Raw genomic sequence first — 275616 nt, forward strand, 5'->3', positions numbered from 1 at the left:
ACGGTGGCCAAGAAAGGTCATAACAAATTGCAAACTTCACAAGACGACAACGTTGAACTTTGGCACCATTGCAAAAAGTTTTCCAAATGATTGATTGCGGAGGTTCCCGTGGTTTGCCCGTACGCGTACCAACGACCTTTGTCACTTGCCAGCCACGTATCACACGTTGCAAATGTTGACTTCATGTTAAGATAAAACAAGGCTGAGGTGCCAAATTGCACTTTTGATGAGCCAAGTGGGAAAATAAACTAAAGTAAAACTGACATTGTGCTTTTCAAAGCATTGTCGCGTCTTCAAAAGTCACCACGTCAGACGTTCGCTTAGTTACCTCCTTTGTTGTTGTTGTTACACGCTAACTTTGAGCAACCCGTTGCGTCGTCATTACACGCGCGGCTCCCCCTCTCCCCTTCTCACGTTAAAAATACTCAAACGAAATGGATTTGAGTATTTGGAATATTCCGGTGTGGACGGAAGGATTAACGTGACAAAACCAGCTTTGCGTCTTTCCTCATCCTGCGGGAGTTTTGGTCACTTCCGTTGGGGCCGGTTCAGTGTTGCTGCGCTGCGCGGTTTGCAATTGTTGTGACCTTTCTCGGCCACCGAACAAATGCGGAACTGCCGAGTCCAGGGGAAAGAAAAGCTTCAAGTCTCGGAGAAGATTTCATCTGGCGGCCGGCGACGAGCTGCCGATGTCCGTGCAAGCGAGTTGCCGCGAGCACCAACCACCAGGGTCAAATCACAGCTCCGCTGAAGTCTTCCAAGAGTAAAAAAAAAAAGAAAAAAAAATGCGTCGAGATTGTTCTGTGGTGGGCTCCGGCTACTCCACTGCTGCTTCCAAAAACAGGCCTCAAACGGCCTTTAAGCAAGACGAGGCCTCCAAAAACCTGGACGTTAATCATACGGCACTTAAGTGACCAAAAGATATTTTGAACCCTCCAAAAACTGTTGGGCTTAAAAAAAAGAACACCATTTTGGATCAAAAATGGGCAACTAATTGACCCGACTTCAAAATTGATGGCATCATGCGACTGCAACCTTACCAAACACAAAGTTGGTTTGGCTGCCATTTTGATTTTTGTTCTTCTGGCAATTAAACTTGAAATGGATTTAATTTTTAAAAAAAAATCTGCAGTATTAATTGCCATAACTGAGCAATTACAATTCCTTCTTCATCTTGCGGGGATCACGCCACCGAGTCCGCAGATGGACCAAATGAGTTTTTAACAAAGACAGTCCAAGAAGGCCAACAGAAGTGAGAGCTCCAACCATGGGTCACGCAATTGATAACGTCATTATCGTCATTTCACAGCGTTGACGTTGATTCATGAAACAAAAACAATCTTCAGTCTTGCGTCAAGACAGCGCTGGACGTCACATAGCGGCCGAAACAGTGGCGAGCTTCCAACTCAGACCATGTCCCCCGTCCCATTTCCACCAGTTTGGGCCCCTCAAAGAGTTCACCCGAAAAACAACGCCGGAAGATTCTGCAGTTGCGAAGCATCACACACTGGAAGCCAATTATTGCCAGACGGAGGACATGTGACGACTTCAACATGACCAAACGCAGAACTGGTTTGGCTGCCAATTGGATGTTTTTTTCCTTCCAGCACTTCAACTTTAAATTCCAACCATCCATTATCGAAATCGCTTGTCCTCACGAGGGACGCGGGGTGCGGGAATCTATCCCAGCTGTCGACTGGAAGTAGGTGGTGTCCACCCTGAACTGGTTGCCAGCCAATCGCAGTCAACTTTTAAGTATTTCATTAAAAATTTAATTGCCATAATTGAGCAATTACAATTCCTTCTTCATTAAGTTGGTACAGTGACGCCACCCCGTCAGCAGATAAATTGGAGGCCATCTCCGACCCGAGCATCAGTTCTCCACAGAGAGCCTCTTGCAGCTTTCATCCACTCGGTAAGTCCATCGCGATCCACGATTGATTTGTCGACGCTGAAAAGCGAACATGTTTGACTTGCGCATCTTTTTTGCATCCGTGTCGGAGGCTCAGCGCTGCAAAATACCAAAAAAAAAAAAGTCCAATCTATTGGCTGTTATGCTGCACAAAAATCGATTTTGTTCTTTTGCTTGCTTTGGGCTTTCAAAATATTTTTTTCCACAGTCCTTCTGGAGCTGTCTTTTTTTCCAAAGTGCTTTCCATGGTTGTCATTTTCCACATTTGACGCACTTTCAAATGAAGGAAGTGCCGACAATCTGCAGTTGACCGTTTCAGAATGCGTTCCGATTCATTTTCTGGATTTGTTTTTCAGTCATTTTCATCGCTTGCTAAATCGCCACCCGCGATCGCACAAAAAGGTAAGAACGCTTTTGACGGCCGTCCGACTCGTGTCGTGCGCAGCCCCAAAAAGCCGCCTTGCTCAACGGCGTCAAAGCACACGATCACTGCCTGCTCATGTCCTTGTCCTGTTTCGCGTCTAAAAAGCGTGACGTGCATTTATCCGTGCTTGGCCGCTTGAAGTCACCCCCTTTTTTTGTTTTGCGCATCTTTCCAGCAACAGGATGCAGAAGCTCATTCTTCTGGCGGGTAAGGTGCACCAAAGAACAAATTATTTGGAAAAATTCTGACCAGGTGGTTTTACTTTGAACGTTTTTTGACAAAGTCTGTCGATTTGTTGGAAGGTCTTTGGGTGCTCCTCGCTCACTCGGGTAAGTTTACGCCTCGCACGCATTTGCAGACGGCGGCAAAGGTGCCGTCGTTGTTCACAAACGGATGGCGATTTCCACATTTCAGACGCGACAAACCCCAAAAGATTGGTGTGCGTCTATGAGAAAACCTCAAGTGAAAATGAAGCAGACCCCATTCAAACCGAGGAGAAAATCGATGAGCTGTGCACCCACGTCATCTACAGCTCCGTCAAGCCTGATGAAAACTTTGAGATTTCCCTGAATGATATTGCGAAATTGAAAGACTTCAATATTCTGACGAACAGGTCAGACTTTGAACATGTTTTTCATCGTTGTTGGATTTGTGAAATAATAACAAAGAAACGTGTTTGTTCCAACAGCAATAAAAAACTTTTGGGAGTTGATCTGACCTCAACCGACAACGAGATGTAAGTCACAAAACGCGCCGAGCGGATTGACACTTGCTGCGATTCCCAAACGGGAAAGTTTGCATCAACTTGCAATTTCAGCACGTCATTGCAAACCGGTGCCTTGAGATACAAGCGAACCCACATGAGCACAGAGTAACAGTCAGAGAGCAAATTCAACTCGTATCTGAAGAACTTTGAAGAATTCTAAATTGGAAGCTCACATCAAATGTTCTTTTTGTGGCGCTGTTCTTCAAGTGAGCTTGCTTCTTTTTTTTTCACAGATTCTCAGAAGTAAACGGGCAAATTTTCATCAATTCTGTAATGGACGTCCTGGCCGATGAGAAATTCCATGGCGTCAACATCGTGTGGGAGTATGACAGCGCCGTCAACGCGGCAGGCGACAAGGCCAAATTCACGCTTCTCATGCAGGTCGGATCTTGAAATCGTCGTCGTCTAAACGTCGACTGTTTGCCAAAGACGTGACGGCGGCGTTTTGCTCAACAGAAACTGGGTGAGGAGCTCGGCGAACAACTGCTCACTGCAAGCGTCTCCGCTGTGGATTCTGTCATCGCCGACAGTTATGACGTCCCAACGCTTGCCACGTAAACAAATATCATTCGCTAGCTTTGCTGCGTTTGTGCCAAGACGGGCAATAACTCCTCCTCGGGTTCACCCACAGGGTTGTGAACTTCTTCAATGTGATCACTTTCGATCTTGACCGAGTTCCTCCCGTCACCGCGGCAGCCGTGACCGCCCAAGCGCCGTTCGACAACGCGGTAAGCAAAGCATCACTCGCAAACGATTCCCCCAGCATGATTTGAGCGAAGGGGGAAAAGTGAATTTGCGCTACGAGTCTTTTGCATCTCGGAATGACTTCAACTCGCATTTCAAGGCCTGGTTGTTTCTGCTGCGTGCAGCAGCTCAGATTTTGCATCTTCACCCTCCTCATTTCGCTTTCCGTGGATTTTAGAAAAGTGCAATGGATAACTGGTTCAGCCTGGGAGCACCAAAAGAAAAGCTCAACATGGGAATCGCTTCGTATGGCTTCAATAACAGCAGACCCTTCAATGCTGCCTCAAGAATCTTGTCCAAATATCAGGTAGAACGCGAGACTGCGGATCATTCCGCCTCATGAGAAGACGTCATCAAATTGTGATTCAAACGTTCAGGCGTGCGCTGCCAGTCAACCTCAGACGACGATCAGCGTTGACAGCGACGCGACCATTGACGCCAAGGTAGTCAAACATCAAGAACATTCTCGTGCCCCTCGTTCAGCTGGTAAGGTTTTTTCGTTCTCCTCTGTTGCCCATCCAGGCCGAGTACATCGTGGATGAAGGCTTTGGAGGAGCCTTCGTCAAGTCTCTGAACCTGGATGACTTCAGTGGAACAAGCTGCGGTCAAGGGCCATATCCCGTCATCCAACGCATTCAGAACAATTTTTGAATAGAAAGCTCAACTGACTACGATGGTGAAGGGAACTATCTCGTCTTATCACAAATCACGTCACTATTTGGGACTCGGGTGACCTAATCAACCACTCTCATATCACAATTTGACAAAATGCGCCCAAACTGCAACGTGTAACAATGCCACACATTTGGGATGGCCAGCATTGTTGCTGAAGCACAAAACATATAATAGGCAGCCCTTGTATCTTCCTCCAGACAACACCAAATCTCCAAACAATTTCACTTGGAGCACTTTGCAATCAAGATTACAAGCATCAAAACTTTGAAGAAAATACATCGTACTCATGCCTCATTCCGATTTGTGCAAATCCAATTTTGCCCAATGCTGAATGTTTGCTCTTTGATATCTTGTCATTAATTGGGGAATGGTCATTAGAATTAGAAATCCCTTTATTGTCATTGTACTCAAGTGTGCAACGAGATTAGAGGGCTCCCCTCTCCAGTGCAATACAACAATAATACAGACAAATATATAAATTAGATAAGTTGTTACGCTTCTAAGTTGTACTTGAGAGTGTGTCTATATTCATCGGGCATTGATTCAGCAACTGATTGTGTGAAACAAATTTCAATAAAATGTGTCAAGACACTACAAGGCGTTGATTGCTTCTCGGGATGGTAGACAAAAACATGCACGTGGACACGAACAGCAAAATTATGTTCGCCATTTGTCATACGTTGCAAGTATCCATAGTGCTCAAAATCATCAAACTTATTTTTGATTAGAAGGCAAGGCCGTTGGTGTCGCAAAAACGCCACAAAGTCACAAGTCAAAGGATGAACATGCTTTGTGAGTTTTATGGATTCATTTGAATTAACAGAATAAAAACACAATAAAGTTAAAAAAAATAATGATCTAAAAGCTTTCACTACATCGTTGTGATGTAGTATTGTCCATATTAATTTAGAGAAATTACCTTATAATTATTTCTGTATTTCATTGAATAATTAAATTCAGAAATAATTATGTATAGATATTTTTACGTACAATCATTGATAATTTGATTAATGACATTTAATTATTTAATTCCATATTTAATAAATAAATGAAACATTTAATACAATACCACTTTAGAGACAAATTTAATATATTATTTCTGTATGTAATAAATTATTCCATGAAATAATTAAATACAGAAATAATTATCCATATATAATATATATATATAATTATTCATATATTTCATTTAATTATTGGTAATTGAATTAATTAATGATACATTGATTTATTTAATTAATTTAATTAACACATTTCATGGTGTAGTTAATTTAGGCACTTTCACTTTCAGTCCTCCATACAACTACAAGAGATATTCTAAAACGTATATATATTTTTTTAAGGAAAAAAAACAACTAAAAAGTAGGGCACGTGTGAGGCTATGCTTCTACTAGCTGTCCTCTCCAGGGGGCTTACGCTGCAAAGTGTGGCCACACTTGGCATCAAGATACCCGCGGCACTTCGATGATGGACATAGTGGTCATGAACGCGGTACTTGCGCGGCCTGTCTCGGGTGAAGAGGGGCGGAGTTGTCATCTGTTGGAATTTAGTCACCAAGCAAATGCAAATTACTAGGGAATAAACCCATGATTAACTAAACATACCCATGCGTTTTCATTTTTAGATTTAAGAAGAAAAATGTTCAAATAAAGATTCTACAACTGATCCAAATTTTCTCGGATAATCTCAATTCTCTGAAGTTCTGGGGTACTTTTCTTATCCTCACGAGGACCCACATCCAAGATGAATGATGAAAGAGGAAGCGCCACGAAAATGCAAGCCTCACAATATATCAGGTACCCCACACTAGACAGTTTGCAAATGTCATGTTGGTTGAAATCGTCCTTCCTCTGTGTCCAAGGTCCAAGGTCCCCGTCCGGTCCCGAGGCTTGGTGTCTTCCGGCATCCTGCAATCTTGCCTTCAGGGTGGTTGTGCGTGGATGTCCAGGTCTCAAATTGTGAGCCCTTTATGTGTGGGCGCTGCGACTGGGTACGATTTCTTTATATGGGGCCCAAAATCCCTGGCAGTGCCTCTGTGAAGGAGTAATTCTATCAGGCCGCATCAAAGATCGTAAGTAAGTGTAAAGGTGACTAAAGTAGAAATCTTGCAGACTTTATTATCAACAAACTGCTCATGTTCAAACCTGTACACAACAAACAGACCAAAAAAAGTAAGTGGACAGAAGCAAACAAAAAAAACAAAAATCGCCTTTCACAAAAACATTTTGTTCAGCACAAAATAAAGCTGGTCTATTCCCCACGACAAGAACCATATGGAGAATGAGGAAGTCAGCCAGTCTCCCGTCACACGCCGGCGTCCGCTCCGATGATGGCACACACGAGTCCAGTCAACGACATCCGCGCCATCCCAACGTGGTGACGTCACAAAGCGATAGGACCTGACGGCGAGACCCGAGTGTGACATCACTGCGCAGTGATGTCATCACCCGGGCTGCCGGGAGGTCCGATGCCTTGCCGCGATTGCCCACACACAGACCAGAACGCCAAAACCAAACGGCGTCCACCTCGCAGCCGGCCACCAATCCCACGTCAAATCGCTTCCGAGACACCAATCACATCACAAACTCCGGTCCAATCAGAGCAGAGGACGTTTGTTGGCGGGCGTGCGGCGGGAGCGCACTCAAACCAATAAATAAGACTAATCCAGCTAACTAGCGACTGTTTGATACGAGTGTGCAAGGATTCCAGCGTGGCCTCCACGATAGAAATAATCTTTTTTGTTTTTCTCCATGTCTTCCTGCAGTGTGCTTGCCCCGCCCCCAGTCGGCATTAGTGCCACGCCACAAATTATTTTACAACTAATAAAACACGAAAAAAAAAAATTACCCCCCCCCCCACCAGCCTAACGGTGACATCCAAAAAGGGACGGCGGCACACTTGTGTCACCGCACAACAACGTCACCAAACAGCGTCGCAACTCCACTGCGTAGCGACGTCAAACGTTTTATTTTATTTTGTGGCTTCGCTGTGCAAAGACACTTTCTACGCAGCGATGCCACAACAGTGTGCAGTGACATCACAAAGCAATGACGTCACAGCAGTTGTGTTTTTCTTCTTTTTCCTGATTTTGTCTTTATGACTTTTTTTCTTTTTTTTTTTTTAATGACAGCTCTGCGCAGTGCTGTCTTTATTTCGGGACAGTGACATCATCCCGCTGTGACAAAAATGCGCAGTCCGGTGCGCTGCTGCCACACAAGTGATGTGGGACAAAAAAACCAGGGCAGCTCCGGCCGTCGGGCGTGCCAGCGGTGCCTTAAAGCAAAACAAAAGCCAAGTTAAAGAAGAATTAATGCAGCTGGGGAGGTGGCTGGCTTGACACCGCATGCCTGGCAGTCCCACGGCAAGTAATCAAACACACCTCACACACGCATATGGAATGGGGCGTAGTCATTGCAGCGCATCGCCGACGAGCAGGTCATGCGACATTTTTCTTTACATTTTTTATCTACATTTACACGTTCAGTTCCCTCACGTCTTTGCCTCCAAGCCCCTCAACTGGCGCCATGGCCAGCGAGGGGGGGGAAAAAAATAAAAAATACAAAAAAAATGGGCGGGTCCCCTGGCAGTGGGCGGGGCTTTGAGTGTTCCGAGCGGGTCTTTGAGGGGCGAGGTTCCTGCTGGGGGCGTGTCCAGAGCCCGCCGTGGGCGGCGTCTACCTGTCCTTCAGCTCCTGGGTGACGCGTTTGGTGAACCTTCCGCACAGCAGGCCCATCAGGAAGAGCAGCGCCACGCCGCCGCCCATCACAGTCAGGATGTAGTTCTTGGACGGGGACGTCAGCACCTGCGCCGCCAGGTCCGAGAAACCCTCCGCCGGCGCCACCTGCACCACACGCAACGTCAGTCGCACGCAAAGGAGCACGAGCCCGGCCGAAGCGCCGTCACGTGGCTTCATCACAATTACAAATTGGCAGGAGGGCCGAGCGATCGGCGACGGCCAACAGTTTCAGGACCATCGCGCTTATTAGAATTAGAAATTAGAAATCCCTTTATTGTCATTGTACTCAAGTGTGCAACGAGATTAGAGGGCTCCCCTCTCCAGTGCAATACAACAATAATACAGACAAATATATAAATTAGATAAATAAATAAGAGTGCAATGGAATTTAGTACTGATCTGGGAGCAGATTAAAGCAAACCAACACGTCGAAAATCAAACCTATTTCTCTCTTTCGGCCTCGCTTCTCGTGCCGCTCTTTTTCACTTTTTAAATACAAACGCATGCCAGCATCTCCTCCTGCATTTCTCATTATGACAACGGATACTGACCTCTGTTGGTTAAAGTTAGACATTGCACCCTATTAATAAAGATGTCCTTTATTAGTCCCACATATTTTTTCTACCTGTATTGTAACACCAAGTAAAAACAGTTTTAATATTTTGCCAAATTAATATTTTTCTTTTTTAAAAGATGAAGTGCTATCTAGATTTCAGGACAGATGTTTAAAAACAAACGCAACCAAGAGCAGATTATTTTAAATCAATATTTTTTCTGGCCTACAGCCCTGTGACAACAGCATCAAGGTGCAGATACGTCTTTAAACGTCGAACCCAAAGGCAACGTCACTCCGCCGTGATGTCACAAAAACTGCAAAATCATTGCAGTGTTGACAAAAGCGACATTGCGGCGCATTGACGTGATGAAACGTCACACTGATGTCTTTTGGTGGCGTCACTGCGCAGCGACGCCACAGCGCAGTGACATCCCGAAACGATGAAGTCTTTTTTTTGCCACTGCGCTACGGAAATAAAGAAGCTTTGTTTTATATGGTCGTCCCGCCGCCGCCAAAACTACCTTGGCGGCGTAGCTCCACATGTCGATACGGTCCTGAAGTCTTTTCTTGCACTCGGGCTGCAGACGCACGCGCTTGTCCTGCAGCGCCTCCATCAGGCACGACATCTCTGCACACACGCCACAGCAAAAGTACAAAATTCGCCATCTTAGCAGGGTGGGCAAACGACGGGTACTGTTGGCCAGTTGAAGAGTTCAACACTTGACATGACATGACATGACACGGAGATAGCGAGCGCCAATCATTTTTGGGCCGATTCAAGATCTCATGCCGTCAAAGCCAAACTAAAAAAATCCCACTGATTAATGGCGAACATCGATCACGAATGACTGTTTGACATCAATGTGGTGAAAGGAGAAAGGCAGATTTAAATCACTAATATTGGTCCTACAAAGCCTCTTTGTGATGAACAGCGAGGGCTGGGCGATATGGCGGGAAACTATATCTTGACGCAAGTATCTCATATTGTTCGGTTTCGATGTAGATCATATTATTATTATTATTATGATTGTTTTTTTACTATTGAAAATAAAAAAAGGGGAAAAGGACTGAATTCCGATTAGTTTTATTTTAAAATGGAACATTGAACCCTCAAAATGAACGAAAAAAAGTCAAACACTCTGTTCAGTCTCAATGAAATCCACAATTATTTCAACGTGCCGCCTTGATTAAGGCTCGGAGTGTCATCTAGAGATCAATTGATTTGATAAATTAGCGATACCATTTTCTATTGATATCGCCTAACTATCGCGATACATATCGATATCCGATTATCGCCACGACCCAATGAACTACTATACAAATCAACTTGACGTATTTAACACCATAATAAATTTTGATGATCATGACTGCAAATATTGATTTAATACCTATTAAGACATTGCCTTCGATTCATGAAGTCAATGCCTCCCAAGACACTTGAAGGAATTCCGCTGAGGTGAAATGAGATCATTTCCGACAAGACAGCTGACGATCTCTACCGGAAAACTGATTTGCTACAAAAAGAGTGTGTGTGTGTGTGTGTGTGTGTGTGTGTGTGTGCACTCACGGCGACCCTTGCCAGGCGGGATGGCAGCACAGTGATGTTTGATGTCGAGTGCGCAGGCCGTGTGCAGGACAGGGTCCACAAAGATGTCCGCCTTGCTCTCCTTCAGCATATTTAACACCTCCTGAAAGTATCGCAGGGGGAAAAAAAAAAATTAAAAATCCCAGTTCTGACTTTATCTACTCTTCTATGTCTTACGGAAAATGAAACGATCCTTCACCACAAGCTTGCTTGTTTTTTTTTTTTTCCCCTTCTAGAATTTTATAGCAAACATGCATTGAAAAATCTGCATCAACTTCCACTTGTTTCTTTACAGGTCACGTCAAATAAAGTGCTTTATTTTCCTTTTGCCATAGTGTCAATTCCCAACATGTGGATGAATGCGCAACGGGCGTCGTGTGTTAAGTTATGTTATTCTAACAGCGCAGGTGCGAGAGTTTGTGAGGTACCGCGAGATGTGGTGAGGGTGAGGGCGCTGTTGGAGAATGTTGCTAATGTGTGTTCGAAGTGAGTAAACAGAAGTTTTTCTCTGAATCCTCTCTGCTTATTGAGTTAATATTGGTAGCAGAGGATGGCTGCTGCTGGCAATTACAAGATTCCACCGCCATTTGGCGAGAAGACGTCCTATGAAACATGGAAAAATGAAATTGAGATATGGAGAAGAGTCACCGACCTCGAGGAAAAGAAACAAGCGCTAGCCGTTACCTTGTCGCTAACTGGAAGAGCGAGGGAAAGTGCGCTGGAAATTGCCGCCGATGGCTTGAATTCCGACACTGGTATGGCTACACTCTTGACAAAGTTGGATTCGGTCTTTTTAAGGGAAGAAAAGGATCGACAGTACGAAGCGTATACGGAGTTCGATGGCATTTCAAGAGAAAGCAGTGTGTCCATGGTGGACTACATCGTCGAATTTGAGCGAAGGTACAACAAGGTACGTTCGTTTAAAATGGAGCTCCCGGATGCCGTCCTAGCCTTCAAACTTCTAGATACTGCTGGTCTCAACGTAAAAGATAAACAGTTAGCGCTGACAGCTTGCCCAATTGTTTCCTTCGGCAACATGAAATCTGCTTTGAAAAGAATTTTTGGAGACGTCACTTCGACACAAGAGGGCGCCAGCAAACAGCAAATGAGGACAGACAGTGAATGTGCCTATTTCACGAGATATTCATTTAAAAGTGAAAGCAAACCTCAAGCCGCCGCGCAAGGAACGAATCCCATTGACAAACGTGGCAGAAGAACGAGATGTGCAGTCTGTCAGAGTACATTTCACTGGGCAAAAGACTGTCCACACAGAGGAGAAAGTGTCAAATTGACAAAAGATGAAGGACAAAAGGAAGATATTGAAGAATGCAATATCACTCTGCTTTCCAATGAAACGTTGTCACATGCTGAAATCTTCATGGTGGAAGCGCTAGGATCAGCAGTGATTGACACAGCCTGCACAAGAACAGTGTGTGGTGAGAAATGGCTTGAAGATTACACCAATGGACTGGCACAGAGTGAACTCGACAAAATGGTGGGTGAAGTCAGCACAAGGCCATTTAGATTTGGTGATGGCAAAGTAGTTCACTCCACAAGAAAAGTGACCCTTCCAGCAAAGATAGGGCAGACCAGATGCAAAATAGAAACTGAAGTTGTTCCAGCAAATATACCAATGCTTTTGAGCAAGGCCTCACTGAAGAGAGCAAGGGCTGTATTGGACGTGGCGCACGACAAAGCAACAATGTTTAAAATGCCAGTTAAACTTGAGTTAACATCTTCAGGGCACTATTGTGTAAACTTAAGAGATGATGGTCATGATAAAGAGAAAGCAAGTGAGCCTCAGACAATGAGCGAAGATGAGGTTCTCATCGTTAAAAATTACATGAGTGTGAAAGAAAAGGAGAAGATACTTCTGAAATTGCACAGACAGTTTGGACATGCCTCAGAAGAAAGGTTGCTGAAGTTACTGGCTTGCTCGGGCACTATAGACAAAGAAAGCAAGGTAATTCTCCAGAATATTGTCAAGGACTGTGAAACATGCAGAAGGTACAGCCGACCAAAGCGCAAACCTGTTGTAGGACTTCCCATGGCTTCAACTTATAATGAAACTGTAGCTGTTGACCTGCATGAACTTGAGCCAAATGTGTGGTATCTACATGCTATTGATCACTTCACTCGCTTCAGTGCAGGGGGCATCGTCACCACAAAGAAACCAAAAGAGATTGTGAGACAGTTTATTCACTGTTGGATCAGTGTCCATGGCCCGCCGCGCAGGCTGTTCAGTGACAATGGAGGTGAATTCAATAATGAGGAAATAAAAGATATGGCGGAAAAATTTAATATTGAGATCAAAACTACTGCAGCCTACAGTCCATGGAGTAATGGCCTTTTGGAAAGGCATAATCGAACTCTCACCGAGATGTTGCTGAAAGTTAAAAAAGACAACAACTGTGATTGGAAGACTGCACTTGATTGGGCACTAATGGCGAAGAACTCCATGCACAACGTACACGGGTATAGCCCCTATCAACTAGTATTTGGCCAGAATCCAAACTTGCCCTCAGTGCTCATTGATAAGCCCCCAGCCCTGGAAACAAATGTGAGCTCCTGGGTAGCTCAGCACATCACAACTCTACATGCAATGAGAAAAGCATTTACAGAGTCAGAATGCTCAGAGAGAATCAAAAGAGCCCTGCGCAAACAACTACGGCCCGTCGATGACAAGTATGACACGGGAGACAAAGTCTACTATAAGAGGGTGGACTGCAATGAGTGGAAAGGACCAGGGGTCGTGATAGGCCAAGATGGTGCTGTTGTATTTGTAAGACACGGTGGAGCATATGTGCGAGTGCATCACACCAGACTGAGAAAAGTAGATGATCCCTCAACTAAAGAGGTGGTGGACGTAGACATAGAACAAGAAATGGACACGATTGTAAATTTACCAGCGACGGCAGCAGCAGATCTCAGCGGATTTGAAAGCGACAATGAGAAAGTGACACACATGAACAATGGACCTCAAAGTGCTGATGGTAATGAAGAACTCCCACATGAATCAGAGTTGAATGCAGGGAGGAGCTTTGATCGATCTCAGGTGCTGCAAAAGACTACTTATGAAGGACCTAAGCTCAAGACTGGCCAAGTGGTCACCTATAAAGACAAACAAAGTGGACAAAGTTGCACAGGAACTGTCCTCAGCCGAGCTGGAAAAGCTACTGGAAAACACAAAGACTGGTACAACTTGCAGTTCAGCCAGCCTGCAGAAGATGCTGGCACAACAGGATCAGTAAATCTTGGAGCAATGGATGGTGTACATGTATTTCCATCAGAGCAGGCAGAAGCATGTGCAAACAACGAAGATGTGTTAGTAGTGCAGGAGGACATTTTTCTTGCAGCTAAACACGAGGAAATCTTAAATTGGAAGAAAAACAATGTATTTGATGAAATCACAGATGAAGGTCAGAAATGCATCTCAACAAGGTGGGTGTGCACACTTAAAGAAAATGCTGCTGGTGTTATACCCAAGGCCCGCCTAGTAGCAAGAGGTTTCGAGGAGATAAATACCAAGGACCTTCCCAAAGATTCACCCACATGTGCCACAGAGTCTTTGAAGATGATCATGGCCGTCATATGTCAAAACAAGTGGCAGCTGAATTCAATGGACATTAAATCCGCCTTTTTACAAGGCAAGACACTAACAAGGGACATTTACATCCGTCCTCCTCAGGAGGCACAGAACAAAGGAACTGTGTGGAAGTTAAATAAGTGTGTTTATGGTCTGACAGATGCTTCTTTGTACTGGTATAATAGAGTCAGAGACATCATGCGACATTTAGGAGCCACTGTATCAAAAGTAGATCCAGCTGTGTTTTACTGGTTAGATCAGTGTGGTCAGGTGACAGGAATCCTTGCATCCCATGTCGATGACTTTATTTGGGGGGGCACAAATGCATTTTCCACAAAAGTCATTCCTCAGTTAAAAACTGCCTTCCAGGTTGGTAGGGAGGAGAACAGCAACTTCAGCTACATAGGAATGGAAATACATTCTGTGCAGGATGAGATACAGGTACAACAAAATATTTACATTAAAAATCTGCAAAGTATCACCATTGACCCCACTAGAGCAACACAACGTGAAGCACCACTGACTGACAATGAAGTAGACCTACTCAGATCAAAGATAGGACAAATATTGTGGGTAGCGAGGCAGAGTAGACCAGATATGATGTGTGATGTTTCTATCTTAGCATCTAACACCAAACATGCCACGGTTCAAACTCTACATGGTGCAAACAAGCTCATTAGGAAACTTAAATCAGAGAGTGTCAAGTTGCGATTTCAGCACCTGGGTGAGAACAGCTCTCTAAAACTTATAGTGTTTAGCGATTCCTCCATGGGAAACCTCTCTGATGGTGGTACGCAGGGTGGGCATTTTATCATGCTCATGGGTGAAAATGGGAAGTTCTCACCTATATCATGGCAGTCAAAACGTATCAGAAGGGTTGTGAGGAGTAGTTTGGCAGGGGAAACGTTAGCTCTTGCAGATGGGATAGACAGTGCCATTTTTCTTGCAACACTGTACTCAGAAATCACGACTGGTGACTGTTCATGCAGTAGCATACCCATTGTATGTGTAACAGACAATCATTCTCTACTGGATGCAGTCAAATCCACCAAGTCTGTTACAGAGAAAAGACTGCGTCTTGAAATCAGCAATATGAAAGAGCTAATGCATTCGGGGACCATTGAGCAAATTATCTGGTCAGCTACCAAAGAACAACTTGCTAACTGCTTAACCAAAACAGGGGCATCGGCACTTGGCCTCTTGAGAGCTCTCAGCGAAGGTGTTTACAATCTTAAACTGTAAATGTTTCTCTAGTACTGAATTTGAACTGTACTGTATTTTTGTTTAACTGTATGTTCTATAGGACACCTATATTTTTGTTAATGCAACACAAAAAAAGAAAAAAGGGGAGATTGTTAAGTTATGTTATTCTAACAGCGCAGGTGCGAGAGTTTGTGAGGTACCGCGAGATGTGGTGAGGGTGAGGGCGCTGTTGGAGAATGTTGCTAATGTGTGTTCGAAGTGAGTAAACAGAAGTTTTTCTCTGAATCCTCTCTGCTTATTGAGTTAATATCGTGTCTTTGGAAATGTGATGATGAAGGCCTTCCATGTAGGCTCCTTTCTTGTCAGATGCAAAAAATGAGAATGACGCATGTTGACTCTTTCTCGGCCGGAAGTAGCTAGTTGGTTATTCTTAAAAAAAAAAAAAGGGGGTCCTAAAAGTAACTCATTTGTCAACGCTGACTGCACTTTTGCCGGCAGCCATGTTGTTAGTGGAAAGTTTCTTTCAACTAAGAAGCTACTAAGAAAAAAAAAAAAGCTAATCGAGAAACAGCCCATGTTAGAATCTCCCCGCGTCAGCAGAGGACTCATCACCTTCTTGCATGCGTCCTGCTTGATCTTCAGCAGGTTGACTTTCAGACATTCCTCCACTTGACCCGTCTGCTCTTGCGCCGCCGCCTCCTCAGGACACAGACGCGAGATCTGAACAAAAACACGCAAGATACGCGCTAGCTTGGTACGCCGCTCAGTCGGATGTCAAAAAGGCAGACGGTGGGACGGTTTTGCAACCTCCTGAGTGCAGTGGAGCTGCAGCTGAGGGTCCAGTCGGTAGTCCAGCGCCGACTCTTGCAGGATGACGCGGATCTGATCCTCGCAGTCGGACGACAGGCGCTGACAAAACGCACACGCGGCATCAAGACGAGAACGAAAGAGACAATGAAAAGCGTTCGGCTTTGCTCTGACCTGGTCGGCGTACTTGAGCTTGAGGCAGGCAATGACTTGTCCTTCGAGCTCGCCGTCGGCCGTGGCCGAGTTCAAGATGCCCTGGCAGAATTTGGGAATGTCGGCTTTGCACGCCTTCCTCAGAATGGGGTTCAGACGGAAGTCTGGCAAACAAACGGTGGAAATCCCAAACAAAGACTTTCAATGGAGTAAACGTGGCCGCAATGCTTCCAAAAGCGACGTGACGACTGCTTTATTGCCGCATGCAAAGGATGTCAAGTGGAAAATGAATTAGATGACTTGAACAAGAATGTTTTATTGCACCAACTGTCGCGAGCTCAAACCCACGTCCCATAAAGCAGTGTCGTTTTTGGGCAGGCATTTTTCATTTCGTCAGTCATTTGGACAAAAATGCTTGTTAGTTTACGTCACATTTAGTTCGTCCTACTTGAGACAGTTTTAGTCGACAAAAACCCCAAAATGTTTCAGGCTTTTTTTTTTATAAAAACAATTTTTTGGGGGGAAAATGTTTCTTATAAGTGATTTTAATAATGCAATACAATGTTTAGTTTTTTTTTTTTATTACTATTGTTTTAAATGTTAATATCATACAGAATGTCAAATAGTAGAGTCGTCATTTCTCACGGGCCAAATATAATTACATTGCGGGCCAAATTTGGCCCACGGACCAGACTTTGACACCTTGCTCGACTTGAACAAGGAATAATTTTTGGGACATGGTAGACCTTCTTGGCCGAGTGTGCCTGGTAAGGCTCAACCGCTGTTTGACGAGCGTGTTAACTGAGAATATCGTCTTCTGGTCGTTAATGTTTGTAGAACAGACATTCAAGGGGGGAAAAAAAAACAAACAGTTTGGACGGATCTTTTCAAGATAAAATGTGACCAAAATCCACCACGTTTGCTTTAGCTCAACCGCGTGCTTGCAGGGCCGTACCCGTGTTTTGCGTGATCTGCCGCTTGGTGATCATCTGCTTGCACTTGGGATCCATCAGTTCGCTGTTCTTGTTCTGCTTGAGACACTGAAGGACGTTCTTGCCTTCAGACTCGGAGCAAAACCGCTGCGAGACGCGCACACCAACCGCACGTTACAAAATGACCCGAGCCAAAACGTGACCGCGTGTGTGACTGACCCTGATCATGTGCTTGCAGACCCTCATGAGCTGATAGTCCAGTTCGGGGTCCGCCATCTCCACTTCCTGGAGCTTGAAGATCTTCTGGCGACAGCGCTGAGTCAGCTGACGCTTGTTCTCCTTCAGACACTCCATCACCTTTGCACGCACGTCACCACACGTCACATGTTGCCGTCTGTCTCATCCCGCGGGCGCGCGCATTTGCTTACCTGTGCGTTTCCAAAGGCCACGTTCTGACACAGACGGCCGATGTCCTGCTTGCACGACTCGTACAGTTCCGGTTCCAGCCGGATGTCTTCAGACTGTCGACAAATCGCGGCAAGTCGTCACGGGTTTTGGCCGCGCGCGACGAAATTGCTGCGCCGCGTCGCCTTGCTCGTGACAACACGGGACGGCGGCGTCACGGCAGTGCCGCAAAGCGCAACGTCGCAAAATGGCATCGACGGTCGCAGTTTTCGTTTTGGCCGTTTGTGACGTCACATGCGAAAATACACGGGGGACATGAAAGTTGGCGAGCAGCGCGGCGCGGCGGACGTACCATCTCCACTTCCTCCACGCGCAGCTGCTTGCGACACTTGACGGACACGCGCTGCTCCTTGACGTCCTGCAGGGTGTCGTTCCTCACCGTGGTGCTCAGACACATCACCACGTCCACCCTGGCAGACACGTGAGATCACGCAATCCATTGGCTGTTCGAGATCAGCGGTGGGCAATGTGCGGCCCGTGGACCGAAGACTGCCCACCATGTTCTTTAATGTGGGCCACCCAATTATTTACATGATCATATTTCTCACATGAATCAAGCAAATGTTTTAACTGATATCCATTCCATTTAAAAAAAAAAAACTTTTTTTTTTTTACTTGACAAATTATTATTTTATTTTTTTTAAACGGGTAATGCATACCAATTAATTTTGGGGGAATAAAAATATTACTAAAAACTTTATTTAGAGTGTATTGTGAAAAACTAACACCTTTGCTTTAGATTTTCCAAAATAATGCTACACAAAAATGACAAAAATTAAGAAAAAAAAATCATAATGCCTGTTAATTTTGTTATTGAACCCGGTCATTTTCTTTTCAGGTCAGTAAATCGATTGCAACCGGTCTGTTCTGCTTGTCTTCAAAACCAGAATGTTAACAAATTAAGTACAATCTGACGATAACAATGACCAGGAAACATTATACATAATTAAATATATATATATATATATATATATATATATATATCCACAATTCTAAATATAAACAACATTTCAAAATAAATGTAAAATGGAAATAATGTTAAAAATAATTGGCTAATTACTAAGAATAGTTCTGAATATGAACCATTGGGAATTCTTTTATTTTGTCGCTGTATTGCTTCAACATTTTAATTTTTTTTTTTTTTTTGCTCTCCTTCTCTACATATGATGTGACCCATCTGGTTCCAACACCAGATTGCACATTTGGCATTGATGTAAACGCAGCCTGTGGGATCTGTTCAAGTCCTGAAAACAGGACAGGATTGTCTCTGTCCTCAACCTCCGTGAGTTGGACGTGCGTGCGTGCAGGGGTGCGCGTGTGTGTGTGTGTGTTTTCCTGGCCTGAGCAAGCGGGGTAGTCTTACTTCTTCTTGATGTTGGGACAAAGTTTTAGGACGTCCTCCTTGCAGGCCGTCTTGAATTTGTAGGAAAAGCGGAAGTCTTTGACCTGGATCTGTACACATAAAAGACGAAAAAGAGGCTGTTAGAACGCCCTGACAAAATGTTCGCGCTCGAAAACTGCGTTTCAAAAGAAGGAAAACACGTGGGACAGCTCAAATGAAAAAGGTAACGCATGTACGGAAATTGAGATTGGTGCCTCACCAGCTGGAAGTGCGTGACTCCCACCGAGCACTTGTCATTCATCTCCTTCTGATGTTTGTTGCGCACCAAACACTCCATCAGGTCTCCGGAGTCGATCTGGTTGTCGGCCACCTCCTGAGAAGCGGACGCGAGTGGCGTGTCAACCACTCGATGACAACATCAGCGGCGCCGGCGGCCGGAAGGAGAAAACTTACGTGACAGTGAGCCTGGATGACGGGCTCGCAAGCTCGCATTAGCAGCGCCTCGATCTGAATGTCCTGACGACGCCACACGCACACACAGGCATGTCAATAGGGTGGCCACAAACGGCCTTCAAACAAAGTAGTGCTCTGGCGCTATCGCGTGGCACACATGTGGGCGTCAAAAATGCAGATCAATAGGGATGCACTTCCCGCGAGAGAACAAATGAAACAAACCTAACACTGCGCCATGTCTCCGCCCCAGCACACGCATGCACGTGGCTGGCAGTTTGGAGCCTACCTCGGACTCAAGCTCGGTCAGGTTTCCCACCACATTGCGGCATTCCGGGACCAGGTCCTCCAGGTGGTCCTGAAGACACTCCAGCTCCTGTCCCGCCTCCGTCTTCTCGCTGCACCACTTGCCCAGGTCGGTCATGCAGCGCCTCTGCAGCTCGGGGTCCAGCTTCACGTCCAGCGCCCTCTGGTGGAGGATCCGCTGCACCTCCACCTTGCAGTCCCGCGACAGCTGCGGCACCAAGATTCACATTCGCAATCACAACAAGCAGAAAGACACGTTCCACACTCCACCGTCCCCTAGTTCCGCTCACCGCCAGCTCACGTAAGCGCCGTGATTCCACAGAACACCTGAGCAGCGCCACCACTTCAAATTGAACAAATACAGTGGTGCTTTAAAATACGAGTGCCTCAATGTGGGAGTTTTGAGATATGAGCTCACCTTGGCATCAAATTATTATATATTTTTTTTCTCAAAAGTCTGTCGATGCAAGGGAAAATTGGCTTCAGACCCCCGCCACTAGGTGGCAGCAGCGCACTTCACAGCATCTGGGCATGACCCGATTCAAATTGCTTGCTTTGCACCGCGAGGATCAAACCAGATGGTGGCGCTAATGCACCTTAAGCTGTTTTTCCATCCATTCGGATCAGGATCTCGAGTCGGGTTGGCCTGCCAAGTGTTTGTGTGAGTGCCTCGGCCTGAGTTGTGGCCTTCAACAGCTCATTGCGAGTGTTGTCATTTTGTATTTGACAAACATCACAGGGCCAAAATTGCTCCATTTCATTTTCACGTTCCATCTGAAGCTCGCTTGCATCTCAGCAACGTTGACCAAGCAACTGCCCGACGGGCCACTCGTAAGTAAAAGCACCAGCGGGTCGATTGGAACGCATGACATCATTTCAGAGAGGAGCTTAGCGACCGTTGGTCACAGGACAGTTGAGCAGTTCACCACCACAATTACGAGTCAACCATTGATTTCCCAAGCGTCAAAATGAATTTGAATTCAAGCCACCATTTCCACACCTACACAATTGTTTGGGGGAAAATACACCAAAGATCCTCTTTGTCCACATGAGAAGTCAGACGGAAGAGCATCTGAGCCCATCGGAAGTCGCAGTGGAGAATGACTTTTGGACATTGTTCACGCAGTCAAGTTCTCCTCCAAGTCGTTCAGAAGCCACGTAAAACTTGATTTGAGTTCGCGCGTGGACAAAAAGAAACAAATACAGTTCCCCAACCCGCAGATATAGCGCGATTCATCGTTTGCACACCCGCTATAATCACCGAGTGTAACGCAAAGAAATTTAGAGAGGAGCGCCTTCAGTGGACGCAACATGTCCTAGAGTTGTAGCCGTGGCTACGCACGGGTTCATTTTTTTTTTTTTTTGTCTTCTAGGAATTATTTTTGTTCTCATCAACTCATTCACTGCCATTGACGAGTTTAGAAGCCAAAAAGTCCAGTGATGAGTTCAAGAGTATGTTTCTTGCAGAGCTCACGCCTTGCCACCCAAATACTCCTCAAGATGCTCAGACTCGTTCCGACTTCTCCATTTGAGGCGCCACCGATTTGTGCGCAGCCCGACTGGAGATACTTCTTCATTTTGTAGGGGATCGTTGGTCCCCGTCCCATGACTTCCGCTTAAGCCTTGAATCGCCCCTGCGCCTTTTACCTTGTTCGGGGAGGGGGACGACAAAGGGTGGAAAAAACAACGCCCCCCAAGGAACGAGAACGCACTAGATCCGCTACGTCATCATTTGGAGCCGCGTGCAGGTTGTGTTGCAAGCAGACGCGACATTTCTTCCTCGTCATAACGACATGACATTGACGAAACAATGAAAAACAATTCCCAAGCAGCCGATCCTCGATGCGATTAGCCCCGACCGCGTGCCGGCGAGCGTTAAACAGCAACTTTTAAAACGGGGCGAATCACAATCACCTCCAAATCGCTCAGGAATTCTCGAGTGTTATTGCAACGGTAGTGCGCAAGCTGGCCTCTGACAAATCAAAACGCGTCATTGGAGCAAATGTGTTGAAAGCGTGAGCGAGGCGTCAAACTGCCGAAAACACGATGCTCTGTCTTGTGCAGATTTTTCACCTGCAGTTTCGCAATAAACGGGAGGGGGTCACCGCATATTGTGTTCATGTGGCTGGCATCATCATCATCATCATCATCAGTTGAGCAGGAAGTACTCACAGTGCTGTTTTCTTCTTCAGTGACTCCGACGGGGCGCTACGAGAACACGTGATGGTCAATGAGCGTACAAGACACGGACGGACGCTGGCGTTCGAGTCAAGTCAAGTCAAGTCAAGTCCATTTTATTTGTATAGCCCTTAATCACAGACAGTCTCAAAGGGCTTTACATAGCCACAATCGACATCCCCGATCTTATCCCCCAGGAGGGCTCGGAAAAACTCACAAAACCTCATTAGGGGAAAAGTGAGAAACCTTGAGAAGGGACCACAGATGGGGGAATCGCCCTTCCAGGATGACCAGGCTGCAATGGATGCCAACTGGGCAACATTTGACACATACGGTCCTCGTACAGCCTTGGGTTGCTAAGTTACGTCCCTTAACCCATTTGTTGAGGCAGATGCCAACATTTGGCAGAATAAAATGACAGTTTACTGATTCACAAGTCCATTAAATTAAAAAAAAAAAAAAAAGACTTGACTAGACTTGACTGTTGCATGTGAAAAAGCCCAAGTTGTAACCAACAGCAAGTTGACTTACATACTGACTCAAATGACCGTTTTGACAATGACGAGCGGGACCCTGGCATGTTACATACTTCAACAAAGTACAACCGAACTCAGTTTTTCTCCCACTGCCTTTTTAAGAACACACACTTGCAGACTTGCTAGCTTATGTTTTTGTGTGAATGGATGCTAGCGTATGTTTTGAGCTCGCGTAAGTTTTAGCATGCCCAATAACACGGCGTGTCGTAAGCATGCGTTAAATACAGAAAAGCACCGGGAACTGAGAATGCGACTTTTAATACGGTACATCTCATGGTTGTGAAAATAGGGTGCATCTTTTTATTGGCCAGACCGATTATCAGGGGCCGATATTTGGTATTTTGCAGATTATCAGTATCGGCCTTTTTTTTTTTTTTTAACTTTCAAGGCCAATAAATTAGAAGATGACTTATTTTGACTCGCTGCAGTACACTTGTCTCTCTCCTTCTGCTGTGCTGGTGGCCTTGCCTGCAGAAGCACATTGGCCTGCCCACTGCGCCATCTGATTGGTTCCTTGTGCAGTGGGTAACAGCCAATTAGCACGAAGCTTCCTGTTTGCTTTTTCACCTCCAATCACACACACTACGGGAGAGGTCCCGCGAGCAGAGGAAGTAAAGGCAACAGACTGCTGAAATTTGGATAGATGTGAGTCAACTACTCACAACTAATAAAAAAATATTTGCCCTTCTTTTCATTGACATGCAGCTGAGCCTGGGAGCTGCTTTTAAAATAAGTTTTCAATTTTCGAAGATCTAAAAAAGCTTCATCATGTAAATCACTGAAGTTGTTTAGTAAACATGTGCTTAAAGGCATTTGAACTAAGTCAAGTTTTGGAGTTTTTATCTTTCAAGATTTTGACCCCATTTTGCCCCGTTTTTAAACTAATAAATATCAGCTTCAAATGTCGGTTATCGGGCTCCGTGATTACTAATAATCGGTAGACGCCTTGAAAAAAAGCATACCTTTAACAGTTAAAACACTGTCGACTCAGAACATGAGACGTCTTTTGCAGTACTTAGTTCTGAGAAAATTTGCTTTACAAGAGACAGAAAAATCGTAGAAGAGAGAGAAAAATCTGCCAATTTTTGTCTGTTTTGTCTGAGGCTTTAACGTGTTTAAGGGAAAAAAAATAAATACAATAAGCGGCAAAAAATCCATCCCCTTTGGCCCACGCGACTCACTCACCCTGCGGCCCTGCTCCACCGATCGGTAGGCGTGGCGATACAAGCAAGAGAAGATGGCGCCGGGCGGCATCATCTCGCTGGTCTCGTTCCAGCCGAGCGTGTGGCAGAGGCGCGCCGCGTCGCCCTGACACTTCCTGTACATGATGGGGTCCAACCTGCGCACGGAGGGTGAGCAGTTAGCGGCCCGTTGGGGTACAAAAAGTTCACAAGGCGGGCCTTACTTCCAGTCTCGTGCGATGAAGTATTGCAGCTCCAGCAGCCGATGCTCGCAGTCCTCCACCATCTTGTCCGTGTACAAGTGCTCCATCAGACACGACAGGATCCTGAAAAATCAAGAAGGAACGCAACGTGAACGGGGGAGGCGCCAATGCAGACACGGTCGAATTTGGGCATTGGACAGAGCAGCCGGAGAAAAACCACACCGGCGCACGTCTCGGTTTCAACCTGAACCCGAAGCAATTGAGAGCCAAAATAACGACCTTGAGTCGCGTATGAGCAATCAACACAGCCATCTCGACAGTGCCACCCCGCTCCGAGCTCATCTGTGAATTTGCCTCAAGCGACAAGAATCTGAGAAAAGGCGGAAGCGCTTTCAAATAAAGTACTGTAACAAGGCACTTTCCAGATGGTGCGGTACGAGGATGACTAATTTTGTGAATAAGGACGGAGAGGCGATGGCGGAAGGTTGCCCATGTCGAGAGCGGAGGACGGGGCGGCAAAATGGAGTAAAGTGCGCATCTGTGCTTCCAAGCATCCACAAACAAAAACTAAATCAGCAAAGTAAAACACACAAACGACGCACCCAAAGAACAATCACAAAACTATCACACACACACAGCGCCGGCGAGGCTCTTTTTCCGGCTCCTACAGGAACTTAAAAAAAAAAAAGAAAAAAAAAACAAAAAAAGAAGAAAGTGCGAGCCTGACATGGGGTCGCCATTGCGGATGTGCTTGCAGGCCGTCTGGATGACCGACTCGCAGGCCTCGTTGAGCGCGCGGTCGATGCGGTAGTCGGCGCCCGGGTCGGCCTCCTGGATCAACGTCTGCAGCTGCAGGGGGGGAGGGGGCAAACACACACAGACACACACACACACACCCACGCACACATGCACAAAAACACAAGACCAAGACAGGATCTTCAGCAAGGAAGAGACAATGGCGGACGGGAGGCGCAAAAGTTGAATGGAGGCCAGCCGACTGCTCATTTGATGCCCAACCGAAACATTCGGACATTCTTCAATCATGTGTGTGTGGCACTCGGATCAATCGGTGGCCGATGAGCCCGCGGCTCGTACTCTGCGGCCTGCCGCCAACTACAGAGCCGTCTGTATGCAGTCCTCTCTCCTTCTCTCCTTAACGCTGCACACAAGATACACACTAAACCGGAGAACTAAATTCTAATTTTTGTTGGACGGTGCAAAAAATGCACAACTTGAATGAATATCCTGTTTTTGTAGAATAAAAGCATGCAAGTTTGCACTAAATGAAAAAAAAGAAAAAAAATCTGTTTCATCAACTATTTGAAAGAATAATTGCCAAAATGATCAGCGAGCAGCGCTAAGATTGAAAACGGCGGCGCCAAAACGGGATCGGCATCGGCAGCATAATCGGCGTCTCGATCAGAATACTTCAGTTTTTTGTTGTTGTTGTTTACTTTTGTGTGGCGTTTGCGTTGTTTTCTTTGTGTGCTTCATTTTTATGCATCAATGTGCATCTATACTTTTTGTGCTAGTTTGGTGTGTGCTGCTTTTGAGAGTTGTTTTTGTGATTTTGTGCTGTTGTTTTTTTTGGTGTGTTCATTTATGGATGTTTTAAGTGTTTTTGCGTATTTTGTGTGTTTGTTCTGCGTGCATGGGTTTGTGGACTTTGTTTGTTTGTGTTTTCTTTGTCTTCAGTCATTTTCGGGGGGTTGCAGATAAAAGCTTTTGGCTTCCATTGGACTCTCGCGGGCCCTCCAACGGCGGTGCGGCCGGACTGACCGCGTGCTGACAGTTGGCGTCGATGGCGCCCGCATCGCCGCGGCCGACCCGCATGAGGCAGTGCAGCGTGCGCCCTTTGCGGTGCAGACCCGAGCAGTGTCCCTCGATCTCGGCGCGGCAATGAAGCACAATCTCGGGACTCAGCGAGAAGTCCTCCATCAGCATGCGGCGGTAGTCCATCATCTCGCCCTGGCACTCGCCGCTCACCACGCGACCTTGCCGCAAACACAAAACGGACGTTTGAGCGAGGGCTCCGGCCACACGCGGGCGTGGCCGTCTCCGTCGGAGGGCGGGTACCTCGATGCACGGCCGACTCCAGGCACAGCAGCAAGTAGGAGAGTCGCGCCTCGCGGGCACGGGGCATGCCGCTGTCGGCGCTGCAGCGGTGCTTGCGCAGGTCTGACTTGCAGGCTTTGGCAAGCGAGTAGCTCACTTTGTAGTCCTGGGCGATCAGCTTCTGTCTGGTGGTCAGCGCCTCGCGACACTGAACGGAACGGCGGGAACACGCATGAGCCACTCGTGTGCCGCTCATGAAAATGACGCAAATGTACACACTGCAGATGAAAGGCTTTACGTGTCAACCCTGACAGCGTTGAGGCTCGCATTATTGGATGTTGAAATGAGATCATGTCAGTGGCGGGCGGTCAAGACCTTCATACATAATCGAGAAATCATGAGCATATTTTTCACATTGATGTCATATGATACGCTAGTGTTGTTTTATCCAATCAGAATTCAGCGAGCTCGTGTTGCCAGGCAGATTTCACGATATCAGTGGCAAGCACTATTCATCCGAGGCCTGCAGATAAAATCGTGCGGGCGTCTCTTCTGTGTGAATGAGGCGGTTTGATAGTTGAGAGACAATTGCGACAGCCAATCAGATCGCGAGTTGATGACAGTGAGGCCTTCTCGCTGGCCTTTCGCTGAAAGTGACGAACGTGGCTTGTGATTGGATACTCACTCCAGGGTTCGCGGTTAACTTTAAAAACTGCTTGCCCATCGGGCAAGTGCCACTAAAATTTGCCTTGCCCGAGTGGCCAAATTACTTGCCCGACTTGGGCAAGTGACAATTTTTTTTCTCTAAGAACAAAATGTTTATGGTTGTAAAATGTGTGCCACAAATGTAAATAAACATATAATCTGATAAGCATAAATTAATCTTGTTTTCATCATCAACCATGAAACCCTGCTCACAACAGCATGTATCATCCTGTGCAGTTATTGAAAATGTTAATTGTAGTTTTAATAATCAACAAATCTGCATGTTAAATTGGGAAAATGATATTACAGCAATCCAGATTATCAATTTTAAATCCAGGAGAGCCTATCAATTGAGTAATCACATGAGTAAATTATGAGTGTGGGAAATTTGTGTATTCCTTTAAGACCAGTGCCTGTGGTGCTGCCTCCATAAATGTCATAGCATAAACAGAACACAGTCACTGACACGATGTCAGGTCACATCATGGAGCTAATGAATTAACAGCCAATAATCAAATATTGCTCCCTTCCTTACTCACAACTGAATTGTCTACTTAAAAATATTCGAGCTATTTTCGTCATGTCAGAGGAATCCGAAATGTTCGGATTTGAACGAACTTGTCGCCACTTGTAAACATGCGCAGAAGGTAAGAAACTTCCGGCTGTCAATTTTCGGCCGAAATATCGTAGGTTTTTGTTGTGTTTTTCAAACTTCAAATGAGGATGCAACTACAGCGAGTTCCAATACTGCGGCATTTATTGACGTTCACTTTAACTCGACATTCACTGAACTAACTGATCTCCGTAGCGCCCGCCCATTGCCCCCGATAAGGCCAATGGGCCATACCACAACACAAGGGGGTGTCTGGGTTAAACCATCACCATACAGTGCACACAAACAGATCACGCCACAGTTTTCGTTGAAATTAAAGATATTTGGCTGCTTTAAAAAATGCTTGCCCGGTCGGGCAAGTTGCCCATAATTTTACCTTGCCCGTGGCCAAATTTCACTTGCCCCGGGCAATCGGGAAGGGGTTAACCGCGAACCCTGCACTCGTGAGGGGGGCCGCGCTATGCGGAATCAACACAGCCGAAAGTCATAACTGGCGACCGTTGGAAAATCTATTCTTGCTTTTTTAAACCACAATGGCCAAAGGAGGGAAAAGTGTGCATTTAATTGCAGATACACTCGTGAGGCCATTTTCAAGACGGACCTTTCAAGAGAAGCTCGGTCGTCCAACACTCGCTCAGTCCGGTTCATTATTTGTCCAGCCATGGTGGCATAAATTGATGCTAATATGGTGAGAATTGATACAAGTCAGACCAAGTCAACCTTCACCGAAAGCCAACGTGTGAAATGCACGGCCCGCCACTACATGATGTAATGTGGAAACTAATTCCTAAATTGATTTTATTCTGTATTCTGAATGGGAAATACGTTCATTTTTTTTCCGTGCAAGGAATAGAAATTTTGGGGCTGGCAATTGCAGATTTGGGCCAAAGATGCTACTCACCCTTTCTGACATGGCCTCCTCAAATTTGTGGTTGAAGAGACACTTGTAGACGCGACCTTCGCCAGCCAGCGTCTGCACAAATACACAAAAGCACACATGAATTAAACACGCACACAACTCAACCTTACACACACAGGTTGAAATGAAAAGCTCTTGAAGTTGACTGGCAGACAATTCGTCTTGAAGCAGGATTAAAAGTACAAATTCTTCCAGTGCCAGGTCTTTTGGGGGAGCGTTGAAATTAGAAATTGCCACCAGCTGACAGTAGCTTTGATCTTGACTGCAAATCATTAGTTGCGAAAGCCGTAGAAGGCGCGGGAGCTCGGCGGACTCACGTTCTCGCAGAAGCGTTCTCGGTCGTCCCGGCAGGCGAAGTAGAGATAGCGGTCCAGATGGAAGTCGTCCGAGGAGAGCTCGGCCACACGCATGATGGATTTCTTGCACTCGTCCTTGATGGCGTGCGCCCCCGGCCGCTCTTCGGCCTCCCGCACCAGGCCCTTCTCCAGGCACGCGATCACCTCGCCCTGCGAGTGAACGTCCTGCAACGAAACACACTCACCTCAACACCGACACTTTGCGGCTCCACAAATAATGCAAAAACATATTTTAAAAAAATGTCGACAATTTGGCCGCAGAGTCGAGGCCGGAACGGTACGGAGATTGCTGCCAGAGGGCGGGGGACTGATTGGCAAAAAAGGGTCAAGTGCCCAGCACTGTGAAAAACCTGGCCGTTATCTTATTTTTGCATAGATATCTGTTGCTGTCAGATCTAAAGATTTTCATGGATGTTTTTTTTTTTTAATTTCCAAAATTGACCTCCCGGAGTGACAAGTCAAACGTTTGCACGCGTTTCCGTGTGCTTCTCAATGCCAAAGTGCGGCGCATGCGAGAGCGCATGCCGCCACGCTACCTTGTCTCCTGAGCTGATGCTGCCGCAGTGTAGCGTGTTGATGTCATCGCGGCACTTTTCCATGAAGCCGCAGATGAGGTGGTAGTCACTGAAGATGATGCTGGTCATCTTTGTGATGTACTGCTTGCACTGGTAGTCGCTGATGTTGCCACGGTGGTCCACAAGGCACGATACCAGGTACCCTTTGCCCAGCTCCTCCGCCGCGCACTCTTTAATCTACAGCCCAACAAGCACAAGTGCCTCGTCACGCCATCTCCACGCAAAATGGTGCAAGTACGGGCAATATATCAACATGGGGGGGTTGAGACGCTCTGTTTTCTTATCAGGCCCGGCGAACCGCTGTCATGTTTACTTCATGAACTGAGGGGTTTAGCTCCAAGTTAAAAATTGAGTTATTCTTTTAAAATGACAAAAAAATTATATTCAAGTGGCCCGTAAATAATATATTACACATTGGTTTAACATTTATTCATTTAACAATGCCAACACCGAGGGACAATTTAAAGTGTCCAATCAACCTGTCAAGCATGTTTTGGGAATGTGGGAGGAAACCGGAATACCCGGAGAAAACCCACACAGGCGCGGGGAGAACGTGCCAATTCCACACAGGAAGGCCGGAGCCCAGGATTGAACTCACGACCTGTGCGCTGTGAGGCGGACATGCTAACCAGTCGCACACACTGTGCCGCCGTGTCTGAATAGTTATAGTCTCTAATCTCGTTGAGTACAATGACAATAAAGGGATTTCTATTCTATTCTATTTAAATTTTAATAAAACAACTGAACAATTACTAATTTTATGAGAACTATTTTACATTCATTGATTTCCTTGTGTGTTTTTTTTATTCATTAGTTGGTTGCAAATACTATTTTTAAAAAATGCCCCGAAAATTTTGCATATAGTTTAAACATGAGGTTAAATAATTGCTTACTTTTTAAGTATAACGCAAGTGAAATACATTTAACCTTTCCGTCTCCAAAAGAGCTGTTTGTCTCTCCTTTTAGCTCACAAACACTATATGTCAAATTGGCGAACCTGACACATGTATTTATGCATGCTTTTAATTTTTTAAAATTAAATTCTCATTTTTTATTGCTTAATTGTCAATACAAGAAAAACATAACTAAATTTATACACAGTAAATAAAATAATTAACATATCATAACTCATACAATGACAAGGACAAGTTTGTCCAAAAATGCTTGCTCCCTGACGATGATACAAAATTAGTGCCATTTTTGTTTAAAAAAAAAAAAAAAAAAAAAAAAGGAACGAGCCACCCCACGTCTCTTTTTTTCGTGTGTGTGTGTGTGAGTGTTTTCCCAGGCATAGCGTTGACGCCAATTGGACTGACCTCTGAGATGGCGGACCTGCACACCTCCACGGCCACCGACTCAAACTTGGGGTCGGTCGTCAGGTTGAGCTTGTAGTTCCACAGCAGCTACAGCAGAAAAAAAAAAGCCATTTTGAAAAAGCGCCTTGCAGTCGGAACACAGTTCACACATGCACACTTACGTGGCTGCATTCGGCTGCAATGTCCGTTTCCTGAAAGACAAAAAAAAAAATAAAAACTTACTGACTTTCACCTGGACAGATCTCTCACTACTTTTTCTTTGGTCTCCAACCCACAAAATATGAAACTGCTTACTCTAACTTCATGACTTTCATCCAGAATAAAGAGACAACTTCTGAATTCTGACTGCAAATGTTAGCATAGTTGCCCCAAAAAAAAAAAAAAAAAGAAAAATGTGATGCATTCTCTCAATGAGGCATGTGCCAATTTTATCCTATCCACCCCCGCAGAAAAAAAAAAAACACACCAAAATCATTCAGCCTTAATCACAAGCGTCACCTCCTTCGCTAAGTCACATGACAAGCTCATGTTCCGCCGTGTGCGTCAAACATCTTCTGGCCACTGATCAGAACGATAAGTCAACACAAACAAGGTCACAACAGCGCACACAAAACCGGCTCAACCGCAGACATAAAAAAAACAAGATGAGGCACCTGACGATCAAGTTGTCGTAAACAAAAGAATTGGAAGAAGCGGACGATTTTGAGAGCTGCTGGAACGGCCTTTGACGTCATACGCCAACAATGTTGGCCAAGCCAGTCGGACGGCATCTCGTTACGCTTCAGGAAGACGCTCATTCAAAAATCGCCTTCACGAGATTCAGTTATTGTCATCACCAGCTCCCTCCTCTTATTACACAAAGCAAGTGTGTGTGTGTGTGTGTGTGCGCGTGTGTGCGTGAGACGAAAGTTCAGAAAAGAAACAAGCCTGTAATTTTGTGTTGTGTATTTTCATCAATGTGATGAAATCTTTTCGACAATGTGAGTAGAGGCCTTCTCTCCACCCACTAAAGTCTCTTTTTCTCCCCTCGAGACTCCACGTACACCAAAGTGCAACACACACACACACACCCACACACACACACACACACACACAAAATGTGCATTTAAAAGCAGTGAGATGCTGCGCCCGTCCGCCACATTCTAACGCATTGCTAAACGGGCTCCCAAATCAAATGCATGCTCAGTTTATAGCAAAAAAGAAGGGGAAAAAAATAAACAAAAAAAGAAAATCACAATTATTTTTTTCATATTGTCAATTCAGAGTACTAGAACATGGATCGTACATATAGAGTACAATTTTAAAACAAAAGATTTCCGCAACAGCACAACAAATATTGAAAAATAACTAACACAGGGATGGGCAACTTCAAAGCTGGAGGGGGCCACCTTTTTTTTTTAAACCATACTACAGAGGGCGGGCCACCACACACTTCCTAATCAGACGCAAGACAAAAAAATTTAAATACGGAAATAATACATGCACACGTGCTGTTAACATATCTAATTTTCGATTATACATTTTTCAATGCGCGCTATAAAAAGATCAGCTACCCAAACCCAACAAAGCTCTGAAGCAAACAACAAAATAACGCAAGAGTGTTATTTTTTTTTTCCCAGCTTGCAAAATGTGCCATTTAAAGATCGCACAAAACCACTGAGCTGCAAATCAAGGTTGGATGCAAGAACTCATTTTGTGCTCCCCCCAGTCAAAGAAAAAAAAACAACTCACTCAAAATTGTATTTAATTAAATTATTGAGCTTGTATTTTTTGTCCTAAATATCATCCCGAATCAACAAAAAAAATAATTATGCCTACTCACGTACTAATGGGGGGATATAAGGCACACTGTGAGCGCAACGAAGCCATGTCGGCCATCTAGTGGTGAATGGTGATGTTGCAACTAAAAACTACAGTCGACCCCTGCATATTTGCAGTTCGGCACCCACGGATTCACAATTTTTTTTCTATATTTTTTTCATATTATTGCTTTTAGCTATGACGTGACGTGCGATTTTGAACATGGAAATAGTCTACACACGGACTCTTCAATGTAGCCTGACGTCAGAAAGATGGGATTACACGCCACCAAAATTCATGTGGACATTTCTACTTACGCATCAGTTCAATCTCTAAAATGATTGAAATGAAAAGTTTGCCCCCTCAGTGGGAAGGGTACAACGGGCAATAAGAGCGCCACTGCCAACTACCGGAGGGGATGTGCTACTACATGAAAAAAAAGCATGTTCCCGAGGGTCATGTTCCCCATTTTCCATTGGTTGACGTGGGCATGAGTAAAAATGTGCACAAAATTTACAATTTATGACAGTTTGGTGGCATTCGGTGACATTACACTCCCCCCCCCAATCAGCGTTCATTTTTTCCCCAAAGAACCCTTGCGGCTGCTTTGACACCGAACCATCGAACTGCTCGCCACAAACGAACTACTTTGCTCGGATGCTATTTTTTCATGTTCCATTCCTGTCATGAAATCGCCCAAAACGGACTGCTCATCTCATCGGCTCGTCTGCGGTTGATTCGGAGGATACATTTTGCCAAATGTGGCTTGTCCTCCGTTTGTCACCAAGCTTTTTCCGGCTCCCGACCGTGGTGCTTTTTCGCCCAAATCGGCGACGTTTCACACACAGTCAACCATTAAGAGACGCCGAGAGCAAGGCAAGGAAAGTACTTGGTTGGAAAAAGCAGTACGCCGAATACAAGGGCGCAGCGCGTACGCCGGATAGACACTTTGAACAAAGTTGCCCGCTCGATGACAATTGCGCAAAAGCGCCGAAAAGTCCGAGTTGACCAAATAGCGATCGGGGTTCCGCGTGACGTCCACTGTGGACGTGGGTTAGCAGGTGGCTAACAGAGGCAGCTAATCTTGAGCTGGCACTCCCCGCTCACCGCTTCCCAAGCACGGAACGAGCAGCAACCAACCTCTTTCTTGTCCTGCAGGCACTCGAGCACCGCCAGGTTGTTGTTCCACGTCTCCTTGGCGCACAGGCGCGTCAGGTCGTCCTTGCACACTCCCTCGTCGGACAACTTCCAGACCGGGGAGCGCTTCCGAGACGCCGAGGCCCCGCCGCCGCCACCGCCACCGCCCGGGTTCTTCTCAGCAGCTGCTCCCGCGTTGACCGCGCCGGGCAGGTTCTGCAGGTTGGCGGCGACGGGCCACACTTTGGCCGGGCCGTTGCCGTCCGCACGACACGGCCGGAAAAGCGACAAGACGCACAAGAAAAGCAGGAGGTGAGGAACACGTATGCAGTCCGCCATCTTCAGCCTGCCTGCTGCTGCGTTCAGGGCCGCTCGGGAATGTTGGCACGCCGGCCTGTTGGGAAGAACCAAGGACCGACGCTCTCAATTGGCTCAGCGCGACGCTCTTCTGGGGGGTTGGCTGACAGTGGGCGGCTCATGAATAATTCATGAGCGCATGTGGGTTCAGGCGGCGGGTCATCCAATCGAGAAAGGCGGTGCAAATGATTTATTTCTCACTCTGGCAGAATTTAAAAACTTTCTCTTTCAAGTTCCAAGAGAGAATGCAAAAAGTTTGTAAAGCTCTTCCCAGTGCCTTATAAAAAATATTACAAAATGATCCAATTGACTCGAACAGACTTCTTCGATCTTTTTGGCAAACATGAAATTAAATAATTTCGTGATTTTGAAAGTCTTGAAATTCATAACAATGAAGGTAAAATTACAAACAATTAGATGCCCTTTTTGAAATGGACAACACCCAAAATAAAAAAAAAATGCAATTTAAAATTCAGTGGGAGTGGGTCAAGGCCTTCTCTGCAATCAAGAAAATTTGGACAAAATTCAAAAGATGATCAGTACTTTAGTAAAAGGGAACATTGAGAATGTTTGTTTCAGCGTGGGAGACAGTTATCCATAGAAAAACAACGCAACTTTACTTTGATTGAATTATATGAGAAAGCTTTGCTGGACCTCAACAGTTCAAACGAGTTCAGACTGAAAAATATATTTTTTTATTCACTTAAAATAGAAACATAAAACAAACATCGGCTTTTGGTATATTGAATTGGAATATTTGCCCAAGTGTGACTTCTCGTACTGATGAGCACTTTGTGCTAGTGCCGAGTTCGAGGCTGCTCCGACATCCGAAGCTTCTGCCGAAAGGCTCGGAAACCTTCTTCCATCGCGTTAAAACATTCCAGGATTCCATATCCAAACGTGCATAGGGGGAGCGCCGACCTTTGAACACTCAACATGATCAACAAAGTCGACCGGGCGCCGCCTTGACTTTTGATTGGAGCGTCACTTTTCATTTCCACTTGTAGAGCTTAAGCATTTTCTCCGTCAGCGTGGCCAGGAAGTGCTCACCGTTGACGGCGAACGGTGAGATGTCCAGCACGGGGAGGTCGGCCGGAAGCCTCTGGAGGAGTGCGCCGCTAGACGCCTCCCACACCTCAACAACAGCATGAAAAGAATGCCATCAGATCAAGCCGCAGCAACATTTTACAAGATGATGGATGCTACTTCGGTTTATTTATAAAAAAAAGCCACAAATGTGTGGCAAAAAATAAAACAAAACATTATTCATCAATTAATCTAATAAAAAAGTATAATACATTAATTGTTCATTTTGGCACAAAAGGAGAATTTGTGAATAATGAAGCTTAAATACGCGAGGGATGACTGCACAGATGATTAACGGGTTCCGAAATCTTGTAGCAAGTCCAATTCTGGACTTTAAAGGTTTTTCATTCAATTTGAAATGGCATTTAAGGCCAAAGTGTCATGATGTCCAAGTTGCCCGCGCCTCCAAAAAGCACGTCACTTATTTGTTGGTTCAGCTAACGTGATTGTGTGACGTTACCACGAGTAGATTCGGGAAATTCTTTTTTAGAGAATACACATTTCTTTTCAAATTTGAGATTCTAATCCTTATCATGTGTCATCTTTGAAAGATTGATTTGAGACATTCTGCTGGCAATTTAGGCTTTTTCCATTCATCCCTCTGAATACTTTTGAAGGCCAAATAAGCAGAATCAATCTGCGTTTGCAGGACGAACCATGGTGGACTGCGTGGCCTCGTCGCCGGCGCACACCAGAGCTCCGCCTCCGTGCGGGCTGGCAAAGACGGCATTCTTGTTGAGGAGTTTGCAGGACGAGCCGGCGTTGAAGGTCTGCACGGGCGAGCAGGAGCAGCCGGGCGGCTCGCCGGCATCGCGCTGCGGCGTTTGGGTCAGTGCCATCAAGACGCAGCGCACCGTCGGGTGGAGGCGGCCTGCGTGCGGGAAAACAAGTGCCGTTGACTTTGCGCTGACATGTTGTCATTGACGGGGCAGCCCGTTCGGGAAAATTCGCATATGTTGCAGAAATTCTCGAGGTCCACCCCTGCCTCCCAAGCGGGCAACAGCGTCGGCGTCTCACCGGCTCGGTACGTGACCAGGCAATGTCGGCTCTCCGTCTCCACCTGGATGTCGGTGCAGCTTCCGGCCTCAAGCGGCAGGATGTGCGGCTTGTACGAGATCTCGTCCAGCTGCTCCCAGAAGTAGCCGCCCTCCAGCGTGCCGGCGATCAGCCCGCCGCACGGGAACGAGCTGGATGCCGCGCGAGGGACGTAGCACAGCGACGCCACCGGAGCCCTAAAACAACAAGTTCGCGTCTTGGGTTGATTTTTACAAAAGACTGCTACGAAATGATCATGACAACAAAACTCGATTTCGTCCTTACACGACACTGCGGTCTGACTGCCTACCGAGCCACTCGCAAGTCTCCAGGTACGCATTTACAAATCGCCACACGCCTTTGTGACTCGTCCAAGGCACGACTGTAGCAAAAGTCACATGTAAGGCCAGCGTGTACAGATCACACGCTTACGAATTTCTGTACGCATTTAACCATGAGGTTGCGCATCCAAATCAATGTGCACATTTTTGTCACACATTTGTGACTTCAATCATGCATTTCTAAATGGTTTTGCTACACAAATGGCCCCATAGCAGCCCAACGATATTTATGCGCCTGAGCGGCACATGCGGAGAGTCGTTGGACACGGTCCGGAGAAGCAGCGGCGGTCACCTGGAGCGCAGCGGCTGCAGCTCCTGCACGTGGGTGCTGGTGTCTCTGATGTCGTAGAGCAGAATGGAGCCGTTGTTGAGACCCGCGTAAACGTAGTTGGGCTTGTCCACGCACCAGCAGCAGCTCCACACCGGCTTGCCCGCGTTGTACGTCTGCACCACCGCGTTGCCCGGCAGGCTGCAAGTGACGCAGGCAATTAGATGCAGAAAGTTGCACGCAGGATGTAACAGACAGGAAGTGACTAGCAGAAAAGTAAACAGGGAGCAAGCGACACGCAGGAAGTTACAAGCAAGAAGGCAAAGGCTGAAAGTCGTAAACTGAACGTTGCTTTCTGGAAGTTCCACGCAGGAAGTTTGCACGTGCGCCGCAAGAGCGAGCCGCCGCGGATCTCACCTGGTGAGCTTGAGGGTGTTGTCCAGAGACGCGGACAACAGCAGTCCGTCGCCCTGCCGGTTGAAGCACAACGCTCGGATCTGAGCGCTGTGGATGGGAATGTACTGGCTGGACCTGATGTGTGCCAGGCTCACCTTCTTCACGCCCCAGCCTGCCTCGCAAACGCACAAAGACTTGAGAAGACAACAAACGCCGCAAGATGCACTGAAAGAGGTGAAGGAGCTGAAGGAGGCCAGCGAGCGGGAGGACGACAAGACGAAGGAGGAGCAACGGGAGGAGGAGAAGCCGCGAGGTAAAAGAGGACGACGACGAGGTGAAGGAGCAGGAGGGCGAGCCCAAATTGATGTGAGCGTAGAAGAGAAGAAAAGGGAGGAGGAAAAGAACGAGGCAGCAGCGAGTCGTGTGTGTGTTCTCAGCAGAAAGATGTTGAGATCAGTGGCGGGCCGTGCATTTCACACGAAGGCCTTCAGTGAAGTGCTACTTAGTCCGACTTGAAAAAAAATCCCCCTCATATTACCATCATTTAGGACACCACGACTGGAGACATAATATCCAGAAAGAAACTTACACATGACTGAGCGAGTGTTGGACGAACTCGCTTCCCTCGAAAGGTCCGTCTTGAAAATGGCCTCGCAAGTGTATCTGCAATGAAATCCTCACTTTTCCCTCCTTTGGCCATTGTGGTTTAAAAAGGCAAGAATAGATTTGAGATTTTCGAACGGTCGCCAGTTACGACTTCCGGGTGTGTTGATTCCGCATTTCGTTGCCCCCTCACGAGTGAGTAGCCAATCACAAGCCACGTTCGTCACCTTCAGCAAAAGGCTCACTGTAACCAACTCGCGATCTAATTGGCTAACGCAATTGTCTATCAATGGGAAAAAAAAAACAGAACAGATGCCTGCACGATTGTGTCTAAAGACCTCGGACGAATAGTGCGTGACACTGGTATTGTGAAACCTGCCGGGCAACACGAGCTAGCTGAATTCTGATTGGATAAAAACTCTCCCCTCAAATTTCAACATTCGGATATGATATGACATCAATGTGAAGAATCTGATCATGATTTCTTCATTATGTCACGCAAACACAGAAGGCTTTGACCGCCCGCCTCTATTTGAAATGCAGACGGAAAACGCCTTTTGTTTAAAACCTCCTTGCGATGCTTTCTCAATGAATCTAAAATTCACCAATACACAAAATCGTCTCTCATTGCCCCACGCAAGCATTTGATGACATTTCCCAACGACAAAAGTGAAAAACTGCAGTTAAAAACTAAACCTCGACCTCCTTGTTGGAAAACGTAACGAGACGGCATGTGCAGAACACTTGCAGGATTACAATTGGAAACATTTTGAATTAGGCAGCTTTGAAGCAGTTTTAATTTTCTTGTGAAGACAAAAAAAAAACGATGTGATTTGCATCTCTCTGCAACAACTGAAAGTTGGAAGAGGAAACAGTCAAAGGAGGAAAAGAGAGGGTGGTCTCCACGAGACAGCAAGAAATGTGCTGGAGGATGAAGTACGATGAGAAGATGTCGAGCGAGGTTTCACCAGAAAGGAGCGTGGTGTGCGGTGAAGAGCAGAAGCGGAAGAGGACAGGCGAGGGAGCGAGCTAGCGTGACCTCAGTCTCACCGGGCAGGAATGCGACGTGCGCCGACGGCTGCGAGGCCAGCAGACAGTTGAGCGATTCGCAGTGGGCCAAAACTCGACAGCCTCCGTTGGTGGACACCAGCACGGCGTCGTAGAAATTGTACGGCGCCACCAGGTGCGAGCTGGGAAAACACCGCCGCTGTGGGGAGGATGGGCATGAAGCGCCGGCGGCTGAGCTGCCACCGGCTTGATCCAGCCAAGCTCTCAGCTCCTGCCGGACCCAATTAAAAAAAAAAAAAGAAAAAAAAAAAAAGAAGAAGCGGCGTCAGGCCAGTGCGCAAGACTCGGTCGACTTTTACTCTGGAAACAGGAAGCCGATACCTGCAGCGCCTGTTGAGCTTGACCATACTTGCTGGTGATGACCTGAAGCTTGAGCTTGCACTCAGCCGATTCCAGCTCGGCCTTCCTCCTCAGAGACTGCTCCTCCTCCAGAGACCTGCGCATGCACAAGCACACGCACACGCACAAGGTGAGCGCGAAGATGCGGGGAGGGAAACGTGCGCTGTCGGGCGTTTCACCTCTTGAGGCGCTCGTGCGCGAGGTTGTCCATGGCCCTCAGCTTGGGGGCGTAGAGCAGCACGATGTCCGAGCGCTTGGCCTTCTTGTTGCACTGCGAGCGAGACGCGAGAGCGAGTGAGGCTGCTGCGCAGACGCTTGGGCACACGCCGGTGACGCCCGCGGACCACTTGAATCACCCCAGCGGCTCTCGGCACTTCCCCGAGAGTTTTCTCAACATTTCTGTTGTTGCTGTTTTTTCTTTTTTTTTTTAAATATTATTTTGAAATTAGGTTAGGTTAAACCACAACAATCAAAGTTATGGAACGGTGATGAGATGATCCAAGCCCAAAAATGTGAGCACCTTTATTTCAGAAGTGCGTGACTTGGCCTCACCTTTGCCAACTCTTTCACCTAATCACATCCAGGCCCCATCATGGCCTCACAAAAGCAGACATCTGGAGCTTGTAAAACTCTTAACACCATTTCAAAGAACACAAGTGCACGATTGAGACTTGCTCCAGGAAATAAATGGAGCTGGGCTGCCCAAGATCAACTTTTTCAACCAGCGCTCAGTGTCAACATCACAAACGTGCACAATTTCAATTTTTTTTCCGTTAGCCACTTCAACGGCTCATTTTCACCCTCCCCAATTTTTTTTTTTAGAAAAGAGATTATTGCTCAACCATCAAAACAACAACAAAAAACACACAAAAAAAATAAATAAAATATATAAAATAAAATAAAACTATGGCTCGCATTTTGAGAAACTCTTAAGTGGGGCTCAGCCGTATCTCAGGGCACCACTGAACTGGGCCAACGAAAATGAGCGTGCCACTCAGCCGGCAGGCAGATGGCATAAAACGCAGACGTCACCGACCTGCGGGCATTTGGCAGCCGAGCGCTGAGAGGCCAACCATCTCTGGATGCAGGTGAAGCCAAAAAGATGTCCGCAGCGCAGGGCGGCCACGCGATGGTCGCCCGCCGCCGTCCACGCCTCGAAGCAGATGCTGCATGTGTCGCCCTCGCCATCCTCGCTTTGGGACACCGGCACGGCAGTGGCTGGCTGAAAGAGCAGACGATGACAGTTAACGCTGAAAAAATTGCAAAAATAAATAAAGATGTTGGCTGATTGTTACCTGCACAACTGGAGGTGCATCGTCTCCTCCACCTCCTTCGCTTGGGCCGTCTGCAGCTGACCGCAAAAACAGCCGGACAAGGGCCACGCATTGTCATTATTATTACGAGCGCGAAGGGAAAGCACGTGTGAGACGCCATTCTTCCCCATCAGAAAGCAGCACCCACCAGGGGGCGCAGCGGCAGCTTGCTGCGCTTGTGTGGTCTCGTCAGGGCTGTCATGACCCGGGTGAGTGGGCGGGGCCTGAAGAATTGGGGCTGGTTCGACCTCAGCCTGCTCTTCCTCGTCAGACTCGCTGGCCTCAGTGCTGCTGGACGGCGGCTCGGCCCCGGCGGCAGAGGCGGCGGCGCGCAGCACGAAGTCGTGGACGCTTCTGGAGGGCGCCACCGTCTGGCTGGAGTAGTGCACCCGAAAGCCATGCCTGGGAAAAAATAAAAGGCAGTTAGAACATACATTTGGGCGAAATCTCTGTTTTTTTTTTTTAATTCCTGTTCGTGGAAGACATCATTTGATGGCGACGTCAATTAACGTAAGCCGTTTTCAAAGCCCAGTTGCCAAAATTGATGGCGGACAGTTTACAGCAGTTTGATGGCCCCACAGAAGATCACATGCCAGCGGATGGAGAATCGACTCACCGAACCCGCCTTCGCACGGCCGGCGCCTGTGTAGAAGCGCTGCCTCGGCTCGCCCTCCGCTGACTGAAAGCCCAGGTGGCCGGAAGTATGAGCGGGACCGCCACCCTCGCTCCCCTCTCGCCACCGGTATCGTCATCCTCGTCCACTTCAGTGCTGCTGCCCGAGTCCGAGATGATGAGAGGGGCGGAGGGGACCACGTCGGTGGGGACGGTGGCGCTGTGCTGGAGGGGCTCCACCTCCATGGCTTCCATCTGATGAGCCCATTGATGACGTCAGATACACCACGTTTTGGTCCGATACGTAACTCATACAACTTTATATTTCCTCTGCATGGTTGCACTTTATTTTATCAGCTTTAATCCGTTTATTTTTTTTTTTCATTTTGAGTAGGTTACAGAAAAATAATTACTCGTCAACACCGTCTTATGTAAAATCCATTGTGGGTAATTAGTTCAGCCATTTAGTATCACGCTCAACAGTTAAACGTTGAACCTGTATTACAGTGGAACCTCGGTTCTCGACCATAATCCGTTCCTGAACCCTGTTCGAAAAGCGAATTGTTCGAACACCGAAACCATTCCTTTGCTGCTTGCACTGACTTTCTTTGGAGGCATGATTAGGGGCTAAAACCCTTCGTACACTTATATAAAACGCGAGAGCAAAACGCAGCACGTCCGCACGCGACAACAGTTGGTCATAAAGAGAGAAAGAGAGCGATTTACACCCGTACGCCGCTCAGCCCCCACCCTCGCGTGCGCACTCACGCGTCATACCGGCGTTCGAACTCCGAGGTTTGTTCGAACTGCGAAGCAAGAATGTCTCTATTTTTTTGTTCGAACTCCGATTTGTTCGACCTCAGAGTCGTTCGAGAACCGAGGCTCCACTGTATTTTGTGCGTCATTTTTGAACGAAGAAAAAAAACGTGAAACTTTTGTTAATTTATTACAAATAAATACTATTTTTCCTCCTCCTCCTCCAGTGAGAGTTGAAGATAACAGCGAGTAGAACAACCGTATCGCATCATCTGGAAAAAGCAGAGATGCAATACTGAGACCTACGCCTAGAAGTTCTGCCCAGAGCACTCCGAACAACTTAAATAAATCCTCCAACCTGCAAGCGAAGCCGCTAAACTTAGTCGCTTTGAACTACGCTTCAGAGCTAGCCGCTAGTCGATAAAACGCTTCTTCTACGTCTTCTTACCGGTGCGGAAGTCGACGTTTACCGACGCCGTTTCAGCTCATGGCTCGGCGGGCTTTCGGACGATGGCACGGGGAGGTCGGCGCGAGTCGCTGGTTGCCGGGGTAGACTCTGGAGCTCAGCAGAGCCTAAAGCAAAAGTGCGAAAAAGCGCCGAACTAGCTAGCCAGTCAGTTACAGGAGGACGTGTTTTTTTTTTTTTTTAGTCCAGGAAGGAAGTAGATTCTCCCGGGCTTCGCCACACACTTCCTGTGACGTTGCGCCAAAGATTGCTGGTGGTTGACAAGAGGTCTCACACGTACATGACGTGGACAAAGTTGACGCCACTGAAGTCGAAAATATGTGAAGATTTTTTTCCACGAAGATGGAATATTTCAAGAAATATCTCCCCAAATTATGACAAGCATTAAAAAATAAACATAGAATGAAACATAATTATTACAATAAAGTCAAATGATAAAAAAAGGTCATTTTCGCGTATAAAGTCCAAATATTAAACCGTGAAATTGTAAAGTGATTACAAAAAAAAGACATTTTAGAAAAGGTAAAGCAGGAACTTCAACATTAAAAGTACCAAAGAGGCAAAAATTGTATTCGTAGAAAGTAGTTATGATATTTTAGTCAGCCACTGTAACAATTTAAAAAATGTTAAATAAAATAAATAGGTTAACTTGCATATGATAAATGTTAAAATGATGAGAGGAAACGCTTGACTAAAGTATTGATTCACTTCAAATGTATTGTACATAAGACTTCAATGAAAGACATTTAAAAATAAAAAAAAATAAATAAAAACAAACTATTCTTAAAGATAAAATCCAAAAAGTATTGATCGTGAAAGTTCAACCGTGCTCAACGAGGTGGGTGGCAATTCATTGGCCTACCACGAGAGGGAGCACGAGGAGCACCACGCTGGCGGATCACTGGATTCGCTTACGTGAAAAAGCATTTTATTTCGCTCCTCAGTTCCACAAAAGTGTGTCACTCCCTAGCGTTTATTGCCAAATCCCCCCTCCCCCCCAAAAAGTTAAATGAGACAGCACAAAAACAATAAATGTAAAGTCGTCATATAATTATGGAAGATTACAAACGTTAAACAATTCAGACAGGATGGGAAGGGGGGGGGGATTCCGTCACGAGCCGCCAGAGGGGGCGCGCGTCACACAGCAAATGCACGATCGTCTTCCAAAGCGGAACGGTTTGGAATTTGTAATTTCTTTTCTGTTTTTCTGTCATTGTTAAAAAACAAAGAAAATGCTGACACTGTGATCTTTGATTGAAAAAAAAAAGTCGCAAAAAAGGAATTTTCGTCTTTCTCCGTTTATTTTTGTGATCAAACAGGCATCATAATCACAATACTTTCTAGACGCAACATACACAAACCCTTGTGAATTTTGATACCTTCCACGTACACTTGAACACACAGAATTCAAAGACACCACATAGAAAACACTTTTACGCATCAGTGTTAAAAAACACTGGTGCTTTTAATGTTTTCTTTTTATTACAAATACACACTTTTTGGAGTAGCGCACCTCAAAGACACACAGAGGCACACGTTTCAAATAAAGCACACATCAATGACACATTTACAACTCAGACACAAGGCATACTTTTGAAGTATGACACTGCACAAACACACCTCAAAGACAGAGATTCACGTTACCTCCAAGACACAACAAAGACATAGTTACAGCCCAAAGACACAACGGAGACAGCCACTCACACCTCAAAGACGCACCGAGACACACTTTGAACATCTGCCATTCCCAAGACATTCGCTACTAAAAGATAAAACCCAGGCAGACGTTAACGCCTTAAAGTCACCACATTGACATTTGCACCTCAAAGACACACCGAGACAAACCTGGCTTACTTAACTACTTTTTTCCACCTCAAAGACATATTTCCAGCCCAAAGACGATGTCGATAAAAGCTCTTTATAGCAGCGCTCCATTCTTTTAGCAAATTGTGTCGGGGACGTGTAAAAGAACACGGCCCAAGTTTGCCGGAACAGCGCGGTCTGCCAATTTCCGAAACTGAAAATGAAGATGTGCCAGTTTTGATGCCGAGCGCTCCAGTGCCGTCGACCAAAACCTGGCCCGTAGGCTGGAACTTTTAGACCTCCAAGATAACACAATGATGCACAATGATAAATATTAATAGGTTTTTTTGGGGGGGGGTCAAAGATCGGCCTTGGTACTGGTTGAGCAGGAAGCATTTGCCGGGAAATCACCCACCGTCGACGCCCTTTGTGTCTTAATCACATAACTGCATATTTGGCACGCTAATGACGGCAGCTGCAAGCAAACGAAAGCGTGATGAGATCCCAAAGACATTCCGTTTGGATGACGAGAGAGCGCCTGAACCGGGCGATGGCGGCCGTCACCCTTTGCTGGGGTCTGACCGTCATGTGGGCTCGCCCGGCGGGCCGCCTCCGAACTTGTCCGGATTGTCAGAATCGGGACAGTGAGCCAACAAGTTTCAGTGGAGCCAAAATACGTGTATAAATAATGTTCATTTTTCGCGGATGCAAAGTTATAACCAGTCGAGAACCGTCTGACTCTCACGAGCATGAAGAGCGCTCAAACTCGTCTGTTTACTCTGTTACGACAAATACTTCACAAGAGATGATTTATCTTTGAATGATTTCACATCTAAGGGAGTATGCAATTCTTTAGAATTCCCCGGAAAAAAAAAATCATATTTTTTTTTGTTTTGCTCTTTTAAACGGCGTGGTATCAGTATACCGCACAGTCAGGTGTCGGAACCGGTATCGGGGGCCAAAAAATGGTAGTGAGCAACACTAATTAGATCGGAATGAAAAATTTGCAGATTCCATCTTCGGGAACGTTTGTTTGAATATTATTATGTTTGTCTTTGGTTATCATAAGTTAAAGTGTTTAAAAAAAAAAAAAAAAAAAAACACTCCTCATTTTGGTTTTGGTGGCTTGGATCAAAAGAAGTACCTATTCCTCATCGAGTAACGGCGTGACCAAGTTGACGCGCGAGCCGGCGCCATTGCGGCGTAATATCGGAACAGGTTAATGTCGTCTTGGATCTCGGGGGAAGACAGCAGGTTTGTGGCGGTCTGGAACCCATTCGTGGGGGGCAACGGAGGTGCAAGGGACACGGTGGGGTAGTGGAACATTGGGACGGTGGACGTTGGCAGAGGTGGCAAGGGGGGCGGCGACACAACGATGGGTGCGGTGGGGGCAATTTGCACGGGAGGCACGTAGACAGGCGGCGGCAGGGCAGATGGCGCGTTCGGGGCCGGTGACACAACGATGGGTGCGGTGGGGGCAATTTGCACGGGAGGCACATAGACGGGTGGCGGGAGGGCAGATGGCGCGTTCCCGGGTGCAAATGTAGATGCGGTGGAGGCCAATTGGACGGGAGGCACGTAGACGGGTGGCGGGAGGGCGGATGGCGCGTTCGCGGGTTGCTGCGGCACGGCGGCCGCCCGGCGCTCGGCCGCGATGGTCCTCAGACCCTCCCTGAGAGCGTGGCTCTGGCTGATCTGCAGAGCCACCGACAGCATCTGCACGCCGTCGTTCAGCTTCTGGTTGACCTCCTGGAACTTGGAGTCGATGGAGCCGGACTTGAAGCGGCTCACCACGGCGTTGGCGCTGGAAACTTTGCTCATGAGCTGGGTGATGTCCAGCAGACTCTGGGACAGCTGGACCAGGGCGGACTTGACTGCGGGCGTGGCGGTGTTGGGCTGCTGCTTGATGCTCAGCACCATCCGCTCCAAAGTGCGCACGCGCTCGTGAACCTGCTGGCAGCGAGACTTGTTGGACTTGGCCGAGCCGACCTGGCCCTGCACGACTTGGCAAAGGCCCAGGATCAACTAAAATAAGAAGAAATACATTTTTTTCATGAATACATTTTCACGTGAACAATGTTTGTCCCCTCTTGGCTCTTCAATTGTTTTTTTTGCCACATTCTCCAACTTGAATTTGAAATAAAACTGAATCAACGTATCAGTTTCTAGGTTGAGTAGTAATCGCCGACTAATCGATTAGTAATTTAATCAATAATGATGACCATCGATTAATCGTTAGCGACCGTGCGTAATGCCAAATTCTCGCTACAATTTCAGCCTCTCAACAGTAAATGTTCGATTTCTGTAGTCTGTAAAGATTTTTTTAAGACTTTGTCTTAGTACTAACTTTTTATTTTTTTAAAAAAAATGACAATTCACAAAAAATCATTTTTTATGTTGGAAAGGAAACGGCAGCCGTGATTTTACATATGTGCTCAACTTTTGCGCAGAATGAGAACATTGTTTTGCATTTATTAGTCAATGAGGCCCGATGTATACACGCACACACAAAAATGAAAGTGAAAACTGATATTGTGTACTCACGCCAACTTCTTGGATGCCGTCGCTCATGACGGGAAAACCTAGCCAATCAAACGTCACACATGCGAGACAAAACTTTAGAAGAACACAAATAAATGTGCGAGCGTTGAACAGACTTCACACAATGGATCTCAAAATATTTTTTGGGGGGGACGTATCACGTGACAAAAATTGCCGCCCTTCACCGAATTCTGCATTTTCCATATTGTCGTCGTCTGACAAGGTCGACATTTCTCCGCAAATTCGAAAGCTTTTCGAGTTTGAAAAAGAGCAAATCACAAAAAAGCGTTCGTTCACCTTCAGACGGGGGCTCAACTCGTTGCTTGCGGTGGTGCCCCGAAGTGGAGGAACTCGTCTGATCTCGTTCGGCTTCCCACTCGGCTGATGTGAAACCAAAAGAAAGGCGGCCCTGATATATGACTTCTGTGACTTACGACACAATGAGGGCGTCGCCCTCGAATCTCGGATTCAGGAGGACCAAATTGGTTTTCGTTTTTGTTGCGGAACTGTGGACCACCTCTGCACCTTCCGCAGGCTCTCAGTTGCTGCTTTGCACTTTGCCAATCAGTCGACATGTACCTTGGGGACTTGCTAGAACTTGGACTGTGCGCCTCTGGGAGTTGTAGGGCGTGCACCGAGGAAATGGTGGACGGAAACCCCTAATACAAGCTGACTGGTGTTCGGTTTCTATCGCCAGCAGTAAATTGGATCAGTTTTGAGTCAGGGTTGGACTTTGCCAAGGCTGTCCTTTGTCGCAGAGTCTGCTCCTAACCGGCCGCATTTTTCGGACAATAAGGCGCACCGGGCCATAAGGCGCACCACTGCACCTTAACGGACGCGGACCAGTACAGAAAATAAGTCAAATTTCATTGCACTTCCAATCGGCATTCATGCTTTATATTTTTTATGTCATATGTCGATTTTTGAGCAGATTAAAGGATTTTAAGTGCGCCTTATAGTCTGGAAAATACGGTACAAGAAGAGGATTTGTGGGCATCTGTGCGGGGGTCCGGTCTGGACCACCGGAGCGGTTCGCAGCCAATCGTGAAGCGTTTTGGGATGAGAATCAGGACCTCCAAATGTGAGCCCGGGGTCGTCGTTCAGGAAAGGGGATGACGAGTTCAAGGAGCTCTTGTTGATCAGCGGCCACACAAACGCGGAAGAATTTGGAAAGCTAAGCCATTCAAAATGAGTTCCTGCTTTAGCCACGCCCACACTGAGGTGGGCGTGGCACAGCCTGATCAACTTGTCCGCCCCGCTATTTGAGAAGCACTGGATTATTGAGACCTGTGGCTAATTGACACCACACCGCCCCCAAGTGGTGGGAGGTTGAAACTCAAAACATACATCAACACACAATTGTTTTTGTTATTATTATTAATGCGGTGGGACAAATGAAAGAAGCGCTGGTAACGAGCCACTCATCACATGACGGGGTGCCATGAGCGGTGTTGGCACCGACGCGTATTGCTGCGCCAGGTTCAGGGCGGAGCGAGAGGGGGTGCGGTTGTAGCTGATGACGGTGGAGGTCACCATTTCGGAGGGGGGTTGGTAGAGGACGAGCGGGATCGTTAGAACGGGACGGGTTGCAGTGGCGCTGTAGAACATGGGGGCAGGCCAATGTGACGACATGGGGGGAGTTGGCAAAGGTGACTCGCCCCACCCGGCATCCGCACCCTCGTCGGCGGCCATCCGCATCGGTTTCCAAGCACTGATGGACTTTGGGCCCTCCTGTCGAACGCCGCTGCCGCTGATCTGGAGCGCCTCGCACAGCTGCCGCACATTCTCGCTGAGCTTCCAGCTGACTTCCTGGAACTTGGACTCGGTGGTGGCGGACTTGAGGAAGCTGACCATGGCGCTGGCTCTGGAAACTTTGGCCAGGAAGTCCTTTGCATTTGCCAGACAACGGGCCACGTCGACAAGGGCGATCCTGACGTCAGGCGTGGCGTTCTCAGGCTGCTGCTTGATGCTCAGCACCAAATCCTCCAAAACACGCACGTGCTCGCACACTTCCTGGAAGCGACATCTGTGGGACATGGCCCTCGCCACCAGATTGTACACCTCCTCGCACGTATGCAGGATGAAGTCGATATCTCCCAGCATCACCTCCTGACACACAGGCGCACACAACACCCTTGAACTTTGACACCTCAAAGACACAACACCCGACCGAACTTTTACGCACTCATTTGACACAAGAAACACTTTGACCTCAAAGACATAATATAGAAAACTATTTTGACACCAACACTGAAAGTTTGACACCTTACAAAGAAAAACTGCTTTTGTCACACCAAAAATTCATCAAAGACACGTCATACACACACTCACACACACGCACAAGTCAATGATGTGTACTCACGTTGGCTTCTTCCCATTCTTCGTTATTCCGAGCCATGTCTGAAATGTCAAGCAGATCAAATGCCATGTATGCAAATTGAGACTAACATACTGAAAACCAGTTTCAGAGAGTTCCATGCTGAACTCTCGCACCCAACTACCCTTACCTTTTATTGATTTCATTTGATATTTATTTCCTATATCATCATTTCATCTTGAATGAATTTAATTGATATCTTTAATTCAATTAATTAATTCTTTAATTTGTTGTATTGCACTGGAGAGGGGAGCTCTCCGATCACGTTGCACACTGAGCACAATGACAAAAAAGGGCTTTCGGATTCGGATTCAGATTTTGATATCAAATCCACAAAACAATATTCAAATGCCAGTTCGTAATTTTCAGAATTCCATGAAGCTAACGAATAACATGTTTTTAGGGTGCCAGAGGAACGCGTCACCCAAGCGCAAGAACTGCAAACACTGCAGGTGGACTGGGGCCAAGATTCAAAGACGAAATCTTGGAGCTGTGAGGCAATTGTGCTAACCGGCAACAAGCTTTCAGACAAACGAAAACATCGGGACATACAAAAAAAAAAGAAACAAATTATTATTATTATTATAGCACAATAATAGTTACCTTGTTTCTTGTGTGGCCAACAAATCACAAACCAGCAGTGGCGTCTGCAAGCTGGATGAACCTGTCTGACCAATTCTCAGTTCCTGCTTCACGAGAACAAAAGAAAACAACAAAAGTTACCTGACGAATACGAGCGTGGCAAAGCCGTCGTGAATTGTCCCATGACGGGGGCGGACGACCAGAGTCATCGCTATTGAACCTCAGATTCAGGAGGAGCCAGGAGGTTTTCGTCTTGGCCGTGGACCAGCAGACCACCTGTGCGCACTCAGTCGAGTCCTGCACCAAAGCGCTTTGCCAAGCAGTCGACAAGAAGTTGCACTGTGTGCCTCGGCGAGTCGGAGGGTGGTGCACCGGGGTTCTGGACCCTTAAAATGAGCTGTTTGCCCCCTGTACAAACGGTGTCAGGATTTTGTCTCCATTGTCCGCTTGCAGTTCCAGTCAGGGTTGGACTCTGCCAAGGCGGGCCTGTGTCATCGATTCTGTTCAAAGTTTTTACGGACGTGGTTTCTGGCCATCTGTGTGGGATCCACTTTGCTTTTTGCAGATGATGTGGTTGTGTTTTCTTCTTCAAGTGGAGATCATCAACTTTTGCTGGAGCGGTTTCAGTCAATTGAGAGGAGAATTAGCACCTTCACCTCGGAGTTCATGGTTCTCAGTGGTAAAAGGGTCAGGTGCCTTCTCTGGGTTAGCGATGATCTCCTGGCCCAGGGGGAAGAGTTGAAGGAACGGAATTTCGTTCACAAGTAAGGAAAGAATGGAGAGGAAGATGGACAGAAGGATTAGTCAGCGAGTCAAATCTGCGTGAGTCTGCCGGCTGAAGAAAGAGCTCAACCCAAATGCCAAGCTCTCAACCAACCCGTTGCTCTACGTTCCCACCCTCGTCGCCTATGGTGACGAGCTGTGAATCGAAAGGTCCAGCCTGACACTTGCAGCTCAAAGTAGTTTCCTCACCGCACCTTTTGCTGCTGTTTTGTTCTCCGGGAGACTCTGTCTCCTTAAGTTCTGCCCAAAAAAACTCCAAGTGTGCACTTGCATGGCGGTTCTTGCCAAATCCACTTTTACGTTTTCGCGCTTCCGTCAGTCGCAGTCGCTCAATCAAACTGCAGCGTTTCATCTGTCCTATCGAGTCACCTTCCACTAATTTTCGGTTAGGCCTCGAGGGCGGCAGCCTAAGCGGGGTAGCCCAGACTTCCCTCCCCCCAGCCACTTTGTCCGGCTCTTTTGGGGCAACCCAAAGCGTTCTCAGGCCAACCGGGAGACGAGGCCTCTCCAGCGTGTGTTGGGTGGACGTTCCCCGGGACACTTCACTTGGGAGACAACCGGGAGCCATCCTGATCAGATGCCCAAGCCGCCTCATCCGATTCCTCTCAACATGGAGCAACAGCTGCTCAACTCTGAGGTCCTCTCGGTTGAGTGAGCTTCTCAGGTTTTCTCGAAGGGAGAGGCAGGACACCCGGCAGAGGAAGCTCATTGCGATCACTTCTATCGAGGATCTTATTTGGGTCACCATCCACAGCTCAATAATATAACGACAACATTACAATGACCAGCAACAATGTGTTTGATGAATTGCACCTTGTATTTTATTGCATAGTCAATATTACAAACATGTGTTTTTGTGCAGCCACGTCGCTTGCGAGTTTGACAGGGAGAAGTGTATAAAAAAAAAAAAAAGGTCAAAATGAGTTTGACTCATTAGCAGCCACATGTGGACAATTGTGGAATATCAGATGGCGAGGGCTTGAAAGAGAACATGAGGATAGCTTACATGGTGTTGGATGACGGGGCAACATGTGCCTTGGTCTCAGGTGATGCAACCAAAAGCAACTTTGCGGCATGCTAGGCTTGAATTTCTTGTCTGGAAAAGGTTTCTGGAGCCCAAAAGTTTGAGAACACCCCCAGTATAAGAGCGCGACATGGCACATTTTCGAGGGTTGGGCTCACATGAAATAAGTGTTGGTAACGGTGTTGCCATTCACTCGACTCTGTGGCGCCAACAAGGAATGAAGTTGGGTCATGTTCTGGAAGACCTTCGATGTGGGGTTGTTGCAGCTGATGAAGGTGGTGGTCACGGTATTGGTGGGGGGTTGGTACAGCACTGGCATAGGACTGATGACCATTGGACGGGGTGAGGGCAGCATAGGGAACATGGATACAGGTGCCATGGGCATGGTTGCCATGGGCATGGGAGCCATGGGCATGGTTGCCATGGGGATGGGAACCATGGGGATGGGAGCCATGGGCATGGTTGGCACGGGCGGATAGCTGACTGAAGTGGGAACAGCTGCATGGGTCTTGGGTGATGGACCGCCATGTGACTTTCGGACAGGTGCCTCGGTCTTGGGTGTAGGACTGTCCTGTGTCATTGGGACTGGTGCCTCGGTCTTGGGTGGTGCGCAAGTAAGTAACATGCTAGTAGATGATGTGGGGACGGGTATCTTGGTCTCAGACAATTTAGCAACAGGTGCCCTGGCCCCGGTTGTCGAGGCCAAAAGTAGCTTGGCGACAAGTGATGTGGAATCAGGTCGTGCGGCTTTGGCCGAGCCATTATCATTCGGAACCTCGTCATCCTCGTCCGCGGTGTGGGATACTCGTAGGACGGGCTTGCGTCGGAGTGGGGCCAAGCGGACCGCTGTGGCCTCCCTGTGATTGGCGACAATGGTCCGCAAGCCCTCCCTGAGGGCTTCGCCGTGGCTGATCTGCAGAGCCATGGACAGCAGCTGCACGTCCTCGTTCAGTTTCTGGCTGACTTCCTGGAACTTGGACTCGTTGCTGCTGGAACTGAGGAAGCTGACCACGGTGTTGGCTTTGGAAACTTTGCCCATGAGCTCCGTGGCATCCTTCAGACTGCGGGCTAGGTCGACCAGGGCGTCTTTGACGTCGGGCGTGGCGTTTTCGGGTCGCTCCTTGATCCTCAGCACCATCTTCTCCAATGTGTGCACCCGCTCGCCAACCTGCTGGCACTGGGCCTTGTTGGACTTGGCCTTCTGCACCATTTTGTAGACTTCAAAGCACAAGCTCAGGACGTACTCCGCGCTTGACAACAACAGCTGATGAACAAAAACACACACACACACACTTTAACACCTCAAAAAGACATGCTGTTTGACTTGAAAGACGGTGCTTGACATCTCAGACACAACAAAGACACACTTCATATGCACACCCCTCAAAGACACGCAGTCACCTCAATGACGACCTCAAAGACACCAAGATAGACAATGCATGCACGTCGATGAAATACCAGCACCTCAAAGACACGCATAATGTACACAACTCCAAGACAACACAAACACACACTAGATGTATATGCCTCAAACACACACAATGAATAAAAATGAAATTAGAAAAATGAAAGTTGCCCATGTTGCGTGCTTGTACTCACATCAGCGCTCATGTTGCGAGGTTACTTTGTTGGTTTCCTGGAATGTCAATCAAGTCAAACGTCACTCACCACAAACAAAACATTTTGTCTCGTGACAGATTTCAAATAAAATGAGTACTTGATTGCAAAAAAACAAAACCAAAATCATGAACAAATAAGTTGCTTTTCCAAAGTGTCATTTCTTGAGTACTGACGTGAAGGGGCGTGGCCTAGTGTGTGACATCCGCATGCCAGAATGTGGGCATAATAGTTGCGCTCGGCAGCAGTTTAGCGACTTTTGGATTGATCTCGGGCGACCGCGGCTCGCCTTGCCCACATGCCGGAGAATCTCAGTAACCGTCCGGTGTGATGGCTCACAAAAAAAAAAAAAAAAAAAAGAAATGTGGAAAAACAATACCGCTTGTGAATTCTCTCGAGAATTTGAGGAATTATTCAAACCTTTCATCAAAAATATTCCATAAATAATATGCAAATTTTCCCGCCATTGGACCCTTTTTGCTACTCGTCGTCCTCTTCTCACTTTTCAGAGCACACAAACTTCGACCTTTGGGTAACTTCGCAACAAACAAAAGATCGAGAAAACGCTTCAACTTTTTCCCGACACGACGGCTGGAGTCGACGTTCCAATTTCGGGGTTCGAACTGAAAAATAGTGAGGCAGACGTGCCGAACACTTCAATAAACTTGAGGACGTCCAAATCAACAAAAAGAAAACGAGTGTCCATAAATCTGCAAGACTTACCTGATATGTTGTTGAGTGACCAACGAAGACGTCGATGAAGTGGCGGGCAAAACAAATGCGCCGGTCGCGACGATAACATCTGCCGTCAGCACCAAACCCGTCTGACCACTTTTTCTTTTGTGTCAAAGTGAAACCAAAAATAAGCTGCAAGTCGAACATAGATCACAAGACAAAAACTATTTTGGACAGAAAAAAAAAATCCCATTTGTTTTGGCAGCTTCTATTTTTCGAACTTTGTTCACGTGCACGGCTTCCACTAACAACACAGCAGCAGTTGGTTTCCAAAAGTGTTGAGGCCAGAAACTTGAAAAGAAAACTGGCAAACAGACAGCTTGAGCAGAAATCCTTCTCAAGTTGCACAAAAGCAGTCAGGTGGACAACTTTGGAATTTGACCTGAGGTAGGTGCCTTCGAGGGTGAAAACCAAGTATGAAAGCGCCTCGTTGCATGTTGAGCCATGTGCGCGCTTTAACACAATTGAAGAAGGGGCTTTTTCTTGTGCAAAAATTATTTATTTACTTATTTGCAATATTTCAGTTTCAATTGAGACAATTAATTCTGGGACAAACTTTTCACAAAAATGAGAAATAATGGGGGATAACGCAAATTTATTCGGAATAATTTTTCCCGTGTGAAATCAGTCCTGTTGCTCGAATTGTGTTGTCACACAAATTCAATGTGTCTGCTGCCATCTAGTGGAAGAGAATGTCATTGTCGCTAAAAAAGGAAGAATAAAAACATTGGTAGGAACAAGTATTCGAGGGCCTAAATTTCCAATGATTATTTTAACAATCAATTAATCTGTTGATCATTTTGTCAACAAATTGGAAACAAGAAAAACATTTCCATCCTTTTAGTCAAAATCATGACTATTTGAAATGGACTGTGCAGAAAATCCACAAGTTCATGCGGATTCAGTCCTGGCTTGCTTCGTCACAAGTCAGCAAATTGGCAGAAATTATGGCGAGAGTTTTCCGTACTAAAGGCAAACGTTTTATTTGGATTGCACGCAAAAATAATCGAGGACGACAGAAATGCGATCATCATTTACTGTTGAGAATCTGAAATGACGAGCATTTGGACAATTTAAATGAAAAATGGCATCCAAACGATTCACCGATTCTAAGAGAATATCGATTAAACGATTGATTATTGTACCTGAAAAAAAAGGAGTCTTTGAAATTGGCTTTTTCTATCAGGCAAAAAAAAAAAATGCCTTGACTTTTCGAGGCTACGGTTGGCAAACTGTCAGCAGGCGCGCGGCTCGCCGCGGCCGTGGTCGCGCTCGCGCTCCGCAAAAAGGCTTTTGAGGAAGCGCAGCTGCAAATATCCGGCCAGCACGATCAGGACGGCGAGGGCGGCCGAGCAGCAGCCGACGCGGTGCCGCTTGGACGCTAGCAGGAAATCGTCGGCGCCGCGGCGCAGGCGGCCCGCATTATAATGGCGGAAGATGTGGAAGACGGCGTTTTCCACGCGTCGAGACGACGCCTGAAAGCAAAACCGAGAAAAGATTCTCGATCAAAACCAAGCACCAAAGTGGGCTTTGTCGCTACCGATGGAGAATCGGTAACTTGTCTTCGTTCACATTTTAATGCCCCCCCCCCAACGTTTTTCGGACCTCGAGGATGCTCAGCGTGTCGTTGAGCTTCTTGACGTTGTCGGCGTCGTCCCGTTTTTGGTTTTGGGGGGCGCGCTCGTAGTACACACCGAAGCTGAGGGACACCTGCATGCTGCCGAAGCGGTTGTGGAAGTTGCTGAAACACATCTGGTAGAAGCCTGACACACGCGCACGTGTACATCAACAGACACACGAGCAGCAACCAATCACAAACGTGTAAAAACAGATGCACACGTGCACATTCCGACAAACAATTACGGGTAAACACAAAGACACGCAGCAAAATGAAACCACGTGTCAGACAAAGTGACTGATGACTTTTTGGATCACTTCTGAGTATACTGGCGCCCCCCTCAGGCAACTGTGCGTATTTGCTGCTATGGACGCGTGGAGTCAGAGTGGAGCTGCTTTGTGTACTTGTTGTGTAACGTGTCAATCCTCCGAATTTTAAAAAATGATTCAAAGAAGTGTGTGTCTGTGATTTCTTTGATGTTAAAATGCTTAAGAGCTTTTTTTAAATTTTGCAGCGTACCGGTCTCGCGGGCGTCCAGGTCGATTTGCCCGTTGGCGTCGTCTACGGTGGAAAGCAGGAGACCGTCTGGAGCGTTGACCGTGACGGACAGGTGACGGTCGTGACCCACGCCCGTCACCCATTGCACCTGAATGCCACCACAAAATCACTAGTGCAGCTGCACCTTCTACCCCGCTACTAGTGCCACTTCTGGACGACGAGTACATGCGCCTTGGACTGGATAGCAAGTTCTTTTTCAAGCACAGTCGTGAACCTGTGAAACGTGTCTTACTAGGGAAAATATGGCACTAGTAGCGGACCAAAGTTACTAGTGTTGGATGTCCTCGTGGTTAAGTGACGGCCTCTCACCATAAAGCTGAGGTAGAACTTCTCCCCGTGGTGAGCAAAGTGCCAGAAGCAGTCCATCCCGGCGGCGGGCAGAACCACGGAGAAGTCGTACTGGTCGGCGCCCCAGAACAGCTCCTGGTCCGTCATGTTGGGGCGGGTGTTGCTCAGGGGCCCCCCGAGGGCCCCCGAGCCCCAAAACAAAACCACCGGGAAGGCCAGCAACCAGCCGAGCGCGTGCCGCTTCATGTCCGACTGAAGACGCTCGCTCTGCCGCCGCGTTGTCCAATTATTAACCGGCTGGGAAGGCCGACAGCTGCGACAGCTGCCACTCTGCCGTCTACTTTTACTCAGTTCCGTGAAGTAACTGAGTCGAAATATTTTGGATGTACTTTTTGGCCCGTCAATGGCCGTGAACGAGTTAAGCAGTCAAACTTTTGTTGCAAAGTGTTTTCAATCATTAAAGAGGAAGGCCAGTCAAAATGTTTCTCTCCAAGAATCCGTTCTTGTGCGGCGCCATCCTGCCCAAACGCGGCATTCTGTTTTCGTACATCTCAGGAAGCGGCCATTTTGCGTAAATGACATCACAGTCGCTCAGAGCGCGGCTAAGGACCAATCAGGGCTCAGCTTCTGAAAAGAGCTGAAGCGCGATATTAATCAGAATGCCAAGTTGAGACTCGTGAAGGCGCGTAGAACATATTGCAACCATTTTTTTTGGAGGGGGGGTTGACTTCCCCTTTAAAGAGTGAGAGGGATCAGAAGACGGCTTGACGGCCATTTGGCGCTTCCTTTGAACTGACGTCACATACGTTGACGGCTGAGGCAACTTTCCCGTCCGGTCGTATGTACGCATTGGACGCCATCGCGAAGGATGCCGGGAAGGAAGTGAGCGGCAGATGAGCTCAACTGTGACACGCAAGGTGATTTTTTATTTTCAGTCCGAGCGTGACGTACAAAGTTAATAAAAGAGGGAAACTCGAGAACAAAACTGCGTATATAAGTAATTGACAGCAAAAATTCTTAAATTTTTTTTTTACATTTTTGTACCAAAGTACATTTTCGTCTCTTCGCAGGACGTCTGCCACAGTCTCTCTCTCTTTTTTTACGCGAGTACTGAGCCGATGTGCCACCGCTGCATTCACTTTTGTCAAAAGTCGAGAGATTATTCTTGAGGTGTCAATCATATGACGGCACCGGGACGTGAGCAAGAAAGCCGACGAAGAAGGCGGCGCCGACGCGTCAATCCCTTTTTGGTCGTCTTGGCGAAAGCAACCAAGTCAGCAAAAGTGCAGAGTGGCGAGAGCGCCCCCTTCACAGTTGACAAAACTTGACGGAGCAACGGGCAGGCGGCCGCCCGTTCGCAACTTCCTGTTTGGGGAGGTCACATGCGCGTCTTCTCAGCCCTTCCAAATGTTGAGACGGCCAGCGATATTTCTTCACACGTGACTGGAGTTGTCTTTGATGTGGGGCGTGTCACTAGAAAAGGGGTGTGACGTGTCACTGGAAATGGGCGTGCCACAATTGGGGGGCGTGTCTTTGATGTCGGCGTCACCGGAAATGGGAGTGTCTCAGGTGTGGGCGATCTCAGCTGAATTGGGCGTGTCCCAAGTGCGGGGCGTGTCTTTGATGCAGGATTGGACACGGGAGTGGGCTGTGTCTTTTATGTCGCACGTGACGTCGGAAATGGTCGCGTCTTGCGTGTGGGCCGTTTCACCTGAGTTGGATTTTTCACTGGGAAGGAGCGTGCCACGAGCGAGGCTGGTGTCGTTCACGTCATGCATGCCGCTAGATATGGGCGTGTCTTGGATGTGGGGTCCATCACTTGAATTGGGCGTGTCCTGAGCGTTGGAGAGGGGTGTGTCTTGGATGTGGGTGGTTTCACTGGAGTTGACGTTTTCATTGGAAAGGGGTGTTTCGCGAGTGAGGTTTGTGTCTTTCATGTCAGATGCGTTGCTACATATCGGCGTGTCTCGGGTGAGGGGCGTGTCCCCGGCGTTCACATCTTGCACCGGCTTCGCCGTCAGACACGCGGTTCCGTCACGGCGGCAGACGTCGTCGTCGTCGTCTGACGATCGTTCCGTCGCGGCGGCGTGTGGAGTCTGTCCGCCCGATATCGATGATGTCAACACAAAGGCGGACGTCGCGGGGCCCTCGTCATCGTCGGCATGGCAACGTCTCGTCCACATGTGCACGTTGATCAGCGGCTCGGGCGCTTCTTCTCCCGAGTTCAGTGTGTGCCAGCGGGCCAGGCCCCGCCCCCTGGAGCGCGGGGTGCCGTCGACGCTCGCGGATGGGCCGAGGGCATCCAATGTGTCGCCGCGTCGCAGCCGCCGCCTCCTCGCATCGGGACTCCGCTGCACACACACGTATCAGCTTACGTGCTAAATCGATCGTTGTCATTAGCGTAACGCCAACGCTCATTTCTATTAGCCCATCTATGGCGAATCACATAATATGTTAGCATTACGCTAACAGGGTTTCGTTGTAGGATTCTCTGTCTTTGCGACAAGGAAAATGCGTCTGAACATGTTGGCCAACATCTTTGCGTCCTTGCACAAATATTGATGAAGAAAAAAAAAAAAAATCAACATTCGCTACGTCCGCAAAGAAGCAAACCTTCGCCGTTCAGCGGGATGCAAGCTTTAGTCAGAAAATGTCATCCACACAACGATGAGCACAGTTCCTTCTCCAAGTTCTTGCTTGCGTCACAAATCAAAACTATTCGTCTGCGTTCACCGAGTGTGTTATTTTAACTCAATATCAATCAATAATTGACAGCCGTGAATGTAGCGCGAGAACAATCGCATAAATAAATAAATAAAAACCTGCTCGGGTGCTGCTGAGCGCCGAGTCGGACTGCAGGAAGTTTTCTTCATTTGCTGAATCCTGAAGAAAAGCACCCGAAAGGTCATCAATGCAGCAAAAGGAGGAGGAGGAGGAGGAGGAAGAGGTGACAACCTGCTTGCAGCCGACTTGTGGCGAGCGGAATCGTTGAGTCTCAGACGCTGAACAAAGGAGTGAGCTGCGCGCGCGCACACAAAGAAAAGGACTTTTACTGTCAGAAACAAACTCAATTTATTGTAGAAATAAACAGGAAGACAAGAGAGGAAAAGTTATCACAGAATATTTTCTCATCTCGTCTGATCATTCTGAAATTATTTTTTTAAATTGTTTTTAAAGTGTTGGCTTTAAAATATCTGGACAGAAACTAAATGAATGAAAATGTACGTTAACACAAAGTAATGCCAATTAAAAAAATGGAAAAAATGAACATACATTCCGTATTAGGGTGTTGTAGGGTGCAATGATAACTGTGACCAGAAGAGGGCAGCGTTTGCGGCCTTACGAGATGTTCACGTCGAACGTTTCAACAAATGTCCAATTTTTGAGTTTCATGGATGAAAGCAAATAAAAAGTGAGACAAATATTTTTTTAGGCACAAACCAAAGTGGAACGGGAAAAAGGCGGACACGTTGAGTAAACATGCTGACAGCTGATTATCGATCTGAAATTGGAATCATGTCAGCGCTCAGCCCGACCAAAACATCACAGAGACAACTCAACTCAGACAAGGATTGCAAAAAACGTCAGAGCAAGAGCAAAATTAAGACGAAAGAGCGAGAAGGAAAAAAAAACCCAAAAGAAAACGAGAGAGCGAGCACAAGCGAGCGACATTTGTTTGTGAGCGATTACCCAGGGTGCCTTTGGGCACGGAGAGAAGTTTGATGGGCTCGTCATCCGGGGAAAGTCCCGAGGCTTTCTGGAGCGATCGCACGATCTCCGTGTTCTGCACGACAGCAAAAGTTAAGATGTTGACACGTGACGTTGGCTGGGCGCGGCAACGCGGCTCACCTTTCCGCCTCGTTGGTACGCCGCGTCCAGAGGCGTCCGCTGTTTCTTGTTGCGCAGGTGCGGCGAGGCTCCGGCCTTCAGCAGGATGTCCACCAGCGGCGGGTGATTGGCCCGCACGGCGCAGTGCAGCGCCGTGTTACCCTGACGGTTGCGTGCGTTCACCAGCGCCTCGCTCTAAACGACACGCGATGTTGACGCAAGGTGAGGAAATGAGATTGACGTCCACGTGTCTCCGTGCGCGCACGCTCACCGTTGCGGCTGACCGATTCCTTCCGATCTGACGCATTTTAAACAAAACAGCCCGACTCAAATGCATCTGACCAATCGGAACGCTTTTCACGAAAAAGACTGAATCTTGAGCCGACATAATGCTGCACAGCTGCCGCAGGGTGAGGAAAGAGGCGGAGTTTTACAACAGACATTTCAAGAAAAGGAATGCGGTAGATTATCGTATTTTCCAGACTATAAACTGCTATTTTTGTCCTCGATTTTGAAACATACAACGGTGCGGCTTTTATGTGGATTTTTCTTCACAGTTCAGAAAATATGTTAAATGAATCTTGATTGAAGATGATTTAAATCGTTTTTTTTTTGTTTCTTAGAATTTAATTTAGTTGGATAATGGAGAGATTTTACATTTTGTTGCATATTCGCAAAGATGACAAACCAATCGCCAAAAGCAAATCGTGACATCCTTGAATCGCGTCGTCCAAAATCGCATTGAATTGTTTTGTTTTTTTTGTGTTGAGATGCACACCGCTCGACGAACCGCCGTTTGTGACTTGAACAGACGACTCAACTGCTCGACCTCAATACTCCCCGATGAGGTTCGGCTTCGATGTCTAGACGCACCTGTATGAGCGTGGCGGCGGTGTCCAGGTTGCCATGGAGACAGGCGTGAATCAAGGCCGTGTTGCCGTACTGATCCTTCCTGTTGATCTTGGCGTTGCACTCCAGCAGGACCTTCACCACCTGAACGGACACGCACGTCAACAACGGCACGGCGGACAGCTGTCAATCTCTCCGGACAGGCCACGCCCACCTGCAAGTGGTTGTGCTGGCTGGCCAGGTGAAGGGGCGTGGCCTTGTGGTCGGTACGCGCGTCCGCGTCGGCGCCATGGCGGACGAGAAGCGACGTCAGCTCCACGTGGCCGTACATGCAGGAAACGTGGAGGGGAGTCACGCCGTCCACGTTGGCGCTCTTCGCGCACAACACGCCGCTCGGGACCGCACGAGCCTGAAAAGAAAATGACATATATGCTCATAATAAATATGATTACAACATTTGAGCACCATGTAGTTTGTGTTCAATTACACTGAGGTGTTTTTGAGCTTCACGTTCCTGGCACTGCAAGTTTCTTTTTTTTTTTCAGGGGGGTGGGGACGATAGAATTAGAATTAGAATTAGAAATCCCTTTATTGTCATTGTACTCAAGTGTGCAACGAGATTAGAGATAGCGTACTAATAGTGCACGGTGGACTTCATCTCAAGTGCGTATGCGAATTAGTGATAGACCAATTATCGGCCGGGCCGTTTATCGGGGCCGATATTTAACATTTTGCCGATTATCGCCATCGCCTTTTTTTTAAAATAACTTTCAAGACTGATAAATTAAACTCTGGTTTATTTTGGCTCGCTGCAGCACACCTCTCTCTCTCTCTCTCTCTGCTGTGCTGGTGGCCTTGCGTGCAGAAGCAGATAGGCTGGCCCACAGCACTATCTGATTGGTTCCTTGTAGCAGCCAATCAGCAGTAAGCTGCCTGTTTGCTTTTTCACCTCGAGTCAAATTTGAATAAATGTCAATCGACTACAACTCACAAGTAATAGAAAAAAAAATTGCCGTCGTAAACTTGTAAGAGATGTTTGCTTTCATTGAAGCTGAGCCCGGGAGCTTCGTGCACTTTTGGTTTGACTTTTTAAACTGAGTTGTCTCTTCTCTAACGTCTAAAAAAGCTTTAAAATGTTGTAAATCATGAAAGTTGTTGAGTAAACGTGTCATTAAAAGCATTTAAACTAAGACAAGTTTGGGAGTTTTTAGTTTTCAAAATTTTGACACCATTTGACCCCTTTTTTTAACAAATGAATAGCGGCTTCAAATATCGGTTATCAGCCTCCATGACTACTAATAATCGGTCTTAGGATCGGCCCTGAAAAAAAAAAAGCCTACCGGTCCGTCACCAATGTTAATATGTTTGGATGCGAATGTCCTTTGGTGTCGTTGACCTTGTGAGCCGGCGCACACGCCGAACATTGACACAGAGGATGACACAGAGATGCCTCGGCCAACGCGTCCGCCTCGTCCTCGTCCGCCCACTCCAACAGGTAACGCACCTGAAGCACACGACAGAGACGCACAAAAACCATCGACGCGCGTTGGCGCAACCACTCAGAGAAAGAAAGCAAAACCAAAAAAGGAAAGAGAGAGAAAGAGGAAAGCCATTCAAGCGCCGGCACCATTTGCACGTCGCCGTCCGCCACAGCCCGCAGCAGCTTCTCCACCTGTCAATCACGCACGCACGCACACATGCACGGTCAGCAGGCAACGTGGCTTTGTTGCCACGGCGACGGCGGCGGGGTCACCTGACGGTGTCGCACCGACGCCCTCTCGGGCGGATCCTCGCGGCCCGGTGAGGACGAGGCGCCGCTGGACGTGGACGAGCGGCGAGCGTTGCGCTCGGACGTCTGAGGGGGAACCTGAATGGGCGGGGCAAAGACAGCGGGAGAAAAGACAAGACCGCACAAACACATGACGTTTCGAGTAGATCTGATCCGGAAAGCGACGCGCATTTCGCCATTTGCATTTCAACATGTCAACAAAGTTTTAATGACGCGACCGTAGTCAATTTCAAGTCATCGAACGCGAAATGAAAGGAAGGGGATCGAGCAAGTGAGATGTTTTTTCCAGCGGGATCAAATTTAAGTGGCACGGTAGCGACGGAGGTCTCGTCTCGTACCGATTCATTTTTTTGGGGGTAACGGTTGATGGCTGCGGTGACAGAAGCAAAAGAAAAATCAAATAAAGTTACTCGCGTTCTGCATTGGACTCGAGATGCGTTCAAAGACCACTGACACAGTCGGACATCTGATTTGTGATGTTCCTCGAGGGCCGCCGTCCTGCCTGTTTTCAGTCTCTGCCTGCTGCAACACACCTGACTCAAATGATCCGATCATCAGCAAGGTCTGCAGAAGCTCGATAACCATCCTGATCATTTGAATCAGGTGTGCTGCAGCAGGGAGGGACGGAAATCAGACAGGACAACGGCCCTCGAGGAACAGGATTGAAGATCGCTCGCATAGCTAGATGAACCAAACAGGTCAACGCCAACCATCAAGTCAGTCACTTAGTGTGAGATCATTTTTAGGAACTGGAGGAAATGTGAGCGAGATCCCTTTTTTTCCTCTGTAACGTTACTAGGGGGGAGACCGATTCTGATTCTTCATCGTGATTAATCACAAAGACCCCATCCGATTGATGGCGCTTCAAAAAAATTGGAATCGTTTATGAGCCATCCATTCTTTTGCTTTTGGGAGCAAAGCCGTCAGCCATTTTGTGTTTGTTTATGTTAGAAAAAAAAAAAAAGCCAAAAATGAAATGTGCTGAACGTGTGTGTGAAGTGTGCGGAAACATCCTTGTCCTCACCGGAGAGCCGCCGGCGCCGTTCGTGTAGCGCTGCTCCTCGTTTTTGCGCAGCAACGTCAGCACCTGCACAACGACAAGCGCGCGCGTCAGACGCTTCCGAGACACCTGCAACCTCAACCCACACGTCACGATTTACAGTTTGCCTCGATTGCAAAGAATTTGCTTATGGCATCCAACAAGGATCCACGCTTGGACCGCAACAGTTTTGCTTCCTTTTGGCCGGGCTCACCGAAAGCACTCTTCTCCGCTCCAACGTTCCGCCGCGCCTCTTCGACATCAACGACTGCATGTGTGCTCACTTCCTATCGCAAAACGCGGACCGAAACTGAAATCGTAGCCCTTGGCTTGAATTGACACGGACAGTGTCAAGAATTGCTATTTTTTTTTTTAACTTCAACACAAAAAAAGCAATTTCCTGCCGCTAGCTTATGCCTAAAAACAACAACAACAACAAAAAAAAGTATATACAGCGGAACCTCGGTTCTCGAACGAATCTGAGGTCGAGAAATTCTTGCGTCGCAGTTCCAACAAACATCGGAGTTGGAACGCCGGTACGACGCGTTGAGTGCGTACGCGAGGGTGGGATGCCAATTGTTGTCGCGTGCGGACGTGCTACGTGCTGCCAAGTGTTTTAGCCCCTAATCATGCCTCCAAAGAAGGTCAGTGCAAGCAACAAAGCTGCTACTAGCGAAAAAAGAAAAGCAGTGCGTACAACTATTGCATTTAATTCGGTGTTCGAACAAATCGCTTTTCGAACCGGGTTCTGGAACGGATTATGGTCGAGAACCGAGGTTCCACTGTTTTTGAAATTGCCTCTGGACGTCTTTGACAAGAGATTGGCAACCAAGGAGAGCGCCACCGCCAACTACTGGAGGATATGTGCAATTACATTTTATTGTAGTACGGCGGGATAAAAGCATGTACTCCAGGGTCACACGCGCCCCCCTCAGCACCCCCCCTCCAAAGGGGCCCCCCCCCACCATTTCTGTCACTTTTCACACACGTTGACCTTTGAGTTGAGGGCACAGTGGGCGGGCGTGTGCGTGTTGTTGTTGAGTGCATGCACGCTGGCGCCGTTCTCCAGCAGAACGCGGATGATGGCCTCGTAGCCCCAGCGCGACGCCAAGTGCAGCGGCGTGTCGCCTTTGTCGTTGTGCACGTCCAGGCAGCACGTTTGGAAGTCGTAGTAGACCAGCGCCTTCACGCACTGACACACAACAAGAAAATCACGAGCCGTTCAACATGATTAGGTGTTGCACAATGATAACGCAACATGACTGCCTGCCATCTGTGTGTGTGTGTGTTTTTTTTTTTCATTATTGTGACCGTATTTTCCCGACGATAAGCCGCTACTTTTTTCCTTTTCCTTTCACCAGCAGGGGGCGCCCTAGAGTTCCAAAAATAGGCTAAATAAATCTTTTTTTTTTCTCTCTTGGGTCTGTTTTGTTTTAATGAGCAAAGAAAAGAGTTGCTGCGTCTTACATAGGGGTGCTCCTCCTGAAAATGCGGTACTTCTTTAACTCTCTGAGCACTGCTAACGTTGTGCGCCGTCAACGACATTTTCTTCCGCAAATATGCGGAGAAAAGTCGAGGCCAGCGCTGGCTTGATCATTTCATATCATATCGGCACCGCTTGATGGCGATGAGTGATTACAAAAACAATTCTAATCGATCAGCTGTGAGTGTCTTAATTGTGGTGGGAATGTGCGTGACAACAACCAATCAGAGTCGACCGGTACCAGCTCGACGAATTATGGGACATTTAAAAAAAAAAAAAAGAAAAAAAAAGAAAAAGTCTTTTCTCCGATTGCAGCCGTGTGTGTCTCGTCACGGAAAGAGTGAAGCCAAGCGAGGGAGTGTAAAGGAAGCGTGCGACTCACATCCTCGTGTCCGTACATGCACGCCAGGTGCAGCGGCGTGTTGCCGTTGTTGTCCTGAGCGTCCGCATCGGCCTTGTAGTGCAACAGCAGCAGCTGACAACCAACGCGCCGTCCAGGACGACAGGATTTGAGATTCATCTTCAAAGCTTTCCGATGCCAAAAATGACTTGAACACGTACCGTGACGCCCTGGAATCCCTTCTGGCAGGCCAGGTGCAGCGGTGTGAGCGTGTGGTAATCCGTGGCGTTCACCGGCGCTCCTTTGGATACCAGGAGGTCAATCAGCTGCGCCTGACCTGCAAACGCACACGCGTACGCGTTAGATGTGGTGTCGAGCGTGAAGCGCTGCCGCCGTGTTTCTTTCAAATAAAATCTCAACGTTTTTCACAAAATTGAAATCCGAGAGAAAACGTCAACAGCAATGATCAAAACCATCTTGTTGCTTTTTTTTTTGTTTTTTTTTGCCCTCCCGTGATTTGTTTTATTTCTCCGGAGAGCAAACAAGCGGTGAAAAAGCAAAAAAAAAATATATATATATATATATATATATTTTTTTTTTCTTTTTTTTTTATTGATGTTAAAACAAAACAAACAACTTTGTCCTCTTGGAACAAAAGTGGATTAATAACTTTTAGAGTCGGGCACGAAGGCTGATTCTGATTGGCTGTTTACTGTCCAAATCAAAGTTGCCCAACAACGTTTGTTTTATGAATTTATTTGTTTTTTAATAATCAAACATCAGCTCTCAACATTGCGCATTTGCGTCTTCATCCTTAAAATGTTGCCAAGGGAGATGTTTTTGCAATAGCGCCGCGCAATTCCATTTTTGTCACCCCGCCTCTGCGTTACGATTGGACAGTAAACAGCCAATAAGAATGAGCCCTCGTGTGCGACTCCTGATTGGTTAAGAATTGATCAGCGTTTTGTCCATGCGGAGGAGCAAGAAGCTGTAAGCGTAAAACCGATCTTGTGCGTAAGCGTCGAGGATTTTTCTGCACGCAAAACACATTTTGGTACGCCCAAGACATGTTTTCGCACGCGCTATTTGACATTCGGCTCACGTCATCGGGGTATAAATCGAACACCTGTTCACAGCCGAGTTGTTAGTGGAAGAAGTTGCACTTTCCAGAGGCAAAAAAAAAAAATCCAATGAAGCAAAAGAATGAGGCTGCGTGTAATTGCTGACCGCAAGTGGCGGCGACGTGCAGAGGCGTGTACCCTCGCTCGTCTCGGGAGGACGCCGTGACGATGGACGGGTCGTTCAGCATCCTGCGGACACCAGCAAAGACGGACCGTCAAACGCTCGCCGACAGCAAAAGACCAATCACGCTCACAATCGCATCCAACGTCGAGCGCGACCCGAACTTCGGAATATTTGGCAATTTCAGCGGCCACTTCCTGTTTGGTGGCAAGCGGCTGTCGTGTTGCTCAACATTGCAGTACCAAAGGAAATCATTGGGGGGCAGTGTGGAGAATCATTTCCACATGAAAAAGCCTGGAACCCATTCGCTGCTACCCACGTTTTGATTCGTCACGTCCGTTTTGTTTTTTTGTTTTTTTTGCGTCTGGGCGTGGAAGAGGCCACGCCCAGCTCGTCTGTCAAAGTCAGCTTTGGAAACCACCGCAATGACTTACAGTGTCCTAAAGATGGCAGTGTTGAGATCAACGCAAAGATTAGGCAGTAAATGTGGTCGTGTATTGAAATCAATCCACTTTCCAAGAATGCCGTCAAAAAAATTGAGATTTGCCCAAAGGACGATACCATTTCCTTGTTTATGTCATCTGTACACTGACAGCCAAGAAGTCCAAAAACTCTGACCCGCACAGCTGAAGGTCACAGAGGTCACAGGAGCACAAAGGGTGACACGTCCGCGCGTCCTCTTCGCTCTCCCCTTGGCTCAGCAGACGCTCCACCTCCGTCTCGTTGCCGTGGGCGACGTGCTGCACGCACACACGCCGACGCCAACACACGTGAGTGACGAGCGCGACGGAGAAAGTCGAGCTTGTCAGAGGGAGGGAAGGTCGGAGGTCGCGCCGCTGACCTCGAACAAACGGCTGATGGGCGTCGAGGCGCTCGCGAGCTCCACGTTCATTTGCATCTTGTTGTTGACGTCGACGCAACCCTGAACAAGACACGCACGTTTAGCGCCACGCGTGTGCGTGTGTGTGTGTGGGGGGGGGGCTACGCACGGCGAGGGCGTGGTGCAGCTTGCCCAGGTTGATGTATTCGACGGCCGCCTCGAAGGTGCTCAGGCAGTAACTCAGCTCGTCTTTGCTGGACTGACTGAAGCAGAAGTTCCTCATGTAGCTCAGGTTGGCCATCCTGCAAAGACGCGCACGCACGCGCCCGCAACATGCACACTTCATATATATTTTGCATTTTGCCAATTATTGGCATCGGACTTTCCAGGCCAATAAATTAGAAGCCGATTTATTTTGACTCGCTGCAGCACACGTCTCTCTCTTTCTGCTGTGCTGGTGACCCCGCCTGCAGAAGCAGATTGTCCCGCCCACAGAACCACCTGTTTGGTTCCTTGTCGCAGCCAATCAGCAGTAAGCTGCCCGTTTGCTTTTTCACCTCGAGTCACACGAGCGAGAACAGACTTTGTCGAAATTTGAATGCATGTCAGTCTTCTACAACTCGCAAGTCCTCGAAAACTTGAAAAAAAGATGTTTGTTTTCAGTGAATTAAAAGACTTGCAGCTGAGCCTGGGACCTCCGAGCACTTTTTGTTTGACTTTCAAAACTAAGTTGTCTATTAAAAAAAAAAAAATGCTTTAACATGTTGCAAATCACTAAAGTTGTTTAAGAAATGTGCTTAAAGGCATTTAAACACTCAAGTTTTGTAGTTTTCAAAATTTTGACAACATTTTAACCCTTTTATAAACAAGTGAATATCGGTTATCAACCTCCATGATGACTAATAATCCGCTGCTCACCAGTTGGGAATTTCCATCTTGACCAGCAGATAGAGGATGACAGATAGCAGGTCGTCGGCACACACCGCTTCCATATTGACTGCAAAAAAAGAACACGCGCGACACAACAACATGAGCAACACACAAATCACATCACAAACGCAAACAAAACAACACAAAAAAAAAATGCTACACAACACTAACAAAAAACGAGCACAAAGACACACACTTTGCTTCAGCAAAGTGGACGGCCTTTGCAGCCTCACACGCCCGCTTCTCTGTCGGTCGGGCGCATCCGATGAAATAATTGCCCGGCAGACAAACAAAATTTGTGCTGGTCAGCGTCACTGTCGGGCAAACAGCGAGTTGCATTGTGTGCACGCTCGTCAGAAAAAAAAAATTGGGATGACCGCGTCACTGTGACTTTTTTATTTTTTTGCCAACAGGATGGAAAAGTGACATTTGTGCAACTATTTCTAGCCTGATAATCCCGCCCCCTTGCATCAAGTTTACGCAGTGGTGGACGGTCAAGGCCTTCTCTGATAGGCCTAATATGACGAAGAAATCACGATTTTATTCTTCACATTGATGTCCTACGATGTCCGAGTGTTGAATTTTTGGGTGAGTTTTTATCCAATCGGAATTGGCGCGGACATTTTCGAGACGGACCATTCCAGAGGTGCGAGGTCGTCTTTCTGTCTAATCTTTGTCTTCTACTCAAAAGCTGTGCTGATCTCCAATGCAAAAAGAACGCAACGCTGCCATCTACAGGGACACGGGTGGTTTATAAAGCCGACGATCACACACAAGCCGGGTGAGACCCGCTTCCACGCCAAGCGTTTGAAAAACATGCTTCGGGAATGTCCTCGTCTGCGGCATTAAGGCTCCGACTCCAATTGTGGAAATGCAAACATCCGCAGCAGTGAATGAGTTCAAAGTGAGGCGTGTTGTGCGGCCTGGTGTGCATTTGCCGCCAAAATACCTGCGGAGGACGGCGTGCAGGTGGCGGTCAAGGCCACCTTGCGCAGGCAAAGCAGCTTGAGGAACGGCGACGTCTGCTGGTTGAGTTGACTCAGCTCCCGTTTGGCGCGAGACAAGTTTGTACTGAAAGCGGTGAGAAGAAGGAGACAAAGAAGAAAAGAAGACGAGACATGAGTCACCATCACCTGAGTTTGCCAGCCTGTTAGCATTTTTTGTTAGCACGTAGCATGACATCACGCTTGCGATATACGGCTGGCAATTTCATTTGTTTTTTTTTAATCGCAATCTCATTTTTTAAAATGAGTTCTTAGTCTTTTTCGGTCCTGCATCAAACTTTTATTATCATAAAAAAAAAAAAAAAGCGGAAACTTCCTCTCAACAAATTTAGAAAAATATAAAATAACTCAACAAAGAGAAGGAAAAAATACACGAAGAAGCACAGATTACGTTAGAACAGCCGAGTGACGGCCGCCAAGCGTTCAAGATAAATGTTCTGGTTAGTTTTGCAGAAAAAAAATAAATAAATACTTTTCGCAAAACACAAAGTCATTTAAAGGAACTCTTCACCGACGTTAACATTAGCACTTTTATATTAGGTTTTGCATGTCATCATGACATCAGGACTAATATGGCGGTATTCTTCAAGAATTGCGCTGCAGAACAACGCGCTGAAAAAAAAAAATTGAAAAAAAAAAAACGTGGGAAAATAGCAAGCAGCAGAAAGGCAGGTTGCGGCCACCTGAAGTGCGTTTTGACGCCGACGTCGTTGTGCCGCAGCTCGTGAAGACTCCGGGTGATCTTGTTGAAGGCGGCGTCCTGTCGGACACACGCAAGGACAAAGCGTCAGGCGGGCCGGCCGTCTCGGGGCGCGTGGACAACGCTAGGCCCCGCCCACCTGGCTGGCTTCCAGCGTTCCCACCAGATTGAAGATCAGCGAGTGGATGCCGTGATGGACGTACACCTGGCGGGAACAGAGCGCTCGAGCGTCACGGAGCCCGTCCGGCAAAAACACTTGGCGGACTTTCGGCTTGGTTACCTCCACCGCTTGTTTGAGAAGACTCATTTGGAGCTCCTGCTTGGCCAGCACCTTCTGCACACAACATCAGAACCGCTCGTGGGAAAGTGGCGAGAGCATCATGAGGACATCGTGACGACTCCGCTTTACGGCCCGTATTCAGCATTTCACGCCAATCTTGTGATTTGGTGGAACGTCATCGATTGGATTAAGACATTTCCGCAAAGAACGTTAGGAACATTTTGTCGCTGCCGAATTAATATGTCATCGGTTCTGATGTTCCGTCCCGGTGGCCCTTCTACTTTCACACCCTGTTGACCTCGCCCCCCTGGCATCTTATATTCTTCTTAAAAATGCTTGAAAAGAATTTTGTTGATGCTCAGGCAAATTGTAGACGCGGTCAATAAACACGTGGTTTCAACAGACATATCAAATTGCCCATCGGTTGATTTAAAGTAGCTGACTCGCAAAAATCCCGATCGTGAAAAGAATCGGGAAAGCGGTGAACTGTTTTCAGCCGAGATTCCGTTGGGGTTCGTTCCACGTGACGGTCAGGCTCTCGTCGAAAAACGATAAGATGCCTCGCATGATTTTCATCATCAAAATCAAGAGCACAGTGGAACTTGTTTGCATCACAAGGTTACCATAGCGACGGATATGACGACCGTCAACATGAGCTAGCGTGTTAACGTGCAGGCGAGTTTCTTTTTCCTTTTCGGTGTACTCACCAGGCGAGCGTCTCGCATCACACACTGAAGACACCGCGCGTACAGGCCGTGGACCAGATCCTGACATCACAAACACGTCATCAGCCGGGCCGGCATGTCATGTGCCATGTGACTTTTTCGGACATGTCATGTGACACATCTGTAGCCCAAAGTCATTTTATAACTTACTGTCACCTCCTTAACTCATTCACCGCCATTGACGGATATAGACGCCAAAAATGACGTGGATGAGTTTATTAATAATATGAATGTGCTCGCTGATTTTTTTTCTGATTATTTTCATAAAATGTTCAAAAGTATTAGGCTAATGATATGCACATGACGTGTGACATACGTACAGGATGTGTCGCATCAAGCGACGGTATATGCATGTCACATGGTATAGTGACATCGTGTTTGACAAATCCACACGCGTAGGTCATGTGATGTGACACATCCAAGCGACAAATTCACACATCACGTGACATCAGGTGACATCACGTGACGTCACGTCGCCAAGAGCAAGCGTGTCCTACTATGTGGTGCCTGAGTCCCTTCCTGTCGTGCTCCTTGAAGGTCTGGCAGAAGCTTCCGATGAGTTTGTCCAGCTTGTGGCTGTGGCGGCCCAGGAACTCCTTGACCTCTTTCAGGCTCCTGAGGTGGTACCCCGCCCTCGGTGCCGCGGCCGGCGCCGGGCCCAAACACTGCCGGACCGCGTCGACGGTCCCGGAGATGCACAGGATGCTGTAGCTCTCCTCCCTGGCGTTGTAGAAGGTTTCCTCGAACAGGATGGCGACCGATACCGGGCGCGGCAGGCCCGGCCCCAACAAGACCTGCCTGTCCTGGATCCGGACCTCCTGCAAGGAAAGCACAAACGATGGTGAGGATTAAAAGTGGATTTTTTTCGGGGGGAAGTATTTCATCCGTGATAGAAAAAGGCCAACCTTGCCATCTGCCGTCCGATATCCGTCCTCCACGGGCTGAAGCACGTAGCTGTCAAAGTCAAGTTGTGACACAATGCTGCCCTCTAAACTTCCACAGCGAGGAACCAGAACCTGCGCAAGGGAGGGACAAGCTGATAGTGATAGCAGTTCACTTTACTGCTACATACTCGTGTTCAACCGATTATCGGCCGGGCCGATATTTGGGAATAAATTCAATCAATCTCTCTCTCTCTCTCTCTCTCCCTCCCTCTCTCCCTCTCCCCCCCTCTGCTGTGCTCGAGGCCCTGCCTGCAGATGCAGATTGGCCCGCCCACAGCGCTATCTGATTGGTTCCTTATAGCAGCCAATCAGCAGTAAGCTGCCTGTTTGCTTTTTCACCTCGAGTCACATGCACTACGGGAGGGGTCCTGCAAGCAGAGGAAGGAAAGGAAACAGACTTTCCCAAAAGTTGAATAAATGTCAGTCCACTACAACTCTCGACGCATAGAAAAACTATTTGCTGTTGTAAAGTAAGGTGACACATGACTGTGATTGTCATTTTTTTTTACCATGCGCGGAAATGACTTTTTTCCAGTCAAATTGCAATAATCCATCATCAGCAGCAGCAGAAGCAGTTCTCACTCACTTCTAAGGCGGTGTCATGCAATGCGCCTTTTTGGATCGCGGGACGCCCCCTACTTGTCCTTTCAAGTGCAGCCAAGCTTGCCTCGTTTGGATCTTATCACAACTCCGCAGCAGCTAACTCAATTTGCTGCACAATCAGCCACCGGTTTGAGCTCCAATCGTCAACGCGGGAGCGGAAATGAGGACAATTCATGCGCAAATCCGAGCTTGACATGAGCTAAAACTGACGTTCAAGCTTCCAGCGACAAAAAAAAAAAAAAAAGCTGAGACATAATAGCGAGGTCCGAGGCCGCCAAATGAGACCCCCTCAACGCCTCGACTGCAACTACAAATTGTGTCCATTGAAGGAACAGAATCGGTAACAAAGGGCAGACTTTGGTCAAGTTTAACCCTCCCTGGAAACCGATCCAACTAACTGCTGGGAGGGCAGCCCAAACTCTGACATGGTTCGTACAGGGACCAAAATAGATGTATTAGGCTATCCCATACTTCTTCTGCTATATCAGACTGAATTAAAACCCCCCAAAAAGATGAGAACTTGATTTGTGGACCAAGTGCTAAGTTCTTACGATGCCGTGCAGCTGGGCCACGCGGTCGCAAAGGTCCGGCCTGAGCTTCTCCAGGGCCATGAAGAACGGGTTCTTGGCGATGTTCTCGTCGTATGCCGCCATGGGGGGCTGCAAGTACGCCACCTGCGGGGGGAATCAGCCCCGGGGGGGGGTCAAGTTTGAGGGATGAAGCGTGTTCCTCCGATTCATCGCCAGGACACTGTCCGCAAGCGATGGGTTTAACAAAGCCCAACATCAAGCCATAAAATCATTTAGCAAAACTTGTAATAACGACATTTTCAAAGCCGCGGGCCAGCATTTAATTTTTTCAAAACAATATAAATGCAGATTTTTTTTTAGTGTTTTTTTAATGCAATACAATTTGTAGTTTTTAAAATGACTATTATCATTTTGAATGTTACTATTATATAGAATGTAAAATGGTATGGCAGTCATTTGATATGACCTCGCGGGCCAAACACAATTACACTGCGGGCCAAATTTGAGTTTGACACCAATGAAGTAATGTTTCAATTCTTAATGTAAATATTAATATTTTTACAGATGCATCTCGTTTGTACTAAGCGCAGGATTGGTTCTTCCGAGAATGCCTTCCATACCAAAGCCAAATTGGTACTGCGTGAAATCTTTGATCGAATCGAAAATCAATCAAAGTGAATCGAAAATCACATCAAATCGGGCCCTTGCGTATGAAATCGAATCGATTTTAAAAATTTGAAACGATACCCCGCCCCACTTCTTCTTGCTAACTTTCACAATATTTACGTTGTAATTGACATTTTTTGCATAATTTTATTTGAATACATTTTTGTCTCAAACATCAGCATAGCTATCGCTTTTTTGTATTTTTGCGTGGCTTGGCATTTTAAATAACATTTGTGATCCAACTCGCATGTTTTAGTTCTGATTTAACTCAAATGTTTTTTCGCTAATACTTTAGCACAGTTGTTTTATTGGACATTATAAGTAATTGTAGCACATTTACGTTTGGGCTTTTATCTTAAGTTGCATATATTTTTTTATAATCCGATATATTTCTAGTTATCATATCAAGTCAGTTTATTTTTCATCACAAGCTCAAAGTTGAGAAAGATGAGCAACATCCACTGGTCCCAAGGAGAAGAACTTCAAACCCCATTTGGGACCAAAAAAAAAAAAGAAGAAACCTTTGAACATTTGAGTGTAGTTTTGTTTTAACATTGAATTTCAAGTCAACTCGGAGCTTCTTAACACAGAACATAAGAAAAGCTTCCAAACATGCGTCCGATGCAGCCACGCGCGCATGCAAAAACAATAAATAAATTGAATCAAACTTTTTTCAACACGTCTCAACAACACAAAGAGGAAGTCAAGCAAAGTGAGACCTGACAGCAAAGCAAATGAAAAAGTGGCTGCACTCACCTCCTCGCACGTCACCTTCGTGATGTCTCTCTCACACACACACAGACACACATGCGCGCGCACACACACACCAGCGCAGTCTCCAGGCTGACGGGAGTTGCTTCCTGCTCCTCAGTTGGGATCAAAGAATGGAATGAGATCACGTGACGCCACCGCGGGCCCTTGTGACCCTCCCGACCCCTCGTGACAGGATGCGCTCGCATCAACCGTGACGTCACTCAACGCCACGTGACCTCTGATGACCTCACATGAGGCCAGATTATAATAACACGCGCCCGGCGCGCGCCAGCCGGGGCACTCTTCTCAACTACCTTTTTTGGTTATTTTTTTACCCCAGGTTTTCAGTGATTTCCTTTTTATTAACTCCTGATCGAGACTTGCGTTAGGGCCCTTTTGGGTCACGTTTCGCATCCTCGTCATTGACACGACAGGAAGCCATTGACAACACAGTTTCTAACAGTGGTGGATGGTCAAGGCCTTCTCTGCTGGCCTAGCATAACCAGACAAAAATCATGATCATATTTATGATAAAAGTACATTTTAATATTGCTTTTATTTAATTTATAGATGGATAGATAGATAGATAGAAAACCCACGCAGGCACTGGGAGAAGATGCAAACTCCACCCAGGAAGTCTGGAGACAGAATTGAGCTCACAACCTCTGCACTGTGCTGAAATATACATCCCACACACACGCGCGCGCGCGCACTCCCTTTCGCTCACACAATGCACAAGTATGAGCACACGCGCACTGATGCACAGATCCACACACACACGCTGTCTCTGTCTTGCTCAAACACGCGCGCACACATTTGTTACGTTAATAAGTTAAATGAGGACTCAATTGTTCATAGATGGAAATGGTTCGAGTGCTGCAGGTTGATTTGAATAATTTTCTTTAAAGTCACATCAAACGTTTAGATAACTTGGACCCAGTACACATGGAAGACTTTTTCAATCGTGTGACAGAGCCGACACACGAAGATATAATAGAACAGGCATTTAACAGTTTTGGTGTCTTGCATGTGCGCGTGCGTGTGCGAGAGACAGAAAGAGAGTGTTTGTGCGTGCATGCGTGCGTGTGCGAGAGAGAGAGAGTGTGTGTTTATTGGAACAAGCGAGAGTCGGTGAAAGCTCGTGTGTGTTGTTTTTGTCTATTCGTGTACTGTAGTTGAATATTTGCCAATTCTAATTTACTTGTCTATCCGGGGACCTTGAGTGTGTATGTAAATAAAGATAATGTCGAGAATTACTCCAGTGTAATTCTATAATTAAAGACAGGATCTTATTGAGATTTTAAGAGGCGAAATCCAATCCAAAGAACGACGTGGAGCTGCTTCTTCATGTTGCAAGGCATCGGGACGTGTTTGTGTTGTTGCCTTGCTGTGACTCAGCCAATCCGAACCGGGCCCGGAAGTGGCCACTATTAGCTTCATCAGATCAGCAGCGAACAACAAAACAGCCGTCGTAAGGGACAACTATGTCGAATGTTATTTTGGGCCGGACAACGACCCAAGACAGAAAAGAGGCACTGTTGTCGTTACCTTTCCGTCCTCGGCTCATCCGGCGGTTCGCAGGCCCGTCACTCGCCGGCTCGCAGCTCCGTTAGCCGCTTAGCACTGTGGCGGCTAACTAGTCGCACACAATCCCGTCACGCTGGCTGACAGCCATTGTCCCGAGAAAGCCCAAGACAAGAATAAAAACATGTTCCGACCTATGAATCGCATTGATTCCTATTAGGTGGGCAGCACTTGACGTTCCATGAGGCGCTGTGACGAGATGGACAAACAGCACACTCTATCGGCCAGCATGTGTACTACAAGTAACCCTGATCGCTCGGGTTGCGCAAGTGACGATGCGGATATCAACTGCGTCTTCCGACAGTAGTCATACTTAGGAGTTTGAATCGGGGCGATTTCCGTAGCGTAATTGAGACGAGTCATCTTAGTGATAGCCCAACTGTCCACTTGTGTTCTCCCCAGACAGGACTTGACTTCGTCGTCGTTTTTCACCTGATACAAATGACGTCACTTGTGCCGTTCAACTCAACTGTATTTAGAAAGCACTTTAAGACAACAACCGCTGCACTAAAGTAAGTCATCCACTAACGAACAATAGAACAAAATCAAAAAATGAAGACAGTAAAAAGAACAAAAACAACCAATTCAAAAAGCAAGTCTCGTGTTGAGTCAAAAGCCAAACACTTAAAATGACTTTTAAGGCGAGTTTTCAAGATGGAAAGTGAGGGGGCTTGCCTAACAATGTGTGAGGTCTTTCCAGGCTCGATCTCGTCTGAGCCTTCACTTAGTCCTCGGAACTTCTAATAGTGTCTGGTCTGCAGACCTGAGGCACCGGGTGTAGGAGCTCAGAGAAGAAAGGTTCCGTGAGACCATTTAAAGATTTGAAAACAAATAAAATGTGAAAAAGAACTCTAAAATGGACAGGGACGCCAGAGTCCGACGTACATGTTCCCTCATATTGGTACCAGTCAAGAGGCGAGCAGCAGCATTCTGGAGATGCCTTTTTAAACTGCAGATTTTTAAACACTCAACCTTATTAACTTTTAAATGGTATTATAGGAGAGCAGCGCATCTCGTAACATTAATTCCAAAGACAAAAAGGACACTTCCACCGACATGAATTGGAAGGATTTGCTTCATTCAGCTCAATGCCAAAATCAAAACGTTAGAACGGGATATTTAACTTTTTTGTTTCGCTACTTATCTGGTCGATTTATCTTCATGCGCGGCCACTCAAGAGCCAAAACACCACTGAGTTACAAAGTGCACATGCAAACTTGTGAGACAAATATAAATCCATTTATTACTCTATGAATACAGCCGAGACATGTCATGGAAACATTTCCAGAAGAGCAGAGTTGGGTGTCGTGGGAGTTCATGTGGCGTTTTTGAGCAGATTCCTCAGGACGCTGTTCTCCTTGACGAGTCGGGCGTCCAAGTCCTCAGCGATGACAGGGACGCAGTCTTCCCCCGCTCGCCCGTCGCTCTCCTCGCCATCGCTGTCGGGCAGCGCACACAATAGGGCGTCGTTCTCGTACGTGGGGAAGTAGTACCTGAATGCACAATCACACCGTTTTCAGACCTGACCACAGAAATTGGAGTTTACTGTTAGGAGGCTGAAATCTAAACCACAAATGGATGATCAAAATACCCTTCCAACTATTTTTTATGACGTATCCGGGGTCGGGTTGTGGCCACTACATTCAACTCTTCCCTCAAATTGTTGCAACCCCGCACAAGGAACTGGATTGCAGCATGAAAAAAACGTTTCATATTTAATGATGTTATGAGCATCTGTGCAAAAACAATACAATGCTATTTCCCTTTTGTTTTTTTTGCGGAGGAAGCCGAAAGGACTCACTTCACTTTCGAAGATGATTCGGCATTTGACTTCTGAGCATGGTCAAAACAAATTCAACTCATTTACAATACAAAACAATTTTATTTCGAGAGCGCATTTCGCAACAGCTGAAGCTGTAACAAAGCGCTTTCCGTATGTCGTCATATAAACGAGCAGGTAATTAGAGCACAAATAAAAACACTTAAACACGCTTACAAGAGATACCATTGGCATTTAAAGCCATGAAGACAAACAACAGTATCTCGAAGCGAACTCTAAAGTGCACTGGGAGTCAGTGAAGAGAGGCCAAGATTGGCGTGATGTGATCCGTCTTCCGAGCTCCAGTTAAAAGGCGAGCGGCAGCATTTTGGAGCAACTGGAGGCGCTTGAGGGGGTACTGGCTGACTCCAAAGTAAAGTGCAGTGCAGTCATCTCGCCTAGATGCAACGAAGGCCTGCATTAAAGATTCTAAGTGCTGCTGGGAAAGAAAGGGCTTCACTTTAGCCAGCTGCCCAAGGTGAAAGAAGCTGCAGCGAACAACAGCACCGATTTTGCCGATCTCATTTAAAACCACTGTCCAGTTTAAAAGCCAAGTTTGACACTGTCGGCTTATGATCATCAGTCCTAAAAATATTCAATTGGGCCAGCGCCATTCATTTCTTTCCGATGTCCGGATAACAAAGGGTTATGCTTTTTGTCAGGCTGGAAGAGATCAATGAACTGCCATGGATTTTAAAATTTTGAATTCTGAGGCCACGCGGACACGACTCACTGCGGTTGGTTCCAGGTGCGAGCGGCCGGTAGCGTCATGGCGTGCCGTCGCTCCCGCAGATGTCGCAGGACGTCGGCCCTGCAACCAAACTTGTCCTGGCAGGCGTGGCAGCGGTTCTGATGGATCTGACGGCGGATGAAGTTGACCAGCTTGACTTGCTGGTAGAACTTCAGGTCTGAGCGGGAGGAGGAACAGCGCACGTTTAGACAGCCGACAGCGTGCGGGTACAGGGCGGCGGCTGACTTACTAAGCTCCGCCCTCAGATGCTGGAGATCAAAGTCGTGGACTTCCTGGAAGAAACAAACGGCGACCAAAGTATTGGGACACCAACAAAGTAAGTTGCCTTGAAACACGTGCCGCAAGTTCGGCAAAACGAGGCTTCAAGCTCAAGTTTTCCGGAAAACTCCCAAAACCTGCCGCCTGGCTCTCTTCAAGCGTGGGCGAGCGAGAACTACCTTCATGTGAGCGTAGATGTCGTCCATGGTGTCGCGCTGAAGATCGCAGAACAAGCAGACGGCCGACGTGGGACAAGCGCGCCAGTCGGACCAGTCGCTGCCGAGAGACAAACGGCGTCAGACAAACCAACGCAAGCGGCCACTTGTCCACTTACTCGTCTTTGTCGTCCAGCAGCTCACGGTCGTCCTCGCTCTGCACTTCCTGCCACGTCTTCCCCAGCTCCTGCCGGCAGGAAGTTGCACGCCAAAACAATTAAGTGATTGTCAAAGCAGTTGTTCGTTTGATAATCAATTACTTGTCAATTGATTAGTTGTGGCACATCTGGTTAAAGGTTTTGAATCAAAATACTCGCAAGTTTGAACGTCGTGCAATATCAAATGTTTTTTTCATACGCCGTTGAACATTTTGCTTTGTAACCAATAAGACCAAGCTGAGATTTAGAGTTAAGGCAAATTGAAGACAACGATTTTCCACACCTTTTTATGAGACTCACAAGAATAATCGAGCACTATAGAAAACGGCCGAGTCGGATAACGGTGATGAGGTGACGCTGCGGCTACCAGGTAGTTGATGATGTAGAATCGGTCGTATTGTCGGTTGCTGGCGTTGATGCGTCGGTGCGCTTTCTTCCTCATGTGATCCTTCAGCGTTATTTTGTCTTTGAACGTCTTCTCGCAGTACAAACACTGCAAGCTGACACAAGACATTAAGGCCACGTGGCCAGAAGAAAATGAAAAGTATGCCAAGCCCGGCGACCGACTTGTCCACTTTGCTCTGCAGCGTGTCCAGAAGCTCGTTGCAGTAGACGATGTTGTCGGGAAGGCCGATGCTGAACGCGTGCTCGTGGGCCATGTGGTTCAGGAGATCCGACCTGAAAACAAGTCATGACGGCGGCGGCAGTCAATTCAATCCCTAAACAAACCTATTCATGTCAGGCGTCAAAAGTTGGTCGAAATATGTCCTCCCTGATAGCGGATTTTTGTATAAAAGTGGCTTCCCCAGAGGACAAAAAGTTCTTCTCCAAAGCAAAACTTTCATGACGATTTTGCAGTTCTATGAGTGCTGCCTCCGGTTTCTTCAGAAGCACCCAGAAAACGCAGGCACAACTCATCAGGAATTCCTGGAATATCAGACCTTCAAAATGAAAGCATGCCAGTAAAGGAACAGTTTGTCCGGTGGGCCTCAAAACTGGAGGGCCAGCTTTTGGCGCTGTGGGAAGCCGGAAAGTGGGAGTTGAGCTTCCTGTGCGATAGCTGAAACATCCCATCCAGCCATTACCTTAGCCGCTTCTCCTCACTGGGGTCGCGGGGGGTGCTGGAGCATCTCCCTGCTATCTTCGGGCAGTAGGCGGGGGACACTCTGAACGGGTTGCCGGCCAATCGCAGGGCGCACAAAGACGAACAAGCAACAACCGTCCGACCTCACAGTCATACCTACGGACAATTTAGAGTCTTCAATCAACCCGCCATGCATGTTTTTGGAATGTGGGAGGAAACTGAAGTACCAGGAGGAAACCCACGCCGGCACGGGGAGAACATGCAAACGCCACACAGGAAGGCCGGAGACGGAATCGAACCCACAACCTCTGCACTGCAAGGCCATCGTGCTAACCAGCGGGCCGCCCTCGATGAAATATCACACACTCGTCTTGGCCGATAAGTAAACTTGAAAAAACAAAATCCATATCAAAACGTTCACACTCGGTTGCATTGCGATCCATCCATTATCTGAGCCGCTTATCCTCATGAGAGTCTATTGCAGTTACTACGGGCAGTCGGCGACGTTTACCCTGGACCGGTTGCCAGCCAATCGCAGGGTGGATGCCTTCACATAAAGGTTTAGTGGCTGAACTCAAAACATTCATCTCTCAAAGCATCTTTCCGCTTTCAAATGAATGTAAATGCTGATAAACCGTCCCAGGAAAACAAACAAAAAAAAAAGTTAATGTTCATTTTAATGAGAAAAATAGCATTCTGTATCACACTCAACATAATAAATGAGTGAATAGTTGATCATTCTTTTGTGTGTGCCTTGGCCACCGGGGGGCAGTATAAGACAAACAGACGGATCTACCGTTTATCGTGACAGCTCAATTCCTCGCTCAGCTCATCAGTGCGGCGCTAATATTAATTTTTATTTGAAGTGGGTGTGGTTCTTGTTAACATGTGTTCAGTTGTCCGTCGCTTAAGAGCTAACAACACGTTGATGCTCATTGCTAGCCCAATCCCGGTGAATTTCGTGTTTCCCCAATGTCTGCTAGATGGTCGTTTCAAATACAAAACGTGTAAGTCTCTTTGTTGAAGGTTTCGTTGGACAGTATGATGAGCTGACCTGTTCCCAGTGAACTCGTCGTTGCAGAACATGCACACGCGATGGAAGCTGCGATCTTCTCGCTCCTTCTGCTGCTGCGCCAGGACCGCCTCCTGAGGACGCAAATGAGGAGGAATGATCATGCGCCCTGAGAGACATCCCACAGGACGATGAGAAGCCAAAAGCCTGTCATCAATGAAACATAGAGACCGCACAAGAAGACGCAGTGGACGAGCCCAAAGACGTTATGGTGGTACTCACCAGACGTTTCTGCTGGAGCTTCTCTCGCAGGGCGCGGTCTTCGGGAAGGACGTCACACAGTAGGAAATAGCGCTCCTGTTTCTCTGTAGGGTCATTGGACGTTCCTGTGGTGTCACATCACACACACACGCACACTTTTGGATACTCACCGACAGGTCCGGTGGAGTTGGTCTTGATCTCACTGCAGAAATCAGTGATTGGCTGCTCCAAGAATCGGCCTTTCCAGTAAAGCAGATACCTGCACGCAGGACATTTTCAATATACAGAAATTTAAAAATGGATATAAAGTCATTACGGCATTGCTAAAAACCACAATCCAAGATGTATTTAAGATTGTGAACATTAGTATACATTGATGTATATGAATGTGCGCAATGCTATCAGGCGGAATTCGCATACCTACCAAATTCCCACTTTTCTGGAAGCCCAAAAAACTGCAGGCTTGTTTAATGATGGTGCGTTGTCAAAGACAGAAAGCCAATTTATACACTTTAGATTGGTCAGAATAATACACAGACACACACACGGACTGACCAATAGATTAGATTGGTGAAAAATATTTACGTCTACTATACCATACATGTGAAACACCCCTGTAGTATTTACTTTGAGAGGTCTGCAATGAGTTTGACATCAGCGATGACCAACTTGTGCTGTAGCAGGAGATGTTTGAGGAGGACGTCCTTGTGCGTGACAGGAAGCGACTCTGAGCAGAAGAGACACGATAGCGTCTCTGCGCCGCCACAGTGTGGACCTGGAGGACAGCAGTCACCGTCAGGATCACCGGGATGAGGAGCATTAGGCTGCTCTGGGAAACACAGCGGTTCCAGAATGTGGTCCACACCTGAGACCATATGTTCGAAAAACAGTTCTTTGCACTTGTAAAATGAAAGGAAACCAAGTAAAACATCAAATGAACTCTGCCCTCGAGTGAGCATAAAACAAGATCACCTCATCACTTGACTATGCCACAAAGCGTTTGTGGGGTCGGGGGGTAAAAAGAAAACTGCCTGTTCATGCATGTATACCCTCGCTTAAGAAAAACAGGCAGGCATTTTCTTCTCTTCGCAGCCGCCAACCTGGTTGTATTCGAACTGTACCCTTGCAAGCACGTTTGTTTCTCTCGTGTCTACTGAAGGCTTCACATTTTGATAGTGCCATTTTGGATATTTAGTTTTCATCTTTAATAATCCATGAAAGGCAACTAAGAGACTTGTAATGGCAACTTGGCACAATAACAATCCTACATCTGAAGATGAGACAACGAAAAATCTGTACATATGCGCTATTTTTTTAGAAATACAGTCCTAGAATAATATAGTCCAAAGACAGAACCCAGAACAAACTACACTATGTACATCGATGCAGTTCTGGAAAGGCTAAACAGTTAGCTTGTCTGAGCACGAGCAGCTGAAGACGGAAGCTGTCTCTGATTGTTTTGCTACCCAACGAGTTGACTTTCTTCTAATAAAACCCCAGGAAGTATCGAAAAGACGCGTAAAAATGACTTTTAAACGTTGAACACAAACCATCATCGCCACTCGCGCTGGCAGCCATCTTGCTGCAGCACGTGACCAAAAGAGCCCACAAGTGACCAATCGGGGCCGCGCAGTGCCCAGATTTATGACGTTACGGTTTGCCGGGTTATCATGCACAGTATTATAAAATAAAACAAACATCTCTATCTTAGGACTAAGATTTTATATTTAGTAAGAATACTCTGTTTTATTTTTTTTAATTATAAAAACAAAAAAAATCACAAGTATGAGGAGGTGCACATTTGTTGAATAACGGTCTTTAGGACCCTGAGTGTATGCCGCGGCATCAGGAAGTCGAAGTTCATGCTGGTGAGTGTATTAGCATTAGCATTCTAATAAATAATTTAGCTGAATGTATTAGTTAGTTGTCAAAAAGGTTCTTTTTGTTTTGTCTTTTTGATGACGTCAATGAGAGTAAATGACACCTTCTTCGTTTTCGGCTATCTATTCGTTGATTTCTTTTTTTAAATATCTACACCTGCTCTCGTTAGCCACGCGGCTAGCTGTTAGCTCCGAGGACAATGAATGGACTCATGATGTTGAGGTCACGCGGTTACATATTGAAAAATAAAATAAACAGTTGATTTATTTTGTGTACTGCAAGTTAATTAACGAAATATTAATTTAATTATGAATCGTAATTCATTATTAGTGTAATGCAAATGTGTGTTGTGAGAGTTTAAAAGTCGTCTATGAATATTTGGAGGAAAAAAAATAAGATGACAGCACTCCATCCATGCTCGTTTGGTATTTTGCTTGTAGATTTGTCAATAGGGATTTTTGCATGTGCCAGCTTTGTGAATGAAATGAATTACTACTTTCCTAATGTATATTTTATTCATATTTTCTTCTGTCATACATAGACCGCCAGATTAACCCAACATCAACAAACATGGAGTCAAAATGTTTCTAAGATGTCATTTCCTGTGCTGGCCCCCCAGCTAGCTGTCTACTACTCCCGCTGAGCATGGCTCAGGGGGCCACATGGGGGCGGCGCTACCTGCGCGCCTTTGTGAGCGGCTTCTTTGTGGCCGTGCCGGTCACCGTCACTGTCTTGGACCGCCTGGCGTACGTGGCAAGGGTGGAGGGTGCGTCTATGCAGGTGAAACCCCCCGCCACCTCCACCTCCAAAAAAATGACACCGACCTGAGAAAAAGAGGAAACGAACATGTTTGTTGTTGCAGCCGTTCCTGAACCCGGAAGGAGCATCCGAATGTGACGTGGTTTTGCTCAACCGCTGGAGTGTCAGGAAGTACCACGTTCAGAGAGGAGACATCGTGTCTGTCATGTGAGTTCACTCCTAACATGTCATGATGGTGTGTTAGCATGATCGATGCCTGAAGACTTTAAGAAGTCAACACACCAATCCGACGTCGGCCGTTGGAAAGTGGGAACACGGCGTCTATTTGGTGTAGCGAGCCATGTCTGAAAATCGGCGCCGTTGTTGGTTTGACATCAAGTGAGACCATCGCCTACGGTGGCATTGAGAGGTACTACTTCTCACGCATGCGCAGAAGGTCCGGAGTAGTTGCTGTCTCCGTCTGCTTTTGCGATGTGTTCTTCCGTCATTTTCTGATGTGCTGACTTCTAGGACGACGTCGGCTTGGTGTGTCGGCGCTTTTAGACTGTAAATGTGAGAGGGAACGCCCGTTTGTCGATACAGTGGAAACTTGATTTTTGCAAATAATGTATTCCGGAACGTCTCACTAAACCCAAATCATACAAAATCCAAAGCAAAGTTTCCCATAGCAAATTATGTAAAAGTGTTGCTGAGCAGAGCGGCAGACTTGTTATTGCTTTGAGTTTTTCCCGCGCTTGCATTGTGGAATGGTATTGTTGAATTCTTTTGTTTGTTTTTCCCTCTCACAACTTACAAAATGCTTTGGATGAACATGCGTCGATTCTGATGACCCTGAAGGGGCAACAAGTGAACAATATGAATGGCCGTGTTCCAACGGAATCTGACAGAACAAACAAAATGTGAGTTTCCACTGTATGTGCGACTGGTCGGTCGTCTGGCGACCGGTCCATTCTATGGGTCCAGACGTATTGTCGTGTTACGACTGGCTTGCTGTATGTCTTCTCAGGTCTCCCAGGAATCCCGAACAGAAGATCATCAAGCGCGTCATCGGCCTGGAGGGAGACTTCATCAGGTAGTTGTTGCCGTGAAAAGCACGCTTCCTTTACTTGCGAAGCTAGTTAGCGCCGTTAGCGTTGCAAGTGGAACAGGTCCTTTTTAGGGAGAAACTGCAGAGTGACTTGGGGCAAATGTTCGAGGAGACTTGCAAATGCTGGCCGGGGAGTGGGGCGCATCCTTGTATGTGCCCCCCACCTGCTGCCAGCATGTGAAATTAACTTTTGAGCGCACGGTGGGCCCAAAGTGTGGAAGTCAACCAACAGATCCTGATGGACTTTGTTTGGGTGCAGGACTCTGAACTACAAGAAGCGACATGTGCGGGTCCCCGACGGTCACTTGTGGATCGAGGGGGATCACTACGGCCACAGTCTGGACAGCAACACCTTTGGCCCGGTAAGAAAAAAATGCCACGTGCACCCTCCTGTTAGCTTGCAGGTCAGACTGACCTATTGCAAAGTCAATTATGATTGAAAAGTGGGCGTATTCTTCTCCTTGAACTGTCCGACCTGCGAGAGGTCACCAATAAATAGTCCCGGAAATGACTACTAATGGAGTTAATTGTGCTTGGTGTGAAGTGCTGCCACTTGGCTGGTTGTGGCTCAATGTGGTACTACATGGATGGCGTCTCCTTCAAATTCACCAAATTCATTCATAAAATGAGGAACTGCAACACAGCCGGGCAACATGCATTGGACTTTGGAATTGTATTTAATTTTTTTACACTTTTGCGTAATTGCACACATTCTGCCTGGGTCAAATTGACCCAGGAACATTGTTGTTGCTCCTGAGAACCAAATCTAACAGGAGGGTTACAGGTCAGCGTGAAAGCGCAACGACAGCCTGTTTTGGACACGTAACGGTCTTGATAATGTCACTCAGTGATGTTTTGTTTTGTTGGCAAGGTGTCGCTGGCGCTCCTCCACGGCCGCGCGTCTCACATCATTTGGCCTCCGGGCCGCTGGCAGCGCATCCGAGCACGGCTCCCGCCGAATCGAGCGCCGCTCGTCACCCACGACCACCACCATGGCGACGACGACCAGTGAATGCATCATGAATGAGGTCTACTTTGAGCGCCTCCTGCTGGCGGGAGGCTCCACGATCACGCTGGCAGTCGTCATCATTTGCTACAACCAGACCACATTTGCGTCTACTCGTTTGTTTCTCCGAGGGAGACGCAGTTGTTGCATTGCCAAAGTGACTTACTTGTTCCTTTTTATCAGGATGGTCAGAAATTTGATCAGCATCATGTGGACTTCCATCCATTTTCAACACCGCTTAACCACATTTTTATTGTCAATAAATCAGATCAACATGACGATCACTCGTGACTAACATTGATTTTGTTTTACACTGAAGATTAACACATAGGGAGCAAAGTGTCACCCTAAACTGAAATTTTAGGGTTCCAAATAGAAAACATAGGGGTGCACTTCAACCACAAATTGACTTGCAATGTAAAATTTCACATAATTTTTTACCATATGACTGATACATTGGCAGATGAGTGGAACAGAATTACGTCAGCAACAAAAAATATTAAAATGTGCAACTTTATAGGCCACATGCGCAAGCAGATGACAAATTTAGTTGGACCGTCTCAAATTTCTGAGGCAAAATGCATTTAGGAACAGTTGGGAGCCCCGTGAAGAATTTGACTGAAATTTTGGTTTTAATATTTTATTTTTATCTTGTTTGACAGAATTTTTCTGTGTTTTCTTTTCAGTTTACACTAACAAAATTTTACACAATGATTTCACAAAAAAATCTTTTTATTTCACTCTGATTTTTGTGCGGGAGCTTTTTATTTGACATTTTTTTACAACGATTGGTGAAAATAGATTTTTTTAATTTAAATTTTACTTACATGGATTTGTTACATCGACTTATGGAATTGTATAGTGATTTTTCAATTTGTTTTAAGATAATGAATTGTTTTACACTGTATTTTGTTGGGCTGTTGATTAATTTGACATCTTTCTTTTTTAAAGATTGATGCATTTATTTATATTTTCCTTTTTAATCGTTTTTCTCATTCCAATTTGGATTTTGCCATTTAAAAAATTGTGAGGTTCGCATGAGTACTTAACAGCACTTTCATAAATTTACTGTAGATAGCGTCAGTGAGCTTTTAGCAGCAGTTGGTTACCAAGCGAAAAAGTCTTGTTTTTGACAGCTGGCTTAGAGCCGGTGTGGTTCAGAGCGTCCGAGTCACGATGTCGTTTCCCGGCCAGGAGTTGACTCTTTTGGGCGTTTGCGACGGTGAGCTGGACGACTCCAAGTATCGCTCGTCATTCCTCACTAACAAAGTGGGCGGCCTTCCGGACGTCGTGCCGGGCCTCCCCCGCGCGTTTCCCCGCTGCCGGCTCTGCTCGGAGCCGCTGGTCCACGTGGTGCAGGTCTACTGCCCCCTTGCGGAGTCTCCCTACCACCGGAGCCTGCAGCTTTTCGCCTGCCCGGCCGCCGGGTGTAGCGGGCGGCCGGGCAGCTGGACGGCGCTCCGCTCGCAGAGCCTGGAAGTCGACGGGAGAGCGGCGCGCGCGTCCGGCGAACCTCAGCCGCTGAAGGAGGCTCCTTTGTCGGCTAGTGACTGGTGTGACTCCGCCGATGACTGGGGCATGGAGGAGGAGGAGAAAGTCGTCGCCAAGCCCGTCTCGGAGAAGGAAAAAGGTAACCAGGCGAGGCGGCATTAAAACCAAAGTGTTTATTACTGCGTCACATTTAACAGCCGCTAGGGGGCAGAAAAGAATAAGTTGAGTTTGACATCTCTAGGGTTTTTTTAAACGGAATTTTGGGTTGACTTGTTCTACAATTTTAGGGTTATTTGTTTTGTTACGCATTTTCTACACGTGACATATTTCTACATTTTTTAATCGTGTGTATTATATAAAATTATCATATTATATATTTAAAAAATATATATCTTTATCAGCAACCAGTCCAGCATTTCAGTGTACACTTTAAAAAAATAAAAAAATCATTGTTGTAGTTCCAGAGGATGTCATGAGCAGCCGATTGGATGCCCTCCATCTGGCAGAGCCTCCCTTGAATGATCGCGTCCTGCGACCGTTCTTCATTAGCGTGGTGGACGAGCAGGACGTGTGTGGCCAAGATGACGAGGAGGAGCTGTCGCATGCCGAGCACCTGTTGAGGGAGTATGAGCAGAGGGAGGGAGCGGTCGAGGGCCAGCCGGACGGCGGCGGCGGCGGCGAGGAGACGTACGAGAAGAGTCGAGCACGTCACGGCGACTGTTTCTTCTCCAGGTTTCGCAAAAGGATCTCGGTGTGTCCGCAGCAGATTCTGCGCTACTGTCGCGGAGGGCGACCGCTCTTCATTTCAGAACCTCCGGCTGACAAGCAACCGTCGTCGTGCGCGTCCTGCAGCGGCCCACTGACGTTTGAGCTGCAACTCATGCCGGCGCTAGTTAGTCTGCTTAACTGGAAGGACGCGGGCGTGGCGAGCAACTGGTCGCGGCCCGAGTTTGGGACCGTGCTGGTGTACACCTGTGCTCGCAGCTGCTGGACGTCCTTGCAGCGGCGACCCGTTTGCGAGGTCTGCTTTGTCCAGATGGACCCAGACCACCAGCTCTTTAAATGAACGACAGGTGGTGGGCTGGTTGCTTGTTGGTGGCAAAGCACGCTGGCATATTAAAAAAAAAAAAACCTGTTGGTGATGTGACATTGTGATTTCCTAGGAGTGGTGCAGAAGTCACCTTTTGCCAATTAAAATGCTTGACTTGGGAGTTTTTGGAACAAAGGCCGTCATGTGACTGATTTAAAAACAAATAATTTTTAAAAAATGGCTGGAACTCTGAGGCTGTGTGCTTGCAGCGTGGAGTGGCCACGCTTTGATGCCCATGCGGCACCTCGGTCACCGGAAGGACTAAACCAGCGTTTTGTTTGGTCTGGCCCAACATCCAGTTTTTCATTCTCCAACAGCAAATTGCAAACACTACACACCTCTCATGGAGTCTGACGAAATAAATTAATCTTTTTGTCCTCTCCCATTCCTTTTCCTGAAATTAGTCATTGACTTCAAAATAAGATGTGATGATGCGCTGGCTAATATTCACTAGTTATTATGGCTAGCTAATGGTAGCTAAAATAATCTCTAACATTAGAAGTCAAAAATTTCACCTGCACATAATTTGAGGCTGCATGCCTCCATCGAAACGCTTAAATAAAGTAGGGCTAGCATTTCATATTGGCCGATATTGAGTTCCCTCTCGCAAAACTATTAAACTCGTTGGGGAAAAAAATGAATTTTTGTTCTAGTTTCAGCATCCTGTGAAAAATTGTCATTTTAAAAATATTTCAGGAACTTAACATATCTATGAAAAAGTCAAATAACCTGGTCAATATAATTTTGGGTGTTTTTTTTTTTTTACAGCTGGGCGATATGGCCGAAAATGTTTGTCAATATAAGTATTTTATATCAGTCAATGTTGATTTATTTATTTTTTGAATGTGCAGTTTTACATCCACGGGTGCATTGTAAATGCTTATTTGGATTAAATGCCACCCCAAAAGCAACATTGTTCATGCACTTACATGACTTCACACAATGGAATTGTTGTCAACTAATAACCTCTTGCAGTTAACCAACCGTTTTTTTTTTATTGCCATAATCCATTCATATTTTACTGCCTTATTTTGACTTATGAGTGCAATGTCAAGCGTCTGACATGGCTAACACTGGCGCTAGCATGTCAAAGACAGGAAACTCCTTAACTCGTCCACCACGTCTCCATCCGGAGGCGTTTAAACGCGTCGATGGTCACAATGTCATCGTTTTGTACCGAGTCGACTGGTCATTTATCTGAAGCGAGTTACGTCGCTCTCTTGCTCCGCGTTTGACGAACGCGCACGCCTTTAGCTTAGCTGCGTCTTCTTCGTTGCTTTGAATGACAATTGGTGGCGCCATTGCACCAATAAGCTGCATTGCCAACTGCCAAAAGAGCCCAAGAGAAGAAGAACAAGCACCGGCTGGTGCTTATGATGAGGGGGGGAGGTATAATAATTTGGGCAGGCCGGAACAATTAAATTAAACGGGAGGTGAGTGTTTTGCGATACAAGTGTGGTCAGAGAATGAATTGAACTTGGAACTCAAGGCACCACTCTACTGCCGTTGTTATGCCCATTGTCCTTGTACCTTTGTCCTGCACGGTCTCGTGCAGACTGGCAAATCGTAATCGCTGTCATTTTGGTAAAACAATGCTTTTATCATTGAGCACAGCAGTCACATGACACACAGCAGCGGCGCACAAACAGCTAGGGGAGTAGAAAAATAAACTTGGAAGTGGCCGATAGAAAAGTTGGAGGCGTTAGGCCGGCTGAGTCAATGCGGCCTGCCGCAGAAAGGGAAATCGGCGTCGCTGCACTTGGATTCCCAGTTGCTCCGGTGGTACAGGTTCGGCGAGTCAGCGCCGCTCAGGCTGCAGGCATCTCGGCCGATGATCTCGTTGACTGCACGCACGCACAGACAAACAAACGGGTGTCACGGTACGAAACCAATCGGAAGCACTGACAGGAAGTCACGGCGAACAAACTTGGGGGCTTCACATCAAGTCCGGAATTGTTTTCACCAAAATCTCATTTAGGATTTCCTCTCTTGTTCAGAGAAAAAAAAATCAAATAATATTTGGATATAATATCGATGTAATTCGGGCTGCGCAGTGACCGACTGGTTAGCACGATGTCCTCACAGTGCAGACGTCGGCAGAACATGACATTTCGGCAACGGAATCAAGGCTGGCGATGAAACGTCAGATTCAAAATACAAAACGTTCAAGCCATCTTGCACACTAACGTCAGCTGCCACCGCCTTTTCAAGCGTCCTTTGTTCATCCAAGCAAGCAAAAAGTCACAATCACTTCAACTGTCGGAATTTGCACCACTTTTGGTTTTGAATCAAAAGTCAAATGTGCGGAAGTAAGTTAGCGCACGTCACATCTTTTCAACTGATACGTCACAAGAGAAGAGGTCTGAAAAACAAGATGACGAGCACGATGCCATCTTACCGTCGTCCAGCGTGATCTCCTGGAGCTCCCGCAGAGATGCCGCCACGGGCTCGTCTTCCCCTTCGCATTTGATGTCCGGCCTGCCGCCCGACTCTTGCGCCCATCCGTGATGCCGCGCCGGCTCGCCGGGGGTCTGACGGAGGGCCCCGATGTGACACGACGTCGGCCCCGCCTCCCAAGGCTCCTGCTTGAGGAGGGTGGCAAGGGGCGCCGATTTTGGGGGCGCTCCAGGCAGGTACGAGAAGCTCTGCTGAGCACTTTGTCTTCGTTTGCCGTTGGACACGTAGAAGAGCACGTGTACCGGAACGCTCGTGTCACGCTCGTACGCGGGAATGTGCACCGTGAGGCTGGACTGACACACGTGCACGCAGACAGACAGGCCGGGGGGGGGGGGGGGGTACGTACTTGAGGCGGGGTAGAGGAAGTAGTGCGTGTCCAAATGTTTAGAATGCAACTTACACTGCTGCTCGCTTCGGGCACAACGGCGGCGTCCGACTCCCAAAGGACACGCCCATCTGAATGAGTGCGTGAGGACACGCCCAACGTTAGAGCTCAGACTTGCCTTAGATCAAACTCAAGTGTGAGCGAAGCCGTTTGACCCACATTGGATGATTGAACACAGCAAAAAGCAAGAAATGGGCGCCATGAAGCGTCTTCACATGGCCAGCAGGGGGCGCATGGCTTGAGATAAGAGGCCTCTCAAAATAAAGCTGCTCTGCCATCATCACCACTTGTTGAATGTATGAAAAATGTAGAAGTGTGCGAAATGTGAAAATGAAGGCCTAAATCAGAGCCAGATGTCAAGCTTAGGCCCAGGGGCTATATCTGGCCCGGCATTTCATTTTACGTGGCCCGCAAAAGAAAATCTCGTGATAAATCTTCCGAAATTTCGAATTGTCGAGCGTAATAAGTAAAAATCTTCAAATATTGCAGCATTTGTTTATTACCTAACCCGTTTTAACAACGTGAACAACTATTCTCTTTAATTTTAAGACGAGTTGTCCGTCAATTTGTTGTTGTACTGTATGAGGCAATTAAACATTTCTATTGTTTCACAGAACGGTAAGCGTAAACCATAAATGCAATGTTTGTGTAGTTTGTAGTTCGATGCCTCTGTGGCGACGGTGTGAATTTTTGGAATATGGTCAAGCTGGTTTGAGTCAAATAAAAAAACGTGTGTGTAGTCAATAACCCAAAAAGTGGGTGGAGTCAAAAATATGACTAGCCTGTCAAGCAGTCACAACATAATTAACGTTGATCAGTCAACTAAAGATGTTTTTTTTTTAAATATTTAAATATTATTATAATTCCGCCAAATAGCAGAATCGACATAAGCCTCACGAGATCCATATTGGTCGGGCTCGAATAATAAACATTGAGAAAAAAAAATAGTGAGAAGATGACGAGCTCACCGGGACTTTTCTCCAAGAAGACCACCCTGGAGCGAGAGGACAAGTTGGAACCCAGGATGACCAGGCGCTGTCCTCCTTCCTGCCGGCAACTGCCGGGCGCAAAGCCGTCCACGTGAGGGAGCTCCAGACCCGAACGCTGCGCTGCAAAGCGTGACGGCGCCGCGTCAGTAAAAGCGGACGGCGGGAAAGGAGGCGAGGCGGCACTCACAGCACTCGATGGGAAGCGAGCACGTCTGGAGCCACAGCGTCCACCCGTCCGACCGCGGCACGGACACACGGAACGCCACGCGCACGCGTGTGTTCTTCCTGCCCACGTCCGTCTCGCCTTTCTTCAGCTCAATGTCGGCGTTGCGCAACTTCAGAATTCCAGCGCAGTCGATGCTGACCGATACAAAGCGGCAAAAAAAACAATGGGCTTTTTTAACAGCTGTTAATTCCCGCACTCGGATGTTTTTTTTTTTAAATCCTGATTTTCCTCTTTGCTTGTGTATAATCCGATGTTTCGTGACTATACAAACAGCACATGCTCCTATGTGCTCATAACAATTGCCGCGTATGGCTCGTGGGCAATTTTAGCAGCCGAATGTGACGAACCAACACACAAGCATACAGAGCAAGCAAATCTATTTTTGGACATTTCCATCCGTATGACGCACCAACTTATAAGTCGCATTACTGCACACTAAGGGAACCAAAACAAAACAGCAAATGTGTCAAACTTCATTCCACTTTCATTCCACATCCACACATAAGGCGCACTCGATTACAAGCCACACCGTCGATTTTTGAGAAAATGAACGCATTTGAAGCGCGCCTTATAGTCGGAAAAATACGGTAACCGCAGTATACCAGCACCGACTGCGTACTCACTTTTCGTCACGAAATCAGTGCTGAGAAAAACATCAATGAGGCAAGTAAGAAGCAGTCGTAAAGAAGCGACTAAGTTCTTATTTAGCTGGAGTGCTGCCACCTCACAGGAAATTAAATGCCCGTTAACAATGCCATACAAAACGGGAGGAAGGCCAGCGAGAAGGCTCACTGGAACCAACTTGTGATCTGGTTGGCTTTCACAACTGCCCATCAACTGTAAAAGCCCCCTCGAGACGCCCGCGCGATTGTATCTGAAGGCCTCGGAAAGAAAAGTGCGCGTTTCTGCTATCGAGAAATCTGCCTGGCAACATGAGCTTGTTGAATTCTGATTGGATAAAAATTCTGAGCTAAAAATACAACACTCGATTATCATCATGACTTTTTGATTATGTTAGGCCTTGACCGCCCACCACTGCTTGAAACGAAAGGCGCTTGACGAACCAATGACATTTCACGTGATTGAAATGGCGCCTTACGTGGCAGTCATGTCGTTGTCGGGCGTCAGGGGGATCTCCAGGACTTTGGTCCCGTCCACGTTCTTCTCCCGGCAGGCCGTGCTCACCGTCTTGCTCGTCACGCGGTGGACTTGGTAGAAGGCGTGCGGGCGGAGGGCGTGGCGCTCATCTGCCGTGCCCATGAACAGTAGCAGGGTGGCGGGGGGGCGCCAACACGGACCGCTCAGCTGCGCACAAAATAGCACGCGTTTATTATTCCAATTACGTTCGACAGACATTGTTTCGTTTCGAGGCGAGGTCATGTGTGCTACTTGAAGCCAAGAGAAATGTTTGACATCATATTGAGGTCAGATTGAATGAGCGGTTGAAAAAAATAAAATACTGCACAAAGCAGAAATGGTGAAAAAACAGTGGCGGGCGGTCAAGGCCCTCTCTGAACAATCCACTAACGGCGCCTGCCAACCAATCATGTGATCGTTGCCGACTGGTCCTCACCTTGACTCTGGGGTGTCCTCCGTCGCTGGCCTTGATGGCCCCTCGGCTGCCTTCGGTCTCGTAGTGAGCACGGTGGTACGGCCGGGGCTCCGCCTCCACGCTCAGCCGGTTGGGCCCGAAGCCGCTCGGGAGAGGAAAGTCCAGAGGGGGAGGAGACGACGCTCTGGGGGAAACGGACCCAAGGAATCACTCCACTTCCTTGGCAGCATTTCTCTACTCCTGTCTCATGCCACTATGCTCCTACTTCCCGTACTAATGATGATCGACTTCCTGTTTCGCTTTCTTTCCTCTCACTGTCTCACATCCTTTCTACTTTTTGTGTCGCCATGTTACGACTTCCTGTCAGGGCATTTTTGTATTTTTTTTGTCCAGCCATGGGTCTACATCCCGTCTGATATCGTTTCGACTTCCTGTCGGGTCAAGAATGGGAGTGACGTATGAACGACATCAAAGAGTTTGGTACCTGAAAAGGGGCGCGGCTCCGGGTTTGAGGGCATTCCAGCTGAAGCGTGCGGGCACCTGCAGGAAGAGCTCGGCCAGGCCGCCGGCGCCGTCACGTGACTCCTCGGTCAGTGGCGGCGGGACTTCCTCCAGCAGCGAATCTCCCACCGGGACGCCCGGCTGCACGGCGGACGTCCTCCTGGTCTTGGACGGGACGTCGAGCTCGTGGAGGGTGTGTCCGGGGAGTCCCGCCCAGGTGTCGTCCGTCGCGTTGCCTCGTGGGGACGTGCCTGTCGTGATGCTGGACGAGCGCTGAGGAGATGGCGAGCGAGAGAAGGCGTCGGCGTTGTCGTGACGACGCTTCCCACACGGCGACGTGGGACGGGAGCACGGTCTGTGCGGGCGACACGAATGGATGGTCCGTGTTAACGTCATCAACCGGTTGTCATTTTCTATTTCCATATAAATTGTGATTGATTCAATCTTTACCTGTATTGGTCGAAAATGTAAATTAATTAGAGATTGATTTCATTAATTCTGCACCCAGAGTCCTGAAAAAGAATGTTCCAGTTCCATTTCTTGGATAAATCGAACAATTTAAGTATATCCAAAACAGAAAATAACGCAGTAGTTAAATATTCCTTGAGTATTGCAATACTGTCTGTCTACATGTGTTCCTCCACTGTTGGTGTTCAGCTTTCCATTGCTTAAAGGGACCTTTCGATGTACGGTAAATTCTATTTTTGCTGATTTGGGACCAATGAAGTGAAATTGAATTGGATGAGTTCCGGCGGCATCGTGTTTGAGAACGAGTGCAATAAAGTCTGAGAAACAACACAGAGTTTAAAAAGTGTCAGTGGTAACCGTGGCGACCTGGAGGAAGGGCGGCGGCTCATCCACATGTCCTCGGTAACGCTGGCACGCGGCGAGTGCTGAGGAGACTGGTAAGGCGACAGCGCTGGGCTGAAGGAGGCCGCGTTCTGGCTGTTCTGGTACTTCTGCTGCCACAGCTCTACACCGAAGGCTCCACCTCCTCCGCCACCCGAGGAGCCCAACGTCAGCAGCAGTGCGGCGTCACCTAGATCGCCGTCAGCGTCCTCGTCGATGCCGCGCGAGAACGAGTCGCAGGACGACAGGTCCGACATCCAGCTGCGGGACGACAGGCTGCTGCAGGGGCTGCGGCGTAACAAACAGTGACTTTGACATTTGACGTCCGTTTCACTTTGCAAATTCACTTTGTTTTTGAGCGGGTTGACTCATTTCACACTTTTTTGAATGTTTTGGTTTGTAATGCGCGGCACACCTCGTCACTTAGTGGTGCTCAAGCAGTTGCCCTTTGCATTGCTGGGCATTTTCTTCTTTGTTCGTCAATATTTCCAAAGATACAAATAAATGACCATCTTAATTCACGCTCTAGAATATGTAAAATAAGGAGGACCCGTTGCTGTTTGCAGGGGATAGAGAGCAGCCCGGTAATTTATTTGTTATAATTGACCAAAATACATTTAAAAGTTGTACCTTTGTTGTAGTTGACCTTTGTTTCTGAAGTCTTGACCTCATATGGTCATTTTTATTTGGTATGCCCCCCGATGGCCAGATATGGCTACTGCATTTAGAGGTGCGCTCTCCTTGATGGGGGTCAAGTCTTGAGTATTAAATTAATTGCCAGAGATGAAAAGTTATTTTTTTGTTTTTCTGAATCATTTTAGTCTTCATTTTATTTTGGGAACGAAGCCCCGCTGAGACCTGTACATGCCCTTTGACATTTCAGAAAAAAAGCGGCTCAAACGCCCTCCAATTATGCCACTCCGCAGGGGGCAAAGTGCTCGTATGCGGGGGGATTGACCGCGTCATTACCTTGGGCAGAAGGAGGCGTCGCGGTAACACGGATCCAGGGGGAGGTATAGCTGGTCTCTGGGCCATGCCGCCTCCACGTAGCCGCCCTCTGCGCCCAAATCGACGTGAGCGCTGGCGTCGTTGTTGCCGTTGGTGGCTCCGATGGCCGTGATCTGGATGCTGGGACAGTGCAATGCCGACGGGCTTCCCTGGGCGCCGTACGCCAGCCCTGAATATTCCCCGCAGGGGGGAAGGGCCCGCATGGGCCACGGCGGCGTCCTCTCGTAATGATGGAGACCTGACAAAAGACGCCAACCTCGTCAACATTTGCGTTGCAAACTTGTGGCGACATTTACGTACGCGATTACGTCCTAGTGACATTCGAACACAAGGAGTGTGGTGACAAACTGGGCTGGACCAAATGGCCTTAAACAACCCATGACATTTTATTTATTGATGAGCTTTGCTCAGACTGAACCACCGTGCTCTCTAAATTTAATATGGAAAACTGTTTCCTCTGATTAATAGTTTGCCATAACTCGGCATCTTTGTCCGAAAAAATACATACATACATATATATTACATATACATACATACATATATATATATAGCTATATATATATAGCTATATATATATATATATAGCTATATATATATATATATATATATAGCTATATATATATATATATATTTATATATATATATATATATATATATATATATAGCTATATATATATATATATATGTAGATATGTATATATACACATTATCCTGCTTTGGACAGCCAAAATAACTATTTGAGTATTAAAGTTTTAAAGTAACTAAATAATTAAGTGGGTATAAAAATTAGAATAGTCGAATTAAAATATAGCAGACCTTTTACTTGGCATTGAGCTTTGGTGATTTTTTTTTAAGCTTCAAGTCCAAACTGACGAAAGTTGATCACACAAATTACACACAATTGGAGTCGTTTTTGGAGCGAAATCTGGAAGCTTGCTTTTACTGCGTGCTTAGTTTACGAAATAAACTTTGCGAATTGTACAAAGCAATGTACAAAAAAAGTTCACCGAGAAATCCATTTTTCAAGTAAGACCATCATAACAAATGAGAAACAACTTGTCCAAGTCCCTCGCCTCCCAGTCCCAATTTAAAAATGGAGCAGAAGTCAACAGCTGACAGCTGGACGTGTCACATTCACGTCAGCAGCCATACGCGTTTCTTCTCGAACGTTTCAAAATAAATCATAGCCACACTGGGCCAACTTTTTTGGAGAGTCGCGCACTGCGCATTCGGCAGCACAAATAGCGTCAAAATCGTCTCGTAAAAACCTACACGCGAAACAGGTTGTGGGATGTGTCACGCGCGCACCTGTGCGCGTCTTCTCGTCTTGCAGTCACGTCCTCGTTTCTAACATCCCGCCAAATTTGCGGAAGTTGACGTTAACTTGACATGGAAACCAAACGTGTTGGAAAAACTATCCCAACCCGACTAACCTTCATTTTGTCCGTTGTCCTCTTCGAAGATGAGTCTGAAGTCCAACTCCTCCGCGCACTTTGCGGAAGACATGAATGCCAAGTGTGCCAACAAAAATAAAAGAAAGTTTGTCGGACTGTCGTCGAAGTCGACCTGGCGTTCGGTTAGACAACTCAGCACGTCAAGCCGTGTGCAGCCTTCCAAGTTGTACAGTGTCAACTTTTAAAAAAATTTTTACATCGGAAGATCTTGCCTAGTTTACTTGTTTAGCTTTGGTCAAACACAACAAGCAAGAGTTGGTTTGCACTCTCGCGCTGAGCTGCTGCGTTCATGTCAACTCGGTCTGCTCAGCTTTCTGTCGTCGGCCTTGCTGACAAAGTTGGAAGGATTCTGCGTGGAATTACAGTGAAATTCAGCTACACGATCCACCTTACTGTGGCGTTTAATACAAAGGCACGGAAATTGTGAACATTTGACATTAATGCGCCAAATAAACTTATGTATAGTTCCGGTACTGAGGTCACATCTACTTTCAAATATACAGAGTGTACGAAGTGTCCCGAAGCGTGGAACGCACCGTGACCAGCCCGTGACTAACGTCATCAATCGGGCATCGACTTGACTTCAACTTTGAATTAAAATTAAATTACCGGTCACCCCAAAACACAATTAACGTGAATAGATAAGCTTCAGTGAGTGTTTCTCTCGCTATCCCCAGTAAGAAGAAAATTATTTTGCACGCCACCTGGCTCTCCGTGGCGACTATGAATAGTAGAATTTGTGAAAGTATTACTTTACATAGCATTGCATCCTAATTAAAGTAAAACAAAAGGTCAAATATATGAACATCAACTCACATCAAATAATTTGAACACAGTCTACACTTCATAGCTCCTGCTCTGTGCCATATTACACTCCATTCTTGCACGGCACCAACAAAGTCCTATGTTGTTTGAGAAGGTTTGGCTTGAATACACTCGTCTGTTTTATATTAGCTTCTTTTGCTAATAAAGAAAAAAAGTACAACGCCAAAAGAGGAGTTCAAGAAAACATAACATGCAACAAATGTTGGTACATGATTTGGACATGAAAATAATAAAAAAAATATATATATCAGAGTGCTCCATGACAAAGTCGACGTGCAGTAAAAGCACGATTCTCCCAAATAAAATGATGCTGCCGCGTGTTAGTCGCAGGTGCACTTTGCAAGCCAAAGCTCAACAAAAAGTTCCAACAAAAATGTTGTTACAAAATCATAAGTTAGCAACTGTTTGTACATTTACAAAGCAATAGAAATTTTTGGTAACACACAACTTCACGTTTCTGATATCAAATTAAAGTCAAGTGAGAGATTCAAGTCGTCCGCTGGATTCCACAAGTTGGTGATAATGGGAGATATATATGTTAAAAAAAAAAAAGTTAAATATGCAGCATTGGTTCCACGTGTAACATTTTTTGTCTTCACTAGCTGCCAGTCTGAGGCTCGCCGTCGCCATCTACCACTTGTTTCTTCCGCTTCTCTTCTCCGATGTCTCCATTGTCCTCCAGCTTCCTTTTCTGCATGTGTTGGTCATTTTCTTCGCCTACGCGTCCTTCTGGAATTCCTAGAGCGCGCAGACAAACCACGGCGGACGCCTGCTCGGCAAACTTCTTTGACTTCTCCCTGTAGGACGGCGAGGACGCAAGGTCAAAAAGACGCCAGATCACAGTCACTCAATTCATGATCTGTGCCATACAGTTTTGAATTACCAACACTGAATTTGACTACCATCAAATAGCCAATGTACACTTTTCAGGCTCTGCTTGTTTTCAACATTCAGCTGCAAATTCAACTTTCTACTACGTAATTGGCTGCCAAACGTCACTTTCACGCTCACTTGGAGCCTCGGCCAAGCGAGGCAGCGGAACACGATCGGCTGGCGTTGGACGCCGCTGCCTCAATTGCTTTGGCCTGGTGACGTGTGCACATCTCCAGGTGCCACTGTACAGTGTCCACTGCAGGCTTCTTGGGGACATTCAGCCAACTCATTAGCAAATGACCCGTTTTAACTTTCAATACAAGCTGTAAAAAAAACTTACTTCCGCATTCCATTGCTACATGGTGATGTCATCAGGAGACGGAAAGTTTTCTTAATTATCATCATTGTGAATTTTTCAAACCTCAACGCTTCAATACATGGCTTCTTCGGTAAAAGACGTGTTTCATGTTTTTTTTTCCTCATTTGTGCGTACACATGGTCTGAGGAGGTTCTAAATGAGATCCAGAGTACGCACAATTGCAAGTAAGAAGAAAATGACAAATCACAGATTTGAGCATCAAATTTGCACGTACGGACTGTCGTGATCATGAAAAGGCGGTGTGTGTGTGTGTGTGTGTGTGTGTGCGTACTGACCAGAGTGAGGATCGGTATTTCCTGTCTTCCACAGTCACGGTAGACTGGAAGGCTCGATCTTGTGCACGTTGCACCTGTATCGGATGGACACACACGCGCACGCACGCGCACACACACACACACACACACACCCCCACACACACCCCCACACACACACACACACACCGTCATTTGGAAGGGCTGTTCAAATTTGGAGCGGAATCAGCGAAAGTTTGAAATGTTCGGAATATATTTGTTGTCTTTGTTTACCGTTTGGTACGTCGGCTGCTCCATCTTTTGTCGCCGGCTCCACTCCAGAAGAAACATCTTTGGCGTAAGTTGCGGAGGATATTCACGTCTTCCTCCCGCAAAACACAAAAACCAAGTCACTCGACGTTTTGCCTTTTGGGGCGCTGGTGTGGGACTTGGGGGGGAAAAAAAGTTACCGTTGAAACTTAAGGGCCATGGTGGTGACATCGCCGTCCATGGTGATAAAGTTGTCGTGCCGTCGCTCGGGACTCAGAAGGGCGTCCCGACGAGCCTCCAGTTCCATCTGCATCTCCTTGAACAAGTTCTCAAGACCGTACGCCTCACTAGGAAACACACACACACACATACACCCACACGCACACACACACACACACAGTTCAGCACCGCTTTATTTTGAGAGAAAGAAAAAGAGAGAGAGACCTGAGTTCTTGGTTGTTCTGTGCAGCCTGCACGCGTTTCCCCAGCACCGATTCCACTTTGTCTCGCAGCATCTGACACAAACAGTACTTGCTGTTGAAGGCGTGGTTGTCGTAGCGCAGGGCCTGCACGGAACAAGGTCGCTTTATAAAACTACAGTTGCAAAGAAAATGTGCTTTGTTTTCGTCTTTGCCAATTAATTGAATACACGAGTCTTTGGGGGTGAGGAGAGGAAAAGGTCCAACAGTCACCCGGGAGGTGTCGTCCTCTTAATGTTTGTCGCACTGAAGTGACATCATCAAGCAGCAGTTTAAGCGAGTCAGCATGAGTCACGTGGTCGCAATCTTCTCAATAAGTGACTGTACAGCAACTCACATATTTGAGGTATTGGATCATGACGTCGTGGAGAGGAAGCGGTCCCGTGCTGCGAAAGACAGACGGGTTCCACATGGCGGCCCGCGCCAACATGACGGACGAGGCGCCCGTGGCCGCCTTGAAGGCTTGGATGTCATCGTAGGTCTTGACCAGGTCCAGGGAGCCCCCGCTGAAACCAGACACACATTGTATCATTTCAAATGTCTCCAAACATGAAGAAAATGCAGATAGAAAATATATGCGTCATCAATAAACATCAGCGGGCCCACCCTGATGGCGTTCACGTAGTAGCGGGAGACTTTAATAAGGCCAATTTAAAGACTACTCCCAGAGTTTCACCAGCATGTCAAGTGCCCAACGAGGGGAGACAACACTCTCGACCATGTGTACTCGAACATCAAGCACGCATACAGGGCCCTCCCACTCGCCCCTCTCGGCCAGTCAGACCACCTGTCCTTGCAGCTCGCACCTGCGTACACCCGTCTCAGGCGCAGATTCAGGCCCACCACAAAGACTGTGAAAACCTGGCGTGACGACGCCATGAGTGAATTACAGGACTGCTTTCAAGACACAAACTGGGACCTCTTTGATCATCAGGACCTTGATGTCTACACACATTGTGTACTGGACTACATCAAGTTCTGCATGGAAACTGTGTCCCTACACAGGACTATACGGACCTTCCCAAATGCGAAGCCCTGGATGTCCAGCAGGGTTCGCTCTCTCCTCAAGGCCCGTGACGCTGCCTTCAGGTCAGGCGACAAAGCCCAGTACAGGGTGGCTCGTGCTGACCTGAGCAAAGGCATCAAGCTAGCCAAGGCAAACTACAAGAGGAGGCTGGAGGCCCACCTTGCCAGCAACAGACCACGGGAGGTGTGGCAGGGTCTGCGGAGCATCACCAACTTCCGAGGCAGCAGCACGACCTCTGTAGACCCGAGTGCATCGCTGGCAGAGGAGCTTAACTGCTTCTTCGCTCGCTTTGACTCGCCCCAACCGTCACACCCCCGCACTTCATGCTCCAACCCCCCCCCACTCATCGTAGAGGAACACGATGTGAGGCGCGCGCTCCTGGCGGTCAACCCCAGGAAAGCTACTGGACCCGACGGAATACCAGGCAAGGTCCTCAGAGCATGTGCCCACCAACTGTCACATGTTTTCTGCAGGATCTTCAACCGCTCCCTGGCTCAAGCAGTCATCCCCTCCTGCTTGAAAACTTCCACCATTATTCCTGTCCCCAAAAAGTCACCAGCCGTCCACCTGAATGACTACCGTCCTGTTGCTCTCACACCAGTCATCATGAAGTGCTTCGAGAGGCTGGTTCTCCAGCACATCAGGGACTGCCTTCCTCCCACTCTGGACCCCTACCAGTTTGCATACCGGGCTAACAGATCCACTGAGGACGCCATCGACACTGCTCTGCATGTTGTGCTGGGCCACCTGGAACAACAGCGGAGCTATGCAAGGATGCTCTTTGTGGACTACAGCTCGGCATTCAACACGATCATCCCAGACATCCTCGTCGCCAAACTGGACACTCTCGGCCTCCCTGCCCTCACACGCATCTGGATTAAGGACTTTCTGACCAACAGACCCCAGACTGTGTTGCTCGGCCCCTACACGTCCTCCACCCGCATGCTGAGCACCGGTTCCCCCCAAGGATGCGTGCTGAGCCCTCTCCTGTACGCCCTCTACACCTACGACTGCAGCCCGGCCCACGGCAACAACACCATCGTCAAGTTTGCTGACGACACGACAGTGGTCGGTCTGATCTCGGAAGGTGACGAGACAGCCTACAGAGAGGAGGTAAAGAGACTGACGGCTTGGTGCAAGGACAACAGACTGCAACTCAACACTGCAAAAACAAAGGAGATTGTCGTCGACTTCAGAAGGAACAAGACGGTGCCGCCCCCCCTCTGCATCGAAGGCGTGCGTGTGGAGAGGGTCCACACGTTCAAGTTCCTGGGAGTACACATCTCCGATGACCTTTCGTGGACTTACAACACCACAGCAGTGGTAAAGAAGGTCCGCCAGCGTCTGCACTGCCTGAGAGTCCTCAGGAAATTCAACCTGGACAGGAAGCTGCTGCTGGCCTTCTACCACTCGTCCATCGAGAGCCTGCTGACGTACTGTGTCTCCACCTGGTACGGCGGCTGCACTGAGGCGGACAGAGTGAGGCTCCAGAAGACAGTCAAAACAGCGCAAAGGATTATTGGCTGCCCTCTCCCCTCACTATCGGACATCGACACCGCCCGGTGCCTCAGAAGGGCTCTCAACATCGTCAAAGACAATACCCACCCAAACTCACACCTGTTCGACCTGATGCCCTCTGGCAGGCGCTACAGATGCATCAAATCAAGGACCAATAGACTGAGAAACAGTTTCTTTCCGAGAGCCATCTCCATACTGAACTCTCACACACACACGAGACCACCCTTACCTTGCAGAACAGCATTGTGATGTGTTTCTATATGCCCTATTCAGTACTAAATTCCATTGCACTCTCTTATTTATTTATCTAATTTATATATTTGTCTGTATTATTGTTGTATTGCACTGGAGAGGGGAGCCCTCTAATCTCGTTGCACACTTGAGTACAATGACAATAAAGGGATTTCTAAGACAAATAGATAAATACATTTCTATAGCCTGAATTAGGGCTGCACGATTTTGAAAAAAAAAAAAAATAAAATAAGTTGGTCGTGTTGCCCCTGGAGTCATTTTTGTCGAATCCGACATACGTCCAAACGAAAGACGGACCATCTTTCTTTGACACGAGCGTCTCTCTCCCCCCCCCTCTATAGCGGCAGAAGTTACTTCTTCCATTACATCCATTGTCTTTTTTTTTTGTTCATTTGCATGATCTATAATAACCTCACGTACAAGTATGAATGAACGCTTTTTCTTTCGGGAGAGAGTGCGTCCTTACTTGGCGATGACAGGAATGGAGACGGCCTGAGCGACGGCGCTGATGTAGTCGCAGTGGACCGGGTGTCTGGGACGCTCCTCCTTGAACCTGCACGGTCGCCACGACAACCCCGCATCAGCCTTTCAGCGTCACCACGCCTCCGGGGCAAAAGGCTCACCTGCCGTGGACGGCGATGGCGACGACGCCCGTCTTCTCGATCCTCCGCGCCAGGGTCAGCGTGTCCTCCAGCTTCAAGAAAGCGTGAAGAAGTAGAGAAGAAGATGGAGAAAATGTGAAGAGGTGTTTGGAAAAAAAACATGTAGATGTAAAATATGAGTTCAAATAATGCCTTGTGTAAGATCGGGCGCCTTCTTTTTATGTTTCTAAACACCAGGCCTTTTTTAAAGTATTATAGAAGCGCAGCATAGTTACATGGCAAACTATTTGATTTAGAAAACACAAAAAGGGCGCGGCCAGCCACCGGAACTCCAAAAAATGATTGAACTTATGACCTGTGAACGTGACATTTTGTTTTCAGACCAAACACTTCAAAATTGGCACTTCAAAAACAATACTCAAAAATAAAAAACATCAATGAACTCATTTACTACCGTTGACGGCTAAAGACGTCAAAGATCTTTTTTTTTTTTTTTTTTTTACTGGTAGTGAATTTGTTAATGCTATGAAAAAACATTTTTTTTCCTCTATTGCCCATCCCATACTTCCAGAGTCGGAGATGGAATGATCCTGCATGAAAACATGGCTCCGACAGTTCCGAAAAACGCAAAGGAGACATGAAGACTGGGACAGTGAGTTGTTGTTGTTGTTGCTGTTGTTGTTGTTACCGAGGGCAGTATCCTGATCTTACAGGTGATGGGCACAGACACTCCGCTGACCAGCTTCGTGAGGATCTACAGGGAACAGGTCGCACGTCAAAACGTCTTCACGGGACCAAAGCACAGCAAAGCAAAGCACCTGGTTGCAAAGCGTCAAACACTCACAGCCTCAATCTTGTCGGGATCGGACAGAAGAGCCGCGCCCATCCCGCCCTGCAACACAACAAGCGTCACTCACTCACGGGGGAGCTGCAAAGGCCTCCGCTGAATTCCGCACCGAAACTTCAAAGTGGGAAATGTTCCAATGGGAATTGAGTCAAATTGAACACATTTACGGCTGTGGACATTGTTTCATGTGAGTAGAACAAGTTAATGCGTGAGCAAAACAGTTTGTTCAGGAGGGAAAGAGCAATCACGGAAAAAAGACAAACAAAAACAAAAAGCAAAGAATGTAATTTATATGTTCTGAAAATAAATTGATTCAAATAAGAAAAATGTGATATTTATGAAAAAAGAAATGGGCAAAAAAAACTTGTTCAACAATGTTCTTCAACTGACCTTTGTGGAATATTCTTTGGGACAGCCCATGTTCACGTCAATGGCAGCCACGTCCTTTTCCCTGAAAAAGCATTGGAATTATGACGGAGAGTTTGGAAATTTATTGAGTTGTCTCCGAGGGAAACATCAACGAGAACTCACACCAGTCGGGCAACGGTGAGGGCTCGGTCAGGGTTCGCCGTTCCCTGCAACACAAACAACATGCATAACGTCAACAGGAACGTGTGCGTGTGTGTGTCAATTCGCGCCTCACCATCTGGAAGACGACTTTCTGCTTCTCCTTTTCACACGTCCGGAACATCACGCGATCATCCGGAGCCACAAAATCCACCGTCTGCAGAACCTCTGCCAATACATACGACTCATCACACACACGTGTACGTACACACTCTTCCCGTTCCCACCACCATAACTCACCATTCTCCACCCTGTGACACTGCACCATCTTGATGTCAATCAGCTCCTGGCAGACGAGACAAACAATTCAACAACTAATATGGACGAAAGTACACCTCAACCCTGACCGATGAACTTTGTCGCCATCCTCACCTCGCAGTAGACCACATCGGCTCCATAGTCCAGCGCCAGCAATCTCATAGGCAACGTTCCCACCCGCACCATGGGAGCCAAGGCGGTGATGTTTGCGAAGTTCAGCCTGGCAGCCATGTCCAGTCGAGTCAGTGAACGCACCACCAAACGCACGTCCCGTCTGCCTTAAAACTGTTTCAACAAGAGGATATACTGAAAGTTGGATCGTTTTATGGTAGAAAGGTTGGTTCACTTTAACAGACAACAATTTGAAAATATATGTTTTCATCATAAGAAGGATTTGACTGCAGATAATCGTGAGACTTCTGCTCGCGGGGAACAACTTTGAGCATCTACATTTCAGTGAGATGAAACGAGTGAAAACGAATGCCGCAATGCGGCATAGCAAAAAGATAGGATCCACTCTGTGTTCTGCGACACTCAAATGAAATTAAAAGTCGAATTCTTCTGCGTGGAGTTTGGCTGCCCAGTCAGTTGGGGTAAAAAGATCGCATTTTAACTCGTCTTGCTGACAAAGTAGCCAGACGACGTTAGCTCAGACACACACAAATTGTACAAAAGAATATGAACCGTATGTTAGATGTACTTCATATAGACTCACCGACATGTAAAATGTCGAATTCCGCCAGAGTGGCGCATTCGGACTTGACTCGTGGTCTCCTACTTCCTGGTTGGGTGACGTCATCAAGCAATGGCGTAGATCTGTACCATGCAAAAAAAAAAAAAAACGCGCACAAACTACACTAAAAATTTTAGAGAGGACACATTCCTGAGATTCTCAACATGTCTATCCATATCTACTTTAAAAAATGTTGCGTAATCAAGATTTTACAAATACTGTTCGGTGGGGAAAAAATACAAATTCATGGCAGTATTGCTGCCACGCCAGGAAGTAAAAATAATTACAACCTGAAAAATTTTTACAACATGAAAAATGTCGCATTTTAACAAGTTATCACGTCAAAACGTGATAAATTTGACAATATGAAGTGAAACAATTTGTTCAAGTTCTCCACGTACTAGATCGGTATCCGCGATTTCCTTTTTTAAATCTTACATCTTTCTGAACACAATGGCCCTTTTTTCCGAACAGCGTTTTGAGTTATGCAGCAGTACTCTACAAACTGATTGGTTAAAAATAAATGAACAATCAAGAGCAGGGGTCTCAAACTCGCGGCCCGCGGGCCATTTGCGGCCCGCGGGATGATAGTGTTGCGGCCCACGGGATGATAGTTTGCGGCCCCAGCCTTATTATGAAAGTTTAATGTTCGTGCGGCCCGCGAATTTGAGATGACTGGCACTTTACAGTGCTTTGTGCGGAGCTGAACGAACCTACCACATCTTCAGCTTTAAAACGAGTGTAGGATTGTAATTTTTTTTCGATGTTTTAGTAGGGGTTTGATTGATGAATGTTCGGATTTTGCGGCGCCTGAAAATAACTTCCGGATGATGATATTTTATTGATTCACCAAACAACCAATGAAATTATTTATTGGTCATTGGAAGTTTACAGAGAGTACGTTTCGCTCGCACAATTGTATTCATGAGCAGCGTGTAGTAGATATAGACATAGAGAACAAGTTTATTCATTTACAATCAATTGTAATTAATTAACATTTAGAATTGTAATTCATCAATTTAATTTAATCAACTAATGAACCCTAGATAAGATAAGATAAGATTCCCTTTATTAGTCCAACAATGGGGAAATTCAAGTTTCGAACCGAGGTCTCCTGGGGAGACTGGGTCCTGAACGCGGCGCCTTAGACCACTCGGCCATCCTAGACAAGAACTAGGGAAGAAGAAACATCATACTTTGTACATTGTAATTTTATTATAGTACACATTGTATTGAATTGCATCGTTTGTTGACATGAAGAAAATAAACCGGACTGGAAGTGGAACCCGGGTGGCACGGTTCACGAGTGGTTACCATGCCCGCCACGCAGCGCAGAGGTTTTGGGTTTGAATCCGGACTCTGGCCGACCTGTCTGGACATTCCATGTTTCCCCGTGCATGCTGAGGGTACTCTGGTTTCCTCCCACATTCCAAATACATACATACAACCTAAACTGTAGGTGTTTGTGCGCTGTGATTGTTTTTTTTTTTTTTTCTGGCAAAATTAACCAATATCTTGGTTAAATTAACCAATTTGTATCGGTTGGGCCTATAACCAATGATGATGAGTTGAAAACACTACCATTGTAAATTGCTCGGACACAAAACTACTGACGCAATCTTGTCTTACAAACTACGGACGTTAACTAGATTGGTGCATCACTATATAATCAGTTTTTGAGTACATTTAGGCTATGTTTTCTAGGGTGCAGTAGCTTTGATTTGAATAGCACAAAAAGAAGGCATACGTTACGGTTCCGCCAGTGACACGAGCTACAAAAAGGAGACTTAGTTTGTGCTGAAAGGAAATGCGAATCCTGGAAAGGATCACGTTGAAACATGAAACTCATCACATAAAAAGGTGAAAATGATCCTACCATCAAAATGTGAAAAGTTGTCATGTACAGCAAAACGCTTTAGCCATATGATCTCAGACTTGATTTAAAATTCATTTAGAACCAACATGTTGGCCCTGCTGTGAAGAGTTGAATTGAACTTGGTGTTTATATACATAGAAAAAAAAAGTCTCGTAGAATATACAATCATCTAAATTTAATCAGTCAGTTGCCTAAGAAGAAATGTTGCCCTGCAAAAAGTCTGAACGGCGAAACGAAACAAATGACTCGTTTCTCCGAGCAAGTGTGAATGTTTCTTTCATAAACCACGTCTTGTTTGGTATGAACCAATGTTGGATACTTTCTGAAGGCAGCAATGTTTGACTGAGGCTGTTCACTCGATTCAAATGTTCCGTTTTCAAGTCAACTCGGCTAGCTAGCTTGGCTGCATGGTTAGCTTAAACGGTTTACTGGTTTGTTTCTCTGCTAGCTAAACTGAGTTGGCTTACTTGCTTGTTGTTTTGTCAAACTAGTGCATTTTACACTTTTACATTTCACACAAAACAACATTACCTCAAAATCAGTTTTTTTCCTCGCACCAGAAAGTCAAATTGTCCAAAACCCAGCAAATTTTTGGTGTGTGGAAGTAGCCATTGCAAGTATTCGCCTGTCCATTTTGGGAAGTCTTGTTACCTTTCTAATTAATTTTTTTTTTCTGAAAAGGAAAAAAATATTTGTATAAATACTATTTATTCCAATGGCTATTCTAATGAACCTGTGTATCAACCTGTTTCCATTAAAACAACAGGATAATAGCAAAGTGTTCAACTAATCTGGTCCAGATGTGATCATTTTTTTCAGTCAATGTACTTTTTGTGACATTTTTGTTAGGTGGTGTGCTGTGGGATTTGCCTCATGTAAAATAGATAACGTTGACTCAATGAAGGTTGTAAAACAAGGTGGCTAGCTTAGCTGGCTAGCTTAGCTGGCTCTCCGGCTAATCGAGTGGCCTCACTCAGCAGTCCAACGTGGACTAAACAATGTCAAGAATGCAGATTCATTTGAGATTTGGCCGCATTTTGACCCACGTTTTGATGTAAATAACAGTTAATGTAAATATTGATTAAAATGGAGTGCGATGAGACCTCAAGGGCCTTCACGAGGATGCTCTGTGACTCCTTCATCTTCCAGTGGAGGGGAGGCCGGTGATGTGAGCAAAGTGGTACTTTGTGTGTTGGGAAACAAAACAACAATCAAAAGTCGGACAGAAGAGAAGACCGTCCAGTCGGCCCAATTCCGTAAACGTCACACAGGAACGTACCCGCACAGTACAGGTTGAGGTCCCCGCAAGAAATCTAAACAAGATGCGCTTGCATTGATTTTTAGGCGTTAGCAGATGAACTGGACAACGGCTGCGTCCACTCTGAAGCCTCTGCCACCTCGATGGGGTCCAACTGAGGAAAGACCACGAAACACAACCTCTGGCCCACTGAGGTCACCGTCTCTGCACGACAACAGAAGCAACGTTATGAATCAATGCTCAACATTTCTTCACGTCAACAATATGTTATCTGTCGAATTAGTGTATAGACCGACCGATAGATTGTGTTCATGATTGCACAGTATTTATCCCGTCTGTAATAATATTCATTTGACATGAGCTCGCTGCTCATGACATAAATGTTTACAAAATTTAATGTAGCAAAGTGACTTTGAGTTCAGCAACTTGAGGAGGTTTGTTGCCATGGCGACTCACCAACGAAGCGGTTGACACACTTTGGTTTTGCCCTGCAGTGGACACCCAGAAAGTAGACGGGCACGCCGGTGAGCATGATGAGAAGACCCACGCCGCACACCAGGGGTTCCGAGTAAAGGCTGAAGCCCAACAGCAGTGCCCAAAACATCAGGTAGCACACGGGCACCAGCAAGCTCACCTGCGAGAACCACCGTGATGGTCATGATATGATCCGTCAACACAATTGAAGGCATTGATTGTTAATTGACTCGCATATTTTTGTCACCACCCACATATACGTGATGTTTTGGATTTCATTGGCCACACTCCAATAGTGATACAAGCCTCATATCAACTGACGGTATCAACTCTACTCTACTCTACTCTACTCTACTTGTCTCTGCACCTAAAGCCCTCCTCATCTTGCTAGTGACATCACCTTACCGTTGCTCGCCTGCACTGCACACACTGACAAAAACAATGGAACACCTTTTGGTTCCTCGTGGAGCCATTCAGCTGGCTCTGCATATCTTCGTCAGCAAGTAATGTTATAAAGGTTCGCACCACCTCAAAAGTATTTGAATTGCTTGGAAACCATTCTTTTCCCTCTTTCCCTCTTTCCCTCTTCCCCCTTCATCGTTCATCATTAATAGCGGCTGCTGGTGTGCGCAGCGGCACATCGATGACGGTTGTCTCAGACCAATGTTTGGCCTCCAAAATGTTTACGTCACATTTGAGAACTGGGCTGCAAAGGAGTAGGTCCCAAAAATTGAGTAGAGTAGTTCCGAGTAGATTTGTCTTTGGAGACCGGGTTTTTGTCACGTAGAGTATAGTTGGGTAGTTACCGGGATTTTGGCACTGCGTACCCACTCCCACCACACACCATCTCACACAGTGCCTACCTCATTACCTGTCCTGCCAGAACCTGCCCAGTCCAATCCTGTCCTATCCTATCCTATTTGTAACTCATTATGTCCCTTCCTCCCAGAGTGGAGCCTGCTTCACTGGCCTGTCCGATCATATTTGCTATATGTTGAATCCCTTCCTGACCAGGTGTTAAACTGCCCGATTCAGCGCCCCTGTCCTGATCTGTCCTGTTCGACACCCTCAGTCTTTCCCTTCCCGTTCCTCACCCGTCGTTGCAGTGCTTCAATGCAATCTACAGCAAAATTGTTCCGTCACGCAAGTACACGCATAGAGATCCACCAAACTCCAGGTTAAAGAACAAAAGGAGAAAAAGGAAACAGCAATGGGACCTTGATGGGGCGATAGAGGTTGGGCTTCTTCCAGCGGTAGAAGAGCAGGCCTGCGATGGTGACGCCGTATGACAAGTAGTTGATGAAAGACACGTAGTTGATCAGGTTGTGAGTCTCCCCGATGCACAGGATCACCATGGCGGCCGTGCACTGCAAACACCCAAACGCAGACACACGCTTTCATGAGAGAGGATGGAAAGTGACACGCCTTTGGGCCAAAGACGAGCTTGAACGTACGCAGACCAGCAGAGCAGGGATGGGTGTGCTCTTGTTGACGTGGATCATGGCCAGCAGGCTGGGCAGGTGACCCTCCCTGGCGCCTGAGAAACACAGCCTGTCGACACAAACGCTGTCAGCGCTCAACGAGAGACGCAAACAGGAAGTGGAACTGACCTGGAGGACGTGAACAGGTAGCCGTTGATGCCTCCGAACGTGGATAAGGCCACGGAGATGGGCATGATGACTGAGAACATACCGAGCAGTTTCTCTCCAAATGTCTGGACAAGAGGTTGGGTCAGTGAGGTAGTCTCTGACTTTCAAAGGCCTGCCACATACCAAGCCAAGCAGCTGAACACAATCGCTAAAGAATGATAGTCGGCTACTCAGACCTGCACACCTGACCCTCGCACGCGTAACAACTCACTTTACATCATATAAACTGTGACCGCTGATGTTGTATCGGGAATCTGCTCCATATTTATTGCTGAAAACATTGACGTTCAAGAAAAACTCACGACAGCAACAGCGTTGGAAGAAAGGAGTTCGTCCGAGGACATGGACGAGAAGTAGGCCATGTTGGTCAGCGTGTAGACCAGCGTCACCAGCGGGATGGAGATGTATATGGCGCAAGGGAGGTTCCTGAACACACCACCAACAGCGACAGAGGGGATACATGAACGCGGCAATGTTTGTGTGGAGTGTAAGTCATCTGGGTCTGGGAACGGCTGGAATCCTGTTGCTTGTTGAAGACATTTCACCTTTAAATCGAAAGACTTCTTCAGTTCTGGAATTGAGCAGATTGCAAACGGAACACGGAGTGGAAGACAAACTTCTTCCCAAACTCTTCCCATCTCCACGCGTTCATTCCGGACATCAGTTCTTCACCATCAGTAATGGCTCTGGCGAGAGTTGCCAGGGACAGACTTCACTCTCTTCAAATTGCCATTGAGATTAATGCAGAAATGGGGTATGGCCAGTGTTGTTTTTGGCAAGCATTTTAGATTTAGTCTTAGTCTTAGTCATTTGGACGAAAATGCTTATCTGTCAACAGCAAGAATAACACCTAGAGACATAAATAAGGGAACTCCACACGGAAGAGAGAGTAGTAAATAAGGCTTTTGGATCTCGACGAAAACCTCTTCAAAAATCAACATGGGTACAGTTGCCTTGAAGTAGAAACAGAAGTCACCTTCTCGGATCCACCACCTCCTCCGTCACATAGTTGAGGAAGTTCCATCCACTGAAGGCGAAGGAGGCATGCAGAAAGGCCAGTGCCATCTGCCCCACCGAGGGGGTCCGCTCCACGGAGAAGACCACTTGAGGAGTCAGCGCCTCAAAGTTCCCTGGAGGCTCGAAAAGAAGTATACATCAGCTTCCGGCGGACTTCCCAAAGGAAGAAGTTGGGAATGACGTGAGGAACGAAGGTTTACCCTTGAAGATCTGGACCAGACCGACCGCGATGATGAGGCCCAACGCCAGCAGCTTACCAACCGTGAACACATCCTGGATCCTGGTGGCCATGCGCACGCTGCAGCAGTTCACCCACGTCAGCAGCACTGCATGCACACGCACATGCACACACACACACACACACACACACACCCACACACCCACCCACACCCCCACACGCACACGCGCGCACCCCACACGCGCGCACACACACGCTGCTTTGAAATAAACCCCTGTCCAATAAAATCATGTCAAATACTTGGGGGCTATTTTGGGGATTTTGTCTGTTGCTGGGGCAGTTTGGAAAGGTTTGACGTGCAAGGCACAGCGGATACCGCCCTTTCAGGGATTACTGTACTCTCCATCTCCTGGCTCTCATTTATCCTTCCAGTTCCTCCACCTCCACTCTTTCCCTCCATCCTTCCTCTCCTTCTTCTTATTCATCATCTTGGCGTCCATCCTTCCATTGCTCCGTCTTTCCTCCCTGTGCACTTCCTTGACTCCCGATTGGTGCTGTAATGTACCCGGCCCATCTGTCATCGGTCTCTGACACGTCTCCTGTCCCCTGTCGTCCTTCGCTTCATCCCTCCATCAAGGGTATGTGGTTGGTGTGGCTTGCTGGTGTTGTGTGGAGCGGGTGGGTCTCCATGGTTTGAGGAATGCACTGTGTTCGGGGCTCATCCATCAGTGTCATGCGCTCTCACGGTGGCCCGGGTCTCCGGCACAAAGAAACCAAACGCTTGTCAGCCTGGCCAGACGGATTGTTTCCGCTGCAGGGGACCAACAAAACGTGACAGCCCCACCAGAAAGCCGGCAACCTCCACCACCGGCACTAGCACTTCCCTCACCCGAGGGAGACGACGATTACCTTTCAACCGGCCAAGAATGATGACGTGTCAGCATTGCTCCTCTGCAGGTAGCACTTAGCTAAGGTAAGGGACTCCAGTCACATGAGTGACTCCAACCAATGTACTTTACTTTGGAGTCAGCCAGCCTTCCCTCAAGCGCCTCCAACTGGTCCAAAATGCTGCTGCTCGTCTTTTAACCGGAGCTCAGAGGACAATGAAATGTGGCCAACGACCCTTCAGATGAAAGCTGATTTCCATATTTAAATTGAGCGGAACAGCAAAGAGAGCGCAAAGCTTATTCACGTATCAAACGTTTATAAATGAATGACATTTTGACCAATTAATATTGCTTAAAATTGGTCTTCCGCACCATTTTCAACAACTTATGACATTGGAACCTTTCAAGGTGACATTTGTGTTGTTTTTGCTGACGACAGGAAGGCTGAGGTGACTCACGGAGGCAGGTAGCTGACAGCACTCGCGTGGCGGCGTATGGCGGCGCGCACTCGGGGAAGACGGGCTGCAGCACGTAGCTGGAGAAGGTGAGTGCGATGACGGCCAGCGTGGTCGGGTACATGATCAGCACGGCGCTCCACAGTAACAGGAACCTGACGCCGGCACAGCACAGAGACACCGCCACTAAATTAGGTACCCCGGCCGGTCTCGTTCCTGCTTGCCAACGAAACCAAGACCAGAAAGTAAACAGTATGTGCAGTGAAGTCAGGACATCGGCTTTCATCAACCACATCAAATGATACCTTGACTAACAAGTTTTTCCATTTCCGAGCTTTTGAGTGCTCAATTTTTGGGGTTGTTGATACACACATACGGATTGTTTGGTGTTTCAGTTAGTACAAAAAAATAGCACGCCACAATCTTGTACTTTATAAAATGGTGCAGTCAAGACACCATTAAAAAGAATGAAAAACGATTCATCATAATGCTCCATCTGCTGTGCCCGCCTTGCCCACAAGGGGGCAGTATGAGACAGGCAGGTAGTTATACTGTTGTTTCATTGAGGCGTCATTTTGAATCACGCTTGAATTCTCGGCAAGACATGCCCAGCAGCGCTACGACTGGCTGCTGCATGCCGACTTTCCGTGATAGCAACTGGGAGTCACCGCTCCTCCTCCTCCTCGTCCTCCTCCTCCTCCTCACAGCTCATCAGTGCGGCACTAATATTAGTCGTTCTCTTTAGAGGATAAAGAACTTATGACTACATTATAAAATTGTTAGTGTACAGTAAATTTCAGCTGGGAGTGGCATCGAGCAGCCTGAAGCCTCTTTTGGAACAATTGTTGCCGAACTGCTACTAGTTGAGAAGTGAGCTGCGTTGTTCACTGCCACCAAACAGCGCTCAAATCTGCGCGAGCAAGTCGGAGCAAAAATCGGTCCAACGACGGCTCGTCTATGGAAAAACCTCCTAAGTGGATTGCTTCATTTTTCAAGACACTGCTTTGTGAGTAAATTGAGTTACGATCTTCTTCACAGAGCAATTGAACTCATCAGTCAAGGCACTACTAAACTGGAGCTGATTTGCATCGAAATGTTCGTACAAGTTGAGTGGAGACGCAAAATCAAGACACGTGTATACTGGCCATTTTTCTTGCATATGTTGCAAATTTTGACTTGAAGCTGGTCGCCGCGGCCTAAAATCTGCATCAACTCCGCCTCTCTTGCACCAAAAAAGGACATCATCTGTTTCTTGCATATCAGCCAATACTTGCAAGGCTGCGATGGTTGGCCCCAAAATGTGATCCTATTTAGTATCATTGAAAAGTAAACTCAAACCGACAGCATAATAATGACGTGAATCATTTTCAATGAATTAGACTAAAAAAACTCAAATAACATTTGTGCGTATGGACTGTTGAGAATGAGGTCCGATAAATGACGAATAGCAACTGACCCCAAGAGGCCTCCGAAAATCTCGCTGACGTAGGCGTAGTCTCCGCCCGACTTGGGGATGGCCACGCCCAGCTCGGCGTAGCACAGCGAGCCCAGGGTGGCCACGCCCCCTCCCAGCATCCACACCAGCAGAGCCGCGCCCACCGAACCCGAGTGCTCCAGAACGCCTTTGGGCGAGATGAAGATGCCCGAGCCGATGATGTTGCCTGAGGGAGCGACGACGGCCGGAGTCAGTCCGCTACAGATGCAACAATGCGTCACAAAGTCCACAGCTAATCTAAGCCATCATCACATGAATCGAACACTTTTGATCATCAATGAATCGTTTCGGCCTCTCAACCTTGCCCGATAACGCAAAAATTTTTTTTGATTTCTCAGCACTCTAGGTCCACGCCTCCAACAGCTGAATCTCATCTCCGCATTCAGAAGCAAAGCAAGAGCTGAAGTAAGCCGACTAGACTTGAGGATGACAATCATGTGATTTGTTCAAAAATCGGATCTTGCAAGAAACAAAATTGTTTTTTCCCCACAGTGCAGTGACGAGAATTTGCGTGACTATTTTCGCTGTTATTGTATCTATATATTCGCATATCTAGAAATGTTTGTAATGGTAGTCCCCACTTTTTCATCACCGCCCACTCCAACTCCCTTTTTTTTTTTTTTTTTGAAAATAGCACTGCCGGCCAGGTCAAAAGCAATCTTTAACATACGGATGGTGGGCCGTAAATGGCACCCCAACCTTTCGTTTGGACACCACCAATATAAAGTATTTGATAGCTGTGGCATCCACGACTTTGACATACTGGTTGGATAAGCACTGTACACTAAACCAGTTGACATCAACTGGCAACCCGTCCAGTGGCTCTCACCCAAAGTCGGCGCAATTGAACGCCACGTAAGCAAATGCTCAGCCAATAGAAGTCGTCGCAATTTCACAAGCAGTCGCCAACTTTCAAGTACGCGACGCGTTGAGAAAATCTGTTTTTGGCGCGATCCACACACGAGACGCTTGCCTGCCGCTCATTCATTCAAAGTGACGCACGCACGGGCGGCCTCAGCCTGGATGACATTTACGAGACAGGAAGTGAGACAGTCATCACAAGCGCAACGTTGGACGTGACGAGGAGTGCGCGGTTCACCGATGATGATGGTGCAGGCGCTCAGTAGGCCAATCTCTTTCTTCAGGGTCACGCGGTCCGGGACCCGGGTCCTGACGTCACGCGGCCGCCCGTCCATGTCGGCCTTCCCGGCTCCGCTGGGCTGCTCCCACCGTCGCTCGTCTCGGTCTGGCTCGCTGGCTGGCGGTGGCGCTCCCAGTGCTCCCAGTGCTCCCAGTGCTCCCCTCTCTCGGCATTCAGGCCTCCTCAATGGGCCGCGCTTGCGCAACAACCTGCCCCTGCTTGGGCTTGAATGTTGAATGTTAAGTAGGCGCAACTCACCGTGATGCGTTCAGGGACACCCCGGGGAGAGCCAACATGTCTGCAGTGGACCTTGTGGATTTAATGGACAGAAAATTGCGTCCAGTCCACCCAAAAGGCCACTTTGTACAGTTGCTGTCAAGGTCTGTTAGTACACACACACACACACGCACACACCCACGCCGACACGCAGACAGGAACTGGGGCAGTAGGCTACCTAAGCACCCGGGCCGCATTTTGAAGTTTCAGCGTCTTGCTCAAGGACCCCACAGCCGTGCACCAAAAGGATGTTGGTGGGAGGTGGTTTTGAACCAGTGTCCCTAAAGTGGCGGGCAGCGATTTTAACGACTTGGCGACGGCTGCCGAACGTAGACCAGCCCGAGCCAGTGTCAATTGTTTCACTGTGTGTGTCTTGGCTGCACAGCTTCCAGATGTGCGCAGTGCATGTTGATTTTTTTCCATCCAATCAGTTTTCACTTTCTATGTGTTGCCAAGTAAATGTAATCTGCCCAAGGCCTTCGCAATCCTGATTGCTTGAGTCGCACACACACACACACACACCCCCGCCCACACGCCCACACACCCACACACCCACACACACACCATCGATATGGCATTTCCTTTTTTTTTTGGGCCTTTTTTTCCAATCAGATGAGAGCCTTCGCAAGAGCTCAGAATGACATTGGCATTTTTTGGTTTCCTCTGATGGGTTGGGCTTAATAAGGAGAATGGAAATTTAAATTGAACGTTATTCTCATTGCACATATCACAAGTGCAGTAGAATGAATTTCATTTAACAGACTCAACCCATCCAAGAAATCTAAAAAGTCCGACCCCAACAAAGCGAGACAGAACAAGAGGGTTTGATGGTACCCCAATTTCTATCGCTACGTTCCCAGCAAATGGGTTTCATCGTCGCGCTTGGCCTAATTCGCTGGCATTTCACTGCAAAGGTGTTCGCCACGGAGCCGCTCATTGGCGCTCAGCGGGACACTTTGAACTCTAAAGTGCACCGGGAGCCAGTGAAGAGAGGCCGAGATTGGGGTGATGTCGTCTAGTTAAAAGACGAGCAGCAGTATTTTGGTGCAACTGGAGGCGCTTGAGGGAGGACGGGCTGGCTCCAAAAGTGCATGACAGGAATCTAGCCTAGACATAACCAAGGCATGGTGCTGTCAACTAGCCCGATGTGATGTCATGTAAGTTGAATAGCTGTAAAAAAATAAAAGAAAATAGTAAAAGATACTCCTCGCTCACTTGTCTCCAAGCTGGTTTTCTATCATCCTTGAGTCTTTTCGGTGCCCCCTGAAGCCGCGTACGGCACCCTCAGCATTCGCCAATTTGGCCTAATGGTGATACTTGAATTTTGCTTTGAGGCAGACGTGAACCACGAGCAGACAGTAGCATGCTGCCGCCCTTTTCAACCCTTCCACGCCAATTGACTTGAAAAGCTGCTTGAATGTGTTCAAGTGACTTTTATCCGCCTCCATTTGATTTGGGGATAAAAAAAAAATAGGATACAAATCAAAGCTCAATGTGTTTGGGCTGATTCAAACTCGGCCCAAAACATGAAGACACCCCCTCGAATCACACTGAATTAAATCTTTGTTCAATCATTTCCTGGAACTGTGCAAGCAACAATTTCCCTTCGGTCAGCTTTAATGAAAACGTTTGCAGCGAGGCTCTAAAATGAGCTAACAATGTTGATTGAACAGACAAGCGGTCGCTTGTTTGTTGACTTTTTTTTTTTTAATGATTCATTCCAGACACGGCGACCTTTGACAGCTGACTTGTTTGTAGTGCACGCTGGATGGTCGCACACCAGCAGAAGAGTTTGAGCAGCAGACAATTCGCCACCAGGTAAACACAGATATTTATTCTTCACACATTTTGATGTTCTTATTGTTTTTGGAATAGACTTAACATGACTTTGAATTTCACATTTCTTGTCTGCATGTGAAAAATCAGCTAATTGTTTGGTGGGAGGGTGTGTTTGAACCTTGTTAACGTTGTTCACATGTGGTAATGCTGTGTAAAAAAGAAACCTGCAAAAACAGTCCAAAAAAAAAAAAAAGCAGATTTTCGGAGGACTAATTTGACGTTTTTTTTTTTTTTTCACTCAACATTTCTGAAAGCTGTTCTTTGGAGTCATCAACGATGACGTCAAAGCGTAGCCCGCTCACCACGCACGTGCTCAACACCAGCGACGGCGTTCCCGCCGTACGCGTGCCGCTCAGCCTGCATCGACTCGATTCGCAGCTCAAGCTCTGGCACATGCTCAACGTGGGGTACGCCGTGCACCCGACACTGCACACAGATGATGCACAAAAAACGTTGGCTCCCTCTAGTGGTAGGCCAAAGAATCACTGAACCAAGTGTTCAAACTGGGCATCATCTTGCAGTGACATTTTCGTTCATCCAATCGTTATACTTTTTTTTTTTGTTGTATGACAGGACGACGGACGAAGATGGCCGCTGCCCAGGTCTCATCAGCCGGGAAGCATTCGTCCCGGGAATGTACAAGTTACGCTTTGAGACCGGCTCGTACTGGACCAGCCTGGACCGTGACTCCTTCTATCCCTACGCGGAGGTCACCTTTTTCTACACATTTGCTAGCCGTGTATTCATATATTCTCTGAGCATTTTCAGGATATTTTGGTTGATATTTTCCACATAGTCATTAATTAAGGATGCAGGTCAAATTTATCACTGATTTAAAAAAAAAATCGTTCGGCTTTGAAAAAAACTAAGAAAAAACGCTGACAGCTAGTTCTTTAACGATCACTGAACTGGAATTTTGGGTGCCTTGGACGTTCCCAATCTTCCATCCTCAGCTGTGCTCGGTTTTCGATTTTGAATGTCATTTATTGATTGTCGTCCAATTAAGTGATCAGTCAACTTTCTATGCACGTCTGCGTGTACTACAGGTGGTGTTCACCGTCACAGATTCAACGCAAAACATTCACCTGCCGCTGCTCATGAGCCGCTTCTCCTACAGCACGTACATGGGAAGCTGAGGACCGCCGCTCCCTGAGACTGACATGCAAAGACACACACACACACACCCCCACACATGCACACCCCCCCCCACACACACACACAGCCGCACACACACACACCCCCACGCACCCCCCCCCCCCACACACACACACACTTTGCTTTGAATCTCTCTCTCTCTTTTCTCTTTTTGCCATAACATCCACACATATTCATAAACTTCCAGCCATCATAGTGCTGACTGAAATATAAACTGTGATGTTGCGGGTGGATGGTCGGTCCATTGCTGCACATTCTTCGGCCGTTCAATGGCCAGGATTGACCCCGACTGTGACAAGCGACCATTGAATTGGACTTGGCTGCCCTCTACTTTGAGTATCAAGTTCAGTAGTATGTATGCAGGGACCAAAATTGGAATTTCCAAGTAGACATATGGGCCACATAATTCGTAAATAATGTCAAATTGTAAAATTACTTTTTGTTCTCATTTTCTCAAATAATTATTGGTAATTAATTTTGCAATAATGAACTAAATTTATTTGTTAAATCAAATAGTTTTAGAAAACAAAACCAGAACAAAAACGTGCTGTATGTGGCATTGGGCCATTCCTTGCTTTGACCTTTGACCACAAATCCATTTTATTTTGTGTTTTGTAACTTTTTTTACTGGAGTAATTCAGTTGCCAATGGTAGCATTAGAAACGTATTGGTTTTGTGATTGTGCAAAAAATAACTATATGTAATTCGAGATGTAGTGTTGTTTTGTTTTGTATAGGTCGTAATAGCAATGTTTAACAAAAATAATAAGTGCACTGTCACGTTCTTTCCTTCCACCAATCAGGGAGAGGTCCCACAATGAGTCAACAATACATTGTCGCATTCTAAACTCCTGGTTGAAATTAAACCACGATATAATAAAATAAACTCTTAATATGTTTTAGTAACACAAATGTATACTGTAAAATATCTATTAAACAGTGATAAAGCATTAAAACATCTTAAAATGAGTACGTCTGCTGTTTTTATTTCTCCATTTCTAATCAGGCGTTAGCGTAGCCCACTCTTTGGGTCTTCGCGTGATCCGGGTTGACGTTTGACGATGGTCCTCGTTCAATAACAGCACAACGATGAGGTAGGAGAACACGAAGTGGACTAAGGCAACTTGTATTTTTATGTGTGTGCGCTCCCGTTCGGGTGGAGCTTGCACAGGTGGCACCGGGAAGGATGTCACAGCTTTTGAGGCTTCTTTCGGCGGCCGCTCGACCTCTGTGCTGTCGGGCTGCGCTTGTCGCGACTCGGCGAGACGCCGTCGCCGCAGGACGTCGCTTCATTGGCGGATACACGCGCTGCGCCGTGCAGGTAACTGTTTGTCCAAGTTGTTCCCTTACGGATATACTTTTCTGTTTAGAAATAATGGAATGTGTTTTATCTGATGAACCAAACACCATGTGGAGAACTGTGCTAAGTTTCCACTTCTGCCAAACTCATCGACTGTCAAATGTCTCCTTTTTGGAATTAATTGCTCCACAAAATAACGAAATGAAACAACTTCCATGTCAAATAAATATTTTATTAATTCATTCGTTTATTCGGGACAGACGTTTCGTGTCAGTTGAGCAAATGTAATCCTCGAATTCCTTCTCAACTTTATTATTGACCCCCAATCTCCATAATATTTGGACGCTAACGGTTAAAGCTCGTGACGTGGTTGCGTCTCTGCTCTAAGTATTGCGTACATCGCAAATAAATGTCTTTGACGACAAAAATGCTAATTTGGAGTTTCCTAAATGAGTGACTTGGCCTGCGTCACTGCTAAGCTAACGCAAAGCAAACAAAGTTCTGACGTAACAACTAATTGTTCTACTCACTATCTAGTGGTGATATATATGACTACGTGGTCACATTACGTTACGGCATTGCATAGTTTTAATGCAAACATGGAGAGTTAACGTCATTGGAATGATTATTTTCACCCTTTCTAATTGTGACACCACCGTTAAATAAAATACAATTTAAAAAACTGCATATACCAGTATGATTCTGTTTTGTTATCATGCTGGTCTTTCTGTTGACAACAAAAGCAAAACTATACAGCCTACATTTGGACAGCTGAACCTTCAGTCACTAAGCAACCCGCCCAACAATCTGAGCCAATGTCACCCAACAAAGATAAATCATCATGCGTTTTTTATGTTTTTGTTTTCATCTTTTCTGGTAACTGGTGACACCAAGTAAACACTGGTTATCACCAGATGTTCTTGTCAGGGCACCAGCGACATGCTGGCACTGCTGTGTAACTGGGAATCGGTTCATAGAGCGGGACGCTTAGTGACCAGAGGTTCTGCTGTTTGATTCTTGGCTGTTTTGTTTTACTTTTGTAACTGACATTAAGCGAACGTTGTTTCCGTTTTGTTTTCAGAGCGTGTGTCCAGGCGACGATGGAGCCGTGCGCAACTTCCGGGTGACTCAGCGACGTCTGTATTCCAGTGAGCCTAAAGGTGATAGCCCACATGGATAAAATCTGCCCCGGAAGTTTTTTTTTTATTGTATTTTTTTTTTAAATACTGTCTGACTGCAACAAAAAAAAATGAGTGTTTGATTTTGGATGAAAGGACTTATCACTGCAATTGTCTGTGATGACCAGATGGGAAAGCAGAAGGTGCAGGAGGACGAGGAGGACGGGCAGGAGGTGGCAAGAGAGGAGGAGCAAAAAAAGACTGGTGGAGTCGAATGCAGAAGGTTTGGCCGAAGCACTCTTTTTGTCTGTTGAATAGAAGCTCTTCCCATCACTTAACAGTAAGATGGCGTCAAAGCACTTCTTTTGCATCAGACAGGGCTTTGGTGCCAGCTTTGGGCATTTTAAACGTTTTTCAGCGAGGAACAGAAGATGGATAAAAAATGAAAAAAGAATACATCTGCAAATATTTGATTTTTTAATTAGCGAATAATTGACGAAAGTAAATGAATGTAAATGTGTGACGCAAAATTCTGAGCAAACATGGTGTCCATTAGTAGCCGATGTCAACTTAAATAAACTGTGTAAAACTAAGAAAATATGTGACTGAGTAAATGTTCACGTAAACGCAGGACATCAGAGTTTGTTGGGATGAATCTCAACTTGTCACAACTGCGGTTTGTGTTCAGGGCGACTTCCCGTGGGACGAGAAGGACTTCCGCTACCTGGCCATTGCGGCGGCCGGCGCCGCCTCCACGCTGCTCTACTTGTACTTCCGCGACAACGGCCGCGAAATCAGCTGGAAGGACTTTGTGCAGCGCTACCTGGGCCGCGGCGTGGTGAGGCGCCTTTGCTGGCCTCGCTCAGCACGCGACGCTTGATTTGTTCTTTTTTTTTTTTTTGGTTTGTTTTTTGTTTTAGGTGGATCGTCTGGAAGTGGTCAACAAGCAGTACGTGCGCGTCATCCTGGTGCCTGGCGCAGATGCCGAAGGGGTGAGTGGGAACACGGGAGTGATGTTGAAAACAAGGATTTGCATTTGTTGGGTCGGGACCAGTTTTGCTACTACAGTTACGCCTTTGAAAATAGGAATTTGCAACTTTAGTTTGGAAAATCGTGTGCAGAGCTACGTGTGGTTCAACATCGGCAGCGTGGACACGTTTGAGAGGAACCTGGAGATGGCCCACTTGGAGCTCGGCATGGAGGCGTCGCGCCGCCCTGCCGTGGTCTACAGCTCCGAGAGCGACGGGTCAGCACCGCTCCGAAACGTCTCGGGACGTCCTGCGTTCCCGCGGCGCCCCAACGCCTCATTTGTCATTTGTTCGCCCGCAGCTCTTTCCTGATGAGCATGATTCCCACGCTGCTCCTCATCGGCTTCCTGCTCTTCACGTTGCGCCGCGGTCCCATGGGGTCGGGACCCGGGGGCGGCAGGGGCGGGCCCTTCAGCATGAGCGAGTCCACCGCCAAGATGATGAAGGACAACATCGAGGTCAAGTTCAAGGACGTGGCGGGCTGCGAGGAGGCCAAGCTGGAGATCCTGGAGTTTGTCAACTTCCTCAAGAACCCGCAGCAGTACCAGGACCTCGGAGCCAAGATCCCCAAGGTGTCACCTCGGGCTCTTCAAATCAAATCTCTTTCCCCCTGGAAAAAAAAAAATCTTGTCTGAAAAAGAAAATGTCCCCACAAGTCAGTTAAATGTGTTCACCTGTGTCTGTTTTGCTAGGGTGCCGTGCTGTCGGGACCTCCCGGTACCGGCAAGACTCTTCTGGCCAAAGCCACTGCCGGCGAGGCCAATGTTCCCTTTATCACCGTCAACGGCTCGGAATTCCTGGAGATGTTTGTGGGCGTCGGTCCTGCCAGGGTGAGCGCCGTAAGGGGGACGGTCACAAGACTTGGTTATCCCAAGAGAGAACGATAAGACCGTTATCAACCTTGAACAGCAAATTAATCCACATTTACCACATCCCGACTCCATGTGATCAACGAAAGTCCGCGGTATAGGGAGACCAAAAAAAAAAAAAAAACGTTTACACTTGCAGCACACTTTTGTTGTGTCCGAGCAGAATTCTCACCTCTTGAGTAACCAAAATACGACACCATTCAAGGTATAAAAAAAAATGCTAATTTATTACTCTGGCAACTAAGCAGGCCTACATTACGCAACCTTTATTGCCTCAAGAAATATGTCATTGAGATGAAAAAACTCGTTTTCAAGCGAGCCCTGGCCAGGAGACGACAGCAAATACAGAATTTTACAAACAGGTTCTGAAAAACGGGTGCATATTCTGGGATTGTTCTCCAAATCTGTTTGGTTTGAAAAGTGTTTGTGAAATTCAACTCTTCCAGACGTTTTGTAACATATTCCATGCATTCGGAGCCGAGTAAACAAAAAGTCCAACGCTGTACGAGCATTGTGGACCGAAAGCAACAAAGCGAGTTTTCCCGTCTCCGCCAGTTCAAGTTTGTTTTCAGTTGATTGACGAGAGCTGATGTGAGTTTCAGCCCTATGCAGCTATTTGTTTTCGACGTCATCCTCTGCCAGTCTCCTGAACCGGAAGCACTGTTTTGTTTTTTCCCCAATGAAAAAGTCAAAGTTGACTTTTTAACACAAAAAACTTGTCTTGTCTTGAGCTTCCTGACATGAAGCTGTCGCTCCGATTGATTGACAGGTGAGGGACATGTTCGCCATGGCGCGGAAGAACGCCCCCTGCATCCTCTTCATCGACGAGATCGACGCGGTGGGCCGCAAACGAGGCGGCGGCAACTTCGGCGGCCAGAGCGAGCAGGAGAACACACTCAACCAGCTCCTGGTGGAGATGGACGGTCCGTCGCACGGGGCGCGCGTCCTCCCCGCCGTCCGCTCGCTGATCACCTTTTTTGCCGCCTTTGGTATTTGTCAGGCTTCAACACGGCCACCAACGTGGTGGTCCTGGCAGGCACCAACAGACCCGACGTCCTCGACCCCGCCCTCATGCGGCCCGGGCGCTTCGACAGGCAGATCTACATCGGTAACAAATAAAACGGCATTCGCGCACCGCTGCTCGCTCGCTCGTTCTCTCTCTCTCTCTCTCCAATTCTCAGAAGGAAATTCTCTTGTGACTCATGTCAGGTCCTCCGGACATCAAAGGTCGGGCGTCCATCTTTCGCGTGCACCTTCGACCCATCAAGTTGGACCCCACAGTGGACAAGGACGTGCTGGCTAGGAAGATGGCCGCCGCCACGCCCGGATTCACCGGCACGTAGCAAGCGCGCCGACAAGGCGTGAGCGCCCCCCGCCAAACGAACGGCGATGCTGAAATGTGCTTGTGTGTGTGCGTGGGTGCGGGTGGGCGCACGCAGGCGCCGACATCGCCAACGTCTGCAACGAGGCGGCGCTCATCGCGGCCAGGCACCTCCACCCGCACGTCCGCCACAAGGACTTCGAGCAGGCCATCGACAGGGTCATCGGAGGTCAGTCCGGGACGCTGCTTCACATTCGCACTCATTTCCTCGTTGGTTTGATGTCTTTGCTTCTATTCCGAGTTTACTAATGGCCAACGCCAACGCCTGCCTTCCTGATTCAGGTATGGAGAAGAAGACGCAGGTGCTGCAGCCCACGGAGAAGAAGACGGTGGCCTATCACGAGGCGGGCCACGCCATCGTGGGCTGGTTCCTGCAGCACGCCGACCCGTTGCTCAAGGTGGGAACCGTTGCAAACGTGGTTGCCGGGGCGGCGCCGACCGACACGGCTCGTTGTGACTCCCCACCTCCTCCTCCTCCTCCACCGACCAGGTGTCGATCATCCCCCGCGGGAAGGGCCTGGGCTACGCGCAGTACCTCCCGCGCGAGCAGTTCCTGTACAGCCGCGAGCAGCTCTTCGACAGGATGTGCATGATGCTGGGAGGACGCGTGGCCGAGAGCGTCTTCTTCGGACGCATCACCACCGGCGCACAGGATGACCTCAAGAAGGTTACGCAGTCCGCGTACGCACAGGTATGAGCGCACACATGTTGCGACTTTTTGATTTTTGATGTTTTTAATGGTTATAATTGTGTGGCGGCGGTCAGGTGGTCCAGTTCGGGATGAGCGAGAAGGTGGGCCAGGTGTCGTTTGAGCTGCCACGCCAGGGCGAGATGGTCCTGGAGAAGCCGTACAGCGAAGCCACGGCCGAGCTGATCGATGCCGAGGTCCGGGCGCTGGTGGAGCGGGCGTACGCGCGCACGCTCCAGCTGGTCCAGGACAAGAAGGACCTGGTGGAGCTGGTACGTACGTATCAAGCCCTCCCGTCGGCTTGCTACCGGCCTTCTTACGGGCCGTGAAAAGCAATGAAATTACACAATGTGTGTTGCTGCCGCGGCAGGAAAAAAAAAAAGTTCAGCATCGCATTTGAACGTGATAGATTTGCCTTTTGCATTTGGCATAACAAAAATGAAGCAATTCCAATCTGGGTCAGGTCAGTCAGCCTCCTTCGTGTCTTAGTTACTCGTTCTGGAACAAGACTGATCATGCGCGTTGACCCGATCAAAAACCTCCGGAGGGCGACGTTCCCTGCAAGAAAACCAGTTTCCCTGTTTTTTTTGGACGTTCTAGCTCAGGAGTGGGCAAACTACGGCCCGGGGGCCAAATGTTGCCCGGTAAACGTTTTAATCTGGCCCGCTGAACTTGAAAAAAATGTAATGTTTTATTTTCTAATTACTGTGATTTTTCAATGACATATATATTGTTGTAATGCTTTTATTCACTTTCATTTAAAATTATTATTTTCTTTCTCCGATGAGGTGACATTACCAAAACACTCCTGGTCCGGCCCCTCTGTCAAATTTTGGAACCCATTGTGGCCCGCCAATCCAAAAATTTGCCCACCCTTGTTCTATTTGTCTGTATTATTGTTGTATTGCACTGGAGAGGGGAGCCCTCTAATCTCGTTGCACACTTGAGTACAATGACAATAAAGGGATTTCTAATTCTAATTCTAGCATGAGTGATAGGCGTGTCCCAATCAGGGAAGTCAAATTTGAATGAAATTTGTTTGTAGCCAAATCGCCCAGCCCCCCAAAGCACATTGTCTTCAGAAATTAGTCTATTTCACTCAACATTTTTTCTCCAGGTCCTCATTTTAAATAGTAAAAAAAAAATCAATATATATCTGTCGACCAATATGAAAAACTCAAATTGTGATATACTTTTCAGTCATATTGCCCAGCTCCAGGCCAGGTCTTGACGAGGATTCAAAATGTAAAAGGTCACGCACGGCAATGAGCTAAAGCGGGACCAATTGTTTCTTTCTGTTTTGCACAATGCACAAGTCAAAAGAATGTCGTGACGAGAAATTTGGCGCATTAAACGAATAACATTCATCACATTATAACCAAGGTTATTCCATTTAACAAAAGTAATACAAATATTTTTAACAAAATATATCATTGAATAATTTGAACTAAAATGTCCTTTAATTTCATCTTTGACAATTAATCATTAATCAATCGTTTGAAAATGGTCGTTTCTTATGCATCTTACACCCATTAAATGATTCTTATTTTAATTCCACACCTGATTGGAAGACGAAAAAAAACATTTTCAGGAAATCAAAAACTAAGAAATGTGATTGCCCAAGTAGCCCGGTGCTGCAAGCCGCCTTGTGACTTGCAGATAATCCGTGCGTGCGTGCGTGCGTGCGTAGGTTGGCAAGCGGCTGCTGGAAAAGGAAGTCCTGGACAAGGCGGACATGTTGGCGCTGCTGGGCCCGCGGCCCTTTGAGGAGAAGTCCACGTACGAGGAGTTTGTGGAGGGTACGGGGAGCCTGGACGAGGACACCAGCCTGCCCGACGGCCTGCGCGACTGGAACCGCCAGCGACCCGATGACGCCGACGAAGACGCTCGCAACAAACAGCAGGCCGCCTTGGACTAATCGCACCCGGTTGTGTTGTCGGGACATTGTGAATCACTGACACGTCCTTCCCGTGGGCAGTTTTTTTTTTTTTTGTATTTTTTGGCCCGAAGCGTCGGCGTAAGACCTCCAACTCGGATGAATGCCGATTGTTGCCGCCTCCAACTTTTAAAGGCAACAAATCACCATGAACAATTGTAACGTTCAAAGAAACATTTGTGCGTATTTTTTTTCTTTTTTTTAAATGATACACGTTCTTTCCTCCAAATATCCCAAGGATGAAGAAATGTTCACTTTTATTACTTACCGTGTGGAAATTTTAGAGGCAGACCTGTCGCACGATGGGCCAGAGCAATGGCGAGCCCGGATTTTGGTAGACACTGCAGCTCTGCTTACCGTTTTGTCACTGGGACAGTGGCTCTGGAACTTGATGACGCTGGCTGAGATCCTCAGTGTGGGACTGGTGATGTTTGTTTGCTCCACTGTGATGTCACAAGTTAGCAAAATTACTTTATCACAAGGAATCACACGACTTCACAATTGATGGGTGGGTGGACAGGCTCTCCAGTCATTTAGATTTTTTTTTCCCCAACAGATGTTGCCTTGGTTAAAATGGATTTTTTTTTTAAATGGTAAATTTGTTTTGCTTTTAGTGCCCGAATTTTCAAATCAAGTCCATTGACTTGGTGCCACCGGCACCACCCATTGTGATGTCACATTAACTTTTTGACAATTTCAATGTGTATATATTTTTTTTAGAATAAAAGTTGATGTGAAAGTGGAATTTCATGAATTCAAAGTTATGTATACATAATTATAAAATATCAGTGATGTACACAAGACCTTTGTTTTAAAAAAAAATGTAAATGCTCTGAATTGCAGTTGTCAAAGTAAAATATTTTTTTCCCGTATGAATACTTATTTCTTTTAAAAAAAGCCACTAATTAAACACACCAAGTTTATTCTGGGAATTTCTTTTCAAGATTCATTATTTTTGGGATTATTTTGGGGTGCAAAAAGTTTTTCAGAAGCAGGATGAGCATGATTCCACTTTTTCCCAGAGTAATAAAAAAAAATCAAGGTTTTCAAAAATCACCCACTTTTAAAGTTCCTTCCAGCTTCTCTCTTAAAAAAAAAAGAAAAATGGTGTTAGATGTTTTTTTCCTTTGTTGCGACGCATGCTTGTGTGCGCACACTCCACTTTCACATGATTGGTGGGTTCACAGGGGGGCGTGGTCTTAGGTGCACACACCTGCGGGTAATCATTGTTTTGTTTGGATCGTGTGGTGGGGTGAGCATGGGGAAGAAACCTTTTGCTGAGCGTAAAGATCAGCGTAAAAATCATCAAGGAAAGCAACTTTTAGCGCTCATGTGGAATGGACTTGTGAGTGAAACAAACGTCGAACGTCGACCAACTCGTATTGCGGCGTGAGAGAGAGTCCAAGAGAGCAACCTTGAATGGCAAATAAAGTCAGTGCCTGTCATTTTCCTTCGCGATGGATGCACCTCTAGAAACAAGAGGCGAAGGTGCGCGTCGTATATGAATATATATATATATATATATATATATATATATACTTTTTTAATTAAATAAAAAAAGCAACTTCTCTGACATTCTCATAACTGAAACTGTAAACCTGTTAAAAAACAAATAAGTAATTAATACAAGACTTTTTTGACCACCCTTTCCACACAAAAAATAATAATTTTTCCATTTGTCTCTTTTATTATTACAAAGAAAGTCATATGTTCTACTTTGTATGATCTAAATTATTTTTTCTTTTTTTAATCATGGCAATTTTCTAGTTTCTCCAAAATAGTTTTCATTAAACAATTACATGAAAAGAAATTCATAAACCAACTCCGACACACTCGCCGACCGGCACCAGTGAAGTCACCTATTGGCAGCAATTCAAAAAATATATTTTTGATTGTATGTACATATTTGTTTTTATTTTGAGGCTACTAGTTAATCACCATTGTGGAAAATGCTAATTGGCGGAATATCCCCATTTTGGGCGGTAATAAAAAAGTAAAAATATGCCTCTGTGAGAAATAAAGGTCATGACGGAATCTATCCAGCAGAGGGCGCTATATCTCCCATACAATGTCCTTTGCGAAACTGCAACAAGCTGCCAATTTTTTTATTGCGAAACTCCAAATGAACTTGTTCTTCGTATCACCGGAAGATTGGTTGGTCTCGATCAAAATCCATCTGCTGCTTCAGGCCCTCTCGATTGAAAGCTTGTCATTGTTATGTCATGACGAGGCGGATCCCCGGAAACACAAGAGAAGCGGTGAAAAGGCGGATTGACAGGGAGATGGTGCACGCGCCTCCACAATCCTTGGCGTTTTCCTTACACACACACATACGAGATTGTAACAAAATGTCAAGCGCAAATCGAATATCAAATATGTGACGAGTGAGCACAATTTCTGCGAGAGAAGTCACAAATGAAAAATTCCGTACAATTTACTGAAATGTTGAAATAACAAATGTGAGACTTTGAAAATGAAAACATGGTGGCTGCTGATTTGAGCGAGAGTGCACAGTGGTGCCTTCAGATGCAAGCTGGATTTGTTCCGTGACCATGCTCGGAACTCAAAACACCCAAATCTTCTTTCCCTATTAAAATGAATGGAATTTCATTCCAGCACCCCGTCTCCATTTACCATATAGAAATAATCTCATTAAATACTCGTACAAACAGTGTTCCGCCCTTTCTACAGTATGCATTGTCTGTAATCAAATCCAGGTTGTTCCAAACTACAACTTCTTTGACAATGTCTATTATAAAATGAAGCTATTCGTAGGCATAAAAAGCAAGCCAGAAGAGCATTTCACGTTCAATAATCGTCAAACAAAAACTCACCTGAATGCTGAACTTGAAATACTTCCTGTTTTAACGCTTTCTTTTCAATTTAGATAGCATGCTGACAGTTAATTTGCTAACATTTGGCATGTATCCATCCATCCAAAATATCTCTGTTTGTCGTTGGAAAGGTTTGTATCGATCAAGGAAATAAATCCTCGACAAGCAAATTAACATAAAATGCCAAATACGCAAAGATTTAAAGCTAGCTAATCAGAGCCTGACCTTGGGGTGATAGGCGTGGCAAGACTCTGGGCGCCGGCGCACTTTCTGTGACTTCATCCGGTTGCACTTGACAGTGGCGTTATGTTGGCTGCCGTCAAGGAAAAAGCGTCTGTGCTGTCTTGCGTCAGGTGGCCACTAGGTGGCAGCGCGAAAGGATATATTTGATTTCTTTGGGCTCCAGCGGGATGGCGCTGTACTGGCGGGAGCAGTCGCAGTTGGCTTCCGTCACCACCACCAGCAAGTTGCTGTCCGGGACGCGCTGCACCACAAACATCCTGCAAACGCAACATGCGCAGGAAGCCCCAAAATTCACACAAACAAGACAGCCCATACAAAATTGGCACCCACACATCATCATAAGTGCCATTAAAATCCATCGGCGTAGTTGTCCTAAGAGATCGCACGAGCTAGTCTGAGGTTGTATTAAAAAATAAAAATAAAATGACACACGAGATTTTGAAGCCGATCACTGATCACAGAATTAACTCATTCGCTCTTTGACGACTTTAGCCGTCAATGGCAGTTAATTGAGTTAATTTACAAAAAAAAAAAAAAAAAACACGATTATGGATCAGCGATCCGATCAGATGACGGATCAATGTATCCAATCTAAATATAATTGCGATATGACGGTGTTACTTGGTGACAAGAAACACTGTATTGTTTGAAATCAAGAAATTTCTGTCGTTTATTTTTGGGTTGTTGTTTTTCCGGCTTTCACCAAAGTTGCATTGAAAACGTTGCTTGCGTGTGCGGTCATGTGACTGCTTGCCTCCGTTTGACTGGTCGCTAGGAGGACAACGTCATGAGTCGTTTCGTCGGATTCGTCACACCGAGTCATGTGACTGAAATTCTCCCTGACGAGCCCGAATGTAAATTGTGCAAGCAAGAAAAAAAAAAAGTTGGTCCTAAAAAAGACAAGATAGCGAGCAGAGTGAAAAGTAGCGCTTCTTTTGGACAAAAACACTCGAGTCAAAGTCAAAAAGTTAGTTAGTTCTTGACAAAAAACAACAAAGTATCGTTAGAATTAAAAAAAAAAAAATGGCGCGTTGAATTTACTCATTTTAATTTTGTCACGTGGCTGCACAAAAATTTAAATCTCCATCCAGATCATTTTATTTCGTGCAACCACTTCACAAAACGACATCTGCAACCAACCTAGTTTTGTGCATGTGCAAATGTTTGTGCGTGTGTATGCGCATGTGCGTTTGTGTGCGTGTACTTCTGGCAGCGTCCACATTTGATGATGCTGTTTGCCTCCTTGACGGACTCGTCGTACGTGAAGCCAGGATAGGCCGTCTCGCATGGCACCAGCGCCTCCACCTTCTTTTGCTTGTGAGCTACACACGCACACACGCACACGCACACGCACGTGCACATTGAAATACCATCAAATCCAGTCGGTGGTGCGCTGATGTTATGTTGATGTTGAACTCACAGGTGTGATATCCAGCCTTGGCTTAAATGATGATGATGATGATGATGATGATGATTTCATTAATTAAAAAAACAAAAACACATGAAGCTAGTGATGACAAAAAACACACAAGGTAGCCCCCAACAAAGCAGGAGTTTCTTTTTTTTTTTTTTCGTGCCTTGATACATGACTCATCTCACTTCCCAAAAATGGAAGAAGATTCACAGGTGGATCTTCTTTATCCTCTGTGCAGAATGGTGAACACTTGCAATGTAGCAAAGTGTAGCTGTCGTCCAGAAGACGTGTGGTCTTCGTCTTGTAGGTTTGTGTCTACATGACTGCGCAATACTGCCTCCTGTTGGCCAAGGCAGGCACACCACAAAGGAGCAGCACAAGGAATCGAATTGCTGCACTAAATCCAACTCAGATTTACACGGGATATTTTATTCTACAAATCGACTCTGTTTACTGGAACCAACCTTTTCCGTATTGTTTTTTTTCCCCTTCTTATTATGATGGGGTGTGGGCGGGCTTGATTTCATGTCAATGGAGAAAGATGACGTGAGATACATGTCGTATTTTTGAGTTATGAGCACGGTCAGGGCAAGCACTCAGCTCATATGTCAAGGCGCGGCTGTATTATCGCAAGGAGATGACGAATGATCGATTACCGTCCACAAAGTAATCCGAGTGCCACAGACCGCACAGGTTGAAGTCCAACACGAACCTTGGGAGAAACGCACACACATTTGGACGCGTTTAACTTGAAGTTGGTCCGAAAGCAGATGTTTGGCTTGATGTTGTTTTAGAAAAGATGGAACATTGTCAGCACGGTCAAGCCAGTCAAGCGATGGCACGTGTGCCAGCGATGACACCAAGCGCTTTTGTGATAGAAAGAAATTCCACCATCAAGATATACCACCAAGAAGCGATTTCCACCAAAAATGGGGATTGTCGCCCAAAAATGAAGAAAATAAATGAAGAAATAATGAAAAGGCTAATGAATTGGTGATCCCGCGGCAAGTAGGCGGGGCTGCACTTTATATCACCCAAATGACTGGTTTGACTGTGTTGACTGGGAAGCCAAAGAATAGCTAGGAAAAAAAAGAAGTTTTGGTTCCTCACATGAGCGCGTTTGAAAAAATCCATCGGACGATGGCCGCCAGGCTGTAGAAAGGCTGCAAGCGCAAAAATAAATAAAAACAACAATAGCAATCAACATTGGCAGCAACGGCATCTTCAATCGCAACAGCACAAACGGTCGACCGCTGAAGTTGACCGACAACGTGAAATTCGCCACCTTGTGGCCACCACCCGAACTGCACTTGATTTCAATCACGTGACTTTTTAAAGCCGGCCGCCGACAACAGCAATTTTTTTGTATTTGTACTTTGTGTGGATGAGTTGACAGTATGACGCAAGTGGCGTTGCGTCGCGTTGCGGGTAGGTGTAGCGTGGTGCGACGGCACACTCACGCTGAGCAGAGGTCTCGGAGCGCTGCTGGCGTGATGATGGCTGTTCTTGCACATGGCCTGGTAGTCGAACAGCGACACTCTGCAACAAGTGGGAAACATCGTCATGGTTTTTTTTTTTTGTTTTTAGAATAGAGTACACCCCCAACCCGAGTAATGCGATATGACGTGTGTGAGCGCGCGTTTCAACAGAAACTGACTTTTTGTACATGCCCATCTTGAGGAGTGTCGCCATGACGGCACCGTCCACCTCGCCCATAAAGCGACCCACCTTAAAAAAACAAAAAAAGAAAGAAAGTCACAACGCTGCAAAAACACATTGTCAGTGTCGGCATCAATAAAACCAAAATCAATTCAAATTATTTTTACATTTTTTTATTTTTTAAATTTCACTGGACTTAAAATGACAAAGGCAGTGAATAACATGTTTTGGATCCACGTGCGTGCGCGTCTGTTTATTGGTCGAGGTTAATCTCCTGTGAGATGACCAGCTGTGACCCCAACCAACCAATCAAATGATGACATGATCACGTCACATTCCCGTGGCGTACGTGCGTGAGCGTCGAAGGTGAGCGTGAAGGTCGTGCGGCGGATTCAGCGCTAACGATTAGGCAAGCAAATCCTATCTCATGATCCAGATGTTGTTTTCAACCCCGTGACTGGAAATAATCCTCCTCACTTTGACTTTGAACTGTGACCTTTGACCTCTCACCTCCTTCCTCTCCTTGGACAGCAGGATGAAACCGTGATTGTCCACCAACAGACACCTCAGATCCTGAAACGACATCACGTCAGCATCATGCTCACGACGGGTCATGTGACGTGTCATACGTCAGGTGATGTGTCTTGTCATGTGATGTATGTCCGAGGAGGCTCGTGGCTGATGTCGCACTCAAATACTATTGGTTGGAATGAAAAGCATTTCAAAAATGAATTTGAATGGCCAGTAGAGTGGAGATGGGCAGAGGAGAAGCGGCAGTAAAACAGGCCAAAATCCAGATGTTGCGGGAGCGGTACTATTTTCAAAAAGGGCGTGATTGAACGGAATGCATGAGCGTTAAAAAGAAGCTTTCACTTGACGTTGATGTGTGTCATGTGGCGTGCCGACTTACATCGCTTTCGCAGTTGAGGGGACACACTCCTTCGACGTTTGAACACTGAAATGCGCCCGCGCGCAAAGGAGGTCCAGAGAAAGAAAAAAGAAAAAAAAATCATGTCAGCTGATGAGGCACATGGTGGACTGTAAGTGCAGCGAAGGGACAATTGAAGACACAAAAGGGCAAACAAACTCACGTCTGTGTCGCTCGCCTAAGAGGAAAAAAACAAAAGAGAAGAAATAATTCCAATGTTGTTCATCATCACGGGTTAAACGAGTACCACGTACTCATGACAAGTTGAGCGGAACGTGCATGTTTGTGTACTCGTGTTGAACGACAGAGATGCTCCACATGTAGTGCCACTTTGTACCTCTGGGGGCAGCACTAATATTTAACATTGAATTGAAGTCTTGTTGATTTAACCTGACAATTAAAATTCAATGAGGAACAATACAGAAAAACAAAACGTCATTCATTTAAAAGTCTGTGTGTGTGTGTGTGTGTAAGAAAATAGCCCAGCATGAAAGAGAAAAATGTCATTAGAAACTGCCAGCCGGCTTTTATGAAGCGCCGCATGTGCCACACAAACAGCTCTGTGTGCGCGTGCGCGTGGGTGTGCTCAGTCACCTGCTTGGTGATGGCCCAGAAAGTCTTCTCCAGGAAGTCCAAGGACATCTGCAGGCCCACGGCTAAAAATAGAACACGCAGTCATTGACGGTGTGTTCGCACAAGCCCCCCCCCCTAAAAAAATGAAACAGTGGATTCTTAATTTCATTGAAAAACACACTTTGCTTTCAATTCCTTTCGTCACGTGGGACGCGCCAACGCAAGCCATTAACGGCAGCTGTGCGGCAGCATATGGCATCGCTCTCCCTCCCTCTCTCTCCCTTTCTTTGGCTCAATCACATGATGCTTGCTTACCCCGAACAGCGGCGTGCGTGTGAGGCAGCCGAGAGAGCAGTGATGTTGATGAGATGAGAGATAAGGAGGGGGAGCATCCGGACTAAAGTGCGGTGGCGCTGGTGCTGCAGCAGCAAGCGGCTCAAGTCTTGATCGGGTGAGCAGCAAGTCCCGTCTCGCGCTGGACTTTTCCCGGTGGACTTTGGCGGCGTAACGATGTGAAGCACGACCAGGAAGACTTTCTGTCTGGAGGCTCAAACTCTTCAGCACATGGTGGGTGTGCAACGTGTGTGTGTGTCACGATGAGGTCTGGCCATGAGAAGGAGGTGCGGATGGGGGTGTTGGGGGGGAGGTCCACCCCGTTTGTGTGTCGACATCCATGTGTAAGGGCCATCCGGCTGGGATGAAGTGAAAGTCGACAGGCACCGCCACCACACAGGTTTGTGAGTCAGGCTTTTAAAGTCGGGTTGGGGCTCCAAATCAGGATTAGGGTTCCAAATAGAGTTTTAAACTAGCATTATGCGCTGGGGGTCCCGATCTGGGATTTGGGGTTGCAATTAACATTTTGTGCCATGACCCTTGGCAATGTTTTGATAAGGTTGTAAAATGAATTATTTAAATTTCCGGCCCTTTTTCCACTGGTGCTCAGTGCCTCTGACGCTTAAAGTAAAGTCTGCATCGTCACTCAGCGCACCCCAGTTGAGAAATAATTTTTCGGGCGGCATCAAATTGGGTCATTTTTTTTTTTTTCTTTTTGGTGATGTCGTTCAGCCGTGCCATCTGACGTCTGCTGCCGCTCTTGAGTTCTGGTCGTATTCTGAGGACGGTGCGCTACAATGGCGACCCGCAGGCAACCGTGATGGACACTTTGTGGTGGGCGGACAAAGCAAGGAGGAGGGCCAACAAAGGAAAGCGCTCGGGGCGGCGTCTATCTTGACTGAAGTGGCTCGGCTTCCAAATAAGGCACGAAGGCCAGCGTGGATTTATTTCTTTCTTTCTTTTTACTCCATCCTATAATCTGATGATGCTTTTAATCGTCCGTCGCAGATTTTTAACCAAGTCCGGCACTTCATCCTCACTCAGAGGTTGATGGAATCAAGCTTTCCAGGGATTATTCCATTTATTTCAGGATTTCAGTCGCCAATTTATTGCGTCGTCTCTTGGCTGGAAGGGGGGGCAAGCCGCTAGCATTAGCATCTAGCGTCACAATCCGATCAAAAGACAGAGTTGAAATTCGGAACTTTGGATCAAAGACAAGCGTGAAGCATGTCACCATGTCCGGACAGCAGGTCAATTCCTTCATTTATTTATTTATTTTGTTTGAGACATGTACCTGATTTTGTCATTTGAATGGGAACTGAGCCAGGCCTCTTTCTGCATGTGGGTAAATTATTTGTACGAGAAAACGTTCTCACATTCTCGAAATTGCCACAGATGCGTCAGGACCGAGATACACACCTGGGCCCCGATGTTTCTCCTTAAACACGCTTGCGTGTCACTTCGCGGCGGAACATAAGTGATATTTTTTCAAGTTCATTTGAACAACAACAAACAAATATCGGACTGAACGCAATCATTTGTGTGTGCACCGCAGGTTGTTCTGCTCAACTGGACCCCGGTGTGATCCACGTGGCTGTCATGAGCCGGCTCGACAAGCAACGGCAAAACTTCCAGGAGCTTCTTGGTGCGTCTTCTCTCAGAGACAACGTGGAGGAGCGTGATGATGATGATGATATTGGAAGTCCGAGTCATTTTCCACGATACTAAAATCCATGAACAAAATCCCTTGGTAGTGGTTTGAAATCCACAAAGTTGGAGGGAGTTTGTTTGCAGAAGACATTTCCGTTTGACTCAAAAAGGCTTCTTCAGCTCTAAGATTTCGAATGTATGCCTCGGTGGGCGCGTTCCAAAGGGTGGGCAGCGGTAAATGGTCGTCGTAATTTCCCGGTGCGGTTAGTGAAAGATGCATGGATGCATTCAGTCGAGTCGTTCTCGTCTTGTGGCGAAGCAGCTCGAGTTAGGGCCGCTCTTCTTACGAGCAGACGATCGCCGATTCATATTGTGAGCAATTAATTTCCGGTCTCTGGTAATATAACGATTCTTATTATTTTTTTCTTTTTTACCGCCATATATTGTATTGGATGTGTGATGTACTTTGTAAGTCCTCCGGCTGCGGAAACGTTGTCGACCCATGGACTCTGCAAAGCGAATTCAAAGATTTACTTTTCACCCGCTGAAAACGTGAAACGACCGAAAACTATGCCGGAGCGAATTGCGGAGCTCCAGTCAGTCGTTTTATTTTGGGGTTTTTGCGTACAACGGCACCCAGTGATGCATTCGGGCGAGTGCGAGTCGTTTCTCCGCCACTTGATGAGAACTTTAAGCGATTCCATTCACACGAGTGGCTCTGAGGTGCAACTGCGAGTTGGTTATTGTTGCGAGGCTCACTTCGACCGCTACCGAATGGAACTTTTGTGTTTGCTTCTCAGTTGGCGCCATGAAGCCCACCCTGGTTCTGGTGGTCCTGCTGGGCTCGGGCCGCTGCTGTCCTGGCGCGTGCACTTGCGATGGGAACACCAGCGACTGCTCGGGTTTAGAACTGATCAGTCTGACGCCAATCCTGCCTCTGCTGGATCAGGACTGCGTGTTGTTGCGCCTCCTCCGGAACAACCTCTCCACCCTGGCATCCGTTGACTTTACCAACCTCACCGGCCTGGAGGTCCTGGATATTAGCCAGAACCGATTCTCCGGCCTGCCCTCGGCAGCCTTCGCAAATCTGGGCAACTTGCGTTGGCTCAATCTGTCCACGAACCATCTCGGAGCGCTCGTGACCATCACGGACAACGCAAACAAGGTGGTGGAGCGGGGCCTGAGCAGGGAGCTCTTTCGGGGTCTGTGGTCGCTCCGAGGTCTGGACCTGTCTTCCAACGGCCTCACCTGGCTGCCAACGGGCCTGCTGGACGGACTCCAAAGGCTGTCGTGGTTGTCCGTGGCCAGGAACCGTCTGGCCGTCCTGGAGAGGGTCACCTTTGAACCTCTGATGGGACTTAAGCGGCTCCTCCTGGCTGGGAACCCCTGGGAATGCGACTGCAAGATGAGGGGCTTCAAACATTGGATGGAGTGGATGGTCTACCGAGGTAAGCATCAGATCTTCTCAGATAATGTGTCGCAATACCAAAGTCACATTTTTTTAAGTCGTGATCTTCAAGTTCAATCTCGATATCTTAACGTGAATTTTGAAATGTGTTTATTTTTGTAATATTTTGAAAACCCTGCCCTGTTGCTTTTGTCTGTAACATGGCAAAAACTGAATACTGTCTACTCTATGTATGGGACGTCTCAACGAATGGGTGTCAGCTGTAAAAAGGCAAAAAAACCCCCAAACAAACCAAAAAAAAAAAACTTGCGGAACATCGCTAACCTTTACACGAGCGCCACTTTGTTGTTGTCCATGTTCCGTTTCGGGTCAGTACACATCAAAGCCTCTCACAAGAAGACTCTCCCACCAGAACGGTCCGCCTCATGCCTCATGGCGTCTAGGGCTGGTCATGTTCAAGTGGCGTTTGAAGTATGACTTTTGGGGAAAATTCTCTTCTATACGTTCAAAATCCAGTTGTCGGAGCTTCCATGAACTCCACGTTTTCTGCTTCGTCTTCTTAGATGGTCTCGTAGACGTCGTGACTTGCAGTCTGCCGAGGAACTTGTTGGGCCGGGATATCCGCGGGGTACCGGCCGAGATGTTTGCTCACTGCATGCAGAGCGCCACCAAGGACTCCACCGTCAGGGAGACGGCGTCGGGAGACCCGAGCCGCCCCTTGTGTCCGCCTGGCCGCCTGAGCGGCACGGACGAGTGCGTCCGGCAGCGCTACCGTCCGGCCAGCGTGCGGCGGGCTCACGGCACGCAGATCGTGGCGGGCGTGGTGTGCGGGACGGTGTGCATCATGATGGTGGTGGCGGCCACCTATGGCTGCATCTACGCCTCGCTCATGGCGCGCTACCAGAGGCACCTGAAGAACCGTGGACAGCCGCTCATGGCTCAGTCCGGACTGGACTGCGACCCGGAAGACGGGCAACCCCTGGAGGAGACGCCGGCCAAAGAAGCCTGCGTGGTGCACGGGTACCGCATCAGCAGCTTCTGATTTGCTCCAATCTCTGTTCATCATCATCATCATCATCATCATCATGCAGCGATTGTGTTTAAACTAGTCACTCATTCCCTCCTCACTTTCATTTTAAGGACCCATCTCGCTCCACTCTGCAAATATCTCCGTGTAGTCAATTGGGAGTATTTGCAGCTAATAGCTCCCATCCTCATCCTCATCTCATCCTGCAGCAACACTGCCACCAATAGTCCACATTGAGCTACTACAGCTTCCATCAGCACCTCCTGCGGTGACTACCAGCAAGTGTGGAACTGTAAATTGCCCCATTGTTGTCCCACCTCAAGAAATCATCATGAATGGCTTCCTCAATAAATCCGTTTCATCTCAAGTGACTTTTCTTGAACCAAAAAGTCGTACAAGTCAAAGTTTTGGACCAGTCAAGAACACGGGGCAGCTTGATTGGCATCACAGCACAGTTACAGTCCGCGGGCGGTCCATGAGCCCACTTGTCATAAAGTTGCAAGCAGACAAACAACGACGCGCTTTCGACCCGCTCAATTTAGGAATGAATTCTCTGGAATGATTCGTTTGAATGGTTTTGAATTGATGGGGCAAACGGTTTGACGGCAGCCGTTGGCTTGACCAATCTTCCCAAAGGTGTACCTTCTCAATGTCCCATAGTCTTTTGGAGCCCAACCAGAGCAGGAAATGAATATATTTCCATTTATTGTTTTGCTTTTGAGTTTTTGTGTCACGGTCTGGAAGGAGACCGTCATCGCACCCGAAGCATGGCACTGACGTCGCTCACGTAGACGACGCGATCAAGTCGTGTCTTGTATGTTTGAGCTGACTTTGAGTCCACTTTGGACCACCAAAAGGGGAGTCAGACACAAAAGCAAGCACGAGACAAGTGAACAAACGTCAGTTGTGTGTGTAAAATGAGAAAAAAAAAATATTTGGAGGGGGGAGAACTGACCTCCAGCTACGGCCGTCTTCCCTTGAGCTGAGATGGTGACCGACGTGGTGGCCACCACGTACTTCACGCCTGCAAACGACAACAAGCACGTGCTTGAACAGATCCCGCGACGATGACAACGTGACAAGAACGTACACAATGACAATGACATGCATCGATGGGAACGGAGACTCGTCACCTTTGTCGTTGACGGGGTAGTAGAAGAAACTTCCCGCCGGATTCTCCACAGCCAGTCGGTACCACAGTGGGAAGTGGTCCACGGTGAAGATGTTGTCCTTGTCTGCGGGCGTGAGGAACTTTCTGGGACCCCAAAAAACACACGTGTCACGTGTTGTGTGATGGGAGCGGTCGCATCGCGATGGGACGTCTTCTCACTTTGCCACGCGCGTCTCCACGCCGGCGTATCGCATGATCCTCATTAGGCCAGCGCGCGTGCCCAGGAAGGCCGTCTCCATGCCGGGTTCCACCCTGTTGGCACACGTGAGCATTCGTGCCCAGACACATTGGTGCGTTTTGTGCCGCACCTGTCGTCCAGCATGATGGCGTTCCAGTAAGCCTCCAGGGGCGCCGTCACCACCGCGTCAAACAAGGTCTGCTGCAGCAGAAGCTCGTCGCCTTGGCGACACACACAAGTGACATGATGGAACGTGAAAATATTCACACGGCCAAGGTGACACGCCTCTGACACGGTGGCCACTTACACTCCAGGTCGGGCTCCTTGCCAAGCAGGTAGCGGATGGCCGCCTGTAGCTGCGAGTACTTGCGATGGGCGGGGTCGATGTCCGTCTCGCAGTACGTCCTGCAACGCCAGTTGATGCCAAACATGAGACAATATTTAGAGAATTTATACATATATTAATACAGCGCTTTGCAATTATTTTCTTTAACGCCCCACCAGCAAGAAAAAAACAATTCACGCCCCCCCGACTCTCCGCCGCAACTATAAATAACAACATTTTGGTTGCAAAACTCACTGCGCACAATCGGCAAGGAGGGCGCCACTGCAACTACTGGAGTGCATGTGCAAATACACTTTATTGTAGTACCATGAAAAAAAAGCATGCACCCCAGGGTCACACACGCCCCCCCTCTGGGCTCCAGGGGGGCCCGCCCCACTATTTGAGAACCACTGGATTCATATAATATATACCGTGTACATGTAAATTCCATTTTGCACTTTTGTCGTTCCAGTGGCACGTTCCGACAACAAGAAGTCGGAAAGCCGAGGATAGCAAGTAAGGTAACGACAAATCTTTAATTGCCGCTGAGCTTGAATTTCTTTTGCGCTCTCACCTGAGATGGAATGCTTTCACGAACCTGACCGTTAGCATTGCCACTCAGTTTCTCATAGATGTTAGCATCAAGCTAGCGCAGCTTTTGTATCATTTTGAATATGCTAAATTTTGCATATTCAGTCTTAAATCAACTTTCTTTACTTCACTAATATTTGACTGAATAGAAACTAACAAATTGTTGAATGAGATGCATTCATTGAAAAAATAAATGCTTTGAAAATTTCATTTATTTATTTTTTTTAAGAAAGACTGCAATCGTACCACTCGGATGCAATGCTGAGGTCGGGAGATGTCAGGTCATGGAGCCCTGCAGGTGCAAAGGTCAAAGTTCAGCATGAGAGCAAAGCCCGATGAAAAGTCAAGTGAGCTTAATGACAGGAGTGCATTGTGGGTAAGACAGCCTACCTTCTTCCACCGACATGTTTCCCACGAACATGAGCTGCCCGTGACCGCGGGTCAACACCATGCCAAAGCTACAAGCACACACGTCAAGTCAAGTCAATTTTATTTGTATAGCCCTTAATCACAGACAGTCTCAAAGGGCTTTACATAGCCACAATCGACATCCCCGATTTTAACCCCCAGGAGGGCGAGGAAAAACTCAAAACCCCATGGGGGGAAAAGTGAGAAACCTTGAGGAGGGACCACAGATGGGGGAATCCCCCTTCCACACACACACACACACACACCCACGCACCCCCACCCCCACAGGTTGCTCCATGAGGCCCTCTAGTGGATCTGCCTCAATCACAAGGCACTAAGCAACTTTGCAATTTTGTTCTATACACACACACACACACACACACACGCACGGACATTTCCGATTGGATATGCCATCCATTAATCCATTCAAGTATCCCCCCCCCCAAAAAAAAACATCCAAAACAGTTGTCTTTTTATATAAGTAAAAAAATATTATATATAAAATATATATTAAAAAAAAATAGAGTGATGAATTAATTTCAACGAATATAGAGAACTGAAGAATTTTTGCCTCAATTCAATGGACATTGTGCTGCCGCTGCTTCTAGTGTGCATGTCATGGGCACCTGGGGGCAGTATACATAAATACATAAAGACTGGAGTCCTCCTCAGCTAAAAAGCGTTCCATTTGCGTCAAACGTGGCTGGCATGTCCAAACGTTGGCTTACTCATACCTGAAACGGTCTTACCTGAAGGGAGTGTCGTCGATGTTGGTGTAGAAATATTCATTGACCAGGAAGAGAGGTCTCCTCTGTTCATGTCGGACACAACAAACGATTGGATTGTTACGAGTCAGCATTTTTTTAAGTACGGAAGCCTCTTAGCGCCACACCACAAAAAAAAAAAAAGTTCAATAACACATCAAAACCTACAAAGTTGGACTTGCGCATTTTTTTTTTCTTTTTTTTGCTGAGGCGACACAAACGTTTAGATGATGGACTAACAATTGGCCCTTCTCCCAGACGTCTTGGTACTGCACGATGGCATTTTCACCAGGGAGCCAAAAAAAACAAAAAAAACATGAGAAGTCAATGTCTTCATGTTTGGTGCGCTTAGCGAGTTCTAGCTACAACGGTTTTTCTCAAATAAGTGATGCGGGTCCCCCTGGCAGGGGTGCGGTGTGATGCCAGCGGGGTGCGGGTGACTTTTTCTGCTGTACTCTGTAATTGCACACCCATTACAGTAGGTGGCACTGGGAGAGTGTGCGAAGGGAGTACACACAATCATAAAATGTAAATTCAGAAAAAAAAAAATTCTTTTCTTTTTTTTTTATGTTAATAAGTCTAAATGGAAGGCCGATGTGTCCGTCGAACAACTTTTCTAGACAAATGACTATTTCTAATTGCAGTCGTAACAGAAAATGATTGAGAAGCGCTGTGCGTCATATGTACGCGCATGCAGCTGCGACATGCTTCCGTTGCCGGAGAGGCCATTTGGCGTGCGCGCTCACCCCCTTCTCCACCGACGCACGGATGTTCAGCGTAAGCCTTCCCGTCTCGCCACGCACCATGGCCGTCCGCAGCTGGAAACGACACAAGAGACGTACGCAGTCAGTCGGGAATCATGCCCCTCCCCGGAGGGAATGGCGCCGCCCGGCGTCGCCATGGTTACCGTCTCATCGGCGTCCTCCCACTCCACCTCGGAGAGATCCACGCTGTTGTAGTTGGGCTTGGGCTTCAGCTTCTTGCCGTCCTTGTACTGCAAACAACACGCACCGCCAATCACGACATTTGCGTTGCATTTAAACAAAAGTTTGAGTTTTGAACTAGGGTTCGGGTATCAAAGTAGGGCTTTAAGATAGAGTGAGAGTTTCAAATTAGGGTCTTAAACGAGGGTTAAGGCTTCAATGTATGTTTAAAAATGAGTGGCAGGGCTTCAAATTGGGGCTGAGGGTTCAAATCAGGGTTTGAAACCAGGGTTAGGGTTTCAATGTGGGTCTTCAAATTAGAGTTTTGGTTCAAAGTAGGGCTTTAAGCTAGTGTTGGGGTTTCAAAGTAGGGTTATGGTTGACTTTTCAACCTCTTGGATTTATTTATATATTTTCATTTCTCCCAATGTCTGCCAGTTTGGTCATTTGTTCTTTTTTTCAAAATTCCAATTTTGCAGGTGAAATTTGAAAATGCATTCTTGAAATCAAATAAAATTTGCAACAAAACGTGTTTGTCTGCCAATTAACAATGCCATTTGGAAGTTTTGAGAAAAAAAAAAATAATTCTGTGTGAATGATCAAGCAAAAATGAGGGTGTCCAGTGCAGCATGAGGTCACCAGAGGTCGGAGGTCGGGGTGGGCCAGGATGTAGCCGTTGTTGGTGATGAGGAAGGCGTAGCCGTGAGCGCCCAGCTGAGGAGCCGGAAAAAAAAAGAAGCAACATTTTGTGAAGGGGGGCGAACGCGACAAGGAAGACGAAGAGGATGACGAGGTTGGCGAGAAGGAGGACGTGCGGGCGTGGCAGCGGACCCACCATGTAGCGCGGCGCCAGCTTCATGACCTCCATGAGGGGAACGTCGGTGCCCACCACGCCCAGGAGGATCCCGTGCGACAGCTGCACACACGCAACAAAACAAAGCACGGACACTTTAGGCTTTCAATATCTTAATAACTCTGACTCGGAACCGGACTTTCACAGCCTAATTTTTGGTGTCCCTCCAAACCCTCCTTTGAAACCCTACCATTTGTTTAAACCCAAACCTTGTCAAAGCCAAATTAAAAAAAATGTAACCACACCTTGAGAGCTCAATTTGAAACCATCGTTTAAAACCAAAAAGCACTTGGGGAAAAAAAAACTGAATTTGAAACGCTAAGCCGACATTGACACCCTACTTTGAATCGCTAACTCTAGTTTAAAACTCATTTTTGAAACCTTAACCCTAGTTAAAATCCCATTTGGAAACCCTAGCCCTCACCTGTAAGCCAAACCGCAACCCTACTTTGATACCCTACCCAGAAACTCTAACCCGAGTTTAAAACCCTCCGATGATAGCCTAACCTAGTTTGAACCTCGAATTTGAATCCCTAATCCTCTCAAAACCGAACCCTAGTTTGAAACCCTCATCTTTAACCCTGTATTAAAACATTACTTTGAAACCCTAACCCGTCATCTGAAACGTTCCCGTGAAACTGCGAGCTGAGTTTGAAACCCTACTTTGAAACCGTACTTTGATAGCCTAACCCTAGTATGAAACCCCTTTTTGAAGCCCTAACCCTAGTTTGAAACCCAACCCCAACCCTAACCCTATCTCTTGAAAACTTTCAAATCAACCCAACTCTGAAACCCTCATGTGAAACTCAGAGCCACAACTCCTAAATCGAAACCCAAATCCGGATTTAAGACCATGACTTGAAACCCTAACCCTAGTTTGAAATTCTTATTTCTAAGGCAAGTAAAATCCCAACCCAGATTTGAAACCTGAACCTTTTGAATGTGTGCGCAGATCGTCTGCTCATCTTTGGCAACGTGAGCAACGACGAACACGCTGGTGAGTGTACGACGCTGACGAAAGGCGCGACTGACCGTCTCCTTCTTCTTGCTGAAGACGGGCATGGCCACCGACGTCATCAGCAGCAGACTTTGCGCCTTGGTGCCGAACAGCTGACATGACGACAACAACGACAAAAGCGACAATCGTTAGGACCCGCGACACTACTTTGAGACGCTTGGACGGGAGTTCAACAGCTTCCAAAAATCCACACACACACACACACACGTATGCATCCCCAATATGTGTCAAAAGCACGTTTACCTCCTCAGTTTTGGGAAGCTGACAGCAGCAAGATGAAGAGGACGAACACGATGAGGGTGAATATGAAGAAAAAAAACACAATGTCAGAATGAAGATGAAGGGGATGGAGGCGGTGCCAAGGGGTGTGCCCGCACGTGCGCCGGCCCGCTGATGCTTGGATGATGGTGTGTTTTTTGGGGCGTCAGGGTCGGGGTCTCACCACGGTGTCCATGTAGGCTTCGGTCCAGATGATGTCGTGATCGTGGTTGATGACCATGGGCCGGCTCAGCACGTGCAGATACTCCATCACGTTCTCCTGCACGTCGGCCAGCGTCGACACGTGCGTGTAGTAGCCTGCACGCACGCGGAGTCAGACTGTCATCACGGCGTGAAACCCTGAAAGGCTTCCCTAAGCCCAGTTTCAAAACGCCATACTGTGATTGCGACGAGGAATTGACAAATAACCAGACCAGATTATCATTTCAGGGTATCGCTATTGTGAAGGATCCCGATACCAGAAACCGATACTTAAATCTTACCAACACACACACACACACACATGCACGACCTTTCACAGAGACGCTGAAAAACACCCACGCACACACTCACATGCACACGCACGACGAGCCTTTTGACCTTTGTTGTTGCAGGCGATCCACTTTGTGTTTTGGGCGAACGTCATCTCTCGGCCAATCAAATATGTGAAGACGCGCACCTGAGAAGAGGAAACCAGATGAGTTTTTTTTTTCTTTGCATTGAACGTGGGCGAGCGAGCGGCGGGCGCGCTCACCCTGCGCTCGGGCCAGTTGAACTCCTCAAAGACTGACTCAAAGTCCTCCATGGCGCCGTCCGTGATCAACATGATGGCCTGGTTGCACATGCTGCCCTGACCCAAAACACGAGCCTGTGCACACGCGCACACGCACACGCACTTATTTTTGCCTGATTGTGCCATGTGAACGCGTGACATCAAGGACACGCCGCCACAACCTCGTTGAGGATCTTGAAGGATTCTTTCATGGCGTTCTTGAGCTTTGCTTCTCCTTTGACGTGAAGCTCCTCCACCAGCATCTTGAAGTGCTGACACGCACACGCATCAGTCATACAACAACAACAATCCGTTTGCATGTTTCTGGGTCTGTGTGTGTGTGTGTGTGCGTGTGTGTTCACAACTGTCTTTGTGCCGACGCGCGTGTCTGTCTGCGTCATTGTGTTTGTGTATTTCAATGTGTGCACATTGTTGTGTTTGTGTGTATTCAGCTCTGTGTCTGTACACGCCCGTGCGTGCGTGCGTGTTTTTGTTTGTGTGTGTGTGTGGGGGGGGGTTTGTTTGAGTGTATGTCATTGTGTCTTTGCGTAGCAGTGTGTGCGTTTCTTTTGTGCGTGTGTTTGTGTTGGTTGACGATATCGATGACGGAGACGTTACCTCCCTGTTGTCCAGGTCAGCTTGGACAAGAGTTCCTTTGAAGCACGGCTCCACGTAGCGCACGTAATCCGTGTACTACACACACACACACACACACACACAAAGATGAAGGGGTGCGCGTGTGTGTGTGCGTGTGCGTGCACGATGAGGGCTCACGGCGATGACGTTGACAAAGTCGTTCTCTCCCAGCGTGTCGAGGATGGTGTTGATGGTGTGCTTGGCGATGGTCATCTTCAAGCCCTTCATGCTGCCGCTGATGTCCACCATGATGATGATGTCCTTGGGCGACGTGGCCGCCTGGATGTACCTGACGCACACGCAAAACACGCAACACAACCCGACAGGACTTGGCAAACCAAATGAGTTCATTGGTAGAGTTATCTGCAGATGCCACAGGTCGGCGGCTAAGCTTGGCACCTTTCAACTTGGCACCAAGTTGCCACGCGATGGCAACAAAGCACTACTTTTGTCTAAATGAAACTCTTTTCATCACCTCAACTTAGCTCGTTGGCAAGAATTTGGTGCCGCAAGATGTCGGCAAATCGCTATATTCATTTCAATGAAAATCCTCAACATATTTCAACATTGTTCCTTGGCACCAAGATGCCACATGATGGCAGAAAAGCACTACTTATGTCCAAATAGAGCTCCTAAACTCACTCCAAAAGTAGTTCCTTGGCAATAATTTGGTGCCACAAGATGTCGGCAAATCTCTACTTATGTCAAACTGAAATTCTTTAATTTGCTTCAACCTTGTTGCTAGGCAACACGATGGACGAAGAAGCCACCAAAGGACTACTTGTACTGCTTCGGCCTGTATGCAGAGACTCACTGTCATTTGAAACACGTTTGAATGGACAAAAACAGAAAAACATTTCAACGCCAAGACGTCTTAGGCGACATACTAAATTGTGCTCCATGTCTCGGGCCACCTGATGAGGCACCGGCTCACGTTTGAGTGGAAAACATTTTGGCCATAATTTGACAATTAAAAAGTCACCAGTTTCGGTTCCTGCAGTCGAAGGCGGCCACGCCGTTGCTGTCCGGCGTCCATTTGATGCCTGAAACGACAAACGCGTTGTTGACATGCTAAGCTAACGAAGAGACAACTTAGGGGACAATTTTGTCGAAAAGTTCATTCCTAATAAACAGAGCTGGGCAGTCCGACAATTTTTATGAATTCGGTCGGAGGGTCGAGGTCGGAACCGTACTGAGATTGCAGTTGCCGGGTCGGGGGACTGACTGGCAAAAAAGGCTCGAGTGCCCAACTCGGCTATTTTAATTTAGCCATTCGAATCAACTGTTCAATATTTGGTTGGGATACAATGAATCTTAATTGGAAGATAACAAAGGAAGAACTCCTGTACTCGAGTATAACCCAAATCATGTTTTCAAATAAATGATGAGTTGATTAAGCCTGAACAGTAAAATGACATCAAATGATTTGTTCAGCCTATTTTTGTCCCTCCAAATAATCATTTTCATATCATTGCCACCAAAAATGTACCATAATGGACGAATTCTACCCGCAGATTTCTTACCAGGGTAGATCCTGAAGAAGCCGGCGGAGCTGCCAAAGTATTGCCAGGTCAGCGTCGGGTCCTTGAGGAAGTTGCCCACGAAGACGTCGTTCAGGGCCTCCGAGTTGTAGACGGCGTTTACGATGTTGGGGTCTGTCGGCGGGACGGACGGCCGTTAGAAGAAACAGCCCGCATGACGTTTTTGTCGCGTGACGCCCAAACCTTTGTTGTAGACGTTGGTGGGCACCTGGACGGTGCTCTGCTGGGTGTTGACGGGCATCTTGTTGAAGTGCTCGTTCTCCTCCAGCGGGAACTCGCCGCCCAGCTCCACAGAGTTGCCGTTCTCATCCACCGTGTTGATCAGCATCGAGTTGTAGTAGTCAAACTGACAAAGGCGCAAATTAGCGTCGCTACATCCATCCAAATGTCATTCGTATTCTTATACTCGGGCATTTAGTTGAGCAACGCTTTGGCCTGTGTTAATGCCGCTTCTCCTCTCTTTTGCTCCCTCCAGTCCTACTTGGAAATGGAGCCAGATGACCTGGATCGGAGGCAGCATTTTGTCGTGGTCATGGAAAATGACATAAACGCACGCGTACCTCCAAGGAAGCGTTGAAATCGTGGTAGAGGTCAGCATCTTCCGCCGACTCGGCTAGCCTCTGAAACGTTTCAAAATAGAATCCATTTTGTGTCCCTTTATGATCTTATATTTGAACGGTTTATGACTCCATTGGAATGTAAACAACTCAGCAGCCCGAGATCAACATCATTCCATTGACATGTTTGCAACTGGTTGCTCGGCAGACTTGATGGGGCGCGAGAGGACCGAGACAAATAAGATGGCTGAATGATGGACTCGGTCTTATTTACAAACTTATCAGACTGACACATTTCTCACTTTTGGGTCCCAACCTTACCAGTTGAGAACAACTCCCCAAGACCCCCCCCCAAAAAAATAAATAAATAAAAATAACATGCAGACCATGACTTAGTGCGCCGTAAGAATTATAAAAAGCACCTTGACAGACTTCATTTTGCTGCCCAGCATGCGTTCGATCTGGTCCGCGTAATCCTTGACCAGGTTGGTTCCGTCCACGTCCACCATCTTGATGATGGACTCCACGTCCTTCAGTTTCTGAACACACACACACACACACACACACACTAACTTGCATGATTGTTCACCGCCCACCACCATTTTCTTTCTCGCCGTTTTGGCTCATGGGAAATTGATTGTATTTAATTAAATAATTTGCTATATTTCACTGAAGACAGGGGCGCTCCAATCTCGTCGTACACAGAGTACGATGACAATAAAGGGCATTCTGATTCTGATTTTAACTTTTTGGAGTAAATGGTTTTGTACTGTATTGTATCACTACGAGCGTTACGTTTTATTACTTGGTGCCGCTATCGGGGTGGGCGATATATATCATCATCGATATCATCGTCAATGTTGCTTTCATGATTTTACAATTATTGAGTATTCATACCGCCTCAAAAAGGAATGACAAACAAGTCCGTCAGTGGCCGCAAAGTAGGAGGAAGTGGTGAAAAACTCATTCGGCCAATCGGTGCGCATTGACGGAAAAGCAGGAGCAAGCGATAAACCTTCATTCTGCGAATCAGCCACTGTTCACAAATGCTGTCGATCCATAATTGTTCTGTGAGGCAAGTGCAGATTTTTGGGGTTTGAAAAACATCATTTATATTATTTATTTTTATTAATATTGATATCAATATTTTTCTGAGCTCATATCGCCCACCCCTACAGCTATGGTCTCCGTCATTGCTCCTGAGATGAAATCCCACATTCTCCAGCGACTCACTCACTAGCTGACCTTTATTTTAAAATCTCGTCTTGGACTTCCGCCTACAATTGTATTCACACCTGTCGAAACATCAGCAGATATGGCCTTCCGTATGGAGATGACATTGATGCAGATTCCGAAAGTCAGAAGTGAACTGGGCAAAATTGCTTTGCACAAGGATTTGAAATCTTTGGAAATTCAAGGCAATTTTCAAAGACAGAGAAATAAATTCAATTGGATCCTGTGATTGCACTCTGTCATCCTATAATTCCAAAGTGTAAACGAAAGAAAGATTTGGGATCATGTCACCCTTAATGGAAGAAATGTAAGTGCAATGTGACAACGGCAAAGCACAAATACTCAAGTCTCTGTATTTGGACTTGCAGTAAGCACAGAATGAGAGCATTTTGGCCACCTGTGCTGCAGGGCGCTAGCGAGCCGAGATGCGCTAGTTAACGCGACACTAAACAAAGCACACGAACCCGCTTGAATGAGGCTATTTGTGTCATGAGGGATTTGTGACCCTTTATTTTGATCTTGGGCCCTCAAATCTGATCTGGAGTGAGCCAAGTCGCTCGGACGTGACGTGACCTAGAGTCATCGGGTCACTTTCTCGCCATGAGTCGCATGGAAGTGGATTCACGGCATCGTAGGTCAACAAGAACAAATAACATGTACCCCTCTTTGACATTTATTTGATGAAATTGGTAATATTTGTTTTATGAGCAATTCATGCCTCGACACAATTTCCCAATTCCTTTCGAAACCTTTAATTTAGTAGTATGCGCTATTCCTAATGGTCTGATTCAATTTATAGTCAAACACTTAAAATACGAAAAAACTGCTCCCGTAGATGGTATTCTAATGCTAGATGGAATTGAATTAATAGAGAAAAAAAATGTGCTAATAAACATATACCACTAAACCAAAAATCTTTTTGGAATCTTGGATATAAATTGTAAAAAAAGCTTGGCTTTTACCTTATAAATATTTTATTACTAGTAAAGCCAAGGTCATACATTTTAATGTCTTACATGATATTATAATTTACAATATAAATTCATTGATATGAGTAATATTTGTTCTTTCTGTGGTAATGACACTGAAACAATACCTAATTTATTCTTTGACTGTGTAAAAGCCATTTTGATCTGATTTAATGCTTCATTTCTTGAAACCATCCAACACTCTCTGTATTCTTAATCTGAAGGATGTTGTTTGCCATTATAGTAACCCAAGTGATAAAAATTTTGCATGTTTCATTAAATTCATCATTCTTTATACTTAATTAACAATAAGAAAAGAAATAAGATATTAACATCTTTGAATGCCCTTTTTTTCCTATAAAGCCTCCGTTACAAATATCCAGAGACGTTTTCCTTGTTTTATTGTTCTTTATTTTTTACATTTATTGTCTTTCTTTTTACTTGGCCTATTTTTAATCATGATACAAAATCGCAATGCATCTATTAATCAGGTCCCCTTCACCATACAATGTTTGATGACTGATGGTTTAATTTTGTGAACTGAATATGTGCTCTTGTTATATTGTTTGTTGATTGATTCAATAAAGTTCAAAACAAAACAAAACACGGAATGTACCTTTTGCAGAAGAAGTGATCCTGAATACTTGGTGGAAAGGTCTCGAAGCTCAGTCGAGAAGATGGATGCCCACTGTTGCACGCTGTAACACAAACAACATGGAACCCGGGAATTATTAAGCCTGTTCATTTTTTCCCATTTTCTGTTGATGTGATGCTTTGATGAGCAATTCGCTCTTTCACATGTGTCTTGAACGCATCGCGACATGACGTCACGTCTCGTTCGATAGCGCGAGAGAACTTTCCAGCACTTTTTTTCCCTACTGTACAGTCGAAGTAGAAATGGCTCCGAACCAGACAAAGTTGGGCTTTCAACTTTCTCTGCGTAAGATGAGACGCTGTGGATTCGCATCCTGTGTTTTATTTATTTTTTTAAACAAAAGAACGTGGAGTATTTTGACGAAATTCGTTCCAGGTGAGTGTTTTAATTGAATGTGCACAATTAACATTCCCGTGTCAACATAACACTCGACGTGTAAACTGTTAAAAAAAAAAAACACTCGGAAATGATCTTTTGTGAACATTGAAATCGTTATTAGCTGACGTTGAGACATAATTGAAAAAATAAACTATTGTCACTAGTGTGTGGGTTAAGCTAACAGGCTCACGATGGACTAACACTGTGCCAATTAGATATAAGCATTTTTTTTTAATTTACTGGTCAATTATTGCAATATTGTTTTCTTCTCAAGGAAAAGCTGTATTTTTTTAGGGCGTTGATTGACTAATGGCTTGTCACGTCTTGTGCAGGATGTTTTTTTGGGGACTGATCTAAGGATTGCACTCAGGTGTCTGTGAATTGGATGCCACGTGGTTGTCAGCGAGGGACATTTGGATTTCCTTGGTCACGGATTTCCCTGGAGGATGGTAGGACAGTCTAAACCAGGCGTTGGGAACCTATGGCTCGCGAGCCAGATGTGGCTCTTTGATGGCTGCATCTGGCTCACAGATAAATCTTTAATTATAATAGAAATATTTTGTTGTACTCCTTTCCAAATGTCACGATCCGTGCTCCTTGTTGCAGCGGTGTGGGCGTGCTCGACGGCGCGTTGCCCGGAGACGCTCAGCTGTAACTCATCATCCCATTGATTACTAACTATATAAGCCTCCGACACGCACTTCCGCGTGTCGGATTATTGCTGACCCAACTTGCTCTCGCCATTGTGCCATTGCCATAGTTTTGCCAACCTTGTTCCGTGTGTTTGTCGTGATTGCTTGCTTGTTTGTTTGCTTGCTTGTTGCTTGCTTGTTTGCTTGTTGTTTGCTCGTTTCTTCTACAGCTACGTTTCGGCTCGCTTTCTGTTTTTCGATGTTTGGACTTAACCTTACCCTTTTGAGGAAGGACATTTTCGTTTTCGGGTTTCTTGCATTGCAAGCTCCTTTTGTTAGTCGTTTTGGTTCCCCTGGGGGAAGATCTTTCCCCCAGCGTTTTCCGTTCGTGTCTACCGACGCCAGTAAATATAGTTCCTCTATTATTATTGATAGCAACCCTCCTTGCCTATCGCCTGCCAATTGTTTTTTGCCGGCCACAATAAATATTGTTCCTACCATATTTTCCCTTGTCTGCGCTTTAAGAATCCACCCACACCGCTTCCCAGCCCCGGCTGGGGAGCGATCCTCACAGAATAATCCGACCATGGATTCTGCAGACAAGGAGAAAATTTTTCATGCCTTGACCAGCCAAGGACGCCTAGTGGGCCAACAGGCGACCGAGCTCGCGACCCTGCGCGTCGCGGTCGGCCAACTGGTCCAGCAACTCATGAGCCTAGGGGTCCGACTGAGTACCCCAGTTCACCCTGCCTCGCCGGTTCCCAACCCGGTCGATCCCCCTTCCGGGGCTCCGCCCCCAGGTTACCCGGTTAAGGAGCCTAACCTGGCTCATCCCGACCGCTACGGCGGAGAGCCTGGCCTTTGCGGCCCATTTATTCATCACTGTAGGCTGATCTTCGATCAGCAGCCCCTAACCTATGCCTACGATAGTTCAAAGGTAGCGTTTATGATGAGCCTCCTGACTGGTCAAGCAAGCGCGTGGGCCATGGCCGTGAGCAACGCGCACCCAGCAATCCGCTCCTCATTTCCTAACTTCCTCGCCGAGTTTCAAAGGGTATTCCACCACCCAGTCCGCGGGAAGGAGGCCGGAGCCGAACTGTTGGACTGTATCCAGGGCTCACGATCTGTTGCGGATTATTCGATCACCTTCCGCATCCGAGCAGCCGAGAGTGGGTTCGACGACTGCGCCCTGAGGTCCGTGTTCCGGAGAGGCCTGAACTCGGCTCTAAAGGACGAGCTGGCAGCCCGCGACGATGCCGAGACGCTGGAGGAGCTGATCACCCTGGCCATTCGTTTGGACAACCGCCTGCGGGAGCGTCGCCGAGAGCGAGGGGTGGAGCAGCGCCGCGCCGATCCACCACGCTTCCGGTCTCCTGAGCCAGCACCAGCGGACGAGCCAATGCAGATGGGGGCGACCCGCCGGGCGTCCCGGGAGCAGCGCCAAGCTGATCGTCCACGCACCCGGAACCCCGACTGGTCAACCACTGACGAGCCCAAGCAGCCGGTTCCAGCTCGCCCGGATCTTCGGGAGAGGGAGCGTCGGCGCAGCACGGGGGCGTGCTTCTACTGCGGTCTGCCGGGACACAGGGCGGCGGTTTGCCCGGAGATGGCCGCTCGCCGGGGGTTGTCTTCCCGCCCCCCAACGAACTGCGAGTCCGCGCCCCGCGCCTCCGCGGCTAAAGAGCCCCGTCAAGAGCCGGTCGCCAGCGGGTCGGGCGGTTCGGCCCGCCCCGGGACGGTCTTGAGACTGGAGCTGGACGGGGAGATCATGGGACTCGGTGGTGGAATCAAGATTCGCGCACTCATTGACTCTGGCGCCGACGACTGTTTTATCGATGCGGGTTTAGTCTCCCGGCTCGGCTGCCTGGTCACCGAGCTCGAACAATCCGAGAAGATCTACGACCTCGACGGGCGCGTGCTGGCCGATATCCGGCGCTTAACCGAGCCCCTAACCTTAAAGCTGTCGGGTAATCACATCGAGAAGCGCTCTTTCTTCGTCATGCCGGCCAGGTCGGCACCCGTCGTGCTAGGGATCCCATGGCTACATTCGCACAATCCCGTCATCGACTGGGGGCGCCTTTCTATCCAAAACTGGAGCCCGTTTTGTTACGCGCATTGCCTACGGTCCGCCGGGGAGGGCGGGCGAGTCAGGGCGCTCCCGGAGGCGGACATCGACCTTAACGGGGTCCCGAGCGTTTACCACGACCTCCGCGCCGTTTTTAGCAAAGAGAGGGCTAAATCCTTGCCACCCCACCGTCCGTATGACTGCGCGATAGATTTAGTTCCCGATCCGGTCCTGCCGTCGGTGCGGCTGTACAAGGTCTCGCAACCCGAACAGGCGGCCATGCGAGACTACATCACGGAGTCGTTGGCGGGGGGATTAATAAGGCCGTCTACGTCTCCGGTGGGAGCGGGCATGTTCTTCGTCGAGAAAAAAGATAAATCGCTGCGCCCCTGCGTCGACTACAAAGAATTGAACGCGATTACGATAAAGAACCGCTACCCCTTGCCTCTGTTGGACTCAGCGTTCGCCCCCCTGCAATCCGCTACCGTCTTCTCTAAGTTAGACCTCCGCAGTGCCTACCACTTGATCCGCATCAGGGAAGGGGACGAGTGGAAAACTGCGTTCAAAACCCCACTCGGACACTTTGAATACTTGGTCATGCCTTTCGGTTTATCTAACGCCCCCGCCGTTTTTCAAGCCCTGATCAACGACGTGCTTAGAGACATGCTCAACGTCTGCTGTTTCGTGTACTTGGACGATATACTCATTTTTTCTCGGTCCTTAAAGGAACACCACCTGCATGTGCGAGCTATCCTCCAACGCCTGTTGGAGAACAAACTGTATGTAAAAGCGGAGAAGTGCGAGTTCCACCAAACATCGGTCCCATTCCTGGGCTTCATCGTCGAAAACGGGCAACTAAAGGCCGACCCGGCCAAGACGCGTGCCGTCGTCGAGTGGCCGGTGCCAGTTACGCGTAAACAATTACAAAGGTTCTTAGGATTCGCCAATTTTTATCGGCGCTTCGTCAAAGACTATAGCCGCCGGGCGCCGCCGCTCACGCGGCTCACCTCGACCAAGGTCCGGTTCACCTGGGATAGTGGGGCGGAAGAGGCATTCGCGGACTTAAAAAACGCCTTTACAAACCCTCCAGTCCTGCACCATCCTAACGCTGATCTCCCTTTCGTTGTAGAGGTGGACGCCTCTGATTCCGGAGTGGGGGCCGTCCTGTCGCAGCGGTCCCCGGTCGACCAGCGTCTTCACCCCTGCGCCTTCTTCTCTCGTCGCCTCTCGCCAGCGGAGGCCAACTACGACGTGGGAAACCGTGAACTTCTGGCTGTGGTCCTGGCCCTGCAGGAATGGCGGCACTGGCTGGAGGGCACCCAGGAACCCTTCACCATATTCACGGACCATAAGAACCTCTCTTACATTCGCGCCATGAAAAGACTGAACCCCCGGCTGGCACGGTGGGCCCTGATCCTGAGCCGGTTCAATTACACTATGACGTTTCGGCCGGGGGCACGCAACACCAAGCCCGACGCTCTGTCCCGCATCCACGACGCGTGGGAAGAGGAGGAGGGGCCGGCGAGCGTGGTCCCTAGCCATCGAGTGGTGGGAGGCCTCCAGTGGGAGATAGAGCGGCAAATCCGGGAGCTCCAGGACAAGAGCGGAGCTCCAGCGGCCTGTCCACAGGGCCGCCTGTTCGTGCCCACTCGTTACCGGGCGGAGGTAATCCAGTGGGGCCACGCCTCCAAGTTGGCCTGCCACCCGGGCATTCGGCGCACCCTGGGCCTGATCGGGCAGCGATTCTGGTGGCCTTCCCTCAAGCAAGACGTGACGGCCTACATCCAAGCCTGCCCGCCGTGCGCTGCCAGCAAGGCATCGCACCAGCCTCCAGCGGGCCTGCTACGACCGCTCCCCGTTCCGGCGCGACCCTGGGCGAACATCGCCCTGGACTTTGTCACTGGCCTGCCCGTTTCCCGGGGGCACACCGTCATCCTGACTATAGTGGACCGATTCTCCAAGGCCGCCCACTTCGTGGCCCTGCCCAAGCTCCCGACAGCCTTGGAGACGGCGAAGCTGCTGGTCCAACACGTGGTTCGACTGCACGGCATCCCCGACGACCTGGTGTCAGACCGAGGCCCGCAGTTCATCTCCCGGGTGTGGAAAAAGTTCTGCCAGTGCCTGGGAGCGACATCCAGCCTCTCCTCCGGGTACCACCCACAGACTAATGGGCAATCGGAACGTGCCAACCAGGACCTCGAGTCCGCACTCCGATGCGTCTGCCTGGACCAGCCTTCGACCTGGGCCGACCACCTACCGTGGATTGAGTACGCCCACAACACCCTGATCTCCTCGGCGACCGGACGATCGCCGTTCCTGACGGCCTACGGGTACCAACCCCCGTTGTTTCCGACCCAAGCTGGTACCGAAGAGGTTCCCTCAGTTCAGCAGCACATGAAACGGGCTCACCGGGCATGGAAGGAGGCCCGGGCCGCCCTGGCGCGTACAACGCAGCGGAACCAGCGCGTCGCTGATCGCCGTCGGCGCCCCGCCCCTGCCTACAAGATCGGCGACAAGGTCTGGCTCTCAACCCGGGATCTCAACCTGGCAGGTGCGTCCCGCAAGCTGGGCCCGCGTTTCGTGGGCCCGTTCGAAATTACCGCCATCATCAACCCTGTCTCAGTTCGTCTCAAGCTGCCTCCCACCATGAAGATCCACCCCGTCTTCCACGTATCGCTCATTAAGCCGGCTCCTACCTGCCCTCTGGTGCCACCTGCCGCCCCGCCACCACCTCCACGCATCATCGACGGCGACCCGGTCTACACGGTGAAGGACATCTTGGACTCCAGGCGCAGGGGAAGGGGCACCCAGTACCTGGTCGACTGGGAGGGCTACGGCCCGGAAGAACGGCAATGGATCCCTCGCTCCTGGATCATGTGTCCATCTCTGCTACACGACTACCACAACGCTCACCCGTCTAAACCAGGTAGTCCGCCAAGGGGCGTCCGTTAAGGGGGGGGTACTGTCACGATCCGTGCTCCTTGTTGCAGCGGTGTGGGCGTGCTCGACGGCGCGTTGCCCGGAGACGCTCAGCTGTAACTCATCATCCCATTGATTACTAACTATATAAGCCTCCGACACGCACTTCCGCGTGTCGGATTATTGCTGACCCAACTTGCTCTCGCCATTGTGCCATTGCCATAGTTTTGCCAACCTTGTTCCGTGTGTTTGTCGTGATTGCTTGCTTGTTTGTTTGCTTGCTTGTTGCTTGCTTGTTTGCTTGTTGTTTGCTCGTTTCTTCTACAGCTACGTTTCGGCTCGCTTTCTGTTTTTCGATGTTTGGACTTAACCTTACCCTTTTGAGGAAGGACATTTTCGTTTTCGGGTTTCTTGCATTGCAAGCTCCTTTTGTTAGTCGTTTTGGTTCCCCTGGGGGAAGATCTTTCCCCCAGCGTTTTCCGTTCGTGTCTACCGACGCCAGTAAATATAGTTCCTCTATTATTATTGATAGCAACCCTCCTTGCCTATCGCCTGCCAATTGTTTTTTGCCGGCCACAATAAATATTGTTCCTACCATATTTTCCCTTGTCTGCGCTTTAAGAATCCACCCACACCGCTTCCCAGCCCCGGCTGGGGAGCGATCCTCACACCAAATACGCGGACGGGCAACGGTCAACTACTTCTAGAAACGTGCCTCGCTGTAATTTCAGTGGGAAAGTGGAAAACATACATGTCTTTGTGTCTATCTATTTAGTAGCGATGTGTCCTCTGTGTCAAAACTCCAATGTGTGTCCCGAGTGAATTGAGAGCGAATATTTGAATCGCGCACCGCGAAAATGCTCCAGTGACGTAACGTAGTTGATGACAGTCGTAGCCTCGAAACCGGCCGTACCACGTGATCGGTTCAGGAAGCGCATCAAGAAGTTAAGTTTCTGATTTTAAGCAGCAATTGAAACATGATGGAGGTTTCCCGTTTTGTGAGTATTTGGGTAAGTTTTTTTTGAGAAGTTTGTAATTTTCTCACTGTTATTGAGTCATTTAGGAAGAGAAAGGTTACCCCTGTATGCGAACACTTTAATTAATCTTAGTCCTTTGAAAAGGTCAGAAAAAAAATTACTGTTGGAATTGAATTGTATTTTGATGGGATGAATTGTTACTTTATAACCCATGTTTTCAGTGTAAGGTGATATGCCAGTTGTGTTCCAAAGAGCTGGTATACAACAACAACACTACTTAGTTAAATTAGATAAAGCAATGATTACCTCAGATGATTTAGTGACATGTGGTTATTACGTAAAACAGTCAGCAATCGCCGAGTGGTTATGTATTATCAAGCAGCTTTCGTGCGTGCGTATACAGTGTCCATGTAACTTTAAAACCACTGGGAAAATACCAATACAGTTTGAGTGATTGGAAATGGCCTAATTTGAAATGAATCACTATGTCTCTGTTTTGTAGGTTTGTTTGGATTGGCAAGTACCTTAATCGCCTGTCAAAGTACCCTAATCACCTGTTGCACTGCCAGTCACATCTGCTTCAATAAAAGCCAGCGCAAACCCTAACTTAAATTACATACTTTCAAATTACGACAAGGAATCGACATTAGAATCGTCAACAGCCAGCCGGTGGTGGTACAGTTGTTTTTCTGGCGTCCACAAAGTTGTGGGTTGGGATCTCGCAGGAGATGGTATGTAATAATCCTTGTATGTTTTTCCAACACAAGTTTGAGTCAATATTTCATTTTCCAATTAGTATATGATTTTATTGTCAGGAGTCGGTATTTCATTTTCTAATGAATACACGATTGTATTGTGAGGAAGCAGGAGCGGTGTGGACAATGCTTTGGTTGACATCGTCGTTGAGGATTCTCAGTCCTTCTCGATTGTGCAGGACAAAGGGGTTCAGGAAAATCTTTGCTGCTTTGAACCCGAGCTACACTACCCGGCATGGATGGTATGAAATAAGAAAAAGCAATTGAGTCCAAAATCACTTAAATAAAACTTTACTTTTCAATAAAAAAAGAAATGAGATAAAACTTTTTGTGGGCATTTTTTTTATCCACAACAATAAATACTCAGTGAGTGCATTTTCCTCCATCCTTTCAATGTCAATTTCACGTCATGAGTGTAATCCAAATCAACATACATAAAATAACACAGAAAATATAATCCAACAAAACACGACCCAAAACGGCACAAAACAACATAAATAACAGACTTCAAAGAAACAAGAAGCCTAACTTAACAAGCACAACAGGAAACCCAAAACATCATAAGACGAGACATGAGAGGCTAAATGATTGTATCATAATAATATCATGATGGTGTCATCATGAATGCCGAAAGTACTTCCATGCCTGTGAGGACACTCTTGCACGCATGCACACACACACACACAGAGCGACACACACATGCACACGCGTTTAAAGAGATGAGCACAATACCTGCCCTGGTGTTTTACTTTAGTATTTTTATCCTCACTGCTTATCTCACGAGCTCGACTTCCCAAAATAGCAATAGATCATTTAAAAAAAAAAAAAAATCACGGCTCCGCACATAGGACCTGAGCGTTAGCACGTTAGCGTGTTAGCATGACGGGGCCGTGAACAGTGGGTCACGGCAGTGGAAGGTGAGCGCCGCACTGGTGAGGCCGGGCTTGCGCGGGTCCGGCGGCCTCATTGGCCCGCAGATGACGACGGATGAGCGTGCGGCTAACGCATCCATGCTATACGGTTCTTAGTGTGTTAGCATAGCACAAACATGAGAGGCGCATGTGTCCATCATCTCTCACGCACACTAACAAAGCATTGTTGCCATTTGTGGAACACCCGAGGGTAACTTGAATCATTCTGGAACACTGTGGGATCTTTTGGAGATGTTTTAGGATATTGTGAGACACTGAGTCTTTCAAACTACTCTAGAATATTGTGGAACATCATAATAATGAATTAAAAAGTGCTAGAATCTGGTGCCGCATTTTGAACCCTTTCGGAACATATTGACGCATTTTGGAACAGTTTTAGGACACTCTTGGGCATTCTGAAACTCTCGTGGACCTGAAGATTTTGGGCAATTGTGGGTACTTTCCCCCCAAAATCTAGTAGATGCCAGGTTATAACAGTATACTGTCGACCCATTCTAGAACATTACGTTGCATTCTGGCATGGTTCTTGGACATTGTGGGACATGATGTAAATTCTTGTGAATACATCTAGAAATCTATGAGACCATTCTAGTACTTGGTGGAACCTTTCAAGTACACTGCGGTGCATTTTAGGATGTGTTACAACTATCTTTAACATGTACAACAAAATTGCAATACATTATGTAAATTCTGGAACTCTTGTACATCTTTGTGGGACATTTTGCAACCATCTTGCATTGTTCAACGACATCTGGGGGGCATTTTGAGGCTATTCTACAATGTTGATATTGAGATATAAATATTGCATTGATATTGTTGGTTGCTAGAACATTGTGGCGTGTTCTCAAACCATTTTTGAATAGTTTGGCTAATTGTATATCGTTGTGGGCGTTATTCAGTATTGTGGGACAATTTGGACCACGCCGCTACATTCTGCAATCATTTTAGAAAATGGTCTGACTCCCTCCTGGAAGCATTCTAGAGCATTTGGGTACATTGTGAAATATTTATGAGCAGCCCAAATTGTGCAAGGTCCCAGGGCGCAGAGATTGTAGTGGCGCGCTAACGCAGATTAACCAGATTAGCAGGATGAGTGGACAAGATGGCAGACGGACGAGAGGCGGCTAAAAATGTGGGACAGTTGGAGCCTTGCAAATCCTGGCCACTGACCTCACTGGCTGGCAAAGGGCGGAGTCTGGCTCCCACCAGCCAATGAGATGCCGCCACGGGAGGAAGTGGATGTCAACTCCACACGGAAGGGCCTTTTTAGTGGCGTGACATTTTGGCCAATAGGAATCACTCACTATTTGTGGTTCTGGTTCTGAACATGTGTATTCATTAGAACAGCGGTGACTGATTTGTGATTGTCATCATACATTAGAGGCACTTTGACTGACCTGGGAATGCTAACTAAATGATGGACCTTCAGGTGAGGTCTCATAAGGACCAACAAAGATCTGGATCATGATTTATCTTGATTCATTCATTCGCAGTAGAAAGACAAGCATCTCAGTCCGAACCAGTTTAAAACTGTTTCATTCAATCATGTAGGGCTCAGGTTAGGAGTTCAATCATTCACAGTTGAATCTTAACGTGGGGTCATTCATTAACAGTCAAAGCATGAATATCGACATCAGAACCACTTTCATCAGGTTTCATTCATTCATGGAAGAAAGGTGAACATCCAAATCAGAACCCAAGTTCAACAGGTTCCACTTATTGAATATACAGTGGAACCTCGGTTCTCGAACGACTCTGAGGTCGAACAAATCGGAGTTCGAACAAAAAAAAAGAGAAATTCTTGCTTCGCAGTTCGAACAAACCTCGGAGTTCGAACGCCGGTACGACGCGTGAGTGTGTACGCGAGGGTGGGATGCTGAGCGGCGTACGGGTGTAGATCGCTCTCTTTCTCTCTTCGTGACCAACTGTTGTCGCGTGCGGACGTGCTGCGTTTTGCTCTCGCGTTTTATAGAGGTGTACGAAGTGTTTTAGCCCCTAATCATGCCTCCAAAGAAAGTCAGTGCAAGCAGCAAAGGAATGGTTTCGGTGTTCGAACAATTCGCTTTTCGAACAGGGTTCTGGAACGGATTATGGTCGAGAACCGAGGTTCCACTGTAGATGCATGACGATGCAGCCCAGTGCAAGTTTAAATCTCTTCCATTCAAAGTCAAAGCATGAATGAATAGCTAGATCACAACCGCTTTGAAACCATTAAAAGCACTCACAATAAAGACTTTAAGACCCAGATCAGAAGCAGTTTCCGTCCAAGTCTACGCGTGATTAAATAGAGCAGAACCCATTTGAATAGGTTTCAGTCATACACTGCCGAAGCATGAAGATCCAGATCAACCACTTTACAGCTATTTCATTCATTCACAGTGGGAACGGTACGACGACATCAAAACCAGTTTGAACCTAATTCACTCACAGTGTGTTTAAGGTCAGGGTTAGGATTTCAATCATTTACAACCACTTTGTGTCCATGTTTCCAGGTTAAATTAAAATAAAATCAGATTCACAGTAGGGTTGGTGTCAAGGTTAGGATTTCATTCAACCACAGTAGAAACTTTAATCAGAATCAGCTCAGAACCAATTTGGAGAGTGGAACATTGGTTAGCACATCCGCCTCACCGTATCGAGGTGAAGGGTTAGATTCCGGCTCTGGCCTTCCTGTGGGGAGATTGCATGTTCTCCCTGTGCCTGCGTGGCTTTTCTCTGGTTTCCTCTCACGTTACAAAAACTGGCTTGATTGGTTGATTGAACACTCCAAATTCTCCATTGGTGTGGTGTGAGTATGAATGCTAGTTTGTTTGTGTGCCTTGCGATTGGCTGGCAACCACTTCAGGGTGTCCCCTGCCCACTGCCAGAAGACAGCGGGGATAGGCATCCTTGGATAATGGATGGAGAACCATTTTGAACAGGGATCATTCATCCACTGTAGAAACACAACGATCAAGATCTAAACCAGCGCCATTTAGTCACAGTAGAAAAAAAGCCAGTTTCAAAGAATATCTAGATCAGTACATGTTTGAACTAGCTTCATTCGTTCACATTGGAAAAAAAATCCATATTCCCCCTCATTCATTCATTCATTGATTCAGTCACTGACAATAGGGTTAAAATTTCATTCATGCACGATAGAAAGAAGAACCTCCACATCCCAAGCAATTTGAAGTCAAACAAGACTCACGTCTCTGGTGGAATCTTCATCTGAGCTTGAACGCTGATCCACAGCAAGAAGAATCCCACAACTCGGTGCAGTGTGGAGACGCTCTTCATCCTGCTTTCTGACTTCCGTGGAGAAGCCAACGCGGCTTTCGTCTGGAGGATTTAAGAAGACGGAAGTGGCCTCCTCACAAGGGACCCACTTGGTTGCTCAAGTTTTTGGTTCTTCAAGGTCCTCATCACGGTCCCACTCGAGGTCTGAGCCCCGCAGGCTGCTCCTGCTGCTCCTTCTTCTTTCGGGTTCCTCCAGGTTCTTCCTGGCGACATCAGCGAGAGGACGGCGTCCCGCTGGAGATTTTGCTGCAGCTCACCCAATTTGCCACATAATCCACTTGGATTAAAAAGCCCTCCTCTACGGCGGGAAAGCGGCGAGGGGCAGGCCGGACGAGACGGGACGCCAGCACCTCATTGGATAGACACTCCCTTTCATCTAAGAGGATTACACGCGCGCACATGCACGCACACACACACCTGTGTATGCAATAACTGTTACATTTTTTTAGATGTCCTCAAACTGACTCACACACTTATGTGTGCAATTATTGCAACCTTGTAAATCTTGGTTGATTTGATTTAGTGAACATATAAACAGATAATAGCAACCAATTCAGTCGGAAGTAAAATATTTAAAAAGGGCAAAGAAATGATTGACAAAGTGCAGTTTATGTGTTGAAAAGCGAGTAGGAAGAAGTAAAGAGTTTATCTAGTCCTACCCCGTGTTTTTTGTGGATTCTGACTTGTTTCAAATTAATTCAATATCATTTATATAATATATCCCAACAAAAAAAAAAGGAAAAGGAAAAAGTCAACATATAAAACTACTCAGATGCATACAATTTAACTGCCCGTATTTTCTGGACTATAAGCCGCGACTTTTTGCCACGATTTTGAACCATGCGGCTCATACAACGTTGTGGCTTTTCTGTGGGTTTTTCTTTCACCGGTAGGGGGTGCTCTATAGTTCACAAAATACGCTAAATAAATCTCAAATTAATTTTTTTCTTGGGTCTCATCTGTTTTAATGAGAAAAGTTGTTGCTGTGTTAAAAGGCACTCTTTTAACAATCTGTTGATGTACCTTTATGTGCATTCACAGAACAAAATTGTTCTGTACATGCAGTGAACAACACATTTTTTTCAACATGGAAAACTGCGGCTAATAGTCTGGTGCGGCTTGTAATTTAAAAAAAATAATATTTTTTTGGGGGGGTGGGTATTGCTGCAGCTTCTTATAGTCCGGAAAATTCTGTAAACTTGTGCTTACACATGTCAACTTAGATACAGTACATAAGTACATACTCAGGCGCATAAATATTTCATTTTACTCTCATACTCATAATGAATATTTCATTTACATTGCCCTCAATCTAACACGTGACAGGAATTACAGGATTTGAACATGTTTTTGAACACAGCAAGTGATCAGTTTCAAAGTTGAAATCCGGTCCTTTCAAGGATGCTGGAGCAAGATGAGCTTTCTTAATTTCACACGCGTGCAGAAGTCATATGATGTTGCAATGAGCACAATAGAATACAGCCAGCGCTTTGACCAGCGCCTAAAGCAATCAGTGTTTCGAACACAGTTGTTCACAAACTGGAATCGGAAGTCTTCCATGCCTTCCTGTTGAAAAACACAGGTTCAACATGTTTTCGAAAAGCTCGACAGATAAAGTTGCTTGGTTGAGCAACTGGGAAAGAGTCCAAAGGCCAATTACATTAATTGACGAAATTTCGTAATAAGAGTGAGCAGACCTGTTCAGCGCAATGGCTGAACAAGCATTTGAAATAAGGCTCATCTTGTCTGGCTGGGCCAAATTGTCTTGTCAGTCTTTTTTCATTGAGTTGCTGAGGTATTTTCGCTCATTCGGACCTCTTTCTCAGTTTTTTTTTCAGTGAGTTTGTATTTTGTTTTTTGTTTTTTTTTAACTTCATGAAAACCATTAATCCAGTCATTCATCGCAGTGTGTAGTTACGTTCCCAACACCCGCAATAGAAATAACATTAAGTAAGATAAATACGTATTTTATTAATCACTGTCAAGTGATTTGACACAAATGCATCTAAATATCATTGAACAATTTTTTTTCTGCCACCTTCATTTTTTGGTAGGTAGCTCATGCTTAAACTTGCTGAAAATTTTAGGCCAGCACCAAAATGTTGACAATTGCATTTACGCAATATCAGACACACATTTGAAGTGTGAGGTTTATTTCCCCGCAGACAGCCCCCCGGAAACTCCCACGCAAGCTCACTTCCGGGGGAAATATGTCTTGTGTTGCCACGCATACGGCCCATCGACTCGATTTGAACCATCAGAGACGCAAACTTGAGGTGTGTCTCAAGTATTGCGCAAGCCACTCTCTCAGTAAGGCACCAAACATTCTCATTTGAATGCAGACAGATTTGTTTGTTTATTAGTCGGTTGTTCTTTGGACGCTGCCCATAATGAGTGAGCAATGAGGAAGGACCGGAAAAAAACAACAACAACCCAGATTCAGAAAATCAAAGACACCGTTAAAGTTGCATCTCATCTCATGGTTTTTCGACCGCGAGTTCACCAGCGTTGAAGCAAATCTACGATGCAAACATACGGGTGGTCGTCCGTGCAGGGCTCGTCCGCCCAACATCCGTCTGGAAAGAATCCGTGTGTAAATGCGACAACTGGCGACCTATCCTCAGCCAATTTGAATGACAGTTGTCCACTCACCGCTTTGATTAATCTGGACGCAGTCGCCAGAGTCATCGGGCTCTGATCCAGTAAAAGCACGGAAATCATCCTCAGTGCCGTCGGTCCAAATGAAGTTTCCATCGTCCTGAAAATCAGCACATTGCACGCGGATGTAGATTTTGCACTCCAACATCCCCAAGGCCCATCTTACATTTCAACTGGTTTGTGACTTGTCCTATTATTGGCTACTTACAATGTTCAGAAACAGTTGAAGACTGCTTGATGGTTGGAGGATTCTGACATTTAAACTTCTAACGGCTGCAAAGGGGCCAACTAGTTACCTCATTCACAGTTCAGAGCTAATGGAAGGCTCAACGTTGTCTGTCGGTGAGAATGTTTGCGTGTGTATTTGTGCCCTGCGCCTGGCTGGCGACCAGTTCCGGGCGGACCCCACTTCTCGCCCGAAGTCGGCTGCGTTGACTGCAGCGCGACAGAAAATGCATGCATGTCTCTTTTCGGTTTGTGACGAACTTGAGTCTGAAGGACAAATTCACTTGCTGTGTGGCATTAAAAAAAAAACACGTTTGCACCGTCACCGACTCACATCAATTGTATCGTGAAATCCGATCCAAGCATCGTCTGCGTCGTCACTGGCTAGAACCAGTTCGTGAACAAAAAAATTTTCCACGGCATTGTGGATGGACACCAGATTCCCACCCAGAATGTTGCAGACGCTCTGTTGGGAAAAAGAAATTGCACTTGACCGCTTGACAAGATATTTTGTGCACAGCCTTTGTGTCATGTTTTGGGGTTGGTGCGGTGCAATGAGGACCAGCGAGATGCAACGAGTGCCAATAAGAATCTATTGTCAAAAGAATAAATTGTAAGCAAACACGACACGTGGACAAATCCAAAGTTCTAAAGCTTAAAAGGGAAGATTCCAGCCTGAAAGTCACTCACCTAGATGAGGGTGCGCGACGACGACGCGCAACAACAAAAGAATCAGAAGCAACAATCATGACGAACCAGAACGAGGAGTTAACTGATGAGACGACAAGAAACACCTGGAAAAGACACGATTGCTTGGAGGGAGCCCATTGCAGTGCACAATACATGAAAGCGGAACACAAGCAAACAAGAAATGGCAGGAAAATAATCGAATTGACTAAACAACAAAAAAAGATGGTGACAGGACTCAAGTGAGCGATCTACAGCCGAGATCTTGCCCACCTCGGCATCGGCAAAGGTCCTCGGCTCTCCTTGGAAGATGTAACAGTTGCAGTCCAAGCGAGTCCAGCCTTTCGGGCAGCCGTTTTCTGCAACACAAAAGCAATTCTTTCTGAAGTCCAATCAAATTGTTTGTTTGAAGAAGTGCAAGGATGCTGCCAACCTTTTACTTTAACGACGACCTTTGACCACTGTGAAAAAGAAGAAGAAGAGAATTGTCCCAATCAGACCGCAGATGATCAATCTACGTTCGTGCAAGCCACAAGCCGACTTGGGCACTTACAGCTTGGGTCATGAGCCCGCCGACCCCGCAAAGGAGCAACAATGAACGAAGAGTAAGAGTCATCTGCGCAACGAAAGCAAAAAAAAACTTCAACATCTGAGGGACCTTCGTCTCTCAACGTGCGAATTTGTAAAAGTACGACCGACGTCAAGTTACCTTTGCAGTCGTGATGCTTGATGCTAAAGTTAGCGTCCTATCCTTTTATACAACGCTTTGGCAGTTTTGGAATGTTGTCGACCACGTCAATGTCATAACATGCAACGCACACTCTATGAGAGAATATACACACCTGGCTGAAAAATGTGACGCTTTCACTGCCGCAGCCAAATTAATTAAGTCAAATTGCTTTTGGGCCAAGGCCCACTCACTGGCATTGTAAATACTCAAACGTCGACAAATGTTTTATGCTGCTGCCACTGTTGTTTGTAGAAGGCATTTTAGATTTAGTCTTGGTCATTTGGACGAAAATACTTTTTAGTTTTCGTCAGATTTAATAATTCCTATTTGTGATAGTTGTAGTTGACAAAAACTTTTAGTTGACGGAAACGCCCCAAAAAAAAGTTTTAGTCTAGGTTTTGTAAATTTATTAGACCAAAACTCAAAAAGGTGAAAGGTGTTCATCCGTTTTAGTTCAAAATAGACACACAAGGTTTTCACCCAATAGCAAAGACTTTCTGATGCACTATTAAGGATTATGAATTACAAACAGATAAAAAGTGCTAACAGTGAAATGGATGCTCATTGCTCCAAAGTAAGCCGAGAACCAAAACTGTTGTGGCTTTATTTCACTTCTAGCCAGATAAAAAAAAAATGTTTTAACAACAGTGGCTTGTAGTAGACTTGTTCTCTAGTAAAGGAGCACAAGTACAAATGCTATCGAACAAATGTCTTGTCTACTTGTACCAGCTTGCGGTTATCAGAGCAAAGTAAGTAGCCTTGCGAGTGTCACGGTCGCCGTGGTCCGTCAAAAGGAACGCTTGTCAGCGTGCGAGCCGAGACGAATGGCCGCAGACGTGTTCGTGCGACACCGGTATGTTTGACGGTGTGTTCGCGGCACATGCGCCCTGCTTGCTGTCCTGGTGGTGGGCGTGGCCAAACCAAAGAAAACTTGCACTTCATTGCAATGTTTTGAAGGACAGATGACATCTAGAATAGGAAGGGATGTCTTCAATTTTGAGCGTCTGATGGACGAAGAGTAAGAGTCATCTGCGCAACCAAAGCAAAAAAAAACTTCAACATCTGAGGGACCTTCGTCTCTCAACGTGCGAATTTGTAAAAGTACGACCGACGTCAAGTTACCTTTGCAGTCGTGATGCTTGATGCTAAAGTTAGCGTCCTATCCTTTTATACAACGCTTTGGCAGTTTTGGAATGTTGTCGACCACGTCAATGTCATAAAATGTATAGGCACTTGTTTTTAGGCCGGTAAATAAGCATGTGGAGAATGTCACGTAACACACCCAAACTGCTGCTCTCCTGCCGCCGGCAAACTACTTTGGCAGCTTAAATCCTCAACTAGTCCAAAAATATTTTATCCAGCCACCCGTTTTTGATATCCTTTGCCCTCATTAGGGAGAGCTGGAGTCCTCTATCCTTGACTTTGGGCAAGAGAGCCACTCTGGTCGCCAGCCCATCGCCGGACTATTTCATCACAAATAATGTGGAGTACAAGCACTTGTAAAATCTTGAGTGGAGTGTATTTTCTTTGGTAAGCGCAATCAATCTCAGTGGCCCTCGGGATGAGTCGCCAAGCCGCTCTGGTTGCAAACGGAAGAACTTCTCGACACTGTCTCGTTGTTGGAAAGCGATTTGATTGGCTGGAGCAGATCTGACGTCAATCTTCCTGCAGTCCCTGAAAAAAATTGGTGCCCCCAAATCCTAGAGCCCTTATCCAGCATGTTTGTGATGTTTCTCTTCTCCAACACACACGATTCATATGATATAGATCAGGCGTGGGCAAACTACATGCCACATGCGGCCCGTTAAACGTTTTAATCCGGCCCGCCAAACTTGGAAAGAAATGAAATGAATAAATCTTGTTCATCTTTTATTTTCTAAATACTGTGGTATGTCAAAGACATCTATTTTGTTGTCATGCTTTTGTTCATTTTCATTTCAAATAAAATATGGTCCAATTTTAGAACCCATGGTGGCCCGCCATTCAAAAGGTTTGCCCAACCCGGATATCGATAAATAGATGATCTTTACCATGTCATCATATTTTGTTTGTCGTTCTGTAATGTTTTGCAGGTTTTATGTCAAGTACTTTGAATCATCTTGTACATGAAATTTGCTTTCCACAGAAACTCAACTTGCCTTACCGTGTTTGCTTCTCTCGTTACCGCGTAATGTTGAATGTCCACATTCACGTTTCAGTATGCGACATACCTATGGGAGCGGCACATGCATCAAATGAAAAGCACACTGTCTTTGAGCAAAATACCTGCTCCACTGTTTCCGCGTCAAATGGAACATTTAGGTGACTGTCGGGTGTCATTTGAACTGTCACTCAAGCCAAGCATGGCAGCACATCAACACCTTTGTATTTGTGACTTGACTGCTGGCCTCTCGCGCCATCACTGTCGCATACGAAGGGCCTTTGGCCTCCTGAACGCTGTCGGTTGGTTAGCTGAGCGCTAGCTAACTGGTACCACACAATACTAATGGATTTACTGCGGCACAGCAAAACTGTTGGCCGTGGTAACTGATTTTAAACTCAAACGGGAAGCCTTTCCGGAGTTGGTGTACACTCCGGTTCGATACGTAGTTACGTCTTCCGTGAACGAATGAAGCTTTGCAAAGTGCTTTGGACACTGTATGGCGCAGATGAAGCGCTACATGAGTGCACATTTTTAATCAAATTGCATTTTTCATTTGTTGGACTATGACTCGGTAATCGCTCGATAACGTCACCCTGACTAGCGCGTGCCAATTTTGAGTCATATTTATACGTAAATACTAATGATACATTAATTTGTTTGCTTGTACTCAACAGAGGAGTTGAATCATGACTTCTATTTTTACAAGAATCTTTTTCTGAAAGTGTATCTACTTGTACTGAGAGCGTGAGTGCTTTTGCCACCTGTGCTAAACATTTATCATGGGTCTCGAAGAAATCCCTCCGTGGTGTCAACGTGGACGGACGGATTTGTTTTCTTGTCAAGGGCAAACAATGAGCGACAAAATAGTTTTGAGCGTCGTGTTGTCCAGAAATTAAAGCTATTTATTGGTACAGACTTTGGCTACAAGCTACCAATATTTGGCAGCGTTTGTCTTGTTGACGTGTTCTGTACAATGCCACACCCACCATGAGAAAAGAGCATGTGAGAGAGATGAATGGCGTCTGGCGTTACCCTCTTCGACGGGTTTTCAGATTGTTTAATTAGGTGAGACTGTTGACAGTTGTTGATCTATTCAGGACTACGTTTATACACTCTAATAGAAAACAATTTGAATTGCATGGTGCCTTTCATCATTGTTGCAGCTGTAACAAAGCGCTTTACTCTGAATATTACGGAGTAGCAATAATACAAGAAGAAAGACATCGTGAACAGTAAGTTCCAATACAAATGAACGATACTAACACATACAGTAGACGGCAGAAGATGTGAACACTGTCCAAATGTTATGACGATGAATAGGTTGAATGTGCAGGAATGATCTTATCGCAATGGTGACATTTTGCACCGGTCCAAAAACACGTGTTTAAACCCCCCCAAAATGAATGAAACAAATATAGTATTTGGAAAATATTTTCCAACTCAGCACTAGCTCAAAAAATAAATCATCAAAACTCATAAACACAAACTAATTTGGTCTAATAATTTGAACAACAAAAGTTAAAACCACCTAAAAATTACAATTAAAAAAATAAAAATATAAAAACCATTATAACATTTCCCCATGCTTGGAATTCATGAGATTTTATATCCTGATTGGTTGTCAACCCGAGCTCCGGGAAAATATTCTGTCACGGTTTGGAATTGACCCAATTGCAGGTACAAACATGGTACTTGGATTATCAAAAGTAATCAATTCACTAAAGTCCAAAATAACAAGGGTCAAAGAGGCCCAGAACATGCACTTGGGAAAAGAAATTACACGACTCGACATGACCTAGGCAACCAGGAAATTGAAACACGAGCAACTGGCGATACAACCGGCAACATATGGACAAGACACGAGTGGCTGCGGGAGCTGATTGGCTGAAACGAGGAGCACAGGTGAACACAAACGCCAAACAACACAGACGTGAAAAAAAAAAATCCCGTATCATGACATAAGTGTGTCAAAGTAAGAAGTCTGTTGCGTTCTGGGATTGACTCCAGTATGCCTGCGACCTTGTGAGGTGAAGTGGCTTGGATAAGGGATGGATGTTGTTGGGGGATCCCCATGAGCTTCCACTGCAGTGGTTGCTATTCTTCCTTTGATCCTAATTAAAAAATACAACTCTCAAAAAATACAAACATTACAATCAATGCAACAACGTTGTAGTAAAGTATTAGTAAGAAGAATTGACGATGAGGAGGAGGAAGGGCAAGGGAGAGGAGGAGGAGACCCTTGTGTCAAAATCTAATGGGAGCGCAAGACTTTCTTGTCGGGGCTCCCTCTGGTGGCCTCAAGGTTGCTTTTCAAATTGTGAACCCATTGGAGGAGTAAAAGATGACATTGATTTGCCGGACTCGTGAAAACGCAACAGTGGCGTCCTGCAAATCAGTTCCTGAAGGTTGCTGCATTACCAGTTCTGCCCTCAGGGAGGCGCTAGTGGACAACATCAACAACGTACACATCAAACTTTTCTTTCTTTCTTTCTTTTTTTTTCATTAAAAACTGCAGATGATACAAAAATGTGTGAATTGTAGACATCTGTATGGAAAAGTTCCTGCCTCTTGTAGATGTCTCTCTCCTCCATCACGCCGAATGATCAGATCATCAGCAAGCTGTGCGCAACAATTCGGATCATTCGCGTGTGATGGAGGAGAGTGGCTTTGAAAACGTGCAAAAAAATGACCTTCATGGAATGGAGTTGTGTTTTTTTTTTTTTTTTTTATTAATTCAAACAAAAAAAAATAGCATTGACCGGAAGGCTCAATAGCCTAAGAAAGTTCAATGATGAACAAATAAAAAGTGTCCTTCAGTATTTTTTTCTTGGCTCATAAAATCTCAATATAACAGAACGGAGTAAAATACGTGTGTGTGCGCGTGTGTGTGTAAGTTGGCCTGATGAGTGTAACATAGAGGTTGAGTTAAACAATAGTTGCACTGAGAAGTTTTGCCCTGCTGCGATGTGGACAGGGGGGGCTTGAGCCAGAATGTGATGGGGGGTCCTCGAGGATAATATATGATGGTGGGGGCGTTGTTAACGCCGAAGACGTGGCAGCTGTCGCCTGGCACGCTCCGGCCGTGAGGAAAAGCGGTGGACGGCTCATGTCACTGACGAAGGGAGCACGAAGGACCACTCTGTCAACATTGGGCATCTGGGGCGTGCGTGCGTGTTTTGGGGTTAGGAGGTAAAGCCTCTCCTCGCCTGCCTCCCCCGTGGCTACAACCTGGCCATCAAGTTAGGTTTTGGTGGACACTTTCCAGATCACAAAATAGTTTGTCACACACAGTCACGTAAAATAACATTTCTGGACGTATCTTGCATTTTTATAAGATAAACTATCAAGGTCACAAAGTTCCAAAATATCTCTTAGAATGTTGTGGGCCGTGTCGTTTTCCCCCTTAAGTCCTGCGCTTGAGTGAGCATGTCCCTGGAGACACACACGCGCGCACGCACATGCGCACACGCACACAATGTAGCGCATATTTCGTCCTGAAGTTGAGCCTGGCTTGTGTGTAACTGACCCTGCAGCTGTCCACTGCTGGAAGAATTGAGAAATTGTACGCTCAAGTTCAGCTGTGTGAGCAAATGTGTCGTAAGTGAAAAAAAGATAACAAAACACACGCACACGCACACACACACACACACACACACATAAAAATGGCCGCCTAAGCAGCAAAAGATTACGAGACCAACTGAGCGCTGATCACAAGGCACCTCTGTGCACTTTTCACTCTTTGTCTTTTGGTGTACAGGAATAATTGCACCCCTGCCACACTCTTGAAACACACTTGGACTTAAAGCGATTGTCTACAGTGTAACGTTTAGCGCCCCCCTCGGGTGGAATTCTACATTACACCTAATGAACCGATGTTTTTTTGGAAAATGTTTTTTTATTTACTTTTTTATTTGCTTTTTTATTGGTCAATGCCAGTTTACACTTTTACTTTTACCAACAAAACAGAACCATCAAATGACAAACACCATGCATCGAACTATGTAGCATATGTCTGTGTATATATATATATATATATGTAATGTATATATATATATATATATATATATATATATTTATATATATATATATATATGTGTGTGTGGGGGTGTGGGTGCGTGTGTGTGTGAAATGTTATCCGCTGGTTTTTGTGTTTTTTCTATGGTAGACAGCCAAAATGACTCTTTGAGTATCTATGCTTGGTGACAGCGATCGAGAAGGAGTGAGCACGACTCTCCAAAGGGAGGCCGACGAATCGTTCATCCATCACGGATCCACAATGAGAGCCCTGACCAGGAGGAAGAATCCGGAATGTTCCGGAGCCTCTTAGCCAGCTCTCGGGTGCATTAAAAGACCGGACGAGAAATACCCCGCCAAAGGTCACATAGTGACACTCGCCTCAAAATAGTGGCAGAGAGTCATCCATCATGCCAGGCTTGGAATGATGATGGCGGGAGACGCAGGAAAGATCCCGGATTAGATCCACACTCACAAGCCACTCTAACAAATGGAAACACATCGTCTGTGCCTTTTCACAAGTTCAAGTGCGCGCAAATGGGAATACTAGATTGACGATCAATTTTTGGGATGCTCACTTTTTGGTGTCATAGCGATGGGAATTTTTTTTAAACTGATAGTGATAGTGATTCAGAAGGGTAAGATTCTCATCATTGATTAATCAATTAATTAATTTAAAAAACAGATTAATGAATGTGTCACTTAAAACAAAAATCTGAAAAGAAAACAGCCCATTTTTGGAGAGGGATACATTTTGGAATGCTTTATCTTGTTAAGGCAAAAAAAATAAACACATTTTGCCATGTTTAAAAGAGCTTATCTCGGCCAGCAAGTTAAGCAAAGAAGCTTAATGTATTCAGATGCCTTTGTACATGCTATCAAAAGTGTCACAACGCAGTGACAGCGGTTTGAGTTTGTTTGGTCGCTTCCAAAAACGCTTTTTCGTTTTATTTCAAAAGACTCTTCTCGTTTCGATCACTTGCTCGTCTTCCTTTGCCGGTCTGATTGTCAGCCCCGCCCTGATTGTTCCCACCTGTTGCCTCTTCCCTTACCTTGTGTTTAAATGGTCCCGCCTCCCTTTGCCCTTTGCCGGTGTGGACGAATTGAAAATGTGAATTCTCAGTGTACATGGGCTCCCTCTAGTGGCATGCAAAAGAATCCCTGCTTAAATACCGGTCATGAGATTTGCATATGTTTCGATAACATTTCAACTGGGGCTCTTCCAGACCACTTTTTTTTTCAGCATTAATACTTCCGATGTGCAGCTTTTCAAATTATGTTCGTGACAGTCACATAATTGTCAAGACGTTTCTTTCTTTCTGACGTACTCGATGAGTTGCCACTGAGTTAAACCATTGTGTAGCACCAACGACCAATGACGAGGACTTTTCTGGCCTTATGCATCTTGGCTGGTGTCAGCAGCCTTCACGAGTACCCGATACCAAACTGATGCCTGGCAACAGTACTCGGCCATTCTTAATTCTGATTGAATTTTTCAGAGGCATACACATATTTAATTTCCAGCACAATATTCAAGTTGAGGATAGACGGCCTTACTGTCCCTGACTGCACCACAACGATCAAATGACTCGTCGTCATCGTCCATCTGCAAAGGATCCCGCAGCAAATGAAAGCAAAACAAACGAGGAAGCCCCTTCCCATGATCCGTCCCCAAAGAGACAACAACATCAATATCAAACAATGGGCGGGTCCAGATGGCCGGATTAAGTCTTCTTAAAGTCATTAGCGTCACATCCTCCATTTAAGTCCCGGCCGGGATCGTCTTCCTGCTTCTCCGTCGGCCAACGTGAGGTCCGTGAACGCCTCACGCCGGCCGGGAACCCGAGAGCTCAGACGGGCTTAGTGTTTCCCGGCCTGAGTTTTGGCATCAATTAGATGGGCGAAACGTGAGACGCGCTCGCTAGCTGCCCGCCGACCAACTTCTGCACGGGATAATGAGGAGGGGGGGGGAGGTAGATTGGGGGTTTTGGGGTGTCAGGAGTGGTGGTGGGGGCATGACCTCTGATACCTCTTGGAAGTGCGCGAGGGCCACTTTACTTTGGCGATGCCGACACAAGTTCAAAGCCATCATGAAATCAGTGGAGCACATTGTGGTGCTAAAAACCGCCACCACTGCAGAAGTACTTTGTCAAGCTGCAGTAGTACAACTTCAGAATAATCACGAGGGAAAGGTCAAGTTCTCAGAATGATACAAAACTTGAAAGGGCAACTTTGCCCACGTTGGGGGACTGGCACAAAGGAGAAAACTCGAAAACAAAGCGGGTTTTTGCCAGGACGGGCCTGACGCATCGTTTCAAAGTTTCATGAATTTTCGCCCCGGTTTAGACTCTCAAACACAGCATCCTTTTTGATAGCGTGTTGCCCCGGCAACAGAGTGCAGGAAAATGAAAAACTTTTGATAACTTTTCATCTGAAACACCTTTTCGATGAAACGCAGGAAAAAAAATGAAGACGATTAGAGAAATTCTCTACGAGGGGTTTGTTAAAATATGACCGGGCCCAAAATGGCACCAAATAACAACGGCAGATTTCCTCTGAGGTTTAGCACATGTCTGCAGAAGACTTGGGCTATTACATATGCTTCCAATTTTCAAAGTTTTAGGTGAAACGTACAGCCAGGCGGCGTGCTTGGTCAAAAATACTTGCACGAAATTGCACAATAAGCGGTTCAGATAATGGACGGTTGGAAAAGCCCCCTGGTGGTTGATAAGAGTAATAACTTGGCAATGCAATTTCTGAAACAAGAGAATTACACTTTCATTGACCGACATGTGCATGCACAAACGTGCACGGGCGCGCACACGCCCTGAAAAGAACATTGAACGACTGAATGGAATGAATTTGCTGTTTGTGGACAATCAACAAACTGTTAGCATCCGGAATGGGATACAGGAAGTGCATCCCTTTGGGGACACCAAAGTACAATCGTGGGCCCAAAGTGAGTCCACCTGGACCTTCTCCTCGTCCGCGTTGCTGTGCCAAAGCAGGGGGCAGGTGGGCGGGCCGGCGGCCCACTCGGGTTTCAAAGGCAAGAGTGCTGGGCACCAGCTGCGGAGTCCTCGCTTCCTCGCTCGCTCACTTTCTCTCCACGCCTGCTCGTGGACGCATTTCTTGGACGAAACGCTCAAAGGCAAACATTCGGACAAAATGCACATGAATGGTCGATGCTAGATCCATCGCTACGATAACAAGCTAGCCGCCAGCTAACAAGTTAGCCAAACAACTCCCATAATCGCAACGCATGCCCGCCGGACTTTCTAAAGCAATTGTAGGTCTTATTAAGATCAAACATGAAGCATATAACAAAAAATAAATAAAATAAATGGATAGAGCCTTTAAAACAAAGCCCATAATCAACTGAAAGCTATCGTGACACGCTAACGTTTGCGTTCAAACTTTCAAAGCAACATATTTGGGGGGGGGGGGGGGGGGACTTTCACGTGAGCATTTAAGGTGCAGCCATCAAAGTTCCCACTTGACGTCGGTTTGCTTCCCTTGGGACCCCCAAGTCCCCCCCCTGCCCCGACTGCAGCCTTTGTCCTCAGTGACCCCGTGACTGAGAGTCCATGTCCTTCATCGACCCCTTAAAACACTCCTCATCACTACCAAAAACAAAGTACATCAAAACCATTTGGACGGTGTCCCTTCGTTAGATGGGGTCAAAGTTCAGGGAGGGTGTCAAGGACATCATGTCTAAGTACATATATATATATATATATATATATATATATGCGGTTGTTGTTGCGACAGGGGTCTTGGAGCAGCAGACTCCCGCCAAGATGCCAGCCCTGCTGTCAATCGACATCCCTCGTGAGGACGAGGATGAGGATGCCCATCTGACATTGAGGTAGCCTGACATCACACGACGGGACGTGAAGACATGACTTGAAAACGAGAGGAGACGGCAACACGCGTGAAAAAATAATGACGGCGTTAAAAAATGATGAGGCATGCGGCGACATGAAAATGTGACATGAGCACACGTCAGTCAATTTGTATGACGGAGTGACCACATCAAATATATGATATCATTAAAAAATGACCGCACGTGACGACGTAAAACAAATTTGTAAAACCGTAGCCAGGGAACCTTGAGGGGAAGTAACCGCGATGGTCGCCAATCGTAAGTTGTACCTTTAAGTACGAGCCACTCGATAACGACTAACCGTCGGTGTTGCATGTTGAGTTTGAACGTGATTGCTTAATTGGCATCCCCCGTTCAAAGTGGGTGTGCATGCATAAACACGTGTGCACAAACACACACACTTGAACACGTCCAGCCATTGCACACACACACACACAAATAGTAAACACGTAAGACAGATTGCGCACACACACCCCGTTCATGTTGAAATGGTCATACTGTACATGTATACACACACGCACAAACACGCACACATGCATTATGCAATGCATGCACACACACTCACTAATGTACTCACATGTACTTACACATTTATACACTCGCGCGCGCACGCTCACACACAAATTATGCTAGTTGCCTTGCAAACGTGCACGTTACCGGCTGCTTGATGATTGACAGATGGGGCAGGTGGGCCAATTGTGTGCGTGTGTGTGTCTGACACCTGTTGACTTACAGACACACATGAAGTGAAGCTCGCTATCCCTCACTGACCTGTGACCCTGTGACCAACTTCCTATCCTCGTGGGCACGGTGAACACCGTTTCTATAACCGCCCCTCCCCCACGAGGTGGGCGTGTGTGTGTGCGGTCTGAAGCGCAGACGTCCAAGATGACGTCTGCTGACGTCACGACTGTTTGCCGCCGATCAGTCGGGAACTCGGCCGCGCCCGAAGATCACCCGGGAGGTCACCCGCGTGTGCGCACACGCACGCGCGCGCGCATTTGCTGTGTCAGTGGCAGGTGCAGATTAAAGCGGTCGCTCTTGCGACAGTTGCCGTCGATGAAAACAACACTTGCGACGCGCGCGCACGTGCACCACACACACGCACACACGCGCACTGATGGCTCGCCCGTTGAGCGTTTGAGTTGACAGCGTCTTGTCTGCGTGTACTTTTACATCGGGTAGAGAAACGTCCTTTTTTTGTGTGTGTCCTGTAAATGTGTGTCTTCGGTTTCAAAAACAAAGAAGAATGATTTTTTTTTGTTTTTTTGTTGAGAAGACAAATGTTAGCAGGTAGTCTCCATTTCATCATCATTTAACTGGGATGCTCAATTTCGTTCAGACCCATACGAGTGCAAGTACGCTCTACGGAGGACCAACACCTATAGTTTTTTTTTTTAGATTCACATTTCATTTGAACATTGTAGTGACCCTTTTGCCTATCAAACGGGTCACTATGCTTGCTACTGGCCTGGGTTGTTTGACGCGTGTCCGTTCCGCTTTTTCCAAAGTAAAGTCATCCAATTGTCCGTTCAGTCAGCTCACACCATTCTTCCCACCTTGTCACTGTCACGGTCTAAAACTTTTTGCCTCCCCAATAGTAACCACCTGGGTCTTGTTAGCCCATTGATTAAATAGCCCTGTGGCCAATGGACACCACACTGCACCCAAGTGGTGGGAGGTTTAAAGCAAACATACGTTAACATAAAAAATGGCTCTTACAAACATGATGACAAAAAAGTGAGCAAATGTAGCAGATTGATTCCAAAAAACATTTTTCTAATCTAATTATTAATTTGCCCCAAATCCCTTTTCATTTTGTATTTCAACAGAGTTTTTAATCATTGAATGATTTTGGCTTTACTTTCAGTTTGAGCCTTTATTGAGCCTACTTTTTTTTTACTTTGTCTTGTTTTCCGTTCGCGTCAGGCCTGCGAAGCGATACGTGTCAACAGAAAACATTTTTCATTTCAAGGTTTTTCTGTGAACATAACACAGAATGCTTTCATGTGATGTGATTCAATATTTGAATGAATCACATGGTTTTTTTTTGTATCGTGTGATTGAGTTGACTTTGACTTTGGGGCTTTGTGAGTGTTCGCTAATTGCTTACGTGGGTCTCCCGTAGATGCAAATTAATCGCCAGTGTAATATGGTCACATGTCATTATTTTTATGCTAGACTCACACAACTGGTTGCCCCATTTACTTGTTTTTTTTTTTCCACACGCTTACGAGTATGTGGTTGTAATGAGAAATGTAAAAGTCCAATTGTGATTGCCGTTGATTTATAGAAAGCATACATTTTTCTAACATTTTTCATTAATACGCAGTTAGCATCAGGCCGTCAATCATGCAACTTTTTTCATCACACTTGCAGAAATAAAATCAAACTCTGGATCCACATCTGAATCCCTAATATATATATATATATATATTTATATATATATATATATATATATATATACACATTGGATGAAGATGTCTTTTTCATAAACAAAGGATACTGCAATAATTATCATTCTGTGACATGAACACGGTGATAAAACGGTGCCGTTGGGTTTACTCGGGTTCCATCCCAGCTGATGACAAAATATTTTTAAAAGGAATGACAGGATTGATGAAATTGTCTTAACAGCTCACGGTTGAATTGTTTGTAACACATTTGGGCCCGGCCATATTTAGTTGACAAAATCATTTCAGTTGTTAAAAGTTTTTTCAATTTTAGTTTTAGAAATTTTGTTACACTAAGCTAACCCTGCTGTACGAGTGTGCGTGCGGTGCACGTGTGTGTGTCGGGGATTCCTGTGGGACTCTCCGGTTGCAAGCCTGCAGACTGGCTGGCACCCTCAAAGTAGCTTCTTCATCCTGGAGACAGCTGTTGTCTCCGTGACGACACTGCCGACCAATGAGGGCCACTCTGCGTGTGTGCGTGTGTGTGTGTGTGTGTGGGGGGGGGGGGGGGGGGTGCGTGTGCGTGTGCGTGTGCGTGTGGTTGGCTGTCTGCCGTAAACAGCATTCCTTCAGTCCCGCTGTGGCACATGAAGTTCCAGGCAAACTTTACTTGTGCGCTTTGTTTTGTGCGTGTGCCTGTGCGTGTGCGTGTGCGTGTGCGTGTGCGTGTGTGTTGATTCACTTGACCAATCAGGAACCTGAAGAAAGTCATGGATGGAAAAATCACAAAACGGCAACAAATGGAAGACAAAATCAAAATTGTCTGGGCAAAGTTTGAAAATTGTTCTAAAAAGTATGTCAGCATGCTTGAGAGTCAAATGAGCGACTCGTCTTCGGAGACATGCTGGCGACCAGTCCAGAGCACCTCTCGCCCAAAGTCCGGATGGGATATACAGTAGATGGAGACTGGCAGCTGACGTGCACGGCCTCGGCAGGTGGTGGGTGGGGCTTGAGAAGCGCGAGGCGAGGCTGTGAGGGATTGGCCGGAGCGCATCCTCAAAGAAAGTCACCTTTAACCCTTTGCCGACTCAACCGTGCTGACGTGGCATGACTGGACGCACAGACCGCAGCTTGTAAGCATGTTGGCTTGGCGTGTTATTTTAGCCTACATGCACACAATATGTTGTCTATACTCTCACATTATCTGGCGCCCAGTCCATTGTTTGTCTGTAGAAGCCCTGTCATTGACAAACATGGGACTGGTCGCCAAATGATGTCAGGGCCACACAGAGGCAACTCACTGCGTGTGGTTTGTGTTAGCAACGTTCATTTACTTTTCAAACACGTGTGATGTCATAGCACATTTGGGGACACGCACGCACACACACACATGGACACATTCAGTACATTGAGTACATGAGTAGCCACAAATAACCTTCAGTCATTGGATAACGTTGTAAATGAGTCATGTCATATGTCGTTTGTGACGTAGGGGGCACTGCTGCGTCCCCCCCAAAAATCCGATGCTTCCAGGAACTTTGTGAAATTCAATTTCTTTTGCTTTTTCATTTTCCTGACGTTTTGAGCACTTTTGCGTCAAAATGTCACCCGTCAGGGCAACGCCATAAGCATCACATCAGATTGGGAGCGAGGCTTTAAAATGGGGCGGAGTCACGCGGGCGCCAGCGTTGCCGTTGCACAGACATCGATAGCGCCCACCTGGAAAGTCGCCCGCGTTAGCCGCGTGAAGTTTGCTTTTTCAACTAGCGAGTGTTATTCGACATGTCTCCACAGCGTCCAGGGCGTCAACGAGCAACTCTCCCAACTCTGCAGGAAGTCAGCGCGTACGACAACTGTGTCGATAGTACACAGAAATTCATCTCGTATCTCTGCTCAGCTCACAGGAGGTCAACTAAAAATCGGCTACCACTCGTGCAAGAAGCGTACCGGTGTACTAAAAATCAACTCGTACCTCTCCACAGTCTGTCGGAAGTCCTCTGGTGACTCTTACGAACTCGTGTGTCTCTCTCCACAGAGTACAGCAAGTCAACTCGCACCTGCCCACGTGTCGGCGGGACACGTTCCGGCTCACCGTCTCAACGTGTCACAGGCTCATTGTGGTCGCCGGACAGCTGCGGGCCGAGCCGAGCCGACCAATCGCAGACGGCGGGAGAAGGCCGGCCGGCAGGCAAGTGACTAAAAATACATGCAGGAAATTGCGCAAGCTTGCCTCAAGTCAGCAGGGCAAATACTTTGGGGGGCATCTGGAAATTCATACACTCGCACCTATAACGCCACCACACAAAGCTTGCAGGAAGTGGAGTGGAAAGCTAGCGTGCTATGTTAGCATATTTCAATTTGGAGGATGAAGAAGGCCGAAGAGCGGCCATCTTTGATTTCTTTCTTAAACGTGGCAAGTAAAAAGTGGTCGCAGCTTCTTCTCGTCTGTCAACGCAGGCGCGCACGCGGCCCGTTGCACATGTTCAGGGTCCCGCCTTGCGCCAAGACCCCCCACGCGTCCTGGCTGAGTGCCTGGACGGACGGGGTGGAGGCGCTTGGTATGGGGAGACTTTTTGGGAGCCTGCATGCGCTAGCCAGCCTCACAGCTCCACGCCAGAGCGGAAAAGGCGATGAGAAGGCGCGCTTGGACTGAATCTATCGAGAAGGGAGGCGGCATGACAGAACGGCACAAATATTTGCTGGCACGAGCAGGACAAAGCGCGGCTGCGGCCGGCCGCGGCTAACGGCTCACGGCAGGTGTTGGAGGACGTTTATGTGCTGAAACCTGAAGCGCCGACTCCTCTCGCATGTCAACAACAGCGCAAAAGAGCCGACATAAGGCTCGCTTTAACTCGCGTGGACCTCACGTCAGCGCTGCTAACGCGCTAACGTGCGAGTGTACACTAGCTGGCCAAAATGTGATTGCGAAAAATAAATAAATAAATAAATAACGGGATGTCAACTTGCGCCTCTCCATACAGAAAGTCAACGTGCGTTGTAAATGATGTGTTGCTGATCAGAAGACATTGTGAAAGGTCCGTGATGGGAAAAAAATGTTCTCATCTGTATGCGCGTGACAGTTGTGTACGAGGATTTAATAGCTTGATCATTTGAGAACCATTTCTCATTTACAATGACGACATGGTCAAAAGGTAGTTGCAATGTCAACTAGTCGACTAGAAAGTCAACTAACGCCAAAGGAAGTCAAGTAGCACATGTTAGGTTGCACAGAGTCAAAAATCAAACAGGAAGTGAACTGCCATAGTTTGCCACCCAACACAGGAAGTCCGCAGTTTGCAATACGATACAACTTTATGTATATTTAGAAGGTCAACTAGTACAAGAAGGTTATTTGAGTGAACGACAACTAAAAAAAACTTTTTCGTTCACGGAAAAAACTAAAAACTAAAATGATTTAGAAAAATGAAATTTCAAACTGCATTTTACATTTACAAAGCTAACGAAAACTAAATAGAATTGTAGTTAGTTCATGAATTTAATACGCAAGCCTTTGGTGGTTCATTTGAAAAGCAATATATATTTCCTGGAAGAAGAGACGGTTGAACAAACGTCTGGGAGTTGTCGTCCTCTGAATGTTAGAAACGACATCATCAAGCAGCAGCCCCCAAAAATTAAATAAATAAAAAAAACATTTTAAATATAAAATTTTAAAATAAAAAATTAAATCAAAATTTTTTTAAATATAAAAAAAATCTTGAACATGTGTGAAACACATTTACTTAACAGTTTTTTTTAAAAAAAACTAAAACTAAGAAAACTAAGAAAACCCACCAGTAGGACGAATTAAAACTAACGACATTTAAAAAACAAAACTCCAAACAGAAGAAAACCCAACGATCATTAAAATTCCCAAACTAGAATTGCCGTGCATCTCCTCATTTTACACGAGGCCAAAGAACAAACAAGAAGTGAGCAGGCACTCCTCCACCGAGCACAGGAGGTCAACTCGTAACGCTTTTGCGACGTGTCAACTAGTACAAGACAAGAAGGAGCACTGTTAGCGCTAGCTTAAGCGCCGTCACATTTCAAGCATCGCAAAAGGCTGCTCCGTGACACGGCAAAGCATTTTGTTTGGTCCAATTGGAAGATCGAGCCGGTGAAGTCTCCTCTCGCTTCGGAGTGCTTCGGCGCCCTCGGGGAATCATGTCCGCCGCAAAGTCGGACGTGCCAAGCATTTCAAAGAGACCACGAGAACTCGCGGGAGGGTGTCGGCCTTTTTGCGGGAAAAGAGGCCCGCGGCCGGCTGCTCCACGCCGAATGAATGGCGCGAGTGTGAAGCGAGCCACGTGGACGTGAAAGTGACAGCTGACACACTCGCCCGCGCACACACTGGCGATGAGGATGCTGAACGTCGACACGAAATGTTGCACTTTGAATCGCGTCGACTCTTGGCTTGACTTTGCACAAGTTGGAACTCGACAATTGTTGTCAAAAGAGAAATTGGGACAATTTGTCCTTTCCACACTGCTTCCAATTTGAGATCTTTTTTCTCTCCCACGTCAAGTTTTTAATCATAACACGACTTTGAGAACAATGTCATAAAGTGATATATTTTGTCATAATTATGAATAAAGGGTCAGGTCGAGCAACAGGTGGAATTTTTGGGGTCGAAATGTCAACGCTCGAAATGACAACACACTCGACTTCATTATCGCGCAAGTTTTTATTGGTCAGATTAAGAAAGGAAAATCTCAAAAAGCGGATGTGTTCAAAAAGTCAATACAATTTTGAAATCGACGTGAGGAAATATTAAGGGACACATGAAAGCCATTTTGGAATCCGATTTCACGGTGACGAGCTATTTGAAATGTTTCGAAATGAGGTTTTTAGCGATCGAAGAAATAAATTGCAACGGACTGTTCCATTCGTGATGCGCCGCAACTAAATGGCAAACGCACCCTCGAATTATTAATCGTGATGTGATTGATGACGGTGATGATCAAACAAAATACGTCCCTAAAACTCAATATAATTGTCGTTAATTTGATTTCGAAAGCATTTCTTACGATATTAACGCCACAGCCGTTTCCCAGAAGACGAGAAGGTCGAACAGTCATCTGGGAATTTTTTTTTTGTTGTTGCCTTCTTTATCTTCAAACAAGCAAGAAATATAGACATATTTTTATATACTCCATTTTTGTATACTCCGTTACTTGATGGAATTTTCATCATAATTTCAGATGAGCAAAATATTCGCTCCCTGCAGTCCGAATGGTCGCGTCTGCGTTTGTGTTAGTCAGCAGTTAACGCGTTGTTGAGCCCATGACAGCAATCCTTGCACACCGCCGGGACTCAGGTTACACTGCGTACTTGTGTGTGCGGGGGTGTGCGTGTGTGTGTGGTCATGTCGTGGTGGTGCGCACTTGTGTGGTCCGTGACCTTTGAACCCGCAGGTGATGAGCCTCTCCTTTGTGTCAACACACTCATCTTCTTAGTCTTGTTCTATTGTTGCCATGGCGATATTTGGCATCCGGATGCGATATGCGCATGTCTTTTCAATCCTTTTGAGTCACCATCGTTGGGGCTATCCTCAAAAATTTTGCAGCGTGTTTTGGCTTTTTTTGTCAGAGTGAATTCCGATCTTGAAAACGGTGTCAACTGTATTTTGGTGTCTCGCCGGGCGTCATCAAAGGTTTTATTGGGCCTCTTCTTGTTTCTTGCCTTTCATTTTGATTATCGCAATCTGTGAACGGTTTCAAATCAAGAGCCGTATTGAAGTCGTCGGCTGTTATCGACAACCCGTTTCGCCGCTTCGGTTGCCTGTTGCCACACCGGCTGAGCGCTTTGAGAAAAAGGATCAAGTCGAGTCGAGTCAATTAGATAGCAAGTCCCGACTCATTCCCATGTTTTTCGACCCGCGAGTCGCAAGTCCTAAAAATAGCACGAGTGTATGATCGGGCGTCCTCTCGGGTGTCCCACTTGAGAGGAACAACAAACACGGCAGTTTCGGTCCCGCCAGGTCCAGGGGCCTCTGATGGGGCGGCAGGTGGTTAACTGGGTGTGGTCCGAGCGGCCCTCAGTGAGATCACAGCGGCGCAACGTTGGTCTTCAGTGGAAGCCATTTGCGTGCCAGCGTGCCTCGTCGCCACCCGCCGCTGAGCTCCAGCGTCCATTTTAGGAGCTCGGGGGGGCGTTTTGCGAACGGCAGCTGAACAACTCCAAGGTCTGCTAATGATGTCGTCACCCTGGTGGTCCTCACGGGCTGATGATGCTTTGCTGCAAATGGAAAAATCGTGACCATGATACGGTCAACGCGTCCATTCTGCCAGAAGGACAAAACATTTCTAGGGTGATGAGGGAATGTGAAGCCAAAGCATTTTGATGATTTTTTTTTCATGAACCTTGGCCGCGTCCAAATTCACAGGCTTTGTCTTCCGAAGTCAAGTTTGGATTGGCTTAATGTCAATTTGGTCACCACGTGCGATCGAGATGCTTCGGAAGTGATGTCACAAACATCACGACACCGCCCGTGAATTTGGACACAGCCGTTGAATCACATGACTCAACATCAGCTGACATGATCGGAAATTGGATGATTCATTTAATTTTTCTTTGCTGGTGGACTTCCTGCAGATTGGGGGTGAGAAAAAAGGCAGGGAAAAAAACAAAAACATATTTTGTTGAAAATATGACTCCAGCAATAGTTGCGAGAGGTTGACGATATGAAGTAGCATTTATTTGTTAAATGCAAATAGAAAACAAATCAAAAAGGTAAAAACCCCAACGTCCTACTTTGCAGAGAGTTCTGACGCCGGCATGAGTGCTGTGCAGCGCCCCCAAGTGGCAACAGTTCACACGGCCACCTATGGTGCGTCGGCGGTGACGTCACAGGCCAGCTCCCGTCAAAAGTTTTGCTAGATTGGATGGGATCTGAAGGATATGACGAGTTGTATGTGTGAAATGGAGCTATATAAATAAAGTTGCTTTAAATTATAGAAGTTGGTCCATATATTTTATTTTGGTAGTGTCGTGAATGCTCTTACGCTGAAAGAGACCATCCACACAGTATTTCATGACGTCATCAAACACATTTTGCTTCCGAGTTCAAAACATTAAAAACATGTTTTTAGCCATTTCACTCACCGTGAGTGTCAAAAGAAGATTCTAAATGAATAGAACTCAATCATTGCAAAATATTTAAAAATAACTAATTCAATGTTTTAACGCGCTGTCGGTACACAGCAACATTCGTTATAACTGATAAAAGACTTTCAAGTTCTACTGCTTACTTGATCAAACGTATGTACTATTAAATTTGCGGTGTGCGTGTGTGCGTGGGGAGGGGGGGGCGTAATTGGATCCTAATTGGCGTGAAGCAGTAAAAACTCTGCTGCTGACCCCTGATTGGCCTGCGTAAGGTGCACGTCGCCCCCACCAGCACGCCCATGCGTGACCTGGCAGGTATAAGAGGCACGAATCGAGCGTGGGGGTCCACATCAAGTGTCATTGAGCGGACTCTATATCCCACCCCCTGGACCCCCACCCCAACATGAGCACACGTTAAGGCGGCTGGCTGCAGGGCGACTTCCGGTGGGGAGCATGGAGCTGTCCGACATGCCGTGCAACCTAGCGGGCGCGGGCTGTCCGGGCGACGACTTCTACGACGACCCGTGCTTCGACACGAGCTACATGCGCTTCTTCGAGGACCTGGACCCCCACTTGGACCCCCGCCTGGTGCACGCGGCGGGCCTGCTGCAGGCCTGCAAGCCGGACGATTCGTCCTCGTCGTCGTCTTCGTCCGAGTCTTCGCCGCGCGGGCATCCCCGCGGGCAGCACGTGCGCGCTGCCCCGGGCGAGGACGACGAGCACGAGCACGTGCGCGCGCCTAGCGGCCATCACGCGGCGGGCCGTTGTCTGCTGTGGGCGTGCAAGGCGTGCAAGCGCAAGACCACAAACGCCGACCGCCGCAAGGCCGCCACGCTGCGCGAGCGTCGCCGCTTGGGCAAAGTCAACGACGCCTTCGAGACGCTCAAGCGGTGCACGTCGGCCAACCCCAACCAGCGGCTGCCCAAGGTCGAGATCCTGCGCAACGCCATAGGATACATCGAGGCTCTGCAGGCGCTCCTGCGCGCCGGGGGCGCCGCCGCCCCCGCTGCCGGCGACGCGGGTTACCCGCTGGTGGAGCGCTACGCCGCCGACTCGGACTCCTCCAGTCCGCGCTCCAACTGCTCCGACGGCATGGTGAGGAGGCGCCCACGCAAAATGAAAGATTAAAAAAAAAAATCCCGCCAGTATACAGTGCTATAATAATGATAATGATGAGGATAAGGATGATGATGATGATGATATGGTGAAAAAGGTCCTCCCTCATCTTAAAAAAATAAAATAAAAATTATGTGGCTGGAATGGCCTTTTTTTTTTTTTTTTGGTTAAATAAATAATAACTACACCCCCAACTGGACTTCTTACCTTAGCTAGATAAATAAATACATTTTGGGGCCGCTTTGGGAATATGCTTCCATCGGAAGGCCCGTCCAAACCGAGCGTACGAGAATGAAGGGCCGCTGTAAGAAAAAAGAAAATCTATAAGGAGACGATATACGACGCGAAAATATAATCAAGTAATAAGACCGGACGAAAATGAGAATCGGACTGTTTTAGAAAATATTTGTGCTACTTAAGGGATTTAAACCATACTCCCAATTTACCTTTTTAAGGGACGAAATGAATTACACGCGAGGTCAAATACTCTTGATTTGATTTCAAGTCCAAAATGACGTCATGAAATAACCGTCAAGTTCTAAAGTTTGCATTTGATGTCAACTCCGATAATAGGCCTCATTTTGGAATTGATCGACTGCTGACTTGTTCCTATAAAATGATTCCACCGTTTCAATTTTGATGATCGATTAAAACATCACATAGCTTTTAATTGGTGTCTCGGGTGGGAACTCTCTAAAATTCGCAAAGCAAATATAACTGAGCAATTCTTTTTAGTTTAAATTTAATTTTGAGGTGGAACAAGTTCGCGTCGCGGAATAAATAAAACGACATGACGTCATGAACACCATCGAACATTGTGAACACGTTATTTCATACCTAAATATCAACTTTTTTTTTTTTAATCGAAAGAAATTAAAACTGCTGAAGGGCAATTTACGTGACGATAAGGACGACAAACAATGCCACTTACTCCAACTCATTTTCAATTTGTCACTTCAAAAACGACCTCACCTTAATTAAATCACCGAGCGCATAAATATGACGAATTCGCTCATTTTGGGGCCAACTTTGACGTGAATGAAATGAAACGTCAATTGACGATCACCACCAGAAGGAAGAAAATCGAACGTCAAAGCTGACGAGTCGTTTCCATCCATCAATTATCTGTACCGCTTCGGAATATTCATTCACATTTTGAAAGTGGAAAAATAATCAAAACGCTTGAATTAACGTCAGATAATAAAAATGACATTTTATTCATTTGTTGAAAAATAATAGTCTCATGCAGGCCAGTTTCGATTTTTTTTTTAAGCGGAAGAAACAACCAAGAGCCTTGCGCTAGAAAGGAGACATTGAAAATGAGTGTAACATAGATCTGAATATATTTTTTTAAATAATTGCCGAAAATAACCGAGCGACCAATAAGGGAAAAGAAACAATTTTACAAAACATTACGCAAGATGAGCAGTTTGAATGTAAGCCTTCAGAAAACGTATTTTTCATTTGCTTGTTATAAGTCTCTCGTAATTGTTTGCTGGGCCGTGTTGAAAATTGGAATCAATCCGAGCGTTCACGTGACGAATTTGCATCTTTTTACTTTCGACGCCAATCCACTTAATGCTGCGCTTGTCACGTGTCCGAATGTTCTTTAATTGATTAATGGAATTGTGATATGATGATGATGTTTCGTGCAGGCGGACTTCAACGGGCCGAGCTGCACTTCGTCCAAGCGAGCCACTTTTGATGCCAGCAACTTTTTCAACGACGACAACAGCAACGGTAAGAACCCGTGACGTCACTCGTTGTAGCTTTGACACAAACGAATGTTATTTGTTTGTTTTCTGGCGGGGTTTTTTTTTTTGTCATTGATAATAATAACCACCATCATAATCCATTCTTGAGGCGACATTTGCAAGGATTGTGATTGTGAAAATGGCAAACTATTGCGAGACTTGACCAAGAGGCAAGTTCCTATTGGCCATTAGTGTTTAGGAATTGCTTTCGGAAGTCTTGCTGTGACATCCTGATTTATTTTTATTTAGTTATTTTGGTGGGTTTTTTTCCACGTCAAAAGTGCAAACTTTCTTAGTAAAGAAGATGACACACGAATTGACTTTCCACCCTCCCGTCATTTTACCGAAGAATGATTTCAAGTTTGATGGCTACAATCTAATGTTTGCGATTTCTATCCTGCTGTTGAGCGACCCCCAACGATGACCTCTTCCGGCTATTGAAGAAAATTGTTGCATTTTGTTAAGTGGAATTATTTTGGAGCACGTGAAAAGGGACTTGATCAACTTGGAAACGTGTACACTGCCCCCTACACGTCCAAATTGGAACCACAACTTAATTTCAGATTTTTTTCTTTTTCGTTTCCCCCCCCCCCTCCTAATTTCTGCCCCTTGTTTGTAGTTCGCCGATCCAGTTTTTCATCTGCACAATCATAGGTGTGTCTAGCACATTTTCGAATGTGATGAAGCACCCTTATCGTAAATCACATCTGAGCGAACCCAAAATGTGCCATTTCTTTTTTTTTGCCTCCAAAATGGTTTGATCCGCTGGATGACTCTCTTCTCTCAGTACCAGAGAGTAGCAAGATCTTACGTAAAGGTGTGGCCAATGTCATAACTCACAACCAATCAGCGTCATCCCATGATTGGCTGCCAGGATGGCCGAGTGGTCTAAGGCACCACGTTCAGGTCCCAGTCTCCCCAGGAGGCCTGGGTTCGAATCTCGAATTTCCCCATTGTGGGACTAATAAAGGGAATCGTATCTTATCTTGTCTTGTCATAACCACGCCTTCTCCGTACTTTGCTTAACCGCATTTAATTTGCTATTCAAAAAAAAAAAAAAAATCAACCCCACCCTCTGGCGGTCCCCCCTCCTTTGTTTCTGGGAGAGAATAAAAATCCCAAAGTCGTCCCCTATTCCAGACAGTCCCACTGTTCTTTTTTTTTATTTGTCTGGTAGAAGGCATGAAGCAGACTTTCGCCACTGAGCAATGGGTGACTGAATTCTTCGCGCAGGTGTCAAGTGCGATCGTGCATCGGTGGTGTCCAGCCTGGATTGTTTGTCGAGCATCGTCGAGAGAATCTCCAGCGACGCCAAGGTCGCCAACGGCATCGTGGACGCGCCCGCCGGCAACGCGCCCTCCGCCCCCCCAGCCGACAGCGCCGACCACCAACGCGACGCCAACCTTATCTACCAAGTCCTATAGGGGGCGCCACATCACACCGACATACAAACGAGCAGTTTTCACCTCAACTCAAAGTTCCCGTTTTGATTTCAAGTGAATTCTCCTTTGCAGCGCACAGGGACACATTTGAAACTTTTAAATGCTTTCAGATTTTATGCTTATGAAAATAAAAAACAACGCGCACGCATTGTGTTCTAAAAGTATCCTTTAGGTATTGTTTGTAGCTCACTTGACATATTTTAAATGCTTCCATACTTCCTGTTAATCACGTAGAATGATCACAATGCACAAAAATCATAAAAGATACATTTTCATCATGGCAGTTATTTTTCCAAATGTTTTGATGTGCTTGAAATAGTTTTCAATGCTTCTTTACTTTATTGGGGGAAAAGCGACACAGTCGTCCCCACAAACAGCAACTTGAAGACAAATGGTCATAAAATGTTTAAGTGAAAATTTTACAAATGTACGTGAATTCTAAAATGTTGTATGACAATAACTGCATACATGACGCGTTCATCATCAAAACACACAAAAATCAAATGTCTCCTTTTTAGGCTCTAACAATCCGATTTTCATGAAAGAATCTATTGTTGCTTCAGACCTGTCTGCTCATAAGGCCGTGCAGGCAATTTTCAAAGTACCGCTCATCAAACCACCGCAATGTTTCTTTCCTCTTCTTTTGCGCAGTTTGTCTGTTTCCAGATGATTGATGTTTTTGATTTTGATTGATGCCGATGATAAATCATGCAACCACTAGGAAGGCGAATTATTGTTGTTGCTTACATTCCTTCACTTGACGCTTCCTTCATGTCGTCCACTTTGACTTTGAGAACAAAATGGGAAAAAGCGTGTCCTGTTTGCTTTGAAATTGCAAAAGTTCATCCAACCATTGACTGCTTCATTGCTGGCTCCACTGCTGCAGAGGACCATATTTGTACATATTGAGCTGATCTTGTAAATATGAGCGTTTGTTCACTGTATTTAATGCTTTTGTCTGTCGTGACACAAAATGTTCAACTTTATATTTATACAAAACTGAGTGACACTCCAATACAAAATAAATATACTTTATTCATACTGAACTTTTTTTTTTTTTAATTAGCATGGACATTCCTTTTTCTGTTTATGAAATAAAATAATTTTGAACAGTAATGACATTAAACATCCGCACGACACTATAGAATTTGTACTATACCATGAAGAAGAATTGTAATCTATGAAAAGGTTCTGCATTTTTTACGTACTTGAATATCCATCCATTATCTATACCGCTTCTCCTCACTAGGGTCGCGCTGGAGACTATGCCAGCAATCTTCGGGCAGTAGGCGGGGGACACCCTGAACTGGTTGCCAGCCAGTTGCAGGGCACACAGAGACAAACAACCATCCACGCTCACACTCATACCTAGGGGCAATTTAGAGTGTTCATTCGGCCTGCCATGCATGTTTTTGGAATGTGGGAGGAAACCGGAGTACCCGGAGGAAACCCACGCAGGCACGGGGAGAACATGCAAACTCCACACAGGATGGCCGGAGCCGGGATTGAACCCACGACCGCTGATGTCTCTCACTGTGAGGCCATCGTGCTAACCATTAGGCCACCGTGCCGCCCGTACTTGAATATGCTAAAATTAATTAAAAGGTAAATCAAAAATTACTTGCGGTGCTAAATTCTATGTGCCTTCATTATATAGTCAAAACCTGACATTCTGATGAATATTGTGTTTGTGGAATTTGAGTTAAGAGGAAATTTTTAGCCACGTCAGAGGGCGGCTGTTTTGTCACTTCAGTCGACTGAAAATGACGTCACTGTTGCTCAGGTAACGACCAATCACGGCTCACCTGTTTTCTGAAATTTGGCCACGATTGTTTGTTGAACGACTGTGATGTCGTTTTTAATCGACAGAAAGCGGTCAAATGGCCACTCCCAAAATGTGCAAATGTTAAAAAAAAAAAAATACAAAAAGATAAAACAAATGTACGGAGCTTACCTCTTATCTTACACCGTAGGTAAAGCTAGTTGTTGAAGCTCTAGCTTGCGTTAATTCATGTTCCACAAACGCAGTAGTAATCAGAATGCCGTGTTTTGACTCGTGGGGCTGTATACAACACATTTATGTTAAGAATTTTTGGATGTTAACTTCCTCTTTAAACGCTACTGAATTGTATTGATATCATAAATAATGGGTCGATTTGACGTTGTCCTCAGACAATTTTTGAAACCAAATTGATGTATCCTTGTTACGCGGTTGATAATATTCAAGACAGACATTAAAGATTATAATTGTTTGGTAAAGTCTTAAAGAATATATAATATAGATTACGAAAATTAATAAGTGATAGGTTAACCGAAAATATTTTGACGCCCGCCCAAAAAAAAAAATCCTCATCATCTGTTTAGGTAGTGATGGGTCCAGCGACACTGAGGCGTCGATGCGCGCGGCGAGCTTCCAGGGCAAACCCCGTGTCGGTGCGCGTACTGCTTTGAGAAAGTCACGTGACCACTACCAGAATCGTGTCGACACAGCGGTCGCGCGCCAAACTGTGTTCATAAGGAAGCGCATCTGTCAACAGGATGGACGCTCAAAACAAGCATCGAGTTATTGGCGCATTACTTTGCGTTAAAGATCCGCAAGATGGAAGACGTCACTGTTGATGCGCACTCAGAGGTGCAGCGCTATATGTCCGCAGGACACATTGCACGTACGGAAGACCCGCTCTTATACTGGAAGTCCATGGAGGCAACGTTCCCTCACCGATTTATATTAGCCACACAGGCGTTGTGCACACCGGCCTCTTCAGTGCCTTGTGAGAGGATCTTCTCAAATACGGGGGAAATTGCCTCAAAAAAAGAAATAGACTGAATAACAAAACGCTGGAGAAACTAATTTTTTGGAATAAAAATCTTTAATTACAATGAGTCCATTGTCATTCACAACACTTTTACTTGGGCATTCAGACAGATGTTCTCTTAATTTATCAACTGCGTCTCGAATATCAAAGATTTTTTTTATGAAATTGCGTGTATGTAAAAATAATGTGAAAGCAAATGCCTAATCAGAATCAGAAATCCCTTTGTCATTGTACTCAAGTGTGCAACGAGATTAGAGAGCTCCCCTCTCCAGTGCAATACAACAATAATTCAGTTAAATATATAAATTAGATAAGAGAATAATTAGTGCGATGGAAAGTAATACGAAATAGGATATATAAAAACACATCACGTCGCTAATCAATGGAATTGGATAAAATTAGTTTGACAGATCAGTGTCAGATGACCCTGTCAAATGTTTCCTGCAAGTCCACCAGGTGTCAGTATTCAGCAACACAGTGTCAACACAGTGTCAATACATTGTGTCACTGTGTCGAAACGATACAGGATGCCTCATCTACCCATCACTATGTTTAGGTTTCAACTGTCAACGGTGGAATGAACTAGCAGCAGTCTCGAGGAGAAACATTGCCGTCGTGTGGTCTTAACGTGGTACTGCATCACAGATTGTAGCCTCCAACACTTGCACCTCGCCGTCGCGCGATGACGTCACTTTGGAAAAAGGGGAGTCGAATTCGTTTCAAGCACATTTTCCATCCCTTCTTGACTCGATGCCGTCATCCCCAAAATGTTTAGGAAAGGTGGCATAAAAAGGCTTATTAGAAAGTTACGAACGTTTTAAAACATTTGTGGTTTAAAATGGTAGAGAACATTTGGAGTCATTTGCGATTTGCTAGTTTTGACTCTGATGAAAAGTGATTTGTGATCGACTAGTTATGTCTGCCAAGGACGGAAGAGGTTCTGGACCAGCGCTTTGCTTCATTCTCGCTTGACCTGCTCGAGAAGAGTCCAAGAGATCATTGCTAGCTGACTTATCCAGGTATGAAACATGCGCCTCTTCTACTCCCACAAGGGTAGCGTTGTTCATCGTTGACAAACAAAACGTTTTTTTTCTGAGGGAGCGACTTCTTTCCAATGAACTGGATTGAACGATTTGGGCCGATGTTTTTCTCTCAAATGCCTCACTGGCGGATAACTTTTCTAAGGCAATAAATGACTCTCCACAAAGCAATGTTTTTATTTTGTGAAAAATATTTTGAGAAAAGTGGGTTGAAAAGAAAATTTCTTTTTTTTCTGGGAAAAAAATACTTTCCCCTTGTAAATGTCATGGCAGTTCCATTTATTTATTTTTACCAACTTTATTTTCTTTTAAGGAACGTAGATCTGCAAATTCTTGGAATAATTGAGAGTGTATGATTGTCGCTGAATCCAACGCATGCGCTTCTTTTTTGTAAGAAGAAAAAAAATAACGTCAGCCAGGAGGATTTTTGTGGCGGTTTAATAGCAACCAAAAGCAGCAGAGTGCAAACAAGCAGAAAGAGATTTATTAGAACCTATCACATTTGTGTCATTGAAAGTGAAGATGAGAAAGGAAAGCACTAAATATAAAAATGCGCTAAAGTGTAAATACAATTTGATACTTTTGAGATGAAATATTATTATTTGACATAATGAGAAGAAAGGTTGCAACTGCTACCGCGTTGCTTTTTCATTGTTGCTGCCAATAAATATGCAAAAAGACCAACGTGTTAGTTGCCACCCTGGTCGTGTGATGGCGTTAAAAAGTGACTGCAAAGGGTTTAAAAAAAAAGGCACGTTAAAAAACGGGCCCATGTTGACGCCAAAAAGGTCTCTTGGCGAGCAAAAAGGCAAACGTGAACACTCGGTTGTTTGTTTTTTTTCTCGGCTGATCACACGAGAGAGTCGAGGCCATCAGGCGCGCCGTCGCCTCCTGGTGGCACGGAGGCGCCGTTGCGCTCTTGACTTGTGGCGCTCCTCATTGGCCGGCTCTCTTCTTGGCTTGTGGCATCTTGGAGGTCTTGGTCTTGTTGGCCTTCTTCTCGGGGCTCGTCCAGTATGCTCAGCAAGGCTTCGTACAGGAACGCCAAGTGGTCCTGGCCAGCAAATGCAAACAGCCAATCGTCTCAAGCAAAGCCACATGGCGCCCAGTCACGTTACAAACAGGAAGTGTGTTGGCAAATAATTGGCTGTTGTCGGCAGAAAAGTGTTTAAAAACAATCGTTGCGAAAATACGAAACGTGAATGAGCTGTTGTTAAAAGGAAAAGTGTGAGCGAGTGTGGCGTTTTTGCTCACCCGCGTGCGGAAGGTTCCGGGCCTGGCGAGGTTGGTCATCTTGGCCGCTCCGAAGACGTCGACGCTCCGCCGGTGACTGAGCTGGCCAATCAGAGACGAGAGCGCACAGAAGGTCCCGGCGGTGACTCCGCCAACGCTGCGAGGGCGCGGCAACAAAAACATCAGTAGGTTTTTCACAGGCAGGCGACGTCAACTCGTACCGGTCGAGGAGCACGGCGGCTCCTTCCTCGGGGGAGGTCTCCTCCCGCAGCAGGCGGACCAGCAGGAAGGTGTCGCTGATGGCGCCGTCGGGGTCGGGCCAGCGGGGGGCGAGGTACAGGCGGACGTCGGCCACAAAGTCGTCCTGAGCGCAAGCAAGCAAGAATTTCACCTGAAGAACTTTTCAGCCTCATTTTCACCTTTTGTCTGATTGACACAATTTGATTTGAAGCCAGTGAAACTTTTGCGGCCTTTACGGCAGTCTTGCACAACGTTCGGGGGACAAATGACAAGATTTATGTGATCTTGCACAACTTGCTGTTTTCTTTGGGAGTATTTGAACTCCCGCAACTTGAAGGCAGCCCCAATTGAACCTGAGCAGTTTCTGCTTGCTTGATTTGAAGTCTTTTTTTTTTTTTTGGGAACTGTTCAACTTCTCAAGGATATTTATGCAAATTCTCATTTGAACACGTACAACTTTTGTTTATAACCTGAGAAGCTGCCAGTTTGTTTTTCACATTTTATGTGCTAAATCCATGGATTTAGTTTCACCCTTTCACAACTTTTGGATGATTTATTTGCAGTTTGATGAACTCTGCGTTTGAATTGTATTTTGACCAGCACAACTCTGCGCTTGTCTCGTTTGCAGCCGACCTGCGTGGCGTGCACAGCCAAGTGGTGAACGAGCAGCGCGTCCTCGTTGGCCAAGCAGATGACGTTCTCGCACGTCTGCGTGACGGTCAACGTCTCCCAGCGGAGCGGCTCGCCTTTCTCGGGCCAGAACACGAACGCCTCGTCGTCCTCTTCATCCTGAGCGCAAATCACAAGGTAACATACACGTCCAAGTTCACGTCCAAGTGTTCCTCCAGTGCAAAACTCAACGACTAATGTGTGCATTATCTGCGGTGTATGACAATACTCATAAAAAATGAAGCCAGTCATTCAAGAAAATGTACTTGTTCAATGCAGTCGTTTATTCTTTGCCGCTGTAGTTTTGTTGTGGCGTAAAAGTGTTGACGGTCATGTGACCTGAGTGCGCGCAGGTCCCGGCAGCGACACAATGACGCGCACGTTGTGCTCCCAAATCATCCTCCAGAAGTCCTTTACGGTGCCGGGGAGAGGATTCTGGGTGATGATGAACTCCTTGCTCTGTCTGTAGCCCTGCAACGACAACGACATTGACAAAACGCAATCAACACTTTTTTTTTCCTCGATAAAACTTGCTGTTATTTTTTTTAACGTGCATATATCTTTACCAAGTCTTGTTTTTTTTTCAATGTACAAAGTACGTGCCAATCTAGTTTAACCTAAACTTAAAACTGGACTAAATGCCCAAACGAGGTTCGACGACAATGTAAATTGAAACCAAGCTGCTGTATGCAAGTTCTGTCGCCCCCCTATGGTGGAATCCTGCATTGCCACACGCGAATGACTTCAACTCTATCGGTGATTTAGGCTGAAATTTGTTATTATTCATCCATCCATCCTTTATTCGTCAAAAGGGTCGCGGGTGAAGCCTGTCCCAGCTGTCTTCGGGAAGTAGGCGGGGCTACACCCTGAACTGGTTGCCAGCCAATTGCAGGGCACACAGAGACGAACAACCATTCACTCTCACACTCGTATCTGGGGGCAGTTTCGAGTGTCCAATCAACCTGCCGTGCATGTTTTTGGAATGTGGGAGGAAACCGGAGTACCCGGAGGAAACCCACGCAGGCACTAGGAGAACACGCAAACTCCACACAGTAAGGCCGCAGCCGGGATCGAACGCACAACCTCTGCACTGTGAGGCCATCACGCCGACTTAGGTGGGAAGCAAAATTTAGTTGGACTACAATCTCAAACTGCACTCATGACAGGAAAATCAAACAAAAAGCAAAACATTCGGGGAAGTAAAAATCTTGCTCTAATGAAAAAAAAGTCTGTGCAGCTTTACCGTCACGAAGGACGCGTTGATGTAATCGGACGCGTCGCCTGCGGATGGCGACAAACGCACGCGGGACCTTTCGACTGCAAAAACACAAAAGGGAACATCATGACGCACAGGAAGAAGAAAGTTTAGCATTAGCTTGAGGCTAACAGCCGCTCGCTCACCCGGCAGCAGTGAGCCGCTTCGGTTCTTTTGGCGGTTGTCATCATGAAGAGCGGCTGCGTAGTCGTCGCCGTTTGTCGCTTGCATGCTCAGCAGCTGAAAACGCAATGCTAACGTCAAGCTAACGTGTACACACACATGCACAATGTGTCTTTATTCTTGGAATAATACAATTTTTTTGCCTTAAAATGGAAAAAACAAAAAAAAAATACTATTTATGGGTTATTTTTTCATCAAAAAAAGGATGGCTTTTAAATAAAATAAATTTTTATAGGCTGAACATTAGCCCTTAAAATTAAACTATATTCAAACTACAGTGGAACCTCGGTTCTCGAACGACTCTGAGTTCGAACAAATCGTAGTCCGAACAAAAAAATAGAGAAATTCTTGCTTCGCAGTTCGAACAAACATCGGAGTTCGAACGCCGGTACGACGCATGAATGCGTACGCGAGGATGGGATGCTGAGCGGCGTACGGGTGTAGATCGCTCTCTTGCTCTCTTCGTGACCAACTGTTGTCGCGTGCGGACGTGCTGCGTTTTGCTCTCGCGTTTTATAGAGGTGTACGAAGTGTTTTAGCCCCTAATCATGCCTCCAAAGAAAGTCAGTGCAAGCAGCAAAGGAATGGTTTCGGTGTTCGAACAATTCGCTTTTCGAACAGGGTTCTGGAACGGATTATGGTCGAGAACCGAGGTTCCACTGTATTTTAACTTTTTAAGACCATCCCTGTAACTGTGACAAAAAATCTTGCAAGAAGCAACTATTTAAACCATAAAGGATTATGACTTATTCTTTAAATTTTAAAAAAATATATTAATGACAATTATATATATATATATATATATATATATATAAAAATAATAAAAAAAATTTTTTATTACTTTGACTCCTTTCCTAAGAATAACGCTGTCGTAATAAATTCTGTACGCCGCGACTGTCTGGCGACGCGACAGTATTTGTTAACTTCCATTTACTCAAAAGTATGTATTTTTGTTTTTCAATTATCTATGCCAGCGACGTTTAGTGACAGGCAGAAGGATTTCATTGTATTCCACTGGAGGGCGCAAGTTCAGCTGTAACCGGCTCGTCTATCCACCTGTTGCTGCTCACCCAACGGAACAAAAGCAAAGTGTGGTGCCGACAACAAGGGCATCCACATCTGGAATGCGGGCTGCGCACCTTGAGCTGTTGGTCCAGCGCCGTGTTCCCACCATGTAGCGGGGTCAGCAGCCGCTCCACGTAGGCGTGGAGCCGCGTGGCCGCCACCTCCGTATCCCCGCACAAAATGGCCTCCACCAAGGCGTCGTGGATGAAAACGTACTGCTCCTGAAGAGGAAGGCGGGTTAATGGAGGTCGCTCTTGGAACTAAATCAAAGTTTTTGGAGTTGAGAACATGAAAAGATGTGAAACTGAGAAGAGAAAAAAATATGAAGGAGATGGCATGAGAGGACCACAGACCGGAAGATCACGAGGAGACGGCATGTCGTGGACGGCGAAAAGTTGAGAAGAAATGTCTACAAGTTGGGAAAAAGACGAGAAGTCGGGAAAATGAGAAAAAAAAAACCGGCGACCTGCGTCTGGACCAGGTAGTTCCTCTGCGTGCGGATGTGTCGGAGGAATCCGTCCACGTCCACGGCGCCGTCCTGCCTCATCTGCCTCAGCATGCTGTCCAAGACCAAGTAGGTGCCCGTGCGGCCCACACCGGCACTAAACGCACACGTAGGAAGCAGGAAATACACTTTCTGACGTCATCACATCACGCGACCGACTCTAAATCTCCCAGCAGCAAGAGAACCCCGAAAAACTTCAGCCTTTGCATCCAGTGTGTGATGTCATCAACATGCGACACATTTGAATCCAACAAAATGCAAACGTCGAGCTTGACGGACGGGTCAAGCAGTTGCAATTCAGAGGAACTTTTGGAACAATAGATCCGAACCACCTCGAGTCCAGAACTTCAGCGTGTTTTTTAACAACATTGTTGTGTGATGTCATCACTGTGCGACACAACAAAGTGGATTAGGGAGTAGAGAGGGATGGTCGTTTCTGATAGTCACTCATTCCCTACTCTTGAATCACGAGCGAGGGATTTTTACCACACATTTTAGGAAGTGTCAAGTTCCACAACACGAAGATCACTTTACAGTATTAAGGAGTTGGGAATGAGCGAAGGACAGGGACCAAAGTGAAAAACCTGCAGTGCACCACCACCGGGCCCATGTTTGCCGTCCTGGCCCGTGAAGACTGCCGTATGAAGCTGAGGAGCGGCAGGGCGTGGTCGGGCGCGCCCATGTCGGGCCACCGTGTGTAGTGGTACTGCGTGACCACTCGCTCCTGGCTGCGCATCCTCTGAGAGCCCTGCAACCGGACACCATCAAACAGCAGACCAAAAACCTGAACCGCAAATGATGTCGCAGCCGGCCGGACCTTTTTCGCATAGGTCTTGGTGACGACGAAGGTCCGCTGAGTGTAGTGGGCCAGCTCTCGGACGCTCTTGACCGCCACCAGCAGGCCACCGTAGTCCTCGTGCACGTCGGTGGGCCAGTACTGATCGCACTTCCTCTGAGAACGGCCACAAAATGCAAGACACTCTCACTTCCTGTTGAACGATGTGGATTGTTCAAGTCGAGCTAGTCGCAAGTCTTAACCTTCAATTAGGCTCAAATCTTAAATTTCAAGTCTCAAGTAAGACTCGAGTTAGTTGCCTGGATGTCTCAACTAAGTCTCAATTGTTAACTTTTGAGTGTTATGTCAATCTCACCGCCTCACATTCAAGTGTCGAGTCTTAGAGTAAATCTCCTATTTTAATCTTCACGTGTCGGCTTTCCAGTGTCAAGTATCAAATAAATCTCAATGTCGAACCTCCAAATAGTCATGTTGAAAGTAAACCAAAGTTTAACCTTGAAGTCTCAAGTCTTGACTTTCAAACCTCAATCAAGTAAGTCTCAAGTCTTAACCTTTTAGTTTGCAAGTCTTCAAGTCTCGAGTTTCAAGCGTCAACTGCCACGGAAATCTCAATTCCTAACATTCAACTAGTCAAGTCTCATGTTCAAGTCTCAAGTCTTCATCACCTTGTCTCAAATAAATCTCAGGTCTTCACCTTTCACTCTCAATTAGTAGAGATAGTGATGATTTTCAGAGACGCATTTAGTGCACAAAATCCCCATTTTAGGCCCAGGTACCAAATGAAGATCCAGTCACTTCTTATTTATTTTATGTGTCAAGCAAACCTAGAAAACAATCAACAATCAAGACGGTCAAGTCATCATGTCGCAAGTCAATTCAAGTCTTGGGTCTTTAACCTCAAAGTTCAAGTCCAGTCTCAAGTCTTTTCAAGTAGTCTCAACTTGCGCTGGAGTCCACGCGGCGTAGATTTGCCGTTTCTGGCCACTCACGCGTCCTTTCTCCAGCAGGTTGGTGATCATCACAATGACGCCAACGTTCTGTTCCCAAATCATCCGCCAGAAGTCGTCCGTGCTGGATGTGAGCGGACCCTGAGCCGCAATGTAAGCGTGACGCATCTTGAAGCCCTGGAACACAAAGTTGTTTGTTGCAGATTTTGCTGGCGGACTTGGCCGCACTGCGTCCAACTCCTCAACCAAATGGGCCAACCAACCGGTCTACCTAGTTACCAAAAACAACAAACTCACTCGCTCACTCACGCAAAAGTGTCTTACAAACCAATTGCCAGAGGCGGGTGACCAAGTTCTTGTCAGTATTTCAGGCCGGCCCACGTGGCCCACAGCTGGCTAAGCTGAAGCCCTTTCTTTCCCGGCAGCACTTTGAAACTTTAATGCAGGCGTTTGTTACATCTTGGCTAGATTACTGTCATGATTTTGGAGTCAGACAGTCCTTGCTCCGGCGCCTCTGGTCTGAGGACCAGTTGCTGCTGGAGGTTCCGAGGACTAAGCGCAGCCTCAGGGGGGATCGTGCCTTTTCTGTTGCCGGTCCTTCCCTATGGAATGCGCTACCATTGAATGTTAGGCGAGCCCCGCCCCTCTCTCTGTCCGTTTTTATAACCCGTTTCAAGACCCATTTTTATTCTTTAGCTTTGGACTCAACATGCGACTGTCGCTCTTCTGCGTGTTTCTATTGTCAGACTGAAAGCTATAAAATCCTATTTTTTATTTCATGGGTCTGCAAATCAGGTGTGTGGCACCTGCGTGTGACGTGGAACCGATAAAGCCGTTCTCGATGCCGTTTGGTTGCCTTTCACGGATGGACTAAAAAAAAAAAAAAACGGACAAATTCCCAGCTCTGCCATAATTGCCATGCAGATTATCTCTGTCACTGTCCGGGCGTTGTGGATTTGAGAGAAAGTTGGCGAAGGCCGAAACCTCCACACGCCGACGGCGTCCATGAGCGGGAAAAAGGACAAAAAAGGAGCAAAGCGACCCGGCCGCCGTCTCACGTCTCACGTACGTCCACAAAGTTGGCATTGATGTAATCCCTGCAGCGTCCGTCCTTGTTGGCCGCCGGCGCTGAAAGTCGCACTCGAGTGTGATCGACTGAAACGGACACAAATGCAAAAATGACGCGTGAGTTTGTCACATTATTGTGTTCGTTCACGGTTCTCACGAGCGGGGAAAAAAAAAAAAAGGCCGGAATGTAATTGAGGAGATTCTTACGTTACATTTTAAATTCAGGTCATTTCATTTTGAATTCAAGTTGGATTCTAAAGTTAAAAAAAAAACAAACTCTCAGGCAGATTTTTTTTTCTACTCATGAAATGAAGCAAACGCATTCTGCAGGACAGGACGATTTTCTTTTCAGATGTAATTTCATTTAGTTTATTTGAAAGCACAACTAACACGATGGGGAAAAAAATGTTTGAAAGCGAATTAACATAATTTTAATGATATCAATTTCAAAATCCAAATTGAAATAAAGCAAAAATTGTCACCGAGTTATCTGTGTAGCACAACGGCAATTTGGTCATTCAATTCATTTGAATTGATTGATTCAAATGGAATTGAAAATGAATGATAGACAATTTAAAAGCTTTGCGGTCAGCTTTATAGCACAATTCACGACGCAGGATGATTTTTCATTTGGTTAAAAAAGAGAGAAGAAAAAGTGTGTTTCCTCAACTGACAAGCGAGGATGTTGCTGTATCGGTTCTTGCTCTTGTTGTCGGGATGGTTGGACGTCTCGGAGGTCATCGCCACGTCCGCTGTGTACGCCTGCACCTCCTTCCACATACGCACACGTATGCAGAAAAATGAATCCGCCAAGCAAATGCTCCGATTATGTTTCTCTGCTTCACCAAAAATGTTGTTGAGCTTTTAGGCTATGTGTGTGTGTGTGTGAGAGATCTTTCAAGTATATATACACCTATATATATATATATATATATGTATGTATTTCTTTTTATTCCCATGAAAAAAATGCATTCAAATGTGTCATCACGTGTTGCACAGACAAACAAAGGTGCATGCAAACATTCGCCAGGAGGGGTGTCTTACCTCGTAACTCTCCTTTAGCAGCTAGCCAGGATGAGGAAGACGGAGGGGGGGAGTACAGAGGAGGGGGGGGGGGGTGCAGCCAGGGCATTACCATGACAACACAAAATGGCAATCAAAGTTGATGTGAGGACAAACAAACAACAAGGCACAATTGGACTAACGCAAATATGAACTTGCACAGACTTGAACAATTCATGGGAGTTGATTTGTCCGGGGCATTTTTTTTTTTTTTTTTTTGGGCCGTCCAAGTGCAGCGACTTGACAAAACGTGCAGTCGATGTGGACAAGTGAGACGTTTGCTTGCCAATTGCGCAAATGCAAAAGGAGTCATTTCAACATGCTGGAAAGGCTTCCTTCTGTAAGACATGACTTTTGTGGTACTATATGACTTTCTTTGAAATATACAACTTAAATAAATCTTATGTTTCCAGAAGTATAAAACAGATTTTACAGAGCTATTTGAATCATGTGGAAATTAAAAATACGCTCCTGAAGAAAAAATAAAAAAAACTTACATAAATATACAAAAAAATCTAGGGGGGAATTTATAACTTTATTTCAGAAATAATTAATAGTTATATCTATTTTTTCCTGAAGTATGACTTTTTTAATACATGACTTATTTATTTAAAACTGAAAACTATTTGAAACCATTTCACATTTATTTTTTCCAAAAACCAAACAAATCTATGAAACGTAGAGCAACTTTTTCACAAATGTTGTTTTTCTGGAGAAGACGCAACTTCATTTGACAAATCCAAAACTTTTTTTCCCCCTCAAAAATACAGTCAGGCAGGAACAATTTGCGAATGGAACAGAAATAATTTTGATTTTCATTGAAATGTTTGAGCTCGTAACTCCAGAGGCCAGTTTTAAGCGGCGCGCACAACGAACAAAAGCACGACACATCCGGGCATCATGGCGACGCACACACACACACACACACACGCACACAGCCTCACACACACCTCTTTCCACTTTTCAAGCAGAAGAAGCAACCACAAGAAAGTCTGAAGGCACCTCAAATTTGCGCTGAAATCCGTTCACTCGGTGAAGCTCGGCGACGTGTCGGACAAAGTCTTGGACAGGAAGTGCAACTTTTTCATCTAGAAGGCAAACCGGAAGTGAAAAAAATATTCTGGGGCACTTTTATTTTGCAGAATCGGCGCTGAGGTTACCGGATGTGAATGCGGCTGTGTCGGCGACGCAGGGCGAGGCGCGTTCATCCACGTAGAAATGCGCCGTCTGGAAACACAACCTGGAGACAAAAGTCACAAAGTTTACCACAGGCCTCTGCAAATTTGCGATGCAATAGAATAAATAATGGGAATCCAAACGAACACGACTACCATGAGTACTCCCGAATTTTAGAATTTAAAAAAAATTGAAAAAAAGAAAAATCTGGGAAAATAGAGTCGCATTTTCTCACCCCAAAAAGTCATAGGCTTAGTTTGTTGAAGTAAAAATTGGCAATCTTAAGAGAATCAAGTGATTAATATGGAATCCTCACACAGATTTGACGTGACTACCTTGTGGAAGATCAATTTAAATGTCGGGAAATCACCCCAAAACAAAACAAAAAAAAGGTTGAAACGCAAATGAAATCGCTGCCTATTTTTAAAAAAGTCGTTCTCATGTTAACGTTGCAATTTCACATGGAAAAAAAGTCGGCATTTTTACAGTTAGAGGCTCCGGGAAAAGGGAGGGGAAAAAATCCAAATCAGCAACATCGTGCGGCCTAAAAATTACCATCATAGATTAGCGGCAAGAGAACACAACGTCAAAAAAAAATAATAAAAAAATGAGAAGAGGAACAACGGCAACTCCATTTATTCAAACAGTCGACTTGTTTCCAAAATGCATGACTCTTTCATGATTAAGTTGACTTTCCGAGAAATTTGCAACATTTTTCCAAACGGTGTCATTTTCAAAGAGCATTCCTTCGATTATTTGCGGAAATACCGTGTCTGAATTTTACAAAACTGACTTTTTTGTTGATTAATTTCCTGAAATATTTATACAATTTTTGGAATGACACAAATTCCTTTTCGGAAATATTTAACAATTATATAATATTTTCCGGATAGCTCGTTATTTATTTATTTTTTAATTTCCACAAAGATAGATATTTTTTCTAAATTGTCTAACTTTTTTTAACTTAACTTTGGAAAGGAACTGCTTTTCCGGATGTAGACGACCATCTAAGACGTATTCTACGGCAAAATTCAACATAACCCAACGCAGACCCGAACTCTTATCGGACGAGAAACCGTCCACGGGGGCTGGGCGGTCAAGAAGAAGTGTGCGAGACGCATGCACAAGCTCACCTCCAGTAGACCAGGATGCCGATGAGGACGACGAGTCCGACGGCCGTGAGCGTGGAGATGACGGCCAGCGGGACCATCGCCTTCCTCTTGCCTTCCCCAACGGCGCCCACTCGAGACTCGTGGCTGCTGTTGCTCACGTCTGCACACACACAAGCGCCGATGTTACGACACAACTGCACGGTCCAATCTAAAAGACGCGGACGCTAAATGTCTGGCGGTGTCGTCGGGCTCCTCCCAAACCTCTCACGGCGGAAACCCAAGTTGGTCCCAAGAGTGGCGCTCGTATGAAAGCGTGAACAACACGGCGAAGAAAATGTTCAAGCGAAGAAAGATTGTGACTCCAAGCGAAGAAGTTGGAATGAGATCAATCAGTCAAGACGTATTCCAAAGACAACATGATGAAGATGAAGATGAGCGGCCTTGCCTGGAACACGGAATTTGGCGCAAAGGTTTGAACCCGAGTTCAAAATAATAGCTAAGAATTCATGAAAAATACAATTTGGTCACCACATCATTGTGTTGACGATTGGGTACTTTTTGATGGAGAGTCGTTGATTTACGGTTATATGTTGTCATATTTGTGGTCTACAGTTATGGCGTTTGCATAATTTTGGTTTTGGTACCTAGTTTGAAATACTTTTTCTTTGTCGCTGAATTTCTTGTCGGCTTGCTCTGCAAAAAAGGCCTCTTCTATTCTCTTCTCTTCTATTCTATTCTATTCTATTCTAGTGGTGGTTTTGTTGTTCTACAACAGGTTTGGCAATGATCTTTCCAAAAGCATGCTGGGAAATGCTGATGGCTGATGGAATGTTGACCATTGTCACTCAGGAATGGATTTGCTTTCACATGCATGAAGACTTTGACTGGCGGCTGTGGGCATGACGTCACTCGTGTCAGGGTGATTGACTGACAGACTGACCAGGCGCTTTCTCCCACCAGGGTGGGCGTGGTTACCTGCCACTGGTTCATCCTCTTTTTCCGACTCTCGCTGGGTTTGCTCGGTAATGCTGAAGTCCGAGGAGGTGTCATTGTCGTACAGGTTCTCGGGCTGACCCGAACCGCTCTCCTCGGGGGAGGTCGGCGAGGGGACCACAGGTACGCTCGGCGAGCTGGTTTCCGCTCGCCCGGAACCAACGGTGCTCCCGCTCTCGCTGTCAAAATAAAACGCTGAGGGGCGGTCATCCAAATCCCCAGGCGTCTGTCCAGACTCCAAAATGGTCGAATGAGGATGGATGGAACGAGAAGGAGTGCTCTCACCCGAGGCTGACTCTTGGACGCTGTCCCACTCCTGATCCACGTCGGACCCTGAGACCCCACAACTGGGGTCTGCTGAAGTGGGTGTCGTGGGGACGAACGGCAGCGATGGCAAGAATACCGGCTCGGTTGTGCTGGCTGCAACAGAAAGGGGCGATGGCGCACTGTAAGTGGCCGAGAAAGTGGGCACTGGCAAGGAGGGCGAGAGCGGAACCACCAGGCCACCAGATGTCACCCCAGAAAAAGAACTCCCAAGAACACCCAAAGAACTCACAAAGAGATCCACACCCACGACCGAGGATGAAGACCCAGGGGGGACGTGAGGTGAGGCAAGGGACAAGGACACCGACGGCTCGAGGGAGCAACCGCATATGGCATCCGAGAACCCGCCATCGGCAACCTCTGGCAGGAAGGAGTCAGGCGTACTTCCTGTCCCATACCCCAAGAGCTCCACATCATTAGAGAATGACGGCAGCAGACCCGGAGTGGCAGCAGAAAGCGGGTAGTCACGAGCGAGGAGTACTGATGGCCGCAATGTGGGGTTGAGGGACAGCGACACCTCAGAGAAGGATGCCCCCCATTCCGACATGTCAGCAGGGTCCCCAGAAGAGAAAGATGCCAAGTCATCGGCAAAAGAGAGAGTGGGAAGAGAAGAAGCGTCTTGGTTAGGCAGTGTAGTAGCGCCAGCATGATGGTCGGCACCCAGGGTGGAGCTGAGGGACAGGGAGACTTCTGGGAGGGACACCACCAATTCCAGCACCTCCGAGCGGTCACTCGAAGAGAAAGATGCCAAGTCATCAGCAAAAAAGGGAGCAGGTTGAGATTTGGGAGAAGCAGGGATTTGGTGAGGCAGCTGGGGAGTGTCCAGGGTGGAGGAAGGGGTGAGCTCATGCAAGAGGGCTGAGGAGACAGGCCAGGGTCTGGAGTGGAGGTCCGGGACATCAAACAGAAGGGAAGCGGGTGTGGAAGAAGGGCTGATGACAGAGAGGTGCTCACCCTTTGTGAGCGGCGGAATGGTCTGCAAAAGAACGCCGCTCCGCCACACCGAAGTCTTTGTGGTTGAAAAATGGGGCATGCTGGCGGTTGTAGGACCTCGGGAAAGAGATTCCCCAGGGTGCTCCCCCTGGACCTGTATCTCGTCATTGTCTACGAGTTCATTTGCATTGTCTGTTTCGGGTATGGTCAGTTCTTCATGCGGGTCGATGTGGACAGACGATGGCGTGATGGGATGGTCGATCTGAAGGGTCATGTTCATGGTTTTGGTCGTTGTTTTGGTTTTGTTCATTGGCTGCTTTAAAGTCATGATCTCGTTTGTGTTGGTGTTTGTAGTCACTGCTGTTGTCGTATTTATGGTTGTGGTCTCGTTCATAATGTCGTTGAATGACCCGGTCGTGGTCATGTTTTTTTTTGTTGGCGGGGTCGCGGTATTGTTTGTGTTTAGGTTTCTAGTCACTTCCATTGTCGTTTTCCTGGATGTGGTCTCGTTTGTGATTTCCCTGAATGACCCGGTCCTGGTTATGGTTTTGCTTGTTGGCGGGGTCGTGGTTGTGGTCTTGTTTACGGTTGGGTTTGTAGTCATTTCCATTGTCTTATTCATGGTTGCAAACTTGTTTGTGGCATTGTTCATTGGCATGGTCATCGTCATGGTTTTGTTTGTTGCTGGGGTCATGCTTCTCGTTTCGTTCCCGTTTGTGGTATTGGACGTTGGCCGGGTCCTGGTTGTGGTCTTTTTCGCAGTTGTAGTCATTTCTGTTGTCGTATCCATCTTTGTGATCTTGTTCATGGTCGTGGTTATTGGCCAGGTCATTTTTGTGTTTTTGTTAATCGAAGGGATCAAGGTCGTGGTCTTTTTTGCCATTGTCGTAGTCATGTTTGTACTCTTGCTTTTGGTTGTATTTGTGGTCACTGTCGTCTTGTTCGTAGTCACAGGCTTGTATGCGGCCGAATATAGACTCATTTCCGTTGTCGTACTCATGGTGGAGAGCTTGAGCGTGGTCTTGTTCATTGGCCGGGTCATGACTGTCATCTCATTTTTGGCCGTGTTTGCTGTAGTCCTGGTTTTGGCCGTGGTCTTGTTAGCAGTCACGGCCTTTTTCATGCTTGTTGTGATACGTCTGGTTAAAGTCGTAGTAGTGTCGTTTGAGGGTGCGCCTTTCCCCCCGTTCATCCAAGAAGTGCTTACTGTCGGTGCTGTTAAATTCAGGCCTGTTTTACTGTTTATTGAAGACTTTGGCTTGACTCCGTCCTGGTGGTCTCTTGTGTCTGCATACAGAGGAGTCGAAGATGAGGACCCGGTGGGCGCCTCGGGTGGCCAACTGGAGGTTGTACGCTTAAAAGACGTTGAAGCAGCGGTAGTTGACTCTGTCTCGGCGACTGCGACGCCATGTTGCGGCGGTAGGCGAGGTGGGCCGGAAATTGAGGTCGCAGGCCGCTTTGTCGGAATCCAAGCCCGAACGAAATCTTCCGTTTGCACAGATTCGTTTGACCATGGATCCGCTGGGTGGTTCTCCTCCTAGTGGTAAGAAATCATACTCAATCGTTGTGTGGGTAAGAAACATTTTCCCATTGGTAAATTCACTTCAATTCAATTTGACAGATTCAATTCCCCTTGTTTTAGGATTGTTTGGAATACAAGATTTAAAGGCCTGTTTCTAAAAAGAATGGGAATGGGGTGGGTAGTCCGCTGTCGTGCCTTTTAAGTTGTTTGAATTCATGTGAAGGTGAGATACAAAACAGAGGAAGCAAACTTTTCTTACCTCATAATCAAATTCGGTTGAATCTGGGATCAGGCTATTTCCTGCAAGAAGAACACAAAGTGGGACAAAATCTGAATCAGAAATCCCTTTATTGTCAAATGAGTTGAAACAAAACAAAACAAAATACACGGACGCATGTATTCAGTTTAAATGGAATTTGTATTTGTCCAAACACAAGCGAGGTGGGAAGGACACACAGATGAGAACATTTCGGAGAAGAAAGGGCGAACGCTAAAAAGTCGTCTGCAAAAATTGCGCGATCGCAACTGGACTCCCGTTGGCTGCTGAACAGGCTTCAGCGTGAAGCCAAGACAATTTGACAGGTCTCCATTTTGCCAAGTTCACGTGAGCACCCACCAGAGACATTCATTGAGGAAGCGTTCCCAACAAACGACAAAAGCCCAGTTGCCTTCCCTCAACTTTTGCAGCTTGACAAGCACAAAGAGGCAAAAAAAAGTCAGCGGAATTTGTCTGACGATCCTTTTCAACTTCAACGTGAATGACTGTAAACGAATCAAGTGACAGCGGGAAAGTGAAGAAGGAAAGTTTTGACATTTCCATGCTGAAAAAGCTCAAAGAAACATCATCATGCCAGGATTTCCCAAGCACGGGTAAGAAAACCAAAACGCATTTGCAGTAAATCGTTTTCTGCTTGCTCCTCCTCGACAGTCGGCGCTCTCGTTTGAACTCCGCCCGCCTGCCACCACGGAGGCGAAAACGACATTTTCTGCAAATGCGGCGGAGGCACACGGCGGGCAGACGGGGGCGGAGCTTGCTTCTTACCTCTTGCATGTCACGGCTGAAACTGCTTTGTGAAGCATGAAGTAAGGTTTTATACGTTTATCATTAATTGAGTCATGATGATTTGGGATATTTAAAAAAAAATGAAATGCATGTCAGCTCTGAGGGAGCCATAGCTTGAAATGCCCAAAAATAATTTGTTGTATGATTTTTTTTTTTAAGTATTAAGCTACATGATTGGAATTGGGTGTGAATAATAATAAGAATGATAATCAAAACACAATAAACCATTAAACTTAATTCAGATGTGATTATCTGGTAAATCTTTCCCCCCCCCCACATATTACCATATTATCTTGCGATAATCAGACTTATCACTACTTTTGAAACTGAGAAAAAAACCTTGTTGTTGTTGTTCTTGTAAAGACTCCAACTTTTTCTTGACAAAATAAACAAACAAAACGAATTTTCATCATAAAAAATTCATGTTTTTTTTTTTCTGCACAAGTTTGTTAGACCACTACGACAAATTTTCACCACAATGTTTACATTGGGGGGGAATGCCTCTTTGATAATTGTTTTTTGTGTGTGTGTGTATGTCATGATGATAAGGGGGTCCTTAACACAAAAAAAAGTGTAATTAGTGTTAGATTTCTGGATAATAAATAAAATTTTTATTTGATTTGGATGTAAATGTTTGTGTACAATTTGCTGCCCCTTGTTGGTCAGCGAGCGGTATGAAATGAATGTTCCACAAAGTGCCTTCAACAGTTTTTAATTCAACGTGTCATACAAAATGTGTGTTCCACGCGAAGCTAAACGCTAACACGGCTCTTCTTACTGTGAGCAGCACAAGCACAAAGGATGGCGACACGGGAACAACAACAAGCGTCTTGAAGGAATATGATGAAGAAGAACAAGTAAGCGAGTTGTGAAGATAAAAGAAGACGAGCGTGGAAAGAAAAAATGTCCACATTGAGAATGAAAGTGGGGCTGAGGGATGAAGAGAGAAAAACAATCACGTATGATGAATGACCAGGAGCGTTGAAGGACAACATGGCGACCTTGACTTACGAGTTATAAAAGCGTTTTTTTTTTTTTTTTCCTGACAACGATTTTATGTTTTGAGATTTTTTTTTTTGTCGTGTGGACTTGTTATCATTTTTTAATTGTTTCAAACGAAATCAACATGCTTTAGCTGTTGTGTGCAGAAGTGTACGGATCGGCGTGGAAAGATTTCACCGGAGGCTTCAAACTATCAAACGCACTGCCTGGGCCGAGGACATCATCAGGAATCCTAAAAAAGGTTTGCGCAGCTCATTTCTAAGTTATCGTGGCCATTTGATTTAACTTGACGTTTGTGTCTTGAAAATGTTTACAAAGTGGTCTGGAATTTTGGAATAATGCAAAGGTGTTTGTTTGCTACTCATGTTAGCCAGTAACAAATAGCTAAACTCATTCAACTATGAGCTTCAGTGCTCTTTTTTTTTTTTTTTTTTTTAAAGCTCCCTGCAGCTTAATATACCGCCCCTATGATTCTGAATAAAAGTCCATTTGGATTCTACCTTTTTATTGTAATTGAGATGTTTAGATCGGATCCTTTCGAATTGAAAAACACGCTGGCTGTAGATTTGATATACACGTAAATTAAGCTACAAGCTCGGTTGCAGAACAAATGCAACTCGTAAGTCAAGGCAGCACTCTGTGTTCCATATGAAATCATGTAAGCGTAGCGTGACTTTCAGTCCTCGACTCTGCACCAGCAGTCATGAGCGCGTCCGTTTCATAAATGTCATGTGGCGAGCGCGACAATGGCGAGCTGACGCTTACCGGTGCCGTCGACGGGCACGGCGAACGTCAGGGAGTCGCTGACGCGTCCGTAAAGGCCGTTGGCGCACACGGCCACCACCTGGACCACGTAGCTGCAGTTGGCCAGCAGCTCATCGAGGATGGCACCCTGGTGGCAAGCAAAATCCCGTCAATCCCACCACAAGGGCTGAACCATTTGAGGAAAAAAATTTGACGGAGATCTTTTTTTTTTTTTTTTCTGACAGACATTGCGATAACTATTTCATTTGTGATTTTCTTTGCAAAGCACATGACATTTTCAAGCATGACAAAATGCTATTCTACCAAATAAAAAGACTAAAAGGAATTACTGTAAAAATGCAAGAACACTAAAGAGGTTTTGCGTGTGTGTGTGTGGGGGGGGGGCAGTTCTTTCCCAAGTTTTTAAAAACTACTTTCTTCTTTGTCAACACAACAAAGATCAGCTTGTTGCTGCTGCTGCTGCGCATGCAAGATAGCTTGGCACCGTGCAAAGCCCTTTAAAACAAAAAAAAACGCAGCTTTGACGATCCCGAGATTGTGTTAACTGAGATCGCCATTTCTGTCTTATTTGTTTATTTTTTTTTTTTAAATCAGGATGTCAGGCCGCCACGTGGACCTCACCACGTCCTGGTCTCCATCAGTCAGATACTCCGAGGGTGTGGCGTCCTCCGCGTCGGCCATCTTGTAGCTCACCAAGTACCTCTCGATGGCGGAGTCGTAGACGGCCCGCGGCCGCTCCCACGTCACCAGCAGACTGCTCAGGTTGTAGCCCGTCACCTCGATGTTCTCCGGCTCCGAGCTGCACACTGATGGAAGCACCGGGATCAGCCATCAATTACCACATTTGTACAAGTGGGTAGAAACTCTTACTTGAGTACACTTTTTTGGATACTCTGAATTGTGTTTGTTACATGCACGTCCACATCCAACCACTAGAGGGCAGGGTGACACAAAGGTTGATTGTGTACTCTTGTAATGCTGTATTAGAAATAAGGACCAGCAGTACTCACAAAATATACTTAAGTTGAAGTGCAGATGCGTGAGGGAAAAAAAACATTGAAATGTGCAAATGCAAAAAATAAAAATGATACAAGAACCAAAATCTGTGCAGACAAAATGATTTTCCTTTCTAATGCTTGCGATGAAACAAAAAAGTTACATTCCAACAAGGCTGTGCCGATAATTCGATGTTGATATGTATCGTGATAGTTATGTTATTGATATCAATAGAAAATGGTATGGATGAATTATCGATCCCCTCCCCAAAAAATTACGGAGCAGATTCGACCAATCACGGCCCAATTCGTCATCAAACCCTAACCCTAACCCTAACCCTAACCTGAGGCTCACATTTTTTTTTTGTAGGTTAAATGCTACAATTAAAAAAAAAAATCTAAATTCATCCCTTTTTCCTTTTTTTTATTTTCAAGAGAAAAATTAGTAATAATTTGATATTAATCGTTATCGACCGATATGACATACTTGCATCACGATATTGTTTCCAGGCCTACATTACAAAGTCCCATTTTGTTGTTTGTTTTCAAATCAACCTCGCCAGCACTCAGAAAGTAAGAAGCAGAATGTGATCATTTCTTTTTTCAAAGTTGGCGAGTGAACGTGAAAAGTCATCAGAAAAAGAAATTCTCAAGTATACATATCGACAAAGGTGGCTGAAAAAAAAAAATGGAGCCTGCCGCAGTAACTAAGTACTTGTACTCGGTTACTTCCCACCACTTGACTCACTCGGCCACGGGTGGCGCTCATGGCATCGATCATGCGTTTGTTTGTGTGTCATGTGGATCAATTTGGTTAATTAGGAACCATCGAGCCGAACCAGCAGGAAACGTCGATGTTGTGTCACGCAACTTTTTGCTTCCTTCCGCTGCCTTTGGGACTCCATTTGGGTCAGCGGGTTTCCATTTGGGTCATGGCAGGTTCTGTTTTTGCAAAGTTGCCGAGAGTCTGTTTTGGCCCAGAGACGTTCTGAAGTTTGGGTCATGACAGGTTTTAGTGGGGTCTATCTAGAGCAGGGGTCTCAAACTCGCGGCCCGTGGGCCATTTGCGGCCCGCGGGATGATAGTTTGCGGCCCCCGCCTTATTATGAAAGTTTAATGTTCGTGCAACCCGCAAATTTGATATGACTGGCACTTTACAGTGCTTTGTGCGGAGCTGAACGAACCTACCACATCTTCAGCTTTAAAACGAAGGTAGGATTGTAATTTTTTTTCGATGTTTTAGTAGGGGTTTGATTGATGAATGTTCGGATTTTGCGGCGCCTGAAAATAACTTCCGGGTTTTATTTAGTGAGCAGGCTTGTTGAAAACTTTATCGAAATATAAACTGAGTTTTTATTATTTACTTTTGTTTGTGGCTCAGCTATGCGAGAGGAAGCGCTGCCAGGTCTCTAGCAGCAAGATGTAGGCATGAGAAGCCATGTTCAGAAGATCAGTTCATGTTCAATGTTCCACTCATGTTCAAGACAATTCATGTTCAGAAGAAGATTAAAGAACTGTTAATACAGACATTTGACTCATTATTATTATTTATTCCTGATTAATTTTTTGCTTAATTCCTTATTTATTTTTAAATCTTATTTTGTGTTAAAAAATAAAAATAAAGACATTTGAGAAGATTACATTTTTTTCTCGCGGAAAACCTGATGCGGCCCAGCCTCACCCAGAGTCTGCCTCTAGTGGCCCCCAGGTAAATTTAGTTTGAGACCCCTGATTTAGAGAATCGGTTTGGGTTGTGGAGGTTCTATTTTGGTTCTATTGAGAATCTGTCTTAGTCATGCATGTCCTGGTCGGTTCTAGAAAGTTGTATTTTGAATCATGGAGGTTCTACTCCTCTCGTGGCTGTTCTGTTTAGTTCATATACAGTATGTCCTTTTTTGGGTCATTACTTTCAAGGAGGTTCTACTTGGGTCATAGAGGTTCTGTTTTGGTTCCTAGATTCTATTTGGATTCATAGAATTCATGTCAGGATCAAGGGAGCTTCTACTTGGGTCATAGAGGTTCTATCCAACACATGTTCTGTTTGAATAATAGAGGTTCTATTTTGATCATGGACAATCTGTATTTGTTTCGTAGAGGTTCTGCTTTTATTACGGAGGTTCTGTTTTGGCACAATGGGAATTGTTTGTGTTCTGTTCTTTCGGCGTATTTGATTTATTATGCTTCTTTTTCGATTATTAAGGATGGATTTTGTTTTGGTCCAACAAGGTCATGTTTGGGTTCATAGAGATTTTGATTGGTCAATAACCGGTTCTGTTTAGGTCATAGTGGGTTCTGTTTGTATCACAGGTGATGGAGGCCCTACTTTGGGCATTGAGTCATTTTTTTTTTTTAATGTTCTGTTTGGTTCATAAAGGTTCTGATGTAGTTCCTAGAGGTAGCATTTGGATCATAGCTGGGGTGTTGGGGAGAGCGGATTGGTTGAGGGCGTACCTGGTGTGAGGAGCTCCTCGGTGCCGGTGTAGGAGGAGAAGACCTGACCCATGAAGTTGCGCTGCTGCTCTCTGTAGTTGTTCTGCAGGTAGTCCATCAGCATCACGTAACCCGCCTGCTGCATGGTCATCACCTCGCAGAACACCTCCAACTAGACGCCGACAACGACAACCCGTGGACTTGATCAGCGGACTTGAGTGGTCGCGGTCGCTCACATTTTCACACAACCACCAGCTAAGAATCGCCGCCATGTTTGTCATTTTCCTCAGTAAGCGACCAGTCAAACGTTGGACGGCTGTTTGCTTTTGCAACATCCCAGTGGAGACGATGTCAGAGGTAATTGTTTAGCATCCCGGCAGTTCGCCCCGAGCCGGAATGCCGACCAGCCGAGACATGCCGGATGACGATCTTTCGGAGCAGAAGTCAAGAACCATGAATGCAGATTGTGGGGAGTTTAGTTCCTTTACAAATGTTTTGGGAGCCCCTCCCCCTCCCCCACGCCCCTCCAAGAACCCTTTAGTTTAAATGTCCACTTTAGTCATGTCCCCGGTATTCACTCAGTCCTCTTGGCGTTGGCGATCCAGAGGACTGTTACAAAACACTCTTCTCCTCCTCTGAGTGGCATTAAAAAGTTGTTTACAGACATTTCTGTACATGTCAGAAAGTCCTTAAAGGGCTGCGCACGCCACAAAGCACGTGTTGACGCACTCCGAGGCCTCCCGGCGCCACACACATCCTAAGCTCAGCTCTTGGAGGCTTTAGCATGCGTCGCTAGTTAGCTTAGCATGGCGCCTGTCACCTGCTCCGTCGAGATGGAGACGGTGTTCTTGAAGACGATCCACTCCACCGTCTCGCTGCAGGGCGGCGTGGTCAGCGAGCCGTTGTAGATGAAGTACTTGTCTGTCAAGTTGGGCAGGAGCGTCCGCGGTGTGAAGGGCGCCACCTTGGCGCTCTTTCCTGCACAACAACATTTGGATTTTTAGCAGAAGTGACGAGAAGATTTCGTTGGGGGCCGGATTGCTATTGAAGGCAAGCTGTGGTACTGGTACCATATCTGCTGACGCTGTTGATGGCGTCGATGATGACGGCAAAGTTGGCGTTGTCCTCCTCCAAGTTTGCCTGGCAACAAATGATCAAAAATGTTCGGATCAATGCTACCAAGCTGGCATTCATCCATTTTTTTCTATGCACGTTGCTGGAAACGGTGAATTTATTCCGTCTGACTACGGACGAGAGGCAAGGGAAGACAAACAGCGGCAGTTTCTGTTGCTGGTCCTGGTGGTTCAGTTTGGGTCTTGGAGGTTTTGATTGAACCGTAGAGGTTCTGTTTTGCTTTGTGGGTGTTAAAATTTTGGTTCACAGGATTTCTGCGTCGACAAAAGAGATTCTATTTGAATGGCAGAGGTTCTATTTGGGTCATAGATGTTCTGTGGTGGGTCATCGAGGTTTCATTTTGGATAATAAAGGCTCTATTTTGGTTGGGCCACGGTGGTTCTGCTTTTACCGCATATTTTAGTCCTAGAGGTTGTACAATGGTTCTGTTTTGCTTGCTAGAGGTTCTGCCTTGATGTATGGAGGTTGGAATTTGCGTTTCAGTTTAGAATGGCCCTCTTGGAGTCATAGTTGTTCTGCTTTGTCCACAAAGGTTCTATTTGAATCGTGGGGTTCCTATTTGGATTTGGAGCACTTCTGTTTTTATTGGAAGATGTTCTGGTTCAGTTCATCGAGGTTTTTATTCGGTTTGTAAAGGTTCCACTTCAAACTATTTTAGTCATAGAGGTTCCTTATTTTGATTGAAGATGTTCTATCTGGTTTAAGGAGTTCTATTTTTGGTATGTAGATGTTTTGATTTGCTTTTTTATTGGTTCCATAGATGTTTCGTTTTGACCATAACGTTTCCGTTCATTGAGGTTCTGTTTCGATTCAGAGAGGTTCCACTTTTCAGCACGGCGATTCTGTTTGGATCGTAGCGGTTCTATTATGGTTCATATAGTTTCTGTTTTGACCGGAGTTTCCATATGAATAATGGAGGTTCTAGCTTGGTTTCTGGAGGTTCTGCTTCATTTATTTCATGGAGAAACTCTCCGCTTCTGCTTTGAACTTGCCTTGTTCTTTTATTTGAACCATGAAAGTTCATGTTTTTCATTTTTGAGGTTGAGGATTCCAACGTGCCTGCCATCTTGAACACACCCTAGATACAACCGGCTTGCCAGTGGCAATGTTTGCCTTGGTTAAAAAAAATATGAATAAAACTGTTTTTTTTTTTGTTTTAGTTTTTTTCGTTGTGGTTGTTGCTGTTGTCTTGGCTGCTACTTGTGTTGTACACTCTGATGTTCCGACATGGCGCCTGCTGGTCGAAGCGCGCCCAGGCGGCCCCGGGCCACGCCAACGCACTTAACAACAACAGTCAGTCAGAGTGAACACAAAGCAAGTTGAACACAAGCAGACGTCGATTGACGCCAGCCGGGTGCTTGCTTGTGACTCACTGCAATCTGCCCAAACTCAGATCAAGTGCACAAGCTCGAAAAAGGCAACAACGAGCGCAAGTCTTGACGCGTCTCCTCCTCCTCATATGAAGACGAAGCCACTTGCTCAAAGTGCTGCAGGATTAGCAACTTTGCTGAACCACTTTTGAGCCTCAGGCGCTCTCGGTGTGAATCGGTGCGCACTTTGAGGAAGTACAGTGACTTATTGTTTATGTGTGTCACAATCACAAAGAGGCAGACTGCCTTGGAAGTATTTTTGAAGATATTTGACAAATTGGCTTGATGCTAATTTGCTACTTTCGTCCAAAGTGGTTTTGTCCGGGTCACAAACACGATAATTCGCTGGTGTGTGGAAACTTTGGAGTCAATCCATCACGATAATGTCTTCCAACTTTCTGAGCGCAAACGGAGCTTGTTAGCGCTCTTTGTCCTAATAATGACCGCCGAGAAACCCGACGATGCGCCCAACATGAGCCAAAGCTCAAAGTTGACACTCTCGCACACAAACGGCTTTCCCCGTGTGCACATTATTCGGGTGAGCGTGCGCAGATGCTCATTTGCATGCCAATGGCGGCCATTGTGCTCAACACACAGACGGGGAAAGTGATCTCTCAAAACACACGCACGCATATTTTCTAGATACTCTCTCTCACTCATGTGCACCCAGGTTATTATACTAAACAAAAACCAACTCAAACTAAAAAAACCTTTCATAAATACAACAAAAATGCTTAAAAACTCTTAAAACTAATGTCCTTTGTTTTTGTCCAAGACTATTAGAGATGAGCGTTCAGGTTCATTTCATTTAAAATTTTAGTACATCTGTACAGTAGATGGAAGGGCAGTTTTTTTAGAAATATAGTTTACTTTTATTACACAATACTTCGCGACCTTTTTTTTTAAATCTTTCATTCATCAAATATTCCATATATTTAAAAAAAAAAAAAAAAACTAAAACTAATTAAAGTTCAACTAAAATGAAGAATTTTGGAAAAAATAAAACTCACAAACTCAAATTAAAACAAACTGAATTAAAAAAAAAAAGTCCAAAATGAAATCAAAATAAAGCATCATGAAGAATCTCCGAGTATTCTAATCGGCACACGCACAGACCTCAAAGAGCACAGCCAAGGCTGTGATCCGTCCTCCAGCCTTGACAGTTTGGTGGAAAGAGTCGAAGCGCTGCGGCTCAAAACAGTAAATCTGCATCTGAAAGGCAAGAAAAAAAAGAAAAGAAAAAAAAAAGGACTCATGAGTGTTATCAGCGTCGTCCTCGCAGTTCCCTCGTCTCACCTCCAGGGGGTATTTGACGCCGTCCAGGCTGTGCTCGGAGCCTTCGGAGGAAGCGTTGCAGCGCCCCCAGTGGAAGGTGATGCGCCCCGCCTTGAACTTTGAACCCAGGCCGCCGCCGCTAACGTAGAAGTCGCCGTCCACGTCCAACGCCACTGTACACAACGCGTGCAAATCGTTAAAGACGATTTACACGAAGTTTACGAGCAGTTGTTGCTGCTGACTGTGGTCCAAACATTTCTAAATTTCAGGGGGGGCCAGGTATTTTTTTTTTTTCACCGGTATTGCCCATTCCTAGACGGGCGGGCCTGTTGCTGATACTGAACATCCCTTTTCGGAGCCATTTTGTCTTCTTGTTTGTCCTCTGCGTGTTCAAAGCAAATATTGACTCAACGTGAAGCTTATTGAGTTGCGTTGACAACTTTCTTTGTCCTGCGCCAAGAGACGCAAACATCGGCATCTCTCTCTCTTTGTCGTATCGAGGCTTAGAGCGAGCAAGCGGGGCATCAAAAATGCATTCAAAGCACCGTCGTCCGCCATCGTTAACACGACAAGATCGACGAGCCGGGAGAGGTCATTTCGGCACCTTTGCTGAACAGTCAAGCGTTCTCGTGTTTCACGCCACTTCAAGAGAAACCTCCCTCAAAAGCTGCTCAGTCCGCTCAATGGACCCGAAACTGGATCCTCAAACAAAAGATGGCATCAAAACAACAGTTGAAGCGAAACATGAGAAGGAAGGAAAATCTTTGAAAAGTTGACTTTTACATGCCCTAAACATGAAATGATTAGATTCAGAGATCTTGTGTCACACCCTCTGGGAAAAAAAAAGTGTTCTTTCTGTAAAACGGCACAGTGACGGCGGTTTGAGGCAGGTGAGCGCCGAGAAACTTAGTCTATTCTGTCAACTTGTGAGTGAATAATGCTAAGCTAAGCTAACCGCCAAATTATTTCTTCTTTTCCCATTCGGCTACAGTTTTGTACTTGGCAGTGAAGGCTAAACGAAGCAAACACCAAAATCACATCGGATTGCATTTCGCTCCGGAACAGTGAATGCTAAGCTAACGCCTGCAGTCGTTAGATCACAGTTGTTTCCCATTAGCCTCAGTGCCGGCGAAATGAACATAGGTTAACTGCTTAACGAGGAGGGGAAAAGTCGTCAGCGAATTCTGGATAGGATCTAAACCACTGTAGAGCGTTACCAGACGAGACCCACATCGTCGCCAGTGTCGTTTGCCAGGAGGATATCCATTCAAAACTCGTAGCAGGTACTGAGAAACCTCCATTTTTTTTTTTTGCTTTTGGACTTGCTCCTTGGTACCGATGCACATAGTTCATTGATCTGGTTGTTGATTTGCAGCGGCTGAAATGGTTACCTGTCTTGCCGTCATTCTTGATGGTGGTGCGCTGGCCCGCTAAGTTCTCCCAGCCGTCCAGTTGCAACTTCTGGTACTGCAACTTGACCTGAGCCAGGTTCTCCTCCACGTCGATGGGCGACTGCTTGGCATTGCTGCACGACGGAAACTTCTTGGCCCAGTTGTTCTGGTTCAATGTTCCTGGTGGAATCATTCATCAACAGTTTGAAACAAGTTTAGAGCATTTATTTTTAATTTCCAGTGAGAGGGGTGCACTTGTTTGTAAAACCACAAGACACCGTTTCCGTCATGATGCCTGATGGCAGCTTTGGACTTGCGCACGCATTCCAAGTGACGAGTGTGTGTATTTTGTGAGCTCAAGTCCTTCAAGCGGCAGATGGGCCAGATGTTCCCGATGTTGGCGGCGGTGGTGCTAATTATTTTCGTAAGCAGGTGCTTCGGCCTTCACGTGACCCCGTGGCCCCATTTTCATTGGTTGCGCCAGCAGGTCAGGGGGAGAGTTGTTTAGCTGGTCAATGGCGCACACACACACACACACACACACACACACACACGGGGTGCCCCACACAGTCATTAGTAACTTGGACCAGATGCAGCTTGAGCCAATTAGCAGAACACATGCAGCAAGGAGGCCGAGTTTCTTTCAACATCTGCTCTCCATCAACGGAGGACTCGGAGCTTGAACAGAAAGTCTGCAAGTGTTGAAACCAACCTGCTCTGCGTTTGTGTACCTTGAAAATCTGGTTGGGTTATTACAATGCTTCTCAATTATTTTCTGTTATGCGCCTCCCCAAGCAAGAAGAAAACAGTTCGTGGCCCCCCCCCCACCACCCACTCTCTGTCGCAACTGTAAATCATTTTCATTGCAATTTCGTTGCGAAACAAACCTACAGGGTCGAGTTAATACTCGCTGTGCACAATGGGCAAGGAGAGCGCCACTGCCAACTACTGGAGTGGATGAGCAATTACACTTTATAGAAGTACGGCGGAAAAATTCTCTATTTGAGAAGCACTGGGTTATTAAAACATTTTCTCCAGTTATTACAATGAAGTTGTCCAAAAAAAAAAAAAAATGACAACTTTCATCAACAACGTGGCTGTAAACAAAGAGAAGCTAATTGACCGGATCTAATGGCCTCACTGAGCCGCTTTTGCGACCACTTAACTGGAGTCAGCTTTATTTCTCAAGTGCTTTCACGACAACTCCAGCTGTAACAAAGCACGACACAAAAAAATAATGCTTTCACACGTCATTCGCCAAACATCTTTGATTTTAAATCTCGATAACCCGGAGCTTCTTTTGGTTTCCACGTTTGCTACATAAATCATTAAAAACTGATGACAAGGAAGAGACTTTGGGAAAACCAACGTGCAAATGAGATCCAAGACTTTCAAACACGCAATAAACGCGAGCAGCCACGAAGGCCGTAAAGACGGCGACGGGTTGGACAGACAGACGGCACATAAAGCCGAAGAAACCTGACGACATGCCCGTAAATTCTGCGGCAGGGTCAAACACTTGAAGAAATTGCGGATCCCGCGGGAGACCGAGAACCAGGTTTTACCTTAAGATGGATTGGGGTCACATCAACAGAAAGTTACCGCACGCCCACCCCGCCTCAACATGAAATGACTGAGAAACATCCAAATGCAGGAGGGTTACTTCGCTCCATTAAAAAAGCAAAAGTCCAAAGGAAATAAATTTGGCACGAGTCACGTTGAGGTTTGTCCAGAGGTCGACTTACCGGCGTAGGACCAGTCGATGTCCTCGGTGAACTTGCGTTGATTCCTGTATGTGTAGCCTCCGACTGCAAGACACAAATGCAAAGTCACACACGCAGCCTTATGAGACCATTTTGAAATTGGGCATGCCAGCATTTGGTGACGTGCTTCTCAAACGTTTGACACTAAGCGCCACCTCCAAAACGTAATCGGGACGTCAACAGAATGACCAACATGTAAATCTTCAAAATAGCCCCTCGAAGTTAGCTAAATACTCACAAATGTACTGAAACGGTTACCCAAATACAAAATGCTCCCGAAACGTTACCTACGTACTTTTGTCTCACAAATGATTTCATTTATGAATCGAATGGAACACTCTCACCAACAATTACCCAAGTACCCTTAAAATGACAAAATCCTCCCCAGAACCCAGACGACTATTTCTTTGGAAGTGACCCCAAAAGTAACGCGAATTCTCTTAAATGTAGACAAAGCCGGCTTCTTAAAAAATAACTACACACTCAAAACATTACGTAAGTACACTTAAAACTCCTGAAATGCTTCCTAAAAGTTACCAAAATACCGTTAAAGCAAAAAAAATACTCGTAAAATGTTACTGTTTTTATCATATTCATATCATGTATGAATTTATTAATTTATGCGTATTTGAATGAATGCTATGACCAAATTGGTCTTTTATACAAGTAATTGTATGTTTACTCGAGTATAGAATACTTTTCCCTTCTCACTTTGCTCAACAAGGGGGGTGTAAACTGGATAGCATGAGGCGCACACACACACACTCACACACGCACACACACACACAGACGCGCCAGACGTCCAGGCTGTATGTTTCCGTCCGTTTGCAAGTCAGTGGCGTTAATCTGCCGGCAGGCTGAGTCTGCAGGAAAGGAGGAGATGAGACGTCCCGCCGCGTCCACTTTTGGGATGATAGCGTCGTAATCCGGGATGATGTCGTTGACAGTCTGCACACGGGCGCTGACCCAATGGCGACCCGTGCACCGCTTGATTCAGGAAGTGTACCGGGAGGTGTTTTTTTTAAGCCACCGCGCTTTGATGGCCTTATTCAACAGCCGCTGCTTGTTTTTGTTTCCATGGCAACGAGCCACTCCAACGGCTGTCCCGTGCATGCCAGGCCACTAGTTGGCCGTGTTTTAACGATTTTTGGATTCAATGCCGGCATATAGTACGGGTTCATCTCAAGTCTCTTCATGTCAACGTTCCTGGCTGCTCGCTTCGCAAAACATTGAACGCAACTTGCAAGTTGTCGTTTGGGACAAACATCAATGACGTGACATCGTCTTTAGGAGACGTCTCCATCGAAAGACAACATCGAGGAGCGATTGTCTCATGACCCCAAAACATTTCTTCGTCCTCCGGCCTCTTTTTGGTGGGAGGTGCTAGCGTGTCAACAGACAAATGAGATGAGCCCTATATCGTCGCTTTGCATCCCAACAAAATGGCAAGTACGTCATTTATGATGTTTCGGACTCAGCGACGCATCGATACGAGGTGTCGGACGAGTCACTTACTTCCCAATTCGATTCAAATCACAAAACATTTAGATTTTTATAATCACGATTATCGATTGTACTGCGATTTGTGATTCAGTGTCACGGTTCTTGCTATTTTTCTCAAAAAAAATGTTTTTTTAAATATCCATCCATCCATTATCTGCCGCTTATCCGAGGTCGGGTCGCGGGGGCAGCAGCTTCAGCAAGGAAGCCCAGACTTCCCGCTCCCCAGCCACATCTTCCAACTCTGCCGAAGGGATGCCCAGGCGTTCCCAGGCCAGCCGGGAGACGTAGTCTCTCCAGCGTGTCCTGGGTCGTCCTCTGGGCCTCCTGCCGGTGGGACATGCCCAGAACACCTCCCTCCCCTGGGAGGCGTCCAGGAGGCATCCTAAACAGATGCCCGAGCCACCTCATCTGGCTCCTCTCTACGTGGAGGAGCAGCGGCTCGACACTGAGTCCCTCCCGGATGGCCGAGCTTCTCACCCTATCTCGAAGGGAGAGCCCAGACACCCTGCGGAGGAAACTCATTGTATCCGAGATCTTGTTCTTTCGGTCGCGACCCACAGCTCGTGACCATAGGTGAGGGTAGGAACGTAGATTTTTAAAAATATTTTTTCTAACAATTTGCTTTGCACCGCTTGATTCAGAATCAGAATCAGAAATCCCTTTATTGTCATTGTACTCAAGTGTGCAATGAGATTAGAGGGCTCCCCTCTCCAGTGCAATACAACAATACTTCAGATAAATATATCAATTAGATAAATAAGAGAATATTTAGTGCAATGGAAATAATACTGAATAGAGTATATAAAGTGTATATAAAAACACATGGTGTAAATGTTTTTGTTTCTCAGACCGTTTTTCACCTCAAGACATTTTGACAGACTGGAATAGAAACATAGGAAAGCAAATAGTTTGAACTCAAGTCACCATTACACTCCAGACTTAAATGTCCTGTTTTAGGTCCATGTAGATGACCAAAATGATGAATGTCTGAAGAAAGAGAAGGATTTTTCATGGTTATTTTTTCAAGACAATCTTTCTTCAAATTCTAAAGTTTACTTGTACTCTGCCTTCACGTGATGAAAGTCACGTCCAGATGTGACGTCTTGGGAAGCTTCTGATGGTTTAACTCACAACATCGGAGTTGTATACGGCACGCTTGTGGACGGATTTGAAGGCACGCCTGAGCCTTTTTTGGGTCAAGTAACATCAATGGGAAAAGAATTCTGATCATGCACAAATGGCTTTCAACGACTACAAAAACGTTTGACCCGAATCAGGCCGTTTGAAGACAATCCCACCAACTACTCATCAAATGTCGACTTTTGATTTTGCCATTCCAGGCCAACTTGTTGACTGTAGATGATGCCACACTGCACTGAGTTTCCTAGAAAATGGTTCAACATAATAGATGGCGCCACTCACGGTGTTAAAATGTCGTAATCTGATCCCGACATTACTCGTGACTTTGTTAGCGGAATCACCCCGGCACGAGGTGGTCTCTGGAAGAGCGGACTGGCCTTGTAAAAGATGAGAACGCTCGGCTTTGCCGCTCTTCTCGTATTTACATGACCACTGTCCACAATGTCGGCTGCGCTGACACATCAAAGGCCGCCACGACTCTTTTATTTGATGATGATTGCGAGCCGCTGTCCCGCCGAAGCTTTCAGTCGACTCCAAGTTGTCTGCTTCCTCCCCCGGCTCCCACATGGAAAACATTCAGACTCTTCCGCTCCTGAATTTGCTCTCCGGTTAGCAGAGATGGAACCGATAGGCTCAACACCAATGCGATCCAAGACCAAGACGTGACCGAGACCAGAACTCACCGGGACCAAGATGAGAAAAGGACTTTTTGGAGTCGAGACTGGGGCAAGACTGAGACCAGCCGAGACTATGACAAGACCAAGATTGTAGAAATCACATTGAAAAACCACGACATAATTTTTGCTTGAATTGAAATCTTACAAATGCATCCAACACCTCAAAATAGCAACGTTTGTCTTCCGATATTCTTTGCTTAAAGGCTAACATCGCTGCCACGAACCAAACAAGTTGCGAATTGTTAGCCGATGCGTTTCCCATTCTTTGTCAGCTTTCAGGTAGCGAAGCCTATGCGTGCTTGCTTGAAATTCTTTTAGTTCTTATGTTTAGCTTGACAGTAAACTTGATTTGGAACCAATGGGGGCCAGGGTACCGCGAGTATTACGGATATGCGATAGGACTTGGCCCAAGATCTCTCTGGGCTTTGCGGACCCCATGCCACGCTAACAACATTAGGATCGGGGTTGGGGGGGGGGGGGGGGTCCAAGGCGACGTGGCCTGGGAGTGGGCTAATCCTCTTATTCAGCGAGAGCCGGCGGGGGGCGGCGGCGGGACCTCCACGGGCCGGCCGCACTCACGCTGTCAAGTTCACAGGCCCAGACTCGGTGGAATCCATTGGACTCTTTCACTCTCTTCATTCAGCATGTTCCCCACCGACACCACGTTACCCCCCACAACCTTGGTTATGGCCTAAAGAAAGTAGACACAGTCTGAACACCCAAAATGTGGCGGTGGTGGTTACAAACGCTGCTGGTTTCCCGCCTTAGGCATCTCTGATCAATATTTAACCCGTAAACAGTCAGTCACGTCCGCATCATCTACAACTTCTCCTGGAGCCAAAACAAAAAAAAACCCACCCTCTGCCATCCAAACATGTGCCAGCTCGTGATTCACCGCTGCAGCTTTTTGTACACAACGCGATGACCTCGCACGGCAAATCAAAGCTTGGCTCATCGCGCCGCTGCCAGACGTTCAAAAGTCCGCCAGACGAGCGTCAAAATCGTAAAGCTGCCACCCATCGATCAGACGGCCTCGATCGGCTCTTCTCTATAAATGGACATGAAGACCGCCGTTGCGGCCCCCCCCTAAAAGGGCGCCTGAGGAGGATTTCACAGGAATGTCTTTGACGTTCAGAGGGAAAAAAAAAACAAGAGGCGCTCAACGGATTTACTCGTTTGTGGAGCTTCATCACCTTTACTGGACATCGCCATCGTTACTCCGCGAAGGAATTTATGCCGTTGCAAATTATGAACCAATTATTTAACATCATCATTTTACAATCCTTTTCCGGTGACATTTTTTTTTTTCTTTGGTGTGCCATGGGGATTTTCCTCTCGTAAACGTGTTTCCTTGGCTGGACAAAAGTTGGACTCGGCACGGTTGACTGTGAGCCGATGGCGTCAGTTTGCAGCCCTCCGCATACTTGATCACGTGACCCCCGGCGTGTTTACGTTGCACTCGCCTACTTGACGACTTGAGTGGTCGTTCGCAGTCAAACCGAGCCGAGCAAACATTTGCGCCCGGCCGTCTCTGGGCCGTTCGTCCCCAAAATGCTCGGCGCCTTCACTGCGCAGGACGTTTACCTTTCAATCTGGAAGCGCCGTGACGGGGAAAAAAACATGGGCATGTTAGGTCACCTTAAGGTCGGAAGGTAGGATTGTAGGAAGGATGTAAGGAAAGAGAAAAGGAAGGGAGGAGGTCAGTGAGGATGGATGGAAAAGAAAAGGAAGGAAGGAAAGGAGGAATAACTGTCGGACGAAAGGAAGGATGAAAAGAAGGTGCGAGTAAAGATGGATGAAAAAATGGTCAAGACATCCCAAGAAAACGGCCCTCAGGAGCTGTCAATCAAAAATGGACACGCCCCTCATTCTGCTGGTTGCCAACTGACTGGATGGATGAAAACAAGGTGGGACAGAAGGAAGGAAAGATCGCAGGGAGGAAGGTCATGGGATGGAAAGACAGAAGGAAGGAAGGAAGGAAATGGAGACGGGAGCCTCCCTTCTCTCAGAAGGAAAGTAGGATGCATGGAAGGAAGCATAGATGTAGGAGAGTAGGACAGATGGAAGGAAGGAAGGAAAGATGGGTGTCGGATGGAAGAGAAGAGAATAAAGAGAGGATGTCAATGAGGAAGGATGGAAGGAAGGAATGTAAGTTGATGGAACACAAGATGCTATAAACAAAGAAGGAGAGGCAAAACAACGGCTTAAACTCATTCACTACCAGCAGAGTAGTGTCTTTAGCCGTCAATGGTCGTAAATGAGTTCAGTACAGGATGCACAGTCGGACGGAAGGATGTAAGGAAGGTGGGATGGCAGTTTAAGCTTCTGCCGCGAGATCACGTGACCGGCGCGTCGTGCTACCCAGCGCGTCTGCGACACGAAATTGTTGCGGCGCGTAGGTTCTTTCTCGCCAATCATCCGTTATGTCACACGCTGCGTTTCAAAACCGAAAACCGGGATCAAGTCGGTCCAGAAGGAAAGAAGGAAGGGGATGTCGGCAAGGATAGATGAAATAAGGTAGAGCGGAAGGAAGGAAGGGAGTAAAGAGAGAGAGCCAATTGTGACACGCCCCTTTTCTCGTCAATCAAACACTGGGCCGTCTCGCCCGGTGTCAGTCCAACGTTGCTGCCGCTCACTGAAAAGCGCATCTGAAGATAAAGCTGACTTGAGAGATTCGGAACCAAACCGGCTCGGGGAGCTGCTGATGGCTTTCCTTGATGACGTCGCCGGGCAACATTTAGCGACGGCGCCTTGGGGCGGTGGCACTATTTTAAGAGGCGACCTAATTGAAACGAGCAGCGGGGAGCAAATTATGGATTTGCCGCTTTTGTCCTACTTTAACCTTGACACACTTGCGCTCCCTCGTTAATGAACGCCGACCTTCTCGTCACCATTGCAACGAAAACACGCCGTCTTTTTTTTTTTTTTTTCCCCATTTTTGGGGGGCTGAGGAGGTCGTACACTTTAAAAGGATTTAAAATAATGTTTCAAGTCCAAGATGAAGACTAATTGCCCCTAGCAGGGACACTGGTGATGTTTTGTTTGCAGACAAAGGGAAAAACAAGCTATTTTCTATTGCACTTTTTGGATAATATTGTGACTTTGCCGTCGTTTTTGATTGCATCAAGCACGTGCTGTCAAAATTCAACTTGCTTCTATAAAAATTGCCATTTAAATGACTACAAGGGTGTTTTTCGATTGGGAAACAATTTACTGAATTCACTGCGGCTCTCACAACTTTAGTCGAGTTCTTTGCAGAGGATAAAGAAGATAAGCCTGAGTGTAATGCCTTATTGTGGGTCTGCATGTTCGAGTACGGCAACATTGATTCTCGTTTTGTTAGCATGTCAATCATTATTTGTTAGCATTAAGCTAGCAGGCTTAAAGCAAAGGTCTCTGTTATTTGCAAATGCATACGCTGCACATATGAATGAATGAAATAATAAAGTGCACAATATTTGCGTTCCCCAAAATGTCATTCTACGTATAATAGCATCGATTTGTTCAAACTTGCATTTGAGAAAAACAAACGAGCCGCACAAGCAATAAGCAAGTTTCATGTTAACCTTCCGTTTTAATGTTTCACTTTCCCCTTTTGTCCTCCCCAGAAAGAAAATTGAATCTGCTGAAAAATGCTCAAAGCAGAGCATTCCTTTTCCAGGAAATTGCATCAAATGCAGCCACTGGAAAGAAATTTGCGACGTGCCACAAGAAATTCCAGGAGGAAGGCAAGTTGATGGAATTTCCATTCTTTGTTGTTTTTATTCAATCAGGATTAAAATAAAACTTTAGATTAGATTCACGCCACATTTGAAATGAGTTTGGATCTGCTTTCTTGTAGACTGCACTTTAAATCAGGTTTGGACTCGGTTTCAAATGAGTTTACAGCGTGTTACATTGAATTTATATCAGGTGTGGATTGAGTTTCCAAAGTTTAGTTTTAAACATTTGAATGAGTTTAAACCTGGTTTCCCGTTGAGATGGAGATTCAAATGAGTTCAGATCAGGTTTCAACAGATTTGTTTCAATTTGGGTTTTGACTGCGTTTGAAATCAGTTTCAATCAGGTTTAGCTTGAGACATGAATAAGTGTGGGTCAGATTTAGACTGAATTCAAATTGGTTTCCGAATGAGTTTCAATCAGGTATAAAGAACAAAAGAGTGTTGGGTTGTAAAATCGCTCTCCAGTTAGTCTCTCAATGTTTTTTTTCGTTTTTTTTTTTTTTTTTTTTTTTTTTTTTGTGACCTGCGCCAATTTTTCCCACCAAAAGGTTTCACCTGTGACGTGACGAAAGTAAACACAAAGAATTGGTATTGGAGAAAAAAAACCCAAAAAACGGAATATCTTGCACATGTGGAAGTGATTGGTCCGAGCGACAAACGCCAAATGCAAGCGTCGCTTTGTGACGACTTCAATCAGGTCTGCTTTTCCTGTTAGGACAGGAAGTGACTTTCACTTTGACTGGCGACAGCGTTCCCAGCATGCTCGGAGGGACCTTGACTTGCTCGCAACTGTGGAACACTCCGAAGTTCTGCGAAGCAATTTTGGCAGACGATTCCCGGATTCAAAGCTGGAACCTCCGAGCTGTGATGCAGATGTGCTGACCACTAGCGCGCCGCGCCGCCTCCTAATGCGACCCAAATAGTTGTTGATGAGTCGCTGGTGTTTGTGTGGCGTTGCCTCCCGCAGAAGTGGATCACCGCGGCGGCTGGAGTGGAAAACATAAATGTCGCCGGCCGCTTTTGTGTGGCCCGGTCTTGTCCGCCTGCCACCAGCGCCTCCACTCGTCCGCAGCCCCTTTTTCTTTCTTTCTTTCTGTGGAGTCGTTACAATCAACCTTTGGGGCATCCCGCCCGGTCCCCTTGAATGGACGAGCAACCGCTCACTTGAGAGGAAGAAAAGTGGACAACAATTCCAATGACTCTCCACCAGATTCTCTGCGGGGGGCTTCATTTGTTCAAACTAAGCCCCCCCCAACACACACACACGCACGCATGCGCCAGTCTAACACACCTCCACGCTGATTTATGTCGCCCGCTGCAACGGATTTGCACCTGTCATTAAAAATAGAGCCCATAATCTTTCGAACAGAAGTTGTCAAATTTTGGAATTCAATGCCGAGTCGATTTGTTTTCTCTTTTTCCCGATAGAAACATCCCATCCTAACTCGGTTCAATCCCCTGTGAAGTGAACTTCAATTCATACAAAACAGAAAACAAAGACAAGCACATGTTGCGGTTTCAAATTCAAAGAAAAACCCAACGTTGCCTTTGTGTTTCCGAGCTTAGCACGATATGCCGATGCAATATGCCAAAGTCGGGCTCGCAAATTGCATCCGTTGTCACAACCCCTTCAGTAACTGATATTTGAGCACAAACGGTGGCGCCGACCAGAAGGTGCAAAAACAATCTCCATTGGCGTGAACGCAAAGAATATGTGGCAAAAAAACAATTTCAATTCTTTACATTCTACCTTTCTTATGACAATATGTTTTTATGACAAATTGTACTGCACAATATCGAGTGCGGTGGCCTGGGGAACATGCTTTTTTTCCCCGCCAGAATACAATAAAGTGTAATTGCACCTCCACTCCAGTAGTTGGCGGTGGCGCTCTCCTTGGCGCTGCTTTAAAAGCACCACTGTAAAATGTAATGCTAATTATTTTGCGGATCCTCAGCAGTTTGAGAAGCTCCACTTACTCACAAGGCTACACACACACCTCATGAAATGCCCCCCCCTCCGCTCCCCCATCATCAATTACAGCATCTAGTGAGGAACTGGAGGGCGATGGTGGCCGAGTGCCAAGAGGGACACCAGCAAAGACGAGACGCTGCTGGGCCAAGCAAAAAAGCTCTCCACAGCTCTCGGCGCTCACACGGGAGACAAACGAGGATTAAAAACATGAAGGGGGCGAGCGGACGGATGAATGCGCGAGGCGGGACAACGCCGCGGCGGAAGGAGAAGACGAAGGCGGCGTGAAAGGAGGAAAGAAAACGAGAGTTTAAGAGGAGCGGCCAGAAAAGAAGCGAAGAGAAGAGAAGAAATGAGAAAGGGCCCAAAAGTTGCCTTTCACAAACATTCGTCTTCAAATGACGTGAGGAAATTCCTTTTGAGCTCTCCCGTTTATTTTCCTTTCATACGGAAATGTGATGCTGTCACGCCAGATAATTGAACGTTCACCTTATTGCATGATACATTTCGCACGAGACATTTGTCGTGATAATGTCATCCGTGATGAGTTTCACATTTCAACGTGATGAATTTTCACGTTTTAAGATTATGTCACTTAATGCGGTTCATGTTTTATCGTGATGAGCTATCAAGAAATGGCGAAAGCCAAAACACAACGGAAGTGTTGAGGTGACGGAAGTGACCAAAACTCTCGCGGGATTTGGAAAAGACGCACAACTGGAATAGTTATGTCAAACCTTCCGTTCACACGATATTATCATTCACTGAATATTAAGAATTCTGTCACGAATCCATTTCCTTGAAGTATTTCTAATGTAAGAAGGAAAGAAGCGGACGAAGAAGAGAGAGAGGGAGATCCGTGCGGAACGATGACGCGACGGGTTGCTCGGTGTTGGCGTCGGCGTCGCCGTGTTGCGACATTATTTCAAATTTAGCGCCTCAGCCTTGTTTTATCTTAACACGAAGTTAGCATTGTCTTATAAAGTGCTCCTCAATTATTTTCTGTTACGCCACCCCAAGCAAGAAGTAAGCAATTTGCGCCCCCACTCCACCACACACTCTCCGCAGCAATTATAAATAATCACATTTTCGTTGCAAAACAAACCGACAAAAGTGGAGTTAATACTGGCTGGCAAGGAGAGCGCCACCGCCAACTACTGGACTGGAGGTGCAATTACACTTTATTGGAGTACGGCAGAAGAAAAGCATGTTCTCCGGGGTCCCTTGTGCCCCTCCCTCCGCATCGCCCCGCACCCCCCCACGGAGCCCCGCCCCACTATTTGAGAAGCGCTGGGCTAATACGAGGCTGGCAAGTCACCGCTGTCCTCTCGTACACGTTGAGCCCGTCGAGAACCCACGAGAACATCGCAAATAAATCATCTGAAAAACTGCATCGAACATTTTCTGACATTGCGACAGTGACACAAGTTCCAACAATAGAACGACGCCTTGAATTTAAATTTTTTTTTTTTTGATTACGATACCACCTTTGCGTCTTTTCCCATTTTGCGGGAGTTTCACTCCAAAAAGTTCATCCAGCGCATCCGTTTTTATGCCGAGCGCAGACTACTTTCTCTTACCAAATTGTCAAATGCGTCGAAGGCGAGGCAACGGCGTGCATCAAAACACCCGAAGAGAGGCGCAACACGGCCCCGAACACTCAAGACTCGACTTGCGCTGGCACAAAATCAAAGTTGCGCCCCGTCTTTGCACTGAGCGCACGTGTGCCAGTCCAACAAAATACGACCCCGGTTCTTCTTCTTCCTAGTCTCATGATTAGAATTATTCGACGCTATCGTCGAGTATCACATAGCTCGTCACTTTGGTTTCGAATGCACAAAAAGGCTCGTGACCTGAAGCACAAGGACTTGTTTGCCTTTGTTTTGCCAATTGTATCATGTTTTAATCTATTTTCACAAACCATTCATTTGTTCTGATGAAAAACGTAAAACTTAACGCACTGCAACGGGAAACCTTTGACAGGACAATCAACAGCAAAAACCGCCGCTGAAAGAGGAAAACCGCAAAAAAAAAAAAAAGTCATAAGGAATGGAGACAATGAAATAATTAGGTTGTTATGGAGTTGCTATTGTAATCGCCCGGTCAAGTTCAACTTTTTGGACATGAAGTGAGCAAAAGCTGTCAGTCAAACGAATAAAAAAAAAAATAATAAAAAACACGAATGAATATGATGCGTGTTGGGGCCTTTAACCCGAAGCAACTCCGCCTCCTCCCGCCGTTTCAATGCTTGCGTTTTTTTTTCCAAGTGACGGCGTCCTCGGGACAAATGGTGCTGCCGTCATGCTTAAATGACCCCCCCCCCCTCACCCCCCTCGCGTGAAAATCTCTTTTCCAAGACGCCCCTGTTCTACCTCAGCCGAGACCGCCGCCCCTCGACACCCCCCCCCTCCCCCAAATCCCCCTAAATCCCGCACCCTCTTCATCCTTAAACAAATCTCCACTGCGACAACATCATTCAGGCCCGGGGCGGCGGCGAGATGGACGAATGGCGGGATGGGTGTCGGGACGACAGGAAACACGGCGAAACGGCCGACAGGGGTGGTCGGACGGATGGCGCCATGATGTGCCGGTGGGTGAGGCGGACGGCGGGATAGCAAATCGCCCCAAGGAACACATCAACACAGAAACGTTTGGCCACCGTCATCATCCGAGCAATTGATGATGATTATGCACAAAATGACAATCGAGAATAATTTGCAATCATTGCAATCTCGATTATTAATTTCACGTATTCATCACGTTCGGGAAAACGTCTGTACTTTTACTGTCTCCAATTTTTGCTGCACTTTCTTCTCTCAGCATGGATGCCCTCACTTGTGATTCAAGCCACTTTCTGAGCCCTTCAGCACATGTTCGCCCCCTGGTGGTTGGCTGACTACTGTTTGAGAAAGTGCTTGATTTGCATCGCAGCACAGACCGCATTTCAAGTGTTAACGTCACGACAATCACAGCTGGACACTTTTTTTTTTTTTGCCAATTGGACGTGATCTGGTTAGCTTTCCGGCCTCGACCCTCCGGTCTTTTTCGTAAAAATTGTCGGCCCCCGACACCCGTTCCGCAACCACAACCCCAATAGCAATCAGTAGCTGGCGAATTTGCTATTCAAATTCACTTCCCTTATTTTGTTGGGAAGTGCTTCGTCAAACTAAAGTGGGTTAACATTTTGACTTCCCCTACGGGCTCTCCAGACACGCTTGAACGCCTGCGGGTGTCTCGCGCCTCTAAGAACCCAAACGGTCGTAAGCGGCGCTAAAGACGCGTTCGGAGGCAATTTTTGAGATGAGCTTTTGGGCCGCCGAGTGAACACATCACACGCACGGGGGACGATTCGTCGGCCGGACTAAAGTCCACTTTCGTCATTGCTTAATCCAGTCCTTTTTTTAAAAATTTGTTACCCCCACCGGCCCCGCCCCAAAAAAGGATGTCGACCGGGCTGGACGGACTTCCCAGCTCTGCCGGCAATCACGTTTGTTTCGCCCTGGTAGTCAAAATCATAATCGCGATTAAAATGTTTTTGAGAAAGTAAGATGTTTAATCGACAAGATGGAGGCATATGAGGTTTATTTTGCAACCATTGGACGACTTTATTGCCGGCTTTTTAGTGGGAATAGAGGGTACAATCAAGGTCCCCTGAATGAAAGAGTAAATTGGAGTAAGGAATGAGTCAGTGACGGGGAGGACAGCCAGCGTGTTGGAAGGAGGGGAACCGACCCGCCAAATCTGCCAAACCCACCGGCGACGGCGGAACCTCCAAAGCCAAAGTCGCTGCTGGCGCGCCAACAAAAGCTTTCTTCACACCACCGCACAGTCTTTGCCAAGTTCTCGCCTAATCTTGCTCAAAAGAGAGCCGGCCGAGCGCGGCCGAGACCCCAGGCGCCTCCTCCGCTCCGTCGTCAACAACGACAGTACGTGCTCATTAAAACGGGAAGCTTCACGACCGGTGCGTTACGCTGAGAATCGCGGAAAAGCACGCCAACATTGCCTCGTTCAAATGCACGTTTGAAATGATTGGGTATTTTTAGAATTGCTCAATAATTTAACTCAATAATTGGTAAAAAAAAAAATATTTACATTAGTAGAAAGAATTCTTACAATAGGCAACATTTGAATCATTGTTTCATTGCATTTGATTTGAATAGTCATCAGTAATTAATTAGTTTTAAGTAATCAGCTTCAATAAAACAGTTTTTACTCAAACTTTGACCAATGTCCACTTAATGAAGTGCTTCTCAAATGGTGGGGTGGGCCTCCCTGGAGGGGGGGGGGTGACCCTGGGGAACGTGCTTTTTTCCCCGCCGTACTACAATAAAATGTCATTGCACCTCCACTCCAGTAGTTGGCGGTGGCGCTCTCCTCACACATTTTGCACAGCGAGTATTACCTCTACTGCGGCGGTTTGTTTTGCAAGGAAAATGCAATTATTTAAAATTGTGGCGGAAAGTGGGTGGGGGAGCGAGGATTGTTTTCGTCTTGCGGGGGGGGGGTGTAACAGAAAATAAATGAGAAGCACTGAGTTAATGTAATAGCAATTTAAATGAATTATAAATGCAAACTCTTTCCTCCAACAGTGCAAAAACATGTTAGCATTAGCATGTTAGCTTCATCGCCAAAAAATACATTTTGCCTGCATGTGTAATAACGCATAATTGGAAACCTGATACACGGACGGGCTAACAAATTGCATCCATTCACGTAATTGATCGATGAATTGGAGAGTTTGCTCATATACAATAAAAAATAATACTGCATCCAAGTGAGCAGTTGTGACCGTCTCCTTCGTGTATGTCGGTATTACACTGCCCCCAGGTGGCCGAGGCGTGCACATCAAAAGGAGCAGCACACCTCCATTGAAGTGAAGCACAAAATGTGGTCAAGCCGCTTTAATTGTTGACAACGCCTTAAAAGCAAACCACAACTTAGACTTGAAGACAGGCAAACGCAATAGCAACAGAATCACATTGTGAACCCAAAAACACTTTTCGGACTGCACCAGAACCACACAAAACTAACTGGACTTGAACAACTTTGACCAGAACCAGTTAGATGAAAACAAACTGGATGACTGTTCGAAGGACCAGAACCACATTTTGGATCGGAACCACTTTTACAAGTGCAATCGAAAAAGTTCGAACAAACCCACTCAAACACACTGAACCTGAATCGCTGAGAGGTGCACCAGAACCACACGCACCCCACCAAAAAAAAAATGAAATGCTTAGAACTCTTGAAGCCAAATGCCACCGTTTGGAACAACTTGATGCAAAAGCAGTTGGATGAAAACAAACTGGAACACAAAAGTGTGAGATAAGCTGAGGATTAATAACCTCAACTAACGTTATGTAATCATTTTGTGTATTCCTAATCATCTTTTATACATTTGTATTATTTGTATCAGTAATAATTGTACACACACACACACACACACAATAGAGCTCTGTTTTAGTGTTGAAGTCTTCTGCCTCAGGCTGAAGTTTTAAACTGACCATTGATTGATTGCTTCCTGCCTGCCTGCTAGAATTTCAGCAGACAGACCTCCTTTGTCTGCCAAGTTTGTTAATAAAAAGATCTAGCAAGGGGAAGGAAGACCAGAGGTTGCAAAGGCTTGAGCGAAACAAGACGCTCGTGTCTATCTGCCTTCCTCTCCCTTCGCGAAGGATAAAAAGACAAAACTCTAACTGGTATTTTCTGGTTCTCTGCAAAGTTCAGTCTAAAAAAGACGTCAAGGCATTTTAAACCTGACATTTATTTGGTGCCGATCCCCGGGAGCCACACCCGGACGGGCGCTCGTCGCTGGACATTTTGGACGCCACCGAATCTGACGTCAGCGCTTTCCCATTGAAAGAAAGCGGGTCTCCGAGTTCCTGGTGCGGCCGCCTGCCCGGATGTCGGTTCCCTAGCGGACAAGGCTGATCCAGAGGAGACCAGGTATTGTTTTTCAAATTATTTTGTACCACCATTTTAAATTTAAAAATATTAAAATAATTGGGAAGGGGTGATTTATGTGAGGGATGAAAGCGCGCGCAGAGGCCAGGCCTCGACCGTTTAGTCAGTACGGTAATAAAACTGCATCGTGCTAGTCCAAGGAGTTATATAAAAATAATCGGTAGCGAATTAGGCCATAACTCATTGGTAGCGAATTGACCATAACTCGTTGAAACTGAGCTGTGACTTGTTGAAACTGAGCAAATTTTAGACACGGATAGCACGGTGAACAAATTGATTTGTTCCTCGGCGTCGATGGTAGCGAATTGGGCCATAAATTGAGCAAATTTTAGAGAAAAACCCGCCTGGAGAAGGGAAATGGTTTCCGCAAATTAAACGTCTCTCGGTACGTTGAAAACCTCGAGGTCTACTCACAATTTCACATTAAAATTTAGGGAATAATAAGGTATTATTTTTGGTGGTTTTTATTATTTTTATTTGAATTTCTTTGGCAAGCAGACTGCTCATTTTGACTGAGAGATGTATGCGTGAAGTTTGGCGCTGGAGAAGCTGTGTGTGTGGAACAAAGGAAAAAAGTCTGAGGTTGAGAGAAAGGGGGGTGGGAGTGATTGAGTGTGGAAGCGTGTGTACGTGCATGTGCGAGTGTGTGTGCGTGGTTTAACAGAAGTAACGGACCAGACGATAGCATAAAATGGGTCAAAATGTGACCAAAGAGTTGAAAGCAAACCCAGATGTGAAGTTTATGAACGGGTATGACCCGGACTGTTGCCAATTTCTGGAGGAATGGGTGAAGAAATATGACTTTAAGCCACGTCTGAAAGATCCAGCGAATTTTGAAGCAGTGAGAAGTGCGTTGATGGAAAAAAGAAAAAGGAAGATAAGAAAGGCGAAGAACACTAAATCAGTGGACAGGCAACTGAGGGCTATCATGAAGTGGGTAGAGCAGAGTAAGAAGAGAGTGGAAGATATTAAAACAAAAGAGGAGAAGAAAGTTTATCAGATGAAAGTAAAGAAAGATGACGAGACCGGAGTCAGAGGCAAGAGAGGAAGTGCACTGTTCAACGAGCGAACTCAAACTGTTGCGCAAGCAGGAAGACAGGCGGCCACAGCCCTAGAGGCGGAGCCAAGTGAGGATGAGGTGCCGCCCCTGGAGAGCGAGGAGAAAAATGACACTCCCCGCTCTTCACACACGGCCCCTCCTGCCTCATTTGATTCCACACGGTGGCCCCCCGCGGCTGGAACAAGGGAGCAAATGAAAAAGAGAGCTCAAGCAAAGCCGATGGAAAAATCACTCAATAACCCTGAAAGAGCACAAGTCTTTCAAGCCACGAACCTCTACCCACCGCTGCCCAGTGTAGAGACCTACCCGATGGTGGCCGTTGCCAACCCAGCTTTTGGGACTGATGATGCAAATGGCCACCCACATGAACCTACCATCATGGTCTACAGGCCCTGGACCCAAGATGAATGCAAGGCGGCCTGCCAATCAATTCCTCCAATCGAAGCGGATGTGGAGAAATGGATTGAGAGTATGCACGACCTGATGAATAGCTACCACCTGAATGGAAAGGAATTTGAAACATGCATGAGAATGATCCTAGGATATAGATATGGCAGAATCAGAGGTGCCTTCAACCCTTATGATGCCATAGGCCAGCCCCTCCAGCCTGGAGCTCCCGAGCTCGCAAACGCAATCCGCGCCATGTTTGATGAATCAAGAAAAATCTTCAAGAAGCAACCAGACAACACAAAGATCAGACAATGCCGCCAAGAAGACATGGAATCTGTCCGCCGGTATGTGGAAAGGTTATCAGGAGTCTACAGGCTCTATTGCGGCCTACAGGAAGACAATGCAGACAACAGCCCGTACCAAATCCTCTTGAAGTCGGCCTACCTAGATGGCATCCATGAATCCACCAGAGACTTCATCTGCAAACACCACGTTGGATGGCGAACTGCGAACCTCGATACGCTCATCGAATATGCCTCCCATGCCGAGGAAATCCAGAAGAAAGAGAAGGAGCGAAACACATCGACCACTTTGGCTGCTGTAATGAAGGGCCTTTCCACAGCGGCCTCCGCCCCCATCTACTATCAAGGTCAAGGGGACAGAGGACGAGGACGAAGGCGCGGCAAATATTATGGTGCTAGGGGACAAGGTCGAGGACGATTTTCCAACAGAGATGACGGCTGCTACAATTGTGGCAAACTAGGACATTTTGCCAGAGACTGCCGTCAACCACCCAGGAAGACCACACCAGAAGAAGGCTATACCGGTAACATGTGACTAGTAAGTTACCAGCCACAAGGCGAAGAACAACCTGAGCAAAGGCTGCTCAGCAATAGCGAAGATGAAGAAGAAGTAACCTCAGAATCACCACTGGTCGTTTTAGACTTATCTGTCTTGTTTGGAATGGCTTCTTCAGTGGACCCACCAATGAGAACACTACAATTAGGCCCAAAGAAAACAACAAAACAATTTATAGTTGACTCTGGAGCAGAAAGTTCAGTAATCAAAGCCCTACCTGCAGGGACCAAACTGTCAAACAAAGCTGTCATGGTGATAGGAGTAGGAGGAAAGGCAGCGCAACGGTTTTATACCGAACCCCTCACAATAGAAGATGAAGATGGAAGTTTATATCGAGGCAAGAGGTTAGTCGTAGTTCCAGAATGTCCGTCCAACCTTTTGGGAAGAGACTTAATCAAAACCCTCCAGCTCGTTCTCACAGTAGAAGGAGAAAAAATGACAGTGATGAAACGAGGACAGGAAGTTAAACAAATGATGATCTTGGAAGGAAAAGGAGGCCCTTCCACCTTCTACAGCTTGGACCTAATAACCACAGGACCACAATCGATTACTGAAGACCTCCAAGAAATGCCCAATAAACTACTCCAAGGGAAAGACTGGAAACCACAAACGCAATTCCCACTCCATTGCACAATTGAATACTTAAGAACACCACCACCTGGAGACTTCCTGAATGCCTGGAAGAAGCTAAAACCAATGAAGATGTACCTGGATAAACTCTACTGGAGCAATGAATCCCAATGGATGGCTGCAACAGCAACAACACCTCGAGAACTAAAGGACACCAACATAATTCACACCCGTCCAGACCCACCACTGCACATCTCCTTGGCAAAGCCGAATAACATCAGCTGGAAAATGGTGGGAGACCACATGCGCACGATTGTGAATGAGGACTGGAAACCGCATTCCCCGTGGGAACCTCTACCAGGAGGAGTATCCAGAAAACAAATATGCGGCTTAGGTATGGTGTACCGGAAAACACTAAACTGGGTGACTCAAGTCACACCTGAAACCCACCTTAGTGCATGATGTCATGAAAAAGAAGACAGCGAAACCACTGTCTTCTATGAAGCAACAGATTTTCCAAACATTCCAACCTCCTTCTGGGCAAGTTCGAAAACGGATGTGGGAAAAATGACCACTGCTACTGAAGTCATGATTGAACCAAAAAGCAATTATCGACCAATTATCAGGCAGTATCCTCTAAAACCAGATGCCAAAGAAGGCATAGCGCCAGTAATTGAAAATATGCTCAGAGCTGGCATTTTGATAGAAGCCCCAACGGTACGATGTAACACACCAATTTTCCCAGTAAAAAAAGCGGACTCGACCAGTTGGAGAATGGTCCACGATCTCAGAGCCGTAAATGCTGCAGTAAACCAAAGAGCACCGTGTGTCCCAGACCCACACACTTTGATGAATGAGATCAAGCCCGGACAAAAATTTTTTACCGTGATTGACCTCAGCAATGCATTTTTCTCAATACCTTTACACCTTACAGCAAGGAACTGGTTTGGATTCACCTTCGAGGGAAAAAAATACACGTACACGAGACTCCCTCAAGGATATGCTGAAAGCCCAACAATCTTCTCCCAAGAACTATCCAATTGCCTCAGTACCCTTGAACTTAAAGAAACGTCACAACTATTGATTTATGTGGACGACATCCTGCTAGCAAGTCCAACGAAAGAAGAAAACCAAGAAGAAGCCACAAAACTGTGTCAACATTTGGCCAAAACGGGCAACAAAGCTTCATTGAACAAACTGCAATGGGCGCAGGAAGAAGTGGTGTTTTTGGGCCACCTGGTGACAGGACAAGGAAGGAGACTAACTGCTGACCGGAAATCAGCTATCCTGAATGCGCCAAGACCAACTACAAAAAGACAAATGATGGCGTTCTTAGGACTAGCCAATTACTGCAGGTTATGGATCCAAGATTATGCTGAAACAACGCAACCCCTACTGGACTTAATCTATACTGAAGATTTACCACTTTCAGCTACATTGACGTGGTCCGCAGCAGCTGAAGGAAGTTTCACCAAAATAAAAGAGCTGATTGCATCATCGGAAGTGATTGGATACCCCAACTATAAGAAACCCTTTACCCAAACGGTGGACTGCAAAAACGGATTCATGACGTCTGTCCTGCTGCAGCAACATGGGACATATTTGAAACCAGTAGCGTTCTACTCCAAGAAGTTGGACCCAGTAGCACAAGCTCTTCCCCATTGTGTACAATCAGTCTGTGCTGCAGCAATGGCTGTCCAATCATCAGCCGAAGTGGTGTTATTCCATCCTTTAACACTACTAGTTAGCCACTCAGTGGACATTCTACTCACTCAGACCAAGATGTCCTTTTTGTCACCAGCCAGACATCTATCATTAACTGCAGTCTTATTATCTCAACCCCACTTGACCATAAAAAGATGCAACGCATTAAATCCAGCAACTATGTTACCAACAGAAGGTGATGGGGAACCACACAGCTGTAAAGAGAAAACAGAAGAAATTTGTAAACCAAGACCGGACCTACAAGACACACCACTGAACGAAGGAGACGTGGTGTTTGTGGACGGGTCGGCAAGCAAAAACATGACAGGATCAAACATGACTGGTTATGCTGTAGTAACACAAGAGGAAATCCTCAGGGCAGAAAAATTACCAAGTAATTACTCCGCCCAAGCAGCTGAAATTGTTGCCCTAACAGAAGCGTGCAAGCTATTTAAAGGAAAACCAGTTACAATTTACACAGACAGCCAGTACGCCTTCTCAACCATTCACACTTTCGCCGCCCAATGGGAAAGAAGAGGAATGAAGACGTCAACTGGGAAAACAGTGCAACACGCCAAATTATTGAAAGAACTCTTGACAGCCATTATGCTGCCCTCCAAAGTTGCAATCTGCAAATGCAAAGCACACACATACAAAGAAGACTCAATTTCCAAAGGAAACGCTAAAGCGGATAAAGCAGCTAAAGAAGCAGCACAGCAAATTTCAGCAACATTCACCACTGAAGAACAGAAGGAACCAGAAACTATTCCACGACAAGTATTGATCGACATGCAAAACATTGCACCAGAGAAAGAAAAACAACAATGGACAGCTCAAGACATTGTTAAGACAGAAGATGGACTCTATCACAAAGATGACAAACCTGTCATCCCCCGAAATCTTTTTCAAATCATAGCTAAATTGAGTCATGGGAATTCCCATGTCTCAACAGGGGGGATGATATCCATAACACAGCAAACATTTACAATACCACTAGGACTACAAACCTATTTTAAAACTTTTTGCAGGTCATGTCTAGTGTGTAGTAAACATAATGTTCAAGGGAACATAAGACCAAAAAGGGGAAAATGCCCGGCTGGGACTTACCCATTTGAAGTTGTACATATGGATTTCATAGAATTGTCTAGGAGTGGCCCTTATAAATACTGTCTTGTGTTGGTTGACTCACTGACCAAATGGGTGGAGCTTGTGCCGACAAGGCATCCTAACGCACTAACAGTTGCTAAAGCTATTTGCAAGCACATAATTCCAGATCATGGCATCCCTAGGGTGCTATGGAGTGACAACGGCAGCCATTTTGTGAATGAAGTAGTTAATAAAATGGCCGCACACTTAGGCATTACACTTAAACATCACTGTGCATATCATCCACAGAGTGCAGGTTTAGTGGAAAGAACAAACGCCACAGTGAAATTAAGGTTAAAAAAGACAATGGAAGAAACAGGAAAACCGTGGCCAGAATGTTTATCTTTAGTTAAGACATACATGAGAATCACACCATCCAATACTGGAATTACGCCATTTGAAGCAGTACATGGTAGACCATTCATACTCCCATTATGGGAAAGCCAACCTTGGTCAGACACTGAAAAAACGGCAGACCCATTGACGGAATGGCTTTGTAAGCTGTTCAAAGAGAAAAATGTGTGTAGAACAAATGATCTGCCCTCTATCCCTTTATCTCCCTTGCAGGAGTCAGTGACCCCCGGTGACCTGGTGCTGGTGAAGGTGGTGAAGCGCAAGACTTGGTCAAGCCCACGCTGGGAAGGCCCCTTCACGGTCCTGCTCACCACACCCACGGCTCTGAAAATCGCTGAGAGAGACACGTGGATCCACCAGAGTCACTGCAAAAAGGTCATCGAACTCAAGTAATGGCGACCATTGCCTTACTCCTCCTGCTGGGGGAGCTACTGATTGGATCAGCTGGAACCAGTATCCTAGGCCAAATTTGGGGCAACGACCAACAGCGTGAGAAGTGCCCCACAACAAGCAGCTCCGCCAAGGACATCCAGCCTTATACTTATTGTCTGCCACTCAGTGCGACCAAGGCAAAAATAATAATCCCTTTCGCAGGACTGAACACTTACTGCTATCGATGTCTGAAAAATAAAGGACGACCATCTGGTCCGATGAAAAAGGGAGAACATTACAGCTGGTATGAATGGTATGCAGGAGTTCCCCCACCAAATGAACTAGCCCCTGGAAGACCCAATGAAGAAGCATGGGCCTCAGTGTTCCTGTACACCTATTATCCGTTACTTGTGAAGTCACACCCCCAATGGGCCATTACTCAGCAGGCCGTGGCCTACCAATCCATGTTCCCCAAAATGGTGAAGAATAACACTCACTTGATCATAGATGTCCAACCTACTTCCCTAGGTTGTACTTATTTTGTCCTCAGCCCAGTAATACTGGGCCCTGACCCCGTTTTCAAAGTCCAAGTTTGCATTCTGTCGCCCAAAACTAAACCTCAAGTAGTGGGCGGCAATCCGTACCTACCACTAGCGCAGAGACTAATCAAACCTCAAGTCGAAGAATTTGCAAAGGACAATGATGATGTTTTAGAATATTCATGGACTGACCACAGCCATGGAGAAGACATTCCACATCCACTTGCCGCCAACACTTGGTGGCGTTATGCTAACATGACAGCTAGAAGACAAAACGCATCGGGTTGCTATGTTTGTTCAATCCTCCCCCATGCAGTGAGTCAACCACACCTATATGCCACACCACTTACATATATAGATGCTTTGGGAACGATTAATGAAACCCTAAACTTACCAACCCAAGGTAGAAAACATGCTGAATTGTCAGCTTTGAAATATACAGAATTATTAGGAGTTAGAGTAACATTAGAAAATGACCATTTAGGACAATGCCATTCAGTCGAGACTAATACATCTTGCTTTCCTGTATGTGTAAACCTTACCGGCATTAATTCTTACCCGTCAGTTGACCTTACACATTGTAATGAAATTATAGATATTCCAGCCCCAGAGGATGTAAAAACTTTGGATGGGATCTGGTGGCTATGCGGATGGAAAGCATACATCAAACTTCCTAGAAACGCCTCCACTATTTGCACACCAGTCACAGTCTCAGACCACACGTACATTATAACCACACAACCAGCCACAGATACGAATGTTAGAAGCCTCAGAACAAAAAGATTCGTGACTTTCCAGCCTCATGATCCAGTATGGGGAAGTAATGTCCCCTGGGAACATAGGTACTGGACAACTGGGGATCATTTAGCACATTCTTTGTTCCCGTCTATTGGTGTCTCTAAAGTCGCCCTTAGAGTAGAAACTATTGATTATAGATTCCAAGTATTTGTGAATGCATCCATTGACATTAATGACGCACAAAACAGAGAAATTTCAGCCTTAAGAATGATGGCTTTACAAACTAGAATGGCTGTAGATTTAGCCCTTGCGCCGCAAGGTGGTGTATGTGCTTTGATCGGAGAACATTGCTGCACATACATTCCAAATGAAAATGAGACAATTATTGATGCTATGGCCACTATGAAGAATTTAAGAGACACAATGGCCCAAGACGAAATTACCACACCCGGATGGTTGGACTGGTTGTTTTCCGGCAACTGGACGCAGGTCTTATTAAAAATCCTGCTGCCATTTGTTGGGATAATTGTGATTTTCATTCTGTTATGTGTAGTCTGTTCATGTTGTATTGTTCCTATGACAAAAAGGATGGTTAATCGCATGTTTGTTGCTCAAATGTACCATTATAACCTGATTGATGTTGAGAATGACGAATTCAAACTGGACAATGACGAACTCGAACTGGACACTGAAACCTAAATAACACATGGACCCTTTTTTGCCCCTGCCTATACGTGCACACATACACCATACACGAAGATCCGGGAGATAAAGACGGCTGTCTTCTCCTACAACGAGGCAAGGGCCTCCACCAGGTCACCCCAGGGACAAGCTCTGCGTGGAGACAGTTTTGTTATTTTTCACTAGGCACATTGAAATGTTTTTTATATATTTGTTTTATTCCCTGATGGTCATCAAATTATAAGAATCTCGTTCCATGCCGGAAGGGAGGAGGGGAATTTTGTCCTTATTGAAGGTTTTCGCCCCTCTACGGATGACCATGCTGTTGTAGGATTTCATTATGATGATTCATCTTAAAGCCGCAAGGTCGTGATGTATCTGATGTTTAGAAATTCACAACAGGGAGGAAATGTGAGATAAGCTGAGGATTAATAACCTCAACTAACGTTATGTAATCATTTTGTGTATTCCTAATCATCTTTTATACATTTGTATTATTTGTATCAGTAATAATTGTACACACACACACACACACACAATAGAGCTCTGTTTTAGTGTTGAAGTCTTCTGCCTCAGGCTGAAGTTTTAAACTGACCATTGATTGATTGCTTCCTGCCTGCCTGCTAGAATTTCAGCAGACAGACCTCCTTTGTCTGCCAAGTTTGTTAATAAAAAGATCTAGCAAGGGGAAGGAAGACCAGAGGTTGCAAAGGCTTGAGCGAAACAAGACGCTCGTGTCTATCTGCCTTCCTCTCCCTTCGCGAAGGATAAAAAGACAAAACTCTAACTGGTATTTTCTGGTTCTCTGCAAAGTTCAGTCTAAAAAAGACGTCAAGGCATTTTAAACCTGACAAAAGCACGATTAGAAAAAATCGGAAGCACATTTTGAATCTGGACCACTTTTAGAAGTGCACCAGAACAAGTTTGGTCCGATTCACTCAACGACAAACACGCTGGACCAGAAACACAGAACCACGCAAAACCACTTCAAGAAGCAAAAGGCAGCATTGGATCCTTCGAAACAAACCAGAACCATTTACGCCGAAACAATGTGGTGCGGAACCACTTTTACAAAGGACCACAAGCACATTTGAGAGCCAAACCACTTTTGGAAAGGACCAAAACCTTATTTGAGACCTGAACTCCTTTTGGAAGTGCACCAGAACCGCTTAATTGGCGGGTTTTCTTGGGGAATCAAGTTGCCTCGAATTCTGAATTCTGTTCAAGAGTTGAGCTAAGTGAACTTGATGGCAAGTGCGAAATGCAGTCTGACCTTGTTGGAGCGTCAAGAAGATCTGCAGCGCGGCTCGCAGCGTGCACGCGGCGTTGGCGTCCATGTCTGCCTCTTTGGAGGAATGGGGGGGCGGGGGCGGGGGCGGTCGCGCGGGGTCTCGAACGGACTTCCGAGGGTGCGAAGCGGAGCAGCGCGGTGCGGAGCGACCTTCACAGCATCGCCATGACGCTCGGAACCTCCACGAGCTGTCGCCTCCTCCTCCTCTTTTCTGACTTTTTCTGTCTCCTCCTCCTCCGAGGACACAAGCGAGCTCCTTCCTCCCTTGTCCTTTCTCTCTTTCTGTGAATGAGTCGCGGACGCGCCCGCACTCGCTCACCGTTAAGAACCTCCCTCCCCTCCCTCTCGCGCACACTCGACAGGCCACTGCTCCGCCAACTCCAGCTTTCTTTTTTTTGACGGGTTCGTGATCATTTGATGGAATTTAACGCACGGATTTAATTGCAAGTTTCATCAATAAAACATTTACATAATCGTTTCAATGGATATGGTTTATGTATCAAAATAGTGCCGCTAATTTTAAAGTCAACTCGGAAAATAAAGTAATTAACGAACGTCGTTTGTGACGTAAACACCTTGTCCATGTTAGGTGTTGTTTTCATAAAATATTCACACCTCCCCCCCAAAAAAAAGAAAAAAAATCATATTTGGTCTTAAAAAAAATGATTGAGAACTGTTCAAGTGTTGCGTCAATGTACACATTTCTTCACTGTGGGTGCGTCGCGGTTCTGTTTTTAAAAAAAAATATATTGTCTTTTTACTGAAATGGTTGTAACTTTTGATTCATGGACGAGTGTACTGTTAAGTGTCAAGAAGATGAAAATCGACGTCCTCTGTCAAGTGGCTGGAGCGGGAGAGCGGCCTGTCAATCAAGTGCAAGTCATCCACATTAAAGCACATGACGACCGCTTTCGCGGAAGCCGAACAGATGCGTGTATGCGTGGGTGAACTTTGACCCCTTGAGTGTGGCTTCCACCTCACCCTCAATTGACACGAAAACAGCAGCCGCGACCCAGAAATCATCATTCACTCCACTCCTTCTGTCTTCTTGATATATTCCGTGATGATTTTTACTGATGAATGTTTTTTTCTTTTTTTTTTTTCTTGTATTTCATTCCAAACTTTTTGTGAGTTTTTTGATGTATTCATGTCTTTCAAGAGTTTCAGTGTGTTGCTGAAATATTTGTCGGTTGAAGCGCCCAAATAGTTTTTCCAACTTTGAACTAGCGAATACATTTGCATAATTGACGCTGGATTATCTTTAATTAATGCAAAAACTGCTTTCCACTTGTTAGCGTCAATGCTCACAAAGGTGGTGGGGGTGCTGGAGTGTGGTGAGGGAGGGGGTGGGATGGTTTCAGATAAACCTTGTGCCCCCTCCCCAATAAAAGGAGAACAGACATCAGCTTTTATTTTTTGAAAAACGCGAGTGGCCCGCTCAAGTCCTTTTGTCCTCAAACTCCGCCCGCTCCATCACGCATGAGCGGTGCTGCCGTTACCAGGGTGACACCAGGAAGCGGTTACCATGGCGATGCCTTACCGCCTTATGGACACTTTGTGATGTCGCTTCTGCGTATTCAACGACAAAAAAAAGCCCCAATGACGTAAAAAGATGAGCTAATCGCTAATGTGAGCTGGATCGCAAACACGCACGGCCTTTACTGATTGGTTGAAAGTTTGGACGATGTTTTCATCGACTTGTCAACACCTTCACCTCCAATGCGAAGCTAATTGTTAATGGCTGGCCTAAAATTGAACGCACCAACCAAAAAACTTGCTCATACACATCTTGATGGTCATGAGACGCTAATTGCTAATGTTAGCCGTCAAGGGGGAGTCAAGTGTGCCTGAAAATTGGCAATCTGATGATTAAAGCATTTGTCCAATATGAATTTAGGAATTAAGTGGCAAAAGCGACCCATTTTTAGCCATCTCGGGAGGCGGACATTTTGCCACTTGCTGTTGATTGAAAATGACATCATAGTGCCTAAAAGCTCGGAAGACAAACCATTGCAGGTCATGTGACATTCGCAAGCACAGACCATCCATCCATCCATCAATTGTGAAGATTTTTTTTTCTTGACTTCCCCTTTAACCTTAAACTCCTGTGATGGCCTTTTCGATTTGTTTCCACTTTTCATGGGCACACAGCACACTCGATGGACCCGTCCCGGCCTCTGCTAAGCTAGTTGCTAAAGCGCTAATGTTTTGTCATTTACAATGCTTAAGTGCAGATGTGTGCAATCCTCACGCTCCACTCACCTTTCTGTGTGTGTGTGTGTTTTTCTCCTGCTTGCGGTGACACACTAGCTGATGGGCTGGAGTCCATTTTTGAAAGAAAGAGGCGTCGTCTGACGTCTCCGCCCGCAAATGAAGTTACACGGGAAGTGGAGGCGGCCATTGAAGGTGACAAAAGCCCAAAATCAGATCATCTGAAAAGATGTTTTTCATTGTTTTGTGTTGCTGCTTAAATGCGGACTCTTTCTTTCATTCCATTCCACACACGAGCTTTGAGTCGCAACTGCTGCTGTTGCAAACTGTTCATTTTGTCACTCACAGAGGAAGCTTTCCTTACAACTGACGCTTCCAGCTATCCAGAATGAAATATCAATTTTAACGCCCCAAATATTTTCCACCAAACGACAAAATGTGAAATGTTTGCTATCCCAATGCTAACGTAGAATGCGAAATGCCTCGGACAGGCTACGGGAAATTAGCATGAATGTTATTGCAATTTATACCTGCAAATCAAACAACTCTGTGTGTGGGGGTGTGTGTGTGTGGGGTGTGTGTGTGTGTGTGTGTGTGTGTGTGTGTGTGTGTGGGGGGGTGTGTGTGCGTGCGCGCGTGCGCGCGCGCGTGTGACAGAGTTGTTGTCGAGTGTATGATAATCCCGGCAACATCAATGCATGGATTGAGGTAACGAGGTCACGCACAAGAGCCCGGGGTGTCATTAAACGCCTCCCCCCCCAATAATCCGCCACATGATGGTCCCTTCCCGCTCACAAAGAGGTCAGAGGTCAGATGCGCACAAGTGATCCTCAGCTGGTCCATCAGAATTCATCTCAACGTCGGGAGCACATTCGTGGAGTGACGTGAGCACCGCGTGATTACATTGTGTGGCCATTCTCAAAATGAATCGACATTTCTGTGTTTTTGTTTTGTTTTTAAGTCTCGAACATCTGAAAAATCTCTTTGTAGTAATAATGAGGGAGTGCAGGCGTCATCGTTTCAGCCCTAGACTTAACTGCTGTGCACCTTACGCACCATCTTTTTAGACTGAATCGGAAGTAGTTGATTCAACATTTCAGCTCTTTTTTGGTCTTAGCCAATATGTAGTCCACTTTATAAAAATGTTTATGGAATGAGAAGGAAGTACTCGATAAATTGATTCAGCTCTCGAGTCGACTGTACACTGTTCTTTGATTCGAATGCTTTCAGTCCCGGACGCAACTATGAAATCCACCTTATAAAAATGTTCATATAGTGATGACGATGTACTCAATTAATTGTTTCTGCCCTCGACGAAACGACCTAGTCCACAATACAAAAATCCATGTAGCCCACTGAATAATGATGAGGTCGTACTCGATTAATCCTTTCAGCCCGAGATACAACTCTTGAATGCACCTTGTAAAAAAGGATGATATAGTGATGAGAAAGTACTTGGGGGCGATCCGCCTTCTGGCCCACCAGCTTCTTTGTGGCCCGCCGAACTGTGGCCAAGATTGAGCGTCACTAACGACGACTCTCAGCATTCCAGGCGGCTTGAAGGACGCTTCACATTCTTCGAGGACTCGCCAAGCCCAAACGCTTCCATTGCTACAATCTGACACGCATTAGCCACGCGCACTCACGCACACACATCCAGCCGTCCAGTATCTGCACCACTTTAGCTCAGCGGGGTCGCAGCTGCGCTCAAATATAAAAATGCAAAATGAATAAAGGGAATGTTTTTTTGTTGAAGCAAAATTGAAATAACATTTCACAAACATTAAAAAAAACCTGTTCATTTAACTTTAGTTTTGGTAATTGTAAAGCGATTAAAATATAATAGGACCATAAAACAGCTTGGAAATCTTCACAAATAATGCCATTTTTCAAAATATAAAACATATAAATTAAATGTGTATATATATATATATATAAATATATATATACCTGAAATCAATTATTCTGAATAACAATCAATGAAATGGTGAGTGTTGGAGTTGAGTCACCGAGGAAATGAGAAATATTGAGTAAATAAACCTTAAAAGCTAAACTTACTCCATTGCGTGTTTTTTGTTTTTGTACTCAAGAAGAAAAGGGTCAAATATAGACTCCACAACTGATTCGAGTTCCGTTATTTAGTTTCTTTGATTTGTGGAGTTCAGGAAATAGTACGACGACAGATATCTGGGGCTTTTTCTTCATCTCACGAGAAACCGTACTCGGGCGAGGACAATCAAAAAATGGCGCTCTAGCTCAGCTCACGCTCACATTTTATCGAGTTTCTCTTTGTCCAGGGTGATGTAGGTTGAATCGCACGGATCCACGTCCAAGGGAAGGTCCTCTCCAGGTTGGTCATTGTCTGGAAGGTCGATTCCCGTCTGGCCCCCAAGACTGGCATGCCGAGAGTGGCCTCCTCCAGCGGGCAGTCTCTCCGTCCCTCCTGCCGGTGTTCCCCTGCAATCTTGTCAATGTGCATGTGTGTGTGTGTGCTCCCAGATCAAATTGTGTTTTTGCACTGCCCAATTTGGTATGTTTGCATCTTCTACAGGTTAGGCGGAAAACGTGCTTTGTCGTATTTGTCCGTGAAGTGCTGTCTGGTTTGCAATCAGTTTGAATCGATTTGCTGTGAATTTGAGTGGAGGTCATGAAAATACTGTGTGTAAGTTTGAGGTCTTACATTGGAAATAAGTCATAAATTTAGCATATGGGAATATAATAAATCAGTCAACACCATGACTACAATCCCAGTCCTTCCTATGCACGGTACTTCGTTTCATTTGATCAATGCTTTGTTGAATTGCCAAAGCCTTCACTACGTACGATTATGGATACATTTACACCACCCATAGGCAGAATGCGCCCATCAATTCAAGTCCGCTGAAATCCACGCAATGTTTTCCAGGAGAAAATTGGTGGGGAGGAAGGGGAAACCCCCGCAAAAAAAAATACTATTAACTTTATTGAAATAAATTCCCCGCGAGGGTTGTATAAATACGCCAATACATAATTGAGAGAAAGCCATTTTGAAGTGCAAGTGTCGAAATGTACTTTGCGAGTGTTCAAAGTTGACACTTTTGCGTGTGTGTGTCGCCACCTAGCGGAGGCGCTCATATCCTGCTTGGCATCGATGGAGACCGGACTCAGGTGCTCGTTTGGCCCTTTATTCACACGGCACTTGACGCCGCACACAATTGCAAGGTTAGCGCGAGCACACGGAAGGAGATCGAGCATGCAAGGCCAAACTCCCAACGCCGGGAGGAGAAAAGAAAACAGGCACGCAATTGGACGGCTGCCTCTCACGCCAAGAGGGGCACAAAGGTGGCGGCGGCGGCCAGCACCAGCAGGAGCCACACGCTGCCGCCGCCTTGGTGTTGGTGGTGGTGGTGGTGGTGGTGGTGTTGGTCTTGGGCCCGTCCCCGGGGTCTTGGTCTTGTCCTCGGACTTGTTGCACAAGTTAGTGTCACAGCATGTTAGACCGGCGCCAGTGACACAGTTTGCTTGACAGCCCCTGGCGGTCACCTCGTTGGTTGTGGTGTCTGCAAGACTAAAAAAAAAGCACGCACTTGAAGGAGCGGTCGCATCACGTGATCCGCGTCCGCACTCGGCGTCAGGACAAACTCACCCATTGTGGTGAAACATTTTTCACCCGCAGTAGGACATGCTTTCTTAAGACAGCTTCCGGCTTTAATACATGCAGTACAGGAGCCCGCATCGGTGCACTCATAGCAGTTCTTTGGAGCTGCCGAACTAAGACACAAAATGTTGCTCATTGAATTGCTTTGAGGGGAAGTCGACACTTGGCTTGACTTTGCAGCCGGTGAAGCTCGACAATGGTTGTCAGAAGGGAAATGGGGACCTCAATTACTAAGTAGACACGCGTTCTCCTTGAAAATATTCACGTGCCTTCAGTGATTGGCGAGTGACGAGGAGCAAAGAAAACCATCGCAACAATCCATGGCATTCATGCAACAAAACGTGATCTCGATCTTTGCTGCTGTAACACCTCCAATGTCCCCATGGTGGGACGAATAAAGGACATCTTGATCTTGATCTTGTGTCATTCCCAACGCGGATGGCTTTGATGCTCCTGACAAGAACCACTCGCTTCTTTTCTTTTCACCATCACGTTGGCAAAGTGCACTCGTGTTACTTACGTGCTTGTGCACTGCACATGGCGAGGCCCATCAGGAGGCCCATCAGGAGGCCCATCAGGAGGCCCTTGGCGTTCATCTCGTCGGCAAAGAATCGGGAGTGTCTTCGGCGCTTCTGCTCTCGGTGAGGACTTGCGTGTGAGTGTCTGGGACCGCCGCTCGTCTCTCCTCCCCCTTTGGCTAAACGACGCATCAAAGGCGACGGCGGTCAGAAAGCATGAAAGCTCCAGCAAAATGTCTTCACAGTCATGTAAAAAAAAAATGGTCATTAAAATGTCTGCTCAGGCCCACGCAAACGGAATTCAAATTGAATCTTTAAAAAAAGACTGCAGAATTTACTCCGAAAGAAAAAGTCATTTTCGACCAGACAAACGTCTAATTTGTTGCGAGATGGAATTCCACGAAAGCAAAAACGGTGCTTTTCCACAAACATTGGGCATTTAATTTGTTAAATATTTTTGGGGGGGTTATTAAAACATCAAATCACTAAAAAGGCAGATTTTCTTGGTGGGAATTTTCTCGATCACATTTTGTGTGAATTCTAATGGATAAATGTCATCAATTGAGGAACGTCACATTTGCTTTCAAGAAAACAAAAAAAGAAAGTTTCTCTCGAGATTCTTTTTGTGTTTTTCACGACAAAGCTTGTTGTTCTCAGAAAATGGGACTTTGTGGGGGGGGATTTATCTGGAGACCAAAGTCACCGCTGCATTTACGTCAAACGTTTGAGCCACGCGAGGATTGCAGTTGTGGACGAGGCCCGTTTTTCACACACAAAAGTTTGGCTTTCAACTCCACCGCATAAAAGACAGATAAAGATAAAGATAAAGATGTCCTTTATTCGTACCACAATGGGGAAATTTGAAGTGTTACAGCAGCAAAGATATAGATCACACAGAGTCGGCGGCGTAATGTAGCCGTTAATGTATAACATTAGCAGCAGACATTCATAAAAAGCATGCAAATATACACAGTATAAACGTATCTAGTGTAAGGAAACACTCCTAATGTCTGTCCATTATACAGAGGGGGAAACACTGTCATGATAAAAACTACTGAATAAAAGACATCTTCTGTTTTGAGAATGAAGAGAAACCATCCGTGTGTGTGTGTGTGGGGGGTGTGTGTGTGTGTGTGTGTATCTGACCCCGCCTTATGAAATCACAAAGCAACTGTGACTAAGCACACATGAAATCTAAAATTATTAGTCATATTTAATGTTTACATTTTACATTTTTTTTAAATTAATTATAATTACATGGACATTAATGATTGTTTTATGACATAACTAAGTTATGTAACATCAGAACGAAAACTATAGTGAAAATTAAGCATATTTTTGTTCTTTATGAATATATGAATAATTATGTATCACAGTCAACCAGACTGTGCCGCCACAAAAAAGGACAACATCTGCGGACAGTCAGGGCTGAGAAAAAAAAAATCAGCGCTATTCCCCAACCTCCCATACCCAAGCAGCAGATATTCAAACAGCTTCTTATCTCTTGCCATTATCTCCCGAAACAGTTGATTCAAACTATATGGTGGCACTATGCAAATGTTTCCAACTTTGCACACCCCTGTGGGGCATAATTATTATTATTATTATTATTATTATTATTATTATTATTATTATTATTATTATTATTATTATTATTATTATTATCATTATTATCCTTATTATTATTATTATTATTATTATTATCATTATTATTATTTTTATTATTATCACTGCATGGATCATTGTAGCTTCAGCTCTGCACAAACTAGACCAGCTGTTATTGATCAATATTCCCCAGCACTGACACTTAAAAGCACTCAAGAACCTCCTCTATACAGTAATCCCTCGTTTATCGCGGGGGATACGTTCCAAAAATAACCCGCGATAGGTCAGCTTTATTTTTTTACTGTTATTTTACAACGCAATACTGTACTGCAGAATCAACCAAACAATAAAACCTCTTTTCAGGCCCCAAATGTGTTTAAGAAATAGAAATATTAACGTTTTCTTACAAATAACTCACTTTTTTTCACTTCTAGGCAACAGTAACGCCCCTGAGCCAATCAGTATTCACCCCCTCCCTCAAAAAAAGCACTGTCAAAAAATCCGCGAGGCAGTGAAGCGCGATATAGCAAATGAACGGTGCAACGATGATCGGCATCATTTGCACAACTCTTGCAGTCTTGTAGTGCAGTGCACGGATGTTGGGTGGCTTGCAATGTTTGGTCGCTTCATCATTTGGCTGCGTTGTGCTGCACGTGCGCGTGCACGTTTTGCGCAAACTTTTCCAAGTTTCTCAAAGCACAAACAGCGGTGGAAAATAGCTTTAACTGCAGGCTGAAAAGAATCGTCAGCACTTTGTTCACTGGTAAGATGATGTCAACATAATCATTTCAAGTTTTAATGTTCATGTACGTTCTTTGTGATGGAATAATAGAATCAGTTGTAGGTGTTGTTTAAACCAACGACATAACCTCCCGCAAAACGGATTGAAATGGATTAAAAAAAATGCATTTTGTGTTGAAAAATTATCACATTTTTACCAAGTGTTGAAGTGGTACATAAATGTACACGATCCTGCCCTCTGGAAGGATCGCTATGCTTTTTATTTTATATCATTTTTTTTAAATAAATGTTAATTTTTATTTCATTCTACTTCATTGATGCTTGATTGATTATTGAACATTATTGTGACTTGTTATTTATTGACTAGTGTTATTGTGATGTGAAGTGTTAATGTCAAAACGTCAAATCAACTCGTTCTTTACGTCGCACGTTTTTGACGTCATATTGGCGCGCCGCGCTGTCAGGAGTCCTTGGCTGCTTTGCTGGGCCTGCTGGAGGTGAAGCAACTTTCCTTTGACGTGAGGGCAACCCGACAAAATGCACACTTGGACGCAGATATATCGAACCCTCGCCACGGTAAGAGGGTCACTCAAGAACACGAACAACCACGCCAGTTGTCAGCCGAGGGTGTTTTGATTTTGTTGTTTCCCCCCCACCACCCTTTCCTGGCTAGCTAGTCGGCTAATATCACATTCAAACACTCAAGCGTCCTGTTCTGAAACGTTTGCGAACAAAATGTCCAAATGAACGTGCCTTGATTAATTTCACATGTTATGCATTTGTTTCGCTGCATTCGGCATGCGCAGATCGGAACCGAACGGTTACATACTTTTCCACTAAGTTTACCGTCGCATTATTTAACATTTCAGCGCAAAGTCTCGTTGGCGGAGCTTAGCTAAGGTTGCACAATTTGTTGTGTTCTAGCTTCCTCTGCTTGGATAAGAACTCAATTGTTACGGGTTTATGGGTGTGCTTAAAGAGTTAAAGGTCCCAAAGAACTTGTATCCAAGATGTGTCAGTAGATTCTTGGTACGACACGATAAGTGGGCTCACGTCGGTGTTGATCGCAGTTTCGTTCCCTGTGCGTTGTCCATCCATCTTCTGTACCGCTTCTCATCACTAGGGTCGCGGGGGTTGCTGGAGCCTATCCCAGCTATCTTCGGGCAGCAGGTGGGGGACACCCTGAACTGGTTGCCAGCCAATTGCAGGGCACATAGAGACGAACAACCATCCACGCTCACACTCATACCGAGGGGCAACTAAGAGTGTTCATTCAGCCTGCAATGCATGTTTTTGGAATGTGGGAGGAAACCGGAGTACCTGGAGGAAAGCCATGCAGGCACGGGGAGAACATACAAACTCTACACAGGATGGCCTGAGCCGGGATCGAACCCACGCCCGATGCTGTCTCTCACTGTGAGGCCATCGTGCTAACCATTAGGCCACTGTGCCGCCCTCTGTGCGTTGTCACTTCATAATAATAATTATTACGAGTTGCATTTCACTTTGATTTGCCTCCACCTTGCAGTGTGTGTCCTTGCTGCAAATGTGACTTATTTGCATGTGTGTGTGTGGGGGGGGGAGTGTGGGGGTGTGTGTGTGTTGTTTTTTTTTTTTTTAACGTGTGTGTGTGTTGTTTTTTTTTTTTTAACGTGTGTTGTTTTTTTTTTTTAACGTGTGTGTGTGTTGTTTTTTTTTTTTAACGTGTGTGTGTGTGTGTGTGTCATCGCCACGCAGCGAAGTCACCAGTTCCCGCCGTGCAAGCTGCACGGAGCGGCCGTGTCTGTCCGAACGTATGCTGATAAAGCAGCCAGTAAGATAATCATCACTTCCTGTTCTGTACAAAGTCTAGTACACTAGTACATCCCAAGTTCTACAGTTTGTTATGGTACGTTGTCTTTTTTGTGTGTGTGCGTCTCACAGTCGATGCAGATGTCACAGTGGTCGGTTCTGGTCCGGGTGGCTACGTCGCCGCCATCAAAGCTGCGCAGCTCGGCTTCAAGGTAAAAAGACGTCTCTAATGTTCTCCTGACGCTGGTTGCTCTGTTACACAGCCAGATGGACAATCAGGAGGTCCAGAATGGACAAAACATTGACAGCGACTCACAAGGGCTTGAGAAAGTGGCGTTCAATCGTTGATTGCTGTCGCCCTGAGCGACCCACCGTTTCCTATTGCCGCAAAGTTGCGAGGCCCGTTTTTAATTCAGGGAAAAAAAAACAACAAAAAAGAAAAGTGGTTAACATGACAATCGAATGTGCGTCGTGACACAAAGCAGCACCACAACATTTCACTTGGCTCTGATTTTTGTTTTAGAAAAGTTGCGTCCGTAATAAGGTCTATGTCCAGAAACACATGTACTATTATTCATTGCCTTTCTTATGCACACCTGTTAAAATATAAAAAATAACACGTCTCTCTGTTCTCATGGTTCTCAGTTTAATTTTGTTGTAGTTTTTCGTGTTTATTTTTCTTTTTTTGTTGTTTTGTTAGTATTAGGACTCGTATAAACGAGATGTTTGTGTGTTGACAGACAGTTTGTGTGGAGAAGAACGCCACACTGGGCGGAACATGCCTGAATGTCGGCTGCATCCCCTCCAAAGTAGGACACCTGCAGTTGTGTTTTCCAATTTGTCTGTGTTGCGGCTTAACATGACCAAATATTTGTGGTAAATGCGTGCGTGCGTGCGCAGGCTCTTCTGAACAACTCGTACTTGTATCACCTGGCTCACGGCAAAGACTTTGAGAGCAGAGGCATCGAAAGTAAGACGGAAGGACGCAGTCACACGGAGCGCTACTCCACCTGGTTCCCGATGCAAAAAAAAAAAACTCTCACCACGTGGTTGTTTGTTTTTCAGTTTCCGGCATCTCTCTGAACCTTGAGAAGATGATGGCGCAGAAAAGTGGGGCAGTCAAAGCGCTCACGGGGGGCATCGCACATCTCTTCAAACAGAACAAAGTCAGCGCTCCTTTCCTCTTCGCCCTCCATCTTTGTCAGCCCTGCTGACATGGCGTCCTTTCCCATCAGGTGACCCACGTCAACGGCTTCGGCAAGGTGACGGGAAAGAACCAGGTGACGGCCGTGACGGCCGACGGCAGCGAGCAAGTCATCAACACCAAGAACATCCTCATTGCCACTGGCTCCGAAGTCACGCCCTTCCCGGGAATTCAGGTACGCCACTGTCGTGTCAGCATCGCGGAGCGCTTTCTGCCTTTTCCCGGCGCTCTGTGTCAATTGCACCGATGTAGAATCACAAGTCCATTGCGTCCTGTTAAACAAGCAACACAAGTTAATCAGAGATGATCTCACTTATATTTTTCTTCACAGAGATCAATTTTCAGATTTTTTTTTCTTTTCTTTCTCACCCCTCTTTGCTCATATAAAAAGTGACACTTCATACAAAGCCATTTTTTTGTCTGAACACTGGGTGGAACCCACATATTGACGTACTGTTACTTTCTTAGACGAAGCGAAAGAAACTCACAAAGAAAAAATGAAGTTCTTCCTCTTGGAACCATGTCCTTCTGTCAAAACATCCTCGCAAGACACTGAAGGGAATTCATAAGAGCTGTTTCGAAAAATATTGCACATTAGGGCTGCACGGTCTTGCAAAAACAATATGGATGTTTCCAGTCGCGATATTTAACGTCGACCTAAAACAATGAAAACATTTCGACAAGAGTTTCGAGCTGGCAAGGCCGCTTTAGAGCGCCTGAGTGAAAGACAGAAGAGCGAGAAGTGAGTGGAAATTTTGGGGCAAAACATCAACTGATGTGTGGACAGGGGCTTTGTTGCAAAACGCAGTCAAACATACACACACAAGCAAACATATTTTTGGATTGTGAAAGCCAAAATATTAGGATGAAACCCACGCAAGCGTGCTGGCCAGAATCATAAAAAGGCGTGAATTATTATTTTTTTATTTATTTCTTTGCTGGGGCAGATCGACGAGGAGACAGTGGTGTCGTCGACAGGTGCATTGTCCCTGAAGAAAGTTCCGGAGGAGCTGATCGTGATCGGCGCCGGCGTCATCGGAGTGGAGCTGGTGGGTGGCGTCGCGGCGGTCACGTGACACCTGGTCAGCCGACGGGGCGCCGCTAACTTGGCGTCGACCTCGTCTCGCCACAGGGCTCCGTATGGCAACGTCTGGGCGCCAAGGTGACGGCGGTGGAGTTCCTCGGCCACGTGGGCGGCATGGGCATCGACATGGAGATCTCCAAGAACTTCCAGCGCATCCTGCAGAAGCAAGGTCTCAAGTTCAAGCTGGGCACCAAAGTGCTGGGCGCCACCCGGAGGCCAGACGGAAAAATGGACGTGGCGTGAGTAATGCCCCGTCCGGCTTCCAACGAGCCACGCGGTGATCCGAGCGACTCGACTTGTTGATCTTCTTTATCCTCTGTAAAGAACGACGAGTATGATACTTGTCAGTGAGTTATAGGCATGCGCAATTCATTCCCTTTACGTCTGCACTCGTTTTTTTTCTCTCTCTTGGGTCTGTTCTGTTTGAGCAAAGTTGTTGCAGTGTTTAAAGGCACAATCTGTTTCTCTGCATTCACAGGACAAAACTGTTCTGTACATGCAGTCAACAACTCATTTTTGAAAACATAGAAAATATAGACTGGTGCGCGGCGTGTATATCGTGTTTTTTTTTTTTTGTTGTAGTTTTTTTTCCCCTCAAAAGGGAGGTGCTGCGGTTTATATACGGGCACGCTATATAGTCTGGAAATTACGGTAATGATGTCTAACTGAATGTTTATATGAAGTACAGTAAAAAAAAAAAAAAACATCAGAAACTTTTTTGTTCTTTTATTGGGAGGTATTAGCGTTTTCAGAATGAATCAAACTTGTTTCTCAACAATACTGAAATTACATTGGGGTAAAAAATAAAAAAAAACATAGCAAAACGCTGTAATAATAATAATAATAGTAAAAATAAACAAAACAGTTAACACAATAGCCTTATTCAGAAATGCAGGGTTTGATCCCGAGCTTCGGCCTTCCTGTGTGGAGAATGCATTTTCTCCCCGTGCCTGCGTTGGTTTTCTCCGGGTACTGCGCTTTAATCCCACATTCCAAAAAGCAACCCTGCATGTCATGTTGATTGGACACTCTAAACAAATTGCCCCTAGGTATGAGTGTAAGCGCGGATGCTTGTTGGTCTTTGTTTGCACTGCGATTGGCTCGCGACCAGTCCAGGTTGTAGCCCCGCCTATGCCTGAAGACTGCTGGGATAGGCTCCAGGACCCGCCGCGAACCTCGTGAGGAGAAACGGCGCAGATAATGGATGGATAATTTTATTCCTTGAAAATAGTATTAGACAGTGGAGGATATGAAATAAATATTGTCTCTCAATGAAATCAAAATGTTATTTAATAACTCACTCAATGTCAGCCATTTTTAGACCCTCTTATTTCCTCGTATGTGAAATTTTTTTTTTCAACATGTAATTATGTACATGGGTTTGAAAGTCTTAATTGCTCAAAGACAAGAGCGAGTTAAAAACAATGATGCTATCGGGCATTTTATACGAGATTAATGGCATCTCCTTTGCTGCGGTTCCAGCGTGGAGGCGGCGGCCGGCGGCAAGAACGAGACGCTGACGTGCGACGTGCTGCTGGTGTGCATCGGCCGCCGACCGTTCACTCACGACCTGGGACTGGAGGCAGTGGGCATCCAGCTGGACAACCGCGGGCGCATTCCCGTCAACGGCCGCTTTCAGACTAGCGTGCCCAGGTACGTCCCCACACGGGTTTCGCATCAAATCTCTCGTTTGCCCACAAAAATCCAATTGCCACTTTTGTACGACGACCGACCCGTGTCATTGTCACATCATTTGAATCAATAAAAAAAATTAAAGGTTAAAGTTTTCCGACCAAACGATTAGTTAAAAAGGATTTGTGGCTCCATGTTGATGACGCCTGCAATGTTTGTGGCTGTAGCATCTACGCCATCGGGGACGTAGTGGCGGGGCCCATGTTGGCGCACAAAGCGGAGGACGAGGGCATCATCTGCGTAGAAGGCATGGCGGGCGGCGCCGTTCACATCGACTACAACTGCGTGCCCTCCGTCATCTACACGCACCCCGAGGTGGCGTGGGTGGGCAAGACCGAGGAGCAGCTCAAGGAAGAGGTCGGCCCGTCAACTAATGTCTTCCGTCAACCAGCCCGTCACGAGAACAAATGGCAACGTGCCGACAATCCCGCACTTCTTTCGTATGCCTGTTAATTGGAAAAGTAAAACCCTGCTTTTGATTTTTTTAAATAACGAAGGAACGTAGTCAAATTGATTAGGATGCTGCAAATTCACTATTTTGTCAATTACAATTCCATATCAAGTCATTATTTTATATATATATATATAGATAGATATTATATCTATATATATATAATGTGTGTGTGTGTGTGTGTATATATATATATATATATACACACATATATATATATATACACACATATATATATATACACACACGTGTGTTTGCAATTTGGACATTTCCTGTTCAGTCAGCGAGCGCAAATGAGTGCAGAGTCCATTCTTTGCCAATAGGGATTCTCATCGAAGTTTGGGTGCACCACGTGAACAGAGGTAAAAGGTCAGCCGCCACTGGAAGTAAATAAGAGGCATTAACGGCGTCATTTTTTTTTAACGCGTTGTATTTTTTTTATTAATCTTGAACGTTAACGCGCTAATTTTGACAGCACAAATTTATATATATATATAGATATATATATATATTATACAAACATCTGTCACAATTAAAACGTTAAGCTGTGATTAATTAGCTGTCCATCTTTAGCAGTCCATCTCAGAACCAAACATGCTGCTCAAGTTACCACTGGGCTTTGCCAACACTGCTGGAGTGCTGTATAAATGTTGAGAAATAAAATTGACTGTAAAGCTTTAGATCGTATTCAAGGTTAAAAAAAAGAAAGTCTTTGATTTAAAATACACTTCATCTTTGGTGATTTTAGCCTTAATTTAAAGATATTAGTCAAGTAAAATACCTGTGAAAAACCTCACGAAAAATAGTGGTTGAAAAAAAATGCTGCTCTTCTTGTCACTGTTTAGGGCGTTCCCTACAAAGTGGGCAAGTTCCCGTTTGCCGCCAACAGCCGCGCCAAAACCAACGCCGACACGGACGGTCTGGTCAAGATCCTCAGCCACAAGGAGACCGACCGCATGCTTGGCTCTCACATCCTCGGAACTGTAAGTCCTCCAGCGTGCCAGCTTCATGCGGCCGCCGCTTTGACTCATGTGTAACACCGCCACATGCTCGTGTCCTGTAGGGAGCAGGAGAGATGATCAACGAGGCGGCCCTCGCCATGGAGTACGGCGCGTCATGCGAGGACGTCGCCAGAGTCTGCCACGCCCACCCGGTACGTCGTGGCTCGCGTCAGCCGTCAATCAAACATGAAAAGGGACACTTCTACGAGGGCCTCGTTTGACATGTCTCCCTCCTCCAGCACACCTGATATAAATGATCGGAATCGTGATCAGGCTTCTACAGAGCTTGCGCCTTTGAGCCTTTCAGTCAGGTGTTGGAGGAGGGCGACATCTAAAACGTGCAGTTTTCTCGACTGTACTTAGACTTAGACTGCGATTGCCCCAGTCTTCATGTTTTTCATTGTTCTACTTTGAGGAACCCCTGCCACAAAAGTGTCCCAAAGAAACCTCGCTGCTACTGGGAAAAAACGTTTTTTTTTTTTAACCACTTCCTCTCCATGCTGCAGACGGTGTCGGAGGCGTTCCGAGAAGCCAACCTGGCCGCCTCCTTCGGCAAGGCCATCAACTTCTGATCGTTTTCATCATCGTCATCGTCATCATGTGCGGGAACAGGAAGTCGAGCCAGCCGCAAAGTCCCACATCTAAATTCGTATTCCATAAGACCACCCAACTTCTTCTTCCACTTTTAATTCCCTGAATACTCATTTACATATTCAATAGATCTATCATGAGAGCGCCTTTGTTTTTTTGTTTTTTCTGGTCGTAATTTACAGTCTACGGTTGAAAAATTCCTTTGTGATAGTGTCGGGAAGCGGAAATATCCGTTCTAAAGTTCTCAGCGCATTGTTAAGGAAGGCCCAAATCGAAATTGGAACCACACCGCTTTTATTTATTTCTTTCGACTTCCTGAATGTTGGCGCTTGGCACGCGTTGCGCTCACCGACACTCCTGTGGCTTTTCGGACAATTATTCCAATTACGAAAATAAATAAATACATCCTGTGGTCAACTTGCTTGCCTGATGTTTTTTTTTCTTTTTTTTTAATTTGAGCTGTGCAACTTGAAGGAACCACAATTATGTCACATGTGACGAGACTCTTTTCAAAACGACGAGAGCTATTGCACAACGTGGCGGAAGCAAACACTTGCTGTTTTGGTGGCTCGTGATTTTTGTTTTGTTTTTGGAGCTGAACTACTAAAAAATGTTAAAAAAACCCCATCTTGTTTTAAAGGTCTGGTTGAGCGCTTTCCAAATCTTTGTTAGCGGCAGAGTTGGGCACTATATATATATATATATATATATATATATATATAATTTTTTCTTTTTTTTGCCAGTGAGTCCCCCGCCCTCCGGCCACCAAAAAATTGTCGTGCCTTGACACTTGACGCACATCGTTCCGCCCTGGTCGGACTGTCTTGCTCTGGTTCTCAGTAAACACTCGCGTGTCGATGCAGTGACAAAATGGTTGCCCGTCACCACCTCTTCGACTCACGAACCGTGAGCTTTGTTTTCAACACAGATGTTTCACTGGAGCGCTTTTCACAGATCTAATTGTCTTTCGAAGGCAGCCTCGACTCTGACCTGAATGTCATGGCCTTTCGGGTATTCACCAAAAGCACTTGAAAGATTCAAAAGCGAATAGAAGCAAAGCACATGGACTAATGCTTCATTTGATGAGGACTTTGTCAATACGCAACGATTTTGTCAGTCCACCTTCGTTTGTTGACATAATCACCCCAAAAGCTGTTTTTTTTTGGTTCCAAGCAACATCACGAAGCAGCACCACCTACTGAAGTCTCGATTGCGAGTGTTGTCACGAGTTGTTTCCTTCAGACCAAAACACACCTCTGTTTGCATGACATGCGCACGTGTGCACGTGGGTGTGTGTGTGTGTGATGAGTAGGCGTGGTGCTGCCGCCGGTGCTGCAGGTGAAAGCTGAAACGGCGACGAAAGCAAAACGCTGATGAATGAGAGCAGAAACGGAAATTGCTGGTGGACAAGATCGAAAATGGGCAGCCTGCCTTCAGGTACGCTTGCTTTCATGACATTTTTTGGGGGGTCTCATTGTTCTCATGTTGTTTGCATTTATTGAAATTGCATGCAAATGTTGGTGTTTGAGCTCTCGTTGGACAAGAATGCAACCAATCTAGACAAAGACTTTCTTCGTCAGACTTTAGTTGAAACCCAGTTGGACTGTCATCAGGAGGCGACCGACATTTGCTGATTCGCGTGGCTGGTTGAGATTTTCCTGGCGTCTCAGGAGGGAGGAGACGTTTTCCTCTTACGATCTTGAAATGTGACGGACTTCTCCACCAACGTCGCCGCCAAGTGACAAAGCTTTCCCAACGTTCCTCGTGGACCTTCCCGTGACATCCGCGAGTACGTTTCATGTTGACTTTGTCTTGTTGAATTTGGCAAATGCGAGTGAAGGAACATGTTTGTCTTGTTCCTTACTTGACATCGCAACGTTCCCGGCGTTTGTCGTCGTGCGAGAAAGTCTTCAGCAGGAAACGTCTTTTGCTTTTGTGCTTGCTTTGTTTTGGATCCATTTCACGGAGAGTCGTTGAATCAAACGCGATGCTCGTTAATGGGCTGATCCATTTGGGGTGGACCGTCTCGTTGAAACGAGATTGATCTCCTTGACTGGCAGAGGGCAAACTTCGGCGCTCATGGGCCACATTTCATTTTTCGTGACAAAAGCGTTTAAAGGTGTTGGTCAAATATTTTATTTCAAAATAACTGATGCATTTTTTTCGTGTTCTCACGATTTATCCAATATAATGACGCTTCAATAATTCAAACTGATCTTTGTACGATTGTCTCTGTTGCAATATTTTTATTTTATTGTTTTCAATGAACCAATATATTTTTTAATGAGTTCATTTGAATTAATAAAATGCATTTATTTCAGCTAGCAAATTGCAGGACAAAAACAAAAAGTAATTTTTTTATATCATATAGTTTTGTTCTATGGAAATGAATTCATGCTCATTTTTAATTACAATTTAATGTCAACTTATTGACGATTGAAATATATTTTAGAAATGTGACTGCAAAATAACATGCTGATTTGATTATTTACAATAAATCGTTGAGCATATCTATAGTGCCAAATCACCAAAAGTATATAATACGCTTAGAAAATAAGCATGACAATTTTGGGGGCGGAATTGCCACAATCATTTTTGAATTGTATGATTTTAAAGGGAAACTTTTATGTGCGTGACGTTGGCGCTCTTAAAATCGGTTTTTCCATGCTAAAATGCTCCCTCCTAAAAAAAACTGTCGCGATTTAAAGGCTCATTTGTGATTTACAGCAAATTGACACGCCTCCTTTCAGAATCCGGGTTGTTATTTTTTTTCTTGGTTTCAGCGTCTACGTCACAACAAGGAGGCAAGCGAGGTCATATTGCTCCCATTGAATTGTTCGTTGTGTTGTCTAAAAAGACGAGCGATCGCCACCAAAATGCAAATCTTGTCCACTTCAACCGGTGAAAGTAGAAAAGTGTTCCCGCTTAATACTTCAGATTTATTGACATCAAACGTTAGCTCATGTCATCGCCTCCACAAAATCCAAAATACCGTGCCGATCGCGTCTCCACTTACACGGGCTGAAGCGGACGAGAGCAAGAATGCGCACACGAAGCCGGGCGGGTTATGGGCCAAAGTCGTGTCAACTCTCAGGAGGCAGACGGCGGGCATGGATCTGGGTATAATTAGCCAGACCCTGTTCTAGACTAGAACCAACCGGACTGCACTAGATTTGGGTTTTAATCTCGCAAGTTATAGACTGACTAAATTTAAGTTTTCCTCTAATTTGATCTAGGTTCCAATTTAACGAGCCACGCATTAGATGGAAGTTTGTCGCTTAAAAGTAAAAACAATTGCCTTGTTCTTGTCTCGCCTCCAGAATCCTCGTCTTCATCATCATCATCATCAGCCTCCTCCTCCTCATCTGCAACATGATGTTGTTCTCTTCATCATCTTCATCGCCATCGTCATTCATCTCTGACATCTTCAATACGAACACCAGTGACCTCGTGAACGAAATCGTCGATCAAATTCCATGTTGGTGCTAACGTGCGCGATCACATGCTTGATGAAAACGTAGGCAAAAATAAAACAAACAAACAAAAAACAGACTCGGCCACTGAGGCTAGAACACACGCCTCACTGGACTCGTGCTTTGAGCTACGGTACGTAAAAAGGACCGCAAACGAGAACCGACAATTAATTCGACAGACCTAGTCCTAGTTGGACTTAAAAAAAAGTATAAAAACAATATGGGAACATGTAAGCCAGTGCTTACCAATTATTTTCTGTTAAACCCACCCCCCCCCCACAGCAAAAAGAAAACAATTCGCGCCCCCACTCCACCACCCACTCTTCGCCGCAACTATAAAAGATCACATTTTTGTTGCAAAGCTCCACCGTCAAGTTAATTCTCGTAATGACAGCACCACTGCCAACTACTGGAGTGGATGTGCAATTACACTTTATTGTAGTACGGCGGCAACAAAAGCATGTTCCCCCCGGTCACGCACGCCCCCCTCAGCATCGCACGCCACTAGTTGAGAAGCACTGCATTAGACCTGAATCTATTTCGATTAGAAAATAGCCCTCGAGTGAATAAAACTCAAAACCGATTTCCAATATAGGAAGGTGGGAACAGCGAGTCCAATGTTCCCCCAGTCCTGTAGGTGTCAGTCGTACACAGCCCAAAGTATTTTTTTGGCAAATAAAGAAAATGAATTGTGTGTGTTTTCCGTTGAAATCTGCGGCGTTGTTGTGTGTGCGTTGCAGTGCCTCACTGGGCCGTCTACGTGCTGGCGGTGTTGGGCGTGATTGTGCTCTCGCTTGCGGCGTGTTGCGTGTGCGTGTGCTGCTGCAGACTCCGAAGGAAGAAACGACGGCAGAAGTCACCGGACGTCCTGGTGAAACTTCAGTCGCACGGCGGGCAAACCCACGGCCAGCTGGTGAGAAGAACGCCGAGACGGGTTTGGAACGGTCCTAATGTTTGTCGGTTTGTTGGTCGCAATCAGTTTCAAGCCGGCGCGGGCGACGTCAACTCTGGCGCCAGCGAGCAGCCACGAGGGAAGCTTCTCTACTCGCTGGAGTTCAACGCCGCGCTCTCTGAGGTGAGCGGAATACGGTCAGCCCATGCTGCTAATATTCATGCCTTTCAAATGAACTCCAGACAAATTGCACGTAGCTAACGGTGGGCGTGAAGCAAGCGAGCAGTCTGAAAGCCATGGACCTGGGAGGAACTTCTGATCCCTACGTCAAGGTCTACATCCTACCTGATAAGACCAAGACCTGCGAGACAAAAGTCCTGAAGAATACGCTCAACGCCATCTTCAATGAGACCTTCAACTTCCAGGTGCCTTGATGAGACATGCTAATGCTAAACGCGGCTAACATCATGTGTTGCTTTTGCCTAATCGAGTTGGAAAGATTCTGTGAAAATTGATCTCATATTGATCTGTGATGCAAAACTAAAGCGTTGTGGGGAGTGTCGTTTCAAGCCTTTCACCGTAATTGCTTACAATGATAAAAGTGACCGGCGGTCAAGACCTTCAAGGCCAAATTCTCGAAAAATGATGTATTATATCCCAGTGTTGTCATTTTCATGTATTTAATCCAATCAGAATCCGATCGCTCGTGTTGCCGGGCAGATTTCATGATTCCAGCGGCACGCACTATTTCTTCCGAGGCCTTCGGAGACAATCGGGCGGGCGTCTCTTCTGTCAAAGTCTTTCAGAGTGGATCGACGGTTGCGATAGCCAATCAGATCGCGAGTTGCTGACAGTGAGGCCTTCTCGCTGGCCTGACGCTGAAGGTGATGAACACGCCTTGTGATTGGCTACTCACTCGCGAGGGGGCAACGAAATGCGGAATCATCACACCCAAAAGTCATAACCGGCCACCGCTTGAAAATGTTAAATATATTCTTGCTTTTTTTAAACCACAAAAGCCGAAGGGCGAAAAGTGTGCATTTCATTGCAGATTCGCTTGCCTGGCCATTTTCTAGACGGACCTTTCGAGAGAAGCGAGCTCGTCCAACACTCGCTCAGGACTGTTAAAGTGCGTTTCTGTTTGTCCATTGTATTTACTCGAGAACCATAACCTCACCAAGTGAGGTTAGAACCTCCAATTAGTTTGACTAGTCCGACAATAGACACTCATGTAGTTTTAGTTTTTGCAAATGTGGCAGATGAATACTTTTTTCGAGAAGAAATTGCACACAATTAATTTCTGGACGACGACGACGACGGCACAAACCTCGTTTGCCTTGAGCCGAAAGAGAATTCGGCAGAAATAAAATAATTTTCAAATCTGAAACCAAATGAGAATTCTTAAGTGCCAAGTTATATCCGAGCACATGAACTCCAGCATGTCGTCCCAATGTGAGCGTTACGTGCGAGAAACAAAGTGTCGTCAAAGGTTGAATATGTCGTTCTTTTGTTGCCAGATCTCCAAGATGTCTTTGATGAAGTCGACGGCCGTGCTTCAGGTTTTCGACTTTGACCGCTTCTCCAAACACGACATCATCGGAGAACTGCGCCTAAATCTAGGACAGGTGGACTGGAACCACATCATGGAGGAGTGGAGGGACCTCGACGAGCCCGCCGACATGGAGGTGACGCCCAAACCTTAAGCTAGCCTAGTTGGACTAGAACCTTAATCTGGTTGGACCAGAGCCGCAGACTAGTACGTCTACTGAATCCAGGAGGAGAACCTCGGTGAGATCTGCTTGTCTCTGCGTTACGTCCCAACCTCCAGCAAGCTGACGGTTGTTATCCTGGAGGCTAAAAATCTCAAGAGCACCGACCTGGACGGAAGCTCAGGTTAGTACTTGAGCTAACTGTGACTCCCATCCTCAAGGGGGCGGGGCCTGTACCTTATTCTAGTGACCAACGACAGGAGCGGGTCCAACCTTTACGGGCAACTCCGACATCACGTCGTTTCATCGTGAAGATGAGAAGAGGATGACATCGGAGCAATCGTACCGTGCTCGACATCAAAGTGGATCACTGACGGCGCTGTTGTCGTTGTTGTTGTCGTTGTTGTTGAGATCCCTACGTGAAGGTGCAGCTGGCTCTGGACAAGCGCAAGTGGAAGAAGAAGAAGAAGACGTCCGTCAAGAAGAACACGCTCAACCCGTATTACAACGAGGACTTCTCGTTCAAAGTCTCCATGGAGCAAATTCAGGTAGGGGGCGCCACCGCCCACAAACGTGTCGTGTAGAACCGTACTTGTGAAGTGCACGCGTTTGTGCGGTGGCCAGCGCGTCAACGTGGTGATCTCGGTGTGGGACCACGACCCCATGACGCCGAACGACCCGACGGGCAAGATCTTCCTGGGCTGCGACGCGGCGGGCAATCAGCTGAGGCACTGGGCCGACATGCTGGCCCACCCGCGCCGGCCCGTGGCGCAGTGGCACGCGCTGCTGTCGGCGCAGCAGGTCAACGCCGCCCTCGCCCTCAAGAAGACGATACCGCTCGCCAACAACTTGCCCTTCTGACCCCAGTGGGCATGGAGCGGGGGTCGGTTGAGTGCGCTCTGGAGTCCGGGAAGAGGTATCGACAAAATGCTGACCGTTTTTTTTTCCTTCCCACAATTCTTTCATACGAACAAATGACGAGCTATTTTTCCTCAGCAATAACTTGTCTCAACTCTCAAATAATTCAGAGTTTGATTTGCTTTTGCTTCTATAGAAATTCCCCAGTACTTGCTCATGTCAACTGCCACAGAAATAAAGATTACTGCCATTATAGAATAGAATAGAAATCCCTTTATTGGCATTGTACTCAAGTGTGCAACGAGATTAGAGGGCTCCCCTCTCCAGTGCAATACAGCAATAATACAGTCAAGTATATAAAATAGATAAATTAGATAAATAAGAAAGTGCAAAGGAAAATAGTACTGATAGGGTACAGAAGAAACACACCACAACGCTGTTCTGCTCGCATTTGTGTGAGAGTTCAGTATGGAGATGGCTCTCGGAAAGAAACTGTTTCTCAGTCTATTGGTCCTCGATTTGATGCATCTGTAGCGCCTGCCAGAGGGCATCAGGTCGAACAGGTGTGAGTTTGGGTGGGTATTGTCTTTGACGATGTTGAGAGCCCTTCTGAGGCACCGGGCGGTGTAGATGTCCGATAGTGAGGGGAGAGGGCAGCCAATAATCCTTTGCGCTGTTTTGACTGTCCTCTGGAGCCTCACTCTGTCCGCCTCAGTGCAGCCGCCGTACCAGGTGGAGACACAGTACGTCAGCAGGCTCTCGATGGACGAGTGGTAGAAGGCCAGCAGCAGCTTCCTGTCCAGGTTGAATTTCCTGAGGACTCTCAGGAAGTGCAGACGCTGGCGGACCTTCTTTACCACTGCTGTGGTGTTGTAAGTCCACGAAAGGTCATCGGAGATCTGTACTCCCAGGAACTTGAACGTGTGAACCCTCTCCACACGCACGCCTTTGATGCAGAGGGGGGGCAGCACCGTCTTGTTCCTCCTGAAGTCGACAACAATCTCCTTTGTTTTTGCAGTGTTAAGATGCAGTCTGTTGTCCTTGCACCAAGCCGTCAGTCTCTTTACCTCCTCTCTGTAGGCTGTCTCGTCACCTTCCGAGATCAGACCGACCACTGCCGTGTCGTCAGCAAACTTGACGATGGTGTTGTTGCCGTGGGCCGGGCTGCAGTCGTAGGTGTAGAGGGCGTACAGGAGAGGGCTCAGAAAGTCCTTAATCCAGATGCGTGTGAGGGCAGGGAGGCCGAGAGTGTCCAGTTTGGCGATTATCATAAGTCAC

The 275616-nt window shown here is 46.3% G+C and overlaps 22 protein-coding genes and 1 long non-coding RNA gene across 51 annotated transcripts in view; 10 read left to right on the plus strand and 13 right to left on the minus strand.

Annotated features, from left to right (window-relative positions):
* Nucleotides 1–1790: 1790 nt before the first annotated feature.
* LOC148334526 (acidic mammalian chitinase-like) lies at nucleotides 1791–5073 on the plus strand. The gene is made up of 12 exons (XM_088299236.1): nucleotides 1791–1915; nucleotides 2269–2314; nucleotides 2512–2543; nucleotides 2639–2665; nucleotides 2751–2949; nucleotides 3025–3072; nucleotides 3336–3483; nucleotides 3559–3656; nucleotides 3734–3830; nucleotides 4025–4153; nucleotides 4224–4289; nucleotides 4369–5073. The coding sequence occupies exons 3-12, from the start codon at nucleotides 2519–2521 to the stop codon at nucleotides 4495–4497; spliced, it is 966 nt and encodes a 321-aa protein (XP_088155362.1). The 5' UTR covers nucleotides 1791–1915; nucleotides 2269–2314; nucleotides 2512–2518; the 3' UTR covers nucleotides 4498–5073.
* Nucleotides 5074–6620: 1547 nt separating this feature from the next.
* LOC148334527 (Golgi apparatus protein 1-like) lies at nucleotides 6621–33650 on the minus strand. 2 transcript variants are annotated; one of them, XM_088298132.1, is made up of 26 exons: nucleotides 33220–33650; nucleotides 30441–30470; nucleotides 30280–30366; nucleotides 28925–29140; nucleotides 28350–28553; nucleotides 28015–28086; nucleotides 25817–26003; nucleotides 25520–25734; nucleotides 24468–24589; nucleotides 23762–23863; nucleotides 23542–23695; nucleotides 21815–21850; nucleotides 19626–19850; nucleotides 19340–19402; nucleotides 19146–19259; nucleotides 18908–18996; nucleotides 17837–17954; nucleotides 17508–17600; nucleotides 17299–17436; nucleotides 17103–17226; nucleotides 16169–16311; nucleotides 15995–16096; nucleotides 15800–15907; nucleotides 10381–10501; nucleotides 9335–9441; nucleotides 6621–8362 (listed from the first exon to the last, which is right to left on the minus strand). In XM_088298132.1, exons 1-26 carry the CDS (start codon nucleotides 33553–33555, stop codon nucleotides 8195–8197), a joined length of 3474 nt encoding a protein of 1157 aa, XP_088154258.1. In that variant the 5' UTR covers nucleotides 33556–33650; the 3' UTR covers nucleotides 6621–8194. The 2 variants fall into 2 exon arrangements, with proteins under 2 accessions (XP_088154258.1, XP_088154260.1); XM_088298134.1 differs by lacking the exon at nucleotides 21815–21850.
* Nucleotides 33651–34485: 835 nt separating this feature from the next.
* rfwd3 (ring finger and WD repeat domain 3) lies at nucleotides 34486–42134 on the minus strand. Of its 2 annotated transcripts, none has more exons than XM_088299452.1 (13): nucleotides 41839–42134; nucleotides 40639–40889; nucleotides 40171–40424; nucleotides 40005–40054; nucleotides 39746–39931; nucleotides 38889–38980; nucleotides 38692–38806; nucleotides 38353–38581; nucleotides 36721–36871; nucleotides 36328–36504; nucleotides 35677–35891; nucleotides 35316–35530; nucleotides 34486–34708 (listed from the first exon to the last, which is right to left on the minus strand). In XM_088299452.1, the coding sequence occupies exons 2-13, from the start codon at nucleotides 40887–40889 to the stop codon at nucleotides 34565–34567; spliced, it is 2079 nt and encodes a 692-aa protein (XP_088155578.1). In that variant the 5' UTR covers nucleotides 41839–42134; the 3' UTR covers nucleotides 34486–34564. The 2 variants fall into 2 exon arrangements, with proteins under 2 accessions (XP_088155578.1, XP_088155577.1); XM_088299451.1 differs by having other exon boundaries at nucleotides 40005–40060; nucleotides 41839–42133.
* A 1004-nt stretch (nucleotides 42135–43138) lies between these two features.
* LOC148334529 (uncharacterized) lies at nucleotides 43139–49766 on the minus strand. 2 transcript variants are annotated; one of them, XM_088299442.1, is made up of 5 exons: nucleotides 49380–49766; nucleotides 49181–49263; nucleotides 48563–48600; nucleotides 48250–48309; nucleotides 43139–45648 (listed from the first exon to the last, which is right to left on the minus strand). In XM_088299442.1, the coding sequence occupies exons 3-5, from the start codon at nucleotides 48596–48598 to the stop codon at nucleotides 44791–44793; spliced, it is 954 nt and encodes a 317-aa protein (XP_088155568.1). In that variant the 5' UTR covers nucleotides 48599–48600; nucleotides 49181–49263; nucleotides 49380–49766; the 3' UTR covers nucleotides 43139–44790. The 2 variants fall into 2 exon arrangements, with proteins under 2 accessions (XP_088155568.1, XP_088155567.1); XM_088299441.1 differs by lacking the exons at nucleotides 48250–48309; nucleotides 48563–48600; nucleotides 49181–49263; nucleotides 49380–49766 and adding exons at nucleotides 46204–46241; nucleotides 46498–47572 and having other exon boundaries at nucleotides 43139–45684.
* A 972-nt stretch (nucleotides 49767–50738) lies between these two features.
* Nucleotides 50739–53478, minus strand: LOC148334530 (uncharacterized). Of its 2 annotated transcripts, none has more exons than XM_088297937.1 (3): nucleotides 53307–53478; nucleotides 52566–52602; nucleotides 50739–52230 (listed from the first exon to the last, which is right to left on the minus strand). In XM_088297937.1, the coding sequence occupies exons 2-3, from the start codon at nucleotides 52575–52577 to the stop codon at nucleotides 51121–51123; spliced, it is 1122 nt and encodes a 373-aa protein (XP_088154063.1). In that variant the 5' UTR covers nucleotides 52578–52602; nucleotides 53307–53478; the 3' UTR covers nucleotides 50739–51120. The 2 variants fall into 2 exon arrangements, with proteins under 2 accessions (XP_088154063.1, XP_088154064.1); XM_088297938.1 differs by lacking the exon at nucleotides 53307–53478 and adding an exon at nucleotides 52760–53292.
* Nucleotides 53479–53795: 317 nt separating this feature from the next.
* Nucleotides 53796–56538, minus strand: tmed6 (transmembrane p24 trafficking protein 6). Its single transcript, XM_088297939.1, has 4 exons — nucleotides 55804–56538; nucleotides 55456–55582; nucleotides 54924–55081; nucleotides 53796–54793 (listed from the first exon to the last, which is right to left on the minus strand). The coding sequence occupies exons 1-4, from the start codon at nucleotides 56026–56028 to the stop codon at nucleotides 54554–54556; spliced, it is 750 nt and encodes a 249-aa protein (XP_088154065.1). The 5' UTR covers nucleotides 56029–56538; the 3' UTR covers nucleotides 53796–54553.
* Nucleotides 56539–56681: 143 nt separating this feature from the next.
* ankrd27 (ankyrin repeat domain 27 (VPS9 domain)) lies at nucleotides 56682–76121 on the minus strand. Of its 2 annotated transcripts, XM_088297936.1 has the most exons (28): nucleotides 75856–76121; nucleotides 72910–73032; nucleotides 71717–71827; nucleotides 71309–71629; nucleotides 70794–70853; nucleotides 70087–70140; nucleotides 69946–70011; nucleotides 69790–69866; nucleotides 69052–69173; nucleotides 68091–68169; nucleotides 67342–67474; nucleotides 67194–67274; nucleotides 66971–67092; nucleotides 66338–66420; nucleotides 65332–65447; nucleotides 65153–65245; nucleotides 64282–64479; nucleotides 63273–63335; nucleotides 62213–62326; nucleotides 62087–62131; nucleotides 61856–61963; nucleotides 60674–60868; nucleotides 60484–60603; nucleotides 59632–59805; nucleotides 59473–59566; nucleotides 58738–58801; nucleotides 58605–58665; nucleotides 56682–58133 (listed from the first exon to the last, which is right to left on the minus strand). In XM_088297936.1, the coding sequence occupies exons 2-28, from the start codon at nucleotides 73009–73011 to the stop codon at nucleotides 57348–57350; spliced, it is 3642 nt and encodes a 1213-aa protein (XP_088154062.1). In that variant the 5' UTR covers nucleotides 73012–73032; nucleotides 75856–76121; the 3' UTR covers nucleotides 56682–57347. The 2 variants fall into 2 exon arrangements, with proteins under 2 accessions (XP_088154062.1, XP_088154061.1); XM_088297935.1 differs by having other exon boundaries at nucleotides 61856–62131.
* Nucleotides 76122–77108: 987 nt separating this feature from the next.
* Nucleotides 77109–83092, minus strand: znf277 (zinc finger protein 277). 4 transcript variants are annotated; one of them, XM_088297541.1, is made up of 12 exons: nucleotides 83000–83092; nucleotides 82077–82314; nucleotides 81620–81708; nucleotides 81471–81553; nucleotides 81231–81322; nucleotides 79660–79770; nucleotides 79460–79592; nucleotides 79054–79121; nucleotides 78899–78995; nucleotides 78691–78733; nucleotides 78444–78618; nucleotides 77109–77384 (listed from the first exon to the last, which is right to left on the minus strand). In XM_088297541.1, exons 1-12 carry the CDS (start codon nucleotides 83025–83027, stop codon nucleotides 77207–77209), a joined length of 1335 nt encoding a protein of 444 aa, XP_088153667.1. In that variant the 5' UTR covers nucleotides 83028–83092; the 3' UTR covers nucleotides 77109–77206. The 4 variants fall into 4 exon arrangements, with proteins under 4 accessions (XP_088153667.1, XP_088153669.1, XP_088153666.1 ...); XM_088297543.1 differs by having other exon boundaries at nucleotides 82077–82224; nucleotides 83000–83083; XM_088297540.1 differs by lacking the exon at nucleotides 83000–83092 and having other exon boundaries at nucleotides 82077–82993.
* On the plus strand, nucleotides 83087–86340 carry immp2l (inner mitochondrial membrane peptidase subunit 2). Of its 3 annotated transcripts, none has more exons than XM_088297551.1 (6): nucleotides 83087–83317; nucleotides 83950–84110; nucleotides 84193–84296; nucleotides 85096–85161; nucleotides 85436–85538; nucleotides 86048–86340. In XM_088297551.1, exons 1-6 carry the CDS (start codon nucleotides 83284–83286, stop codon nucleotides 86186–86188), a joined length of 609 nt encoding a protein of 202 aa, XP_088153677.1. In that variant the 5' UTR covers nucleotides 83087–83283; the 3' UTR covers nucleotides 86189–86340. The 3 variants fall into 3 exon arrangements, with proteins under 3 accessions (XP_088153677.1, XP_088153678.1, XP_088153679.1); XM_088297552.1 differs by having other exon boundaries at nucleotides 83091–83317; nucleotides 83872–84110; XM_088297553.1 differs by lacking the exon at nucleotides 83087–83317 and adding an exon at nucleotides 83328–83422 and having other exon boundaries at nucleotides 83872–84110.
* A 925-nt stretch (nucleotides 86341–87265) lies between these two features.
* Nucleotides 87266–89674, plus strand: pdcd2l (programmed cell death 2-like). Its single transcript, XM_088297550.1, has 2 exons — nucleotides 87266–87812; nucleotides 88132–89674. Exons 1-2 carry the CDS (start codon nucleotides 87359–87361, stop codon nucleotides 88737–88739), a joined length of 1062 nt encoding a protein of 353 aa, XP_088153676.1. The 5' UTR covers nucleotides 87266–87358; the 3' UTR covers nucleotides 88740–89674.
* Nucleotides 87272–98948, minus strand: LOC148334536 (nuclear factor of activated T-cells, cytoplasmic 3-like). 3 transcript variants are annotated; one of them, XR_015843999.1, is made up of 12 exons: nucleotides 98164–98948; nucleotides 96692–96968; nucleotides 95708–96010; nucleotides 94857–95228; nucleotides 94394–94556; nucleotides 93920–94125; nucleotides 92782–92954; nucleotides 92574–92714; nucleotides 91621–91676; nucleotides 91162–91513; nucleotides 88365–90607; nucleotides 87272–88286 (listed from the first exon to the last, which is right to left on the minus strand). XR_015843999.1 is itself a non-coding variant. In XM_088297535.1 (11 exons), the coding sequence occupies exons 1-11, from the start codon at nucleotides 98234–98236 to the stop codon at nucleotides 90480–90482; spliced, it is 2244 nt and encodes a 747-aa protein (XP_088153661.1). In that variant the 5' UTR covers nucleotides 98237–98948; the 3' UTR covers nucleotides 87272–90479. The 3 variants fall into 3 exon arrangements, 2 of the variants coding, with proteins under 2 accessions (XP_088153661.1, XP_088153662.1); XM_088297535.1 differs by having other exon boundaries at nucleotides 87272–90607; XM_088297536.1 differs by lacking the exons at nucleotides 87272–88286; nucleotides 88365–90607 and having other exon boundaries at nucleotides 91323–91513; nucleotides 92574–92709.
* Nucleotides 98949–99110: 162 nt separating this feature from the next.
* Nucleotides 99111–107127, minus strand: dus2 (dihydrouridine synthase 2). The gene is made up of 16 exons (XM_088297538.1): nucleotides 107027–107127; nucleotides 106426–106596; nucleotides 106294–106339; nucleotides 106130–106221; nucleotides 106018–106061; nucleotides 105877–105937; nucleotides 105484–105531; nucleotides 105328–105393; nucleotides 104661–104731; nucleotides 104504–104590; nucleotides 101578–101746; nucleotides 101206–101327; nucleotides 100962–101108; nucleotides 100786–100873; nucleotides 100537–100610; nucleotides 99111–99806 (listed from the first exon to the last, which is right to left on the minus strand). Exons 2-16 carry the CDS (start codon nucleotides 106540–106542, stop codon nucleotides 99608–99610), a joined length of 1431 nt encoding a protein of 476 aa, XP_088153664.1. The 5' UTR covers nucleotides 106543–106596; nucleotides 107027–107127; the 3' UTR covers nucleotides 99111–99607.
* Nucleotides 107128–108188: 1061 nt separating this feature from the next.
* slc7a10b (solute carrier family 7 member 10b) lies at nucleotides 108189–117629 on the minus strand. The gene is made up of 11 exons (XM_088297537.1): nucleotides 117433–117629; nucleotides 116295–116499; nucleotides 114842–114993; nucleotides 113519–113644; nucleotides 113278–113431; nucleotides 112604–112727; nucleotides 112263–112366; nucleotides 112107–112203; nucleotides 111870–112019; nucleotides 110635–110812; nucleotides 108189–110382 (listed from the first exon to the last, which is right to left on the minus strand). Exons 1-11 carry the CDS (start codon nucleotides 117527–117529, stop codon nucleotides 110261–110263), a joined length of 1509 nt encoding a protein of 502 aa, XP_088153663.1. The 5' UTR covers nucleotides 117530–117629; the 3' UTR covers nucleotides 108189–110260.
* A 1883-nt stretch (nucleotides 117630–119512) lies between these two features.
* Nucleotides 119513–121712, plus strand: LOC148334539 (5-hydroxyisourate hydrolase-like). The gene is made up of 4 exons (XM_088297554.1): nucleotides 119513–119568; nucleotides 119844–119996; nucleotides 120163–120298; nucleotides 120636–121712. The coding sequence occupies exons 1-4, from the start codon at nucleotides 119519–119521 to the stop codon at nucleotides 120723–120725; spliced, it is 429 nt and encodes a 142-aa protein (XP_088153680.1). The 5' UTR covers nucleotides 119513–119518; the 3' UTR covers nucleotides 120726–121712.
* afg3l1 (AFG3-like AAA ATPase 1) lies at nucleotides 121712–129935 on the plus strand. 2 transcript variants are annotated; one of them, XM_088297534.1, is made up of 17 exons: nucleotides 121712–121837; nucleotides 121906–122064; nucleotides 123125–123203; nucleotides 123350–123444; nucleotides 123850–123999; nucleotides 124082–124153; nucleotides 124283–124407; nucleotides 124491–124761; nucleotides 124882–125019; nucleotides 125828–125981; nucleotides 126059–126166; nucleotides 126268–126393; nucleotides 126498–126608; nucleotides 126722–126837; nucleotides 126930–127130; nucleotides 127205–127399; nucleotides 128818–129935. In XM_088297534.1, exons 2-17 carry the CDS (start codon nucleotides 121930–121932, stop codon nucleotides 129043–129045), a joined length of 2304 nt encoding a protein of 767 aa, XP_088153660.1. In that variant the 5' UTR covers nucleotides 121712–121837; nucleotides 121906–121929; the 3' UTR covers nucleotides 129046–129935. The 2 variants fall into 2 exon arrangements, with proteins under 2 accessions (XP_088153660.1, XP_088153659.1); XM_088297533.1 differs by having other exon boundaries at nucleotides 121767–122064.
* A 793-nt stretch (nucleotides 129936–130728) lies between these two features.
* Nucleotides 130729–166232, minus strand: LOC148334541 (voltage-dependent calcium channel subunit alpha-2/delta-4-like). 12 transcript variants are annotated; one of them, XR_015843993.1, is made up of 40 exons: nucleotides 165832–166229; nucleotides 153945–154026; nucleotides 151550–151666; nucleotides 151131–151190; nucleotides 150754–150916; nucleotides 150553–150684; nucleotides 150012–150072; nucleotides 149168–149318; nucleotides 149012–149086; nucleotides 148576–148665; nucleotides 148376–148489; nucleotides 148222–148300; nucleotides 147806–147939; nucleotides 147607–147624; nucleotides 147378–147455; nucleotides 146328–146408; nucleotides 146132–146206; nucleotides 145477–145563; nucleotides 145316–145387; nucleotides 144555–144616; nucleotides 143788–143855; nucleotides 143644–143689; nucleotides 142789–142886; nucleotides 142612–142702; nucleotides 142463–142555; nucleotides 142266–142387; nucleotides 142088–142156; nucleotides 136736–136797; nucleotides 136305–136319; nucleotides 136124–136168; nucleotides 135724–135786; nucleotides 135212–135282; nucleotides 135015–135093; nucleotides 134665–134717; nucleotides 134211–134266; nucleotides 133561–133581; nucleotides 133345–133462; nucleotides 132277–132397; nucleotides 131898–132200; nucleotides 130729–131380 (listed from the first exon to the last, which is right to left on the minus strand). XR_015843993.1 is itself a non-coding variant. In XM_088297526.1 (40 exons), the coding sequence occupies exons 1-40, from the start codon at nucleotides 165918–165920 to the stop codon at nucleotides 131279–131281; spliced, it is 3291 nt and encodes a 1096-aa protein (XP_088153652.1). In that variant the 5' UTR covers nucleotides 165921–166229; the 3' UTR covers nucleotides 130729–131278. The 12 variants fall into 12 exon arrangements, 6 of the variants coding, with proteins under 6 accessions (XP_088153652.1, XP_088153653.1, XP_088153655.1 ...); XM_088297526.1 differs by having other exon boundaries at nucleotides 132123–132200; XM_088297527.1 differs by lacking the exon at nucleotides 147607–147624 and having other exon boundaries at nucleotides 132123–132200.
* Nucleotides 136928–142503, plus strand: LOC148334542 (leucine-rich repeat and transmembrane domain-containing protein 2-like). 5 transcript variants are annotated; one of them, XM_088297545.1, is made up of 5 exons: nucleotides 136928–137281; nucleotides 137780–137979; nucleotides 138603–138692; nucleotides 139498–140145; nucleotides 140669–142503. In XM_088297545.1, exons 3-5 carry the CDS (start codon nucleotides 138647–138649, stop codon nucleotides 141145–141147), a joined length of 1173 nt encoding a protein of 390 aa, XP_088153671.1. In that variant the 5' UTR covers nucleotides 136928–137281; nucleotides 137780–137979; nucleotides 138603–138646; the 3' UTR covers nucleotides 141148–142503. The 5 variants fall into 5 exon arrangements, with proteins under 5 accessions (XP_088153671.1, XP_088153674.1, XP_088153673.1 ...); XM_088297544.1 differs by lacking the exon at nucleotides 136928–137281 and adding an exon at nucleotides 137361–137447; XM_088297546.1 differs by lacking the exon at nucleotides 136928–137281 and adding an exon at nucleotides 137361–137447 and having other exon boundaries at nucleotides 137780–137971.
* A 2187-nt stretch (nucleotides 166233–168419) lies between the features above and the next one.
* On the minus strand, nucleotides 168420–170106 carry LOC148334543 (echinoidin-like). The gene is made up of 6 exons (XM_088298725.1): nucleotides 170044–170106; nucleotides 169924–169951; nucleotides 169764–169849; nucleotides 169138–169269; nucleotides 168573–168678; nucleotides 168420–168496 (listed from the first exon to the last, which is right to left on the minus strand). Exons 1-6 carry the CDS (start codon nucleotides 170104–170106, stop codon nucleotides 168420–168422), a joined length of 492 nt encoding a protein of 163 aa, XP_088154851.1.
* A 19931-nt stretch (nucleotides 170107–190037) lies between these two features.
* Nucleotides 190038–195121, plus strand: myod1 (myogenic differentiation 1). The gene is made up of 3 exons (XM_088298787.1): nucleotides 190038–190858; nucleotides 192535–192619; nucleotides 193867–195121. Exons 1-3 carry the CDS (start codon nucleotides 190217–190219, stop codon nucleotides 194055–194057), a joined length of 918 nt encoding a protein of 305 aa, XP_088154913.1. The 5' UTR covers nucleotides 190038–190216; the 3' UTR covers nucleotides 194058–195121.
* Nucleotides 195122–197626: 2505 nt separating this feature from the next.
* LOC148334545 (uncharacterized) lies at nucleotides 197627–233250 on the plus strand. Its single transcript, XR_015844016.1, has 7 exons — nucleotides 197627–197910; nucleotides 200033–200211; nucleotides 213943–214097; nucleotides 214865–214934; nucleotides 215226–215320; nucleotides 216439–216696; nucleotides 233131–233250. It is a non-coding gene; the product is annotated as an uncharacterized LOC148334545 (long non-coding RNA).
* On the minus strand, nucleotides 198354–251153 carry LOC148334546 (receptor-type tyrosine-protein phosphatase zeta-like). Its single transcript, XM_088297817.1, has 30 exons — nucleotides 250863–251153; nucleotides 226185–226247; nucleotides 224440–224619; nucleotides 223070–223221; nucleotides 222890–222985; nucleotides 220340–220409; nucleotides 220090–220247; nucleotides 219291–219441; nucleotides 216466–216650; nucleotides 215845–215971; nucleotides 213274–213314; nucleotides 210218–213029; nucleotides 209264–209402; nucleotides 208115–208194; nucleotides 207957–208042; nucleotides 206937–206957; nucleotides 206567–206663; nucleotides 205894–205979; nucleotides 204867–205001; nucleotides 203899–204033; nucleotides 203666–203829; nucleotides 203043–203178; nucleotides 202651–202797; nucleotides 201475–201568; nucleotides 201317–201390; nucleotides 200413–200544; nucleotides 200038–200193; nucleotides 199386–199528; nucleotides 199186–199321; nucleotides 198354–198985 (listed from the first exon to the last, which is right to left on the minus strand). The coding sequence occupies exons 1-30, from the start codon at nucleotides 250924–250926 to the stop codon at nucleotides 198782–198784; spliced, it is 6264 nt and encodes a 2087-aa protein (XP_088153943.1). The 5' UTR covers nucleotides 250927–251153; the 3' UTR covers nucleotides 198354–198781.
* An 8868-nt stretch (nucleotides 251154–260021) lies between these two features.
* Nucleotides 260022–267823, plus strand: dld (deltaD). The gene is made up of 14 exons (XM_088299301.1): nucleotides 260022–260168; nucleotides 261330–261405; nucleotides 261516–261595; nucleotides 262124–262192; nucleotides 262284–262353; nucleotides 262449–262549; nucleotides 262619–262762; nucleotides 263535–263636; nucleotides 263720–263910; nucleotides 265154–265324; nucleotides 265531–265720; nucleotides 266660–266797; nucleotides 266878–266967; nucleotides 267322–267823. The coding sequence occupies exons 1-14, from the start codon at nucleotides 260130–260132 to the stop codon at nucleotides 267385–267387; spliced, it is 1527 nt and encodes a 508-aa protein (XP_088155427.1). The 5' UTR covers nucleotides 260022–260129; the 3' UTR covers nucleotides 267388–267823.
* Nucleotides 267824–268676: 853 nt separating this feature from the next.
* Nucleotides 268677–275616, plus strand: part of syt8 (synaptotagmin VIII) — a 7767-nt gene continuing 827 nt past the window's right edge. Inside the window, exons 1-10 of the mRNA XM_088299289.1 lie at nucleotides 268677–268843; nucleotides 268987–269195; nucleotides 270727–270884; nucleotides 271620–271792; nucleotides 271859–271954; nucleotides 272029–272196; nucleotides 273289–273456; nucleotides 273547–273664; nucleotides 273892–274028; nucleotides 274105–274396. Of these exons, the coding sequence (XP_088155415.1) occupies nucleotides 270779–270884; nucleotides 271620–271792; nucleotides 271859–271954; nucleotides 272029–272196; nucleotides 273289–273456; nucleotides 273547–273664; nucleotides 273892–274028; nucleotides 274105–274341 (1203 nt within the window). The 5' untranslated portion in view covers nucleotides 268677–268843; nucleotides 268987–269195; nucleotides 270727–270778 and the 3' untranslated portion in view covers nucleotides 274342–274396. The remainder of the gene's footprint in view (nucleotides 268844–268986; nucleotides 269196–270726; nucleotides 270885–271619; nucleotides 271793–271858; nucleotides 271955–272028; nucleotides 272197–273288; nucleotides 273457–273546; nucleotides 273665–273891; nucleotides 274029–274104; nucleotides 274397–275616) is intronic.

The sequence above is a fragment of the Idiotropiscis lumnitzeri genome, chromosome 6 (genome assembly GCF_059441095.1).
Source record: "Idiotropiscis lumnitzeri isolate Australia: NSW breed Sydney's pygmy pipehorse chromosome 6, RoL_Ilum_1.0, whole genome shotgun sequence".
In the NCBI taxonomy this organism is placed as follows: Eukaryota; Metazoa; Chordata; class Actinopteri; order Syngnathiformes; family Syngnathidae; genus Idiotropiscis; species Idiotropiscis lumnitzeri.

What these genes read in the sequence shown, in the direction of transcription:
- LOC148334527 (XM_088298132.1), bottom strand. Translation starts at nt 33,555, where the DNA reads ATGGCGGACTGCATACGTGTTCCTCACCTCCTGCTTTTCTTGTGCGTC. An exon ending in CCCGCCTGGCAAGGGTCGCC is followed by an intron (nt 9,442 to 10,380) that starts GTGAGTGCACAC and finishes GCGTGTGTGCAG; the next exon opens with AGATGTCGTGCCTGATGGAG. An exon ending in TGTGGAGCTACGCCGCCAAG is followed by an intron (nt 8,363 to 9,334) that starts GTAGTTTTGGCG and finishes CGTGTGGTGCAG; the next exon opens with GTGGCGCCGGCGGAGGGTTT.
- pdcd2l (XM_088297550.1), top strand. Translation starts at nt 87,359, where the DNA reads ATGTCGTTTCCCGGCCAGGAGTTGACTCTTTTGGGCGTTTGCGACGGT. An exon ending in CGTCTCGGAGAAGGAAAAAG is followed by an intron (nt 87,813 to 88,131) that starts GTAACCAGGCGA and finishes TCATTGTTGTAG; the next exon opens with TTCCAGAGGATGTCATGAGC.
- slc7a10b (XM_088297537.1), bottom strand. Translation starts at nt 117,529, where the DNA reads ATGGACGGGCGGCCGCGTGACGTCAGGACCCGGGTCCCGGACCGCGTG. An exon ending in ATTTTCGGAGGCCTCTTGGG is followed by an intron (nt 114,994 to 116,294) that starts GTCAGTTGCTAT and finishes TGCCGGCGTCAG; the next exon opens with GTTCCTGTTACTGTGGAGCG. An exon ending in GCTGTCAGCTACCTGCCTCC is followed by an intron (nt 113,645 to 114,841) that starts GTGAGTCACCTC and finishes GTGTGCATGCAG; the next exon opens with TGCTGCTGACGTGGGTGAAC.
- immp2l (XM_088297551.1), top strand. Translation starts at nt 83,284, where the DNA reads ATGCCGCGGCATCAGGAAGTCGAAGTTCATGCTG. An exon ending in TGGAGGGTGCGTCTATGCAG is followed by an intron (nt 84,111 to 84,192) that starts GTGAAACCCCCC and finishes TTGTTGTTGCAG; the next exon opens with CCGTTCCTGAACCCGGAAGG. An exon ending in ACAGCAACACCTTTGGCCCG is followed by an intron (nt 85,539 to 86,047) that starts GTAAGAAAAAAA and finishes TTTGTTGGCAAG; the next exon opens with GTGTCGCTGGCGCTCCTCCA.
- znf277 (XM_088297540.1), bottom strand. Translation starts at nt 82,408, where the DNA reads ATGCTCACTCGAGGGCAGAGTTCATTTGATGTTTTACTTGGTTTCCTT. An exon ending in GACGAGTTCACTGGGAACAG is followed by an intron (nt 79,771 to 81,230) that starts GTCAGCTCATCA and finishes ACTTGTTTTCAG; the next exon opens with GTCGGATCTCCTGAACCACA. An exon ending in CTGCTGGACGACAAAGACGA is followed by an intron (nt 78,996 to 79,053) that starts GTAAGTGGACAA and finishes GTCTCTCGGCAG; the next exon opens with CGACTGGTCCGACTGGCGCG.
- LOC148334526 (XM_088299236.1), top strand. Translation starts at nt 2,519, where the DNA reads ATGCAGAAGCTCATTCTTCTGGCGG. An exon ending in GGTGCTCCTCGCTCACTCGG is followed by an intron (nt 2,666 to 2,750) that starts GTAAGTTTACGC and finishes TCCACATTTCAG; the next exon opens with ACGCGACAAACCCCAAAAGA. An exon ending in ACGCGACCATTGACGCCAAG is followed by an intron (nt 4,290 to 4,368) that starts GTAGTCAAACAT and finishes TTGCCCATCCAG; the next exon opens with GCCGAGTACATCGTGGATGA.
- dus2 (XM_088297538.1), bottom strand. Translation starts at nt 106,542, where the DNA reads ATGGCTGCCAGGCTGAACTTCGCAAACATCACCGCCTTGGCTCCCATG. An exon ending in ATCCCGACAAGATTGAGGCT is followed by an intron (nt 105,394 to 105,483) that starts GTGAGTGTTTGA and finishes TGTTCCCTGTAG; the next exon opens with ATCCTCACGAAGCTGGTCAG. An exon ending in ATGGCCCTTAAGTTTCAACG is followed by an intron (nt 100,874 to 100,961) that starts GTAACTTTTTTT and finishes TGCGGGAGGAAG; the next exon opens with ACGTGAATATCCTCCGCAAC.
- afg3l1 (XM_088297534.1), top strand. Translation starts at nt 121,930, where the DNA reads ATGTCACAGCTTTTGAGGCTTCTTTCGGCGGCCGCTCGACCTCTGTGC. An exon ending in GTATTCCAGTGAGCCTAAAG is followed by an intron (nt 123,204 to 123,349) that starts GTGATAGCCCAC and finishes TGTGATGACCAG; the next exon opens with ATGGGAAAGCAGAAGGTGCA. An exon ending in ACGCCGACCCGTTGCTCAAG is followed by an intron (nt 126,838 to 126,929) that starts GTGGGAACCGTT and finishes TCCACCGACCAG; the next exon opens with GTGTCGATCATCCCCCGCGG.
- LOC148334541 (XM_088297526.1), bottom strand. Translation starts at nt 165,920, where the DNA reads ATGAAGAGCGTCTCCACACTGCACCGAGTTGTGGGATTCTTCTTGCTG. An exon ending in CAAGGAGCCCGACCTGGAGT is followed by an intron (nt 142,703 to 142,788) that starts GTAAGTGGCCAC and finishes TGTGTCGCCAAG; the next exon opens with GCGACGAGCTTCTGCTGCAG. An exon ending in GAAGACGGCCGTAGCTGGAG is followed by an intron (nt 136,798 to 142,087) that starts GTCAGTTCTCCC and finishes TTCTATTTTTAG; the next exon opens with CCGTGGGCCTGCAGATGTCC.
- tmed6 (XM_088297939.1), bottom strand. Translation starts at nt 56,028, where the DNA reads ATGAAGCGGCACGCGCTCGGCTGGTTGCTGGCCTTCCCGGTGGTTTTG. An exon ending in AGTTCTACCTCAGCTTTATG is followed by an intron (nt 55,583 to 55,803) that starts GTGAGAGGCCGT and finishes GGTGGCATTCAG; the next exon opens with GTGCAATGGGTGACGGGCGT. An exon ending in CCTGGACGCCCGCGAGACCG is followed by an intron (nt 55,082 to 55,455) that starts GTACGCTGCAAA and finishes CGCGTGTGTCAG; the next exon opens with GCTTCTACCAGATGTGTTTC.
- LOC148334539 (XM_088297554.1), top strand. Translation starts at nt 119,519, where the DNA reads ATGGTCGCACACCAGCAGAAGAGTTTGAGCAGCAGACAATTCGCCACC. An exon ending in AGCAGACAATTCGCCACCAG is followed by an intron (nt 119,569 to 119,843) that starts GTAAACACAGAT and finishes CATTTCTGAAAG; the next exon opens with CTGTTCTTTGGAGTCATCAA. An exon ending in CCTTCTATCCCTACGCGGAG is followed by an intron (nt 120,299 to 120,635) that starts GTCACCTTTTTC and finishes CGTGTACTACAG; the next exon opens with GTGGTGTTCACCGTCACAGA.
- LOC148334536 (XM_088297535.1), bottom strand. Translation starts at nt 98,236, where the DNA reads ATGTCTTCCGCAAAGTGCGCGGAGGAGTTGGACTTCAGACTCATCTTC. An exon ending in GACGCCTCCTTCTGCCCAAG is followed by an intron (nt 96,011 to 96,691) that starts GTAATGACGCGG and finishes GTTACGCCGCAG; the next exon opens with CCCCTGCAGCAGCCTGTCGT. An exon ending in GAGGACACCCCAGAGTCAAG is followed by an intron (nt 94,126 to 94,393) that starts GTGAGGACCAGT and finishes TTTTGTGCGCAG; the next exon opens with CTGAGCGGTCCGTGTTGGCG.
- myod1 (XM_088298787.1), top strand. Translation starts at nt 190,217, where the DNA reads ATGGAGCTGTCCGACATGCCGTGCAACCTAGCGGGCGCGGGCTGTCCG. An exon ending in CCAACTGCTCCGACGGCATG is followed by an intron (nt 190,859 to 192,534) that starts GTGAGGAGGCGC and finishes TGTTTCGTGCAG; the next exon opens with GCGGACTTCAACGGGCCGAG. An exon ending in CAACGACGACAACAGCAACG is followed by an intron (nt 192,620 to 193,866) that starts GTAAGAACCCGT and finishes TTCTTCGCGCAG; the next exon opens with GTGTCAAGTGCGATCGTGCA.
- LOC148334543 (XM_088298725.1), bottom strand. Translation starts at nt 170,106, where the DNA reads ATGACTCTTACTCTTCGTTCATTGTTGCTCCTTTGCGGGGTCGGCGGG. An exon ending in GATTTCACGATACAATTGAT is followed by an intron (nt 168,679 to 169,137) that starts GTGAGTCGGTGA and finishes GCTGATTTTCAG; the next exon opens with GACGATGGAAACTTCATTTG. An exon ending in CGTCCAGATTAATCAAAGCG is followed by an intron (nt 168,497 to 168,572) that starts GTGAGTGGACAA and finishes GATTCTTTCCAG; the next exon opens with ACGGATGTTGGGCGGACGAG.
- rfwd3 (XM_088299451.1), bottom strand. Translation starts at nt 40,889, where the DNA reads ATGGAAGCCATGGAGGTGGAGCCCCTCCAGCACAGCGCCACCGTCCCC. An exon ending in AACACCCTCAAGCTCACCAG is followed by an intron (nt 36,505 to 36,720) that starts GTGAGATCCGCG and finishes CGTCACTTGCAG; the next exon opens with CCTGCCGGGCAACGCGGTGG. An exon ending in AGGCCACGCAGTCCACCATG is followed by an intron (nt 34,709 to 35,315) that starts GTTCGTCCTGCA and finishes GCTGTTGTTGAG; the next exon opens with GTGTGGGAGGCGTCTAGCGG.
- LOC148334529 (XM_088299442.1), bottom strand. Translation starts at nt 48,598, where the DNA reads ATGGCTCGGAATAACGAAGAATGGGAAGAAGCCAAC. An exon ending in AAGAATGGGAAGAAGCCAAC is followed by an intron (nt 48,310 to 48,562) that starts GTGAGTACACAT and finishes CCTGTGTGTCAG; the next exon opens with GAGGTGATGCTGGGAGATAT. An exon ending in GCGAGGAGGTGTACAATCTG is followed by an intron (nt 45,649 to 48,249) that starts GTGGCGAGGGCC and finishes GTGCAGGGCCAG; the next exon opens with GTCGGCTCGGCCAAGTCCAA.
- ankrd27 (XM_088297935.1), bottom strand. Translation starts at nt 73,011, where the DNA reads ATGGCGGCATACGACGAGAACATCGCCAAGAACCCGTTCTTCATGGCC. An exon ending in TGGCCCAGCTGCACGGCATC is followed by an intron (nt 71,828 to 72,909) that starts GTAAGAACTTAG and finishes TCCCTTGCGCAG; the next exon opens with GTTCTGGTTCCTCGCTGTGG. An exon ending in AGGGACTCAGGCACCACATA is followed by an intron (nt 70,854 to 71,308) that starts GTAGGACACGCT and finishes TTGTGATGTCAG; the next exon opens with GATCTGGTCCACGGCCTGTA.
- LOC148334542 (XM_088297545.1), top strand. Translation starts at nt 138,647, where the DNA reads ATGAGCCGGCTCGACAAGCAACGGCAAAACTTCCAGGAGCTTCTTG. An exon ending in AAACTTCCAGGAGCTTCTTG is followed by an intron (nt 138,693 to 139,497) that starts GTGCGTCTTCTC and finishes TTTGCTTCTCAG; the next exon opens with TTGGCGCCATGAAGCCCACC. An exon ending in GGAGTGGATGGTCTACCGAG is followed by an intron (nt 140,146 to 140,668) that starts GTAAGCATCAGA and finishes TCGTCTTCTTAG; the next exon opens with ATGGTCTCGTAGACGTCGTG.
- dld (XM_088299301.1), top strand. Translation starts at nt 260,130, where the DNA reads ATGCACACTTGGACGCAGATATATCGAACCCTCGCCACG. An exon ending in TATATCGAACCCTCGCCACG is followed by an intron (nt 260,169 to 261,329) that starts GTAAGAGGGTCA and finishes ATCGCCACGCAG; the next exon opens with CGAAGTCACCAGTTCCCGCC. An exon ending in TTTCAGACTAGCGTGCCCAG is followed by an intron (nt 265,325 to 265,530) that starts GTACGTCCCCAC and finishes TTGTGGCTGTAG; the next exon opens with CATCTACGCCATCGGGGACG.
- LOC148334546 (XM_088297817.1), bottom strand. Translation starts at nt 250,926, where the DNA reads ATGGACGCCAACGCCGCGTGCACGCTGCGAGCCGCGCTGCAGATCTTC. An exon ending in CAAGAATGACGGCAAGACAG is followed by an intron (nt 223,222 to 224,439) that starts GTAACCATTTCA and finishes CGTTGTGTACAG; the next exon opens with TGGCGTTGGACGTGGACGGC. An exon ending in CGTGCCCGTCGACGGCACCG is followed by an intron (nt 213,315 to 215,844) that starts GTAAGCGTCAGC and finishes TTCTTCTTGCAG; the next exon opens with GAAATAGCCTGATCCCAGAT.